This window comes from Loxodonta africana, chromosome 4, assembly GCF_030014295.1.
Source record: "Loxodonta africana isolate mLoxAfr1 chromosome 4, mLoxAfr1.hap2, whole genome shotgun sequence".
NCBI classification, from domain to species: domain Eukaryota; kingdom Metazoa; phylum Chordata; class Mammalia; order Proboscidea; family Elephantidae; genus Loxodonta; species Loxodonta africana.
Window position 1 is genome coordinate 64,090,139 of NC_087345.1, and position 288,358 is coordinate 64,378,496.

The 288,358-nt window shown below is 39.2% G+C and overlaps 1 protein-coding gene across 1 annotated transcript; it reads right to left on the reverse strand.

Moving 5' to 3' along the window:
- Positions 1–31,660: 31,660 nt before the first annotated feature.
- On the reverse strand, positions 31,661–186,054 carry LGR5 (leucine rich repeat containing G protein-coupled receptor 5). Its single transcript, XM_003405205.4, has 18 exons — positions 185,843–186,054; positions 114,299–114,370; positions 93,959–94,030; positions 84,693–84,764; positions 69,717–69,932; positions 67,866–67,937; positions 64,838–64,906; positions 62,446–62,517; positions 56,618–56,689; positions 56,394–56,462; positions 56,181–56,252; positions 52,215–52,280; positions 51,199–51,270; positions 41,780–41,851; positions 40,845–40,970; positions 39,173–39,318; positions 37,398–37,481; positions 31,661–34,628 (listed from the first exon to the last, which is right to left on the reverse strand). Exons 1-18 carry the CDS (start codon positions 186,052–186,054, stop codon positions 33,544–33,546), a joined length of 2,721 nt encoding a protein of 906 aa, XP_003405253.2. The 3' UTR covers positions 31,661–33,543.
- Between the last annotated feature and the right edge of the window lie 102,304 nt (positions 186,055–288,358).

Below are 288,358 nucleotides of genomic sequence, written 5' to 3' on the forward strand. Positions count from 1 at the left end.
TATTATTGTGGTAAAAAGTACACATAACCAAACATTTACTGATTCAACAATTTTTACATGTATTATTCGGTGACATGATTATAATCCCCATGTTGTACAACCATTATCACTATCCCTTTCTAAGATACTCCCCACCATTCAATGACTTTTTAATTTTTGAGAAGATAGGCCCTATTCTGTTTTGAGGACAGTGAACTGTTAGGTTTGTATTACCATTAAATTCCTTGTTCTCAAAACCATAGTTTTTAGAAGCTGCCTTCCAACTGTCGTTTGAATGGTTTGCTTAGTGACGTGTTGTCATATGAACATACCACGATGACCAGATATAGAGGATACCTTGTTTTTGTTTTGTTTTCCCTTCAGTTTATATTGGGTTGTCTGCACTTGGCAGAAAAAGTTGTCAGTGACACACATACTGCCACAAATCTGGTCTTAACAGCCACATGCAATCTAATGTTGAAGGCAGAGGAGCAGCCCTGTGAAATGGTAGGCAAACTTGTACATCTTTGTAAGAGTACTTTGCATTGGTATATGCAGGGTTCCACTCAGGCGACGTGTACAATTCCAGGGGTACAGCCATACAGACTATACACCATAACAATTCCAGGGGTCACCATTCACATATCTCTTATGCATAAAGGCAGGGGGCCTAGCATATGTTCAGTAGCTATTTCCTTTTTGATCAGTTGTCACATTGCTGTTTAAAATCATGAAGCTCTCTTATAAAAGTTACATGCCTTAAAGATTCCCTCTTAGGTCACCTTTTCTTCTGTATTTAAGAATTCACTTTAACCTCCACATAAAAATAGCAAACACTGCCTAAGAGCCAGTAAATGCTCCTGATATCCTTCCATATTCAGTTTTACTTGTTTTTAATGATGTGCTTTTCAACAGGTAATAGTTAAAATATTAAACAAAACTTAGGGTTAAAGTTGATACGGTTATTACCATGACAGGAATATATTTTACTGATTAAAGTTTTTCTTTGGGCAGAGAGAGTACTGTCATATGGTGGGAAAAGCCTAGTCATGGAGAAATGTGATTCCTCACACCACCACTCCCACCACTCTTGGGGGGTGGGGGGGGTGGGGAGTGGGGGATGGGGGTTAGAGAAACACAACAAAAGAGGCTTTTTAGGCTGTCAGGTTTTTATCTCTGGCAAAGGAAATGGAGTGGCAGGTTGCAATGTATTTTTATGTTTTTTTCTTCATTTAGAGAACATAGCCTAATATTTCTATTTGCCTTTTAACGGAAAGTGGACCTTGTAACATTGTTGTCACTGAATTATCTAAGGCGGTTTGCTTTCAATTAAAGGGCATATAAACCTACATCATAAAGCAAGCAAGAATCTCCAGGTGCAACATCTGAGAGCTAAAAGCACTAAGCAGACAAGCAAAACAGGTGATTAAGACAGACAACAAATATAGAGGGACTTTATTGAAGATTGTAGTTCAAATATTTAGTTTGTTCATGGTTGTTGAAAAAGCAGGAACATGTGGTTAGAATGTTCAAAGCAAAGCCAGTATTCTTGGTTAAAGCTGTCAGGTGTTCACAGATAAGTCATAATTTCCTTAAATCTCTTTTTACATCTATGTGTTAACATTAGTGTGCGGGAAAGACCCATTAAAAAAGAAAAGACAGAACACCTGTAGCCGTTGAGTCGATTCCGACTCATAGTGACCCTGTAGGGACAGAGCCATAAGATTTCCAAGGAGCAGCTGGTGGAGTCAAACTGCCAACCTTTTGGTTAGCAGCCAAGTTCTTAACCACTGTGCCACCAGGGCTCCGAGGGAAGGACAGGGAACTACAATTTTGGTGACCTTTCAGGTTTGGAAAGTATGCCTGTAAATGTATCATTGCCTCTCAATGCAAATTAATGGTAATTATTATACAAAGTAATTTAGAACAAGCACTGTTCCAGAAAAGACAGATTTCTAGTGTTCCTGATACCTCCTTTTTGGTCCTCACAGTTGGGTGTATATCTTTTATCTTTCCAAGCTGTGGTGCTTCTTACTGTAGTTGGTAGAGCTAAGCTGAGGAAGTTTTTTTGTTTCTTTAGGGTTCTATTCCATATGCCACCAAAAAGTCCCCTCCATTTTCTGCAGGTGTTCCTCAGTTGTGCATTTCACATTTAGGGATCAGGGGTCAGTGAACAGCCACCTCTTCATTCTCCACCTTTATTCACATCACCATTCTCAGTAATAGGTATGCAGTACTTTTTAAGCACTATTTGATAGAGATAACTGCCATAAATGTGAACAGACTTTTTTCCTCACATCTTTGAGAGAGATAATGGAAATGTGTATCTTTTACAGATGGTAAAATGAATACAGAATTTGTCTCAACTTAGTGACCTTCCCAAGAAGGATCCCACCACAGTTTCAGAAGAGGATCAGGCATTTTTTTCCTTCCAGAATGAATTTGAGCTCTTACAAGCACTGTCAGTACAGAAATGAATAAAGGGGTTCCAAAGGTACTTACAGTCTAACAGCAGCAGAATAGTATATGCAAAGGCAGTATCTGTAAAGGGGCTCCCAACTTGAGCTGGGGATCAGGAAAGTCCTCTGGATGGAAGTGAACTATTGGTTAAGTTAGAAAATAGGATGAGGAAAAAGTGGGAACAGTAATGTTATTTCTGGAGTCCCTGGGTGGTGCAAACAGTTAATGCACTTGGACTGGAGGTTCCTGTCCAGCCAGAGACACCTCAGAAGAAGGGCCTGGCCGTCTACTTGTGAAAAATCAGCCATTGAAAAACCCTATGGAGCATACTTCTCTCTGACACTCATGAGGTCACCACCATGAGTCAAAATTGACTCAACAGCAACTGGTTAATACTATTTCCAAAAATTATGTGCCACTTATACCTGAACATTGTAGAAGGATTAACACGAGTTTTAAAACCCGCATTTTAAGATTTTTCATAAAAAATAGCCTCATCTGTCTAGAAGAGAATCCTCTTGGGGCACCTTGTGCTTCAAAATCCATGTGCATGACCGGCCAAGAATAATCATATCAGGCTCCAGTGTTGAAATTAACCCAGTTTAAACAGCCTTGATGTGAAAGGTCTGATTGGAATCACAACTCCTAGGACTAGCTTAAGGAGTCCAGGGGGTGCAGCCGTTGAAGTGCTTGGCTGCTAACCACAAGGTTGGTAGTTTGAACCCACCAGCTGCTTCATGGGAGAAAGATGTGACAGTCTGCTTCCGTAAGATTTACAGCCTTGGAGACCCTGTGGAGCTGTCTTCTAGGGTCACTATGAATTGGAATTCACAGCAGTGGGGTTTACTACTAGCTTTACTTTTTTTATTTTAAATTTCTTGTTACTTTATGGTGACAAGAGCTATGGCTGCTAACCAAAAGGTCAGCAGTTTGAATCCACCAGCTGCTCCTTGGAAATTCTTTGGGGCAGTTCTACTCTGTCCTGTGGGATTGTTACGAGTTGGAATTGACTCAGTGGCAGCGGGTTAGGTTTTTTATTTTTTCAACATTTATTAGTGGTACTGTGTCATTCCCAGTAAAGGTTACAAATTATGTTCTATTACTCTTCATTTAAGAATCATGGTTATTTTTTCAATGTCTGCATAGAAGAACCACCCAAAGATATGAGATGGCCCAAAGAGTTCAGTGCTTTAAACTCATTTTTTTCAAACAGTATGTTTTAGCCCAAATACATAAATGTTTGTAATCTACACGTGTCTTAGTTCTCTAGTGCTGCTATAACAGCAATGTCTTTAACAAAGAAATTTATTTTCTCACAGTTAAGGAGGCCAGAAGTCCAAATTTAAGGTGCCAGCTCTGGGAGAAGGCATTTTCTCTGTTGGCTCTGGGGAAAGGTCCTTGCCATCAATCTTCCCCTGGTCTAGGAGCCTCTGGGTGCAGGTACCCGGGGCTTAAGGACACGCTCTGCCCCTGGCACTCTTTTCTTGGTGGTGTGAGGTCCCCATGTCTCTCTGCTCACTTCTCTTTTTTATATATCAAAAGAAATTGATTTAAGGCATAACCTAATCTTGTAGATTGAGTCCTGCCTCGTTAACATAACTGCCGCAAATCCCACCTCATTAACATAGAGGTAGGATTTATGAACACACAAAAAAAACCAAACCTGCTGCAATAGAGTCAGTTCCTGACTCATAGCGACCCTATAGATAAACAACACATAGGAAAATCACACAATACTGGGAGTAATGGCCTAGCCAAGTTGACATACGTTTTTGGGGAACGCAATTCACTCCAGAACAACATGGAAGTAGGTAAAGCCAGGAATAAAATAGTTCAGTTGGGGAGCAAAATGATTTGCACAAGGAAGCTTAGAAGGAATAATTGCTTCCTGGTTTCATGAGTAAAGCAGAAGTTCCAGAACATCTGAGGCCAATATAATTGGTCTTAAGTAATGTGATTTTGTGGTGAGCACTTGTGAGTCTGAATTTTTTTTCTCCCGCTTAAAACATTGCGTAGAAGACGGTGAAGAGAGAATGTTAAAAATATGTGAGCCAATTACATCACAAATACCATAGAATAACAAATATTTACTTTTATGCAAGACTAATAAAATTTGGAGGCCATCCAAAATGTAAACATATCTTCAAGGGCTACCTTCTGTGAATTAAGTAAAAATCTAAAAATGAAAACGGCTCTCTCAACCATTCTTAAAGAGTATGTACTGCATTTGCCCTTTATTTGGTAACTTTTTATCAACTCAAGCAAAATCAAAGGTGGATTTACAATATTGTGCTGTCATTCAGGAAAATTACATCTTGAAAATGCTTTTACCTAGTGAAGTAAGACTTATGAAAGAGAATGATAGCCAGCAGCCTAAGGGTATTGAACCAATTAGGAAAGTGATAGAGAGGACTGAGAGCTGTTTGCATTAATGGGTATAATCAGGGCATCTGCTGCCAAGGCCAAAACAAACACTCAGTTTGGCACATCATGTGGTCAAATTTATGACTGGATAGATTTGGCACTTTGTGCTGGTTGAAATGGAGCTGTGAAGAAATAGTTTCAGAAAATAGAGTGTGAACCAATGTGAATTATGAAAACACATCTAAAAGATCTGAATATTACATTAAGCTCCACCACTAGCTGTGTAATGATGACAGGCCATTTCATTTCTCCTTGACTACATCTTTGAAATATGGAAATATGTGCACTTACCTTAGGGGTGTTGCATTACAGAAAATATCTTTTAAAAGATATTTTATGATGGGTTTGGAATCGTTTTCCAAAATTTTGAGGGCAATGATATGTCAAAATGACAATTTCGTAATTCTCAGTTGATGGACATATGATCCTAGCAATCCTGAAGCATGAGTTACTGCTTCGTAAGAAATACAACAACCTATTATCTAAATTCAGTGCCTCATTCCTCATCCCCAAAATAACAGGGATTCAGTAGTTCTTGTTATCTGAAAACATAATTAAAAAAAAAAAAAACCTGTTGCTGTCGAGTCGATTCCAAATTGTAGCGACCCTATAGGACAGAATAGAACTGCTCCATAGTGTTTCCAAGGAGTGCCTGGTGGATTCGGATTGCCAACCTTTCAGTTAGCAGCTGTAGCACTTAACGGCTACGCCACCAGAGTTTCCAAAAAACATAATAGGTTAACTAAATCCAGCTAAACACTTGTGGACCTATGCCTGAAGAACATGACATCATCAATTAGCTCATTTAAAACCAAGGCAGAAAATAGAGTAAATTCTTGCAGCTACAGAAATAAGTGACTTGAGTAGTAACTTTATGTTGAAGCTGAGAAGTATGGAAGGTTGGGCTGTGAGATAGTTGCATGTTTACATATGTAGGGGGTGGGGCTGAGAAGACATAAGTTTCAGAGAAGAAAGTATAGGAACAGTGCTTAAATTCTCTTTGGGTTCACCTTGGATTCAAATCCTGGCTATATGATCTTGGGAAACCAACAACAACAACAAAAAAAAAAACCAGTTGCAGTTGATTGCTACTCATAGTGATGCTATAGGACAGAGTAAAACTGCCCCACAGAGTTTCCAAGGAGCTCCTGTGGATTTGAGCTCCTGACCTTTTGGTTAGCAGGTGTAGCTCTTAACCACTATGCCTCCAGGGTTTCCATGATCTTGAGAACGTCTACTTAAATCCTCTAAACCAACATTTGTTTTGTAAAATGGATTTAATACAAGTACTTATCTCACTTGGGATTGTGAGAGTAAAATAAGATCATGAAGGTGCCTGGAACATTGTAAATAATAGCATTAGCTAGCCACGGCAGATATGAGATTATAGAATTTGAGGACAGAAAGCTTGGAAATTTGGGTTAGGGTAGTGTTTTAGTATAACGATAAAAGGTTTGTGATGGTGGTGGGGTCTATAATTACTTGACTAAAAAACATTTTCCTGAGAGGAAGGAAGAACAAGTAGGGACAAATAAAGTGGCATAGTCAAGATTAAGTTTGGACTGATATTAATTTGGCAAAATAAAGCTATAATGAAGGTTTTGAAACAATGGTGTTGATGGATGGGGATGGCACTCAAAGAGATGAAGAGAGCATGGCTCTTTCAGCTGGAGATTCCTCAATGTGGGGAATGTGCTGAAGAGAGGATTATAATGACCTAAACCTTGACTACTGCACGTGGTTCTGGATCTGCAGCTTCAGGAACACCTGGTAGCTTGTTGGAGATGCAGAATCTTGGACCCCACCCCAGACCTGCTGAATCAGAATCTGTATTTTAATAAGATCCCTAGGTGATTTTATGCACATTGAAATTTGAGAAGCGTTGCTGTAGGATAGAGAGGACTGGAGAGACATGCATAGATTTTATTGTTTAAGATGTTCCCAATCACAGGCACTCCTATTTAAATGTCTGGAATACAGAAAGACTGCACTAACCACTTATCTACATGCTGATTGATTCATTGTTCTGCTTCTGGTTATGTTGTTGGGTGCTGTGGAGGATTTTGCCTCAAAGTGACCCCATGTGTCTTAGTTATCTAGTGCTGCTATAACAGAAATACCACAAGTGGGTGGCTTTCACAAACATAAATTTATTTCTCACAGTTTAGGAAGTTAGAAGTCTGGATTCAGGTTGCTGGCTCTGTGTCTGCTCTGGGGGGAAGACCTTTGTCTCTTTTCAGCTTCTCGTCCTAGGTTCCTTGGCGATCTTCATGTGGCATGGCGTCTATCTTCCTCCATCCCTGCTTGCTTAATCTGCTTTTATATCTCAAAAGAGATTGATTTAAGACAGACCTGACACTTATACTGCCTCACTGCTGGCGCACTGGTTAAGAGTTCGGCTGCAAACCAAATGGAAAGCAGTTCGAATCTACCAGCTACTCCTTGGAAACCCTATGGGGCAGTCCTACTCTGTCCTATAGAGTTGCAACGAGTCCGAGTCAATTGGTGGCAACACATGCACAGCAGCCCCCTGAACCACTGCACCCAAGAACCCTGGCCCCACGGACGCAGGTGTTCACACAATGTCCAAATCACATAATGTCCTATTTCACAGAACATATTGGGACATTAAGCAGCACATACCTATATAACCACAGGTATGGGAGTTAGGATTTACAACACATTTTTGAGGACACAGTTCAATCCATAACATTTCACCAACTGACTCCATGAAATTCATGTCCTTCCCACATGCAAAACACATTCACCCCATTACCTCAAAAACTTAAATCCACTTCAAGTTCAAAATCTCATCTGAATTATCTAAATCAAATATGGCTGATACTTGAGATGTATTCCATCCTGGGGTACAATTCCTCTTCATTTATGAACCTGTGAAATCTAGAACACAAGCTATCTGCTTCCAAAGTACAATGGTATAATAGGCACAAGATAGATATTTCCATTGCAAATGGGAGAAAGTGGAGGGAAAGAAGGAATAATGGGCACTAAGCTAGTCTAGAACCCAGCAGAACAAATTACATTAGCTTTCAAGGCTTGAAAATAATCCTCTGTTCTCTGGGACCACCTGGGAAATGGCCCCACTCTCCAGACTCTGGGTTTTGGTCATGCGTTGTATTCTGGATGGAGTTCCCTCAGCCCTACACTTCAGCCCCACCTCCCAGACCCATTGGGACAGCCACTCGGCTCATTTGGCTTACGGCAGCCCCATTCTCCTAGTCCACCTGAGTCACAATCCTATCCCCTCAGCCCCAATAGGCACCATTCTTCTGCCTCTTGAGCATGGCAGCCCCACCCTCTCAGCTTTAGGTGGTGGCACCATTCTCTTGGCCCACACTCCAGAATGTAGTTGAGGGAGGTCTGACACTTTGAAACCTAGAAGGCTGTGGATCCACCCTTTGAAGCCTAGGCAGCCTTGCTTCCTGTGCTCCTTCCAACAGTCCTGCTGATCTCCAAACTGCTCCAGGGATGGTCCTTTTCTTTTCTTGGAAGTCAACATATACTTGGAACCAAGTCACTACATTGGTCCACTTAGGGTCTGTAGAATTCTAGGAGGCAGGCAGCTTTCCTTTATTTTGTACTGTCTTTTTCACACGTCTGTCAGTTCGTCATACTGCGAGGGTGTATTAGGCTGGGTTCTCTATTCTCTAGAGAAGCAAAATCAGTGAAGCATGTGTGTGTGTATATATATATGGAGAGATTTATATCAAGGAAATGGCTCACACAGTTTTCAGAGGCTGGGTAATGTCCCAAGTCCATGGGGCAAAAAAGAGCTGCAGGGGCTGGCGAAACCAAGATCAGCAGGCCAGACAGCAGGGATGTAGTAGGCTGTGAAGATCTGATGAAGCTCAATATCGGCAGGCAAGCTGCTAGCTCAAGTCCCAAGAGCAGACGAACAGGAGCCAGCTGCAGGATCTAGAACAATCAAAAGACCCCGGAAAGGTGAGCAGGAAGGAAGTAGTTGGAGGAGAGTGGAGAGATGAAGGCTGAGGGGGCAGTGAGCTGCCACAGGACCTGCCCCGACCAGTACCACTCAGCAGATTATATCATGGGGTGATCGTGTATCAAATTTCAACAGGGAAGTGATTGCAACATTACACAACTGCCAAAACACTGAGAATCATGGCTCAGCCAAGCTGACACACAATCTTAACCATCACAGGGGGCTTGAGTGTTGCTGTGATGCTAGAAGCTATGCCACCAGTATTCGAATATCAGCAGGGTCACCCATGGCAGACAGATTTCAGCTAAGCTTCCAAACTAAGACAGACTAGGAAGAATGACCTGACAGTCTACTTTTGAAAAAATCTTAGCCAATGAAAACCTTATGAATAGCTGCAGAACATTGTCTGGTGTAGTGCCAGATGATGAGCCCCTAAAGTTGGAAGGCACTCAAAAGATGACTGGAGAAGAGCTGCATCCTCAAAATAGAACAGGCCTTAATGACACAGATGGAGTCAAGCTTTTGGGAACTTCATTTGCTGATGTGGCACAACGACTTAAAACGAGAAGACACAGCTGCAAGTATTCATGAATACTTGGAATGTGGCATGTACGAAGTATGAATCTAGGAAAATTGGAAGCTGTCAAAAATGAAATGGAACACTTAAACATCGATATCCTAGGCATTAGTGAGCTGAAATACACAAGTATTGTCCATTTTGAATCGGATAATCACATGGTCTACTATGCTGGCGATGACAAATTGAAGAGGAATGGCATTGCATTCATTGTCAAAAAGAACATTCCAAGATCTATCTTGAAGTGCAGTGCTATCAGTAATAGAATGATAGCCATACACCTACAAGGAAGACCAGTTAATACGAATATTATTCAAATTTACACAACAACCACTAAGGCCAAAGATGAAGAAATTGAAGATTTTTACCAACTTCTGCAGTCTGAAATTGATTGAACATGCAATCAAGATGCATTGATAATTATTGGTGATTGGAATGCAAAAGATGGAAACAAAGAAGGATCCATAGTTGGAAAATATGGCCTTGCTGATAGAAAGATATAGGAGAGAGCATGGTAGAATTTTGCAAGGACAATGACTTCTTCATTGCAAGTACCTTTTTTCAACAACATAACTGGCAGCTATACACTTGGACCTTGCCAAATGGCATATGCAGGAATCAAATCAACTACAACTGTAGAAAAAGGTGATGGAAAAGCTCGACATCATCACTCAGAACAAGGCCAGGGGCTGACTGTGGAACAGACTATCAATTGCTCATATACAAGTTCAAGTTGAAGCGGAAGAAAATTAGAACAACTCCATGAGAGCCAAAGTATGACCTTGAGTATATCCACCTGAATTTAGAGACCATCTCAAGAATAGATTTGACACATTGAACACTAATGGCTGAAGACCAGACAAGTTGTGGAAAGACATCATACATGAAGAAAACAAGAACTTGTTAAAAAGACAGGAAAGAAAGAAAAGACCAAAGTAGATGTCAGAAGAAACTATGAAACTTGCTCTTGAATGTCTAATAGCTAAAGTGAAGGGAAGAAATAATGAAGTAAAAGAGCTGAACAGAAGATTTCAAAGACTGGTTCGAGAGGAGAAAGTAAAGTATTATAATGAAATGTGCAAAGATCCGGAGTTAGAAAACCAAAAGGGAAGAAAACGCTTGGAATATCTCAAGCTGTAAGTGCTGAAGAAAAAATTCAAGCCTCGAGTTGCGATAGAGAAGGATTTATGGGCAAAATACTGAATGCCGCTGGAAGCATCAAAAAAACATAGAAGGCATACACAGAGTTGCCGTACTGAAAAGAATTGGTCAATGTTTCAAACATATCAGGGGGTAGCATATGATCAAGAACCAATGGTACTGAAGGAAGATGTCCAAGCTGCACTGAAGACATTGTCGAAAAATAAGGCTCCAGAAATTGGTGGAATACCAATTGAGATGTCTCAACAAATGGATGCAGCGCTGGAAGTTATCACTGGTCTATGCCAAGAAATTTGGAAGACAGCTACCTGGCCGACTGACTGGAAGAGATCCATATTTATGCCTATGCCCAAGTAAGTGATCCAACCAAATGCAGAAATTATGAAACAATATCATTAATATCACATGCAAGTAAAATTTTGCTGAAGACCATTCAAAAGGGGTTGTGGCAGTACATCAAGAACTGCCAGAAATTAAGAGGACATGGAATGAAGGATATCATTGCTGATGTCAGATGGATCCTGGCTGAAAGCAGAGAATACCAGAAAGGTATTTGCCTGTGTTTTATTGACTATGCAAAGGCATTTGACTGTGTGGATCTTAAGAAATTATGGATAACATTGTGAAGAATGGGAATTCCAGAACACTTAATTGTGGTAATGAGGAACCTGTAGTAGACCAAGAGGCAGTTGTTCAAATAGAACAAGGGGATACTGCATGATTTTAAATCAGGAAAATGTGCGTCATGGTTGTATCCTTTCACCATACTTGTTCCATTTGTATGCTGAGCAAATAATCCGAGAAGCTGGACTATATGAAGAAGAGGGCATCAGGATTGGGGGAAGACTCGTTAACAGCCTGTGTTATGCAGATGACACAACCTTGCTTGCTGAAAGTGAAGAGGACTTGAAGCACTTACTGACGCAGATCAAAGACCACAGCCTTCAGTATAGATTACACCTCGACATGAAGAAAACAAAAGTCTTCACAACTGGACCAATGAGCAACATCATGATAAACAGAGAAAAGATTGAAGTTGTCAAGGATTTCATTTTACTTGGATCCACAATCAATGCCCATGAAAGCAGCAGTCAAGAAATCAAAAGATGCATTGCATTGGGCTAATCTGCAGCACAAGGCCTCTTTACAGTGTTGAAAGGCAAAGATATCACTTCAAGGACTAAGTTGAGCCTGACCCAAGCCATGGTGTTTTCAATCGCCTCATATGCATGGGAAAGCTTGGCAATGAATAAGGAAGACAGAAGAAGAATCAATGCCTTTGAATTATGGTGTTGAAGGATGTTGAATATAACATGGACTGCCAAAAGAATGAACAAATCTGTCTTGGAAGAAGTCCAACCAGGATGCTTCTTAGAAGTGAGGATGGCGAGATTTCATTTTACATACTTTGGACATGTTATCAGGAGGGCCAGTCCCTGGAGAAGGATATCATGCATGGTAAAGTAGAGGGTCATCGAAAAAGAGGAAGACCCTCAATGAGATAGATTGACACAGTGGCTGCAACAATGGGCTCAAGAATAACAATGGTCATGAGGATGGCACAACATCGGGTAAGGTTTTGTTTTGTAGTGCATAGGGTCGCTGTATGTTTGAAGTGACTCAACAGCACTTAACAACAGCAACAGTTTAAGCTGATGGGATTTTTGCTTCAGCAGTTGAATGCATCCCTCAGTCACAGGCTTAATCTCTTTAACAAAAAAAGTGAATCATCAAATCCTTGTTGAGAGTTTTATCGTACATGTCCTTAGTTTGTACAACAGAATTTTCCAAATCTTAAGTTTTGATTTCCTATTGCACTGTTCATTTTTAAGTCCATCTCTTTTTTCCCATATTCTATTGTAAACATCAAGGAGAAACCAAGCTGCCACTTTAAGAACTTACTTAGAAATTTCCTCAGCCAAACACCCAAATTCATCACTTACAAGTTCTATCAAATATTTCGACATAATTTAGACAAGTTCTTTGCCACTGCATAAAAAGCATTGCCCTTACTCCATTGTCCAGTTACATGTTCATCTTTTCTTTTTAAAGCCTCAGCAGAAGCTCATTTAACATCCACATTTGGAGCAAAGTTCTATTGATGTGCCATATATATGATCTAAAATGATAGAGGCTTTCTCAATAATTCTCCTCACTTCTTTCTAATCCCTCATTAGAATTGTCTCTGATGTCTATAATTTTACAAATAGTCTCTTGAAGGCAATCTAGGACCTTATTGTGAAGCACATCCTCCAGATTCTATCCATTACCCAATTGCAAAACCTCTTCCACATTTAAGGTATCTAAATGTTAGAGCAGCGCCCCATTCCTTGGTGCCAAAGTTTCCCTTAGTTATCTAGTGCTGCTATAACAGAAATACAAGTGGATGGTTTTAACAAGCAGAAATTAATTTTCTCACAGTGAGGGAGGGTAGAAGTCCTGATACAGGGAATGCTTTCTCAGTCAGCTCCCAGGTGAAGGTCCTAGTCTCTTCTCAGCTTCTATTCCTAGGTTCCTTGGTAATCATGTGGTGTGTATTTTCCCCTCCATTTGTGCTTTGCTTGCCTAATCTGCTCTTTTACATGTCAAAAGAGATTGATTTAAGACCCACTCTACACTAATACTATCAATTAACATAACAAAGAAGCCTCACTCCCAAATGGGATTATAACCACAGGTGCGGGGGTTAGGAGGAGCCCTGGCTGTGCTGTGGTTAAGCTTTTGACTGCTAACTGAAAGGTCGGCAGTTAGAACCCACCAGCCGATCCTCAGGAGAAAGATGCAGCAGTCTGCTTCTGTAAAGATTATAGCCTTGGAAACTCTATAGGGCAGTACTATTCCGTCTTACAGAGTCACTATGAGTCAGAATTGACTTGACAGCAGTGGTTTTGGATTATAGGGGCTAGAATTTATAACATATTTTTTGGGGACACAGATCAATCCATAACACCATTTTGACAGAGTAAAGTATTATAATGGCGTGTGATAGAAAGCCAAAAGGGAAGAATACACTTGGCATTTCTCAAGCTGAAAGAACTGAAGAAAAATTTCAAGTCTTGAGTTGCAATACTGAAGGATTCTATGGGGAAAATAAGAAACTACTCAGGAAGCATCAAAAAAGATGGAAGAAATACACAGAGTCATTATATCAAGAAGAACTGGTCAAAATACGGTCATTTCAGGAGGTAGCATATGATCAGGGACTGATGGTAATGAAAGAATAAGTCCAAGCTTCACTGAAGGCATTGTTTAAAAACAAGGCTCCAGGAATTGACAGAATACCAATTGAGATGTTTCAACAAATGGAGGCAGCGCTAGAAGTGCTCACTCGTCTACCCAAGAATTTTGGAAGACAGATACATGGCCAACTGACTGGAAATGATCCATATTTATGCTATTCCCAAGACAGGTGATCCAACTGGATGAGGAAATTATCAAACAATGTCATTAGTATCACACTCAAGTAAAGTTTTCTTGAAGATCATTCAAAAATGGCTGCAGCACTACCTTGACAGGGAACTGCCAGAAATTCAAGCCAAACTCAGGAGAGTACGGGGGAACCAGGGATATCATTGCTGATATCAGATGGATCCTGGCTGAAAGCAGAGAATACCAGAAGGATGTTTACCTGTGTTTCATTGATGGTAAGACTGTGTCTCACATAATTGGACATGTTATCAGGAGGGATCAGTCCCTGGAGAAGGACATCGTGCTTGGTAAAATAGAGGGTGAGTGAAAAGGGGAAGACCCTCAATAAGATGGATTGACACAGTGACTGCAACAGTGGGCTCAAGCATAATAATAATTGTGAGTATGACTCAGGACCCGGCAGTGTTTTATTCTGTTGAACACAGGGTCATTATGAGTCAGAACCAACTGGATAGCACTTAACAACAACAACCACAATGTGACAGAGTAAAAATGCCCCATAGGGTTTTCTAGTTTATAATTTTTATGGGAGCAGAGAGCCAGGTCTTTTCTCCTGTAGGACTGCTGTGTGGGTTCAAACCATCAATCTTTCAGTTAGCAGTGGAGCACTTAATCTTTATGCCACCAGGGCTATTTCTGGTGATGTCGCCTTTTTAATCAGCCCTGTGTATGTGGAGTCTCTGTGTAACCCATCTACATACTCTACATTCCAGAAACTATCAAAATTGTAAAGGCCAATTGTGTCCAAGAGCTATTGCTTGTCCATCTCCACTGATTGTTTTGCTGGGATAAATCCCTTCAGTCATATGTGAAAAATATTTAAACTTCTCTCTGCTTTACAAAGATATTCAGAGTAAAAATATACCCAAGATTGTAGCAGGCACAATTGACTACACAATCTTTTTTAAATTATTGTAACAAAGCAGCATATTAGGAATTCTCATTTTTCCACTGGGAAACAAAGCTATGTTAATCAGAAACAATGACACTTGGTCTATTTTAGTGAATGACTCCTCCTTATCCCCAAAGGGCCAATTTTGTTCTTCTTTGGACAAAGCCTTGGGTAAAAATCACAAGTTTTTCTTTCTTTTTTTTTTTTTTTCTTGTGGACTTTTTCCTTATTGTTGCTTCCAATAAGCCTCTCAGTGGCTAGTAAGTTTTGTCCAAAATGTCCAGTGAGATCTTTTTCTTACTATGGAATGGAAATTTAAAATTTGAGAATTTAATCAGATAATGGTGGTGAAATGTGCTAGATGGTGTCTTCATGAAGTTTCACTGATATCCACATCCTGCCCCCATTCTCCTACCCCCTACCCTTGCACCTTTCCCCCTACTTCCCTATTCCACAAGCAGAATTAATGGTTACTTCATGCTATGGCACTTTGTATGCAGCTCAATGCAAATTTTACAAATATGTATTATGGTTTATGCATCCTTTTCTTCTGTCTCTCTTCACATTTTGAGCTTTGAAGGCAGGCAACAATGTGTCTTCAATTTAGTATAATTTAACATTAGTTGACTTTGTTCTCCCTGCCAGAGGCTGTACTAGGTACAAGGCATGCACAGCTGAATGAAACATAGTTCCTTTTCCACAGTGCTTGACACTGACAAAAATTAACATTGAGTCTTAACTATGTGTCAAGCACTGTTCTAAATACTTTATAGACATTGACTTGTTTAATCCTTTTAGCAACTGTATAATGTGGATATTTTATTATAATACATATTTATGCTTTATTTTACTCCTGATTTTTATAGTTAATTGGAAAGTGAACTTTGTTGACAAATGCAGTGCAAAGTGGTTGTTTTATTAACTTCGTTTTATACATGAGTAGTTTGAAGGATGGGGGGGCGGTGAAACTTGCCCAAGGTCACACAATTAGTAAGAATTAGAGCTCGGATTTGAACACAGCCCTTCTGGCTTCAAAACTTGAGTGCTCAATCACTACGTTACGTTGCCCCTCAAACTTACCGCTCAACGAATGTGTACTGAATAATTGAATTAATCTGAATTTGTGTTACATAAATTCTTTGCAGACAAATATAAACAAAGTATATAGATATTTACGGAGTTTATTTTTTTATATAAACATTCCTTGTAGTCATTGCTCTAGTCAACATTTTCACTCACTTTTTTTCTTTTTAAATAAGAAATAAAAATTCTCCTGTGTGCCTCCACTACTCCCCTTTCCTCTAGGCCCAGAATAGACACCTTCCCCCCCCCCCTTTTTTTTTTTCCTATTCTCACTTGCCTTGCAGTGATAGCTCAGTTTTCCACTTAAGACCTAACTCCTGTGTGCAGTATAGTGGTGTGCAGTGGTTCTCAAACTTGACCTTGTATTAGAATCACCTGGAGGGCTTGTTAAAACACAGATTGTTGGGCTCCACCCCCAGAATTTCTGATTCAGTAAGTGTAGGGGGAGGCAGGAGGCAAGAATGTGAATTTCTATCAAGTTCCTAGGGATCATACTTTGAAAATCACAGAAGAGTCTCTGGGACCAGCTTCACTACTTACTCAGTAGTAAGAATTTAGGCAAGTTCACTAACTTCTGTGCCACAACTTGCTCATCTGTAAGACAGGGATGAAATGAGGTAACGTGGGAAGAGCACCTAACATACCACCTGCATCGATCAAATCCTGAGTAAAGGTTAACTATTCATGGCTTGCTATGAGTTATAATCAACTCAACAGCATTTTTTTTTTTTTTTTTTTTAACTGTCGTGGGTAGTGATTAAGGGATATGGTGGCTAACCAAAAGGTTGGCAGGTCAAATCCACCAGCTGCTCCTTATGGGGCAGTTCTACTCTGTCCTCTAGGGTCGCTATGGGTTAGACTTGACTCGATAGCAAATAGATTTGTTTTTTTGGTTTTTTGTCATGGGTAAGGAGCCTTGGTTGTGCAGTGCTTAAAATGCTTGCTGAAAGGTCAGTGGTTCGCACCCACCAGCCTCTTTGTGGGAGAAAAGATGTAGCAGTAGGCTTCTGTAAAGATTATACCCTTGAAAACCCTACGGGACAGTTCTACTCTGTCCTCTAGGGTTGCTATAAGTTGGAATAAACTCAATGGCACAACAACAACAATTTTCATGGGTTAGCTTTACTGGGCAAGTACCTGCTTAAAATATAGTTAGTAACAAATGTAAATAGCTATTAGTAGTAACAAAATATTCCTCTTTCCTGTTACTTCCTTTTTGCGGGGAAATCTTCATTAATATCAGTGTACTGGCCTCTCAGCCCCCTCACTGACTTCTCTGAAGGCTGGAGGAGTAACAAATCTTTTTGGTAAGTTTGGGAGAGGAATCCGGCCTGCATGTAAGCCCCTTCCTCTCTTTTTCAACCAGGCTGTCCACAGGTACCATGAGTTCTGCTGCTCCAAGGAGTAACCATGAAGGGGCACACCTCCCTGAAGGGAGGCTCCCTGTTACTGAGGAGAATGAATATGTCTAACTCTGGAAAACCCATTTGCCTAGATATTTAAGCTACATTGTGCAATACTAAGTTTATTATTGGAAAATGAAATAGATTGATATTTATCTGCCTTATTACTTTTTCTTATTTCTTATATTTTTTTAGAACTCAGGCTGAGAAAAAGGATGCTATTTACTGGAACCTTCCAAACCCATTCTGAGGCTTGAAGCCTTTAGCTGTGTGGAATTTTAACCTTGCCAGATTACTGAAGCTTTTAGAGGGGGTGTCTAGAGATGAGTGCATGTTTTCATACAGACTGCATTGGTCTTAAGCAAGTCTGGGACATTCAAAAACTTAGAAAAGCCAGGGTCTTCTGGAATATATGGCATCATAGAACCTTCTAGGGGCAAATTTCCCTGCCACTTCTCCTTTGCAATTGTTCCAGGAAGATATCACAAGGAGCTTTTGTTGCTGTAGGGGAGCAGCTTTGCAAAGGTGGAAACAGGACCACCCTAAACACAGCTGATATTCTCCCCTGAGGGCATAGCTACATTTCTGGCTGATCACAGTGTTCAGGTTAAAGCTACTGGGTTAAATTAAAGAAACAAAATACTGGTGCAGGCTCCTCCCTCCCTGTGTTTCCTTCCCTGTGGAGGGAGCTCTGTTAGTATAACACTCCAGGCAGCATCCATCTGCTCAGCACCTTCTCCCTGAGGGAAGGTAAGGACTTAAAATTATCGTATTAAAATTTAGAAGAGGAACACAGACTTTTCTTCTGCCCACAAGAAAGTTACCTCTGGTTTTGTTCTTCCATGCTCTTATTTTACAGAAACACACCCCTACGTGGGGAGGTCTGTGGTGCTCGAATGTTCTCTGTGACTTTGGGGGCAAGTCTCCCTAATTCTCAGGTTAAATATTAGGAAGCCTACTTGCTTGCTCATAAAGACCCTGTTTTCCATTATAAGCTTTATCAGTAATAAAGATGATGTTTGATCTCCATCTGCCTTACACTTGGTTCCCACTTTCCCCCGCTTTTTTTCCCCAATAGATTCAGAACAAAGGCAGGGAAAAACGTTCTATTTTGGGGGCCATCTCAAACTCCAGACAATAGCTAAACATTTATTGAGCACTTATGATATACCAGAAACCCTGATGGCATAGTGGTTAAGAGCTACAGGTGCTAACCAAAAGGTCAACAGTTTGAATCCACCAGGCGCTCCTGTATGGGACAGTTCTACTTTGTCCTATGGGGTCTCTATGAGTCAGAATCGACTCAATGGCAACCAGTTTGGTTTTTTGGTTTATGATATACTAAATACTTTGTATATTAATAAATATTTAGGTTAAGCTGTGAGGTAGATACTATTCTTATCCACATTTTATAGATGAGGAAATTGCCATTTAGATGAATTAAATAACATGCCCTAAGTCACCCAGCTGGTAAATGATGTCACTAGCATTCAAGCCTAGGCCTCTCTGGCCCTAGAGCCCTAGCACTTATATCTACCACTCTTTTTGTCCAAATTTCCTATTTGGAAACAGAAAGGGAGATGATTTTGCTTTGTTTTTTCTAAATAGCTTAGAGTTTTAGGTAAAAAATTCCATCTGTGTGCACTGTATGGAGCCCTGGTGGTACAGTGGTTAAGAGCTAGGCTGCTAACCAAAAGGTTGGCAGTTTGAATCCACCAGCCACTCCTCTGAAAACCCTATGGGGCAGTTCTACTCTGTCCTACAGGGTCGCTGACAGTCAGAATCAGCTCAATGGCAACAGGCATGTACTGTATCCATTTTACATAAATGCTAATTTTGTTTTTCGTATTGCATAAATATAACTAATATAATGTACAAAATGTGTAACCATAGCAAATTGGTGAGAAAATACTGATTTGCAGAGGAGTTGGTGGTTCACTGCTTTATTTTCTTCCTGTGCCAGTGGAACCCGTACTTGGGTTGGGGGAGACAGGACAAAAAGACTATCCAGCATTTTAAAAAGACAATACAACTGTATTTAAAATTTTTGGAGAGTAGGGGTAGGCATTTTAGTTGGGGAGGGGGCCTGTTTGCTAGGGACACTAACAAAAAAAACCCCTCAAGCTAGCTCAAATTCAAGATAGTTTATTGAAAGAATACAACAAGCAACTTCCTAGACATCTAAGAATAGGACAAAAAGCAAAACCAGGCCACCCAAGAAATGGAACTTTCTAGAAAATCCATCTTTCATGGGGTTGCTTAGCCTCTTCTAGTTCTTTTTGCTTATTACACCATTTTTTTTTCCTCTGCAGAACAGCTTTTTCTGCTTCCCAAAACTTAAACATACACATAATTTTGGCTTCTCATGGTGCTAATGTTAGCCAAAATTCTGTTTGATCTTTGAGAGCAAGCACTCTTCCCAGCATAATCTCTCTTAGTGTCCTAATTCCAAATTCTTGTGAAAGAAAATCTGATTGGTCTGGCTTGGGTCAAGCCCATGATTGGGGCTGGGAAGCAATTACAAATATGGAGACATGGATTGGACAAGTATCTTCCAACCTATCTCCCTTAGTAAGGAAAATCAAATTTAGTCACATTTACAAAACAGGCTAATCAAGCATCTACTACTCTCAGACCTTTGTAAAATATCCTTGTCCATTGTCCCTTGCAGAAAAAAGTGACTCTGGCTTATTCCTTAAGCATAGATAATCAGGGTCTTAACCACATGACTTTGACCTCCCCTATCACCTAATTGAATTAGAAGGAGTAATGTGACCTATAGACAGCCTGTCCATAGTCCTTGAGATGGCCCAGTCATCAAAGCTCTGCCCCACAGGGACAATGATCAATCATATTGTTTCCCTTATAGTGTAGAAGTGGAAGATTCAGAGTGAGGCAAGGCAATTAGTAGTAGGTACAGTTCCTAACATTTCAAAATTTATCCTGAAGTACAATGCTGTCAGTGATAGAATAATATCCATAAACCTACAAGGAACACTGGTTAGTATGACTATTATTCAAACTTATACACCAACCCCTAAGGCCAAAAATGAAGAAACTGAAGATTTTTACCAACTTGTGCAGGCTGAAATCGATCAAACATGCAATCAAGATGCATTGATAGTTAATGGCAGTTGGAGTACAAACGTTGGAAACAAAGAAAAAGGATCAGTAGTTGGAAAATATGACCATGGTGATAGATGCCAGAGATCACATGATAGAATTTTGCAAGATCAACGACTTCTTCATTGCAAATACTTTTTTTCAACAATACACTTGGACCTTACTGGATGGAATACATAGGAAACAAATCAACTGTTTTTGTGGAAAGGGGCAATGAAAAACCTCAATATCATCAGTCAGAAAAAGCCTGAGGCCAACTGTTGAACAGACCATCAATTGCTCATATGCAATTTCAAGTTAAAGCTGAAGAAAACTAGAAAGAGTCCATGAGAGCCAAAGTACGACCTTGAGTATATCCCCTCTGAATTTAAAGACCATCTCAAGAATAGATTTGACATATTAACACTAATGACCGAAGAGCAGATGAGTTCTGGAATGACATCAGGACATCATACATGAAGAAAGCAAGAGGTCATTAAAAAGACAGGAAAGAAAGAAAAGACCAAAATGGATGTTAGGAGAGACTATGAAACTTGCTCTTGAACACTGAGTAGTTAAAGCAAATGGAAGAAATGATGAAGTAAAATAGTAGAATGGATTTCAAAGGGCAGCTCGAGAAGACAAGGAAAAGTTTTATATTGACATGTGTAAAGACATGGATTTAGAAAGCCAAAGGGGAAGAACACGCTTGGCATTTCTCAAGCTGAAAGAACTGTAGAAAAAAATTCAAGCCTCAAGTTGCGATATTGTGAAGGATTCTATGGGCTAAACACTGAACCACACAGGAAACAACAAAAGAAGAAGGAATACATGGAGCCACTGAAAAACAACAATAAAAAAATTGGCTGATGTTCAAACATTTCAGGAGGTAGCATATGATCAGGAACCTATGATACTGAAGGAAGAAGTCCAAGCTGCCCTGAAGGCAGTGGCAAAAAACAAGGCTTCAGGAACTGATAGAATGCCTATTGAAATGTAGCACTGGCAGTACTCATTTGTCTATGCCAAGAAATTTGGAACACAGCTACCTGGCTGACTGACTGGAGGATATCCATATTTATGCCTAGTCCCAAGAAAAATGATCCAACTGTATGCAGAAATTATCGAACAATGCCATTAATATCACACTGAAGTAAAATTTTGCTGAAGATCATTCAAAAGTGGCTGAAGCAGTACATTGACAGGGAACTGCCAGAAATTCAGGTCGGATTCAGAAGAGAACATGGAATGAGGGATATCATTGCTGATGTCAGATGGATCCTGGTTGAAAGCAGAGAATACCAGAAAGATATGCACCTGTGTTTTATTGACTATGCAAAGACATTTGACTGTGTGGATCATAACAAATTATTGATAACATTGTGAAGAATGGGAATTCCAGAACACTTAATTGTGGTAATGAGGAACCTGTACATAGACCAAGAGGCAGTTGTTTGAACAGAACAAGGATACTGTGTGGGTTAAAGTCGGGAAAGGTGTGTGTCATGGTTGTATCCTTTCACCATACTTATTCAATCTGTATGCTGAGTGTGTAAGTAATCCGAGGAGCTGGACTCTATGAAGAAGAACAGGGTATCAGGATTGGAGGAAGGCTCATTAAAAACCTGTGTTATGCAGATGACACAACCTTGCTTATTGAAAGTGAAGAGGACTTGAAGCATTTACTGATAAAGATCAAAGACCATAGCCTTCAGTATGGATTACACCTCAACATAAAGAAAACAAAAGTCCTCACAACTGGACCAATAAGCCACATCATGACAAATGGGGAAAAGATTGAAGTTGTCAAGGATTTTGTTTTACTTGGATCCACAATGAACAACCATGGAAGCAACAGTCAAGAAATCAAAAGATGCATTGCGTTTGGCAAATTGGCTGTAAAAGACCTCTTTTTTTTTTTTTTTTAAGTGGGTAAGAGGTATTTTTAAAATCTATTTATTGTGCTTTAAGTGAAAGTTTACAAACCAAGTCAGTCTCTCAAACAAAAATGTATATACCTTGCTATGTACCCCTAGCTGCTCTCTCATAATGAGACAGCTCACTCCTCCTGTCTCTACCCTGTATTCCCCGTGTTTTCAACTAGCTCCTGTCCACCTCTGCCTTCTTATCTCACCTCCAGACAGGAGCTGCCCACATAGTCTCTTGTGTCTACTTGAGCCAAGGAGCTCACTCCTCACCAGTATCATTTTCTGTCTTATAGTCCAGTTCAATCCCTGTCTGAAGAGTTGGCTTCAGGAATGGTTCCAGTCTAGGGCTAACAGAGGGTCTGGGGACCATGACCTCTGGCGTCCCTTTAGTCTCAGTCAGACTATTGTCTGGTCTTTTTATAAGAATTTGAGGTCTGTATCTCACTGTTCTACTCCATCAGAGATTCTTTGTTGCGTTCCTATCAGGGCTGGGCACCATCTAGTTCTTCTGGTCTCAGGCTGATGTAGTTTCTAGTTCATGTGGCCCTTTCTGTCTCTTGGGCTCATATTTACCTTGTGTCTTTGGTGCTGTTCATTCTTCTTTGCTCCAGGTGGGTTGAGACCAATTGATAATCTTAGATGGCCACTTGCTAATGTTTAAGACCCCAGATGCCACTCACCAAAGTGAGATGAAGAACATTTTCTTAATATATTTTGTTATGCCAATTGACCTAGATGTCCCCTGAAACCATAGTCCCCAGACCCCTGTTCCTGCTACTCTGGCCTTTGAAGTGTTTGATTGTATTCAGGAAACTTTTTTGCTTTTGGTTTAGTCCAGTTGTGCTGACTTCTCCTGTATTGTGTGTAGTCCTTCCCTTCACCTAAAATAGTTCTTGTCTACTATCTAATTCAAGCCTCAAGTTGCAATAGTGAAGGATTCTATGGGGAAAATATTAAATGATGCAGGAAGTATCAAAAGAAGATGGAAGGAATACACAGAGTCATTATACCAAAAAAAATTAGTTGAAGTTCGACCATTTCGAGATAGCATATGATCAGGAACCGATGGTACTGAAGGAAGAAGTCCAAGCTGCACTGAAGGCATTGGCGAAAAACAAGCCTTCAGGAATTGACGGAATATCAACTGAGATGTTTCAAAAAACAGATGCAGCACTGTAAGTGCTCACTCATCTATGCCAAGAAATTTGGAAGACAGCTACATGGCCAACTGACTGGAAGAGATCCATATTTATGCCTATTCCCAAGAAAGGTGATTCAACTGAATGCAGAAATTATTGAGCAATATCATTAATATGATATACAAGAAAAATTTTGCTGAAGATCATTCAAAAGCGGCTGTAGCGACATATCAACAGGGAACTTTTAGAAGTTCAGGCCAGATTCAGAAGAGGACGTGGAACCAAGAGTATCATTGCTGGTGTCAGATGGACCCTGGCTGAAAGCAGAGAATACCAGAAGGATGTTTACCTGTGTTTTATTGACTATACAAAGGTATTTGACTGTGTGGATCACAACAAACTATGGATAACATTGTGAAGAATGGGAATTCCAGAGCAGTTAATTGTGCTCACGAGGAACCTGTACATAGTCAAGAGGCAGTTGTTCAGACAGAACAAGGGGATGCTGAGTGGTTTAAAATCAGGAAAGGTGTGCGTCAGGGTTGTATTCTTTCACCATACATTTTCAATCTGTATGCTGAGCAACTAATCCGAGAAGCTGGAGTATATGAAGAAGAATGAGGCATCAGGATTCAAGGAAGACTCATTAACAACCTGCATTATGCAGATGACACAATTTTGCTTGCTGAAAATGAAGAGGACTTGAAGCACTTACTGATGAAGATCAAAGACCACAGCCTTCAGTATGGATTACACCTCAACATAAAGAAAACAAATATCCTCACAACTAGACCAGTAAGCAACATCATGATAAACGGAGAAAAGATTGAAGTTGTCAAGGATTTCGTTTTACTTGGATCCACAATCAACACCCACGGAAGCAGCAGTCAAGAAATCAAAAGATGCATTGCATTGGGTAAATCTGCTGCAAAGGACCTCTTTAAAGTATTGAAAAGCCAAGATGTTACCTTGAAGACTACGGTGCGCCTGGCCCAAGCCATGGTATTTTCAATTGTATCATATGCATGTGAAAGCTGGACAATGAATAAGGAAAACCGAAGAAGAACTGATGTCTTTGAATTGTGGTGTTGGTGAAGAATATTGAATGGACCATGGACTGACAAAAGAACGAACAAATTTGTATTGGAAGAAGTACAACCAGAATGCTCCTTAGATGCAAGGATGGCAACTTTGGACATGGTGTCAGGAGGGATCAGTCCCTGGAGAAGGACATCATGCTTGGTAAAGTACAGGGTCAGCAGAAAAGAGGAAGACCCTCAATGAGATGGATTGACACAGTGGCTGCAACAACAGGCTCAAGCATAACAATTGTAAGGATAGTGCAGGACTGGGCAGTGTTTCATTCTGCGGTACATAGGGTTGCTGTGAGTCAGAACTGACTCAATGGCACCTAACAACAACAGTATTATCGAATTAGTGAATACCCCTCTCTCCCCCTCCCCACCCTTGTAATCATCAAAGAATATTTTCTTCTCTGTTTAAACTTTTTCTTGAGTTCTTGTAATAGTGGTCTCATAAAATATTTGTCCTTGTGTAACTGATTAATTTTACTCAGCATAATGCGTTCCAGATTCCTCCATGTTATGAAGTGTTTCACGGATTCATCATTGTTCTCTATTGATGTGTAGTATTCCACTGTGTGAATATACCATAATTTATTTATCTATTCATCCATTGGTGGGCATCTTGGTTGCTTCCATCTTTTTGCTGTTATAAACAGTGCTGCAGTGAACATGGGTGTGCATATATCTGTTTGTGCAAAGGCTCTTATTTCTCTAGGATATATTCCAAGGAGTGGGATTGCTGGATCGTATGGTAGTTCTATTTCTAGCTTTGTAAGGAAGCACCAAAGTGATTTCCAAAGTGATTGTACCATTTTACATTCCCACCAGCCGTGTGTAAGTGTTCCAGTCTCTCTACAACCTCTCCAAAATTTATTATTTTGTGTTTTTTGGATTAATGCTAGCCTTGTTGGGGTGAGATGGTAGCTCATTGTAGTTTTGATTTGCATTTTTCTAATGGCTAATGATCGTGAGCATTTCAGCATATATCTGTTAGCCATCTGAATGTCTTCTTTGGTGAAGCACTTGTTCATACCCTTTGCCCATTTTTTAATTGGGTTATTTGTGTAAAAGGCCTCTTTAAAGTGTTAAAATGCAAACATGTCATAACTTTGAGGACTAAGGTGCACATGATCCAAGCCAGGATATTTTTAATCACCTCATACGCATTAGAAAGCTGGACAATGAATAAGGAAGACCAAAGAAGAATTGATGCCTTTGAATTATGGCGTTCTGGCATTGCCAGAACAAACCAGTCTGTCTTGGAAGAAGTCCAGCCAGAACAATTCTTAGAAGTGAGGATGGCAAGACCTTGTCTCACATACTTTGGACATGTTATCAGGAGAGAACAGTCCCTGGAGAAGGACATCATACTTGGTAAGTAGAGGGTCAGCCAAAAAGAGGAAGATCCTCAAAAAGATGGATTGATACAGTGGCTTAAATAATGGACTTAAGCATAACAATGATTATGAGGATGGAGCAAGACAGGCAGTGTTGCGTTCCTTAGTACATAGGGTCACTATGAGTTTGGAACTGTCTCGATGGCACCTAACAACAACAGGTCCTAAAGGAATACCTGGATGTGCCAATCTGTTATTTCTGTAAAAGGTGTGACTTGGAGGAAAGTTATAGAACAGAGAGCCAAATGGCAGCAACAGAGGTGTTTGAAGGAAAGCAAAGAAAAATCAGACCAGAAGCAAAACAGAAAGAAGAAAGCCAACATTTCAGAGAAGAAACTAGTCTGTAGAGGTTATAGCCTACATAAGCCAGGGCCTTATCTACCCTGACACCAGTAGAACTAGGTGGTGCCTGACTACCACTACCAACTGTTCTTCAGGGCCACAATAGATGGACCCTGATAGAATGTGAGAAAATGTGGAACAGAATTCAAATTCTTAAAAAGTGCAGACTTACTAGACCAGCTGAGATTAGAGGTCTCCCTGAGACTATTGCCCTGAGATATTCTTTAAACCTTGAACCTAAACTATCCTCTGAGGTCACCTTTTAGTGAAAAAAAACCAATTGGCACGCTCCGTTATTACTCATAACTACAGTTGTTGTTTGGTGCAACTGAGTCAGTTCCAATTTATAGTGACACTATGTACAACAGAACGAAACACTGCCCTGTCCTGCACCATCCTTACAATCATTGTCACACTTGAGCCCACCGTCCAACGTGAAGGGCTCATCTTCTGGCACTATATCAGACAATGTTCTGCTGCTATTCATAAGGTTTTCACAGGCTAATTATTTTCAGAATTAGACCGCCAGGTCCTCCTTCCTAGTATGGAAGCTCCGCTGAAACCTGTCCGCCATGGGTGACTCTGCTGGTATTTGAATACCGGTGGCATAGCTTCCAGCATCACAGCAACACACAAGCCCCCACTCTACAATAAACTGACAGATGCGTGGGGGACCCATGAGTACAGTGCTACATTAAAAAAACAGCTACATGAGTCCAAAAGGTCAACAATTACTCTAAAGCAAAGATAAGAAGATAAGGGAGCAGGGAAACTACAGTATTGGAACAAGCAGAACACAGTTAAAAAGAATGCTTATACATTGTGAAAAATGTAAGTAACACCACTGAACACTTTGTGTAGAAATTATCAAATGGGAACATAATTTGCAGGGTAAACGTTCACTGAAAACACAATAAAATATTATTAAAAAGAAAAACTGGGTCACCATAGTGGTGTGAGGTCCAGACTTAAGGGGCAACAAGAGCACTTCAACCCTGTGGTTGAGTTAAGTATTCCAGTTCTCCAACAGCACTCCAAGGTCCTGAGGTCCAGTTTTATTGCCTCTGGATTCCCATGAGATACTTGTTTTTCTTATTGTCACATGTGTTCTTCCAATAATTTTCCACTCTCCCTAATTACTTATGATCAAAAGAATCTAACTAACCGCAGTTATTGAATATCTCCTCAGTTTTCCAGTGTTTACAGGACAAAAAGACAGGCAGAAAGCGGACTAAGAGATAGACACACAAAGAGTTTAAACAGTGAAAGGAAAAATCTGATTGTGGTGTGTCATCTTTGCTAGTTTGTACTGTGACTCTCTGGCTTACTTGATCTTCACTATCCCCTTTCGCTACCTGGAGAGAGACAGCGGCAGAAAGAGCAGACTTCAGAGCTGCTGAAACTTTGTTGTTGTTAGGTGCCTTAGAGAGTTTATATTGTTTCATCAGTAGTTTGGGAAAGGAACAGAGACAGTCAAGATTTGGAGAAATTTAGGAACTTGCCTACTGTTTCACAGCAGATCTCTAAAAAGGTGTTTTTAAATCCCAAATCTTTGTCCTCCGCGGTGACTGAATGGACAGATTGAATACCTTCCCCTGCCCCGCCCCGAAGCAGAACTCTGTGCTCTAATCTTCAGGATGTGATTGAAAGTGTCACTGCCTTCCCCAGGAATCTCTTGAACCTCTGAAATTCCTTCCAGGAAGATGAACACAAGAATTTATCTGAAACTTTGGGAAGTGGGAATTTAGCAGTTATTTGATATAGCTTCTCAGTCACAATAATAGACTTTCTTTGGTATTCAAGACCCCTGATGAGTGAAGCTTATTTAGGTTGAGCCCAATTCTGTCTCCCAGAATTGTTCATCAATTGGTTCTAGTTCTCAGCTTACTCTGTGGCTGCCTTTCAAGTGCTATTAAGTAAAACCTGTATTTTAATCCTAGGTCCCCATCTTTGATTTTAGGGAGTCACTTAACCCTCTGATTCTCAGTTTCTTCATCTGCAAAATGGCAAATCCTGCCTTGCTTATTCCTTTGGGAAGGTGGAAAAGATAGTAACCATGTATACAATATTTACTATGTTCCAGGTACTGTGCTGAGAACTTTATACACACTGAAATAGTAATACTCCCAACTCTATGAGGCTGGTGGTATTATTCCCATTTTACTCAGGAGATAGTTGAGACTCAGAAAATTAAATGCCTTGCCCAAAGGTCATACAGCTAAGTATTAGAACTAGGATTTGAATCCAAGTCTGTCTGGCAGCAAACTCCAGGGCTTAACCATTTTACTCTTTAGTGTCCTATGGGCTGGTACTTAAGAAAGTATGTAGTAGATCTCAATTATTCACATATTCAAATGTTTCCCTTTAGCCACCTTTTCTCCAAGTAAAACCCAAACCAAACCCACTGCTGTCGAGTCGATTCCAACTCATAGCAACCCTATAGGACAGAGTAGAACTGTCCCGTAGAGTTTCCAAGGAGCACCTGGTGGATTTGAACTGCCAACCTCCTGGTTAACAGCTGTAGCACTTAACCACTGCGCCACCAGGGTTTCCTTTCCAAGTGAAACCAATAAAACCAACCAACCCACTGCCGTTGAGTCTATTCCGACTCATAGTGACCCTATATGTCCAAGTGAAGTGCTCTCAATTTCTTCAATCATTCTTTCATGGGGTATCATTTCTCTATCCCACACCTTTTGGGTCATTGTCCACATGGGTTAGCATGTTTTCAACCTCCCTCTTAAAATGTAGTAACTAGAAGAGAAAGCCAGATCCTAATAAGGCTAGAGTTGGAAAATCGTATTTCACAATGCTTTTCCAGCTCATCCCATGTATGTTCTACCAGTTTCCTCTAATCCAGACAAGCTAAAGCTTGTTCTCATTCTACCCAGTAGGCTTCACGAGTCATATTTGCTGGAACTTGTGTTTGAAATGAATAAGGCAGTGTAGAACTGGCGCTTAACTTCAGAAACTTTATATGATAGACACTGGAATGCGGGTGTGCTTACAGAGCCCCTCACCACCTCACCTGAAAGGAAAAAGCCAGCATAACCTAAGTGTATTTTAGGGACTCTGGGGCTTGAAAGAGAAGATTGTAGTGTTTAGTGGCTTGGAGGGCGGTGGTCTCTTTTATCTGCATAGTTGAATTGTAAAATAAAATTTCCAAATGCTGAAGAGCATGAATGGAGCTAGTATGGGCTCTGTGAACCCTATCTATTTATATAGAACTTATTCTCATGCTGGCTAATGGGCCTGTAGGCTAAATGTAATGACTAGCTTAACAAAAGAAGCAGGATATTGTTATTTTTTCAGGTGTTAGAGCTCTTCTGGTTCTAAATGAACAGTGTTGCTAATTTGATTTCCTTTTACTACCTTGTTTTTAAATTTTTGGCCAGACTAAATGAAAAGATGCTATGTCACATGAGAATGGTTTTCTCTTCCTCAGTAACAGTTGTGAGACAAAATTTTGTGCAATAACAGCCACCTGATATATTTTTTGGAACCTTGGAGGTGCAGTGGTTAAGACCAAAAGGTTAGCAGTTCGAATCTACCAGCTGCTCCTTGGAAACCCTATGGGGCAGTTCTACTCTGTCCTATAGGTTTGCTATGAATTGGAATTGACGTGACTGCAATGGTTTCTTTTTCTTTTTTAATATCTTCTTCAATTTAAATGTCATTCAAAATAGTTTGTTGTAGATGATGGATATGAACTGAGGGAATGGAAGAGTGAGAGACTAAAAATGATGAGTTTTGATGTAACTGGTTGAATTCTAGAGCAAGCGTGGTTCCAATGAGGTCTCAGTGGTGCCTTCCCAGAGAGATTTGCCTAAACTAAAATACCAGATCTAAAGTACAACTAAACGTACCAGTCATTCCTCATCACACTATTCAGCTTCATTTCCTCCATTCATGTTTCTATCAAATACTTCCCTTTTTATGTTTGCTTGTTGTCTATCTCCTCGCCACTGACATGCAAATTTCGTGCCTTGTTTCTTTATCCCCAGTGAATGGAACATTGTACATAGTAGTTGTTGTCAGGTGCCATTTAGTTGATTTCAACTCATATCAACCTCATGAGACAGAGTAAAAACTGTCCCATAGGGTTTTCTAGGCTGTAGTCTTTACAGGAACAGATCACCAGAGCTTTCTATCATAGAGCTGCTGGGTGGGTTTGAACCATCAATCTTCTGGTTACTAGCCAATCGTTTAACCATTGCACCACCAGATCTTCTTCTGCACATAGCAGGTACACAGTATTTGTTGAATGAATGAATATATATTTGAAAAGAGAGTTGATAACCAGTTTATGTTTTTTGGTTCATTTGTTTTGTTATTGTTCAGGCTCTCAACCTTCATTACACCTTTCCTGCTTCTCACTGGAGATTTATCTGTGGATGTAATTTCCATTCTGACTAGACTGTATTATATGGAGGACATTTGTCAGGCACTAGAGCAGTGTTTGGTATGAGGTGTATTATAACTAGCGTATTGCTAATAAAGTCACAAAGCTTATGGATTTGTTTTTAAAGAAACAAATTGGAGTGGACTTAATTGTTAATCGTTTTTTAAAACAAATATATCACCGACTTGTATTTTCTTGAATGGAAAAGAAAGGGGTGTGCAGCTAAGACTTGCTTCTAACTTTGGCTACCCAAAAGGGAGTATGTTGAGGAAAAAATGACTGAGATCCTTTATGGTAGTCATTTTTTTTCAATCTGCTGCCTGGGCTAAGAGAATTGAGATCATGTTACACAGCCTTTGTGTTGGTGGAAGACAAGCCAAGTATGGACTGAACAGCAGTCCTGATAACTTGTGTTAAGTTGGAGCATGCGGTTCACGTCTAACGGATGGGTGGAGAACTCAGTGCCATGTACCCTGGGGGTGCTCTGTAAACCCGAGTTGATCTTATCAATAATTCTGGGCCTTCTACCAGTACTTGAGCGTTTTGTTTTGCAACTTATACGGGGAGAGCAGGAACCACCGCTGAAGCTGGTTGGGTCTGGCTCAGTCACCAGGCTTGGGCTTGTAACACAGGCCCAGGGGTCTAGAAAAATCAACATATATCTTTGCGCCCTGGGAATCACATGTCTTCATGTTTTGGCTTTGGCATGGTCATGAAATGTGTTTGCTTTACAGGAGAAATTTATAGAAGACTCATGTTCACACTGAATAATTTTAAGATTGATTTGTTATTTATACATTTCTTTCTAATAGTAGGTGTTTTCTTACACTGCAAAAGAACTTTGGGACCAGTGTAGGTTCTGGTTACAATATCCAAACTGTGACTAGGGTCAATAAACTACAACAATGTTATAACAAAGTGGCTTACCCAGTCATAGTTAAAAACAACCCAGGGGTTGTTAGAGATGTTTTGAAAATATTTTGTTTTAGAGTCACACATTTTATTACAAATTTATTTTATTTCGTACCCAATAGAAAAGCAAGTTTGGAATCTATTTACAAGTACTATACATTTACATATATACAATTAATGAATTTAAAGAAAAAGAACAGAGAAATGCAATATATATGGAAGAATACGCCACTGTACATGGTTTCATATCATGGTCCTTAGTGTTACTGAATCTTTACTATAGTAATAAATACAGTTCTATATTTACAAATCTTATAAAACATCTCATAAATGTATTTTATCTCAATTCCAAGTTTAAAACATCTGGTCAAAATAAACATGCTTATATAAAAATAAATCTACCTAACAGCCTTTTGGTTTGGATGTATTGAAGCTAATGTAGGATAATAGAAGCTACGAAATAATTCTTCAACTTTTAATATTTAATAATTTTGCCTTTTAAAATACCTAACACATGTATTAAATATAGAATAAGCAGAGAAGTAATGTTCCTGACATCAAGTGGATTGATCCAGAGAGAACACAGCTAAATAAACAGGATAATATGTTACTGGGTCTCTGTTGAGTCCAAAGTGATGTCAGACATCATTGCCAGAGCTACTAGGGACACACGTATAAGAAGTCACGTCAGTAAGTTTCTGCATTTGATCATTAGCTTAAGATGCACATTAGTTTGAATCAACTGATGAAACCTCCTGCAAAAAATATGCACACACGCACACACACACACACACACACACAAATCCCAGGTTGCTTGCCATTTTTTTTCCTAGGCATGTCCATTGCAGGCAATGAACTTCTATTCTAAGCTTTGGGCACCAAGCAGCTAAAAATGAATTAGACAAGGCAAAACTCACCTATGCATGATTGCTTTCAAGGTAATTTAAGATTTTAAGTTTATTTTCCTTTCAAAATATTTGTGAGCAGGTTTATTCCACTGAGAGTGGAAACATCTAGTGCTGATACACAAAACTCAGTATCTCTAAAAATGATCTGAATGTGTGTGAGTTAATAATGCCTTACATTATTCATCCGGGGCTTCGGTGACCTGAAAGGATCCTGTCTGACGAAAGGCAAAACCAAAAAAACCAAACCCGTGTCGAGTCAATTCCAACTCATAGCGACCCTACAGAACAGAGGAGAAAGGCCCCATATGGATTCCAAGTCTGTAAATCCTTACAGAAGCAGAGAGCCACATCTTTTCCCCATGGAGCAGCTGGTAGGTTTGAATTGCCAATATTTTGATTACCAGCTGAGCGCTTAACCACTGTGCCACCAGTGCTCCCTGAGGAAAGGCAAAGGGGGACTAAAACAGCTCCACTTGGTTGTTAGAATGAAATACTCTAGGTCACAACATTTACTTACCAATACAGGTCGTTTAAAACCCTTATTTTCCTGGTCTTTTTTTTTTTTTCAATCATCTCTTAAGGAGTTCTGGGGTTTAAATAAACCCATTTTGTGAGGAAGTGCTTGTGTTTCTTTTTTCCAAATCACTAGATTGATAAGTTTAAAGAGCATTCATTTAAAATCACGGGCATCTTTTTTGAAAAACATTTCATTCTGCTTTTCTGATCTGGGCTTACCTAAGTAGTGTGAATGGTCTATCTCTTAACTGAGCTAGTTATATGAGCAGCATTTAGATTTATTTTTCACTCTCAAGTATCAATAGGTTTTCAGCTGTTTCACACTGAGAGATTTTATTATTACATTTAAACTCAGTTCTTCTTAGCTACTGCTCCTGATGTACTTAATCTCACATTTTTAGGGTTTTCAATTTTTGAAAACTTTTTCTCTCACATCCTAATTAGAGACATGGGACAAATGCCACTGATGAAAGATGACAGCTTTCAGACATTGGGTAAGCTGATGATGACATGGAATTGGAAGGCAGGTCGTAGGCTATGCTGGCACTGGTAAAGGTTACCAAGGCTTGGGTTGAATCGCAGGACTGCTTCTCAATATCATCAGAGTTAATAGACATGAGGCTTGAGTGTTTCGACCTTGTCCAAAAGTGGCTTTGCTTTCCCAGGCTCCCCAGATCCTCCTTAAAATGTGGATTGAAGAGGATGTACAGAAGGGGGTTGAGACATGCGGGAAGTGGGACAATCACCAGAAGGATAAACTTAATTACTTCGGGACTGATAAATGTGAGGTTTAGTAAAGAGGAGAAGGACAAGAAGGCCACAGGGCAGTAAAGGATACAGTTGGTGAAAAGCAATAGAGCAATGTGCTTCACCATTGAACAGTCCCAAATATTCTCCAGGTCTCCCTTTTCAAAACTGCAGTAGAGCTTGGTGTAGGCAATGGTCATCACAAGGAAGCAAAGGGAGTTGAGCAAGACCAGAGCAACCATGTAGCCTGTGGTGCTGGGCTCCCCAAAGGGCAGGGGCAGGCAGAGCGGGGAGGCGCTGTACTCACTGCCGCCCAGCAGGGGCACGGTGGCAATGGTCAGGGCCAGCATGAAGCAGAGCAAAATGATTGCTTTCAAACTGGAAAACGTTTTTGTTTCAAATTTTGCAGAACATTTCACGGAGAAGCCACGCTCCAGGGCTGCCAGAGTAAGCAGGAAAACAGATGACTCTGAAGCAAAAATGGACAGAAAACCGATGACTTGGCAACCGACCCCCTTCTCCCACCATGCACCATATTGTGCAAAGCTGCCAAAAGTGAATGCATCCACGCCAGCCAGCACAGCACTGGAGACCCCCATGAGCATGTTCACCACTGCTATCAAACCAACTAGCAGCTTTATGGAGGAAATATACAGAGGGGATCTGAACATTGTTGAAGTCACCAAGGCATTGCAAGTAAGTGCCAAAACTGCTATGGTCCACACTCCGATTCGGATCAGCCAGCTACCAAGCAGATGTTCACAGGGTTTGAAGGGACCTAAAAGTTCAAGGAAGAAAAAGCCTGTATCAAATTAGGGCTTATAACGTTTGCCAAATTACATTTTTGTTTTTCTTACTAGGACACCAGGAGATAAAGGCCATTAACAATCATAGTAACACATAATGCTCGTGAAGACACTTTTATTTTTCAAACTGCAGTTGTTGTCAGTTTGTATATTCTGCAGAACTGATGGGAACACACTGATGCAGAACACACCAGGGTGTCGTGTTTCCAGGTTATATGTGGAGAAATGGAAACGGGGCGGGGGGGAGTTTAAATTGCTTGACACTGTCCTACGGGTTTGCTATGAGTCAGAATCGACAGCAATGGGTTTGGTTTTTTGGTTGATAAGGTCCCTGAGATACAGTGTAGGGGCCAAGTAAAAAGCCAGGTCTTCTGAACTTTCCATTACACTTTTTAGAATGCTTCAAAAATGTTCCATAGGCAGAGACAGAGAACCCCAGGGAAATGCTCCATAACATTAGAAAAGAAAAGAAAAGTATGAGTAGTTTGGAAGTACATTTCGTGAAAATCTCATCTTAGTTGTAGATTGACATTTGATGTTTGGGAGCAAGGAACAAACTAGCTGTTGAAAATAAATATCAACACTTCCCAAGCAAAACAAAAAACCAAACCAGTTGCTGAACAGTCATCCAACTCATGGCAACCCTATGTGTTACAGAGTAGAACTGCTCTATAGGGTTTTCTTGGCTGTAATCCTGTAATCTTTATGAAAGCAGATTGCCAACCCTTTCTTTACAGTGCTTCTGGGGGGGTCTGAACCACCAATCTCTATATTAGTTGTTGTTAGGTGCCGTTGAGTTGGTTCCGACTCATACTGACCCTATGAACAACAGAACGAAACACTGCATGGTCCTGCACCATCCTAACAATTGTTATATTTGAGCCCATCATTGCAGCCACTGTGTCAATCCATCTCACTGAGGGTCTTCGTCTTTTTTGCTGACCCCCTACTTTACCAAGCATGACTTCCTTCTCCAGCAACTGGTCCCTGCTAATAACCTGTCCAAAGTATGTGAGATGAAGTCTTGTCATCCTCACTTCTAAGGAGCACTCTGACTGTACTTCTTCCAAGACAGACTTGTTTATGGTATATTCAATATTCTCTGCTAACACCATAATTCAAAGGCATCAATTCTTCTTTATTCATTGTCCAGCTTTCACATGCATATGATGCAATTGAAAATACCACGGTTTAGGTCAGGTGCACCTTAGTCCCCAGTTGACATCTTTGCTTTTAAAGAGATGTTTTGCAGGAGGTTTGCGCAATGCAATGCATCGTTTGATTTCCTGACTGCTGCTTCTATAGGCGTTGATTGTGGATCCAAGAAAAATGAAATCCTTGACAAACTCAATCTTTTCATTTATCATGATGTTGCTTATTGGTTGAGTTGTGGGGGTATTTGTTTTCTTTGTGTTGAGGTGTAATCCATACTGTAATCCACACTGAAGGCTGTGGTCTTTGATCTCCATCAGTAAGTGCTTCAAGTCCTCTTCACTTTCAGCAAGCAAGGTTCTGTCCCTGCTAAAAAAATTAACCGGGAATGGTTGATGGCCTGTGTGGCATAAACAATTTGCAACTCGACTATTAACAACATAGAAGAACGAAGTATCAGGATTGGAGGAAGACTCATTAACAACCTGAGTCTTCCTCCAATCCTGATGCTTCATTCTTCATTAACAACCTGAGTCTTCCTCCAATCCTGATGCTTTGTTCTTCATTAACAACCTGAGTCTTCCTCCAATCCTGATGCTTTGTTCTTCATTAACAACCTGAGTCTTCCTCCAATCCTGATGCTTTGTTCTTCATTAACAACTTGAGTCTTCCTCCAATCCTGATGCTTTGTTCTTCATTAACAACCTGAGTCTTCCTCCAATCCTGATGCTTCATTCTTCATTGACAACTTGAGTCTTCCTCCAATCCTGATACTTTGCTCTTCTACATTGTTAACAGTCGAGTTGCAAATTGTTTATGCCACACAGGCCATCAACCATTCCCAGCTAATTTTTTTTCAATTGGCTCATCCTGCTTCTGGGAGTGGACAAACAAATTCAGTATCTTTTTTTTTAAATGGTAGTAAATATGTATGTAACAAAACATTTGCTATTTCAATAATCTTAACATATATAGTTCAGTGACATTAATGGTGTTTACCATGTTAAACATCAATATCTTTTTTTATCTGTACAAACCATTATTTACTTTCACCAAACGAGTATTTATATAGAAAACTTAAATCAGTTCCAAAAAAATCAGTGATTATACAAAGCAAGACTATCACATATTATTTCAAGCTAAATTGCTAGTAACTTCATAAATATCCCATATACTTTTAACTAAACCAAACCAAACCTGTTGTGGTTGAGTCGATTCTGACTCATAGAAACCCTACAGGACAGAGTAGAACTGCCCCATAGGGTTTCTAAGGAGTGGCCAGTGGATTCAAACTGCTGACCATTTGGTTAGCAGCGGAGCTCTTAACCACTACGTACGTCACTAAGGCTGCATGCTTGATTCTTTGGTTTCCATTAACCTGAATCAAAAATCTGTCATAAAAATCGCATTTATGAATGGAGAACATCTCTAGGGAAAGAATGTTTCTATTTTACAGGTCCCGTGGGGAGGGATAGTGATGAGCCACAAAGGTAGTCCTGACTTTGCTTTAAAGTGTTGCTGCAATGTTATCGATGGCCCTGAAATCCATGGTGGGTACTGTTGCTTTGCAGTTTTCATGCCTTTCTTACCTGGGGAAGGTGAGCACTGTGCTGAATGAAGAGCTTTCAGGTCTTCCTCAAAGTCAAACAGAAAGTCTTCAAGGTCACGCTCATCTGCAAGAATGAGAAATCTTGGAATGATTTGTTTTGCCTCACTTTTTGGAGGGACTAAATACCAGGGAGGAGAGGCCCGGATTGCCCTTGAGACACGAACTATCACGCAGAAAAGTGAAGCCCAGACATCCTGCTTTTCCCTGGGCTCTGGCTTTCTTGAAAGTTTATTATGAGGTTGACTTTGGATGTTTTACTCAAACTATTATGTGACATTCTATTCCGGAAGGACTGGGGGTGAAGGAGAGTGACCCTAGGCTCTGGGTCATCACATTTAAGCCTTCTCATTCTGTTTTTGCTTCTTGGAGCTCACAATGGCCCCCAAATGAACTGACCTAAATTAAAGAGAGGCTGTGGGCGTCTCCATACAATAGAGGAAATGCTTTATTCAATTTTATGACACTTTCGATAGCCAAATGTTCTGGGTTGTGTTCTCTGAGCACAAAAAGGACAATCAGGTAAAGTATCAGTCTTTCCTGGGGAATTCTGCATAACAGAAGACAAATCAAGTAACTGGAGTCTTGCTTAACTACCCATGATACAGAAGTTCGATGATCTAACATACTTTCCCAAAGATTCTGATTTAATTGCTTTGGTGTGGGGCTTCAGCATCAGTATTTTATAAATACTTCCATGTGATTCTAATATGTGGCCTGAGATTGAGAATCACGGCTCTTAAATATAAGGTCCATGAAAGCCCCTGATGTTCACTGTGTATCTCCAAGGCCTAGAACAGTCTCTGGCACATAGTAGGCACTCTAACTGTTTGTTTTTTTGTTTTTCTTTGTAGTGAACAAATGCAGTAGAAGTGGTGGGTGAGATAGGAAGCGTAAAAACTAAAGCAAGAACAAGAATGAGACACATGCTGTAGCCTAAAACAAAAAACCAAGGGCCAAAATGGCAGCCCCTGAAACTGGTATGTGTGCAGGAAGAAATGTTAGGTGGTCTGTAGACAGACTGAATCATATTTGCTTGGGAATCGACAAATCGTTACAGACCAAAGGATGAAAAGCAAGTCTGTTTAGATCCTGTGCGAACTTGCAAGGTTGGGGGTGGGGGGGTGGGGTGGGGTGATCTGCCAGAGCGCCTCCTCATTACCACAGGTGTGGTTTGAGGTACATTGCCATCTGTTTAAGTAATGTCTTACTTCAAGGAAAGCCAAGTGCTTTACAGACATTATCTCATTTCACCTTCCGGACAGATGCCTCTGTGGGGGGTGAGAGGGGAGAATGCTTTTGAATTAGTTGGATAAGAAGTTGAATTCTTAAGCCCTTCTGCTGAAATAGGGAGACATCTAAAAGGCCTATATCTTCCACTATCCCAGGCCATAAGAATAAAAATGGGTTTTATCTTCTGCAGAAGGTTCAGAAACATGTTTAAAATGGTATCCATGGGGGATGAGGCTCTTTCAAAAGTTTATGGAAATATTTGTATCAGTATTAGTAATCACAGTTGAGGACAATACATGCCCAGGGGGGATCTAAATCTAAATATGCGTATTAAGAATTTAGAAAAGTTTTAGAATGAACCCTGAGGGAGTTTTCTCCCTCTCTGGGATTCTTTAAAAAATGGGGTTAATTCTCAGCTTGCTGGAGTGGTCACATAGGGACTTGTCTGGAGTTCAGATGATCTGTTTGTTGACTTTTCAAGACCCTTCAGTCACAAGTCCATTACCAAGACATAGGAGGTCTTACCTTGAACATGAAACAGTCCAGCATCTTTCTTATGAAGGTCGTCTACAGTGCTGTTGTCATCTTTATTCCATTGATTAGAAATTTTATAGACATTCTCACATACTCCAAATGCACAGCACTGGTAAGCATAAGGCATTTCTATAACCCTTTAAATGAACAAAAAACAAAACAGACACACTTAAAGAAATGGGTCATTAAATATAGTGTTCAACTTCTTTGACCCAGTTATTACACCTTTGAATTTTAGCCTAAATAAATGGTCAAAACATAAGCTATGTGCATAAAGATGCTCATTACTGTGCTGGTGATAACAATGGAGTGATTTAAAATGAATGCTATAAAATGTTGATGGGTATATTATTTTCTCTACTTTTGTGTTTGTTTGCAAATTTCCATATTAAAAAGGTAAAAAAAAAAGATTGCTAGGAAAACTGTAGTAACATAGAAAGTGCCTATGACATAATTTCAAGTATATACACTGTACACACCGTGATTCTAATAGTTAAAAATACATTGGAAACAATGTCTGGAAAGAAATAGTATAAAAAAGTTGTTTGAGGGGGGCATTTTAGGATTTTTTTTCTCTCTTCTGCTTTCCAAAATCTCTTTAAGGTTATATTACTTTCATGGTTTTGCCCATGGAAGCAGCAGTCAAGAAATCAAAGGACATATTATTGCATTGGGCAAATCTGCTGCAAAAGACCTCTTCAAAGTGTTAAAAAACAAAGCCGTCACTTTGAGGACTAAGGTGTGCTTGACTCAAACCATAGTATTTTTAATCACCTTAAATGCATGTGAAATCTGGACAATGAATAAGGAAGACCAAAGAAGAATTGACATCTTTGAATTATGGTATTAGTGAAGAATATTGAATACACAATGGACTGCCAGAAGAACAAACAAATCTGTCTTGAAAGAAATACAGCCACAATGCTTCTTATAAGCCAGGATGGTGAGATTTCATCTCACATATTTTAGACATGTTATCAGGAGGGACTAGTTCCTGAAGAAGGACATCACGCTTGGTAGAGGGTCAGTGAAAAAGTGGAAGATCCTCAATGAGATGGATTGACACAGTGGCTGCAATGATGAAGTCAAGCATAACAATAATTGTGAGGACGGTGCAGGACAGGGCAGTGTATCGTGCTGTTGTACATAGGGTTGCTATGAGTCAGAACTGACTAGACAGCACCTAACAACAATGTCTTTTTAAAAAAAAATTAAAGTCTTTCAAGGGACTTCTTTATCAAAAATAAGCATAACAGGTTTTAAAGAGCATTACTTCCTCAAACAATATGAATTTAGTACATTTTATTAGAACATACACACATGCTAAATGAATTAGAAATTGTAAACAGGAGTACAATAATGTTAGAATGTTATTTGATTACATGCTCTAGTTTATATCCTATGGATCAATGGTTTTCAAACTCTTTCCATGAGCTCTGTGATTCCGGGAGGCATCTTTGAGAAAGAAAGGAAACGTGGTCAGGAAGACACATTATCTTACTTCAGGGCTTGTCCTAACAATGCCCCAGGGGTGGGGGACTTCAGGGCATGAAATGCAATTCAAAAGAGTTCCATGACCTCATAAATTTAGAAAACCACTGTAACACGTCTATTATTTCACATGACCACAAATGTATCTTATTAGTTTTAATGACAAACTCACTTGAGTTCTGGAAGGTTTTCAGATGATATCAAGCTTTGTAAGGCATGATTTCCTGTTAATTTTAAGTGAGTTAAACCATGTAACCCAGTTACAGGAAAAGATGACAGGCGGTTGGACGATAGGTCCCTGCAAAACATCAAACAACAATTGGCTTTTAGTCTGTGTTAGCATAAAACATTTATGTTAAAAAAGCAACTTAAAGATGATTAAACTGCTCAATAAAAACTTCTAAGCAGGGGCCTTACTCTTAATGGTAAAAGTAGCCATTTGGTTTTAGCTCCTGATAAATTTTCTATTTACAATCAGAATTGCAGGGGGGAAATTCTTTAATTGCATCCAAATTGTAATTTCTATATCCAGCTTCATTTTCTAAAATCAAATGGAAGGTGCTGTATTTAATATGAAAAGTGGTGTTGCCTTTAGGCTGGGGATGGAGAAATAAGAGTCATGGGTTTGTTCCCTTCTTTCTCCCTTCTTTTTTTGAACTTATTTGTCTGATCAATCCCTTTTTTCTCTATTAGATGAGGGGGACAGGGAAGGAAGCAGCGAGAGATGGGAAGAAGAAAGCAAAAATCAAAAAGGAACAGGACGGTTTTCTAATCAGTCAGGATGGCAAAGAATAAAATGATAGCACTCCAGAACTGAATTGCCATCTTATTCTATCTATTCCACCTGTTTACTCAGCAAAAATGGAAAATTTCACCTGAATAACCAGAACCAGCTGTTAACCAGAACTTCAGTGATCTACTTAAGGGCCCATATGGCCTTGGAGGAGCAGGGAGGCTCCTCCCTGGTTCTGAGGGGGCATTACTGGGGACATGGAGGGTCTGGCAATCTGTGCATTGCAGGCTTTTTCAGCAAAACCAACATTTTTATTAACTAGATGGTCCCCAGTTATTAAAAATCATGCCATAAATAAGTAAGGAAGTACTCACAGTTTTATTAGAGATGGCAAAGTAGAAAATGCATTGGAGTGAATAATAGCAATTTTGTTCCAAGCTAAATTTCTATTTAAAAAAAAAAAAAAAGGCAAATGAGAGAGTTACATATAGAAAGAAGAACGTGTGAAGTTTTGTCACATGCATTCATTTTTCTACCAAAATGTAATTTCTATTCAGAATAGGAACAAATTAGCTCATCAAAATAAATCATCCTTCAGATAAAGGTATTGATGCCATAAAACAGCTAAAGAGAGAACTTTAAATCAACCTTGTTGAAAGCAATCAAAGGAAAAAAGGTCATCATTCAGGTGGATATTTTAGTTTTTACTTTTTTCTTGCAAAAAGTTGACTTTTAACCTGGTTATAAACTTTTATTACTACATTTCTAAGATGAATGGGGGTAGGGGAGTGGGAAGAGATGGGAATTTCTGAGGCTCTTCTGACAAGCATGTAAGTTTTAAATTATAAAATGTCCCTGGATGTCTAATAAAACTCAACAAGAATTTGTGCACATCACCCATAGATATCAGGCCTTGAGACGAACACAACATGCTTTCCAGAAAACTTTCCAATAAAGAAGACCAACATGTAAATTCTTAATGAATGAAAGAGGGACTAATGTGTTAGAGGAAACCGTGGTGGCATAGTGGTTAAGTGCTACGGCTGCTAACCAAAGAGTTGGCAGTTCAAATCCACCAGGTGCTCCTTGGAAACTCTATGGGGCAGTTCTCCTCTGTCCTTTAGGGTCGCTAGGAGTTGGAATTGACTTGACGGCAACGGGTTTGGTGTTTGGGTAATGTGTTAGAAACAAAATCATTTGATGACAAAGAAAAGCTACAGTTTATGAGGAAATAAAATTCACTTGCCCTTCTCCCCAAAAACACAATGAAATAGAGATATTTAGCAGGAAGAACTTCTGCAAGAACTTTTATAGATAATTTAGTAAGAATAAGAACTTCGATCTTTTAATAAAGGAACTATGAATTTACAATTCACATTTTTAAAATGCCTAGCAAATAAGTGGTACAGATGGTTAATGTGCTTGGCTGTTAACCAGAAGGTTGGAGGTACATGTCCACCCAGACTTTGGAAGAAAGGCCTGGCAATCTGCTTCCAAAAAAATCAGCCACTGAAAACCCTGTGGAGCACATTTCTACTCTGACACACATGGGGTCGCCATGAGTCAGAATCAACTGGAAAGCAACTGGCTTAATATACAGGTATTTGAATAAACTGAAAGTGATCACAGTCAAATTTTCTCAAGTGCAGATAAATTGTTTATTTATGATATCGGGACCCTGAGTTACCTCGGGTAAATGATATTCACAGAATAGTCACATTCTCATTTGAAAGAGTCCCTAAATGAAGGAAACTGGAAGCTTTTTCATTTTACCTCTTTCATTGATCCCAGGAGAACATTCCAGCTAACCAAAACAAAACAAAAACCCAAACCCATTGCCATAGAGTCGATTCTGACTCATAGTGACCCTACGGGACAGGGTAGAAGTGCCCCATAGAGTTTCCAAGGAGTGCCTGGTGGATTCAAACTGCTGACCTTCTGGTTAGCAACCACAGCTCTTAAGCACTGTGCCACTAGGTTTTCCAGCTAGTAAGGGGAGGAAAAGGCACAGAATGGGTAGGAAGGCTAGCAATGGTGATGGGGATTTGGGTAATAGAGCAAAGAAACTGTCTTCTTTTGAGCTACTCAAAAAATATGCATCCACTGAGATGAGCAAATAATACCATCAAAGACTCTTGGTGGCTGTAAGTAAAACATGGGTGCCCTGGTGAGCTTCACAGACAGGAATATCTGGAATATAGGCCAAGTCCTGTCATGGGGCTTTACAGCAATTTGACTGGGTTTTAAGTAAATATGTGAGAATTTGTATATTCAAAGGACTGTAATTCCTTTCTAATTTGTGAGCCCATGTGCTGGAATCCTCCCAGCAGCCTGCTCTGTCCCCAGGGTCTGACCCTGCTGGCTGCATCCCAGGGCTCTGGCTGCTCTCGATTGGATTCCCAGTGGAAGCCCTTAAAGAGAGAGGTTGGGGCACTCGTGGTCTCTCCCTCCCTATTTTTCAACCTTGGCTCTGGTGGTAGCTGCACACCTTCTCGACACTGCATCTGTGCCTCAGCTCTTCCTGGGTTCTCAAAATCCCATTTCCTCCCTGTGTCTCCTCGGCCTTAAACTTTGTGATGTTGCTGGTTTCTGCACACCCATTCCTTGCTTGCTCCCTGCCAACACCAGTGTGTCCCTTCATTTGAACTACCTGGGTGAATGACATTTCCTGCCAGGACCCTCACTGATAGACCCTAAGAAATGATAAACTTATTCTGATAATAGTGGTGCATACTTTTTATGTGCTGAGTACACTTATGAGTTTTTTATCTGTATTATCTCAAAGCTCTCGACACAACCCCAAACCCACTGCCATCGAGTCTATTCCAACTCAAAGTGACCTTACAGGACAGTGTAGAACTGCCCCATAGGGTTTCCAAGGCTATAAATCTTTAAGAAAGCAGACTGCCACATCTTTCTCTCTCAGAGAGGCTGGTAGGTTTGAATCAACGACCTTTTGGTTAGCAACTGAGTGCTTAACAACTGCACCACCAGGGCTCCTTAACACAACCCTAGGAGGTTGGTATTGTCATTAGCTCAATTTTACAGATGAGAAAGCCAAGACACAGTGTGTTAAGTGACTTGCCCAAAGTCATACAGTAATCTCAGAAGCTGGGATTCAATCCCCGGTGGACTAATTTCAGGGTCCCTGAACTTCTGCTCAGAAGATGTTTGGAATTCTTAAGTAAACAACATGAGACCCTGGGGATTAAAAAGATAAAAAAATTTCTTGTCATTTTTGGGCAGGGCATGGTCTACCTGTTGACAGTGCTGATTGTTAAGTTCTATAGCAGAGAATGTACAAAGCCCATCAAAATGGAGTGGGTTAAAAAACCGGGAATCTTGTTCTCATAGGATGGGCAGGGGGAAAAGGCAAGGGTAGGGAAGAATCTGACAAGCAATGCGAACAGAAGAAACAGTAGCCCACATGGTGGGGGACTGCGAATGAGTGGATGAGAGATGAGGCTGTGCCAGGAGGTTGGAATCAGACTTTGAAGGATGGTACTGGGAAGTTTGGTCTTGATCATGAAACAATAGCAGTATAACAGAAGTTTTTGAAGCAGGGAAGTACCACGATTAGATTTCTATTAAAGATAGATTGCTTTTATCTCTTTGGAGAATGGGAATTATAGGTAGAGAGTGATAGTAAGAGGATTGTCCATCAGCAGGATGATGGTGATCCCAGAGAGTGATTATATGAGCCTGTAGCTAGAACAGCCAGAGGTCTGGTGGTGAAGTGGTTAAGAGTTTGGCTGCTAACCAAACGGTCAGCAGCTCAAATCCACCAGCCATTCCTTGGAAACCCTACGGGGCAGTTCTACTCTGTCCTATAGGATTGCTATGAGTCGGAATCGACTCTACGGCAATGGACTTGGTTTGGTTGGTAAACGTCGGAGTTGGCAGATGCTATGGATTGAATTGTGTCCCCCCAAAATGTACGTTGAAATTCTAACCCCTAGTTGTTGTGAATGTGACCTTGTTTAGAAATAGGGTCTTAGAAGATGTTATCAGTTAACTTGAGGTCATACTGGAGTAAGGTGGATCCTAATCCAATATGAGTGGTGTCATTATAAAAGAGGTGAGACAAAGAGAGACACAGAGGGGGAAGTCGGCCACGTGAAGACAGAGGCACAGATGGAGATAGGCTACAGCTGCAAGCCAGGAAAGGCTCAGGACTACTAGAAACTGGGAGAGAAAAGAAAGGCTCTTCCTCTAAAGCCTTCAGAGAGCACATGCCCCTGCTAGCTCCCTGAATTCAAACTTCGAGCCTCCAGAACTGTGAAACAATAATTTTCTGTCATCTTAAGCCACCCAGTTTGTGCTACTTTATTATGGAAGAACTAGGAAACCAATCCAGCAGGGTTAGGTGAGTGACTGGATATAAGACCTGAAGAGGAGCAGGAATTCAGGGGCCTCAGACATTTAGTATTCAGCATCTGTGTCACATTCTTTTGATTGCTTTAGAGGTCAGCCTTTAAAATAGCACTGACTTTTGGAAACAGGTAGAACTCAAATCTGATGAATAAGGCAGGTCATTAAAGTAGGTAATGTATTTTTGATTTACGTTTATAAAAAAATGTAAAAGAACTACACAAGCAAATTTAAACCATAAGTAAGGAAAGAGCAAGACAACTAAATTCAGGACAAGATGGTTCTCAAGGTGAACTTTTGGGGCTGGTGATTCTTAAACCCAAATTTAAAGTCTTTCAAAGAATGGTATTATTTTACCAAGGGTATATTCTCTTAAGTATTAAGAAAATCTTTAGGATAGAGGTCAAAAAAAAAAAAGTTTTTAATAAACATACCACAGTATAAACATTGTATATCATAATTATACCCACTCTTCACTTAGCAACATCGTTAGGTTTCAAAGATCAGGTTGTTAGTTGAAATCGGCGTTATGTGAAAACAGAGGATGAACACATCAGATCACAAAATGGAGGATGACTACAATCATTACCTAACTGCCGAAAAGCATCATTATATAACTGCCAAATTACATCATTACATAACTGCCAAGCCACTGAGAATCATGGCCTAGCCAAGCTGACACATAACCTTAACCATCACTTCTTGAACACCTCAATGCTCGTTACTTCCAGACGTACATTGTTAATGTACAAAATAGACTGTAGATTTTTTACTATTGTTATAAATGTGAAATGTCAGATAATGAGACAGTCAATAAATAAGAAATAAATATAATCAAAACACATTAATATTCAGTTTCAGGATAAGAAAGTTTTCACCATTATATCAAAAAAATCTGTTAGCAAGTTTTTTTTTCCCCATTTATAGTTAATATATGGTACTTTCAATTATGAAATATAATCAAATATTTACAAATCTTAGTTTTTCTGAGCCACAGAAGCATTTTCCAGGACAGTTGTGTTCAAAACTTAGTGTACTTCTTAAAATGCAGATTCACAAGCCTAACTCCCAGAGGGTCTAATTCATGAAGCAGGTGAGGACAAGAAGTCTGCATTTTTTTTTTTGACTTTTTATAAAATTTTACTTTACTTTTTAAAAAATTTTACTAGCTTCTCATTAAACAGTTAGTACACATACTGTTTTATGACATTGGTTGCCAATCCCACAACATGTCAACATTCTCCCTTCTCAACCTTGGGTTCCCCATTATCAGCTTTCCTGTCCCCTCCTGCCCTCTAGTCCTTGCCCCTGGGTCGATGTGCCTCTTTAGTCTTGTTTCGTTTTATGGGCCTGTCTAATCTTTGGCCAAAGGGTGAACCTCAGGAACGACTTCATTACAGAGCTAAAAGGTATGTGGGGGCCATACTCTTGGGGTTTCTCCAGTCTGTCAGACCAGTCTGGTCTTTTTTTTTTTTGTGAGTTAGAATTTTGTTCCAATTTTTCTCCAGCTCTGTCTGGGACCCTCTACTGGGATCTCTATCAGAGCAGTCAGTGGTGGTAGCCGGGCACCATCTAGTTGTGCTGGACTCAGTCTGGTGGAAGGTGTAGTGCTTGTGCTCCATTAGTCATTTGGACTAATCTTTGGGAGTATGCATTTTTAATACTTGCCCTCAGGTGATTTTTTTGTTGTGGTAAAAATATACATAACAAAACAGTTGCCATTTTAACATTTTTTTACATATCTGATTCAGTGATACTACATTCACCATGTTGTGCAATCATCACCACTATGTGTTTCCAAATGTTCCCGTTATCCTTAACAGAAACTCAGTGCCCCCAACAATGATTTCCTCTTTTCCCTTCCCATTCCTCCCACACATTAAGTACTTCGAGAGATATGTTGAAAAACTCTGCTTAACAAGGAAAAAAAGCAGTCAGGAAGAATTGTGTGGTCATCCCATTCTTGTATGTAATATCATCCCTACTAATTCTAGGTGAAGACAGAACACATTCTGTAGGTGATTCAAGAGCTCGGCTTCTTTCCTCTCTAACAAAGTTTCATGTCGCTAAATGGTAGAAAGCATAACTGCAAATTTCTTGCTGTTGTTATTGTTAGGTGCCGTCAAGTCAGTTCTGACTTATAGCAACCCTATGTACAACAGAACAAAACAGTGCCCAGTCCTATGTCATCCTCACAACTGTTGATATGTTTGAGCCCATCATTGAGCCACTGTGTCAGTCCATTTTGTTGAGAGTCTTCGTCTTTTTCACTGACCTTCTACTTTACCAACCACGATGTCCTTCTCCACATGATAACATGTGCAAAGCATGTGAGACAAAGTCTCACCATCCTTGCTTCTAAGGAGCATTCTGGCTGTAGTTTTTCCAGGACAGATTTGTTCATTCTTCTGGCAGTCCATGGTATATTCAACATTCTTTGCCAATATCATAACTAAAAGGTGTCAATTCTTCTTTGGTCTTCCTTATTCATTGTCCAGCTTTCGGACACATATGAGGAGATTGGGTCAGGCACACCTTAGTCCTCAAAGTGAAATCTTTGCTTTTTAACACTTTAAAGAGGTCTTTTGCAGTAGATTTGCCCAGCAATACATTGATTTGTTGACAGTTTCCATGGGCATTGGCTGGATCAAGTAAAATAAAATCCTTGACAACTTCAATCTTTTCTCCATTTATCGTGAAGTTGCTTATTGGTCCAGTTGTGAGGATTTTTGTTTTTTTCATGTTGAGGTGTAATCCACGCTGAAGGCTGTAGTCTTTGATCTTCGTCAGCGCTTGAAGTCCTCTTTCAGCAACCAAGGTTGTGTCATCTGCATATTGCAGGTTGTTAATGAGTCTTTCTCCAATCTTGATGGCACGTTTTCCTTCATATAGTCCAACTTCTTAGATTATTTGCTAAGCATACAGATTGAATAAGTATGGTGAAGAGATACAACCCTGAAATGCACCTTTCCTGATGTTAAACCATGCAAGATCCCCTTGTTCTGTTCAAATGACTGCCTATTGGTCTATGTACAGGTTCCTCATGAACACAATGAAGTGTTCTGGAACTCCCAGTCTTCACAATATTATCCATAATTTGTATGATCCACATAGTCAAATACTTTTGCATAGCCAATAAGACACAAGTAAACATCTTTCTGGTATTCTCTGTTTTCAGCTGAGCTGCATCTGACACCAGCAATGACATCCCTTTTTCCAGGTCCTCTTCCGAATCCGGCTTGAATTTATGGCAGTTCCTTGTCAGTGTACTGCTGCAAATGCTTTTGAATTATCTTCAGCAAAATTTTACTTGTGTGTGATATTAATGATATTGTTCAATAATTTCTGCATTCTGTTGGATAACCTTTGTTCAGAATGGGCACAAAGATGGATCTCTTTCAGTAGTTTGGTCAGGTAGCTGTCTTCCAAATCTCTTGGGATAGTTAGTGCTCCATCTGTTTGTTGAAACATCTCAGTTGGTACTCTGTCAATTCTTGGAGCCTTGTTTTTTGCCAGTGCCTTCAGTGCAGGTTGGGCTTCTTCCTTCAGTACTATCAGTTCTTAATCATATGCTACTTCCTGAAATGGTTGAATGTTGACCAAATCTTTTTGGTACAGTGATTCTGTGTATTCCTTCCACGTTCTTTTGATGTTTCCTGTGTGGCTCAGTATTTTTCCTGTAGAACCCTTCAAAACTGCAACTCGAGACTTGAATTTTTTCTTCAATTCTTTCAGCTTGAGAAATGCTGAGTGTGTTCTTCATTTTTGGTTTTCTAAAACCAGGTCTTTGCACATTTCATTATAATACTTTGTCTTCTTGAGCTGCCCGTTGAAATCTTCTGTTCAGCTCTTTTATATCATCATTTTTTCCTTTTGCTTTAGCTACTCTACGTTCAAAAGCAAGTTTCAGAGTCTCTTCCGACATCCACTTTGGTCTTTTCTTTCTTTCCTATCTTTTTAATGACCTTTTATTTTCTTCACGTACGATGTCATCCCACAATTCATCTGGTCTTTGGTCATTAGTGTTCAATGCACCAAATCGGTTTTTGACATGATCTCCAAATTCAGGTGGGATACACTCAAAGTCATGCTTTGGCTCTTGTGGACTTGTTCTAATTTTCCGCAGCTTCAGAACTTGCATATAAGCAGTTGGTGGTTGGTTCCTCAGTCAGTCCCTGGCCTTTTTTCTGACTGATAGTATTGAGCTTCTCCATGATCACTTTCCACAGATGTAGTCAGTATGATTCCTGTGTATCCTATCTGGCAACATCTATGTATCTAGTGGCCACTATGTTGTTGGAAAAAGGTATTTCCAATGAATAGATCCTTGGTCTTGCAAAATTCTATCATGTGATCTCTAGCATTATTTCTATCACCAAAGCTGATCCTTCCTCTTTGTTTCCAACTTTGGAATTCTAATCACTAGTAATTATGAATGCATCTTGATTGCATGTTTGATCAATTTCAGACTGCAGAAGTTGGTATAAATCTTCAGTTTCTTCATCTTTGGCATTAGTGTTTAGTGCACAAATTTGAATAGTAGTCATATTAACTGGTCTTCCTTATAGTCCAATGGATATTATCCTATCACTGAAGCACTGTACTTCAGGATAGATCTTGAAAAGTTCTTTTGGACAATGAATGCGATGTCATTGCTTTTTAATTTGTCATTCCTGGCATAGTAGACAATATGAATTGTCTGATTCAAAATGGCCAGTACCAGTCCATGTCAGTTCATTAATTCCTAGGGTATCTATCTTCAAGAGTTCCATTTCATTTTTGACAACTTCCAATATTCCTAGATTCATACATTGTACATTCCACATTCTGGTTATTGATGGATTGTTTGTAGCTGTTTCTTCTTATTTTGAGTCATGCCACATTAGCAAATGAAGGTCCTGAAAGCTTGATTCCATCCATATCATTAAGGTCAACTCTACTTTGAGGAGGCACCTCTCCCCAGTCGCATTTTAAATGTCTTCCAACCTGAGGGGCTCAGCTTCCAGCACTATATCAGACAATGTTCCATTGCTTTTCATAAGGTTTTCATTGGCCAGTTTTTTTTAGAAATAGGTCACCAGGTCCTTCTTCCTAGTCTGTCTTACTAGGAAGGCTCCACTGAAACCTGTCTACCATAGGTGACCCCGCTGGTATTTGAAAAATACTAGTGGCTTAGGTCCAAGTATCACAGCAACGTGCAAGTCATCTCAGTACCACAAACTGACAGACAAATGGTGGCAATTTACTACTTTGGAATTATTTTCCTGGAAATTATCAAGAGCAAAATACTTGCCTTCTCATAGGAAATACGCGCATGAAGGCCAAACAATATGAGTATACAGTGAAAACGAAATATTAGGGGAAGGTCCAAAAGACATGAAAAGTGCTGAGTGCTGGGGAAGGTGCTTGAGGTGGTACTCACAGAGCTCTGAGGCTATGCAACTGCCAGAAAGTTTCAACTTTAATTTCATAGATTTCGTTATGTCGGAGGTCACTGAAATGAGAGGGTTCCAAAGATTCATTTCAAAGTTACTGGTTTCAAGAATTACAGTGTTCAGAGAACTTTTAAAGAGGGACTACCTGCCCTCAATCAAAGGAACAAATGAGGTGTGACTATCAACTGCTTTTAAAATTTTTGTTTTGTTTGAAAATGAACATTACAATTTATACAGTTAAATATCACCTCTCTTTCAAAGCAGTTAGTTCCCTTGGGAGGATATAAAACCATATCCAAACATGCCACAATCATTCAAAACACTTTGAGGACTCTTTTCTTGGCTCTGCCTTCTAAGCCTTTCTTGGACTTTTTGAGGGTCTTTAGGAGTGTCGATTTTTTTTTTTCCCTTAATGGCCCAAAGGCATTCAGAGAAAATCAAGCATGAAAGGATGGATGATTAATAATGTTTTGATCAAAACCCAAGAATGACTATAATGCGAGGAGGTTGATGTTTTGTGGGGGAGGCAATTTTAAGAGCGGAATTCCAAAAACGTTTTGTGCATAATAACATCTTAGAGACAAATATGGCACCTCCTTTAAAGATAACTATTATGAAACAAAAATACTAACAAACTTAATCCCCCCACCAATATTAAAAGATAAACCACTAATTAGATAAGTAAGTTGGGTTGTATATGTAATGGAAGAGGAACTCCAAAGCCCAAACATACATGGTTCATTATTACACCAATTAGGAGGGTGGGGATGGGGAACATAGGAAATGCTTTACTTCCATAACAGTGGAATGCATGATAAAGTGATACTATCTATGTTTCCTGACTTTACAGCCACGCTACATAGTCACACCTTGTGTGTGTAAGAAGGGAAAGCATCAAATGTCTCTCCAGTGAATCAGAAGGTAAGCAAACCAGTGACACCTGTAAAATGTGAGTTCTGGCTCTTGGTTTTGCTAGGCCACTTGGAGACTCTTACAGACTTACATTTTTTGAAGTTTTTGGCAGACTGAAAAACTGGGTAAATCTTCTAGCCGGTTGTAAGACAGATCTCTGAAAAACAGGAGATGCAAGAGGGAAAAATCTGTTACATATTAATCCTAAGGAAACACGTTTTGCTCCTATTCCCTTTGAGATGACAGATCTCCCAAAGGCAGGCTCTAAACGCTTCCCCAGCCCTGACAGGGAGCAGGTAGTCACAGGCATTATTGGATTAAGCAGTAGATTCACATGTTTACTGAAATGGAACTGTTATACTTCTTCAATTGGCTTACATAATTTACTCAATGAATTTATATTTTGTTAGTGATGATCTACAACATTCTAGCTATTATCTTACTGAAATGAGTACAAATTAAATAATGGTGCCTCCGTCTCGAAGAGCTGCTACATCTCTACAGCTAAGAGAAATCATCATTTCTAATCAACTAAAAAGAACCCAATGGCAACTCATAACATAGCACAAACTTTGAAATCAATCACTATAAGGGGGAAAAAAAATCTAAGAAAGGCTTCAGCCAAAGCTCAACAAATTACAGAATAACAAAAACATCTGGACATATTTATAGTATAACTACTCTAAAACAAGCCATGGTAATTTACAGAAAGTTTAAAAAAAAAAAAGCTGGTAGATAAAATAAGACATATATATATTAAAAAAATCTTGTCTCATGTTTTAAAAGTTATCGGCTAATCAGCTAACACATTTTCATGCCTGATTCTAATTCTTAAAACCAGGTCACCACAATGCAACTGAAAATCCATATTGTTTTCTAAGAGGCTTTTAGATGGCTTTATTCTTATAATTGATCACTTTATCCTATATTTATTGAATACATAGACTTTATATAGGAATAGAGTTAAGTCACTACATATAAATGGTTCAAATAAAGGTGTTTGCGAACATAAACTTACAGTTTATACTAGAGGGTTGAAAGACCAAAAACAAAACAAAACAAAATCACACACACACACGTGCATACACCTGATTAATGATACAGTATGTACTTTTCTAAAGTAGCAAAGATAATAAAATAGACATTATCAAAGTTGGTAATAATTTGGTTCACTCATATCAACCGATTGCTAGGGAAAAAATTATTCCTTGTGTACCTCTTAGTAGAGGACACAGAAAATCTTCTTCATAAAGACAGAGTGCTGTCTTCTACCTGAAGATTACCCTGACCCACTGCCTTTGAGTTGATTCATACTCATAGCGACCCTATAGGACAGGCTAGAACTGCCCCATAGGGTTTCCAAGACTGTGAATCTTTAAGAAGCTGACTGCCACATTTTTCTCCTGTGAAGCAGCTGATGGGTTCAAACTGCTGACCTTTCGGTTAGCAGCTGAGCACTTAACCACTGCACCACCAGAGCTCCTTGTCTTAGCTGACACTAATCAAGTGCTTCCTATCTACAGGCACCATGTTTATAGCTTTACCTGAATTATCTCATTTGATCCTTGTGGTCACATTATGAGGGAGATACCGTGATTATCCCTACAGAACAGTGACTGAGATTACCAGCTAGTAAGTGGTGAAAGCCATACACAGCCTGTGTTGTGGACCAAGTAATCCCATAGGTGTAAAGCAATATGGGGCAAAACCACTCATGTACAGTGACAATTTGCTCATGCTACAGGTACTCAGTGGGTGAATCAGCCAAAGGAAGGGGTTTCTCAGACCTGTACTTCCAGGAGAACATAAAGCAGACTGTAGCAGAAGTCAGGACCCTGGGTTCTAGTCCCAAGCTCAACTAATTCTTCTTAGTGGATACACTGGCCAAAGTATGGATATCTTTCTCAGTTCTCTACAAAAGTGAGGATATTAATACCTGCTTTGCTGATCTTATAGGGTTGTTGTGAAGGCCAAATGAAGTGCTTCGAAAATGGCAAGATACTGCCATTAATGTATTTCTCAAGTTCTAACTTGAGGAAAGAATAATGAGTTAAAGAAAACGAGACAGACGAATGATAAGCACTAACATTGATTGAGACAAGTCCCAGGCGCTGTTTGAAGTGTCTGACATGTAGTCACTCATCTAGTCCTCATGATGGTCCTCTGAGGGAAGTGCCACATCTTTATAGATGGAGAAACTGAGACCCAGAAGGGATAAATGACTTGTTCAAGATATTGTGCTGTTATACAGTAGAACCTGGATTTGAACCCAGAAGACAAGCTCTGGAGCCTTTGCCCTGAACTCTTTGGCTAGTCTGCCTCCACTTAGGCAATTCTAGACCTGGGTGGTTTACTGTTCATTTTGTGACTTGGTGGAGAAAAATGTGATTTAAATCCTTACGCCCTACTTATTAGTTACAGTACATGAAATCCTAGTCATGCTACTGAGTCAGTTTCCTCAACAAATAGGGGTACTAAAACCTATTCTAGGTGTGGTAGGCAGAATTCTAAGATGGCTCCAAAGATATGCATCACCTGGTGTACGCGCACCTCTCAGTTATTCAATGAAATTTCCTGTATTTGGACTCTGCTACTTTCTCACAGCATAACTTCGATAATGTATTTAACTTCCCTAATTCTCAGGTTTCTCATCTGTACTTCTACTTCCTAGGGTGAAGTGGGGTGAAGAAGAAGAGATTTGCTTTACATCCCCCCTCCTGTGAACATGAATGACTGACTCCAAGGCTAGCATGCAGTGATACCAGGGCTATCAGTGAGGTGACAGTTATTATAACCTTCATCTCACTGAGCTCCTGGACTCTTAAGTGATTTGGTCCGCTAGGGATGGGGAAGACAGAATGACTATGGTAAACATTTCCATTCTTCCATCCAAAATTTGTAGTATCGCTAGTAGTTTTGCTACTACTATATGGCACGTGACTGGGCAGTATTTCATTCTTGGTACATAGGGTTGCTATGAGTCGGAACCGACTCAATGGCACCTAACAACAACAACGACAATGCCTGTAGTGGAAGTATAGGCATTCAGCTACCACAGACCTCTACTGTGTGAGAGCAGAGCCATGGCAAAGCAGAGCCATGGCAAGATACTGTTTATTGTTGTTGTGAGCTGCCGTGGAGTCAGCCCCCAATCGTTGGCAACCCCAGGCACAACAGAATGAAACTTTGCCCAGTCCTGTGCCTTCCTCACATCAGTTGCAAATTGGACCACTGTGATCCACGGAGTTTTCATTGGTTGATTTTTGTAAGTAGATTGCCAGGCCTTTCTTCCTAATCCATCTTAGTCTGGAATCTGTTCAGCATCATAGCAACATGCAAGCCTGAACTGACATATGGATGGTAGCTGTGCATGATATGAATATGGCCAAGAATTGATTCTGGGTCTCCCATATGGAAGGTGAAAATTCTACCACTGAACCACCAATGCCCTCCATGGCAAGACACTAAGAGTCCTAAATGGAAGGTCAGTTCAAGGCTCTTCTAATCCCTGTAAACTATTTTTTACAAAACATGACAAGGGCAAGAAAAATGCCCAAGCCAATAGGAATAATATATGCAAGCTGTTTAACCATTAGAGGAAACATTAAAATACAGCACCCACAATTATGCTGGAAGAGTTTTTGGTCATCTTTATCAAGGTTTGTATGGGCTTGATAACTTAATTTTTTATTTTGGCATCCATGTTGGTTGTTGATCCATTATGTTATTTTGTTCTGCTATGCAAAGCTTTTAGAGGGGGAAATGAAATTATTTGGGCTTGTTCAAGTCCATTTTCTGAAAGGAAACATGTGCCAATTAAATCGGTAATAGAAAATTTTTTGGGTCTTGGAAACAAAGGGCGTACATACCATCATTACCATGATCATGTCAGAGAGCCACTTCCCTGGCCCAAAGGGGAAAAGGAGGCTGACCTCCTGAAGACCTGTAAAGAAAGAACTTTCTCCCCTTCTAAAGGATTATTGAAATAATGTCTGCCATTTCATCCCTAAATGGAAGGTGATTGTTTACACAACATTATTGCCTCACTGATACGCACAGCACTTGGAGATTAGGTAACTGATCACAGACAGTTTGGGGAAGAGATGAGATCTGTGCTCCAGTTAAAGTCCTGTTGAAACACAAAACAGACATGATTTTTTTATTCAAGTATCACACAGTGACATATTTTGATTCACTAATGTTAAGACTGGGCAGGTTTTAAGGGCAGTGTGTGTTCTGGGCAAAGTCAAGAGCCCACTCAAGTACTTACAGACTCTCCAGGCTGGCAGTTCCAGTTAGATCAGGAAATTCAGTTATTTGTGAGGCACCATTCAAAGTCCTAGAAGAAAGAGTACATGAGAATTATTGGAAGAAGATTCTAGAAAGGGGAAATTTTCACTGCCATTTTCAAAGCACTTCAACCTATAATATTCATTTGGTTTTCACAATAATCCTGCAGGAGGAAACCAATCTGTAAGAGAAATACAAACTTACAGTGTTCTTAGTTCAGGTAAATGTTGAAAAGCTGATCTTCCAACAAACTGGATGGGGTTGTCATAGAAATGTCTGAAAAATATCAAACCACCAATGTCTTAGTATAAAACTTGAATGGTAAATGAATATCTGTTCAAAATTTCAGCATATACATTAAATGTAAATATGTAATTTTTATTATACTACATTACATTTGACTGTGTGGATCATAAAAAAATTATGGACAATATTTTGAAGAATGGGAATTCCAGAACACTTCATTGTGTTCATGGGGAACCTGTATATAGACCAATAGGCAGTCATTTGAACAGAATAAGGGGATACTGTGAGGTTTAAAAACAGGAAAGGTGTGCATCAGGGTTGTTTCTTTCACCTTCCTTCACCTTACTTAATCAATCTGTATGCTGACCAAGAAGCTGAACTATATGAAGAAGAACAAGGCACCAAGCTTGGAGGAAGACTCATTAACAACCTTCGATATGCAGATGACACAACCTTGCTTGAAGAAAGTGAAGAGGGCTTGAAGCACTTACTGATGAAGATTAAAGACTACAGCCTTCAGTATGGATTACACCTCAACAAAAAGAAAACAGAAATCCTCACAACTGGACCAATAAGCAGCATCATGATAAACAGAGAAAAGATTGAAGTTGTCAGGGATTTCATTGTACTTGGATGCACAATCAACACCCAAGGAAGCAGCAGTCAAGAAATCAAAAGACACATTGCTTTGGGCTAATCTGTCACAAAAGACCTCTTTAAAGCGTTGAAAAGCAATGATGTCACCTTGAGGACTAAGGTGTGCCTGAACCAAACCATGGTGTTTTCAGTTGCCTCATATGCATGTGATAGCTGGACAATTAATACGGAAAATCAAAGAAGAATTGATGCATTTGAATTATGGCATTGGTGAAGAATATTGAATATATCACGGACTGCTAAAAGAACCAACAAATCTGTCTTGGAGGAAGTACAGCCAGAATGCTCCTTAGAAGCGAGAATGGCAAGACTTCATCTCATATACTTTGGACATGTTATCTATAGGGACCAGTCCCTGGAGAAGCACATCATGTTTGGTAAAGTAAAGGGTCAGAGAAAAAGAGGAAGACTCTCAGTGGGATGGATTGACACAGTGGCTGCAACAATGGGCTCAAACATAACAATGATTATGCCGATGGTGCAGGACTGGGCAGTGTTTCGTTCTGTTGTACACAGGATTGCTATGACAACACCTAATTATAACAACATATTACATAATGTTCCCAATTACTTGGTTTCAGGAAAACCTCAAAAAGTGTTTTGATTTGCATTATGAGACTTTTTTAAAAAAAGAAATCTATACTATATAACATTGAAAATGTCTGACAGCAAAGCAAATTATGAACGATAGTAAAGAAAAAAGCAAGTGAACTGACTGGAGTTATACTTAATAATATTCCTCTGCCTCCAACAACTGTGGACTACCCACTGAGTGGCAAAAAGGTATTTCAAAGTGCTAGCAATCATATAATTAAAGAATGGTGATATTCACTGGTCAGATTTTATCACAACATACCTAAGGAACTCTTCAAATATTTTGAGATGAAAATAGCTATTTGCGGATTTTTGTAACATTACAATTTTTCTTGCACTAATTACTGCTCTATAAGGTTGGACAGTATTAGAACTTAAAAATATTTTTGTTTTACAGATGTTTTCAATGTAATGGTATTTGAACTGCTTGTTTAACAGAGCCCCACACATAGTTCTTAAACGAAATGACCTAATATTTCAATTAAATTCAACAAATATTTATTGGTGTCTACTGTGTTTAAAGTATGAGGATCAGTATTGCAGGGACTTAAAGACTGACGCATGCAAGAAGGTGTCCTTGAGTATCTACTATGTGCCTGCCATTATTCTAGATGCTGGATGTGTGAAGGGGAATGATAAAACGGCCCTGCCCTAAAAAGACTTGGAATCGGTTGGGATAAAACTAATAAATATGGTAACGGCATATCACTTTCACTTATATGGTACAATTCAGCGACACAACAACTTTACAAGATCTGTAGGGTAGACACCATTTTCCTCTTTTATGGAGAAAGAAACCGAAGCTCAGGTACATTAACCTTGACAAGTTCATTACCTATCAGACCCTTGATTTTCTAATTTGTTAAACTGAGATGATAATATTTATTTGTAGAGTTTGTGTAAGAATTAAGAGAGTTAATGCATGTGTAGCATCTGGCACAGTGCCTAGGATATAGTTGTCACCCAGCAAACCTAAGTCCCCTTCTATCCTCCAATCCTCTGTTCTTTTCTTTTCCGTTGGGATTGAACAATTGGTAAGAGGAATATAGTCCTTATGATTAAAAAATGGAATTTTCCTCATAATGTTACACAATTCCTTATCTATACTGTATGCTTGCATGTATACGACTGTGTTCGTATGCATGTACATGTGTTTGTACGCTGGTCAGATATGAATACACATGTTTGTGTACATAAGGCAGAAGTACTACAGATACAAACGAGTAGCTATGGGCTCTCTGGGACAGAACTCTCTTCTGTTTTAGGGGGAGATCAATAGAAACTTCATGGAAATGGCATTTGAAATGGGTCCTGGGGGCAGTACTTCAACAAGTATAGTGAGGGGATGAAAGAGTAGGAGCAAAGGTGAAAAGGAAAGAACTTTGTTCTATGATTATAGCTTGGTTTACAGCATAGAGAAGAATCTCTGGGTGGTGCAAATGAATAAGCACTAGACTATTAGCTGAAAGGTTGGCAGTTCGAACCCACCCAGAGGTGCCTTGGAAGAGAGGCCTGGCGATCTGCTTCCAAAAATCCTATGAAGCAGTTCTACTCTGCACACATGTAGTCACATAGGGGTTTCCATGAGTTAGAATCCTCTCAAGGGCAACTAACAACAACAACACAGCATAGGGTAATTCAGGAGACCCTTGGGGAACTGGGAGGCAGGGTTGGATTGGACTATGTCTTGCAGGGCTGTGAATGTCAGGGTAAGAACTTTCCATTAAATGTAAACAGACAATCTTGAATCTCTGTTTCACAGCACGGGCGTGACAAGATGGATGCTGTGCCTCCAGGGAGATGCTTCTGCCATGACAGGGAGACCAACCTAATAATCTTGACTGGTACAGACCTACAAGTAATGGTGGCAGTGGGGATGAAAGTAGGATGGGAAGATGGATAGGATAGGAACTGAAGAGGTAGAAATGAGAACTGGAGAGTCAGAAGGGGCAGAGGTGGGGGCAGCAGTGAAAAGAGGTGGAAACAGATGGGGGAGCAGGGAGAGGAGAGTTTCAGTGGTCAACACCATCAAAAGTTGGATAAAACCAAAAACTCATTGCCCTCAAGTCCATTTTGACTCATAGTGACCCTATAGGACAGAGTACAACTGCCCCATAGGGTTTCCAAGGAACCACTGGTGGATTTGAACTGCTGACCTTTTAGTTAGCAGCCAGGCTCTTAATCACTGTGCCGGCAGGGCTCCAAATGCTGCATATAAAATATAAGCTCTAGTAAATATTCGGACTATTGGTCCTCCTCTGTAATAGCCCTGGTGGCGCAGGAGTTAAAGCAATCAACTGCTGACCGAAAGGTCGAGGTTCAAAACCACCAGCAGCTCTGAGGGAGAAAGATGTGGCAGTCTACTTCACTAGAGATTTACAGCCTTGGAAACCCTATAGTGTCTCTATGAGTCAACTGCAGTGGCTTTTGGAGTTGTCCTCTGAAGATATTAGCATATCAAAAGAGTGATTAAAAACCAGTCCTGTGGCTGCAAGAAGAAAGGAGCAAAGACAGTGCAATTACCAACCTCTTAATATGTAAATACTCTCTAATGAGGAGTCCTGTTTATTGATCAACAGACTTCAAAACACTCAGTTTGCCAGCATACTGCCTGAACATTTCAGAAATGATGAGTGGTACTGTTTTCAGTCATCAGGGCTAATTGAGACTCCAGCTCATTTGTGACAAATGCCATGTAGTTTCGGAAAGCCTCTTAATCAAGTTGGCACAGGACAAACATCTGCCAAGAAGTTCCCCTAGAGTCATGTTCAGCAATTGTTCTGACCCCTCTCCATATCTGAGACCCCTCACTCATGACCCCAGGCCAGTGCTATGCCCCAAAACTGCTTCTGACAAGTGTTTCTTGTCTAAGAGTCAGCTGAATGTTTATGTATATTTCATCATCCTATATCTACACATGGAGCCCCCTGGTTGTGCAGTGGTTAAGAGCTTGGCTACCAACCAAAAGGTCAGCAGTTCGAATCCACCAGACTCTCCTTGGAAACCCCATGGGGCAGTTCTACTGTTTTCTATAGGTTTGTGATGAGTAGGAATCGACTTGATGGCAAGGGGTTTTATATCTACATATGACCAATCTTCTGTCTGTACTAAATGTGAAACACAGACTTAATTATACTTTGTAGTTGTAGACTCTTTCATGTTCTTGTTGGCATTTAAATCCTCACATACACCTTTCTAAAACATATGCAACTTTTTAGAATTACATCCTACTTTTTTTTTTTTGTATAAGTGTAACTCCGCACTTGGGCTTGATAATTAATAGATATGGGGACTTAGCATAAAACAGAATTCCACCCCCTCTTCCCTATTTAAACTGCAGTCTACAGCTATACAGGACCCTTGTTTGTATATGATAATTTATATTTCTAGTATACTTGGGTTCAAGTTTGGACTGTGTAACCTTGACATTGATTCTCTAAAAATCAGTTTTCTCAATAGAAAATAAAAGCCACAGCCGCTGCCGTCGATTCCGACTCATAGCAACCCTATAGGACAGAGTAGAACTGCCCCATAGTTTCCAAGGAGCGCCTGGTGGATTTGAACTACTGACATTTTGGTTAGCAGCCGTAGCACTTAACCACTACGCCAGAGATATCAAAAGTATTTCACAGGATTACTGTGAAGTAAGACAAGGGATCTAAAGATATATAGCATAGTAGCCTGCAGATTGTTATTATTGTTGCCTGTTGCCTCATGGGGACCCCATGGATGCAGAGTAGAACTGCTCCATCCTTCCAGAAGCATATCACCAGGACTTTTTTCCTGGGCCCCTCTAGGTGGCTTCAAACCACCCACTTTTTGGCTAGTAGTCAAGTGCTTAATTGTTTATGCCACCCAGGGACTCCTGTCCTGCATATATATATGTATATAAAACCAAACCCATTACCATCAAGTTGATTCTAACTCATAGTGACCCTATTTGACAGAGTGGAACAGCTGTATAGGGCTTCCAAGGCTCTAATCCTTACAGAAGTAGACTGCCACATCTTTCTCCTGCAGAGAAGCTGGTGGGTTCAAACTACCAACCTTCTGGTTAGCAGTTGAGTACTTAATCACTGCACCACCAGGGCTCCTTGTCCTGCATATAAAACCAAACCTGTTACCTTCATATAAAACCAAACAAACAAACAAAAACAAACCCGCTGCTGTAGAGTTGATTCCAACTCATAGTGACCCTATAGGACAGGCTAGAACTGCCCCATAGGGTTTCCAAGGAGTGCCTGGTGGACTTGAATTGCCGACCTTTTGGTTAGCAGCTGTAGCTTTTAACCACTACATCACCAGAGTTTCCTGCCTTCGTATAGTCAATCCTAAAAAAAAAAAAAAACCAAAAACCAAAAAAACCTTTTATATTTTTTCCAGTGTTCAGCTAAAACCTAGCAAAACACCTCCATATACACTTCTCTGTATAGTTTCTTACACTGACCAACAGACAAAACTAGCGCAAATATTGAACATTCGTTATACATGTTAAATTTCAGGACGGAAAATCAAAAAGCACTATGGTCACTTACATTGTAATAAGAGAAGGGTTGCCTACAAATGCTTTCTCAGGTATTGACTTGATATTGTTGCTATGAAATCCTCTAAAAAGAGAGAAAAAAACAGTTCAGGTATCGACTTGATATTGTTGCTATGAAATCCTCTAAAAAGAGAGAAAAAAACATTTCAGGTATCGACTTGATATTGTTGCTAGAAATCCTCTAAAAAGAGAGAAAAAAACAATTTATAGAAAATAACATGTGGAATAAAATTATTTAATAGTTTTCTTCACTGTGGCAATAATCAACACCTTTTTTTTTTTTTTTTTTTAGTAGCCAGAGGACAAGGATGAATTCTTCTATCCATCTTGAAACTTATGGGCCCCTAATTACTCTCTAGGAGAAAAAGAAATTGCAAGCTGTCATCTTGAAAGAAGAATGAATAATCTGAAAATAATGATGGTACTTTATGGAAACTGACAACCTCACGTTCTAAAAAGAAAACCAATCTGTTAAAACAAAAATTATATGAAGCCAGTAATATAAATCGATTTGAAGTTTATTTAATACATGATTTGCACATTGGGCAACACTTCTGACTAGAGAGTAAAAGTGTTCCAAAGACGAGAGAACGTCCGAAGATTCTTATACGTCATCTTATCAATATTGCCATGGAAACAGGTTGGAACAGTGCTTTCAAATTGACAGTTTACCCTAAAACACATTTTTCAGTCTGACCCTGGGTTTTGTTTCTGGAAACCGACGGCACATAGATAATTTTTCAAAAAAAGCACAATGTCCAGGATCATCCACCTGTACCCTTGTACCCACTGAGTCAATTCCAACCCACAGCGGCCCTATAGAACAGAGAAAAACTGCCCCATAGGGTTTTTCAAGGAGCAGCTGGTGGATTCATACCACCAGCCTTTAGGATAGCAGCCATATCACTTAACCACTCCGCCACCAGGGCTCCCAAGGCCAATTAGTCTTCACTAATTAGCAAGACTATTGGCGTAGTGGTTAAGAGCTTGTCTGCTAACCAAAAGGACAGCAGTTCAAATCTACCAGCACTGCTCCTTGGAAATCCTATGAGGGCAGTTCTACTCTGTCCTGTAGAGTTGCTGTGAGTTGGAATTGACACGATGGCAACAGGTTTGGTTTTTTTGATTATTGTTTGACTTAATGGTGACTTTCATGAGACCAGTATTCTTAAGGCTCAAGGTTCAAAAGACCATCTTGGGGCAATGGCCTTGGTAGGTCACCCCACCTCCACGGAATCCAGAAATCTGGACTCCTTGGGAATTAAAAACTTTCACGTAGCCAATAAAGCACCACTGCATAACAGCCTAAGAGAACGGGAGCCATCTTTGGAGACAGGATTATGATCAGCTCTTCCTGACCTAGACTGAAGGTGGAAGAAGAGAAAATTGACTTAAACTGTGGTGAAGCAGAGATTTAAGTAATCTCCTTATGAGGATGAAATTTCCTGACCCTGAGGAATGGGCTTGGAAGGAAGAAGCCCTGGCTCAGTGGGTCTGTAACGATGAACTGATTCTCATCTGTCGGTGCCAACACTGTCTGAGAGGCAGAGGAGCAGAGTCAGTGATCTGAGTCCTCTGTGGGCTGCGGCCGTATGATGTGTGTGACAGGCTTTGGGCTGTCTGAACACATAAGATGGTGCTTTCCCAGCCAAGCCACGGCAGAACCTCCTGAAGGCAGAACTCCCTGAAGGCTTTTTCTTATAAACAAACTCTGCTGTCTGCCTCCTTTGGCTGTGTGTCTTATATCTCTCTGCCAGGAGAATAAGCCTCTATGTTTATTTTCCTTTCCAAGTGTTAGAAAATTCTTCACATAGGTTATTCATATTTTTAGGGACAAAAAGAAACCCTAAATTTTATCTTATGAAAGACAATACATGCAATCTAATGACTGAAAGCTAGCTTTATTAGGAAAACTGTTTTTTTTTTTATTGTTATATAAGACTTATGAAGCATTTAGAGAATACGAAATAATACATGTGAAATCATCCAGCATTGTACTAGGCACATAGAGTTTTATTCATCCATCTCTAGATTTATATGACCTAGGGAAGTTTGTGCTTAGAAATCTTCAGCAAATAATTTAATTCCATTACAGTTCTACTACAGTCCTAAAAAATACATAAATGTTGGGCAAGTATGGCTTAGGAAAAGAGATAAAATGCCCATACATTACAAAAAACCCATTATAAATCAAAAAAGATTATCAAATGCTTGCTGGTGATAGGTGTCAATTAAAACATATTTCAAGTGCAATTAGCCATTATTTATATGAATGTATTACATTTTCTAGCAAGTAATTTTATGTACAATAATCAATCACACATATTTTAGAATAAATTCACAAAGAATAATATTCCCTCATCAAATTTGTTCTTAATACTTACAATTCTTTAAGGTTGGCTAGTGTCTTGATTGCAGTGGGGAATTCATCAAGGTTATTGTAATTTAAATCTCTGAAAAGAAGTAAATAGCAGTTAAAAATTCATATAAACTGTATTTACAAGAAAAGTTAATACGCTCTTCCAATAGACCAACGTCACTGATGAAAATTCTCATTCCTTTTCTTTACAGAGAGAGGTTTTCCTGGCTTGCTGACCACCATCATCTCATAAGTATCTGCATTAAAATGGTCATTAGACAGATTATGAGAAGTTTCAGGGTCAAAGTTCAATGGCATATAAAGAAGGGAGGGGAGTGCAGTGGTGTTAACTTTCAAGTAGGCAGGACACCTGGCCAGGTGTTGATCCCTTGCCTATGTAGCCTTTCATCTGTACCTGACTTGCTAAATTGCAAGCTTGTATCTTCTCTCCTCCAGGCTCTTGAATGACATCCCGCTACTTGATCCCTCCTTCACCCTCTGACTTTTTCTTCTTGCTTTTCAGTGTCTAACCTGATGGGTGCTTTGTCCCTGACTCCTAGAGGGTGCCTGTATCTCTCCCACCCTGAGGTCCAGGATGAGAGCTTGCTTCTAGAGAGGCTTGAGTGATACAGGATACTCTCAGGAAGGACATTAGGTCTAGAATTTCCTCAGGGTCACAAATAATGATTCAGATTAGAAATATGATGTTTTCCATGGCCTGTGAGGCAAAACTCTGTATTATCCCTTAGGCAAAGAGGTAGAATGACCAGACAAATAATCTCAAATCATTCATTTCTCCATTATGATATGAACGGCTTTTCAATTCCATTACTCACAAGTGCTTTATGGACTTACTCCAAATCATATCTACATCTTTGTATGAAAGAGTAATTGCCTCCTGGTCTCTGGGAATGGCAGATCTCCCAGATGACACAGGAAAACCTTTTGGTCAGGCAATCAGATGTGGTCAGATCTTCCTCTGTGGAGAAGAGTTGCTATTTAATTTTAGGAGCGAGATAATTTGACTGAGTTAAACATGAATCAAGATTCCTACTTGTCTGGCACAAACCTTCCCTAAGCTATACTGCAGGCAGGAAACTGGTGTCTTTTGTGGACATAAATTTTCTTCCTGTTTGTAAATCTCTCCAGACGCTCTGTTTTGATTAAACGAGGATTGGGCCCTTATAAATTACCTGGATTTCTGGTGGGGGAAGGAAGAGGTTGGGAATAACCAATTTACTGATCCTTTCTAGCCCTGGGCAAGGTGGGGGAAGGGAGACAAGGAAACTCACACAAGTTTGCCCTAAAATGTTTTGCTCTATGGTATTGATACATAATCCTGGGTCCTCACCCAAACACGTGGGGGGTAAAAAAGAAAGAGAAAAAAAAGAAATAAAGACTGTTTATGGAAATATCCATCAAAACCCAACTTGTTTTTTGCTTTTGTACTGAAAAGGACTGGAAGGTGATTTCCACTGCTAAGATCCCCAGCCCAGCCCTGTGTAAATAAGGAAGAACATCCAATTTTTCCTAGCAGCTAATGAGAACTGCTTGCCTATGCCATTAAGTTGACATCAAGGTCATGACTGGACAAGTTTGTCTTTGGCACTCAGGAAACACTGAGTGACTTGAGTAACCCTGAACAGAGAGCTGTTAGTGCCCATCAGACACAAGACGGCCACCACCAATAGCCTCTAAAAAAAAAAAAAGGATCTGGTTATTTACGCAGTCAAACTCTGTATACAAATGATATTGGACTCTAAGGCAACAGAAGAGGTGGTCTTGGCTATCTCCTTCTGCAGGCCTGGTGAGAGGCAGCATTTAGATTGGGTGGCCCTCTGTGGTTTATTGGACTTGAGTATTGAAAACATGGGGGAATGGTGGGCCCAGCAGGAGCCACCAGTACGCTCCTCTCTCAGCACATTCAGGACCCTCACTCCTCCTGTCACCCCTCTCTCATTATCCCTTTCTCACTCAAAAGGGCAATGAAGAGCATCTCTTGCCTGAGAAAAGGCTAGGGGCCTGGGCTGGCCCACCAGAAAGAACCCTTCTTACTTTGCCTCTGGGAGAAGCTTAAGGCTATGGTCAGCTGACTAGACTGTACTTTTATTACAGGTGCCAACTCAGAACTGAATTTTTGAGCTATTCCTTGGAAGTAGTGTATAGAGGTTAGAGTCAGACTAGAGAAGAAAGCAAATTCCAGTTATGCAACTGACTAGATGTGTAATGTTGGTAAAATAACGTAACCTTACTAGAAGCTGGAATAAAACAGAATAGTAATAGCTGTCATACGGTGGTTGTAAGGATTAACTGAGACAACGTCTGCCAAGCACTCAAAGCAGTATATGATTATAAAAAACCCACTGTCGTCGAGTCGATTCCAACTCATAGCGACCCTATAGGACAGAGTAGAACTGCCCCACAGGGTTTCCGAGGAGCAACTGGTGGAGTTGAACTGCCGACCTTTTTGCTAGCAGCCATAGCTCTTAACCACTATACCACCAGAGTTTCCATATGAGTGTAGATATACTCAGTAAATTTTATAGATATACTCAGTAAATGGTAGCTCTTATTACTTTTTAGACTTTTGAATTGCTTTAACACAAACCTTCACTGTTTCCTAACGAAACTGCCTGTTTATCTGGATTAGAGGCTCAGGCATTTGCTTAGTCTGCATCCTCTCATTCAGCAGGGAGAACCCGACTCATGAATAGTGAGCCTGAGTGGCAACACAGAACTGATCCTTGACAGCAAATACACATTCCTAAGCAAACAGTGGCTGCTCAGGAGAGAACATCTCATTTAACTTACAACGATTCTAACTAAATTTATCACCCTCGTTGCTTAAAATAACATCTCTACTTTATTGTTTAGCTCTGTGGGGTGTGTGTGTGTGTGTGTGTCTGTGTGTGTGAGATGAAGTCACTGTAAATATCTGTTTAAAGCTCAGGCAATTAACCAAACCAAACAGCAAGTTTGGCTTTAAGACTATTTTGATTCTTTCAGAATATTCATGAAAACACTGAAAAAAGGGAAACAAAAGGTCAACTCACAAAGTCTCTAGGCTGTGGAGCCCATCAAAGCATTTCTTTCCCAGGGAGTGGATTCTATTGTTACGGAGATGCCTGCAGAGAACATTAAGGACCCAGTCAGGAAGGCACTACACAAGGCACAATGTTTCAATTGGTTAAATCCAAGAAACTTATTTTGAAGAATGCGCTAATTATATACAAGAAATGCTTTGTTCAACATTTTAAAAAATGCCTATATGCCCCATTCACGTTCACCACAGGTGATTCCATACCACAGAATTTAATTGGTAGACATAATTGTGCTTTTTGGATTTGAGATAGCAGGGAGTGTATAATGATATAAGCAACATGATTAATATAAGTAAATTCAGGCTCTTCAGCAGGGTTTTTCAGCATATGTTTCAGCATGGGTTGTGCAGCATGATGCTGGGATGTAGGATGCTAAGCAGAGATACTGACCATCTTTGACAAACAGAGGCTCGGGGAAGGTCCTATGTCTACGAAGTGAGATTTCTACTAAAGCTGAAGGCTTATGATATGGCTGTGTTCCCAGGGTAGAGCCACAGGTCAACAGGAAATGACAATTTCAGCCATGGGGAGTGGTGAACAGATTTTTCAGCTGCCCAAGGAGATTATATATCTTGACACAGTATAAATGTGTATGATTATCGTCTTTGCTCAATTGGTAAATCAGTTAGGTCAGGGCAGTGAGAATAGCTACGTGCATAACTGAAGACTGGAACAACTCCCCAAGGGATAATGGGCTCAAGGAGGACAGGGTGAAAAAACAGCTGGATCTCTGTGGATCCATTCCCTTAGTGGAGGAAGAAATTAAAGCACATATCCAGCTTCTGGTGGCTCGCAGCATCATTTTTGTACCTGAAATTCAGTATAGAAATGTTTTAATATCATCAAAAGTTTCTTATCCTTTTTTAACCTTTCAGACAGTATCGGGTTTCATGTGAGATCTATGTGGCCCTTTTTGGGGATTTTCTACATGCAAAATATCGTACAACGGGACTGAAAAAAAAAAAATTTAACCTAAAAAGGTAGTTAAGCTGCTGTCCAGCCCTCAAAGGAGTATGTATTTGCCTCAGTGCAGGAGACTGGCATGTGAGTACACTGATTGAAGGCAGCAGTAGGTCAGCTGGTGAGCATGGAGCAAAAGGAGAAAGGCTCAGTGCAGAAAAAGCCTTCCTCAAAGTTCCTAAGCAATCTGATCTTACAGCCTTCAAGTAGCTGCTATTTTCTATATCAGCAATGATAGGCTATCATATTATAGACGTGGGGCATGTGGCTAAAATCTTCAGGAAGACTGATTATTTTTTCAAACCTTTACTTGAGAATCACTTTGATTTACTAAAATAATGAAATCTAGAAAAAAATTTTTTTTTTTTTAGACATACCAGGAAAAAAGCAGTATAAATGCATAGCTCACTGTCAAGGGCTAATTTTTTCTTTCCTTGGCAGGTGTTCAAAAAGTACTTATTCATAAGAAGAGCCTATTTCAATTTTACCTGAATTATGAATTATCAGAAATAATGAATTTTTCTTAACTTCTGTAACTGTAATAATTGTACAGTATAGTAATGACTTCCATGATATACAATGGGCTCCATTAAGGCAGAAGTCATATTTTATTATCTTTGTATGGCCAGCAGTGCTTGGCACTTAGTAGGTGCTCAATAAATGTCATTTGATTCGCTTACACAATTAGATCATTTATGAGGCCTTCTTTTTGGGGAGGGGTTCAGGGGATTTTTCCGCCCTTAAAATGCCCCCATTCAAGGTTTGAAGGGTTAGCATTTTAAGGTTAAGGTTACAGTGAATTTAGAAACTCTTAAAAAAGAGAGAGAAATCAATAAAACTTACAGAACTACCAGGCTGGAGAGGTTTCCAAAGGCATAATCTGGTATGTGGTGTATTTTGTTCAGGGCCAAGGTCATGGCCTGCAAAGCTGATAAACTTCTGAAAGCCTGGATGGGGATTTCTGTCAAAGAATTGTCATCTAGCCACAGGTGCCTCAGGGAGTGCAGGCCACTGAAACAGCTGGGGGGCACGTAGCTGATGTGGTTGGCATCCAGACGCCTGTGGGAGAAAGAGAGCAAGGATAGGAAAGAGAGCAAAGGTGAGACAGAAGGTCGGCCCTGCAGGAAGACCCTCACTCAATGGCAGATTAACTAAGAGTGAAACAGGACTTGGGGCCCTCAGAGTCCCCAGGCATGTGGAGCATTTTCCTCTTCTGGCAGGCTCTCCTTCTCACTCATGGTTGAACCATTGCTTCTTGGGTCTCCCTGCCTCTACAATTCCACGGTGCTAATTCTCTCCCAAGGTGGTGCAGTGGCTAAGCACTTGACTGCTAACTGAAAGATTGACAGTTTGAATCCACAAGCTGATCCATGGGAGAAGAATGTGGCAATCTGCTTCTGTAAAGATTACAGCCTTGAAAACTCTATGGGAGAGCTCTATTCTATCCTATACAGTCCCTAGGAGTCGGAATTGACTTGAGGGCACACAACAACAACAACATGATTCTCTTCCAGGCTCGTGGGTAACTTGCTTTCATGCATGGAAGTGGCCTCCCCTGAGGTATAAAGTTTCAGTGTGATTAATGCTCTTGGTTGCTAACCAAAAGGCTGGGGCTTGAAGCCACCCAGAGGTGCCTTGGGAAAAAAAAAGCCTGGTGATCAGAAAAATCAGCTATTAAAAGCCCTGTGGAGCACTGGTCTAGCCTGATACACATGGGGTTTCCATGAGTCGAGTCAACTTGACTGCAACTGTTTTTTTTTTTTTTTGGTTTGGTTTTATTTTTGGGTAGAGAAGAGGAAGCCCCTCCCTTTTTCTTTACTCAGTACAGTGATGATTTGAATATCATTTGAAAAGCCTAAAAACTGCTGGCTTTCTCGCCCACCCCAACCATTTGCATCAGGCAGATGTAGACGTTTGTTTTTCTGACATTTTAAAAGAATAATAAAATGAAAGCTTCCCCAGCTTTTGCTTCCTTTCTTTCCATACAACATTATTTTAAAATGGGGGAACACATTTAAAAATAGGTTTGGTTAATGAGCTGTTGCAGCTTCAGGGCCAGCAGAGGGAGTGCAGTACATTTATTTTGCCCCCATCCAACATATACAGTCGCTGCAATTCGGACGCCTTACCTTCTGGTATTGAAATGACAAACCTCACCAAGTCTGACATTCTCTGTACGGTGCGCGGACAATAGAACCGCCATCACTCTTCTATGCTTCTGATGGCCCTCACTCACTTTTCCAGTCTGTTCTTAGGCTCATACATTGGTTTGCATTTTCAAAGTGAGGATTAAAAAAAAAGAGACGAGCCACATTTTAAGCAGTCCGCATATTAGGAGGGATTAGAAAATCGCAAGTGGATTTCGAAATATGTTTTCAGAAGCATTTAAGACTAAACAAATGCAGGAAGCATGCCTGGATCACAAAGTAGAACCAAAAACCCAAAATTTAAACAATTTAGAAATAGAGAAAATTCTCTGTGGTAGTAAGCTAATCTCTCTGAAAGGTAGCTTCCTCACTTTTGGTCACATATGTCACTCCACTCATTCTCTGGCTCCTAATTCTCCTGACTGAATGGGAAGGAGTGACGTCTTAAGGACCCTGGGCCAAGTTTTGATAATAACTGAGATAAGGTCCCTTGGAACAAATTGTAAGACTTCAGTGTCATAGCCCACTCACAATTAAACTTCCAGTGGAACAACTAACATTACATGCAGCAGAAACACAACTTCCAAATATCTCAAGGTTCTGTCAACAAATGGAGCTGGAAATGTTTAGAAAAAACTCAACACTGTCTCTGCCCTCTTTCTCTGGCAACAACGTGCTCGGCCCATGTTCAAGTAAGGTATAATTTCATCAGGGCAGGAGGAGGTGACTGTTTTTGTTTGACTAGAAGTAAAGCACATATGTAAACTCTCCTTAACTATTACACTGATTAAAGAAAGGAGACTTTATTTCAATAATACGAGCTTCCGCATTTTAGCTGACATATTGTCTGATTATTACCAGTCGCTCGTGCATTGAAGCTGTAAGTGGCTGCTAAAAGGCCTGACAATGACTAACCTAAAAATCCAGTGTAAATGTTTGGGGTACGTTTATAGAAAATGCCTCGATTTGTCAGCTTGTCTTCTTTGATATTTTAAGTTTCTGCTTTATCTTGAAAGCAACCCTGATATCCATTTCCAATATTAATAAGACCGTTTCTCTGGACAGACCTCTCTTACAAATCATGAAAAAAAAAGATGTACTCTGGCCTACCCACTGACATGTTATAGCAATTTGCTATTGGATACGAAATGAGGAAGGCAGGTCAGTTCTTCATAGTCCTAACACTCAAAATACTAATACTCACAGACCTAATACTCCACAGCACAGTCCTTCCTTCATCTATCCTGAGAGCAGCATTAAAAGGTCTCTCTGCCTTAGCGGTGTCTTCATATAAGGAACTCTCAATAAGTCAGAGTCCTTCCAAACACAGTGTTTTAGAGCCCATATCCACCTGGCCTGACTGGTCCAAACCTAACTTGTAGAGTGTTCGATTGTTCACCTTCATAGGCATTATCTGATTTAATCGTAACAGAAGATCCCAAGGCTACACTGGAGTACAGAATTAATTACCCAGTCGTTCATGCAGGTGGTTCTTAAAGAACAAGGTTAAGACTGTAGACAAAGCAGCTGGCAGGGCACAACTTGTGCCTGTTCAGTGAATAAACAAAGAGCTCATATTATGTCAGTGTGGTCTTTTCAGGCAGGTGGACACTCTATTCATATGCTTGGAAAATGAAATATTTAAGCAGTGAGGTATAAGAAAAATATCAGTATACGGTACAAGAAAACACATTTAAAATGTGGTTCTATGCTGTATTTTCAGGAGCAACAAAAATACCTACATCATGTAGCTCTGCTTTTTAAGTGTTTGTTATCATTTCTATTTCATTCAACTGTGTGGATCATAATAAATTATGGATAACGTTGCAAAGCATAGGAATTCCAGAACACTTAATTGTGCTCACGAGAAACCTGTACATCGATCAAGAGGCAGTTGTTTGACCAGAACAAGGGGTTACTGCATGGTTTAAAGTCAGGAAGGGTGTGTGTGAGCGTTGTATCCTTTCACCATACTTATTCAGTCTGTATGCTGAACAAATGATCTGAGAAGCTGGACTATATGAAGAAGAACGGAGCATCGGGATTGGAGGAAGACTCATTAACGTGGGATATGCAGATGAGACAATCTTGCTTGCTGAAAGTGAAGAGGACTTGAAGCACTTACTGATGAAGATCAAAGACCACAGCCTTCAGTACGGGTCACACCTCAATATAAAGAAAACAAAAATCCTCACAACTGGATCAATAAGCAACATCATGATAAATGGAGAAAAGACTGAAGTTGTTAAGGATTTCATTTTACTTGGCTCCACAATCAACACCTGTGGAAGCGGCAGTCGAGAAAATCAAATGATGCATTGCATTGGGTAAATCTGCTGCAAGGGATCTCTTTAAAGTGTTGAAAAGCAAACATGACACCTTGAGGACTGAAGTGCGCCTGACCCAAGCCATGCCGTTTTCTATAGTCTTGCATGTATGCGAAAGCGGGACAGTGAATAAGGAAGGCTGAAGAAGATCAATGCCTTTGAATTACAGTGTTGGGAAGAATATTGAATATACCATGGACTGCTTAAAGAACAAACAAATCTGTCTTGGAAGAATGCTCCTTAGCAAGGATGGCGAGACTTTGTCTCATATACTTCGGACATATTGTCAGGAGCGACCAGTCCTTGGAGAAGGACATCATGCTTGGTAAAGTAGAGGGTCAGCAAAAAAGAGAAAGACTCTCAATGAGATGGACTTTGGCTGCAACAATGGGCTCAAACATAGCAGCCATTGTGAGGATGTTGCAGGATCAGGCAGTGTTTTGTTCTGCTGTACATGAGGTCACTATGAACTGGAATCGACTTGACGGCACCTAACAACAATTTCATGCAAGTCATGGAAGGTGTATGTGTGTGTGTGTGTGTGTGTATGTGTACGCAGCTCTGTATCTGTGAATTAGTGAGGAGATTTGGGATGGAAGTCCCGGACCTCAGCTTTCCCATCTGTAGGATGGGGATAACACCTTTGTGTCTTATAGGGTTGCTTTAAGACTAAGGGAAATAATACAATTGGGCTTTGTAAACCATAAACTTTGATTTTAAATGATTATTATTTGAAGCTGATTAATGACTTTTGTTTTTGTCTTTTGGCCATTGAAACCTTGGGGGTGGGTGGGGAAAAAAAGAGGTAATCTCAATTTTGCCTTAGTCAATAATTGGTTAAAATGAATGCTAGATTGTTAGCGAATTTCAGTTTTGAGAAATGCAGGCTACTCTTTGATCCCTCACAACAGAAATAATCAAGTGGTACCTGCATTAGACTTCATAGGAGTCACTGTCACTATGCAGCATTCACTGTGGTTGTTACTCCCAAAGGGTAGATAGCTTTGTTCTTGACACCTGACTGAATAGAACCTCTTGATTTTGAAGGCAGAGAAAGGCTGTGATGTGTGGTAGATGGCACATTCTCAGAGAAAGTTCCTAGCACTGATCTTGGCCTTTAAACATCCATCAAAAATGTGACTGAGGCAGCACAAAACCTGCATGCAGTCAGGCACAGAAAAGTAAAACGTTAACAATGGGGGTGGCCCTGCCTTCTTTCAGACAAGTAAAATTTCTTAATTATGATCTAGAAATGGGATCTGAAAAGTCATCACTATATAAGAAATGGCACCCACTTTATGCTTCGTTTGGGTAATCTTTACTTATAATTTTTAGCAAAATGATAAATAAAATAAAGCTGTATTTTATCTAAATATACAAAACTTTATTTTATTTAAAAATTAATCATATATGATCAACAACCACCTGCATAATGGGCAGATGGTAAGTGGAAAGTAAACTGAATTAGAAGACAGGTTTTTTTTTTTTTTAATTTTATTTAATGTGCTTTAAGTGAAAATTTACAAATCAAATCACCTTGCTATGTACCCCTAGCTGCTCTCTCCCTAATGTGACAGCACACTCCTCCTCTCCACCCTGTATTCTCTGTGTCCATTCAACCAGCTCCTGTCCTCCTCTGCCTTCTTATCTCACCTTCAGACAGGAGCTGCCCACATAGTCTCATGTGTCTACTTGAGCCAAGGAGCTCACTCCTCACCAGTATCATTTTCTGTCTTATAGTCCAGTCCAATCTCTTCAGACAGGGATTGGACTGGACTACAAGACATGGGTTTTGTGTCAAGACCCTGCCACTCGTTAATTCTGAGATTTGACGGCATATCAATAAATTTCACTGAGGGTCAGTTTTTCACATCTTTGAAGCAGAATCACAACATGTCACAGAGTTACTATGGGAATTAAATGAGAAAATGTATATAAAAGTGTTTGGTAAATAGTAAAAAAAAAAAAAGCACTCTACAAATAACAGGCTTTATTGTTTGAGGAAATTCTTCACATTTAGGAAGTGATACCATCTTTTTTTTTCTTTTAAAAGTTTGTTTTATTCTTTGTGAAGTTTCTTAACCCTTTGTTATTTCAAATCTCTCTATGGAAGATTGCCATTGTCTTGGCATACAGGCTGGCAGAACTGCTGATTCTCTACTCATTGTGCATCTTAATACGTGTGTGTGGTAGCTAGACTGCAGGTTTTGACTAGTGTTAGAGCAGGGCTTTCATCGCAGAGACAGGAAGATGCGCATATCTTCTGTGTGAGGCCAATCTCAACGTCCAAAACGCTAACGCAGATAAGAAAAGATATGACATCATCTGTTGCGAGAAGAGAATTTTCATAAGCATGATTCTCTGCAGTGTTATTTAGATGCCTACAACTGATGAGAAATGCTTTTGTCATGACTCTGGGAAAATGTTGAAATTTCTTCTCTGAAGGGAGGACTTGAGGTTAAAGGACTCACAATTGCTAAAGGGATTCTGTCACTCAAGCTGTTTGTCTCTCATGAGCTTTAGGTTGCCTTTCCTCACCATCGGGATCTAGTCAGGACCATCCAGTTCATCTGACTGGCTTCAGTAACCTTGAATATCCAAGCTTTTGGAGACTAGATAATGTTTCTCCCAGAATGTTTCTGGGCTGCCTACTATGAAAAATGTCCTTCCCTCACCCAAGCGATCTTTGAGGTATGATAAAAATGTTTCTCTGGGGGTGGTGTACTGCCTCCTGACAGGACATTCAAATAATACATATGCCTTAGAAAGATCCCTCTGACAGCAGTGAGGAGGATGCACTATGGGAAGGTGAGTGACTGAGGTAGTTGCAGTGATCAGGGTTGGGAAAGAGTATGAAAATGGAGAGAAGGGGCCCAATATGAGAGATATTAAATAAGCGGATCTAAAAGAACGTGGTAACTCTCCAAATGTGGCCAGAAAGGGAGGCAAAGAAGCTATGGTGACTCAGTGTTCTGGCCTGGGCTACTGGGCGGATGGAGACCATGCAAGAACAGGGATGAATGTCACCCAATATTATGTACAATAAAAATAAAACAGAACTGCATGTTCACTGTGAATGTAGTTCTGTAATAACAGTGCTTTCCACATGCTGAAGAGCTAGAAGGTAAGGGATAAAAAATTAAACTTTTATGTTCAGGTATAAGCAAAAAAAAAAAAAAACCCAAAAACCGTCCCTTTTTACTCTTTAAAGATTTTCCCAAATATTTTCATGAATAAAGGGTTAATTGTGCAATTCTTTTTTTTGGTAAAGGAGCATTTTGCCCCACATTTCCCAAAGGAATTTTCCATTTCTAATGGCATTATTGTAGGGATAAGAGAATCTATGAGATCGCTCTTGCTATTGTTGTTCTAGAAAATAGCCCTTTATATATCTTGTATATGATACCTTGCCAATGTATCACACAAACTTAAATCTTTGTTTGAGAATGTCTTTGATGAGCCATTAACTACAAGGAAGAAAGTGTCAGTCAAAAGATAAGCCATTGATCTTGGCTAATTCTATATCTGAGATGACCGTAATAATGTCAATTATTAACATGAATGGCTGAAAGGGAAAAAAAGCCCAAAGTGTGAAGAATGTTGCAGCTGCAGGTATAATAGAGTTTATGGAGATTCTTTCAATAAACAGAATTGTGAAGCATGGTGTTTTATGACCGACATTGTGATTTTTATATTTGGATGAGTATTCTTCCTTCGTAAATTTTAAGGAAATGGTTAACTCTCTTATACATACATTAGTCCATCTTGTGAGACCATTTTTAACAATTCATGAATAGTGGGAAGACTACAGAGGCTTAGTTTGCTTATAAAATTTTAAGAAACTAAAGCATAATAATTATTTTGTTCTTGCTATGAAATAAAAATCTTATAGCTCCAAGCTTGTATATAATAAATCATTTCAACAAGGTACCTAAATTCTTTGTTAGGTAAAATTTTACTATTTTGAAATTTTATTACACTAGAATCTGTGGATTAGAATTGAATTTGTTACAAGATTATTATAATAATACTATCAGGATAGACTTTGATACGAAATTCTTATAGATTGAATTCATATTGATCTATATGAATTCTTCACCATAATATCAGTCGATTTTCACCATTTAAAAAATATTTATAGAGTGACCACAATGTGGGATTCCATATTTTAATGAAATTTACTGTATCCTAGGAAGACCTTAAGTATATAAAGTCATGTAAACACAGTGAATACTTGTATGGGAAATTTTTGCTTTTGTCTTTCGATTCTCCATCTTATGTATTTGTAAACTTAATGTGATCACCAGAAGAAAAAAAAATCATTGCTTTTTCTCTGAAAAAGTAATAAATAAATAAATAAATAAAAATTTCCACTTCTTCAGTTTGGGAAGATACAAAGTCTACGAGGTCACTGAAGTGCAGTAACTTAGAGACTAGTCAGTTGGCTTGACTAGCTGTCGCCCATAAAGTGTTTAAAGGAACCAAACCCTTAGAGGTGTCACTCTGGACTCTGTTGTGGAGTGCAAGACTTCAATAAGCAAGAGATTTTAAAGTCAACTTATTTATACTAAGTGGCTCAGTTCCTTAGAGGTCAACTACTGTGAATTTTGTAAGAGGGACATAATCTACACAGAAACATGAGGGTTAACTTCTTTAGTTTCATTTTTTTCCATAGAAAACACTTTTTTTTTTTTTCCAGTAGAGGCACCATTAGTCTCCCAGGTACCACTGAGGTTTGAAATCTGGTCATTTTTGAATCTTCTCTTGCCTTCCAGCCAATCATTCACCAACTTCTCCCCATTTTATCTACAACTCAGTGACTCTCCATTTCCATTGTCTGGTTAAAGGTCTTATCTCTTCACACCTGCATTAATGCAACGGCTTCTTAGCTGGTCCTTTTGCCTTTTATCTCTTATCTCTTCAATTAATCCTGTTGGCTGCTGCCAGATTAATCTCCCTAAAACTGTGCTTTATGTCATTCTGCTGTTACTGTCTACAGTTCTTCCACATTACCATTCCTTTCAAGCCCAGACTTGCCATTCTGATATTCAAGGCTCTCCATCTACCTTATCTAGCCAAACTTTTATTTCTCTGTCCCAGTTAAGTCCCTTTTCTGGCTCTTTCCCACAGTACTTCTTGGCCTTGTGTTCATTAGAATCCCCTAGCCCCTGACTATCCAATCTCATCATCCCTCTAAGACTCAGTACCACAGTTCTTCCCTGAGCCCTACTCCTAAAATGGGACATCCTCAGCTAAGACAATGGGAAGGTTAATTCTGGTAAAAAAAAAAAAAAAAAAAAAAAAAATTCTGGTAGATAGTTCAAATTAAAAAACCATGCAGGAACCACTGGGATCTAACACTCAGACCAGGAAAGGCAGATGTGGGCAAAATCCAGGGTACAGACCCATGAATTTGGGGCCAAAGAGATGAGTCAATGTAAGTTACAGTTAAACTACGGGAAAGCAGCTGGTCCTGAGCAGTTGTCTAGATCATCATTTAGAGTTTGAGGCTTCTGTTCAGTTCAACAAGGATTTCTTGAGTGCTTTCTACGTACTACGTACTGTACCTAGTGCTGGAGATACAGCAGTAAACCAGATAGGCATAGTCTTAACCCTTAGGGGGCACATTTTCAAAAGGATAGTCAGATAATCAAATGGATCAGTATAATGAAAAGTTGCGTGATGAGAAACACATGGTAGGGGAACCTAATTTAGATTTTAATTTCCTTTGAGATCCAGATCTGGATTTCAACCTATGTGACATTTCTACATAGTTGTTCCAAATGTTCCACAAACACAAATGCTAAGAACAAACTCATGATCTCACACCCTCCCTGTCCCCAAATGTAGTACTGTATCAGTACTATTCCCTTGCTCACTCTCTTTTTTGACTGTTGTCATTGTTGTTAGGTGCCATCGAATTGGTTCTGACTCATAGCTACCCTATGTACAATAGAATGAAGCACTACCCAGTCCTGTGCCATCCTTACAATTTTTGCTATGTTTGAGCTCATCATTGCAGCCACTGTGTCAGTTCATTACCTCGAGGGTCTTCCTATTTTTTGCTGATCCTCTACTTTACCAAGCATGATACCCTTTTTCTAGAGACTGGTCCTTCCTGGTAACATGCCCAAAGTACATGAGATGAAGTCTTGCCACCCTGGCTTCTAAGGAGCATTCTGGCTGTACTTCTTACCAACAAAACCCTACTATAGAGAGTCTGGGTGAAGTTATTAGCATTGCTAAGGGCTCAGGGTTGGGGTCTGCAGCCCTGAAGCCAATGTCACAGTAAGATGCATGGGCAGATCAGGCTCCAGGCAGGAATTATACATTCTTCTTGGACTTTAAAATATAGTTTTGTACTCTGAAGATGACCTTTAGCTAATTGGTGAATTAAAACACACACACACACACATACACACACACAACCCAGTTGCCACTGAGTGTATCTTGACTCACCATGACCCTATGTGTTGCAGAGTAGAACTGCACCCAATAGGGTTTTAAAGGCTGTGACCTCTTGGAAGCAGATTGCTAGGCCTGTCTTCCGAACCTCCTCTGGGTGGGTTTGCACAGTCAACCCTTTGATTAGTAGAGGGCTTAATGGTTTGCATCACCCAGGGGGCTCCTAAATTGGAGAATAGAGACAATAATAAAGATGTGTCTAATTCTCCTTTCATTTCCTATTTACTAACCATCTTTGTGATTGTGCATATCCCACAATTAACTTTGCCATGAGTTGGAATCAACTTGAGGGCAACTAACAACAACAAGTGCAGACTTGGAACAAAACCCAGCATGTATTAAATAATACCCTTGTTAACTGGACAAACACGAATATGTCATTTACTTTGATCATCTAGAACTTCACTAATGACAATGAGGTGCTGGAACTTAATTAGTAACTATCAACAAGTGAAGCAATAGTTTTTCATAGATCAATTTCTTAACCTTTATACAAAGGTGTGAGGGTATGGAAGAGGTTAAGTTTTGAGTTTCCACCAAATCACTGCAATCTGATCTTAGTCCTCTAATGACCATAATGCCAAAAGTTTCTTGGTGAAATACAATTCACTGTGAATTCTGATTACATTTCCTATTCCCTTCCAAAAAAGCAGAGAGGAAATTAAGTTATATTTGATTACATTACAAAACATCCAGTTGGTGTCTGGGCAGTCATTACCATGTCAGAAGCCAAATGTACATATTGTGCAGGATCAGACTCAGCTCCTGGGCTCTGGCATATGGACCTGTCTTCTTATTCTTTAGCCCAACAATTTGTAAGCATCAGGAGAGAGTTAAAAGAACACAAATGTACCTATGTGTTTTCATTACGAACAAAACAAAATATCTTTTGTTTATGTAGAATAAGTGGAAAATTACATCCCTTGAAATATAAGTACAATTTGTTTCTGCCTTATAGCAATGTTACTAATTTCAATATATCAACTTTCTTAAACTTTATTCAATGAAGCCAAGTCTAAATGGGTGGAGCAAAGTGTGCAAATTATCTACATCAGTAGTTCTCAACCATTTTTGGTTTGGAGACCACTTTGTTAGTGTAATAAAAACCAAAACACCAAACCCATTGCCATCGAGTCAATTCTGCCTCATGGTGACCCTATAGGACAGAGTAGAACAGCCCCCTAGGGTTTCCAAGGAGTGGCTGGTGGATTTGAATTGCCAGCCTTTTGGTTAGCAGCCTGAGCTCTTAATCACTGCACCACCAGGGCCCCTGTTAGTGTAATAGAGCACTAAAAAAATAATTTCTCAAATGTACATTCAATTCACTTGAGGGTTTTGTTAAAATGGAGATTCTGATTAAATCAGTCTGAATTGAGGCCCAAGATTCTGCATATCTCAAGTGGTACTGTTGCTGCTGGACCAGGGACCACACCTTGGTTAGTAGGGTAAGACAGCATGTGGCCTCTTAACTATATCTGCCCCAGGTTGTCAGCAGAATTTACTGGGAGGTATGAACTATTCTCAAACACAGTCTATGCCTGACTTTTATGTCATATTATAAGTACATTATTAATTAGAATGCAAAGTATGGATTTTATTGTCATCTCTGTCTGTCAGGTATGAAAAGAGTTCAGGATATCAGTTTGCAAATAATCTTAAAGAATGCTGCAGGGCACCAGTTTTTTCTAATTTTCACCATAAGAAACATTTAACTGTATCATTAAACCAGGCAGAAAACACTGATGCTTGGGTCCCATTCTCAGAGATTCTGATTTTAACTCGTTTGAGGAACAGCCTAGGCTTCAGGACTCTCTAGATGACTCTCATGTGGAGCCAAGGTTGAGAAGGCCTGCTTAGAAGGTATAAGGGTAGGCAAGTATAAGGATGAAGCACATCTAACCACTATAGAGTGTGTGGCATCTTAGATAGTGAATGTATAAAAAAAAATGTATAATACGTGGAAAATACTAAAGTGAGGAAAGATTTTGTGAATTCAAGAGAATGAAGAAAGAGGAAGCACATAGAAGAAGGGCTGAGTAAAGATCTAAGGGTTCACTCAAGTCCAAGAGGAGCTGGGTTACTTGATGAATGGAGGCCTCCTGGCTGCTGTCAGTATGGATAAGACAGTCTCACCCTCATTAGTACTCTTACTGACCTGGAAGTAGCACAAAGGCTAGAGCATGACATAGAGAATGAACGGACAATGAATAAGGCATGCACATTTGCTGTGACCATTTAACACAAAACCCTTTTTAGAATTGCTTAAAAGGAAGCAGGAGAAATGCCATTAAACATTTTAAATCCGTGACATCAATAAACTTTAAAGGGGTTCACTGCACCCTAAACCTCAAACTTGGCTTGGTTGTGTACTTCAGGGTGGAGGGCTTTTTCAATGGGTACAATACAGTGTCTACATGGTGGCTGGTTAAGTCTATGTTTATTATGCTTTTTGTCAAGTCTGAATTTATGTATCAAAACAGTAGAAGAAACATAAGTGAGAAAAAAATGGCACAGCAGCACACACTGCCAAGACTCAACACCGTACACGGACTGGGCAAAGGGGCCCCTGACAAACACTTCTTAACCCAGCCGATATAATTCAGTATGCGCCGGGTTGAATCTCTACCTAGATGCCTCAGTTTGGATGTGATAAGTGTCATCCTAGAAAGTTAACTCTTGGCCTTGTCACAGGGAACGCATATTTATAAGGTTTCAAAACGTAATTGTTTTTGTGAACCAGAAACCAAAGGCAAGAGACACCTGGTGAATAGTAAATATCTAGACCATAAGAAACTAAATCTGAACACCTTTATCAGAAAGACACCACCCAGTTTGAGGAAACAAAAGAGTCTTGGTTTTCTTTTTCACAAAGAGTTCACTGCTGTTTGTGATCTCCTTTCAGCTGATGGTGGCTTTTGGTTACAAAGGCTTATCATTCTATCTCCTGCCTGCCTCACAGCTGTTTAAAGTTCCTATTGGCCACTGCCATTATCTCAATTTCAATTCAGCCACTGCATCCTCGTGCCCTTACACAGACAACCCAACTTAAGGTTGTTTTGCTTCTCCGGATGCTTCTTCTTTCCTTCAGGAAAAGGCTTCTGCAACAAAGGAGGAGCAGTGCTGTCCTGTCGTTAAAAAGCTCCTGAAAATGTAACAGACCCATCCCATGCCACAAAGGGCCCTTGTGGCCTGTTTATCCATAGGCTGGTGAAAGCCTAGGAAGTCACTTTGTTTGCCTAGAGTAAAAAGCTTAAGATGATCTCAAGCACAGATTTTCTTTCATTAAAAAAAAAAAAAAGATCAAAGGGAGAAAGCATAATCTCCAAATCTCATGTTCCTCCTTCTCTCGTGTCACCTTAGTAAAAGGCTTCCAGCAAACTATATGTAATTATTAACCAACGGATTCTTTACAATGATTTCCAGCTAGAGTGTGTAATGTTCATTTTTTTAAATGCAATTATCTGCCTCTCATTCACTAAGACCAGAAACCAGTATTTTGTTTGACAGATGAGGCCCTCCAGTATAAGCGAAATTAGTGCATGTATTATGCACATGTATATCAGAAATCATGTGGCCTATTATAAATATTTACAATGCATTCTGATGAGATGAAGATTTCCTGACAGTAGCTGTGGCATAGTCTTGCTAAGTAAGCACTGTAAACATTTGCTTACAACTCAGCTCCCAAAACATCTAGCTGGTAAGAATGTTATTTTTGGGAGGGAGAACTAACTTTTTTTTTTTTTTTATTCAGAGGTTGTAAATCAGTGGGGGGGTGGGGGAGTGGAAAGTCCTAATGGAAAAGTTGTGGATTCAGAATAACAAAAAAACAAACAAAAAAACCACACATACAAACTTGTTGTTGAGTCAATTCTGATTCATAGTGACCCTATAGGATTGAGTAGAACTGCCCCATAAGGTTTCCAAGGGGTGGCTGGTGGATTTGAACTGCTGACCTTTTGGTTGGCGGCTGAGCTCTTAACCACTGTGCCACCAGGGCTCCAGGGATTCACGGCACAGAGCATCAATACCACTTCTGGGTATGTTTGTGTGTCTGCATGTGGTGTGTGTATCTGTTTGCATGTGGTGGCATGTTTCTGTGTAATATACATGTCTGCATGTGGTGCTGTGTGGGTGTGATGTGTGTGGTGTCATGTTTGTGTGTGTGTGTGGTGTATCTTATATGTGTGTCTATGTGTTTGTATGTGGTGGTGTGTTTGTGTGTGTGCTTGTGCATGGTATACGTATCTGATGTAGGTGTGTGTTGTCTGTGGTATTGTTTGTGAGCATGTTTGCATGTGCATGTCTGTGTGTGCTGATTGAGAAGCTCTTGGTTTGTAGACCTGGGCAATAAGGCTTCAAGGCATACAAGTAGATTTTAACTTGCTGATTTCAGAATCCCTGATGTATATACAGAGCTTGAAAAATTAAGTCTTTACTTGACTTAGCAAAATTGGATGACAAGGATGTTCAGATAATCCCCAAACAGAATAACTTGAGGCTGCTAAGATATCTAGATTGTGACATTCATTTTTCTAGGTAAAAGCCAAGCATTATTCTTGATATAAATTCAGGAATTGTGGGGGAATATAGGACCAGATTCTGGGAGTAGATATTTTATCTTGAGATACCAGCATATATGATAAAAGACTTTTGACTGTGCGTGTGGTAATTAAATATCTACTCTGAAACCCAAAACTCCAACACCGGTCCCTCTCACATACATTGTTTAATGAGAATGCGAAGAATTGTTGCTCTAATTGAAACACTCATTCAAAATTTATGTACAACTCCCAACTAAGGAAAACGGTCAATGGGACATTTAAGTGCTCCTTCCCAAACTGATACAAAATACATTTTGTAATTTCAACTATACTTACAGGGACTGAAGGCTTCGCAAATTCTGGAGTGCTTCTGTGGGTACTTGTCTTAGCTGATTATTCTGGAGCATACTGCATATTAAAACAAATAGACGAGGAAAAACATTAAAGAAAATGAACAATAATTAATAATGACTAATCATAACAGCACCAGGCACTGCTCTACGTGTTAGGGTTTTTTTTTTTTTTAATCATAACAGCACCAGGCACTGCTCTACGTGTTAGGGAAACAGCAGGGAACCAGACAAAGCCTAGGCACTTAGGGAGCTTAAGTGCCTTGGAAAGCAACCAAAAAAAAAAAAAAAAAAAAAAACAACCAAACCTGCTGCCGTCGAGTCGATTCTGACTCATAGCGAACCTATAGGGCAGAGTAGAACTGCCCCATAGAGTTTCCAAGGAGCGCCTGGCGGATTTGAACTGCTGACCTTTTGGTTAGCAGCCGTAGCACTTAACCACTACGCTACCAGGGTTTCCAGGAAAGCAGCAGATAATTAAAAAATAAACAAAATATATAACATAAGACAAATGATAAGTACGATGATGAATTAAAAAAAAAAAAGAGGTAATGGGATAGATGGTAACAAAGGGTGAGATTTTTATTTTAAAGGTGGTCAGGGAAGGCTTCTCTGAGGAGTTAATATTTGAATAGAGACAAATGGAGTTAGGGAGCAAGCTATGTGAATAGCTGAGAAGAGTTACTGAGAAAGAGGGAAAAGCAAGTGCAAAGGCCCTGAGGCCACAGCTTGCTTGACTTGTTAAAGGAGCAACAAAGGGTCCATTGTAGCTGAGATAGAATAAATGAGGTCAAGAGATTGGGTGAGAGAACCAGAAGCCATTTCATGGAGGGTCTTGTAGCCCATGCTAAAGACTTTAGGTTTTAAGTGTGGTGACAATTCCTGGTCGGAGGGTTTAAGCAGGGGAATGGTGTAATCTTATTTATATTTTTAAAGGATCACTCTGATGGCTGTACAGATTAGACAGAATGGAAACAAGGATAATAGTATGAGGCTTTTAAAGAGATTCTCCTTCCTTGTGCATGCCATATTTTGACATAAGTTAAATTCATTTTGCAAAGCATTTAGGTTTTTGTTCCAGGCTGAACAGTTTTTTTTCTAAAACATGAGGACTACAGAATGGAAACACCTGGCAACAATGAAATTAAAATATATCACTGCTAGTGGGGAAACAGCATGGAAAAAATTTCCCTTTAGATTCCTTATATTTTGCTACCTTAGTCATAAATGTTTATAGCACAGTAATTTTGCAGTATACCCCCTCTCCCGCCCCCAGTATTTCATGATTCATGTAAGCCTAGGGAAAAGACTATTTCAGGAAAGCAGACATTTTTAGGAAATATTTGTGTTTATTAGTTCACAAACTTATGTTTGGCTTTCAGAAACAATCCGCTTGATTCTCTCATTTCCACAATCAAGGTTTTTTTTTCATTAGGTGACTGGCTGGGATTCGACCCCAGGTTAGTCAAACTCCAAAGGTTGATGTAATTTCCACTGCACCACGCAGCATTCTCTTGGGGAATATTTGCTGGATGTACAAATTCACAAGCTGTATGGTGTACAATATGGCTAAGTGCATGGGTTTGCAAAACAGACTACCTCTTTCCTGCACTAGCTGTGTGACCTTAGGGAAATCACCTAATCTCTCCCATGCTTCAGTGGCCTGTAATAATACGAATCCCACAAGGCTTATTGTGATGAATCAACGAGTGAAAGTATATAGAACAATACTTGCTACATGGGAAAGAAAAAAAAAAAGCATTCGATAAAGGTTGGCCATTATTACATGAATTAATAACCCCCCTTTCAAAACCAGTGCTATCGTGGGATTTTGATTAATGAGTTGGAGAAAAAAGAAATAATCTATATTTATGGTTTTCAAATTTTAGGGTTTATCACAATCCATTGGAGGGCTTGTTAAAACACAGGTTTCTGGGCTCCACCCCCAAAGTTTCTGGTTCTGTAGGTCTGGGGAAGTGGCCAGGGAATTCACATTGATAACAAACTCCTAGGTGATGCCAGTGTTGCTGGGGAGGGCACCACCCTACCCAGGGTACTGAACTCGAGGGTGCATTGGGCTTGGAGATAAGGCCTCAGTTTTGAGTCTTAGTGAATTTGAACAAACCACTTAACCTCTCTGGCCCCCCTTTTTTAATTTGTATAATAGAGATAATATCATCTGATTGAAAAGATGTTTTTGAGGATTAAAATATAAAAATATTTGTGATACTTTCATGTATAAAAATATGAAGTTATACACAAATAAGAGCTATTATCATGAAATATATTTAGAGATAATAAAATTTATGTTTTTTCTTTCTATGGCTGTAATTTTGCTTTCTAATGAATACAGTTTTGTCATTTGTATTCAATAATTTTAAATAAGTAATCAATTTCATTATGGCAAACCTGGATCCCGCTGAAATTTCATAAATCAAGAGTCTCAAAACATTTTCTTATGAAAAAAAAAACCAAGTTTCAGGGAAATGGCACACTTTACTTCCCACTTCAGGGGTTGAGAGATTTGCAGCTTGAATTCTATATTCTGCATAACATACTGAGTATTACAAATTTACATTTCTATGCTACTTTACACGTTTCTGGAAACCCTGGTGGGGTAATGGTTAACTGCGACAGCTACAGCTGCTAACCAAAAGGTCAGCAGTTCCAATCCACCAGGCGCTCCTTGGAAACTCTATGGGACTGTTCTACTCTGTCCAATAGGGTCGCTATGAATCGGAATTGACTTGATGGCAACTGGTTTGGTTTACACATTTCCAAGCTGGCTCAACCCTTTACCTAATTGTAACTTCACAGAAATATTTTCTAAGTCACTCATTCATTGCGTGATACATTTAAATGATATTAAGATGCAGATAATAGACTTAACTGACGTCTAAACATTGTAGTTACTATGTTACTGGTACACAGTGTGTGTTGAATTGTTCTTTGACCCTTTGCTAACCAAACAATAAAACTCTTAAAATATGATCTTTCTAAAATATCTGGAAAATTTGAGGGGAGGATAAGCATCCCATCACTGAATAATTGCAAACTTTCTCAGTTGCTTTATATATCTGGTTTCATAAAAATGGAACTTCTTGAAAGAGCTTTAATAATAACTTTTAACGCTACCCTCAAACTACTTCCCAGTGAATTCATTTTTCAACCACTTCTACCAGTAAAACACCAAAAATAATTTAAAAAATCATTTAATTTTAGTCTTGATCTCTCCCTAGATAAAGAACATGTGTTTAATTACTTTCAAATGACAAAACAAGAGCAAGTTATCTCCATTATATCCTTATAAGTCTCCAGTGAGTCAATTAGAAAATTCTGTTCCTGTTTAAAATACTCCATTGACAGACAAAACAATTAAAGGGTTTACGGCACTATGGAGTACAGTTAAAACAGGACGCGTTCACAACATGCCTGTTGACTTTTTTCACAAATACTGAATGCATTGAATAAAAACAGAATGTCCCATGAACCGTGGCAATTTGCTTCTGTAAAGACTGCAGCCTTGGAAACCCTAAGGGGCTGTTCTACTCTGTCCTGTAGGGTCACTCTTGAGTCAGAATTGACTCTACGGCACACAACAATAACATCATAAACTGAATATGGGTGTAGGCACTTATAACTTCATTTTTATCATTCACAAAGGGGTAAGAAAGAAAATGAAGCACTTTCTCTAGAGACAAAGGATGACTATATTTTCTTAATTTCTCTCCCCAAGGACCTTTAAAATATCAATTATTTCATACAGCCTCTTCATGTTACTTTAACTATGTAATTTGGGGGGGGTTATCTTTTTCTTTAAAGGGGACAGACTGACATGTTGACGCACGATTCTTGGTTATTATCTCTCCCTAATTGTCCCGTGTTTTAATATCAAGTAACTATGAAGACTCTGTCCTATGTCTGCATAGCAGTGGGAGAATTCTGGCTACTTGTGACTTTCCTGTTTATTTAGTTCTACCCATCACCTCCATGTGGCTTTGATTTTGGTGGTGGGTGGCAGGAGGGTGAGCTCTTTTTTTGACTGAATGGCCTACACAGGAAAATAAACCCGTGTTGAGGACAGCCTGGCTCAGAATTTCATTGGATTGGGTCTTTCACAATACAAACCAACAATTCATTTTTTTTTTTTTTTTAATTAAGTCCAATCTTCACAGGGATAATCTTAATATTAGTGACATTGTGGACCTTGCAGTAACAGGATTTCGGATATAAAAGAGCCCTAGCCAAGGAAGGCTGTTATTTTCATTCTTCATCTTAATGGACCTGATCTCTATTATCTTTCTCTTCTTCTACCATATGCCTTCCTTACTCTCCTCCTACAGGTCAGGGCTCTGCTGAATATTACTTTTATGTTATCTTTCTTGTCATGCTACAATATAATTAGTTGTTTCTTTCTCCCAACCACTTTTGGACTTTATAAAAACATTTATGAGAATTTCCATGAGGGCGGGGACGGGGTGGAAACCCTGGTGGCACAGTGATTAAGAGTTACTGTTGCAAACCAAAAGGTCTGCAGTTAGAATCTGTCAGGTGCTCCTTGGAAACTCTATGGGGCAATTCTACTCTGTCAGATAGGGTCACTATGAGTCGGACTCGACGGCAACAGGTTTGGTTTTGGTGTTTTTTTAGGGACAGACCCCTCTTGCTGAGCATTTTATCTCTACTGCTGTGGTTCTTAATCATATTGAATTCAATGCTCCCTCTTAGTAACTAATATTTTTTAATGCCTTTTACACTAGGCTTAATGATGAAATTCATAAAAATATAACCTACCTACACATATCATTTCAAAGAAGAAAATCAATAAAATACAATGCTTTAACTATATCATAAAGGAGAAATTTAAAAAAGTAATATAGTTAAGTGAGTATCACTATATACAGAATGCTCAGGCTTGACTACTCAAGAGACATTTTTACGAATGAGTCAGATGCTTGCCTCTACTTACAATGAATAAGACTGGTTGTGAGAGAAATAGCATTATTAGAAGCCATTCCGTACAAGAATAGGGAAATGTACATGGGTACTAGAATAAAAACAAGAGTTGAGATATGTAATAATTGTATATTATAAGGGAAGAAGGAGATAACTTGTATTAAAATAAAGATAACACACCAAGACAATCACAGATGTTGTAGTGAAGAAAATGAAGAAGTGTGACTTTCTCACAAATGAGCATGTATATTTTCACAAATTATATTCCTTATATATTAGAATAGGGCCAAAATAATTCCCTATGTTCTGCCATTTGGGATATCAGAACATTCCTCCTATCTCAAAATTTTATCACATGCTGAGGAGTACACTCATACTCTATGACTTCAAAAGACCCTGGAGAACTATCCCTCCATAGGCAACAGGGAATTGAGGCTAGATTAGAAGAAGAAACGATCACGACACTGCCTCCATAAAAATTGGGTGGTAGACTTGGCTGGATCCCTGGTTGCCACAAACAGTTAAGCATGCAATTGCTAGCCAAAATGTTGACAGTTCAAACCCACTCAGAGGCTCCTCAGAAGACAGGCGTGGTGACCTGCTTCCTAAGGGTGACAGCCTTGAACACCCTATGGAACATTTGTACCCTGCACACATGGGGTAGCCATGAGTTGGTATCAACTCAGTGGCAATCACCACTACCACTACCACCAAAAGACTTTGCTGGATAGAGTAAGATTGAAAAAGCATCAGGCCACCCACAAATAGATAAATTATGTAATTGTTACAACATAGGTTTCCTATGATTACGCTCCAAAAATTTACAAAAGGCAATAAAACAGAATATTTATAAAGCAACCTTTATTAGTGAAATTCATTGAGATCCCTGTGCTTCATGTTTCTGTGCTATTTAATGATAGTTATTTTATTTTTAAATAGAAGTTTCAGATGTCCACAGTTATTTCTAATGTGTTTTGTGGTTTTTAAGGCAATTCTTTTTCTGCACTAACAAGTCATTAGAAATATGTAGTTAGAAATTCTACCATATTTGGAGTAGAAGAATGTACAAATTGAATTAATTATTTAATCATTTTGAGAGAATATATTTATTCCATTTAATTTTCCTGTCCCAATTATTGGGCTTATGCAGGATTTCTCATAAAACTTTTCACTGTTGATGCTGGTTGCACAGCATAAGTAGTATAACTGGTGTCACTGAATTGTGCATGTAAAAAATGTTGAATTGGAAAATGTTGTATTATATATATTTTTTACAACAATGAAAAATGGTTAAAACAGTAAAAGAAAAACCCTTTCAGTATTATATTGTACTGAAGTATTATTCGAGTCCTGGTGGTGCAGTGGTTAAGAGCTCAGCCGCTAACCAAAAGGTCAGCAGTTCAGATCCACTAGTTGCTCCTTGGAAACCCCATGGGGCAGTTCTACTCTGCCCTATAGGGTTGCTATGAGTCGGACTCAACATGACGGCAATGGGTTTGGATTTTTTTTTTTTTTACAGTGTTATTGATTATATTGGTATTACGTATTAAAGGATTACTGATTTATATTTGGTGGGGTGGGACAGTCAGGAGTCAAATGGGATGCAAGAGGTTCTTCTCTATGCAGGGCTTTGCAGCACATTGCAGGAAACTTTACTATATGCCAATCCTTGCAATAACCAAAGGGGGGGGAAAAGTTGATTCTCACTCAAATCGATCCTGTAGGATACAGTAAAACTGCCCACATAGGATTTCCAAGGAGCAGCTGGTGGATTTGAACTACCAACCTTTTGGTTAGCAGCTAATCTCTTAACCACTGGACCACCAGGGCTCCAACAACCAAAGATGCCCCACAAATTTCCACAACACTCAGTAGTGGGTAGAACCACCATGGTTGAGAACTATTGCCTCAACATCAAAATGCTTCCAAAATATCTAAAGATTGAGTCTGCTTGCTGAATGTTAATCTTTAAGTTGGTAAAGAAAAAGGTAGAGTGAACACAAATTCTGGCAGGGTCTTGCTCCTCTTGAACGCCCCTCACACTGACAGCGATCTAGCTCAAAAACTGCAAAATGTGAACATACCATTACCTTGCTTATGTCTCTCCCTTCCTTCTTAGCATGCCTAGAACATGATAACGTCCGCGTTACTTGACATGGCATATGAGGTCCCTGTGATTAGGACGCTTCCTACTTCTCTGGGCTGTTCTCCAGATACTCTCTACCTCTTCCTGACCGTTCTAGTGTCAACCTGCTTGCAGTTGCCTATCCATCACAGGTATTTCCTGCCTCTGTGTCTCTGTGCATAATGTCCCCGCAGTTTGCAGCATCCTTGGCCACCTTATCTGGCTGGCTAACTCCCAGTCGTCCTCCAAGATATAACTCCTGGATCATCTCTTTGAGAAAACATGTCTCCTAGGAAACTGGTTCTGAACCATCAGACTGGACTAAACGCACCCAACCTCTGTAGCTCCATAGGGCCCTACAAACAACTTTCCAGAAGAATCAGAGGCGATCTGTTCTTCTATCAATCTACCACTAGATTATAAGCTCTTCAAGGGCATGGACCATATTTATTGATATTTGTATTTCCAGCAAGAATTTGTTGAATGCCACTTTGAGTATCACACACGCCAGGCTTTTGCTGAAGCCCAGCCTATACAAGAAATCAGAAGACTCTTTGATTAGTTAGGACTGGAAAACAGAGAGGCTCTAAACACCACTTTTCATTTTTTTCTGGTGGAAAAAATATATTTAATAAGTTTGAGAGATAACCTGCGATTTTTATTTTAAATCACACTAACCCAATGCTCTCTGAAATATTCAAGCAAAATGTATCATGGGAAGCAGGAAAGCATGTGCAGAAGCATTCTAGGTTAAAACAAAACAAAACAAAAAACTCTGCCTATGAGTCGAAGCCCATTTCAGATATGAAAGTTCAAGTTTTTGTTTAGTAAACAATATATGTTCCATTAATAAACATGGAATTAGGTCTACAACATACAAGATGTTCTCTCTGTATCATCGGTCTGAATCATTCTACTGAGTGTCTACTCTGAGTCAGGCACTGTTCTAAGAGCTAGGGATAGACCAATGACCAAGACAGACAGTATCTCTAACTTCATGGAACATCACAGTAATATGATGCAATATTAGAAATACATAATGGTATAATTAGAGAATTTAAAAATGTTATGATAGAAAAATTCATACAAACAAGTAATTCAAGCATAAGAATTCAAGGATTTAAAAAACTATAATTCTATGTATTTGAAATTGCTAGTTTATATATAATTCATATATATTCATATTATATATTAATTATTTACATATAATTACAGTTGTTAGATGTACACTTAAATGCAGACACACACACATCACTGTAGCTCAGTACATTTTTTAAAGTGAATTAAAATAATTGGCTCCAGTATAATTATTTGACAAGTATCTAAGATACTTAATGGTATATAGATCAACCTAGGAAAACATTATCTTGTGTCTTATCTAAGCTCCATTTTTTTTAGAGTCAGTAATTTTTATCTTAAGGAAAGGAAATAAAATCAGGACATTTTCTATGAGACAAAATTTTCCTAGTATGACTTTCACCTTGTGTTATCTATTTTCTCTCTCTAAGTGCCTTTTTTCCCTACACTTAAATACTGAAAAAAAGTTAAGCAATGGATACTAGAAGGAAGTTTTCATTGAACTTTCTGATAAACAAATTGGTAAGCTGGACATTAAATAATATGAAAATCCATTTTTTACAATCCTTAATGAATTTAAAAGTATCTACTATGCACTTTTTTTTTTTTTTTTACTATGCACTAGGATTGTCCACATATATCCACAGGTGTTAATTGGAGCTGGCATTTTTTAGCTGATCCTTATTCAGCGCATCAAAAGGAAACACACTTCAGAAAGGGTTGGAAGCTATGATCTCATTATGTCAGCATCATAGTGATTTATTCACTTGGTGGTCAAAATGATTCAAGATACTCTCCCCAACTTCAAAACACAAAGGGAAAGAAAAAATACTCTTTTAAAAAGTCTAAGTTCATAAGTTGGTTATTTAGAGACAAACAATTTTAGATATTAAAATTACAGATAATTTTTTTTCACATGAACTCAAAGTATAATATAGTTCTATGGTACTAGTGCAGGTAGGCTTGAGTTTAGATGACCAAACCTATCCCACGGACCAAAACAGTTTATTAGAGGGACAGAGTCTTTACCAGTTAATTAGCATCCACTTGACACTAAAATCAGAAATATACCAAATAAATTCCGGTTTACTTACAGAACTTTAAGGCTGTAAAGACCAGCAAATGCTCCCTTGGGAATGTATGTCAAAGAGTTTCCGGCAAGGCGTCTGTGGGGTTAGAGGGAGAGGAGAGAGAGTGAACATAGCTCTCTTCATGTGGAATTCATTTAGTTGTTAAAAAGTGCAATACAATTATGTTCAAGCCGCAAATGCCAGAAGCAACTATAAAGTATTTTGTTTTGCTACAAATATTTTGAAAAAAATTCTATAAATATCTAATCAAAATGCTGGTGGAAGTGTCTAAGAAGAAATACAGTAAATTACCTTTTTACAATAAATCATTTAATAACTTATGCTGTACCTATATAACTATCCTCTTAAAAAACATTGTAATCAAAAGCTGGAAACATATAGAAATCTTCAAGAAATGTAATGCCAAAATGTGACCATCACATGATTTCTACAATTATTCTTTATAAGCTCAAACTTAGACAATCAAACCAAAGAATATTTCTGTTCCAATTATACCATAAAATACCTAACTTTCTTATTAAACTTGGCAAATAAGAATGCTATCACCATAACCTTTTTAAAAAACTGCCAGAAAAGGGTAGAGTAGCTTAATTAATTTAACATGTTTTCATTGAACAATGCCCTAAGAAATTAAAAACTGTATTTAAAAAGAGTTTAATATTGAAACCGTTAACATGGGTTATTTAATGAAAAGGTTTGACATCATTGGTGGGTAAAATTAAAAACGTTCACTTTATAATAGTTTTCTAAGGGCAATGGTCAAGGTGAGAATATATGCAAAAAGACCAACAAGGTGTGGTACTGTAACATCTGGTTTAGGACTTTTTTGGCAGCAACATCAAAGCTATAATCTTAGCTGTTAGACGGTCCCACAAAACAGGAATTCCAAGAACAACAGAGTGCCGGAGAAGAGCACAGGACTTTATAATTTAATGAGTTGATCATATCTTAGAATGGTGGGTAGGAATGGGGTCAAGAGATTTCAATATTTTCTTGAAGGAAGTGGGTGTTTGGGGATAAGGGTGGAGGTGGCCCATTTGGCAAGTGTTTATTCCTGGAAGGCCTAATGATTTCAAATTTATATTTTGATATCACCAAAACCCATTGCTGTTGAGTCAATTCTGACTCATAGTGACCCTATAGGACAGAGTAGAACTTTCCCAGGGGGTTTCCAAGGAACAGCTGGTGGATTCCAACTACTCACCTTTTGGTTAGCAGCTGTAGCTCTTAACCACTGCGCCACCAGAGACATAATTTAGTCAGGGTGTCAAACTGGTTCATTCTGGTTAGAACCCCTGTGGAAAATTTGCATTTCTAACAAGTTCCTAGGCTATGCTCATATTGCAGATTAGGGACTTCTGAGAATGACTACCCAGAATGACTAGTAGAGTCAAAAAAACGAAAACACATTGCCTTTGGCTCATAGTGACCCCATAGGACAGAGCAGAACTGCCCCATAGGGTTTCCAAGGAGCTGCTGGTGAATTTGAACTACCAAACTTTTGGTTGCAGCCAAGCTCTTACCCACTTTGCCACCAGGGCTCAAAGGACTCGTAGAGCAGTGGTTCTGAAAATTTATTATACATCAGAATCACCTGAAGATCTTGCTAAAATGTAGATGCTGATTCAGGATATCTGGGCATGGAAATGCAACTGGTACAAACTGGTTCGAAGCACTGATTCAGTCACAGAGGTACACTGACAGGACTGCAATGATGCATACATAATACAACTTAAAATCTGTGTTCCATTGCTAGTCCACATCACTGATAAGATACCCCTAATTAACCTTTTAAAATAAATATGGCAATTAACTCATGAATAGAACTTGTATGTATGTGTATAATTGTTGTTGTTGTTAGCTGCTGTCAAGTTTCCCTGACTCATGGTGACCCTATGCACAATGGACCAAAATGCTGTCCATAGGCTGATCTTTGGAAGGAGATCACCAGGCCTTTCTTCTTAGTCCATTTTAGTATGGTAGCTTTGCTGAAACTTGTTGAGCATCATCACAACAGGCAAGCCACCAGTGACAGACAGATGGTGGCTATGCATGAGGTGCACTGGCTGGGAATCAAACCTGGGTTTCCTGCATGGAAGGTGAGAATTCCACCACGGAGCCACCGCTGTCCCATGTATGTGTATTAAAAGCATTATTTGCCCAATCCAAATTAAATTAAAATATAATGTAATCCTGCCTTTTTTTTTTAAATCTTAAAATATTATAAGAAGAGACTTGAACCACTCCAAAAGGCTCTGCTTGTCTTGGGTCTACCACTAACTTGCCGCACGCTGTTAAAAAAATCACTTGACATTTCTGAGCTTCTTTTTCTCATTTATTACATGAAATGGTTAATATCAGATGGCTTCTCAGATCCCTTCCAGCTCCCAAACTCCATGCTTTTCCTCCCTTGTCTTGTGGTTATCTGTATTTGTGTCTGTTTTCCTTCCCTTAACAGATAGAATCTTTTTAAAGACTGGGATAAAGTCTTGTACTGTACTTCTGCTTTCCTCATGGAGCCTAAGGCAGTGTCTTCAAACTATAAATAAATTTAGTGGCTCTGAATAGAATTAAGGAAAAAAAAAAAAAAAAGAATAGAAAAATAGCAGAATGCATCGGCTGCAGAATTGCTTTTAGGAGACTTTTGTTTCCTAACATACTTGTGTAGGAAAAAATAATGCATTTCTTCCTGTACATGGTAAGGAAAGTTTGAAAACCACTAGCCTAGAGCATAGTTTAAAGCATAGTAGACGTTTAATAAAGGTTAATAACATGCATTCCAGCTTAATACTTAATACTTTAGAGATGTTTTATTTCTTTGTTTCCTGCAAAGTTCTCTTACTAGAAAACCCCCTTTAGACTGTCACACTGGCCCTTTATCTGGTCTCCCCACATTCAGTCTCTCCCTATTCTCACTCATTTTTTAGTCACTGCCAGTCTTCTAAAAGCCAGCTCTGATTATATTGCTTTCATGTTTCAAAACTTCCATCAGTTCTCATGCCAGGGTGAATGAACCAAGTCCTGAGTTTCTTCTCCCATAATTCCCTGATTTGCACTTTATGCTGTAACTAAACCAAACCATGAAGCTGCTTTTAGACATGTCCTCCGCCTTTTCTCTTCCGGCCCTTTGCTCCATCTAAAAATGTTCTTCTTCCATTCCTTTCTCGTTTCTTGTCCCTCAAAGTCATTTCCTTTTTGAGCCTTCCAAATCAATGGTCAATCTCTCTACTTAAGACCCCTTTGATAGCACTTAGTACTTTTGTGGATTTTATAGTTTACATTGTGTTACAGTGTGTACCTGTCCTATTACACATAGAAAAGGTGAGGCTTCTTGAACCTGAGGATTCTTTTTGTATCCGTATATAGGGTCTCTCACAGTGTTTGAAACATGGTAGGTTGCCTCAATAAAAAACAAAAAACTAGATCAGTTACTGTTGAGTTGATTCTGACTCATGGTGACCCCATGTGTGGCAGACTAGAACCGTGCTCCATAGGGTTTTCAATGGCTGAATTTCTGGAAGAATATCACGAGGCCTTTTTTCTAGGGTACCTCTGGGTGAAGTTGAACTGTCAACCTTTTGGTTGCCCCAATACTGCTCAATTAATCATTTTAGTAGAGGCTACTAACCCATCCCCAGTATCCATTCTGCCCTTCATCTTTGGTAAAGTTTACCAAAGCAGCCTTAGGGTGAAGTTGAACTGTCAACCTTTTGGTTGCCCCAATACTGCTCAATTAATCATTTTAGTAGAGGCTACTAACCCATCCCCAGTATCCATTCTGCCCTTCATCTTTGGTAAAGTTTACCAAAGCAGCCTTAGGTCATGTTATTCCAAGAACTGTTTTCCCTTGCATGGGAAAAAAATATGTATTTCATAATATGCCTCAAGAAATTGCTATTTTAAAAAACTATCCATTCCCCAATAAGTTAAGCATATAGAATTGGTCAAATCCAGGCCCAAACCTTCTTTTCTTAAACTGTATCCATGAGCTGGACATTTTGTTTCCATCACTGTTGTTGTTGTTAGGTGCCATCAAGTTGGTTCCAACTCATAGTGACGCTATGTACAACAGAACAAAACACTGCACAGTCCTGCACCATCCTCACAATCGTTATGTTTGAGCCCATTGTTGCAGCTACTGTGTCAGTCCATCTTGTTGAGGGTCTTCCTCTTTTTTGCTGGCCCTCCACTTTAGCAAGTATGATGTCCTTCTGCAGGGACTGATCCCTCCTGATAAGCTGTCCAAAGTACAGCTAAGGAGCATTCTGGTTGTACTTCTTCCAAGACAGATTTGTTCGTTCTTTTGGCAGTCCATGGTGTATTCAGTATTCTTCACCAACACCACAACTCAAAGGTGTCAATTCTTCTTCAGTTTTCCTTATCCATAGCTCAGCTTTCACATGCATATCAGGCAAATGAAAACACCAGAGCTTGGGTCAGGCTCACCTTAGTCTTCAAGGTGGCATCTTTGCTTTTCAACACTTTAAAGAGGTCTTTTGCAGCAGATTAGCCCACTGCAATGTGTCTTTTGATTTCTTGACTAGCTGCTTCCATGGGTATTGATTGTGGATCCAAGTAAAATGAAATCCTTGACAACTTCAATCTTTCCTCCATTTATCATGATGTTGCTTACTGGTCGTTGCAAGGATTTCTGTTTTCTTATGCTTAGGTGAAATCCATACTGAAGGTTGTAGTCTTTAATCTTCATCAGTAAGTGCTTCAAGTCCTCTTCACTTTCTTCAAGCAAGGTTGTATCATCTGCATATCTCAGGTTATTAATGAGTCCTTCTCCAATCTTGATGTCCTGTTCTTCCTCACATAGTCCAGCTTCTCAAATTATTTGCTCAGCATACAGATTGAATAGGTATGGTGAAAGGATACAACCCTGACACACACCTTTCCTGACTTAAACCACACATATCCCCTTGTTCTGTTCAAACGACTGCGTCTTGGTCTATGTACGGGTTCCTCATGGGCACAATTAAATGTTCTGGAATTCCCATTCTTCACAATGTTATCCATAATTTATTATGATTCACACAGTCGAATGCCTTTGCATAGTCAATGAAACACAGGTATTCTCTGCTTTCAGCCAGGATCCATCTGCTATCAGCAATGATATCCCTTGCTCTATGTCCTCTTCTGAATCCGGCTTGAATTTCTGGCAGTTCCCTATTGATATACTGCTGCAGCCGCTTTTGAATGATCTTCAGCAAAATTTTACTTGGGTGTGATATAAATGATATTGTTCGATAATTTTCACACTTGGTTGGATCACCTTTCTCGGGAATAGGCATAAATATGGATCTCTTCCAGGCAGTTGGCCATGTAGCTATCTTCTAAATTTCTTGGCACAGACAAGTGCGTACTTCCAGTGCTGCATCCATTTGTTGAAATATCTCAATTGGTATTCCATCAATTCTTGGAGCCTTGTTTTTTGCCAATGCCTTCAGTGCAGCTTCTACTTCTTCCTTTGGTACCATCGGTTCCTGATCATGTGCTACCTCCTGAAATGGTCGAATGCTGACCGATTATTTTTGGTATAGTGACTCTGTGTATTCCTTTCATCTTCTTTTAATGCTTCTTGCATCATTTAATCGTTAGATTAAAAAAAAAAGTCAGATTTCAAGAAGGGCTAAGCCACTGGACTTAATAAAGGAACTCTTCAGATCAACAGATCAGTCCTTTGTTGGGCATAAAGCCTTAATCAATCAGTATTTATTGATGAATCTTTTGATCTTGTTTCCAAAAAGTGCCAGCCATAGTGCTACAATTGCTTCAGATCTGGCATAACTATTCCAAGACGGCTGGCTAGTCCTTATACAACCAGATCAGAAACAGTTGTAGAGTATTCCCTCTTCATTATACACCAAATTTAAACTCAACAGAACTTCTTTCAGCGCTTTCAACATGCCATGGACAGTGCTTTTGGCTGTACAAATAGTAGCTACCATTTTTTAAAAAACAATTCATAAATGCTAGGCACAGTGTTAAGCACTATACATACATTGTGTTTTTAAGTCTTGTAGCAACCATATTTAAAAAATGACATTATTATCTCCTTTTATGGATGGAAAAATAGGCTTAAGAGAAGTTAAATTATTTGCTCATGCTTACATAGAAAAGCTTACACAAGAGAATTTGGATTCAAGCATAGCATTTTGGCTCTGAAACTTGGGTTTTTAACCATTAGCTTGGTTAAAAGTAGGCTGGTCTGGAGCTTAGGTTGGTTAGGAGCAACCAGCCTAAAACAGGAAAAACATAAGAATACAAAGACACTGAGTCACTTGAAGGATTGGTCATAAGAAAACTGTTGCTTCTTATTCAAACTCCTTCTATTGCCTTCTAGATCCAGCGCAATCTTACTACTCTCATCCTCTGAATGGTCCCTTCTCTTCTCCTTGCTAGCCCCTCTTTTAATTCTCTTCTCCCAAATATAGATGTTCCTGAAGTTTCTGTTCTTACACCTTTTCTTTTCTCTCCATCTAGTGGTACTCAGACTTTAGTGTGCAAAGCCCATCATCTTAGGAGCCATGAATAATTCAGATTCCCAGGTCTCAATACAGACCTAATGAATAAGAATTTCTTGGGGTAGATGTGGGAATCTGCATTTTTAATAATTAGCCTAGGTGAATTTGATGTAGGTGGAGAACCACATTGGGAAACACAGAACCTATACCCTCTCAAGACGCTCATCTACCCTAGCACCTTTAATCGTTATGTCTTTGTAAACACATCCTCAATTGTTATTCCCTACAACAGAATCATGCTCCAGGCTACTCACAGTCCAGCTGCTACTGACACTTCCATTTGGATGTCTTGCTGTCACCTTACACTTAATATATTAAGAACTAAGTATCCTCTTGCCTCCAAAACCAGTTGTCCCCATTGAATTTCTCATTTCTGTTAACTGTACCTCACCAGGCTCCTGGTACCTAATCTCATAACTTTACTCAGTCACCAATCACCTTCAGACCTTCCACTTACTGCCTGCATCCAATCAACTGATAAGTCTTTGACTGTCTCTGTGGTGATGTGTCCATATATTCCAGTGGGCCTCAACACACCTGAGAGCTTTTTAAAAAAATGATGTCTGGGTCCCAACTGAGATGAGACCCATAAAACCAGAATCTCTGGAGGGAAGCCCTGGTCATGAGTACTTTTAAAAAGTGCACCTGGTGATTCTAAGGTACATTCAAGGACTGAAAGTTCTGAAATGGTTCTCACAGTTTAATACACATAAAGTATCCCCTGGAGACCTTCATGGTCTCCATCCCCAGAGACAATGATTTATTACTTGTTGGGAGAATTAAGAGAGGTGGTTAGTTAATGGATTTTAACAGTTAACCAGATGAGACACTACAAACCTGAAGTAGGTGGTGATGAAATAAAGCAGAGAAATGGGAAAAATAATGTGGAATTATGAGCTTTAGGATTTGGAAACTGGCTAGATATAGGGGGTGAGGGAGAAAGAAGAACAGACACAGAAGGAATGACAGACATAGAGGTCATAAATTTGGATACCAAGAATACCGGTGACAAGCAGGACAGATAGATAAAAAAGCTTGGATGTGTGTGGGGGATGCATGGATGAATTTGGTTCTAAACATGCTGAGTTTTAAAGTATTGGTTGGGAATATGAGGAGGTGCCATGTAGGTAGCTGATGATTCTCAAAGTGTGGTCCCTGGGAACTTGTTAGGAATGTCAATTCTTTTTTTTTTTAATTTTCTTTTTGCACTTTAGATGAAAGTTTACACAACAAACTAGTTTCTCATTAAACAGTCAGTACACACATTGTTCTATGACATCGATTAACAACCCCATGACATGTCAACACTTTGCCTTGTCAACCTTGGGTTCCCTATTACCAGCTTTCCTGTTCCCTCCTGCCTCCTAGTCCCTGTCCCTGGGCTGGTGTACCCCTTTAGTCTCATTTTGTTTTATGGGCTTGTTCAATCTTTGGCTGAAGGGTGAAACTCAGGAGTGACTTCATTACTGAGCTGAAAGGGTATCGGGGGGCCATACTCTCAGGGGTTCTCCCGTCTCTGTCAGGCCAGCAAGTCTGGTCTTTCTTTTTGAGTTAGAATTTTGTTCTACATTTTTCTCTAGCTCTGTCCAGGACCCTCTAGTCCAACCCATGTAAAAGCAGTCAGTCATGGTAGCTGGACACCATCTAGTTGTACTGGACTCAGTCTGTTGGAGGCTGTGGTAGATGTGGTCCATTAGTCCTTTGGACTAATCTTTCCCTTATGTCTAGTTTTCCTCATTCTTCCTTGCTCCAGAAGGGGTGAGACCAGTGGAGTGTCCTAGATGCTGCTCACAGGCTTTTAAGACCCCAGATGCTACTCACCAAAGTAGAATGTAGAACATTTTATTTACAAACTATGTTATGCCAATTGAGCTAGATGTTCCCCAAGACCATGGTCTCCACAGCCTTCAGCCCAGCAATTTGGTCCCTCAGGGAGTTTGGGCATGTCTATGGAGCTGCCATGACCTTGCCTTGTACAAGTTGTGCAGACTTCCCCAGTATTGTGTACTGTCTTACCCTTCACCAAAGTCACCACTTATCTATTGTCTATTTAGTGTTTTTCCATCCCCACCCCTCCCCTCCCTCGTAACCATCAAAGATCGTTTCTTTTCATGTGTAAATCTTCTCATGAGTTTTTACAGTAATGGCCTCATATAATATTTGCCTATTTGTGATTGACTTATTTCACTCAGCATAATGTCCTCCAGATTCATCTGTGTTATGAGATACTTCACAGATTCATCATTGTTCTTTACTGTTGCCTAATACTCCATTGTGTGTATGTACCACAGCTTGATTATCCATTCAATCATCTGTTGATGGGCACCTAGGTTGTTTCCATCATCTTGCTGTTGTGAACAATGCTGCAATGAACACGGGTGTGCTTAAGTCTCTAAGATATATTCCTACGAGTGGGACTGCTGGATCATATGGTATTTCTATTTCTAGCTTTCTAAGGAAGTGCCATATCGTTTTCTAAAATGGTTGTAACATTTTGAATTCCCACCAGCAGTGCATAAGAGTTCTGATCTCCCTGCAGCCTCTCCAACATCTGTTATTTCCTGTTTTTTTGATTTGTGCTAGTAATGCCGGTGTGAGATGGTATCACATTGTGGTTTTGATTTGCATTTGTCTCATTTGGGTTTTTTTTTTAATGGCTAGTGATCTTGAGCATTTCCTCATGTGTCTGTTGGCCACTTGAATGTCTTCTTTGGTGAAGTGTCTGTTCATTCCGTTCGGCCATTTTTTAATTGGATTATTTGTCTTTTTGTTGTAGGGGTGTTGGATTTTCTTGTAGATTTTAGAGATTAGGCCTTTGTCTGATTTGTAATAGCCAAAATTTGTTTTCTCAGTCTGTAGGCTCCCTTTTTACTCTTCTGGCAAAATCTTTTGATGAGCATAAGTTTTTAACTTTTAGAAGATCCTAGTTATATAGTGTATCTTCTGGACTTTTGTGTTGCTGGTTGTGGTTTGTATCTTGTTAATGCTGTGTATTTGGGCCTCTAGCATTGATCATATTTTTTCTTCTACAAACTTCATAGTTTTTCACTTTATATTTAGGTCTTTGATCCATTTTGAGTTAGTTTTTGTATATGGTGTGAGGTATGGGTCCTATTTCATTTTTTTTGCAGATGGACTTCCAGTTTTGCCAGCACCATTTGTTAAAAAGACAGTCTTTTCCCCCATTTGATAGACTTTGATCCCTTGTCGAAGATCAGGTGAACATAGATGGATGGATTTACATCTGGGTTCTCAATTCTGTCCCATTGGTCAGTGTATCTGTTATCGTACCAGTACCAGGCTGTTTTTTTTTTTTTTTTTTTTAAATAATTTTTATTGTGCTTTAAGTGAAAGTTTACAAATCAAGTCAGTCTGTCACATATAAACTTATATACACCTTACTACATACTCCCATTTACTCTTCCCCTAATGAGTCAGTCTGCTCCCTCCTTCCAGTCTCTCCTTTCATGACCGTTTTGCCAGTTTCTAACCCTCTCTACCCTCCCATCTCTCCTCCAGACAGGAGATGCCAACACAGTCTCAAGTGTCCACCTGATACAAGTAGTTCACTCCTCATCAGCATCTCTCTCCAACCCATTGTCTAGTCCATTCCATGTCTGATGAGTTGTCTTCGGGAATGGTTCCTATCCTGGGCCAACAGAAGGTTTGGGGACCATGACCACCGGGATTCTTCTAGTCTCAGTCAGACCATTAAGTCTAGTCTTTTTATGAGAATTTGGGGTGTGCATCCCACTGTTCTCCTGCTCCCTCAGGGGTTCTCTGTTGTGCTCCCTATCAGGGCAGTCATGGTTGTGGTCGGGCACCATCTAGTTCTTCTGGTCTCAGGATGATGTAAGTCTCTAGTTCATGTGGCCCTTTCTGTCTCTTGGGCTCATAATTATCTTGTGACCTTGGTGTTCTTCATTTTCCTTTGATCCAGGTAGGTTGAAACCTATTGATGCATCTTAGATGGCTGCTTGTTAGCATTTAAGACCCCAGACGCCACACTTCAAAGTGGGATGCAGAATGTTTTCTTAATAGAATTTATTTTGCCAATTGACTTAGATGTCCCCTGAAGCCATAGTTCCCAAACCCCCACCCTTGCTCCACTGACCTTCGAAGCGTTCAGTTTATCCTGGAAACTTCTTTGCTTTTGGTCCAGTCCGGTTGAGCTGACCTTCCCTGTATTGAGTATTGTCCTTCCCTTCACCTAAAGTAGTTCTTATCTACTATCTAATCAGTAAATAACCCTCTCCCACCCTCCCTCCCCCCTCTCGTAACCACAAAAGAATGTGTTCTTCTCAATTTTAACTATTTCTCAAGATCTTATAATAGTGGTCTTATGCAATATTTGTCCTTTTGCCTCTGACTAATTTCACTCAGTATAATGCCTTCCAGGTTCCTCCATGTTATGAAATGTTTCACAGATTCATCACCGTTCTTTATTGATGCATAGTATTCCATTGTGTGAATATACCATAATTTATTTTTCCATTCATCTGTTGATGGACACCTTGGTTGTTTCCAGCTTTTTGCTATTGTAAACAGTGCTGCAATAAACATGGGTGTGCATATATCTGTTCGTGTAAAAGCTCTTATTTCTCTAGGATATATTCCAAGGAGTGAGATTTCTGGGTTGTATGGTAGTTCTATTTCTAACTTTTTAAGAAAATGCCAGATAGATTTCCAAAGTGGCTGTACCATTTTACATTCCCACCAGCAGTGTATAAGAGTTCCAATCTCTCCGTAGCCTCTCCAACATTTATTATTTTGTGTTTTTTGGATTAATGCCAGCCTTGTTGGAGTGAGATGGAATCTCATCGTAGTTTTAATTTGCATTTCTCTAATGGCTAATGATCGAGAGCATTTTCTCATGTATCTGTTAGCCGCTCGAATATCTTCTTTAGTGAAGTGCGTGTTCATATCCTTTGCCCAATTTTTAATTGGGTTGTTTGTCTTTTTTGTGGTTGAGTTTTAACAGAATCATATAGATTTTAGAGATCAGGCGCTGATCGGAGATATCATAGCTGTAAATTTTTTCCCAATCTGTAGGTGGTCTTTTTACTCTTTTGGTGAAGTCTTTAGATGAGCATAGGTGTTTGATTTTTAGGAGCTCCCAGTTATCTGGTTTCTCTTCGTCATTTTTAGTAATGTTTTGTATTCTGTTTATGCCTTGTATTAGGGCTCCTAACATTGTCCCTATTTTTTCTCCATGATCTTTATCGTTTTAGTCTTTATGTTTAGGTCTTTGATCCACTTGGAGTTAGTTTTTGTGCACGGTGTGAGGTATGGGTCCTGTTTCATTTTTTTTCAAATGGATATCCAGCTATGCCAGCACCATTTGTTAAAAAGACTATCTTTTCCCCAATTAACTGACACTGGGCCTTTGTCAAATATTAGCTGCTCATATGTGGATGGATTTATATCTACCAGGCTGTTTTGACTACTATAGCTATATAGTAGGTTCTGAGGTCAGGTAGTGTCAGTCTTCCTATTTTATTCTCCTTCAATAGTGCTTTACTTATCTGGGGCTTCTTCCCTTTCCATATAAAGTTAATGATATGTTTTTCCATCTCTGTGAAGAATGTTGTTCATATTTGGATCAGGGTTGCATTGTACTTATAAATCACTTTGGGTAGAACTGTCATTTTCACAATGTTGAGTCTACCTATCTGTGACCATGGTATGTTTTTCCATTTATGTAGATCTCTTTTGGTTTCTTGCAATAGTGTTTTGTAGTTTTCTTTGTATAGGTCCTTCACATCCCTGATTAGATTTATTCCTAAGTATTTTATTTTTTTAGGGGCTATTATAAATGGTATTGTTTTTGGGATTTACTTTTCATTGTTGTCTTTATTGGCACATAGGAATCCAACTGATTTTTGTATGCTTATCTTGTATCCTACTACTCTGCTGAATCTTTCTATTAGTTCCAGTAGTTTTCTTGTGGAGTCTTTTGGGTTTTCTATGTATAGTATCATATCACCCACAAATAGGGACAGTTTAACTTCTTCATTACCAATTTGGATGCCCTTTATTTCTTTTTCTTGCCTTATTGCTCTAGCTAGAACTTCCAGCACAATGTTGAATATGAGTGGTGATAAACAGCATCCTTGTCTTGTTCCTGTTCTCAATGGGAATGTAGAAATGCAAATTCTTGGCATTTCCTCCTCTTCCCCAATCAAGCCTGCTGAAGAAACTCTGGGAGTGGGGTCCAGCAAGGTGTGGTTTAAAAAGCACTCCAAGTGACTGATGCCACTGAAGTTTGAGACCCACTGACCTAGAGTAAAAAACCCACCCATTGCCACCAAGTCTATTCCGACTCATAGTGACTCTACAGAACGAAGGAGAAGTACCCCATAGGGTTTCCAAGGCTGAATGTTTATGGATGTAGATTGCCATATCTTTCTTCCTTGGAGCTGCTGGTGGGTTCCAACTGCCATCCTTCTGGTTAGCAGCTGAGCTCTTAACAACTGCACCACCAGGGCTCCTTGGACTCGAGTAACCAAAAAAAAACAAAAAACAAAGAAACCCCAAACCCACCACTGTGGAGTCGATTCCAACTCACAGTGACCCTGTAGGACAGAGTATAACTGCCCCATAGGGTTTGCAAGGCTATAAATCATTACAGAAGCAGACTGCCACATCTTTTTCCTACAGAGCAGCTGGTGGGTTACAAGCATCAACCTTTTGGTCAGCAGTTGTATGCTTTAACCACTATGCCACTAAGGCTCTCTGGACTAGAGTAGTGGTTTCAGACTTTAATGTGCATCAGAATCACCAGGAGCACTTGTTAAAGGACAGCTTCCCTCAGTTTCTGATTGAATAGACTGGGGTGGGACACATTAATGTGCATTTCTAACAAGTTCACAAGTGTTGCCAGTGCTGCTGGTTCAGGGACTATGCTTTGAAAATCATTGGCCCAGCAGTCAAAGGAAAAAGAGGTCTGAACTAGAAACCTAGATTTGGGGTCCAGGACCCATACTTCCATATAGAGGACCATCCTCTTTATAGGAGCAGAAGGAGCCCTGGTGGTGAAATCACTTGGCTGCTAACCGAAAGATTTTTCACTTCTAACCCACGGGCCTCTGCAGAGGAAAAGTACGTGGCAGTCTGCTTCCGGAAAGATTTACGGCCTCGAAAACCCTACGGGGCAGGTCTACTCTGTTCTGTAGAGTTGCTGTGAGTCGGAGTCAATTTGACAGAAAGATTTCTTTTTTTTTTTGGTTTTAAGAAGGAGCCCTGGTAACACAAGGGTTAAATGTTTGTTAACTGAAAGGTTGGATGTTTGAATCCACCCAGTGGCTGTGCAGGAGAAAGACCTGGTGATCTGCTCCTGTAAAGATTACAGTGACGAAAACCCTATGGGGCAGTTCTACTCTATGTCACGTGGGGTTGCTATGAGTTGGAATTGGCTTGACGACAACGAATAACAACAAGTTTGAGTTTCTTGCCCGGACAACTGCAGTAGGCTCCTACAGGTTTCCCTGCTTCTTGAACATCCCATCCTCCTTTCAAATCTATTTTGCACATGGGAATCAGGGAAGTGTTTTAAAATCCTATCACCTCACTAGCTGTATAACATAGTATGTGTTGGAATTCTAATCCTTATTCCCAAGGATGAAATCCTGTTAGGAGAGAGGGTTCTCTTTGTTATGTAAATGAGGCCATACCAACGTAGCGTGTATCCTAAATCTAATCACTTTTGAGTGCTATAAAGAGCAGCATAGACACAGAGATAAAAACCTGTTGCCTTCCAGACAGAGATAGGAGTGTGCACATTGGGGAAGACAGATGCCATGAAGGGATTGTCAAGAACTAACGAATGCCTGCGGGCTGCCGACAAGGAAGGAATTGACACAACACAGACCTTGATTTGGACTTTTAGCAGAACTGTGAGGAAATTAATTTCTGTTCTTTGATGTCACTCACTTGTGGTATTTCTGTTACAGCGGCACTAGGTAACTAAGACATTCCTTGTCACAGCCTTGTCATTCATTCTCCATCTAAGCCATGTTTGTGTTCTTCACTGCTCTTAGACAATTAGTGAAACCTGGGAAATGGCTATATTTTATAGGAATAGGACGTATGGGAGAAAGGAATGCTAAGGAAGAAAAAGAGGAGGAAGCAGAGAGGTAGGAAGAAAATCATCAGGAAAAACTCCAGGAAAAAAGAGTTTCAAGGATAGGACTGATAACCAAGTGCCAGGTGCATGGAGGCAGGAGGCCAGGCGCTGTGACGAGGCCAATGGCCATGAAGATCACACATGGGCACAAACATGTTCTCATTTTACTAACACAACCCAATAGCGGAGTTACAGTTTACCAAAGTTCTTTCATCATCATTTCATTTGATCCTCAGAGAAATCTCCAAAGACAAGCAGGATAGCTTTCAGCATTTTCAGCAACAGGGTGAGAAAGTAGAAGTAACAAGTGTAGACTGTGCTTTCAGGAAGTTTGGTGGTAACTCTCAGTACAAATTTCATCTGCAATAATAGATATCTAGTATTTATATAGAGAAGAGATTCTTCAAGGCCAACCATAATATGAGCAAACAGTTCCAGGGAACAATAGTAATTTAAAAACAGACCTCCCTAGAGCATCTCATGTTTCCTCCTAAACTGAGTATTTGGTTCCAATAGTGCTAGAATTTGGGAAGATTTTAAAATGCTACTCTGAAGGAAAGGCCTTTAATTTAGACTGTGCAAGATGATAATATTTCATTCCTCTCCCCTCCCTGCCCCTGGTTTCATCAAGCTACCAATCTAGGTTTAATATAACTTGTAGATGTCGGCAACAGGCACCATCTGCCATTAGCTCCTATCATCTAAACCACACTCTGATGGACCAAATGTAGGATCTTTTATTTGTCCACATAGCAAGCATTAACATCAAGTCCCTATTAGAACTTAATAAATATAACTGAAAGGACACTAGATACTATTGGAGAGAAATGTGATGATTTCTCAGGATGGTGAAACTTGGTGAAGAACTATCTGCAATGGTTGCCTACATCCATTAAAGCCCAGAGTTCAAAATAGCTTTTCCTTCACAAGACTCGTATCCCTGGGGTTCCTGAAAAATCTAGTTCATGAAATAAGAAAGAAGGGAATATCTTCTTGAAAGTGTTTTCATTTCACTAATACATCTCAGTGTGTGTATTATAGTCACCAAAGCTCTTTCATTATTTCATTTCATCCTCCGAAACAGCTCCAAAGATAGGCAGGGCAGCTTGCACCATTATCCCTTGAGGCCCAGCAAACTTAAATGGGTAATCATCTAGTTAAGTGGCAGAGCCAGGGTGGGAGTCCTAGGCTCTAGCTCTCGATACTGGGCTTTTCTCTCTACACAGCACAGCCTCACCACAGTCAGACCAGTTTTTTTTTGCAAAAAAGAAAGGCTCTCTTTCTCTTTGTGCTATCACATTGCCACCAGCAGGATGTTTGGTTATGCATGACCGGTGAACTTGTGGGAGTCATAAAAAAAATAACAAATAACGACTAAAAAATAAGCCCTGAATATGCCAAAATATGTGCCCCAGGTACTAAGTGCTTCAGAATGCCAGCAGGGAGAAAGGGAGACCATTATCTCTGATGGCGTTTCTTCTTCTTTATACTTGCTCCAGACAGTTACTTTATCCAGCGTTATAATACGTTTTTAAACATTAAATCAGTGAATATCTCTAGGATCTTATTGATACTTGCATGATTTTGAACTATGTGACCTTTTTTAAGCCCCAAGGATGCATGAGGGATGAACCATGGCTGTCCATACTGTTTATAACCCAGTTAAATGGCTTAAACTTGGAAAATGATAACTGGGGTGAATTAGAGCTAACAGGAGCGTGGCTTTATTAATAGCGATTTTTAAAAATTGAGTTTTGTTGTAGAATTTTATTGATATCATTATTGATAGTATCAGGGAGTAGCTTCCTATTTGACGTGTAAAGAAATAAAGTATAAAGAACAGTTAAAAAAACTGAATAAAAGACTTTAAGCTTTCAGAATAATACCCTAGTGTCACAAAAGACACACACACAATGACAGGTATCTAAACATTGATATTTCACTACGTAGACGTTCATTTGTTAGTTCAAGTAAAATACTATATAAAACATGGTGCTTACGCACCCCACCCATACCTCATTGCTGTCAAGTTGGTTCCGACTCACAGCGACCCCACAGGACAGAGAGTAAAACTGCCTCAGAGGGTTTCCAAGGAGTACCTGGTGGATTGAAATTGCCGACCTTTCGATTAGCAGCCAAACTCTTAACCACTATGCCACTAGGGTTTCCATGTATTTACATGTAAAAATATTAAATGAGGTTTTGTACCTATTGAACAACGCTAGATTTGTGAAATGCTACACCTGAAAGAAAATTCTGATGATACTTTTCTTCACATACTTTGTCAGTGAATTAATAACCTGAACACCTAGTCTATCTCCCCTGCTGGGTAGATAGCTCTTTCCTCATTTCTCTTTCATTCCCTGAACATACACAGATGTAATAGGAATCCTGGTGGCTCAACAATTAAGTGCTCAGCTGCTAACTGAAAGGTTGGTAGTTCAAACCCATCCAGTGTCTTCATGTGAAAAAGACTTGGCGATTCTTGTGAGGCAGTTCTACTGTCACATGTGGTCGATATGATCGAAATAGACTTGATGGTACCTAACAATGCAACACAACATGTACACACACACCTATCCTTATGACATTATAGTTTAAACAACATCTTAAACATTTCAAATCTGTGTAAACCTATGTACTAGTACTATCAGGGGCAAAAAGCACAGATGGACCAAGCATAATTCCTGATCTTTCTTCCACTTTCAGAGAATGGCTTTGAAAGTGGGTTTGAATCTTATTTCTGATCTGCATTTGAATTTTAACTATGGCAATTACCAATTCTATTATCCTGACCAAGTGCCTTATTTTCTCAGTATCTCAGTTTTCTTGTGAACTGGGATTAATAATAATATCTACCTTTATGGTGTTGTCAAGAGGATTCAGTGAGCTAATGTGTGTAAAGCACTTTGAAGAGTGACTGGCACAGAGTAAGATATTATTATTTTTGTTATTATAGTTATATATTATTATTTTGAGGATCTTATACTCTAGAAGAGAATATAGACTTAACCACAGGTAAGTCTAACAAAAAGCCATCAGTGACATACTAAAGGCACACTCAAAATGCTCTGCTAAAGGGGTATTTAAAAAAAAAAAAACCCTTAATTTAGCCTTGGGAACAAAGGAACAAACCAGAGTTGATTATTTTTCCAGATTGTATAAATACTATCCCTTTTTGCCATTAAATGAATAATGATGTCTTCAAAACATCAGTTAAATGCAACACAGAATTATATATGGGAAAGCGGTCTTGCTTTTAAATTCAGCAAGTTGGCCAGCTCAGCAAAGGGGATTCCAGAACAGAATGAGAAAACAAAATGAATAGTCTTTAAAGTTCCCTCTATTTCTAAAATTCTGTGATTCCACTGTCAAAATACCTTAATGCAATATCCAGAGAGATAAAAATAAGACATTTCAGAAATAGCATTTTTTAATGATAGGCTCCCCCCATCCACTGATTTTTTCAATTATCTTTTGAGAAACTGGCCTCGGAACATAATTAGCTTTTGCCTCGAACAAAGAGGAGCTATCTTCAATAAGTTGGGTTACTGAGGGAGGAATTCTATTAAACAACGTCCTTGGGGAAAATGAATTATTTATTGATTCAGTTTGTGGCCTAAAGTTGAGGTGTGTGTTGGAGGAGAGGAGGAGTCTTTTGCCAAGGGATATTATAAGAAATTAAAGAGAAAATGGTAGGAAATGTATACATTAGAAATATAGTGGTAAATAGGCTTAAGTATTATATATTAGGAGCCCTGGTGGCACAGTGGTTAAGAGCTACGGCTGCTAACCAAAAGGTTGAAGGTTCAAATCCACCAACTTCTCCTTGGGAACCCTATGGGGCAAGTTCTACTCTGTTCTGTAGGAACGACTACAACTCAATGGCAACGTGTTTGTTTTTTTAAATTGCATACTAATTGGTGGGGAGAGAGAATGAGAAGGCAGTAAATAAGAAAAAGACAAAAACAAATAAGCCAAAAAAACCCTCATTTTTAACATTTACTAAAAACAATCTTTAAAAAAAAAATTTTCTTTTTTTTTTAGCTAATGTCGATTCCATTACTCTTTTTCTAAAGCAGTTAGTGTATATCAGAAGCTCTTTTGACATGTTTTGCTTTCTCATTCATTCATCAGAAAGTTACTGATTATTCATTACATACTAGTTGTGACTAAGATAGAAGAAGATTAAATTCTAGCAATGAGGAATGCCAGAGAGAAAAGAGGAACCTGGATAACCCAGAGTGAAAGTTCATCCCTTAAATGATAAAAACTTACTGTACAGTCTTGGTATCTTAAGATTCCCTACCATACTTCTCAAAACCAATTTGGGCACATTCAATTGATTCCAGCAGTAAAACAATAAACTCAGTGTACCCAGTGCCATCGATAGTATGTCTTAAAATTATAACACCTTCAAAAATAAATATAGATAAAACTTTTGTTGTTAGATGCTTTTGAGTTGATTCTGACTCATGGTGCCCCCATGCGTGCAGAGTAGAACTGCTCATAGGGTTTTCAAGGCTGTGACCTTTCAGAAGCAGATCACCAGGCCTGTCTTCTGAGGCGCCTCCTGGTGGGTTTGAGCCACCAACCTTTTGGCTAGTAGTTGAGCCCGTAACTGTTTATGCCACCCAGTGACTCCAGATAGAACTCTAGAGTTTAAAATTCTAATATTCTCTAGAAATATGAGAATATTATCCTCTTGAAAAAAAGGATCAATGTAATGCAATTTGGTTATGATGGAACATTCTTTCCACCTCCCATGGTGGATCATGTGGTGCGTCAACAATTTAAATTACTCCCAAAATTGGACCCTGACTTTAGGGTTTATAAAAGAAGTATTTTTAAAAGAGGTCATTGCCTAAGCAATTCCTTTAATCACCAGTCAGAGGATTTATTCAACTGATGGTGCCAACCTCTCTTCATGAGGACCATAAGGGTGCAGCACTTCTTAGTCACCATCACTCCAAAGGCTAAGAGGATCAAATGCATTTTTACATGCAGATTTTTGGTTTATATAGTTCTTTTTCATCTTCTGGAAAGTGATTACTAGACTTAATCAAGTTTCCTCTGTATCATTAACTAATTTTAGCTTCCTCCTTTTTTATTTTTTGATTTTTTACAATGAGTTTGGGAGAGCCCTGTTTTGAGTTCTCTGTGGATTTCATGATTTTCTGTGCAAGCCTTGAGGGAGGCTAAATTTAAAAGTAGGGAAATAGTAATTAAAAGTGATTAGGACAAGAAGTTTTGGTGCTAGAAAATGTGGGCTCAATTTTCCTTGACACAAGCTGTACAAAGCAGCAGTTTTTGGTTTTGATTATAGCATTACTTGCTATTTTAATAAACACAAACCAGTATTCAAACTTTTAATATCCTGCTGCGTTAACTATTTCCAAAGAGCTATCCAGCTCTTTTAAACAGCCTTTGTTTTAAAATTTTAATTTGTTTGGCTCAGTCTCACCTAGAAAGTTGTAGCCTCATGGTAAACTCTTTTATAAGTTGATTTCCAGAATCATAAGCAATTTTTCTTCCCCCCCGCAACTAAGTGTGTCCTCATGTGCCAATACTGTCGGTGATGACAGCTCTCCTGTCTTATTTTATCTGGTTCCCACAGCAAGTATGAGAGACAAACACAAGAAGGTATCCCGCGTTGACTAGACACATCAAGACTGCAGTGATACTTACAGCTCCTCTAGGAAGCGGAGATTGTGCAGGGGGTTCGGGGGCAGCTGACTGATGTTGTTCATACTGAGGTCTCTGGAGGGATAAACAGACAGTGTGTGAGGAGTGGCATATGCCACCGTAAGGAAATCCAGCTGTTCAATTCACACATTTTCAAGCAGTACAGTTGAATGGACTCATTCCCTCACTTGACAAATGAATTGCTCTTTTGCATCTTAAATATATTCCTTTCCTCCCACTTCACCCCCCAACGTCATGGCTCTCTCTCAAATACAGACTGTAAGAAAAGCTTCTATGGAATCCAAAATGATTTAGACCCTTCATGCACACAGTTGTAATTCTTCATGTTTAAAATTATTTGAGTAGGACAGCAAGGGGAACAGACATAACTCAACTCTAGGCATAACTCAACTTGGTGTCTTGCATTAAATTTCGTGACCAAAAAAAAATGTCTTCACCATGTAACTCTGGAAGTCCTGTTTCTCTGGGACGTTAAGCACCTTGTAAAAACTAATGTTTTGATTCAAAAAAACTTAACAAAACAAAACAAGACAAAAAAAATCTATTCCCTCCTTCTAGCATGTTCCTTTTGCAGGTTCTCAGATTGCATTAAATAAGTGAAATGAACCATAAAACAAGGGTGTAATGTGATCCTGCTCTGTAGCACGCTTCCTGCTGGGCCTGCACAGTAGTTCCTGGCACAGGAAACAAGCCAGTTTGGACAGAACTCAATCAATTTTTGTTTTAAGTGAAACTTTGTGTAATTAGATTTGATTTCATTTTTACTTTTCTATGTCTTTACTGTCTTTCACATAATCCTAAACAGCAGCACCGGTATATGCCATTTGTATCTCCTAAGTCAAAAGACTGACGGATAGATTCTAATTAAGACCAACTCAGACTTTTGTACAGTCAGCTAAAGATTGACTTAAAAAGTGAGTTATGGCTGAAATCCAAAGATTCAGAACGAATACCATTGTAATCCCAGACCAGGTCTAAAACCAAACCACATTCATTCCTGTCAGTCGATTCTCACTCATGGTGACCCCGTGTGTTACAGAGTAGAACAGCTCCATAGGATTTTCTAGGCTGTAATCTTTACGGAAACAGATTGCCAGACTTTTCTTCTGTGGTGCCACCAAGTGGTTTCAAACTACCAACCTTTAGGTTAGCAGTCAAGTGCCAACCATTTGCAACACCCAAGGACCAGGTTTCCGTATTTAAAATTTATGTTGAGGTAAGATAATGAGCTTCTTTTAAATCTGAATTGTTCTTGTTATTGAAGCGATTTCAGTATGATAGCTTATGTCCTTTAACAAATATTTGCTTTTAATCAGTGATTCTAAGAGTTAAAAAAAACCCGGAAAAGGGATTATTTATTCTTAGTCTTTAAAATGACACAAACATGCGCAAGGAAGATATAATATTTTGTCACATGGTTTTGGGCCTGGTAAAAAAAAACAGATTTACTGTTAATTTTAATATCTATCAGTGAATAATGGAGGCCTAGTGAATAATACAGGGACATTTACATATTAAGGAGATTTATAAGCATTCCACATTATGTTAATATTCATCATCCTCTAAAAGCTACGGCTGCTAACCAAAAGATCAGTGGTTCAAATCCACCAGCCGTTTCTTGGAAACCATATGGGGCAGTTCTACTCTGTCCTATGGGGTCACTATGAGTTGGAATTGACTTGATGACAATGGGTTTTTGGGTTATTGACAAATAATAACAAAGTTGACTAAAATGCTATATTCTCAAGCTAAAACAAAACAATGCCAAATACACAGACTAAAAAAAAAATGTATTATCTATATCTTAAAAAAATCTGAATTTCCTGGCATTGTCTAGGAAAAAAAAAAAAAAGGCAGTTCTATCAAGTCTCTTCTGACTCATGATGACCTGAGGTGTTGCAGAGTAGAACTGTGCTCCATAGAGTTTTCATGGCTGTAACCTTTTGAAAGCAGATTGCCAGGTCTTTCCTAAAAGGTACCTCTGGGTGAATTTGAACTATCAGCCTTTCAGTTAGGAGCCAAATGCTTAACTCTTTGCATCATCCAAGGACTCCTCACAGTGATTATATAATCTCTGCAAAGACTTGGATTTCTCAGGGATATTCACTTATTTCTAATGTATACCCCACTTATTTCCTAGAAGGATTGAAGAGTTTCCTTTTGGAGCGTATTTATTAGTAACTTATATCAAACTAATTTAGCACCAAGACAGCTGATGTGGATAGCACTGACTTTCCTTTCTTCTATTTTTCTGTCTGATATGCAAGCCAGTTTGAGACAAATATTGATCTTCATGCACAGAACAGTGACATTTACATATCAAGGAGATTTATAAGCATTCCATATTATGTTACTATTCATTACCCTATTCCAAGCAACTGGGAGCAAAGCTTATATAAGCATTCATTTTCAGGGTTCCCACTGGAACTTTTTTTATGGTGGAGGAAGCCTAGAGCAGCAGATAAAGTGTAGCCATTGGTAGATTATAGGATCTCAAGTTTGAATCCTGGCTTCCCCACTCACTAGCTGCATGATCATGGGAAAATTAATCAATTAACTCCCTTGCATAAGCTTCCTCATTTTTAAACAAGGATGTCTTTATGTTAATAGTTTGAAACTCTATGATCAGCCATTTCCAATCAAAAGGGACTGGCTTTTCTTTTTCTTCTTAAAAGGGAGAGTATCTTCCTTTCCCAACAGGAATGAATAACCTCTTCCTGCTATTTGACATTTTATATTGTGCTTTTTCTTAGAAGATGGGCTTCTTTACATATTATAACTTTTACTGATTGTTTAGTAATACAGGCTATTTTCTTTTAATGAGCTTCTAGCAATACGTATAAGCCTATAGCAGAAAATAACAAGAATCTAAGATAAAATGAAGTAGAATTAAAATATAAATTCAAAGTGGGTTTTAACACTTTGTAATGTCTTCCAGGGGCCCTACTGGCTCAGTGGTAAAGAGCTTGGCTGCGAATCAAAGGGTTGGCAGTTCGAATCCACCAACCTCTCTTTGGAAATCCTATGGGGAAGTTCTACTCTGTCCTGCAGGGTCCATATGAGTCGGAATCAACTTGATGGCAATTTTTTTTTTTTTTAAATGTCTTCCAAGGTAAAAACTAAGATAACAATTAATTTGTCTGACTTTTCTTTTTCCTTTCTGTGTTCACCTTAAGGATTGATGTTCAAATGTAGCAGTGCTTCCCAAACTATGTGGCAGAAGACTAATTTAAAAAAAACGTATAACTTGCTGTGGACATATGTTTTTGTAAAATACAGTAAAAAGTAATTACTAGAAAAGTGAAATAAAAATACAAAGATATACAAAACACAAGCATCAATATTTTATTTTTTGATTTAACAGAGATGGCCAAATTACTATGAAAGTTTCTAAATCTTTACTCTCAAATTCTTATCTGTTGTGGATTGATAAAAAAACAAGCGTTGCCTGGGTTGGGTCCTCAGACCCCTCTGATTAGCAATGCTCTTCCTGTCTTCATGTTAAGAAGGGAGAGGCTTAAATTACTTTTAGCCTGCTCAACTTTGAGTTAAAAACAACAGAATGAGAGAATGTTCCACTGCTACACATGACTGGCGCTCACAGGGCAAGAATGCTCATTTACAGATGAGGAAAGTGAGGCTCAGACAGGAGAGATGGCCTCCACGTTAAGGTGCAGTATTTGGTGACATGGAATACACAGGAATCAAATCGACTACATCTGTGGAAAGAGATGATGGAAAAGCTCAGTATCATCAGTCAGAACAAGGCCAGGGGCCGACTGTAGAATAGACCATTAATTACTCATACGCACGTTCAAGTTGAAACTGAAGAAAATTAGAACAAGTCGACGAGAGCCAAAGTACAGCCTTGAGTATATCGAGCCTGAATTTAGAGACCACCTCAAGGATAGATTTGGTGCATTGAACATTAATGACCAAAGACCAGACGAGTTGTGTAATGACATCAAAGACATCATACATGAAGAAAGCAAGAGGTCATTAAAAAGACAGGAGAGAAAGAAAAGACCGAAATAGATGTCAGAAGAGACTCTGAAACTTGTTCTTGAACATCAAGTAGCTAAAGCAAAAGGAAAAAATGATGAAGTGAAAGAGCTGAACAGAAGATTTCAAAGGGTGGCTCGAGAAGACAAAGTAGAGTATTATGAAGACATGTGCAAAAAGCCGGAGATAGGAAACCAAAAGGGAAGAACATGCTCAGCATTTCTCAAGCTGAAAGAACTGAAGAAAAAATTCAAGCCTCGAGCTGCAATACTGAAGGTTCTATGGGGAAAATATTAAACGACACAGGAAGCATCAAAAGAAGATGGAAGGAATATACAGAGTCACTATACCAAAAAGAATTGGTTGACATTCAATCATGTCAGGAGGTAATATATGATCAGGGACTGATGGTACTGAAGGAAGAAGTCCAAGCTGCACTGAAAGCATTGGTGAAAAATAAGACTCCAGGAATTGATGGAATACCAATTGAGATGTTTCAACAAATGGGTGCAGTGCTGGAAGTGCTCACTTGTCTAGACCAAGAAATTTGGAAGACAGCTACCTGGCTAACCACCCAGAAGAGATCCATATTTATGCCTATTCCCAAGAAGGGTGATCCCACTGAATGTGGAACTTATTGAACAATATCATTAATATCACATGCAAGCAAAATTTTGCTGAAGATCATTCAAAAAATTTCCAAAGACTTAATTGTGCTCATGAGGAATCCTTACATGGATCAAGAGGCAGTCATTCAAATAGAACAAGGGGTTACTGCATGGTTTAAAGTCAGGAAAGGCGTGTGTCGGGGTTGTATCTTTTCACCCTACTTATTCAATCTGTATGCTGAGCACATAATCCCAGAAGCTGGACTATATGAAGAAGAATAGGGTTATCAGGATTGAAGAAAGACTCATTAATAACCTGCATTATGCAGATAACACAACCTCGCTTGCTGAAAGTGAAGAGGACTTGAAGATCAAAGTCCTCTTGATATTACTGATGAAGATCAAAGACCATAGCCTTTGGTGTGGATTACACCTCAACATAAAGAAAACAAAAATCCTCACAACTGAACCAGTAAGCAACATCATGATAAATGGAGAAAAGATTTAGGTTGTCAAGGATTTCATTCTACTTGGATCCACAATCAACAACCATGGAAGCAGAAGTCAAGAAATGAAAAGATGCATTGCATTGGGCAAATCTGCTGCAAAAGACCTCTTTAAAGCATTGAAAGGCAAAGATGTCACCCTGAAGACTAAGGTGAGCCTGACCCAAGCCATGGTGTTTCTAGTCACCTCATATGTATGTGAAAGCTGGACAATGAATAAGGAAGACCGAAGAAGAATTAATGTCTTTAAATTGTGGTGTTGGCAAAGAATATTGAATATACTACAGACTGCCAAAAGAACAAACAAATCTGTCTTGGAAGAAATATGACCAGAATGCTACTTAGAAGCACGGATGGTGAGACCATGTCTCACATACTTTGGACATGTTATCAGGAGGGACCAGTCCCTGGAGAAGGATATCATGCTTGGTAAAGTAAAGGATCAGCAAAGAAGAGGAAGACTCTCAACAAGATGGATTGACACAGTGGCTGTAACAATGGGCTCAAGTATAGCAACAATTGTGAGCATGGGGCAGGACCACGCACTGTTTCATTCTGTTGTGCATAGGGTCACTATTAGTCCGAACTGATCTGATGGCACCTAACAACAACAACATTTGGTGAGAAAGCACCAGGGCTAGAACCTGTCTCTCCCTGCCCTAGGTTTTTTGCTTTTCCTTTTTTGAACCTTATTACTGTTTACAACCTATTCATATTCTGGTCCTTAAATTATTTTTTAAACTTTTCCTTTCATTTTTGTATTAGCATTTGGTTCTTTTGACCATTGGAATACATATAACCTTAGCAGCAAATGAGTAGCCTTAAAATAATTTTTAAGCCAGCGCATTCTTTACTTTTTAAACTATTATTTTTTAATTTTCACATCCTCCCCTGTCCCATTTTGCCCATGATTCAGTTTCCTAAAATCAGTGAAACCACATTATGGATTTCTTTAATTTTTCATTTTTTTCAAAGATGTTGGAATTAATTTTGAAGAACTGGTTACTAAGCAAAAATTTTTCATAAGCAATGGAGAATTCAGGTGTGACCAAACAGACTAATATGTTATACGATTATGCCCTCTGATCCAGTTCTTGTCTATGCTGTGTTAATGACCATGTCCAGAAACCTATAACAGGTGTCGCAAATTTCTATGGGAGCCATCAGCTACACATCGGAATCACTCTAGGATCTTTAAAAAAATATAGATGCCTGGGACCCATCTCCTGCGTTTCTGAGTCAACTGGTTCAGTCTGGGCATTGGGATTTTTAATAGTTTCTTAATGTTCAGCCAAGATGAGAACCACTGCACAGGAGTAACTCTTTCTAAATTTCTAGGCCAGTTCTCTGAGCTCTACAACTCACTCAAAACCAAGGAGCCTTAAGAGTCAAAGAGACCCTGAGCGGTGAAAATGGTTAACGTGCTCAGCTTCTAACTGAAAGGCTGGAGGTTCGAGTCTACCCAGAGGCATCTCAGAAGAAAGGCCTGGCGACTTACTTCCAAAAATTCAGCCATTGAAAACCCCATAGAGCACAGTTCTGCTCTTACACACATGGGGTCTCCACGAGCTGGAATTGACTTGATGGCAACTGGACTGGTAAGATAATTCAAGGTATTGTTTCCTATGAGTAAAAGATTCCATTCAAGTAGAAAATATCTTTCCCTTGAAAATATTTTTGTTGCTCGAAGCTCCATTTTTCCTTCATTAGGTAATTATCAACGAGCATTAATTTTGGGCAGGTCTTACTCAAGGAATGCAGTGGATAATAAATCTGAATCATCCTCAACTTTTCCCTTTCCTGCAGTCCCTACAGCCACAAGCCATCCACTGTTACTTCTACAACAGAGCTTGTTTCTGGATCTGGCCTCTCTTCCTTCTTCTTGGCTGCCACCTTGGGCCAGGGGTTTATCATGCTGATAACTGCTTTGCTCTTCATGCTTACTGTGTCTCCTCCTGCTAGGTCATCTTCTAGGCCATAGCCAGAGAGGTTGCCCTCAAAAGTCCATCTGATCATGTCACTCCTCTCAGAGCCACTGATAGCCAATAAGACACGGACCTCCTCAGGCTTATAATTTAGAAAAGGGCTCCCTCTCTGGTAGAGGGGCTGAGTTACAGAAAGGCTCCCTTGCTCGCACTGATGCAGGGTGAATGACGTGGCAAGCAGAGTTTGGCCTGGAGTTCAAAACCTGCACAGCCAGAGCCATGTGGGGCAACCCTGACTTCCCTGTCAGAACTTCTGCTTGCTGCAGGCTTCTCAGAGGAAATGATGCCCAAACTCCTTACCCTTTTAGAGGAGATGATGCCCAAACTACTTGGGCTCTTCACAGCCTGGTCTAACGTGTGCTTCTAGCTTGACCTGATGCCACTTACCTCTATGCATTGTGTGCTTCAGTTACACTGAAATTCTTGCTGTTTCCTTTAGCTATCTTTACAGGTTGATTCTCTTTTTCTGAAATGCACTGTTGTTGTTCTTAGGTGTCACTGAGTCGGCTCCAACTCATAGTGACCACATGTATCGTAGAAAGGATATTGCCCTGTCCTGCGCCATTCCCATGGTCTTTGGTGTGTTTGGGTCCATTGTTGTAGCTATTATATCAATTCAATTCATTGAAGGTTTCCCTCATTTTTGCTGAACCTCTACTTTACTGACCATGACGTTCTTTTCCAGCAGTTGGTCTTTCCTGATGACATGTCCAAAGTAAACGAGACAAAGTCCAGCCATTTTCGCTTCCAAGGAACATTCCTGTTGTATTTCTTCTAAGACTGATTTGTTAATTCCTCTGGCAGTCCATAGTATATTCAATACTCTTTCTCAACATCACAGCTGAATTAAATAAATTCTTCTGTCTTCTTTTTTCATTGTCCAGCTTTCACATGCATATGAGGCGATTGAAAGACCATGGCTTGGGTCAGGTGCACTTTAGTCATCAAAGATCTAGATCAATTAACCCCTGTGTTTCTGACACAACCTCCTAGCTTTTTAACTTGGTTGTTCTCTATTTCAACCTCCAGTCCTGTGGTGCTTCCATTTTCTCCCTAAGGACGAATCTTGTCTTAGCCCAGCAACGCTGCTTAGATTACATGTTGATCACCTGGATCACTCTTTCAATAACACCCTTAACCCCCTAGACCTCTGCCTTTCATTTCACTCTCCTGGCAAAACCCCAGCTCCAGAAAAAACACCATAATTCATCTTCTTTGTTACTATGCCAGGGCACTGAGTGCTACTAGAAAAGGAAAACTCACAAATGTGCAGATTAGTGACCATAAATTTCTGGCCTTTGTGGGTTCTCAACGTTGCTGCGTAGTTCTTTTATTTGTTATTGTTCAGCTTCCCCTCCTATTCCCACAGAACTGTTTCAACCTTTACTACTTGCCTTAAACCTCCTAATCAACAACCACTTCCATCATGCTCACAGGACACCTTCTCTCTTACTTATGAAATAACTGGGATTCTTAGGGCCACCAAATGTGCAACAGGCCAAATTCTTGTTCTCCTTTGTTTCTTGCTTACTATACTCGTATTTTTCTCCTAGATCCAACTTGCTCATGGGTCCCATCCCCTCTAGTACCCTTTAGTACATTACTCCATGAATAATTTCTTTTAGTTCCCATATTTTTGGCCCCTTCCTCTTTCCTTTCATTGTATAAATTCGGTCAAATCTTTCTACCATTAAAACAAAAGGGAAAACTTTTTTGATCCTGTGTCCTCCTTTGGCTGCTTCCCAATCTTTCTCATTCCCTTTGTGGTTGTTTCTAGCCTCCATTCACAGTCTCCATTTTCTCACTTCCCATTTACTCTCCAACCCACAACACACAGGCTTCCATACCTATGAAGCCAATGAAACTGCTTTTCGTAAAGAAAGAACGACCTCCATATTGTTAAATCTGAGCACTTATTGGGCCTCTGTACTGCACTGTATTCACTGCTTCTGGAAATTCTATACATATTCTGATGGTTTCCAAATCATCATTCTCTCAGGATTCTTTCCATATTTCCCCAACTTTTGTACTTTATGAACCCCTTTGTTGCATTTTCTTCTTCTGTCCACCCCTTAAATGCTAGCGTTTTCTGGAGTTCTTCCCTTTGCCCTGTGCTCTTCAATCTCTATCCTTTCTTCTCTGAGGAAATTATCTATTCTCATGGTTTTAAGTACCCCTTATATGTTCATGACTCCCTAAGTCCACATTCCCAGTCCTAACCTCTCCCTTAAATTTCAGAATCATATATTCAAATTTCTTCTGGATATGTCCACTTTCTAGCTAATGTCACCATCATCTTCCTGTCAACAAAGCCCAAAACTTGCATACCATCCAAGTCCTCTTCCTTTTTTTTCATCTTTCCTATTGTCCTGATTCCTCTGTCTTTACTAACCATGCCCTGTTGAAGGCCCTCATCATCTTTCACCCACTCACTTGAAATCAGCTTCTAACTTCATGGCACTAGCTACCAGTCCTATCCCATTAGATTCACCCTCAAAATGGCAGGTAGAGAAATTTAGCCAAAAATGCAGAAGTAGCCAAACCACCAAAAAATGAAAACCAAACCAATGCTGTTAGGTTGATTTTGATTCATAGTGACCCTATAAGACAGAGCAGAACTGCACCATAGGGTTTCCAAGGATGTAATCTTTATATAATTAGATTGCCACATTTTCATTCCATCGAGTGGCTGAGTTTTAACTGCTGACCTTCAGGTCTGCAGCCGAGTGCTTAACCACTGTGCTACCAGGACTCCTTAGTCAAACCACCACCTTCATTAAAATCCTTAAATGACTCTCCATCACCTTCCAAATGAAACCCACATTTCTTAGCACTATATACAAGCTCCTAAGTGTAGTACACAAAGTGTTCACAACCCAGGCATAGTTATTCTAATTTATCCTTAAGACTTTGGTCAGGTGTCATCTCCAGGAAGCCTTCTCTGAACCCTCAGGTTAGTGTAAGTCATTTGCTATCTGTTCTCTTGTACCACCCCATATAGTTAATGACATTACATTGAATGATATGTTTACATGCAATTGCCTATGACAGGCTGTAAAGTCCTCAAGATCAGGGGGCCTTTTTTTTTTTTATCATAGTACTTCAGTTCCTAGCCAAGTCTTGACATATGGGAGATATTCAGTGAATATCGTATTGAACCCTCTTTTTCTGCAGCCTTTCTGTGACTGAACACATGACCTTACCTGATCCATTTAACAAAATCTCATCAAATGGACACACTGCTCCCAAGAGTGTGAGGTGTATGACCCTCCTGGAATAAAATAATTTGGAGAGAAAAGTCCTTTTGTGTTGTTACCACTTTCCACAACGTTTTTTTTTTTTTTTTTTGCTCACCATTACGGCTGCAGTTTCCCTCTTTAGTTGGCCCTACTTGCTTTCTGTCCGAGGGATTCCTCAAAGGTTCTTGTCCATTGAGAGTTCCCTTCTACACCCACCTCCAAGTACCGCTATGCTTATTCTTCTTTCTCTTCATTCTCTTCTCCACCCCCTTCTTTCCTTCTTTGTTTCCTTTTCTCTTCCTCTTCCTTTTTCTAAAATATCTTTCAAATATTTTCTTTGGATTTATTGTGGTAGGGACAACAGCAGTAGGTACTTAGTCCACATCTTAAAACCCAGACATACTGTCTCTATTTGAGACTTGGTACTATGAATCAATGAGCAAGGAGTCCTGTCCTCGTGGCACAATGGTTAAGCATTCGGCTGCTAACTGAAAGAATGGTGGTTCAAAACCACCAGCCACTCCACAGGAGAAAGATGTGGCAGTCTGCTTCCAAAAACATTTACAGCCTTGGAAACACTATGGGGCAATTCTACTCTGTCCTATGGGTTGCTATGAGTTGAAATTTGACTTGACGGCAATGGGTTTATTAACCAAGTTACTAAACGACACCACCAACAAAAAAAGTTCTTTCTTTAATCTTTGCCACAGCTATTTGCCAGCTTTGCCAGACAAGTATTTTCTTCTTTAGCAGCATAGTGCAATTCCTATTTCTTCTAACAATGATCACTTTACATTTGTCTTGGGAATTTCAGTAGCATTTAGCTCTCTGAGAAAATTTTTGCAAGATACGGATTATCCAATAGGCAAGGTAAACACGGTGCTTATTTTGCTTACCAGATCATCTGTAGTGAACAATTTCACGTGGGTTTCTGTTCACTACAGATTAGTAAGTAAGCATAAGTAAGCCCAGGCTTACCGTGGTTACTGAGTCATCTACCCCTGTAAGGATTGTAAATTTGAAGAGGCTTTGATTCTGTAGGAAGGTGCCGTTGGGTTGGGAGAGACAAGTGCCAGCCAGACCTAGAAGCAGAATCTTTAATGTGGTAAAAAAAAAAAAAAAAAGTGAAATCATTCACTGCAGATGATCTGATAAGCAAGGCAAGCACCATGCTTACGTTGCCCATTGAATAATTCTCCTCTGCCCATGGTTAACGATAGATCAGGCTGAAACCATTCCAGCACTGTTTAATTGATCACTTTTCAAATATACTTCTAGAGATAAGCCCTTCTGTGAACTTCAAAAGGAAAGCTGCAGGCTTGAGCAGCTTTTTATGATAGTACGAATGATATTATTTGCAGGTACTTTTCTTGTGTTATTGCTTTTAACTCCAGAGCAATTTATTGTTTTAAAATACCCTTTGTTGAAGTACAACATATATAGAAAAAATGCATAAATCCTAAGTGTCCAGAGTGATGAATTTTCACAATGTGAACACAACCTCATAACCAGCACAAATAAAAAAACTGAACACTGTCATCAACTCAGAAGCCACCTGTGTTCCCTTTCACTCACTACCCTCCCCCTCCCTGAAAGTAGTTTCCTGACTACTAACATTTTATATTAGTTTGGCTTGTTTTTGATCTTTATTTAAGTGTAATCATACAGTGCATGATTTTTTGTGTTTGGCTTCTTTCATTCCTGATGTTTATGAGATTTATCTATGTCGTTGCATATAGCAACAATTTATTCTTTCTCGGCACAATATAGTATTTAATTTGTTAATATATTGTACTTTATTCATCCATTCAACTATTGATGGATGTTTGAGTTGTTTTCAGTTTGTGGCTATTATGAATAGTGTTGCCTCAAACATCTGTTTTATTAAGCGTATATACCCGAAAACCCGTTGCTGTCAAGTCGATTTTGACTCGTAGTGACCCTTTAGGACAGAGTAGAGCTGCCCCATAGGGTTTCTGAAGCACAACTAGTGGATTCGAACTGCTGACCTTTTGGTTAGCAGCTGAGCTCTTAAACACTACACCATCAGGGCTCCTTAAGAATATATATGTGTGCATTTCTATTGGATATGTATCCAGGAATGGAATTGCTAGGTCTTGCTCTAAACATATGCTCAGCTTTAATCCAAATAAAGAAACAAACCTGTTGCTGTCGAGTAGATTCTGACTCCGCTTTAATAGATATTGCCAAACAGTTTTCTAAAGTGGTTGTACCAATACATACTCTCACCAGTAATGTTTGCAAATGCCAGTTGTTTCCTATCCTCACCAAAATTGGTATTATACCATTTTTAATTTTCATAATTTTGGTGGGTATAAAATGGTATCTCATCGTGGTTTTAATTTGCATTTCCATCAGGCTGATGGAGTTGAATGTCTTTTTATATGACTTTTGGCCATCAGTATATCCTTCTTTGTGAAGTGCCAGCAGAATATATTATCTTATTTGATGATCTTCAAATTAAAAAGTAAAAGCTACTTGTAACAAGTGAAACTATACATCAATATGTAAAGAAAAAGTTAATGATCTCTTCATCCCTCTTCTAATCTTACTCCTGAGATTTCAAAGGTATTCTTTCACGTAGTTAATAGCATAAAATTTAGAGTGTGTGGTCTGAAGGCATTTTGCCTTAGTTTGACCCCTGGTTTTACTATTTCTTAGCTGAATAACCTTGAGAAAGTTATTTAACATCTCTGTGCCTCATTTTCCTCATCTGTAAAGTGGAGATAATAATAGTATTTATAGAATTGCTGCGAGAAGTAAATTGAGCTAGTATATGTAAAGTACCTAAAACAGTACCTGGCACATTATAAACACTACATAATTGGTGTCATTATTACTATAGTATAGACTTTCTTAATGTTTTTGTAAATTATAATACTTGCTGGTATAGATGTATCAAGAGTAGAGAAATATAAGCTTATTGATGTTTACAGTCATCTTGAAAAATCTTTTAAAAATTACAAGATTATTTTTAATAAAAGTTCAAAGACAGCTGGCTTCTGTTCTACTGGTCCCATATTAATAATATCAATTTTTAATGCACACTTTGAAAAGACAGGGCCTTAAGTATAAAACCTCAGCTGAAAACTTGTACATTATCATTCTAATCTCAATAGATAGAAATAGTAATGTGACCAGACATTCATCTGCCTTATTTATATTATGTCAATAATAAGAGAAGAGATAGATGTATTTATTTGTGTGGAGATCACTTATTTAGAAACCCCACAAACCGAGACACACCCTAAATTAGAGGAATAAGCAAGCAAAGTACAAACTAAACCAAACCAAACCAACAAACTAAACAATAGCAAACCAAATCCTTTTTGAACAGCCAGAATCAGAAGCCCATAAGGTCCAGGCACAAATGTTCATGCACTTTCCTCAGAAGGGAAGTATTCTTTATTTGAGCAGGTCTAACAAACTGGGCTTTTTTTTTTTTTTTTTTAAATCCACAGTAGCAAATTACCAGTGAGCAGCAGACTCAACAAGGCTGGTAATGGGGTGGGAAAGCACATATAAGAACTAAAATAATGATAATGATTATAAAGCATACAGGGCTTGGATCATTTAGCCTAATAGTTATAGAAATAGCAAAATCTCTCAGAGGCAACCATTGCCCCCGCCCCATGATAGTGTAGTGATTTATAACCTCTAAAGAATAGGTATCTAGGAAAGTCTAAGGTTTTATCTCTTTACCTTTCTCTCTTTTTTCTGTACACTCTTCTTGGACAATCTTATCTACCCACATGAAGTCAACATTGTGAATAATCTCAAGCCTTGAACTTTTACCTGAGCTACAGATCTTTATTTCCAACATCTTCCCATACCTCTCCATGTGGTTAACCAATCACTTACCGAAAATTCAACACATTTCAAATTAAGCTCATAATTTTCTCTCTATTCTCTAAGCCAGCTTTTCCCTTTGTGTTTCCTCATCTTAATTAATGGCATCACCATTCTCTCAGTCAACCAAGCTAGAATCCTCAGGTTTATTTTTACATCCTATCATTTACCTTTACCCTCATCTAAATGGTCTTCAGCCTTATTATTTACTTCTGTGAAATGTTTCTGGGATAATAACTAACATCTACTTGTGCCAAGCACTTTACACACATTTCTCTAATTAATCTTTGGACAGCAACCCATTTTATAGATGAAGAAATAGAGGAACTTAGAGTTCAAATGGTTTGCCTGGGGTGACACAAGCAGTAAGTGGCAAAGCCAGGGTTTGAATCCTGCCCATCTGACTCCAAAGTTTATGAGATCAGGCCCTTTACTGCTACAATGATCACTGGAATTCATTTTTTACTGTCATACTTAAATTCAGGACCTAATTTTTGCTTGATCTTTTTAGCTCTTAGGAAGTACCATGCATTTAAGGAGGTGCTTCTGGAAAACTCTCCTCTCCATTTTTCTGAACCTGTTTACACTTCTGTGGCATCTCTGGCTGCAGCTACCTATTAGCCAGCTGTTTTGGCGCAATGCCTTATTCAGATCACCTGTCTGGGCAATCTTCTACTCTGCTTTTACTTTCCATTTGGACCTTGCCTTTCATGCCTCCTTGGCTTCATGGTTCATCCTCTCTCTCTGTTCTAGATTTTGGAACTCCAGTCAGAATCCTGGGCTTCCCTCTTATCCGGAAGAAGAGTTCGAGCAATTGCTGTGGCCTCTTAATATAGGTAGTTCCTGACTTATGATGTAGTGGAGCTACAATGACCCGCACTTAACGACCACCTTTTTTTTTTGTACATTTTACCATTAGGAACACGCACTACATACAATGTTGCAGTGCATAATAATTTGCTGATATTATCATCCTCAGATGTTCACTTTCAGATGTCCAAAGACAAATAAAGTTTGGATTTATACAGACATTGATAATAAAAGGATAATAATAATGAAAACTAATAAAAAAAATAAAAAAAGAGGTATTCGACTTAAGTCAGAACCGACTTATGATGGAGTTGTCGGAATGGAGCCTTGTCATAAGTTATGGACTACCTGTAGCTTCCTATACCTTCATTCTCCCCCTCCTTCCTGTTCCTTCTGGAATTACCTTAATTTTTTAATTTTTCCTGAAGGATAAAGGAACTAATATACATTCCACTTCTTTTTATTCTTATAATAATAATAACTACATTTGTATGTCTAGAATTTTAGTTTGTCGAGCACTTTCATAACTACAAGTTCTTCTAAATCTATATTAGAGATGCAGTAATGCCAGAATCTAATTTACATTATATTCCCAAAAAGATGCTTTGAAGCCTAGTCAAAAAAAAAAAAAAATTGTGTCAGTGTGCAATATTTGAACATGGATATCTACAGAGCTCTAAGATTATGTTGTAATAAAAATATACAATACTAACGTTCACTTGAATAATATATTCTGTTTTTCCTTATGCTTAAAAAAAAACCCCCAAAACTGGCTTTGTAACTAGGGCAGTGTTTCTCAACCTTAGCACCATTGACATTTAGGGCTGGATAATTTTTTGTTGCGGAAAGGCTCGCCTGTGCATTGTAGGGGCTTAGCAGCATCCTTGATCTCTACCCACTAGAGGCCAGTAGCACCCTCCCCATTGGGACAACTAAGAATTTATCCAGACATTGCCAAATTGATGTCCCCTAGGGTCAAAATCTCCCCTGGTTGACAGCCACTAAACTAGCACACATGAATTACACGCAGGAAAATATTCATTTTGTGATGACAGATAAAGTAAGTTTCCAATATATGTATTTTTTAATTCAAAAGACAGAATTTAGAAGAAGCTTCCCTCTCCACTTCTCTTTCACACCACAGATCCCTTTTAATAGATAATTTCATTATTGGACAATGAAAATAAAAAGAAGACTAAAAGGCTATAAAGATACAGTGCCTGTATAACCCAGGGAGTAATTCTGAGGCTGTGTCATTGAGTATCTGAGCTGAATTATTCCAAACACTAATTACACAGGAAAGGCCCTCAAAGCAACATTTCAAGGAAAATCTTCCAAAACTCTCATTAAAGGAAGTAGATCTATTTTATTTCACTCAGGCAGAAACGCCCGTTGTTTCCCCTACCCTGTGGTATAAGAAAGAAACTGAAGTATCTTGCAGTTAACACGGCTGTGACTCTAGGATGGGTCCACACCAACAGGGATAACATCTTGTTCTCCCACCCACATTTCATCTAACACCCTGAAGCATGTGCAAAACACCTGAGTTTTATTATTAAAAAAAAAAAAAAAATCTGATCCTACGGCATTGGGTAAATTGGGTACCCCATCCATGGGTTCAAAAAGCATTTGCTGGTTGCCTGATATCTGTAGAGCGAAGCCTAAATGTTACCTAGCTACGATATGAACAAAAAGAGGAAAGGAAAAAGTGTTACAGATTCGGAAAAGAGACCTAGGTCTAAAATACTGGTTCTGCTACCTAGTCGCTGTGAGACCTTTGTCAAGTTCCTGCTTTCGTGGCCTAACTTCCTCCTTTTGTAATTGTAATACCCATTGTATGCTGCTGTGGTATGGAAATAAGACAATGTATGTGGAAGCCTTTAGTACAGCATCTGGTACTAGAAAGGGGCCAACTGGCTGTTGGCTGAAGTCTCAGTAGTCTAGTCCTAATCCACTGTATTAAGTTTATCTCACTCTATGTCTTTCTAAGGGGGCAGCGATATGCAGCTGACACAACCTTGCTTGCTGAAAGTGAAGAGGACCTGAAGCACTGATGGATGAAAATCAAAGACTACAGCCTTCACTATGGATTACACCTCAACAACAAGAAAACAAAAATCTTCACAACTAGACCAATAAGCAACATCATAATAAATGGTGAAAAAAATTGAAGTTGTCAAGAATTTCATTTCACTTGGATCCACAATCAATGCCCATGGAAGCAGCAGTCAAGAAATCAAATTATGCACTACATTGGCAAATCTGCTGCAAAAGATTTCTTTAGGGTTAAAAAGCAAAGGCGTCATCTTGAGGACTAAGGTGCACCTGACCCAGCCATGGTGTTTTCAATCGCTTCATATGCATGCAAAAGCTAGACACAAATAGAGAAGACCGAAGAAGAACTGACGCCTTTGAATTACGGTGTTGGTGAAGAATATTGAGTATACCGTAGACTGCCAAAAGAATGAACAAATCTGTCTTGGGAGAAATACAGCCAGAGTGCTCCTTAGAAGCGAGGATGGTGAGACTTCATCTCATATACTTTGTACATGTTATCAGGAGGGACCAGTCCCTGGAGACGGACATCATGCTTGGTAAAGTAGAGAGTCATCAAAAAAAGAGAAAGGCTCACAATGAGAGACTGACACAGTGGCTGCAACAATGGACTTAAACATAACAATGATTATGAGGATGGTGCAGGACTGGGCAGTGTTTTGTTCTGTTGTACATAGGATAGCTATGACTTGGAATGAACTCGACGGCACCTAACAACAACAGTGGTGGTTCAGTGGTAGAATTCTCCCCTTCCCTACGGGAGACCTTCCATGCAATTCCCAGCCAATGCACCTCAAGCACGTTCACCACCTGTCCGTCAGTGGAGATATGTGTGTTACTATGGTGCTGAACAGGTTTCAGCAGAGCTTCCAGACTAAGATGAACTAGGAAGAAAGGCCTGGTGATCTATTTCGGAAATTCAGTTAAGGAAAATCCTGTGGATCACCATAGTTCAATCCCTTTGTGCATGGGGTCACCACTATTTGGGGGGCCAACTCGACAGCAGCCAACAACAACGAAGCCTATATTCAAATCAAACCAGACTACTACTCTTTATTCTTCCAGTGTGTTCTGAGGTTTTGCCCTTTAGATTGACAGAAGAAATACATTTCCAGTAAACGTTGTCTTCAAGGGACGGGATCTGGAGGAACTTTGTCCTGTGGTTTCCTGCCTCCTTTACTTTTGCTGGAGTTGTGGAGACAGAAACAGCATGTCAAGTGCCTGGCACAGGGCCTGGTTCAGAGGGAGCCCTCATCCTCTCCTCCTAGTCACATTTACCTGTCTAAATCCTGCTCATTCCTCATCCCTAAATGCTCTTCACTTCCTGCTTCTGCTCCTGCCCCCTCCATAGATTGTCCACATGGCAGCCAAACTTAGCTTTTAAAATGGAATTAAATAATTCCCTGGCACTGCCTAAACTCCTTCAATAGATTCCTGTTTGCTCTTAGATTCATCCAACTGCCTTAGCAGGAATGACCTGGCTCCTGCCTAACTCTCCATCATCATCCTGAGTAACCACCACCTTGCAGTTCCTCCTGCAGACCAAGTCCTTTCCTTCCTCAGGGCTTTGCTATGCATTTTTCTATGTCCACAGCACTGGTCTGCACTCCAGCCTCCCTCCCAATAGCTGGCTCCTCTTCACTCTTAAATATTGCTCTTTCTTGGCCTTCCAACCTAGTGTAGGTCCTTTCCAACCTTTCCTTGCTGCTCTTCTTCCTGTTCTCTCCCCATTCTTTTCACTTAGAATAGTTTTGTGGTCACATCTTTATTTATTTGACTGTGTTCCTTTCTGGAATGCATGAGGGCAGGGTGTGCTAAATCACAAGCTCTTAGCACAGAGCCTGGCACATGGTTAACCAGACCAGTTGCCATCCAGTTGATTCCAACTCATGGTGACCCCATGCGTGTCAGAGTAGAACTGCGCTCCACAGAGTTTTCAATGGGTGATTTTTTGGAAGTAGACTGCCAGGCCTTTCTTTCAAGCACCTCTGGGTGGACTTGAAATGCCTACATTTTGGTTAGCAGCTGAGCACGTTGACCATTTGTACACACCCAGGAACTTCTGTTGGCACTGAATAAATACCCTTATTGGGTGACTGACTGGCTAAATGAATGCTGCATTCTCTGGCACTATTCCCTTCCTTTCTTATTACTAGGAGGATTGTTTTTTCATAAGTATATTTTTGTGGGCCTAGGAGGATAGTAGTGAGCAAGTTAATGAATACCACGTCTACCCTGTGTTTCTTTTAAACAGTTGGCTGAAATGCACTTTAAAAAAAAAAAAACTACTATAAATGCTAATGTAGTTACCAAAAATAAAGTAAAATAAATAACGAACAACTGATAGAAAAAAATTAAAGGAACCCAATAAAACTGACTAATTTTTTGAGTTAGTTTCTAGTTGAATATCAACATGTAGAAATATTACGGAATTTCACAATCAGATAGACAGGGCACAGATTCTGTTCCCTGTTTTGCTACTGAATAGTATATGAACCTTCAGAGGCATGTAAGCTGCTCCCTAAATAGAAATTTTCCTCCCATAAAATGGAAAAGTCTTTACTGTTCTTACCTCAGCAATATGAGGAATGTGAATATGATATTTATAAAGCATATTCTGAGATCCTTTGAAGTACCACGATATACTCAATGAGCTCTTGTTATTTTTTGTAATACTTTCAAGCATTTTAAGTTCAAAACACAGTAGTAAAAACAGAAATATAATTCTTTAAAAGAAGAAAATGCTACAAGACAGGCCCTGAATTAAATTCAACTACCCAAGAGTTTGATTTAAATGTCCCTTTTCTTAAATTTTTTTTTTCTTAAAATTAAAGAAATGCCGTGAACACTGGCTAGAAAGATGAGAGACAAAAAAATTTTTCCGTGTCACAGTGTACTTTTCAGTTATACTATGGGAATAATTTTCTAGCTTCCTGTTTGCCTTCAGTTCAATCTGGGACTGACTGACCAGTTTGGAAGAGATACTTCGGTTTAATTAAGGTAAACTGTTTTTCCACTCAGTTTGACTAAGATTCCAGTAGAGGGAGCAGAGTTGACAATTAGAGAAGGAAGATTTTAAAAACTCAGACCCTCAACAGTAAAAAGACCAAATGCTGAATTAATTTAAGAAGTATGGAATGCTTTATTTTAGCCACCAATAACATGGAATATTTATTCACCTTCCCAAGTACTGTTGTCATAAATGCAGTTGCTGGCTGTTCCTTAAAATCTGTGATGCAGGATTCATTTACGTGCTCAGGAGTGCCTCAAGAACCAATAAGTCACTGATGCAGTTTTAAAAATTTACAACCAAAGGAGTAATCATTTGTTGTCATTGGCTAATAAGTTACAAAGTTCAAGAAAATATAAAATGACATGAAGAGTCTTTTAGAGATTGAAAATATCAATGTAAGCTATGTCAAGTGGATATTTATTAACTGAGAAAAGATGGAAGAGAAAAAAAAAAAAGGGAGAACCTCAAAAAGGAAAAATGCATGCTTGTATTCTTACAGTGTTAAAGGAACTGAGTCATGTGTGGGAACTCAACAAGTGCATATTGATGATTAATCTAAAAGGGCAACAGAGGCAAAAAGTTGTGTCAACCACGAGAAAGTCAGGTTACAAACCTTACTACAAATTAAACAGTAAGAAGTGGAGAGCTGACATGGAAAAAAAGCTAACCATTAATTACCACATTGCCAGCACCAGCTCCCCTGGACTTGGAGCCCACACAGCTTTTGTGGCTGTACGCGGCAGCCCTACTTACTAGGTCCCTGGCAGTTAGGTGTCTTGAAAGGAGGCCATTATGAAAAAGAAAAATCTCCAGGGCAGTTAGTGGGATAAATGATCTGTGACGAGGTAAGGATTTCATGCACCAATACAATGGTGTCTATTCTTCCTCTATCTTAAATCTGTTTTATTCAACTTTTATGTTACTTCTTAAATAAAAATTTTACTTTGAATCACAGTGGTTATATATGTACCTATATACATAGATGTACATATATACATAAACACACCTCTTCTATATTATTTTATTAATAAATAAATTTATATATTATTCTATATATTCTACTTTCATTCTATTATATTATTCTTACATATGTAACGAACTACAAGCTTTATAATGAAAAAAAAGCAAAATAAAAACTATGCCACAAAGCCCCTGCCCCCCCATTCGACTCCTGATTCCAACTTCTCAGAGGTAACCATTTATACCTCTTATCTTTTTCTTCCAGTATTTACCTCCATATTTTAAAATATCATTCTTATACTGCTGTTGTTTACATTTTAGATCATATATTACTGCCTTCCTACCATATAGAAAACAAGGGTTTAACTTTTTTATATGTCCCTTCTCACTGCCCCTGCCTCCCACCCTCCAGCCCCAGTGTGGTTATCACTCACTTAGATGTGTAATCAAATCAGTGTTCGTTATTCTATGTGTTATTCAAAACTAAGCTGTGTTGTGTGCTCATTCCTATTTTTGTACAACTTTTTACTTACCCTAGAATGATCATCTATTTTTTTTAATATGCTTGGTTTTTATGCATCTATCACAAATTTGCTCCCAAGTCTTGGAAAAAGCTCTCAATCTCCATTCAATATATTACACATCAGATAATCTGTCAGTCTCGTTCTTTCAGGGCAACAGCCCACCTGCTCCATTCTGTACTTATTCTTGCCCTCCAGGCCCAATGCAAAGATAAGGGCCTGAGACTTTCCTTCACCATTGTGCTAGGAATTTTCTCATTCTCTATCCTGTATTGTTGTTGTTAGGTACCATGGAGTTGATTTCCTAGAGGCTCCATGTGACAGAGTAAAACTGCCCCACAGAGTTTTCTACTGTGGTGGTGTAGTGGTTAAGTGCTACAGCTGCTAACCAAAGGGTCGGCAGTTTGACTCCGCCAGGCGCTCCTTGGAAACTATGGGGCAGTTCTACTCTGTCCTCTAGGTTCGCTGTGAGTCGGAATTGACTCGATGGCACTGGGTTTTTTGGTTTTTAATCTTTACAGGAGCAGACGGCTAGATCTTTCTTTTGCAGAGCCGCTGAATGGGTTCAAATTGCCAACCTTTCAGTTAGCAGTCCAATGCTTAACCTTTGCACTACCAGGGCTCCTTGCAGTTGTCGTTGTTAGGTGCCATCGAGTCGGTTTCGACTCTATGTACAAGAAAACGAAACACTGCCGGGTCCTGCACCATCCTCACAATTGTTGCTATGTTTGAGCCCATTGTTGCAGCCACTATGTCAATCCATCTTGTCGAGGTTCTCCTCTTTTTCACCGACCCTCTACTTTACCAAGCATGATGTCCTTCTCCAGGGACTAGTCCCTCCTGATAACATGCCCAAAGTACGTGAGACAAAGTTCATCACCATCCTCACTTCTAAGGAGCACTCGGGCTGTACTTGCTCCAAGACAGATTTGTTCAATATTCTTCACCAACCCATTCATTCAAATGCATCATTTCTTCTTCAGCCTTCCTTATTCATTGTCCAGCTTTTGCATGCATATCAGATGATTGAAAATACTATGGCTCGGGTCAGGCACACCTTAGTCCTCAAGGGGACATCTTTGTTTTTTAGCACTTTAAAGAGGTCTTTTGCAGCAGATCTGCCCCACGTAATAAATTGTTTGATTTCTTGACTGCTGCTTCTATGGGCATTGATTGTGGATCCAAGTAAAACGAAATCCTTGGCAACTTCAAAGTTGTCTCCGTTTATCATGATGTTGCTTATTGGTTCAGCTGTGAAGATTTTTGTTTTCTTGATGTTGAGGTATAATCCATACTAAAGTTTTTCATCTTCATCAGTAAGTGCTTCAAGTCCTCTTCATTTGCAGCAAACAAGGTTCCTTGGATACCGTATTTTCTTGACTCTGTGTCTTCCTCTTTCTTAGGTTACTATCTTATTCGTAGCAGCCTCTCAACAAAGGGATACCAAGAGAAAATATTGTAAAGTCTACTTTTACAATTGATAGCTTTTCTAGGTATATAATTTCTAGCTTCCTGGTTTGTTATAGTGATGACTGGAGAAATTCTGATTCCTGACTCACTGTATGTTACTTGTTTTTACCATAGGGGCAGTGTTTGAAATTTTACAATCAACGCAGGTCTTTATTCATTCATTGTGCTGGCATTTAATGGGCCCTTTCAAAGTCGGAGTACACGTCCTTTAGGTTTGGGAAATCTTCCCATGTTATTTATTTGATAATTCCCTTTTCTTTGTTTTCTCTGTTCTCTTTACCAGAACCCAAACTGGTAAGACATTAGACCTCCTGGACATATTCTCTAATTTTTAAATTATTTCTCTCCCATTTTCCTTTTTGTCTTTTTATTCTACTTTCTGTGAGATGTCTTCCAGCTTTTTATTCAATTTTCAAATATCACTTAAAAAATTTTTTTTTTTAATTGTGCTTTAGGTGAAAGCTTACAGAGCAAATTAGTTTCCCTTTCAATAGTTTGTACATAAAGCATTCCATGACACTGGTTGCGTTCCCTACAATTTGTCATCATTCTCCTCATTTCTTCCATGGGTACCCATTTCCATTTGTCCAGATTTTTTACCACTTCTTGCCTTTTCATCCTTGTTTTTGGACAAATGTTGCCCTTTTGATTTCACATAATTGATTGTTCTAAGGACCATGTTCCTCTCTGGTGCTATTGTTTATATTATGGGCCTGTCTATTGTTTGGCTGAAAGGTGATCTCTGGGAATGGCTTCAGTTCCAGGTCAGAAGGGTGTCTCAGGGCCATAGTCTTGGGGGTTACTCCAGACTCTGTCAGACCAATAAATCTAGTCTTTTTTTGTGAATTTGATTTTTTTTTTTCTACCTTTTTCTCCCACTTTGTCTGGGACCCTCTGTTGTGATCCTAGTCAGGGCAGTTGATAGTGGTAACGGGGCACCATCTATTTCTTCTGGTCTTGGGGTTGTGTAGGCTGTGGTTCAAGTGGTCCATTAGTTCTTTGAACAAATTGCTCCCTTGAGTCTTTGGTTTTCTTTGCTCTCCTTTGCTCCAGATGGGAAAAGATTAATAGTTGTATCTTGGATGGCTGCTCACAAGATTTAATAAGACTCCAGATGCAACTCACTTAAGTAGGATACAGAACATTGTCTTTATGAACTATGTTGTGCCAATTGATGTAGATGTCCCTAGTCTATTTTTGAATATCTTTGATCATATTTAAAATTCCTAAAAGTTCTGTTTGGTCTCTGAATCATTTTTCATTTGTTTTTAATATCTCCTTTTTGTTTTCATTGATGAAAATACATTATATCCCTATATTTTGTTGTTGCTGTTGTTAGGTGCCGTTGAGTCAGCTCCAACTCATAGCAACCCTATGCACAACAGAACAAAACACTGCCTGGTCCTGTGCAATCCTCACAATCATTGTTATGCTTGAGCTCATTGTTGCAGCTACTGTGTCAATCCACCTCGTTGAGGGTCTTCCTCTTTTCCACTGACCCTGTACTTTGCCAAGCATGATGTCCCTCTCCAGGGACTGATCCCTCCTGACACCATGTCCAAAGTACGTAAGATACAGTCTCACCATCCTTGCTTCCAAGGAGCATTCTGGTTGTACTACTTCCAAGACAGATTTGTTCATTCTTTTGGCAGTCCATGGTATATTCAATATTCTTTGCCAACACCACAATTCAAAGGTGTCAATTCTTTGGTCTTCCTTATTCATTGTCCAGCTTTCACATGTGTATGATGTGACTGAAAATACCATGGCTTGGGTCACGCGCACCTTAGTCTTCAAGGTGACATATTTTAGAGGATATTAATATTTTAGAGCACATTAATAATAGTTACTTTTTGGCAGATGGTTTCTTTCTATTCCTTGCATTGTCTCTGCTTCCTTTGAGTTCTTTTTTTTTTTTTTTTCTGTGTCATTGGTCCTGTCTTCAATGCTAAGAATTTTCCCAAATGTATATAGTTTTTGACCTTCTGGTTTATATTCCAAATTGATATCCCAAATTGCTAGTTGGAAGCTCTGTGTGCATAAGTGTTAACTGATGGGATTCACCCTAGGTGAACGTGTGGGAAAAATGAATGTTTAATCACGGATTTTCCCAAATGTCACTATCCATAGTCTCTTCCTAGAGAGGAATTCTCCTATCTCTTATAGGCCTGGCTACTAGCCTTTTGGGAACCCCATAGCGGAAATGGAGTGGGGTCTCAGTGTTCAGTAGTAGGCTTTCATTAATTTCCTTGTTTTCAGTACAATGTTTCACCACTGAATTCTACTGTGCCTAGTATCCAGAGTCCAGAGTCTCTTGGATCACTCTTTTCAGACTGTAAATCTCCAGTCTTCTGCCAAGGGTTATTGTTTGTGGTGGGAATGGGAGGGGGTGAGGAGATAACTGCCTGGATGTAAGAGCTAAGAGGGGTGTTTTTACTACTTATTGTTAAGACTTTCCACACATCTTCCTATTTTTTAATAATACTCTGACCTCCAAAATACCTTTTTCTACAGTTTTATGGCAGGATTGGCCTGCTTCTTGACTTATTCCATGTCATTTTCTCTGCTAAGCTGTATCATTTCAAAAATCTGTTAAATCTATTCTAACTCCTGTTCTCTTTGTCTTTGTAGGTTTATGCCTTTAAATTACTTTTCTGTCACCTGAGATAAATGTGTTTAATCTGCTATATTTTTCTCAGATATTAAGTTGAAGCCACATACAAATTATTCAAATATCTAACTTCTTTTAGGTATAATGTTTATTTTTCCAATTTATACAAGCCTGATTAAAAAATAGCCACAATATCTTATTTCCATCGCTTTGTCCCTGTTCACGCTTAAGGGCTTTATTCTCCAACAAATTTCCTTCCTAAATCATTCTGGAAGTCCTAGCCTTGGCTGAGATGATTCATATGCATGCCAAGGACTAGTTCTTTTGACCATAGTCTGGTGTCTGTTGTTTACCCTTTTTCCTGCTCTGGCTTGCTGTGGTGATGAGTCAAGATATTATCAACCACGCAACAGCCAACTGTGCTCCAAATGCTAATCACAGGCATTCTCCACCTGGCACCACAAAATATCCAGGGCTTTATTGGTACCACCATCACCAATGCTACCACCACTGCTAATGTCACTACTCTTGACCCGAACTTCTGCAGTTCAGCACTGTTCCTTTCAGATATCCTTTCAGGTTCCTTAGTCTTCCACGTAAACAAACTTTTCCTCAGTTATGCAAGAATCTCAGAGTAGAGACAGCTTGGGCACAAATTAAGTAATTTACCCAGAGTGACTCCACTTATAAGTCTGTATAAGTCCAAAAAATATGTCTTTAATTACTGTATGTCCAGAAAACTGTCAACACATTTTCCATTAGGTAGGGAGGGCTTTTGGAAGGAGATGGGGTTACAGTAGCTTTTTTTTTTTTTTTTAATGTCAAAAAATGAATGGTAAATGCAGTGTGATGGAGTGCTTTTGTGTGGGCTTTCTCACCATAGCCCTGTAACTCCCACTCAAGTGATTGGGTGGGGCTGTGCAAATAAGGTAATTGTGGCCCACCAAAGGGATTGGTCAGTTTTGCCATCCTACCAGCCTTAAAAGAGAGTCAATTACAGAGCAGAGGAAGAATCCCCTCTCCACCAAGGAAGAAAAGCCAAGAGCAGAGCGTATCCTTTAGACTTAGGACCCCTCGCTGAGAAACTCCTGGAACCAGAAGACCAAGAGACAGAGCTGTAACACTGAAGATGGTGAGAAGCGGTGGCAGAGAAATGGCGAGAGGAGAGACCAGCAGGTGGTGGCATAGTGGGCTTCCCGGCCCACAGAGCGAGAAAGGTGAGTGCCTCTGGGCAGGAGGCTTGCTGGTGGAGTAGGATGCCTCTGGGCACCTGGTGGGGCTAGGTTTGCTGACTCATGGAGCTAGAGCTGAGGGCCTTTGGGCTGAGGCTTACTGGCAGAGTGGGGTGCCTTGGGGGCACTTATCCGCAGAACTAGAAGAGCTTTGTAACACTTGCCCAGGAGGGCAGAGGCCAAGGGGCCAAAAGAGATTTGTAACACTCACCTGAACAGGGCAGAGGCCAAGGAAACAAAGAGAGGTGTGCCTGTGGGCACAGCCGAGAAGAGACTGTCCTGATGGAAGAACTGTGTATGCTGAGCATTCCTGAAACTGAATTGTAACCTGTTACTTCCCTAATAAACCCCATAATCGTGAGTATTGTCTGTGAGGTCTGGAAGGCCACTGCAATGAATTATCAAACTCAGCAGACAAGTAGACAATGCCGTGGGAGGGCCAGCTGATGTCAGAATTGGTAAAGATGGCAGAAAGAGGAGGCATGTCTGACCTCCGTCTCATAGCGATCAGCCTTGGGCTGTTGTTCCTGATTTTTCTTCCCCCCCCCTTTTTTTTTTTTTTTGTGACGTTAGAGGATGTCAGGTGCCATCCCCATGCCATTTTTACAGTAAAGTAAGGTGAGTGTCCAGAGTGAGTGGTTAGAGCTCTAATTACCGAGTTTCAGTAACTTTTCTGCTCACCTACTCATCTGGCCGGTTGGACAGTGTCTTATTTTTCCCTCGATAACACGTGAATCATGTCTGACCTTCTGCTCAGAGGGCAGCCTTCCTAAGTAAACCAAAAAAACCAAACCCATTGCCGTTGAGTTGATCCCGACTCATAGCGACCCTATAGGACAGGGTAGAACTGCCCCATAAAGTTTCCAAGGAGTGCCTGGTGGATTCAAACTGCCAAATTTTTGGTTAGGAGGCGTAGCTCTTAAGCACTACGCCACTGGGGTTTCCTTCCTAAGTAAAGGAACCCTATATTTCAGTCATGGTTATACTAGTGATTTTTCTACCCTATTAAAATCTCCAAGCTAACTCTCATGGTCTATTTTGGGGAGTAGAGTGGTCAAAATGAAGGAGCCCTGGTGGCACAGTGGTTAAGAACTATGGCTGTTAACCAAAAAAGTCAGCAGTTGGAATCCACCAGCTGCTCTTTGGAAACCCTATGGGGCAGTTCTACTCTGTCTTATAACGTTGCTATGAGTCAGAATTGACTGGATGGCAAAGGACAAGGAGTTAAGCTAAGTCTCATGGTCTGTCTATTTTGGGGAGTGAAATGGCCAAAATGGGGGAAATAAGATTACAGTAAGTTAAAAGTGAGATTTAAAAACAAACAAAAAAAGGCTTCTAGTCCTATCAGATCTAATTCAAAACCAATCTCCAAATAAAATCCCTTCCAAATCTTAGCTGGTTGAGAATTAAGCTCTTCTTCCATCAAACTCTCAAAGAACCTTCTTTTTATTTATATTAAGCAGTTAATCATGACCTTTCTAATATTACAGTTCCAAGGGCATCGACACTTAAGCTAAGCCTTTAAGAGATGTGTTGGCTAAGATAAAGGGAAGGACATAAAAAGAAAGAGCATTTCTGGTCAGAGAACAGCATGCACAAAAGCATCGAGGCATAAGAAAGCATATTTGAAAGGCAGTCCTTGTGTTCCAACATGACCCATTCTGAGATGCGAAAAGCATCAAGGGCCAGAATCAGATCAAGCCAGCCTTGTAGGCCACGTTAAGGAGCTCCGGCTATGCTAGGGGTTCTGGGAGCCACTGCAAGGATTTTAAGCCGGGGGATGACATCATCTTTGCATTTAGTAAATCTCTCTGGTGGTAGTTCTTTTTCTTTTCTTTTTTAATAGAGCCTTAAAAACAAAGGAAACCCTGGTGGCATAGTGGTTAAGTGCTACGGCTGCTAACCAAAGGGTTGGCAGTTTGAGTCCACCAGGCGCTCCTTGGAAACTCTGTGGGGCAGCTCTACTCTGTCCTGTAGGGTCGCTAGGAGTCAGAATCGACTCGACGGCACTGGGTTTGGTTTTTGGTTTTTTAAAAACAAAAAAGCAGGAATGTTTCAGTTTTGGAGTCTGTGTAGCATATTTTAGTATTTTCCCTCTTTCTTGATAGTGAGCATCGACCTTTTTATAATTTCTGCACATATTTTATATTAATTTTGAATTAGCATGAATTAGACTCACGAACAAGCTTAAATTAGAACAGTTCTTCACACATTATTATCATTTTTTTGTGGTTGAGCAATCTTCCCAGATGCATATGTATATTTAGGAGCCTTACAAGCCTGCTAGCCTCAGACTGGTTGTAAGAATCTTCTTGAACCCTACTTACAATTCCGATTACTCATAGATCAAAACATGAATGTGCACAGATTAAAGCAGAAGCTCTCAGGCTTTATTTCCCAATATCATCTGTCTTTGCTTTGAAAAGCACACCAACGGAATCTTCTGCATCTGTACCCCAAAGGCAATTTAATCTTCCTTGGCCAACACTGAAGCTTTAAAGTAACTCTATGCTATGATGTATTTTTCCTCCTTTTCCAAGTTCAAGCATTATATAATTCACTTTTAATCAGCCTCATTCTTGTAGATGGTCAGTTGCCTCATTATTTATAGTTTTAACCTCATCTAAAAGAAAACTTACAAGCTTTAAGTAAATTGATTTTTCCACATATTGTCATGTGAAACAGAACATACGCAAGGAATTAATCCAGAGTGAATTAACATATGCTGTTTGGGAATATTTTTACTAGGGCTACATTTTAAAAGATTTTGGAAGTAAACCACCATTTATAAACATTAAATGCCAAAATGAACAATCTCTCCCCATTGACTGAGTTTATTTTAGAATGAGACTTTCCATAGATGTGGGTTTCCCATCTAAATTGAAACTTAAATTTAAAGTATCAAAACACTTTCAATGTTAAGGGTTTCATAAGGAAATATCTCAAAAATGTATCAGATATTATACTGCCTTCTTAAAAAAAGTTTATGTAAATTTTCTTGGTCATTCATGGTCACCATCATACAAACATCAGTACCTTCCCTGAAATGCAGCTTGAAACTACTGAGTGAGATCCGTAGGCTTCCTCGTGGACCAAATGATGGTAGACGACTTTGTATTATTTTTTTGAGTCTCATTTGGGAATTCCTTCTCCTCCGCTATTGATGATCAATGAAAAGTGAAAGACTTTTTGGTGTTTAGCTTTTATATAAATGCAATTTATACTCAACGTGTATTTAGAAGGCAAATAATCAAGCTTATCAGGATTATATGTAAAAGAAACAAAATATAATGTGAAAGAGAGTCAAGGGCTCCTTTTTTGAAGAGGCTTTAGTATATGGGATTTGTACAGTCATATTTGGATCTGTTTTAAGTTATTTAAGTTGCTAGAAGACTGATCTCTGGGAAACTGAGGTATTACTTATCTGTCCGGTATGATGGTAAACTGACTTTGCCTTTTTAGTGGCTGCAGATGAAAAAACAATGTATCAGTTCTGGATCTGAAGATATAGATAACTGTTTCATTCATAATAAGATAAACACCATTAATCTGAATAAGCATATTCTGAAAATTAAAGGATGGCTTAAGTTGTTGTCGTTAGGTGCCATCAAATCCATTCCAACTCATAGCGACCCTATGTACAACAGAACGAAACACTGCTCCTGCTCCATCCTCACAATTGTTGCTATGTTTGAGCCCATTGTTGAAGCCACTGTGTAAATCCATCTCATTGAGGTTCTTCCTCTTTTTCACTGACCCTCTACTTTACCAAGCATGATATTATTCTCCAGGGACTTGTGCCTTCTCATTGACATGTCCAAAGTAGGTGAGATGAAGTCTTGCCATCCTTGCTTCTAAGGAGCTTTCTGGCAGTACTTCTTCCAAGACAGATTTGTTCTTTTTTCTGGCAGTCCATGGTATAGTCAATGTTCTTTGCCAAAACGGTAATTCAAATACATCTTCTTTAGTCTTCCTTATTCATTGTCCAGCTTATGCATGCATATGAGATGATTGCAAATACCATGGCTTGGGTCAGGAGCACCTTAGTCCTCAAGGTGACATCTTTGTCTTTTAGCACTTTAAAGAGGTCTTTTGCAGCAGATTTGCCCAATGCAATACATCATTTAATTTCCTGACAGCTGCTTCCATGGGCATTGATTGTGGATCCAAGTAAAATGAAATCCTTGACAACTTCAGTATTTTCTTTATCATGATGTTGCTTATTGGTCCAGTTGCGAGTGTTTTTGTTTTCTTTATGTTGAGGTGTATCCATACTGAAGGCTGTAGTCTTTTATCTTCATCAGTAAGTGCTTCAAGTCCTCTTCACTTTGGGGAAGCAAGGTTGTGTCATCTTCATAATGTAGGTTTTATTGAGTCTTCCTCCAATCCTGATTCCTCATTCTTCTTCATATAGTCCAGCTTTTTGGATATTTGTTCAGTTTGCAGATTGAATAAGTATGGTGAAAGGATACAAGCCTGACATATACCTTTCCTAAGTTTAAACCACGCAGTATCCCTGTCCTGTTCAAACGACTGCCTCTTGTTCTGTGTACAGGTTCCACAGGGGCACAATTAAGTGGTCTGGAATTCCCATTCTTCTCAATGTTATCCACAATTTGCTATGATCCACACAGTTGAATGCCCTTGCATCATCAATAAAACACAGAGATACATCTTTCTGGTATTCTCTGCTTTCAGCCAAGATTCATCTGACATCAACAATGATATCCCTTGTTCCACGTCCTCTTCTGAAACCGGCTTGAATTTTTGGCAGTTCTCTGTCAAACTACTGCTACAACTGTTTTTGAATTACTGTCAGCAAAATTTTACTTGGATGTGACATTAATGATATTGTTTGATAATTTATGCATTCTGTTGCATTACCTTTCTTTGGGATGGGCATTCTTCAAGAGATCCAATATGGATCTCTTCCAATTGGTTGGTCAGGTAGCTGTCTTCCAAATTTTTTGGACATGTTGTTGTTGTTGTTAGGTGCCGTCGAGTCGGTTCCGACTCATAGCGACCCTATGCACAACAGAACGAAACACTGCCCGGTCCTGCACCATCCTTACAATTGTTGTTGTGCTTCAGCTCATTGTTGCAGCCACTGTGTCAGTCCACCTCGTTCAGGGTCTTTCTCTTTCCTGCTGACCCTGTACTCTGCCAAGCATGATGTCTTTCTCCAGGGACTGATCCCTCCTGACAACAGGTCCAAAGTATGTAAGACGCAGTCTTGCCATCCTTGCCTATAATGAGCATTCTGGCCGCACTTCTTCTAAGACAGACTTGTTCGTTCTTTTGGCAGTCCATGGTATATTCAATATTCTTTGCCAACACCACAATTCAAAGGTGTCAATTCTTCGGTCTTCCTTATTCATTGTCCAGCTTTCACATGCATATGATGTGATTGAAAATACCATGGCTTGGGTCAGGCACACCTTAGTCTTCAGGGTGACATCTTTGCTCTTCAACACTTTGAAGAGGTCCTTTGCAGCAGATTTGCCCAATGCAATGCGTCTTTTCATTTCTTGACTGCTGCTTCCATGGCTGTTGATTGTGGATCCAGGTAAAATGAAATCCTTGACAACTTCAATCTTTTCTCCGTTTATCATGATGTTGCTCATTGGTCCAGTTGTGAGGATTTTTGTTTTCTTTACGTTGAGGTGCAATCCATACTGAAGGCTGTGGTCTTTGATCTTCATTAGTAAGTGCTTCAAGTCCTCTTCACTTTCAGCAAGCAAGGTTGTGTCATCTGCATAACACAGGTTGTTAACAAGTCTTCCTCCAATCCTGATACCCCGTTTTTCTTCATATAGTCCAACTTCTCGTATTATTTGTTCAGCATACAGATTAAATAGGTATGGTGAAAGAATACAACCCTGACACACAGCTTTCCTGACTTTAAACCAATCAGTATCCCCTTGTGCTGTCTGAACAACTGACTCTTGATCTATGTAAAGGTTCCTCATGAGCACAATTAAGTGTTCTAGAATTCCCATTCTTTGCAGTGTTATCCATAGTTTGTTATGATCCACACAGTTGAATGCCTTTGCATAATCAATAAAACACAGGTAAACATCCTTCTGGTATTCTCTGCTTTCAGCCAGGATCCATCTGACATCAGCAGTGATATCCCTGGTTCCACGTCCTCTTCTGAAACCGGCCTGAATTTCTGGCAGTTCCCTGTTGATATACTGCTGCAGCCATTTTTGAATGATCTTCAGCAAAATTTTGCTTCCGTGTGATATTAATGATATTGTTCTATAATTTCCACATCCGGTTGGATCACCTTTCTTGGGAATAGGCATAAATATGGATATCTTCCAGTCAGTTGGCCAGGAAGCTGTCTTCCATATTTCTTGGCATAGATGAGTGAGCACCTCCAGCACTGCATCTGTTTGTTGAAACATCTCAATTGATATTCCATCAATTCCTGGAGCCTTGTTTTTCACCAGTGCCTTCAGAGCACCTTGGGCTTCTTCCTTCAGTACCATCAGTTCCTGATCATATGCCACCTCTTCAAATGGTTGAATATCGACTAATTCTTTTTGGTACAATGACTCTGTGTATTCCTTCCATCTTCTTTTGATACTTCCTGTGTCATTTAATATTCTCCTAGGCATTAGTGAGCTGAAATGGACTGGTATTGGCCATTTTGAATCGGACAATCATATAGTCTACTATGCTGGGAATGACAACTCAAAGAGGAATGCTGTTGCATTCATCGTCAAAAAGAGCGTTTCAAGGTCTATCCTGAAGTACAACGCTGTCAGTGATAGGATAATATCCACACACCTACAAGGAAGACCAGTTAATACGACTATTATTCAAATTTACACACCAACCACTAGGGCCAAAGATGAAGAAATAGAAGATTTTTATCAGCTGCTGCAGTCTGAAATTGATCGAACATGCAATCAAGATGCATTGATAATTACTGGCGATTGGAATATGAAAGTTGGAAACAAAGAAGAAGGATCAGTCATTGGAAAATATAGCCTTGGTGATAGAAACAATGCCGGAGATAGAATGATAGAATTTTGCAAGACCAGCATATCCTTCATTGCAAATACCTTCTTTCACCAACATAAACAGCAACTGTACAGATGGACTTTGCCAGATGGAACACACAGAAATCAAATTGACTACATCTGTGGAAAGAGACAATGCAAAAGCTCAATAGCATCAGTCAGAACAAGGCCAGGGGCCGACTGTGGAACAGACCATCAATTGCTCATATGCGAGTTCAAGCTGAAACTGAAGAAAATCAGAGCAAGTCCACGAGAGCCAAAATATGACCTTGAGTATATCCCATCTGAATTTAGAGACCATCTGAAGAACAGATTTGAAGCATTGAACATTAGTGACCAAAGACCAGATGAGTTGTGGAATGACATCAAGGACATCATCCATGAAGAAAGCAAGAGGTCATTGAAAAGACAGGAAAGAAAGAAAAGACCAAGATGGATGTCAGAGGAGACTCTGAAACTTGCTCTTGAGAATTGAGGAGCTAAAGCAAAAGGAAGAACTGATGAAGTAAAAGAATTGAACAGAAGATTTCAAAGGGCCTCTCGAGAAGACAAAGTAAAGTATTATAATGACATGTGCAAAGAGCTGGAGATGGAAAACCAAAAGGGAAGACCACGCTCACCATTTCTCAAGCTGAAAGAACTGAAGAAATAATTCAAGCCTCGAGTTGCAATAGTGAAGGATTCCATGGGGAAAATATTAAATATAGTTTTGGACATAGATGAGTGAATACTTTTGGTGTTCCATTTGTTCGTTGAAACATCTCAATTGCTATTTCTCCAGTTCCTGGAGGCTTGTTTTTGGCCAATGCCTTCAATACAGCTTGGACGTCTTCCTTCATCACCACTGGCTCTCGATCATATACTACCTATTGAAATGGGCAAATGTCAACCAATTCTTTTGGTACAGTGACTCTGTGATTTTCTTCCATCTTCTTTTGATGCTTCCTGTGTCGTTCAATATTTTGTCCTCAGTTCTTTCAGCCTGAGAAGTGCTGAGTGTGTTCTTCCCTTTTGGTTTTCTACGTCTTTGTACATTTCATTGTAATACTTTACTTTGTCTTTTTGAAATCTTGTGTTCAGCTCCTTTGCTTCGTTTCTTCCATTCACCTTCAAGAGCAAGTTTCAGAGTCTCTTCTAACATCTGTTTTAATCTTTTCTTCCTTTCCTATCTTTAGGTATGATGTCCTTGATGTCATCCCACAACTCGTCTGGTCTTTGATCTTTAATGTTCTATGCAACAAATCTCTTCTTGAGATGGTCTCTAAATTCAAGTGGGTCATACTCAAGGTTGTATATTGACTCTTGTGGACTTGTTTTAATTTTTTTAGCTTCAACTTGAACTTGCATGTAAGCAATTGATGGTCTGTTATTGAATCCACCCCTGGCCATGTTCTGATGATGTTGAGCTTCTGTGTCGTCTCTTTCCACAGATGTAGTCGATTTGATTCCTGTGTATTCCATCTGGCGAGGTCCACGTGTAGAATTGCTGTTTATGTTGTTGAAAAAAGGTATTTGTGACGTAGAAGTCATTGATCTTGCAAAATTCTGTCATGCAATCTCCAGCGTCATTCCTATCACCAAGGCCATATTTTCTAACTATTGATCTTTGTTTCCAGCCTTTGCATTCCAATCATCAGTAATTATCAATGCATCTTGATTGCATGTTTGATCAATTTCAGACTGCAGAAGTTGGTAAAAATCTTCAATTTCTTCACCTTTGGCATTAATGGTGGATGTGCAAATTTGAATAATAGTCATATTAATTGGCCTTCCTTGTGGGTGTATGGATATCATCCTATTACTGACAGTGTTGTACTTCAGGATGGATCTTGAAATACTCTTTTTGACAAGGAATATGGCATCATTTCTCTTCAACTTACAACTCCCAGTATAGTAGACCATATGATTGTCTAACTTGAAATAGCCAACACCATTCCATTTGAGCTCACTAATGCCTAGGATATCTATCTTTATGCATTCAGTTTCATTTTGACCACTTCTAGTTTTCCTAGATTCATATTTCGTACATTCTATGTTCTGATTATTAATGGATATTTGCAGCTGTTTCTTCTCATTTTGAGTCATGCCACATCAGCAAATGGAGGTCCCAAAAGCTATATCCCATTTATGTCATTAAGGTAGACTCTACTTTCCAATAATATTTCCAGTGTATTCCAACCTGAGGGGCTTATCCTCTAGCACTGTATCAGACAATGTTCCACTGCTATTTGTAAGGTTTTTACTGGCCAATTTTTTCAGAACTAGATTGCTTGGTCCTTCTTCCTAGTCTGTCTTAGTCTGTGAGCTCTGCTGAAATCTGTCCACCATGGGTGGTATTTGAAATACTGGTGATGGAGCTTCCAGCATCAAAGCAACATGCAAGCCACCACAGTACAACAAACAGACAGGTGATGGTAACTTAAGTTATTCATCTCAAATTTATACTTCTTTTTTAACTAGGAAAAAAAATTTTTAATTTAAATAAACAAACAGAACAGTAGATATTAATAAAAGCCCTATCCATTTTTCAGTCTGTTTCTGGAAACTCAGCTTTTCTTCTAAATTCATTTAAGGTCAATTTCTTAACCATTCAACAAATTAATAATTAACATTAAAAAATGCATAAATGTTAACTTATAAATGCATTATGTAATTTTCCCACAAATCATAATTCAGTAATTAACTAATTCATTCATTTACTCAACCAATGGTTATCAAGAACCTTCTATGTGCCAGACTCATGAAACACCCTGGGAATACAAAATCCAATAAGACATGGAAATTATCAAAATCTTTTCTACTAGATTGCACTCTCATTGAAGGCAGGAATTTAGTGAGAATTAAATACTAAAATATTGTTAATGCTCATACATGAATTATTTCTAATATAGTATATATGGGATGAAGTTTCAATGTACAAATTTGTTGAATAATCTTGAGTAAATTTAACCTGAAGCCATAAGGTTTGCTCCCAGATGTTCCAAGTAATTTCTGTGATCCACTTAGGATTAGTTTTGCATTATCCTTTTTGATCACAGGATGTGCTTCATACAATCAACTCTTGCTGTGGTATGCATATGCCATGTGTAACACATTTTGCTACTGACTACAGTGATTGAAGTCAGATGTAAAAGCTCTCGTTTAGCCAGTATTCTTAATATTGGTATACTGCTAGTGTTGAGAGACAGGGATCATGCCCTTGTGATACAGGCTCCTCAAGCCTATCCTTTCTCAGGTTATGTTTGTTTAACAACTCTCTCGAGATACAGGCTCTATTTTCCATTTCAAAAGAATATTCCTTATTGTAAAATCTCAGACAGGAGAGGAGGGCCTGTTGTGGCATGTTGATGGGAGAGAGGTGTTTAAAAAAGGGAAGCATTGTGGTGCCCATAATATCTGTTTAGACAGTTCTCTCTGGAGGTGATTGACCTAATTGTTAGGTATGTATATATAGGCATACTTGCACATGGGGAGACATAGTGTATTGGAAAGGACACTGACCTTGGGGTCAAATGGCTTCCATTCTGACAGTAAAAAAAAAGGCATGTGAATTTGAGAGAGTTACCCTCTCTGTGCATCAGTTTCTTTGTCTGTAAAATGGGGGTAATAATATTTATCTTATAGGGTTGTTCTGAGAATTATATGGCACCATAATGTATGTATATTCATGTATTTTGCTATATATTGTAGAAAGTATATACAGGATGACTTAATCAAGAATATTATGTATGCTACAAACATATCACTATTTTTTAAAGAACTAAGACACAGTTAATACTATAAATATATTAAAATATGTCATCGCTTTTCTTCATGATCCAGAAGATACTACATAATCTTTTAACATTAATGATATAAATGTAATCATACGCAAGGTTCATCCATGTTGTATCATATATCAGTGCTTCATTTCTTTTTATTGCCAAATAATATATGTATGGATATACTATATTGTATTTATCTATTCATTGGCTGATGGACATTTGGGTGGTTTCCGCTTTTTGAGAGTGCCCTCACTCTTAACTATTAAGGTAGGTTGCATTACTTATAAATCATTTACTGTACTATTAGTAAAAATTTGATTATTAAATATCTCTGTTTGCCTTCTAGGTAAAAAGAATTTGTTAATTTATTAAACATTTAGTGAACAATACCATATACCAGATAGGTGTGTAAGTGGCAGAAATAAAATTCCTGTCCTCATGGAGCTTATAGAATAGGAGAAGAGATGAACAGTTAAACAGCTATGGAAGTGATCCATGCTCTAGTAAAGATGTAACTAAGATGCTGTAGGATCTCCACGGCCAAACCAAAAAAACCAAATGCATTTCCCTATGGAAGGGATCCTAATTCAGCCACAGAGAGGATGGGCATGGTGAGTGAAGTAAGGGGGCAAAAAGGCTTCCTCAAGGAGGTGGCCTCATGTTGACTCTTAAAGGATGAATAGGAATTATCTTGTGGAGAAGACCAAGGAAGACAATCTAGGCAGCAGGGACAACACATGCTCTGTGAGGGAGCCCAGTATGTGCTGGGAACTACACAAGCTTTGGTACAAGGAGTACGTGAGAGAGTAAAGGCAGACTGGAAATGGGTGGGGTGGAACATACTAAAAGGTTGTTGGTTCAAATCTCCTCAGAGGCACCTCGAAAGAAAGGCTTGGCAATCTGTTTGTGAAAAATCAGCCACTGAAACCCTTATGGAGCACAGGAGTTTTCATCCAGTCACCAGGAGTTGGACTCAACTTCAATGCAACTGGTTGGTCAGTTGGTAAGATTATAGAAGGATTTACAGGCCATGTAAGGCATTTGGACTTTATCTCGTAACTTGGTGTTTCCCAAATTTTACTCAATTGTCTATTTTATCATATGAGGGCCATAGCCGAACTATTTAATATAGATATATAATGTATATTAATTAACTCAAGTTCCCAAGCCTAGGTAAATTTATTAAAAATGGAAAATTGCTATTACTACCGATAAGTAGAAAACTACTATCACCTGTTATAAATAAAAGGAAACAAAGTATCTACAGTGAAAACTAAACAATGTTATTAAATTCTAGTCAGATTCCATTACCTGCCAAGTAAAACTGAGTCTGTTCTCTCTTGATAAGAAAGGAGTTAGTGAGTATAAGAGATGTCGAAAATAAACTAGCTCTGAGACTTCCTCACTGAGGAAGACAGAAGGGTTGAAAGACAATTGAAAAGGGACTAGCTTTCCCACTATGTGATGAGATGTTTTAATTCCACGACTGAGTACCACCTAATATCATTTTGGATACTGCTGGTGTTATGGGGACACTAGGGAGTCACCAAAATATTTTAATAGAACCATGTCTGCTATTAGGATCATTATTTACAGAAAGATTACTCTGTGTGTGCCCTGCAGAATGAATTGAAGGGCAGTGGGCCCTCCTTTTCTCCAGGTAGGAAAGAGGAACAGTAGAGGGCCAGGTTTGCTGGTATGCATACTTTGTGATGCCACTGTCATTATGAGTGAGCCTTTATCAGTTTCTAGCTTTTGGAGGACAGAGCAAGAACGTGACTACTAGGCTTTCTAGCTGTTGTGGAGAGGGATTTGAGGCATAGAAATCCTTCCTTCCTTCATGGCACTGGGCCTTTAATTGTTACCAAGGCAGCTAAGTAGAGGCATTTCTTCCTCTGCTGGGCTGAGCTGCTCCAGTTTGGGGGAGGTGTGGCTGAATGAAGTAAGGCGAGAAACCGTTCTAAGCCTTCACGAGTTTATCCTTTCAGCTTCCACTTCACTGGATTTTCTCAGTTTCTCTACTTTGACCTCATCCCCGTCTCCTGCCTCTCTTGGCTTCTTTGTGTCAGTGTCGTTTTCTGTCAGATCACTGTCAGCAGCCCAGGGAAATTGGCAAACAAGGCCAGAGAGTGCTGCTCCTAAACCGCTGTGGTTCCCGCTGCTGCCCCGGGCAGCCACAGGGCCGCTGGAGGCTGACAGGTCATGCCCAGCACAAGGGACCCATCTAACACCCCTCAGAGGATGAGTCAAGAAGATGAGAGGAGTCATCCTGTTTTATGACATCACCTCAAGATTTCACTAAAGTGAGTGCAGGAAGATGATGACAAAGTATGAAGTAGGGGCAATTCCAATTCACATTATGACTGAGTAATATTCTAAAATTCCATTCAGATTTTCTCCCTATGAAAAATATTTTAAATATGTCTTTGGAAATGTGTTACTCTTTAGGCGGAATAAATTTTACCTGGGCTGAAAACCAATTGAAAAATGCACAGAAGAATGAATGTAGAAGGAAAATGGTGCCTTATATTCATTAAAATCTGATTTATAAGATATTTGGGATTACAGCATTCTAGAAGTCTAAAATAATCTTTCTATTTCCCTAAAAACAAATAAACCCCAAACAGTTTCTAAAGCATTAACTCCTTATTTTAAACAATGCTACACTAAGGTTTCAATTTGGGGGGACTATTTACAGCTCCTATATTAGAGAAAGGTACTCTCTACGTGACTAATTCTCAATGATGAAAGTATATTGGTACCTTCTGAGGAAGGCTTACCATCCTCTTTTCCTGAGCCACACACATTGAGAATTTAGCAAAGATGTGAGAAAAAAAAAAAAAAAAGGCAGGAAAGAGACAATGCAACATGTCCACATACCTAAAACCAGAGGCTACCACAGACATCCCTCCAAAGTCATCTTCTATAGTGGGAGGATTTCCTTTAAATCCTTTTCAAAAGCATATGGCTGGCTTTGAAAGCTTAAACGGCACTTGTCAACCATCAGTAAACCTTTAAAATTGTTTCTGCAAATAGGCCAACTCAGGGTTTTCAGCTTTTCCCACTAATCTTTAGGTAGGACCACTGAAGACTTTTTCAGAGCCTAGATAATGCCTTGATTAAAAGGCTCATTCAAGAGGGAAGGCTTTAGCATTCACCTTGGGTACGTAGTCATTTCTCCAGGGTATTCATGGGCTGTTATTTCAACTCTGCAACTGTGCCCCAAACAAGACATTTTTGCCACAAAGCTTTTAGCAGAGACATTCTTTAGTGAATTACTGAAACCTTGCCCTTCTATTTGTCACAGCTTTTTTTTTTTATCAAGTGTAATCAGTTCATATAAGAGCCTTAGACTGACAACTTTACAAGTGTTACTATTTAAACAGACAAGATTTTATTTTATTTTTTCAAGTTTACCAGTCATATTGCACAAATGACACGTGCCTGCTTGCCTTGGGTACTATGATGCAGATCAGTTTATCATTTACGGCCCAGCTTCTGGCAATCAAAAAAAAAAAAAGAAACAAATTTAAGTAGATAAAGGGTAACATATCAAAAATATCATCTGGTTGCCATTTTTAACTTTTACAATGTTTAGTGAAAATTAGTCTACATATCACACATTAATATTGATTCATAATGTTCCTTGGTCTGTACAATATTTTTAAAAGCATTTATCTCAATTTTATAGATATGTTGTGAGAATTAGTAATAGAAGTGTAGATAAGGCTCTGGGAAATCTTTGGATGTAATAGTGCTATACACGTTTAGACAATAAAAACCTTTTTTGAATGTTTATGGGGTTAAAGTACACCCATTTAGGGATTTCACTGGAGGTTCATTTCTAGTACTTATAGTATTACCTTGGAAATGACATAAACAGAACAACTGATTTCTAGGCATAATATTGGGAATTATGGTAACTAAAATGCCCATGTAATTTTCACGCAACCTGACAAATTGGCATGGATTGTTCTGGTCTTTCAGTTCCACTGAAAATGTCAGCTTTGATTTCTACCATCATTCCAAGATGTTTTTTAATGTTATCGCTAAAGTCACATACAGACAACAGTCTCCTTAGCAAATACCACTTTGAACTCACAAAACAAAAACAAAACCTTCTATTACCCCAAGAAAGATCATGATACTCAGAGACACAGTTGAAATGACAACCAGTCTTTCCTGATGTAGGCACTAAAATTGACAACATACAGGTCTTTGAGATATTTTGTATGAAAGCTTCTTAGTTGACCCCATGTATTGTTAGTTTCCTAACATTGCAAAATAAAGAGAAATATACTCTTAAAAAAAATTGACAATGTATAAAAAGTCAGTGTCCAATATCTTTAGTACTGAGCTGTCTACCATTTAATAAGCCCTCAGTCTTCAGGCCAAATTCACCCCAAAGGTACTCCTATACCAGTGAAATCTTGAAAAATTCTCTCCCGAACATATAACTGCCTTCACATCTTTTAAGTAACTTTTTACTAATTAAAACTTCGGCCTTCTGAGAGCAAGTGAGGATGGTCATCACAGCTGGTATTAAGGCAAAGTTCACATTTGGAAATTCTTCCTGGAGTCTTGGTGAAAGCACAGGCTTTGGGATATGACAGGCCTCTTTTCAAGTCTCCTCTCTCCACTATGTATTAGGTTTGTGACCTTGGAAAATTCCTTAACAACTCTGATTTTTTTTTTTTTTTTTATGAAACAGAAGCAATAAGCTTTACTGGTTCAATGGCAAGAGTAAATAAGACAAGATACGGAAAGTCTGGCATATCATAAATGGTGGATATTTTTGTTAAAAACCAACCAACCAAACAAACAAAAGCCTGGTCCACATTGTTTTCCTTTTTGTCTTTCTCATCCTCTGAGCACTCAGACCCACTTCAAATCATTACCTTGGTAACTGTCATTATCACTCAAGATTCACTACAACTTTAAAATCTGTTGCATTCTCCTTATTTCCAGGGAGGTCGTGTTGCCAATTTCAGTAAATAAATAGCTCCCCAAAGAGCCGTAGTTACATTTCCATCTCCTCTGTTTCCTTAAATTTGGAAAATCGGAAAATGACAACCAGACCTCAGATACCAAAGAATGCCTTTTAGTTTTCAAAATCCTTACGCTTTGCCAGATCTTTCTTAGAGTCTGCTCTTGAAAGGCCAGGGAAGACAGAGGAAATTATTAATCACATATAGAATCCATTTTTGGGCAAGGAACTCAACTGCAAAATAGTGTGATCGTGAAGAATCATAGATGCAGACAATTGTGTAATACTTTTCTTTTTCTCCAAAATAAATGGAAGATTTTATATTTCATCTGTTACATTTACTTTCCATTTCTCCATCATCTCCCCATTCAATTTAAAGGTGTCAAAGCAAAATGAACTTTACTGGCATACCTTCAATTCCACACCATCCAGTATTTCACCAAGCAAGAAGTCTGAATTATTTTAAGTGTACTAAGAGCACCTGAATTTTTTTTGAACTCTATTTAGTATATATAAAAAAAAAAAAACTTTGCTAAAATGAAATGAAAGAATTTCAAGCCCTTTCAAGGTTGATGATACAGAAGCAATGTAATTTCATAACCCTCCTTACTCCTTCAATTCTCCTCCTGATTCATAAAGGATTATACTAGTATATTTTATCCTTATGAAAAAAAATACAAATAAACTGTTCTATTCAATGGATGGATAATCTTCATAGCAGTCTGTCTAGATGCTGTAATTCATGACTTTCTATTTCTATATAAAGGTACAGAAATCACTCAAGTCTGCTAGTTGGTGGCAGCCTGCCAGTCTTCCCAGGTGCAGTGCTGGATAAAAAATTATCTCATTCTATTGAGTTCTAACAGTGTGCTAGACATTGTGCAATGGAAAGGCGCACACAACAGGTGCAACTGCTGCCTTTAAGAGTTCAGAGTTGAAGACCAACAAAACATCTTTGCTGCTGTTGTTTCAATGAATTATTTTTACTTAGGTTTTTCTGAGTGGTTAGGAAGTGGCCATTTGAAACTTCTGTGCTATGGATTAGCAGGGATAGTTTGTTTTTTCATTTCCAGTTAATCAGTTTATGTTACTGAAAAGAGAGTTCTGAGGTAAGTTTCTAATAAAGGAATCGAGACGCATACTTTTGCCAGGTGTTAAATGGCAGGAGGCTTACCGATAGACCATGAGAATATAAATGTAGGAAGAGAGAAAGTTTATGCAACTGACTGGGAGATGGAGTTGAGCTAGTATGGCAGTATACTAATGCTGTACTGTAAGTTCCTGAGGAATCCTAGGAGAAACAGTTCTGTTTAAAAGGAAGGAGGAGGAAAAACAAGGAGCATAAAAATTTTTTGGTGTAGTAGAAATACACAAACATATACATACAATAAAGACAGCAAAGCAACTGGCTAGAAAGTTAAGGCATTCTATGAGACGGAAGAGAAAAAAAATGAAGAGGTTTAAAGTATTAAATAGTGTTCAGGATCTTTCTGAGGGTTGGCCATTTCCAGAATAGCACTGCCTCATTACAGTAAGTCAATTATTTTCCTGTGCAACACAGCAGCCTTACCTGTCCCCTCCCTCTTCCAGGCTAAATCCTTTTTGGCCAGTTGTAAGGGGTGTTATGGTATGCCTGGTGTCATGGATTGAATTGTGTCCCCCCAAAATATCTGTCAACTTGGCTAGGTCATGATTCCCAGTATTGTATGATTGTCTACCATTTTGTCATCTGATGTGATTTCCCTGTGAGTTGTAAATCCTATCATTATGATGTAATAAAATGGATTAGTGGCAGCTATATTGATGAGATCTATAAGATTAGATACAGATATAAAAGAGAGAAGCAAGCAGAGAGACATGGGGACCTCATACCTCCAAGAAAGCTGTGCTGGGGGCAGAGCATGTCCTTTGGACCTGAGGTTCCTGTGCTGAGATGTTCCCAGACCAAGAAAAGACTGATGACAAGGGCCCTCCTTCAGAGCTGACAGAGAGAGAAAGCCTTCCCCTGGAATCAGCATCCTGAGTTCAGACTTGTAGCCTACTGGACTGTGAAAGAATAAACTTCTCTTTGTTAAAGCCATCCACTTGTGGCATTTCTGTTATAGCCGCACTGGATGACTAAGACACCTGGTATGCCATTCAGTTGCCCTCTTCAATACTGAATATCATATTCGTGAGGTGTTGGAAGGATTGACAGCTGAGAGCTCCAGTTGGGTTTCTCGCTAGCAATTGGAGAGAGCCTCCTTGTCCAAGATAACATTCTTTGGTGTATGAGGGGACAACCTTCATCCTATAACCAGATAATGCAGGGGTTATGAAGGCCCTGTCTCCTTGCCCCAATTAGGGACACTTTAGAAGGACCACCCCAATGGTAGAGATCCCTGTGGCATTGGCTGAGGACTTTGTTGCGACTGCATCTCAGCTCAACTTCTCCCTCTGCCCAGTCCCTCCTCCTTCACTGCCTCCTCTCCTTCTAGGTTTGATTTCCAGTAAACTTTCTGTACTCAAATCTCCATCTCTGAGTCGGCTTCCCAGGAAATCTTTTCTCTTCTAGTCTATGCCCCTGTTCTCTGAACATAAAAATCTCATGTCAACCTTTAATGTTCAAAAACATTTCAAATTAAATATTACTACTAAGATAAATCAATACATTTATGATACTGAACGCAGTTATTCAAACAACATTCATATCTTCCCAACCTCTAGCTTTAAAATCATTTTAATATGGATTTGAGACTATTTTTCCTTTGCCTTCTCTAGGGCTGTAGCTGTAGCTTATGTAATAAAATTCTGGTTTCCTTAACTCGGTTCATCTTATGTCCTTTTCAATCCATCTTCTTGGTCAGTCCGGGACCTATCTCTCCTCTATGTTAAACTCTCTGGGCAGTCATCATCTTCCTGAAATATTAAGTGTACTGCATGGTACATACTTCTGAATATGTCAGATAACCCTAGCTAGATTGGAAGCTTTGGTGGGTGTCAAGGTTGTCTTAGTCATTTTAGTCACTTAGTCATCACACATAGCTCAAGGATTTATTCTGTGCCTACCACTGCTCCTGGTTCTGCAATAAATATGCACGGGTAAGTAGATTTCCCTTCCCTCCTTTCTTCTTTTCTTTCACTCAGCAAATATTTACTTGGCACTTACTATGTGGTAGGCACTGGGCCCAAGGGATTCAATAGTACACAAGACAGGTACAGTTCCTCTCTTTCTGGAGTCTTACATGGAGACATTTGTTATGAAAACAGATATGAAACTGATCATTATGCAAATAATTAATTACAATTGTTAAGTTTCTTGAAGGAAAGTAAGTGGTATTTTGATACAAAAAAATTAAAGAATTTATTTTAGACTAGCATTTAAGTCCACCATATAATAATATATTTCAGCAAAGCCTTGTACATCTCTTTGGCCAAAAATTGACACATCAAAGGGCCATCAACTGACTACCAAGATGGTGTTTTGTTTTTGCCTATGGTCATAAAGGCCTCCAAACTCTTTTGGTTTAAAAGCCAAACAGGATCAAGAATTTTCAAATTGTCACTTGACACACACACACACACACACACACACACACACACACACACATATTGAATGGACATTACATATATATAATGGCAAAATAAGGTGGCACAGTGGTTAAGTGCTTCGCATCTAACTAAAATGTTGGCAGTTTGAACCCACCAGCTGCTCCGAGGGAGAGAGATGGCAGTCTGCTTTCTTAAAGATTATAGCCTTGAAACCCTATGAGGCAGTTCTATTCTGTCTTAAGGGGTCGCTATGAGTCGGAATCAACTTGATGGCAATGGGTATGGTTAAATGGCCAAATGAAAGTCTACTAGTACCATAATAATTCAAACACATTTTTAAAAACCCACAATTATAGTTGAAATCTTTTAAGTGAAATTTTGCTCATTTGCTGATTTTATACTAACTTGTAAATGCATTAATCTAGTCAATGACACAATTAAAATTATTTAGAATTCAAGCTCCTTGTAGCCTGTTCGCCTCCATGTACAACCTGAGCTACACTGGCTTAAGTTTGCCCTGAAGAGTGGCTGACATATGACAGAAGTAAAGTTATATGAGACATTTTAGTGAAATGTCTTAAAATGTTGGGTAAAGATGCTAGATTTGAGGCCCTGGCCAGTGTTAAGGCACAGAGGACCTTTCAGTAAGTGGTAGCATAGTCAAAGCTGGCAAAAGGAAGACAAAATGGCTAAAGTGCAAAAGTCAAACCAGTGGGGCATTAGAGGCAGGAAAAAGAGTGAGGAGTAAATCACAAATGAGACTTGTCTAAAGCAAATGCACCATCAAAGAGGAATTGTCATCCACAGGGTAGGACCATTACTCCTGGCCAGGGATGAGGAGATGGCATTTGAGAAGAGCCTGAAGGAAGAATTTTCACACATGGAGATGGGAAAAGAGCCAGTCTAGCCAGACAGAATGGTAAGAGCGGAGGCACAGAAGGAGGAAAGCAAGGAGAATGTTAGGGAAACAGGGTCCAGTTCAATTTGTCTGAAGAATAGGAAACTCGAACAGAAAGTGTGGAAAATAAGGCCGGGAAGGTAAAGATTATAGAATTTTAGAGCTAAAAGAAACTTCAGCTTTAGCCTAGTACATAATCTAATTTTTCAATCTGCTAATGAAGACACTAGAGCTTAGAGAGACTGAGAGATATTAAATGACAGCCAGCTGGAGGCCATGCTGACACCGGAGCACCATCTCCAGATTCTCAGCCCTGCACGACCGTGTTCCTGTTGGAACACAGCTGTGTATGGCTTCAGCTGCCTGTGGTGGCCTTGCACGCATGGCTATGGATTTGGAGATCTTCAGTCCCTGGGTGTTGCAGCAGATTTTTTGAGGAGGGAAGTGACATGATTGTCATTGAGTTTAGGAAGATGAAATTGGCAGTGGTGCACGCATGAGATGAAAAGGAGGTGAGGAAAGCTATTAGGAGGCTGACCTTGTGCGTGTGTGTCAGACAACGTGTTAGCAGACACAGATGATAGGTTTTATTAACTCCATTTTACAGATAAGGAAACTAAGCTCTAGACTGTGGCCAAAGCCAGGCCTGGTAGATTCCAAAGCTTGTGCTTTTTGAGACTAGAACCTTGGAACACTCACCTACTTTAGGGTGGGAGACAGGAATAGTCAACAGAGTGTAATGTTGTGGAGCAGTCCAGGGAGATAGATGGCTGAGAAAAGACCATTTGGGTTTGGCAAAAAGAAATCATTGGTGGTTTTTAAGAGAGAGTGATTTTAGTTGAATGGTGGGGGCGGCTGGCTGATTTCAATAGGGATAAAAGAGTGAGTGGGTGGTAATGAAATGGTGGCAGTGAATATAGCCTACTCTTTCAAGAATTTTGGCAGCAAGAGGAAGGAGAAGGAAGGAAAAACGGTTGGAGGAAATCAGAGAAGAGGGTAGGCATTTTGTTTTTTAACATGAGGAATCCCTCATTCCACCCACAGAAAATATTTACATAAATACCGATCTTTTGGATTTCAGACTTCTAGAGGAGAATTAATTAATATGGTCTTTTTATCCTCCATAGCACCTTGTATAGCACACTTTCAATAAAAATTTGCTGAATGAATTAGCCATGAGCCCCAGGAGGTAAAAGGAAATGAAATGACAAATCCAAGGTAGCCTTGGAAAAGAGGTAGGATGTGTCCCTTCTGAGGCAGAAGGCAGGGGGGAGCTCAGAGGTGACCAGAACAGCTCAACTGTGGATTTCAGCTGCAGTGCTTATGGCCAGAAAAGATGCAAGAGCTGAGGTTATGGCCCCCAAATGGGAGATGGCCTGGCAGTGAGAATGAATAAGGAGCAATTCCTGGGGAACACCTGTCATAATCCTGCTCAGCAGAGGAGATGATGAGCCAAAGGCCCTCAGAAGTGAGTGGAATTGAGATTCAAGATACAGCAGAGTTCAGAATGCCATTCAAAGTCCACTCATTCATTCACTTATTATTTGTGGAGAAGGAAGAAAATTAACCCTATTAAAATGGGAAATGGAAGTGAAGTCTAAGACAGGAAGCAATGGAAGCTACTATGTAAGGGAAGAGGAAGACTTGGAACTGGGTGATTCCTGAGAAAAGGAACTGGTTATGGAGGAAGTCCCCCCACCCCCATCTGATTCCACCTCTACTTTCCCTCCAGCTCATGGATATGAAATACCTGTCTGTTGAGCATGGCTGGTGGCATTAATTCACAATATGAGTATTCTTTGCTGTATATAAAGTTCAGTATACAGGACAATGTTAGCACTAACACAGGCACTAGATGAACCCTCCCATTTAGCAGATGCTTAAAAATTTTTTTTTTTTTTGGTCTTTGGACACATTATCAGGGAGAACCCATCACTGGAGAAGGACATCATGCTTGGTAAAGTAGAGGATCAGCAAAAAGGAGGGAGATGCTCAGCGAGATGGATTGACGCAGCGGCTATTACAATGGGTTCAAACATACCAACAATTGTGAGGATGGTTCAGACCTGGCAACGTTCTGTTCTGTTGTATATAAGGTCACTATGAGCTGGAGCCAACTCGATGGCAAAGAACAACAATAGCAAAGCAGACCAAAAAGGGTAAATGATTTTCCCTCAGTCATATAATTAACAAATGGCAGGGCAGAATTAAAACTGTGGTCCTCAGAGGATGGGTCTACTGTAGAGCGCCTTGTCATTTGAAGGAACTCCTGAATAAGAACTCGAGACTTTATTCGGCAGGCAGCTGTTGTAACTAGAACTGTGCTTAGCAAATTTAGCCAGTTTCTCCACACCAAACTCTCAGCCTTTTCCCATGTGTTCTTGTGGCTACTCGGAAACTTTTGTATTTTTTCTTTTCAGAGCTCTCATTTCCAGTCACTGTTGCCTCATGTTCAGCAAATATGAAAATTGTCTTCCACATACTCTCACACTCCTGTGTATCTGCCAGTATGATTCTAGCCTTCTGGAGGACACACTCCATCCATGTGGTGAAATCCTATCCATCCCGTAAGAGCCAGGGCAAACACAACCCTCTCTGTGAAGTATTTTCAACTCCAAGGGAAGTGAATGATTTCCTTCTCTACGTTCCTACAGGACTTTATACTTACCTCTAATAATAATAGTAGCTAAGCTTACTCTGGATTTACTAACTTCCAGGTACTGTTGTAAGTGCTTAACAAATAAATGCCCTCATAACAACCCTATGAGGTACATACTATTTTACAGAAGAAGGAACTGAAGCTGCAGAGGGGTTAAATAGTTTTTCCAAGCTAATAAGTGGCAGTGCCAGGATTTCAACACAGAATGTTTTATCCCAGAGAGAAGCTCTTCATAACCATACTCTACTGCTTTTGTTTACTTGTCTGTGATTCTCAACTAAATTGTGAATTCTGCAGAGCAGAGGACGTTCCTTAATTCATCTTTGTTTCTTGGACTTACCTGGAACCTGCCGGATAGTAGGTGCCAGGTAAGTTGGGATAAAAAAACCAGTGCCATCGAGTTGATTCCGACTCATAGCGACCCTATAGGATAGAGTAGAACTGCCCCATACAGTTTCCAAGGAGCACCTCACGGATTCAAACTGCCGACCCTTATGGTTAGCAGCCGTAGCACTTAACCACTACGCCACCAGGGTTTCCAAGCTGGGATAGTAGCTGCTAAGTAAATGTTGGCCAAATGAACGAATGAATAAAGGTGCACTCTTCTGTCTGATCAGCTTTCCCTTGTGAGCAAGAATTGGGGAATTTTCCATGAATGAGACAACAGAGAGAAAACCTTGTCTTCTACTTCTGGTGGAGAGTAGGACTCAGCGTGTGCCTGACCTTCAATTCTTAGGGTGTCCATCTAATTCAGGGAAACTGTACACAATTATCACCTCCTCTTTTCATGTTATTATTAGAAGTGCAGATAAATAAGTTTATAATTATGTTTCAGAAAGGCTGAAAATAAACAAGGTATACCCAATAAAACCGTAAGCTAGTAAAGCAGAAGGTATGTTTATGAAGTCAGAACATAACTGCAGAGCCTCTACACCCTACAGATCTTTGTTAGGTCAGATCTCAGAGAAGGGTCCTGCCCCTGAGGTGTAACTGTTACAAGACCTCCCCTGGTATAGGTTACTTATTGGTCCTTGGTAACACCTCAGTATGTTTTAGTTGCAGAATGCATAGGGCAAAGGAGAATCCAGCCAGTGTTCAGACTGAAAAGGAAAAGTCTGTCTAGAACACTTTTTCCATTTCCTTTTACTGGCCAACTCCAACTTTTCCTTCAGGTTTCAGATTAAATGTCACTTCTTAAGGGAAGTCTTCCCTGACCACCAAGACCTGTAGATCCTCATTTAGTGAATTCCCATTCTTCATCAGAACCCTTTCACAATCTTAATGATTTAAATTCAAATAAATATTTGCTTAATGTTTGTCTCCTCTATGAAGGAGAGTTGTGTCCATCTTGTGCGCCGCCATATCCTCAGGAACCAGCACAAAGTTGACAGTCAATAAAAATGAATTGTGTGAATGAATGAATGGATGAATGAATATGCAGGAATGTGAAGACGACCCTATTAAAGATATACTCCACAGCCATGGATTGAATTCTTATTCCTAATAGTTGCCACCTTTTCTACAATATATGAAAGCTTTTTTTTTTTTTATGAAAGCTAGCAAAAAAGTGAAAACAGATTTATTTGCATTTTTTAAATGCTGTTATGACTAGGAACTTTTAAAACAAAGAATTAAAATGTTTGTTGACTGCTACTTTCCAAAAAGAGAAGAAAAACATGAGATAAAGTAAATCAAATCATTTAAAATAACTTAAAAAACAAGGTAGAATAAAAACCCAAACAAACAAGCAAAAAATCCCAACTCACTGCTGTCAAGTCGATTCTGACTCATAGCAACCCTGACTCACAGTGACCCTACAGGACAGAGCAGAACTACCCCATGGAGTTTCCAAGGAGTGCCTGATGGATTTCAATAGCGGTCTCAAAATCATTTTTTTTTTCTAGTTTCCTTTGGAATTATTCCGCAATAATAGTTTCGATATAACCTTGAAACTTGGTGAGCTCCAACTTCACAGAAAGACCCTTTTAAAAGATGAACTTATTTTGTAAGTCACATCGAGTCTGACATGAAATGCACACTTTGGTATCTAAGTACCCTACCAAAAGAGATTAGTAGCCAAAAAAGCAATTAGCTGTACAGTAGGGTTACAGATACTGGATCTAGTAGAAAAGTTTGGAAAAGGAAGTTAAGCAAAGGTTATATCAACAAGAAAAAAAAAAGGAACACTAAATAAGGGTTTTCTTTTAAGAAACAAAATCCCACATTTCAAAATTTTTCCTTCTCATCTAATAACTGAATGTGTTTGTTTGGGTGTTTAGAAAAAGCAAGAGAGGAGGAAGCAGCATTACTGAAGTTGGTAACTGGTACAAAAAAAGTGAACCAGGTTGCCTGAAATCTGAGCTAATCAGATTTCTGATTACCTTTTCAGTTTGATCTCAGATCTGACTCCAGTATATCCAAGATTGTAGAGTACCAAGCTGTCTGGGTCTGTGTGCCTTACAGGAGCAGTAGCTGACTTAGAGTTCAAATAAACACATCCAAATATCTCAATAACTTAAACGGAAAAGGCTGAACTTCAGGAAAACCAACAATGTTTTAGGACTAGGCAATAATCGTACCTTTTCATATGGGGGTAAAAGTGTCCCCACAAAAGAATAAGGCTGTAGGACATGGACATCAATGATATATAAATCATCCTCTGATAATTTTAGTTAATTTATAAACTACGTAATTTTAGCTTAGTTACATAGTAGTATAGATCCCTCTATTTACAAGGGTTGAGCAGCCCATGAAGCTATCTTTAGCCAGAGTTCCTCTTCTGTGTCAGTATCCTATTTTGAACTAACAATGCTCTCAGATGGGCCGAAAAGATGTGTTTAGCTCCCACCATTGCAATTTCTGATCTCCTTTACTTTTGCTCTTTTGAAATAACATGAAAGCTTTGGCTTGCTAATTACTTTCATCCAGCCCATAGAAAAATTAGTTTATCTTCCTGATCAAAGCAAATTAGGCAGATGATGGCTGATTAGAATGCGACAGTAGAATCTCCATACTTTCTCTTCCATCCCCTTTCTCTCAGAAATAGGGCCTGTGTCAAATATGTAGGTATTTCCCACGGCCAGGCCAGACTCTGTTTCCAACAGGGACTGCAGCCTGGACAATAGTTCTTACAGAGACACGAAAGTTCTTTAGTTCAGTCATTGTGTTCGAAAAGAACCAGTAACCCCTTAGCTAGCATTTGATGAAACATCTAGATTTACATATTTCCTTAATTGCATTTTTGAATGTGCACAAGATTTATCTGACCAGAGTTAAATGCCTCCTTTATTCCCCTACCCAAGGCAAAATTCAACTCCATGCTCTTAAAAAAAAAAAGCGAGGTGGAGGCGTATGGGATCTTATTCATGTCAGATCTGAACAAATTTTAGGATTTCAATAAAGTGGGATGAAGGAGTTATATAACCAAAGACAGGAAAGATAGACCTCTAACTTCCAAAGTGGAAATGTCAATTTTTAAAGTTTAGGCTTGCTCAAGCTCTCTCAAAAAGGCTATTTTGATTTTAATAATGAATGCTATGCCACACTGCTGAATTCCCCAAATCAGTTGCTAAAAGGCTCCAAGGTGATCTTAGGGTCCTAAAGAATTTCTCGCTAAAACTTCTCTGTGACTATAAAAACTTGAAAGTTAAGTTTTATTTTCTCCATTTATTTACTATAAATTAACAGTAAATCTTGCATTTAGCTCCATTTAAACCTCACTTTGCAGCTGCCCATTTGAAGAATAAAATGGTTGCCTTCTTTCACTTCAGTGGGCACGATACAAAACATCCATTGAGTTTTCCCTTCATTGCAGCTGCCAAGGCCCAGCCGACTTTTAACAAACCAACCAAGCGGAATCACAATGCAGTTGCAACATTTTATGGTATTTCTGTTGGTTCTCTTTTGAGACTGAAGGTGTTAATTAGGAATCAAAGAACACAACCCTGCCAGCTTTCTTTCACAAACCATACCCTGGTCACTGCAGTTTTCACAAGAAAAATAAATCTAATAAAGGGATAAAAATGTTGTTTGTCACACCAGTAAAGTATACTTAAGGCCCTTTGATCAAAAGCTTTTTATGTATTCTTGTCAGATGGGCTGGAAATATTGTATTTTTTCCTTTCCTCCCCCTTATTTCTGTACACATCTCTGAATTCTGAATTTAAGACTGTCTGAAAGAGTACAAACATAGTCATGTGTGGGAGTCTTATAGGTGATAACTGATCTCATACAGCAGGATAATTTTGCTTCTTAGAAAAGTGTTCATATTAAACATTCCATCATGTTACAGCCTCATCTACAACAGGGCCTTATATTAGCATAGTTACGATATTTAACCACAGCTTCTCAGGCTTGGATTTTACATGTGAATCTGTCAATACTCTATTTTGTGCAATAATTTATTACATAAATCAGTGCTTTAGAGGATTTTTTTTTTACATACACAGAATTGACTATTTTCATGAGCTAATATAAATGTAAAAACCATCCATATGGTTATATACCACATACACACATTTATATTAATTTATCAATAAAATACCTTGTCATTTTTGTACAGTTTTTCTTTTTTTGCATCTTGAGTATCATGCATTCAAAGGTAACAGCGTGAAGTCATTGCCTTTAATCTTCAGTCAAAGTTAAAAGCTTAAAGTAAGTTTATGAAGTTAGCACTCCTGGGAATTAGTCAAACCTGCGAGCTTTCTCAGCACGAGGTTTTGCTGCTAGATGCACAAATCATGCCAAAATCCATTAATCCTGCTCAAGAGAGGCAGAAAGAAGGTCTGCTTGTTGATTTAATGTTAATGAAATGAATGGGCTCCTGAGGCTACCTATAAACCCTGTAAACTGTAAAACAAATAAAGTCATTTTAACTTATGCTCACTGAAGGACAGTAAACGAAGCTCTCAGATTCACCCACACAAAAGAGGGGTGAGAGTAGGTGGGTAGAAACCTCCCATTTTCTACTATCCTACTAAAAAATTTTTTTTTACTACACCTGCCCTGTAACGATACCCATGAATGTCAAGCTGATAAATGCACAGAACCGTCAAACTGGGAGAGCTCCCAGACCGTGTGTTCACCTCTCTCATTTTACAGATGCGAAAATTGAGGCAGGGAGGATACGCATCTTGCTAGAGATTCTCTGGCTGATTAATTGGATAGCTAGCTCTTTTTTGTCTTCAAACTTGGCTGCACACTGAAATTGCCTGGGGGAGTTAAAAATTCTGATGCCTAGCTCCTTCTCCCAGAGATTCTGATTTCCTTGGTTTGGTGTGTGATCTGGGCTGCAGCATATTTAACATTCATTCTAGATTAGAAGTCTAGGAGCTAATGCGCAGACAAGATTGAGAATCACCGATCTAGACTTCTAATCTGGAGCACCTTGTGGCTAGCTGCCAGCGAGTGGGCCCCCGACTCATGGCGACCTCATGCACAACCAACTAAATGCTGCCTGGTCCTGCACCATCCCATGATCAGTTGCATATGGGGCCTAAGTAATCCATAGGGCTTTCATTGGCTGGTTTTCTGATTTTTGCCTGGCCTTTCTTCCTTGTCTGTCTTAGGCTGGATGCTCTGCTGAAGGCTACCTGCTCAGCTTCGTAGCAGCACACAAGCCTCCACTGATGGACAAATGGGGGCTGTACATGGGGTGCACTGCCTGGAAATCGAACCTGGGTTTCCTACATGGAAGGTGAAAACTGGGTCACCACTGCCCCAATATACAGCGTAACTCCCCTGAATTTTTTCTTTTTGCTGCACCATAGTGTTCAATTATTTTCCAGCTCATAGAAGTGTGCCAATTGCTTTATCATCCTATATAGTAAATACATTTATTTTGAAGTTGTTTCCAAAATGAGCGTCTTTTTCCATTTTTTTCACAGGTGAATGAAGAGATATGCCTGTGGATGTGTGTGTGGATTTGAGTGTGGGGGTATAGTGATGTCCCTTGAAGCACTGAGCTGTACACATTGGGACAGCCAGCATCACAGCACAGGCAGTGGCAAGGTCTGTGCCATGCTTGGTAGCTTGTCCTCTGGCCTCACTCTTCTCTCTGTCCCACGGTTCACCTCACTTTTGAGTCCCTTTCTGCACTTTGTAATTCTTTTCTAATTTGCCGCAGTCTCCTCTGGGCTGTCACTTCTCTGTTACCTCCTTTCTACCTAGAGAATTTCCCTCTCTCTCAGAAAGACCCTTCTGACTCCTTCTTTGAAACTGTTTAACTTTTGCTGCCTTCTGTTCCCTCTTGTTATTATTCAAACTGCTTAACAAAGCTAGGCTGAAGAGTCCACTTGTCCAGCTAATATGTACCACTGATTAACACATAATAGATGGCTGCTAGAAAATTCTTTTAGTTTTGTAGGGTTGTAAAATAAATCAGCTTCCTAGTTTACTAATTAAGTTGGCACTTGAGAATTCTAGAACCATGTTTTCATACGTAGTAGGATGTAAAAGTATTCCTTAACAGGGGAAAACTTCCTTGTTCTTTTTCAGAGCTGCTTCCTTGATTTCACTGGTTATAGGCAAAGCAGCTCACCTCTTCTGCCGAGGGGTGTAGAGATGATGACACAGGACTCCGTCAGCAGGATTAAAAGACTGTCTGGTCCTAGAGCTGCCCCTCCACTTCTCCCTTCTACTGGGATCACTTGTCTTAATTCCAGAGGCCTCCTGCTTAAATATAAGCCAAAGTGGTACTTTGACCCACTATGTAACTTTGAATCCCCTCCCGCCAGTAGATTTGAGTGGGTTGGTATGTATTACTCCTCGGGGCATAACTGGAGTCTCATTGTCATCACTGATTGCAAATACATTCTGCAATTACAATGAATCAACCGCTTCTTTATCAAAGGCAATTACGGAAATTCCTCATAAAATTCAAATATCTTGGCTATATTTTCAGAAAGACCTAATCTTATTCCTTAAATCAGCTTTTGTTCTTCTAGTAGAATGTTTTTTCCATTGTTGTTAGGTTGTTAGGTGCTGTCGAGTAGGTTCCTGCTCCTAGCAATCCTGTGTACAACAGAACAAAACACTGCCTGGTCCTGCACCATCCTCACAATCATTGCTATGTGTGAGTACATCTTTGCAGCAATTGTGTCACTCCATCTCATTAAGTGTCCTCTTCTTTTTTGCTGACCCTCTATTTTACCAAGGATGATGTCCTTCTCCAGGGACTGGTCCTTCCTGATAACATGCCCAAAGTACCTGAGATGAAGTCTTGCCATCCTCGCTTCTGAGGAGGCTTCTGGCTGTACTTCTTCCAAGACAGATTTGTTCGTTTTTCTGGCAGTCCACGGTATAGTCAATGTTCTTCACCAACACCATAATTCAAAGGCATCAATTCTTCTTTGGTCTTCCTTATTTATTGTCCAGCTTTTGCATGCATATAAGGTGATTGAAAATACCATGGCTTGGGTCAGGCACACCTTAGCCCTTGAAGTGACATCTTTGCTGTTTAACAGTTTTTAAAGAGGTCTTTTACAGCAGATTTGCCCGGTGAAATACACTGTTTAATTTCTTGACTGCTGCTTCCACGGGCATTGATTGTGGACCCAAGTAAAATGAAATCCTTGATAACTTCAATATTTTTCCCCATTTGTCATGAATTATCCCACCGTTAGTATACATATATATAATGAAACACATTTTTCTTGCGTTGAAAACTTGGTTTTTCCTAAAGGCATCTTTGGATCTGAGGGAAGACTGGATTTTCTGCCTCCTCTCCATCCTCCCAGATATCACCCATTGGTTTTCCAAAGCAACTGCTAAGATGGAAGCTTCTGAGAGGCCAAGAAGTTATCAAGTTGAATTTCTTCTGCCTAATCAGGAAAAACTGGGGGGTAGTGTGGGATGAAAACTGAGAGGACAAAAACAATTCAAGCCCAAGCTCACAAGCTGTAGGCCATTCATTAAATCATGTCTGAGGGGTAGACTCCTAACATTAGGCCACCACCCGACTCAGCCATCAGCCACTCTGGAGATTTACACAGTGTCTACACGATGCTACACACCCATGTGAAAATGTGAAATTCACTCAAAACACTGAATCTTTTGTCTATCTGAGACCAAGTATAAGAAATGGAAATTTGACTATTTTTATTTACAACAGATGCTGGGTGACATCCTACTCATTTGAAGCTACCCCTTCTTGCTTCCCTATTCCTCTTTACTTCTCTGCCATTATTTACTGGTTTTTAACATTAAGAACTTGTTTAATGAAAATTATGTTTATATTTGTAAAGGTTCAGGGCAATTAATTTAGCTAATTTGGGAAAAATAACAAGAGGCAGCATGGTGAATTTGAAAGAGCATGAATTTAGTGTGATAACAACTGTAACATCATCAACAAAAATAACAGCATTTGACATTTGCTGCCATGCAAAGTGTTTTACGTGCATTATCTTATCAGTCTTCACAATTACCCAGTGAGGAAGATGTTATTATTGCCATTTTACAGATGAGAAAACTGAGGTACAGAGTAACTTGCCAAGGTCACTCAGGATGGGGCTTTTGTGATTGTCGCCAAGATATGTTCTCATTTCTAAAGTGGGGATAGTGATAACTACTTTATTGGTTTTTCAGGAAGGCCAAATGAGAAACTGGAGGTACAAGTGTTAACAGTACTTTTTGAATTTTTTTCCTCTTTGTCTTTGGGAGCTCAAAAACAATGTAGCCTCCCAGGCTTGGAGGAAGAACTGTCACCTACCTGATCAGATTATACCAGAGATCATAACAGCTAGTCGAACTCTAGCTAGTTGCACTTTTAGTGTCCAGAAAAATGGCACCTTATATCTTAGGTGTAGACAAAGCACAAGTTTTTTTTTTTTTTTTAATTTTGGCTTGATTTTGTAAATAGATTTTATTTTTTAGAGCAGTTTAAGTTTACAGAAAAATTGTGCAGAAAGAACAGAAGAGTCCGTATACTTTCTGGCCCCCACACACTGTTTCTCTTGTTATTAGCATCCAGCATTCCTGTGGTACGTTCGTTACAGCTGATGAACCGATACTGATACATCATTATTAACTAAAGTCTATAGTTTACATTAGAGTTTAAAGTGCAAGGCTTACATAGAGTTTAGGGGAACAGAGAGTGCATCTTCAAAAGGAAAAATGGTGCTGACTCTCCCTCAAGTATGCCCTTTTGAAGATGCTCCACTACAGGCAGGCATGGGCACAGAGATTCTGTGTTCTGATCTAAATCACAGGGAGACTCCTTCCTTTTTGGGTCCCAGAAGACTATAATTGACCAGGTGTACAGTACAGTAATTATGAAGATGGTGCAGGACTGGGTAACATTTTATTCTGCCATATGTAGGTCATAATGAGTCAGAGTTGACTCCATGACAACTAATAGGAACTGTATAGTAATGGAAATAGACAAGTAAATCAAGTATGGCTGTGACTTGTGGTCAGTGCTGTCACAAAGTGGGCTCACCATGATGTGTGAGGATCAGAGAAAGTTTTCTGAAGTAGATAAGTCAGAGAAAGCTTCCCAGAGGAGGTGATGTTTGACTTCAGTATGGAAGGGCTCGTAGGAATATGGCGAGATAAAAAAGAAAGGCATTTCAAGTGGAGACTAACACATGTGAGCACCTGGAGGCATGAAATAGTGAAACTGTTAGATGTAGTTTGATATGCTGGACAGAAGAGATCATGGGCATAAGGAAGAGGGAGAAGGCACAGGGGTTGCAGGTGGGAGATGAAGCAAGAGAAGCTGGCTCTGTGGGCAAAATCAAGGAGTTAAATTTTACAATGAAAGCTACAAGAAATCATTCAAAGATTGAATAAAAGAGAGACATGATCAGAAGTGGACTAACTAACAGGGTGGTAGACTGTGTGTGTGTGTGTGTGTGTGTGGTGAGGGTGGGGGGAGGGAGTAGCTGTACAGAACGAAGACAGGAGACTGCCACAGCTATCCAGGCAAAAAGTGCGGAGAACCTTAACAAAGGCAATTTTAGCGGTAGAAGAGAGGGGAAACAGATCCAAGAGATATTAAGGAGACCTAAATTTGGTCAGGAGTGGGAACGACTCAATGGCAACTAATGAGGAAAACAAAGTTTGATCAAATTAAGGTTATACATAAAACCTGAAATTACAGTAAACCTATGTTTAACTACTGTGACCAGAAAATCGAGATATTCATAATTTATTCCCCAAACTAAATCTGATTGTTATTTTGCTCTGCAGATTTTCCTTAGGTGCTATAGAGACAGTTTATCTGTATCTACAATTTATTAAAAAAAAAAAAAAAGATGATACAGTTACCATCCAGGCACATACCTAGTATAAAGCAACAGGATATTTGACAATATCTAGAAAAGTAACTAGGGATTTTCTAATTCATCTGACGACCTGGCATCGGGTAACAAGGTGACAAAAAGGAGCACTAGACTAGGGCGTCAGGAGATTTGGGTTCCAAATCCATCTTTTCCAGCTCTGTGATTTTGGGAATGTCATTTATTTCTTATAAGCATGAATTCCTTTATTTGTGAAATGAACATGTTGAATTAGGTGACTTCCAAGGTCCTTTCCATTGCAAATTCAGTGGGTAGACATAGCCTTCAACCCATTAAACACCACTGCAACACATCTAAGTGATTTTAATTCAGTTTATTTGGGTAACTAGGGCAATGCTGTAGCAATCATGATTAAATTTCAGTCTTACGCTGTGTAATGTGACCCTAGGTATATAGGTTAGTCATTCTGGTAATTTGTGGATAAAAGGTTATCCTTTTAGTTCTTTACAGTAGAACTTACTCTAAATGTTGTTAGCTATTAACTCAAACTCTTAATTGGTTCATATTATAATTAACATAAATTTACCCAAATCAGCCTCTCCTGTCCAATAGACAATTAACTATAATCTGAGAAGTTTCTCCAGCTAAGGCAAAGGGGGCTTCATATTACTATGTAATAGTCATTGGGAACTGGGCTACATTCACCTAACACTTCCCATGATTATCTGACCTTGGGGAAGTAGGCATTTTGTTGCAAGGTCAGCAGCTGTAAGGTGGAAGGTAGATACTTGCTGTCAGTTAATTTTGTTACTAAAGCCTTTGAGATCTTCAAATGAGATATGTTTTCACTCTGGGAGAATCTGGTTTAACTAGGATTTCCTTCTGCTACCCAAGCTTGAAGACACCATGGAAAAAAAAAGTCTTGAATTTCCTCCTATTCTCTGTTGCACTGTGTCCCAGAGAACAACAGCTGTTGGGGAAAGGGGACTGAGGGTGAGTTAAGCCTCCACCACAGAGATAGTGCTGTAGCTTCCCCAAGTTTAAATCAAAGGGCCCTTAGAGTTGACACATTAATCCCCAAGACTCTTCCTTCTGAACTTCCCCTCATTTTGTAGTTTGGGGGAAAGCCCCGGGGGGAACATGTCTGGGAATAAGGAAGACACCTCTTTCTAGACCCCTCTGACATTATTTAGAAGTGAGGGATGGAGAAGGGTAAAGAGAGACACAGTAGAAATGTACCACCTAGGAAAAACCAATTGCCATTGAGTGGATTCCAACTCATGGTGACCCCACGTGTGTCAGAGTAGAACTGTGTTCCATAGAGTTTTCAACGGCTGATTTTTTCAGAAGTAGATTGCAGGCCTTTCTACCAAGGTATCTCTGGGTGGACTAGAACCACCAACCTTTTGATTCACAGTGGAGCACAACGACTACTTGCATGACCTGGGGACTCCAACCACAGGGTGCCTATTGAAGGCTTCAATTTCTCAAACGCTCTCAGTTCTGCCTGCAGTGCTCCTTGGGTAGCAGGTTTCGTCAATTAGCCTTTCCATCCCTTTTGCCATTCCTTTCTTAGGGTTTACTCTATTGGGCAAGGAGCTCTGGTGGCACAGATGGTTAAGTGCTTGACTGCTAACAGAAAGGTTGGTGGTCTGAACCCACCCAGTGGTGCTGTGGGAGAGAGACCTGGTGATCTACATCTATAAACATTATAGCTAAGAAATCCCTATTGGGCAGTTCTACTCAGTTGAAAGGGGTCACTATGAGTGGAAATCAACTTGATGGCACCCAACAACAGCAACTCTATTGAGCAGTTGATACCATAATAGCAGAGGATGAGTCTATTGCCAAAGGCAGGCATGTTTGCTAAGAATCGCTTCAGGACAGAACAAACCAAGAGACAATAAAGAGGAAGCTTTCTTGCCCCAGGCTTTACTAGATGACTCCAAATTCATTCCGTAGAGTCATTTGACATTGTGAAATAGACATTTATTGTAAAAGTCTCAACATATATACTAAATAAATGATCAAGGAATGTTAACTCTTTCCACAGAAATTTTTTTTCGGTTTTCATAACCAAATAATCCTCACCATATGTCTAAGTAAAAACGGAAATGTTATTCTTTTGCTGATATATTTAAATACCCATTGATTATGTAACAGAGTTCCTTCAAGTAAGTACCTCACAAGAAAATTTATAACCTAAGAACTTCAAGTGCCTTGTGGTGTTTTGCACGCTGAACCAATAAACTCATTAAAACAACATTGGGTAAACCCAAACACAACACAATGAAAGTTATAATACAACCCACATCAACCAACCAACTTTAAAATAATATCTTTGTTATGTACTAAGGTTAAAAATTCAGCAAATTCTTTATATTTTTTCCACTTGAGGTCATGTGTGGTTTTCTACTTTCCTGAGAAGTTTTGTGGCTTTTTTCATCAAAGAAAGGTTATTTTTGCAAATGGACATCTTTCGTAGAGGTCCCTGCTCTACTCAATCGAAAAAAAAGAAGCACAAAAATATTTACCAGTTATTTTTAAGTGAAACAAACAAAAGACTTAGGTTCTGTTCTTAGTGTAGACTTTGCAAAGGAAGGCACGCATGTAAGGTTAGCTACTATAGTTAGTGTGTGTGTGTGTCTGAGGGAGAGAAGGGGTGGAAGGGGGAAATAAAGGAACTTGGCTGCAAAATTGAGTAACAGTTGAAACACTTGGCTTTCAGTTGTGAAAGATGAGCAACACTGGGGAAAAGCCTGGGCTAACAAGGGCCACTTGAAGAAAGCTTAATCTCGGCTGGCAGGCTGATGAGGAAGGTCAGCTCAGTGCACGCGTTCTCAGCTGGAGCTGGGCTCCCTCTGCCAGGACGATTGTCTTCTGCATTTCAGTTTCTAAACCAAACTGAAGGTGCCTTCACACAGCCAGGTCCTCACTCTCTCCCCTTGAAAGGGTTGACTCTCCACTGCCACGCCCTGACAATGTATGCATCATTTCCACTGAGTAAGCGGTACACAGGGAATTGTTTCTTTGCGTGTTTGTGTGTGTTAGTATGTTCATGAGATTGCTTTCCTTCTCTTTGGCCACCACAACCCTTGCTAGAAGAGAAAGCAAAACTTCTTCTGAAGGCAAGAAGGATAAAATGAGTACGAAAGAAATATGCAGATACAAAAAAATGGGATACTTGGAAGTTAGGGATTGCTCAGTAGCTTTAAATGATTAGTGTTACTTTAATGAAAAACTAAAATGTGAGAGCGTTGCTTTAAGGGATTTTACTGTATTTCAAGGTATCTTAAAGTTTCTAAACGTCAGGCCTCACTTGATGAGGGGCTTTTTTTTTTTTTTTTTTACTGATTATAACTTATAATTTACTGGTCACCTATTGGTTTTTCGTGTTGACTTGGTAATACAATAAAATGATTAACGTGTAACAGCTTGACAGCAGCAAATGAATGAGAGAACTGAAAGAATTAAATAATTCAGAAAAGGTTCTTATCTGTCTGGAGGAGGAGATTTTTCTCTGACTTATCCAGATAGGCCACAATTTCTAATTTACACAGAAGTCTGCATCACTGGCCTAATTGTTAAACGATGCATGCTTTCTATATACGTTGAAGAATGTAATAAAACTTGGAGATAGTTCTCCACTCTCAATCAAATGAATGACATTATGACAACCTTTTGTGACACCAGCTCATCTCATTGCATCGGTTTTAAAGATGAATAAAACATGAGTAAAATTGGCCTGTTAAGAAAGTTTATGTCTCTTTAAACTGAGAAATCATTCAAAAGAATGTGGCTACTTCACAGGCAGATCCGGTCATAGGAAAAAAAAAAAGCTTGATTTTTGTCTGGTAAGGTACTAACCTGTTGATTACTTTTTATAATATTCTGGCAGCTACCACAATTTATCTTTGCTTGAAACAGGAAAAATAGTTTCTGTAGTTGTAAGAGAATGGATATATTAAGTGGTATCTACTAACTAAGGACTTGAAGCACTTACTGATGAAGATCAAATACTATAGCCTGTAGAATGGATTACATCTCAATATAAAGAAAACAAAAATCCTCACAACTGGACAAATAAGCAACATCATGATAAATGGAGAAAATACTGAAGTTGTCAAGAATTTCATTTTGAATCCACAATCAACATCAACGGAAGCAGCAGTTTCAAGAAATCAAATGATGTATTGCATTGGGCAAATCTGCTGCAAAAGACCTCTTTAAAGTGTTCAAAAGGAATGATGTTACTTTGAGGACTAAAGTGTACCTGATCCAGACCATGGTCTTTTCAAACCATCTCATATGCATGCAAAAGCTGCATGCAATTCCTTATTCATTAATAAGGAAGATCAAAGAAGAATTCACGCTTTTAAATTGTGGTGTTAGTTAAGACTATTGAATACACCATGGTGAAGATGGTGAGACTTCGTCTCATGTACTTTGGACATGTTATCAGGAGGGAGCAGTCCCTGGAGAAGAACATCATGCTTGGTAAAGTAGAGGGGCAGTGAAAAAGAGGAAGACCCTCAGGGAGATGAATTGACACAGTGGCTACAACGATGGGCTCAAGCATAATAAGGATTGTGAGGATGGCACAGGACTGGGGAGTGTTTCGTTCTATTGTACACAGGGTTGCTATGAGTCGGAACTGACTCCATGTCACCTAACAACAACAACATCTACTAGCCCCTCTTCCCATAAAAAAACCTCTAAACTTAAAATATTGCCCTTAAACTGTATAACATAATGCTTAATTTATTGGAAATTAAAAACTTTATTTCACTCTAGAATTCCCTAAAGAATTATTTCTGGTATTGAAGCTTCATAAATTATGTTCCTGAAAAGAAATTAGAAGGCTAGTTTTCTTGTCTTGCTGGTTAACTGGCCCAGAAGCTAACTTCAAAGAGGTGCAAAAATATTTTTAGCAATGGAAATATCTTTGGAATAAGCTTACAGGTCCCCAAGTTAGGAATGATAGTAGCATCTGTGTGAGAATGTTGTTGTGGGTTATACGACTGAGTAAAGTACTTAACATCATGCCTGGCACACAGCAAGCATAATAGAAATGTCAGCTGTTATTATTATTAATATTGTTATTAAAATAATAAAGTAAGTTGGATATGTAAATTATGGTGCATTTGTTAAAACAAACAACTCATTACATCATTTAAGCTGAATACAATTCAATTGTATTTCAAGTGTGTCTGGGCCTTCACTATGGGAAACCAGTAACCTTGATTCGTTCTGTTACTTACAGACTAGTAGTTCTCTTTCTTTCTCTGACTCTTTTTAGCCACTGGAATTTCCGTGCTGGGTCAGGCAATTCTGTTTAATTCATCATTACAAATACTCACAGAACATCCTGCAAGCGTCAGGCACTGGTGTGGGCACTTGGGATAGGGAACTAGAACATTTCCTACCCTGGAAGAGCGCACTGCCTAGTGAGGAGGGTAAACCTTGAAGCAAAGAGATCCCATCCTTACAATCTGGAGTACTATTCCATCTCACTTCAAGGAAGATGGTTTCATGATCATGGGTGGGTTCTTTTGCAAGCTCTCAAGGTAAATTTCAGCTTCTCCAACTCCAGACTTAAATATTGAGAATAGGAGTAATATATGAAGATACCAGAAAGGTCTCTTGCTTATGAAGCATCTTTTAAACAGTTCCCTCACTAATGCTAACATCCTGTGAGCAGTCTTTTAATATTACCACTAGATAATGTCATTTCATCTCCTGAAATAAAATGACTAATGTTTTCCTACCTATCAGTTTCAAGTAAGGCATTCACATTGGGATCAATCAATGTAAGAAAAATTAACTGGAAGAGGTGGGAGGAAATGTCATAGATTTCAACCATGGGCCTGCTTCCCACTATGCAAGCTATAGAGAACAAAATTAATTCTGAATTATGAGAATTTTCAAGAAAAATTCCACCGTACAGCCTATGAAATGTCTCCTCTTCTCAGAGATAATGAGGTCTACAGATGAAATTGAGCGTGTAGTTAACTGACTTCTTTAATGGTTGAATAAAATGTGGATTGAAGAGTGACAGATGTGGGAATAAAAGAGTTGTAGTGGGTTGGAACCCATGGACAGATTTAATAAATAAAATTCTACTAACATCTCCAAGGATAGGAATGTTGTTGTTGTTAGGTGCCGTTGAGCCAGTTCCGACTCATAGCGGCCCTACGTACAACAGAACAAAACACTGCCCAGTCCTGTGTCATCTTCACAATCGTTCTTATGCTTGAGCCCATTGTTGCAGCCACTGTGTCAATCCATCTTGTTGAGGGTCTTCCTTTTTTTCGCTGCCCCTCTACTTTACCAAGCATGATGTCCTTCTTCAGGGACTGGTCTCTCCTGATAACATGTCCAAAATATGTGAGACATAGTCTCACTATCCTTGCTTCTAAGGAGCATTCTGGTTGTACTTCTTCCAACACAGATTTGTTCGTTCTTTTGGCAGATAGGAATAGGGCTAGATAATCAGCTAGCTTTGTTGAGTATGTAATATATCAATTGCGACTTAAATGTCAGTCTGACTCATTTCTCTACTTCAGAATGAGCCTCTCTGAATGAAAACACTACAACAGGAATGAGGAGGTTGAATCTCATAGAGAGCAATTTGCCTTCTTATGAAGAGTTCAATTTACCAGAAATACCTACCTGAAGGATGTTTACAAGGTAATGTGTCATTTAGCATTACTCTAAATTTATATAAATACCTGAACAAAACCAATTTACTTCACAAAACTGCTCAATGCAGAGCTTACTATTATTGCTTTTCATTTCTACTGATCACATATGATCTGAATTAATTGGAAACATCTTTAAGTTTACAGCTAAAATAACTTAAGTGTATTATCTGATGGAAGAAATGTTAAAAAAAAGTTTTACTAAGGTAAATATAAATTAGGTATTAGTTATAAAACTATAAATATCCTATAATTTCTTTAATTTTATGATCACTTTATTGAATTAATTGCTTACTCAGATATTATTTCTTGACAGGTATATGCTGGGGAAATTAAAAATCAAATATTTCAAATAAATAATTTAGCTATGAGAAGTCATCGACCTCCTCTGTGTTTCTGAACTTTAAATACATCAACATATGCGTGGTTTCAGTATCAATCCATCATTATATTTAACTACAAAGGTTATTTCCTGATTCCAATCTTCTAACTCACTTGTGATTGCTCCCTTTGTCGCTTCATGAGAACTCCTTTACTTTGAAGAAAACACACGAGGAAAGAAAAAACTGGCTGAAGAAGACCATGTTTATCGGATGTAAAAATCCATTCTCGTCACAAAGCTACTCTAGCACACGTTAAACATATTCAGTAAAATATATTTGTACGAAGCATCTATTTTCATATTTCTTCTAAATTTATGCCCCCAAACTGTTTGAATCAGAACTTGTTCCTTTTTGATTTTAAAAAATTTATTTAAACAAATCATTCAGGCTGATGTAGTCAATTAGTTTCAGTAATTGTCCCCATAACAGAAACACTACTAAAAAAACCTGAGAATCCTGGAGAAAAATGAAGTATTTCATTAAAATCCAGAAAAGTCATTGGCATCATTATATTTTAAACAAAATTTAAAAGTTGTTTGTTGAGAAAATTGTATAAATTTTGCAATTAATCTAAATTTTAAGACCACTATAATACTTAAGGCTTTTGCAACCATTCTGAAAGTAGAAACATTTTCTTTTACCTAAAATACTTTTCTTCACTTGGTGGGAAGCAGAAATACATCAAATCATATCCAGAAAAGATTCTAAAAAATGTTCTTTAATCTTGAATCTGCATCTTAAATGCTTAAAACATATCAGCTAATTGAGGTTTTTGATTGGTTCTTATTAGCATCAGTTTTACTAATTATGAGTAACATGAATTTTTTTTTACAAAGTTATAGATGGAAAAGTAATCAAACTACATTAAAAAAAAAAAAGAAACTAAAAACTTTTCTCCCAGTTCCCTTGGTTCATACAATGTAAGTTTGCTTGAGAAGAAGATGTCTGGTGTCTCTAAGCTGTAATAGCAGGGAAAAGCTCAGTTTTCTTTAACAATAGTTGTTCTAGATCAACAAAGAAAAATGTATTTACTATTTAGCATGTTCCTTAGGGTTTAGTTTTCTACCTGGATGACACACCAATAACATGAAAGATACTTTAAGCCCTATTACCATGTCCATGTTTCACAAAGGAAAATAGCTTACCTGTAATAAGGTTAGCTGCTGGAACTACATTATTTCTGAAAGATCACTACTGATAGATTGAAATGTATCAAATGTTGTAACCAATTATTGTCTGCTTTTATATCTCAAACTTGGCTTGCTCCTGATTTTCTACTGAGTGAACTTTATTAGCCCCTGTTAGTAAAACCTGAGTCTATAACCAGTAGAAGATGGAAAACAGAGAGAGATTTCTCCAGTGTTTCCACCACCCATGGTCAATGGTCCAATTATAGATCTAGCGGGGAATGTAGTTCAGTAAGTAAAGAGAGTTAATCTTAATGTTTGGACTGGCTTGAGATTTACTGGGAAAGAAAGATTATAAAACTGCACATAAATGACTCTTGCCTTCTATGAAGTGATTTAGGAAACTTTCTTTCCCTACAAGTCTCGCTAGCCGGCTATCAAATAATAGGGAATCTGTTTGCCAAATATGTACAGCTGGAACTTGCCATTGCCAACCTGTTTGTAGAAAATGAATTTGTTTTGTCTTTTTTTTGGCGGGGGAGGAAGATTAGGAGATAACACTGTGACTTAAATAAGTGGTGATAACCTACCACAAACAATAAAAGATTTGTATACTTGAACTTTCACATCAAAGGTTGCCACTGGGTACCAGTGGAGTGTAAATTAGTTCTATTTTAAAGCAAAAGGAAGTTATTTATTAAAATAAAAAGAGCTGTAAAGCACAGGCTCACTTTTTGAGTATGAGTAAACCCAATTTCTCTTTTGATTGTACAAGTGAAGGCAGAAAGAGGCAGATAATACTAGGTGTAACCAAAAGAGGGCATCATTGACCCTTGAAGTCTGTTGGTGTGACTGTAAAGAAAAAAAAGACAAACAACAACAACAACAAAAAAAAACCCCCAAAACACACCATCTGAACCAACAAAGGAAGGGCGTCCCATTTCCCCTGGCATTTTACACTCTGTGAGGAGACCAAATTCTGAAAGCACACATCAGGAAGAGCATCCAGTTAGTTATTTTCCTCAGAACTGGCTTCTACATTCAAGCACTCATATTTCCTGAAACATCAACCATTAACCTTTAGAAGCAAGTTCTTCAGTATTCACTGGGTCACTTTTCACAGACACTCTGAGTTTAACATTTTATAGGGCACTGGGAAATTTCCCCTTAGATCAGAGTACAGGCTGTCATCAAATAGCATAAAAGATACATGACAATTAACTTCTTAATGGTATCTTACCTCTGAGGGGTTATCTATCACGATAGATACAAGAAACAGTGATCTGTGGTGGCTAAGATGTCCTGAGCACATGGAGGGCACAGTTAAATGCATTTGAGGTATGTGGGAAATGGTTTAAAGCAGCATTTTATGCCAGCTTTTAGTAACAGAAGCCTGAACAAATGCTTTCTCTTTGAAGTAACAGGAGAAAAAAGCGTCCTGACACTACTCATCCATGTACTTGCTGTATTCTTAAACATGTTCCGTAACTGAAGTGGATGATTTAAATAGTAGGTAAGTGTTTAGGGGATTACACCTCTCCCTTGGACGTAGTCAGATTTCTTCAGGGTGATGAGGAAGAATAGTTGTACGCTCTTAAGTAAAATTGCCACACCGGTCTCAGAAATTCACTGCCTAGAATACATGATCCTTGAAACAGTGATTGTAGCAGTTCAGTGGGAAAGGTTGGGGGTTAGTGTTTCACTTTGTTGCAAAGACAGCTGTTCAGGAGGAGGAAATGTGAATTCTGTGAGAATTCTGTGAGAATCACTTGGGATAGCAGATTTCCATCACTGTAAAAATATCACTACCACATGTAATGTGTGCCACTGTAGGGAAACTTGGAGAAAACTGATAATTCTATAACCCTTTCAAGGTAAAGAAAAACAGTCAAAACAATATTTACTAAAACGCAACAGGATGGTCGCTCTCTTTAAAGGCAATCTGGAGCAGGTAAAAAAAATTTTTTTTCCCTTCCCCTCTAGAAAAACTGTCACTACCTAGTGCAAAACGTTGCGCAAGCCCCTCCATGTTTCTTCCCTCCAGAAAACAACCCAGCAGAGGAAAGAACGAACAAGTTCATAAACATCCCAACTCGTTCCTGCCAAGGTACATCAGAGGAGCCGAAATTGGGATTGCATTGGCTTGGGGTGGGCTCACCGCAGTGCCTCGAATTAAAACTTAAACGTGTCACCTTGTGGTCGCGAGCGCCAGTTTCCCATGGTGTCACCAACCCCGATCTCTCGTCTCGAAGGAAAGGAGCCCCAGATTCTCCAAGGGAGGTAGTCATTTTGGGCCCTGAGAATCCACTTCCTCCTGGGCCGCCTCATCTGCCCAACCACCTGTTACCCTCCGGGCCTGGGTTTTCCAGAAACCAAATTATGAAACGAGCCGCTGCCTCATCTCTGCGGTTAGGGGTTTTGGAAGTTGCAGTGGGGATAGGGGGAAAAGGGGTGGAGGGCGGAGGTCACCGAAGGATGACAGAGAGCCTCAGGTCGCCCCTTGGAGTCGGCGCCGCTGTTTACCCTCCCCGCCGCCTTCAACCCACTTCCCTTTTCCTCCCCGGGAGGAGGAGATGGTTAAAGATTACACCGCGGCCGCGGGCACTTCAAAGGGCGGCTCGGGCAGCCAAAGGTAAAGATAACGTTCTGGCAGGTCTAATCAGGGGTTTGTGGTTGCCACATTTTAATCACCTCGTTAAAAGAAAGAAAGGAAGGAAGGAAGAAAGGAAGGAAGAAAGGAAGGAAGAAAGGACGAAAAAGAAAAAGGTTACATCACTCAGCAGTGGAAGGGATGCAGAGTTAATTTAAGCCCCTTTTGAGCTGGGCAAGTTGGAGCTCTCCTTTGGGGAAACTCTGACAGCACGTCTCCTCCTGGACCCCGGCTGGATGCCCAGGGGAGGTTGAGGCGAGGACGGGGCGGGCGCCCAGACCTTCAGTTCCAGGTTCCAAGGGCACGAATGCCCACTCTCCAGTGCGCTGCAGTGCAGGGTCTGCACCCAAATATCTACAACGAGGAGGAATTTACCGTGTAACGTGCCTAGCGCTGGGCGGGGAAGTTGCCTCGCACCAGAGCTTTGTGTGTGTGTGTGCGGGGGCGGGGGGTGCTCTTGAAGCCGTTTCTCTGCTGTACCCAGAAAGTGCAGGCGCGCTCCCCCAGAGACACGTGCATTTCCATGGGGCCCACGCAGGTCTGGCCAAAATGCCCTTTGCAAACTCGCCCGCCCCCTCCAGAGCAGGAGGGCGCCGTGGAGCCCCTGCCTTATCTTGGGCCAGCTTTCCCTTCCTTTCTCAGCCTCCCTACGGGAGTGGGTGGGAGCGCACTTACAGGTAGGAGGTGAAGACGCTGAGGTTGGAGGGCAGCTCGGAGAGCCCCAGGTCTGAGCAGTCCACCCTGAGCAGCATCCTGCCGTCGGGCTCGCACTGACAGTGCGCCGGGCACCCACGCGGCGGCCCGCCTGGCCTCAGCGAGCCGCCCCCAGCCGCCAGCTGCAGCGGGATGGCCAAGGACAGGAGCACGCAGACCCAGGAGGTGTCCATGGTGCCCGGACAGGGGCGCGCGAGCCGGACGCGGGCGGAGGGCAGAGCGCGGGCTGTTGCAGACAGTGGCGCTCCAAAAGCGGCTCCGCAGGCTTTTGCAGGTCAGCTGGCGCCTGCAGCGCGGGACGCTGCGTTCGTGCCCCCCGGCGGGGGCGCGGAGGAGAAGTGCCGCGAGTCCCTGCCTAGATCTACGCCGCCTCGCGGGCCTCTGGACCGGCTCTGGCTGCAGCCGCGGAAATAGCGGTGCGCTTTGCTGCAGCAGGCGGCTTGCGCTGTCTGGAGCAGCATCTCCGCTAGCACGCTTGTTTTTTAAAGCGCTCCAGCCCGAATTGCGCGCCCAGTGACGTCAGCGCAGCCCGGCTTCCCAGGCACCCCCAGCTCGGCCCCACTTTCCCTCCTCTTGCCCCCTCCCTCGTTTCCCAGAGTCCGGGCCAGGCAGGCGGCAGGCGGCGCGAGGTACTGGCGAGTCCGAGGGCTGCGCCTTGGTCGGCCGGTTCCAGCGCTCAGGGCCGCTCGCGAAGCAGGGGGATCTCATCCGCTGTGTCCTGGTGACTCAGACTCGATAGCCTGGAGGGACCTGCTTCAGAGGGACACAGACTTGCAGGAACCGAAGGATGCTTCCTCCGAGCCCGCTTCAACTAATGGATGGGATACATCGAGTGCTAAAATTTTTTTACAAAAAAAATTTTTATTTTTATTTTACTAAAATCTAGTTCAGAAAAATAGTTCCTTTATCAGGGTAAGGAGGTAGGATAGGCGTCCGTCAGCAAACGATGAGTGGCCCTTTTGATCCTTACCTCATGCCGCACTGTCTGGCTCGCTTTTGCCCTGAAATCAAAGTGCTGGGCTAATCGCTAAATAAATACGGCTCTTGAGAGAGCTCTCCTATGCTGCCTGCTTAACTCATCCGGGGTGGGGAAGTCGAGAGGACTAATTCTTTTTTTAAAAAGTGTTTTAGGATCCCATAGAAATCACCTTTACTAATGAGATGCTGCATAGACAGCTGTTTACGTTTGTTGGGGGGGGGGTCCTTTGGCCTAAGTGTCCCTCCCCGGTGGCATAGTGGTTAAGTGCTATGGTTAAGTGCTGTGGCTGACCAAGAGGTCAGCGGTTCGAACCCCCAGGCGCTCCTTGGAAACTCTATGGGGCAGTTCTACTCTGTCCTATAGGGACACTATGAGTTGAAATCGACTCCATGGCAACGGGTATGTTTTTTTTTTTGGCTTTGATCCCTCCAGAGTTCTCAGAAATAAGTGCAGACCCTCCCAGCTGTAAGGCACTACCTCTGAGGACCGCTGAGGAACGCCAGAGGAAAAGGCATGTCGTTAGGTGCTGTGGACACAGTTCTGACTCATAGCAGACCCTATGTGCAACGGGAGGAGACATTGCTGGATACTTCGCCATCCTCGCAGTCGTTATGTTCGAGCCCATTGCTGCAGCCACTGTGTCAATTCATCTCCTACAGGGTCTTTCCAAGCATGATGTTCTTCTCCAGGGACTAGTCCCTCCTGATAATATATCCAAAGTACTTGAGGTGAAGTCTCACCATCCTCCCTTCTAACAAGCATTCTGGCTGTACTTCTTCCAAGACAGATTTGTTTGTTCTTTTGGCAGTCCGTGGTATATTCAGTATTCTTCCCCAATACCGGAATTCAAAGACATCAATTCTTCTTTGGTCTTCCTTATTCATTGTCCAGCTTTTGCATGTATAGGAAGTGACTGAAAATATGGTTTGGGCCTTGGCTAAAAGTGACATGTTTGCTTTATTTACACTTTAAGGAGGTCTTTTTTTGTAGCAGATTTGCCCAGTGCAATACTTCCTTTGATTTCTTGACTGCTGCATCCATGAGCTTTGATTGTGGATCCAAGTGAAATGAAATCCTTGACAACGTCAGTATTTTCTCTGTTTATCATGATGGAGCTCATTGGTCCAGTTGTGAGGAGTTTTGTTTTCTTTATGTTGAGGTGTAATCCATACTGAAGGCTGTGGTCTTTGATCTTAAATAGTAAGTGCTTCAAGTCCACTTCACTTTCACAATAAGGTTGTGTCATCTGTAGAACGTAGGTTGTTAATGAGTCTTCCTCCAATCCTGATGCTCCATTCTTCTTCATATAGTACAGCTTCTCAGATTATTTGCTCAACAGAACAAAACGTGCAACAGAACAAAAAGTTGCCAGGTTCTGTGCTACCATTGTTGTGGCCACTGTGTATTTTGAGTGCCTTCCAAACTGGTGGGCTCGTCTTCCAGCATTATATCAAACGGTTTTTTGTTGTGATTCATAAAGTTTTCACTGGCTAATTTTCAGAAGTAGACTGCCAGGCCTTTCTTCCTTGTTTGTTTTAGTCTAGAAGTGCCATTTAAGCCTATCTACCATGGATGACCCTGCTGGCATTTGAAATACAGTTAGCATAGCTTCTGGCACCATAGCGACATGCAAGCCACCAGAGTATGACAAATGCGCAGTTTATTGAGAAAGAAATTAAATATTTTTGTAAAGAAAAGTAGAGTCTTTTTTAGATAGCAGTGGAACCAGTTGGAACAAAGGAAGAATTTTTTTTTTTAATGGGAAAATTAGGAAAAAAAAAATTTTCTGCTTTCTGTCAACATCCGGGAGTGCATAATGGTGAGATGTCAGAGAAAAACAGCAACATCCTTACATGTGATAGTAAGGTTAACAGGCTAGTATAAGGTTCATTTACTATTTTGTCTGGGCGAGATGTTTTTATTTATGCTTGTGCAAAGTTTCTCAGTGTTAATGAGCTGCTGTGTTTGGGAGAATCTCATGCCAGGATGGAAACCATACTCTACTTCTTAAACTCTTAGATTGTAAGTTCCTAAAACCGATTCTGGTAAAGTGCAGTCTAGTACGTGCCTATTTTCTGGGCTTGCTAAGCGGAAGTTTTCCTAATTCTTTAATGTTTGATAAAAGTCCACAGCTAAAAACATTCATGTACACCACAAGAATTACTAATAAGCTTAGTTGAAGCATGCCAGGATAATTTTAGTTAACAGGTAAGTCAATATTTCTTTTACAAGTATAGTGAAATAGTGTTTACACAACTGGTGGGCTATTATGGACTTATTTAACTTGTTTGAAAGAGTATAGAACCCATTATTTGCCCTGCTCATTTTACATTCATGATATAATCAGGCTTGTGCTGAATTTCTTAACTTCCTTTCACCAACAAAGTCTAATTAATTGAGAAGGGAGGAGGAGGGCTTAAGAATAAAGACCTATTTTCTTTCAGAATTATTTGTTTTGTGAGAAAGCATTAGTTCAGCTAATTCATTACTTTGAAATAGCCTATTATGTAAAATCAATCAGATCTGTCTTTGATTTTAACCAACATAAAGATAACCTTTGAATATATCCACATGTTCACAACGTGCCAAAAGAAAAGACAGTGGTATATGATACTATTCGTTCCTTAGCTCATTTGGACCCCTTTTGTCTAATTTCAGAGGAGCCTTGCTGGCAAGGTGGTTAAGTGATAGGCTACTAACCAAAAGGTAGGTGATTTGAACCCGCTCGCCACTCTGCGGAAGAAAGATGTGGCAGCCTGCTTCTGTAAAGATTTACAGCCTTGGAAACCCTATAGGGCAGTTACTCTGTCCTAGAGGGTCATGATGAGTCATAATCATGGATGGTGATGGATTTGGTTTTTTGTTTGTTTGTTTTTTGTCTAATTTCATGTATGGTACCAGCACAGATCTACTGGTCTGCAGCCTTTTTGCTGAGAACATGTGTCACATAAAACTCACGTGTAAACCAGTGGTAGGTTTTCTTTTAAAACTAACAATAAATTAATGAGAAAAAAAAAAAACCCTTGAAATTAAGTTATCATCCTGCTTATTCACACCCTTTATTTAATTCTGTCACATAACTACCTTAGTATCCAGACAAACTCCTCCATACGCCTAATGTGACTGACCTTTCTCAGTTCTCTTTAGAATTGCACTTTTAGGATTTTTGACCATTTACCACGTCCACGTGCTCACACCTGAAGAGCTCAGGCAGAATTTGGGCCAAGCTCAACTACAATGAGGTACTAACAGGTTCCCCTTTACAGAGCTGAACCTTACAAGGCCTGTCTCTAGAATATAGACAGATCCACCACCCCTCATCTGCAATCACAAAATCCTAAGGACTCTGAAAAGGGAAACACATTTTGAAGCACATTTAATGGCAAAAATAAAAACTGAACTGATGTGAGACTGTTTATAGTCTGTTTCTTCTTTCCATTTTGTATTACATTTTGCTGTGGAAATACTGATGTGTTTAATCGTAGGCTGCTTCCCAGTAGCTTTTTTATTTAATGTATGGGGTATCATTCTAAATATATTCTATTTTGAAAATCCTCCAAAATTCTGCATTCTGCAACATCTGGGACCCTGAGGCTTTCAGTTAAGTGATTATGGACCTGTAAACATCAGCAAACCCAGGAATATCTGTCTTATAAACAACTCTCAAAAGTGTGCTACTTTCTTAGGACTGTCATAACCAATTACCACATACTGGTGGCTTAAAACAAAATAAACTTATTATCTCACAGTTCTGGAAGCTAGAAGTATAAAATCAGGGTGTTGGCAGGGGCCATGCTGCCTCTGAAGTCTGTAGGGGAGAATCCTTCCTTGCCCCTTACAGATTCTGGTGGCCTTAGGTGTTTCTTGGCTTGTGGCCACATGTCTCTGTCCACCTCCGTCTTCACATGACCTTCTTCCCTGTGTCTTTCTGTGTTCTCTTCTCTTCTTACTGGGACATCCGTCATTGGAATATGTATCCACCCTAAATCCAGGATGATTTCATCACTAGATCCTTAAGTAATTACATCTTCAGAATCCTATTTCCAAATAAGATCACATTCTGAAGTTTTGGTGGGCATGAAGTTTGGGGGGACACTTTTCAGCCCACCACAAGAAGAGAAGGAAGAAAGACAGAAAAAAGGGATGTTAGAACTTGTTTGAGGAGGAAAGGGTGGGAAATATAACAAGAGCAAAACCTAGAGACAGAAGAAATGAAGTGGAAGCTCAGGTGAGGCAAGGGGCAGAACCTGCTGTACTCTTACTCTGGGCACACATTGGTGAAATGGCTACTAGAAACTGTTTCTCCATTTTATATGTTAGCGGTTAACTCTCTCAAACACCAGAGAATAAACAATTGGTAAGCATATTCTAGAAAAGAAAAAAACAGAGGTGTTAAGCAGAAATAGTTAAAAAGTAAGGAGAAGGAAACGTAGAACTCACCTAGAAGAATGCATTTATGAATTTAATGCCATGGGCATGATTTATGAAGTAAAATGAACAAATATAGAGCATGCTATTTCCAGAAATGCTTTATTTTGATAAGTCTGGTGTATTTTCAGTAAGTATGCATAGTAGCATTTCACTGCAATTACAATCCCATAAAGCAGGGCAAAATATATTGCACAAACATTGTGGCTCAAGTCAATGAGTCATAGTAAAACATCGTCCAGATTACTGCAATTAAAATTTACAGAAACTTTTTGTTGGGTGTTATTAGGTTTGGGGATTAATGAAATGAGCCTTTTGTTTTCATTTTTCTCTAACAAGGAATACGATTATGATTTTAAGTTTCATTGATTTTTTTCATCTTTTGCCTAGGTTTTAGACTGACAATTGACAGAAAGGAATATCATTGGGGTTTCAAAAAATATATAAATACATTTTCTAAGAATTGATCCCATTTATTTCCTTACTGACCTTCGCTCTCCTTTGTTTGCCTCCTCTCTGTTTTTTCCCATTTCTCCCGAACTTTCCATCAGGATTGCTGGGAATGGGTGGGATGGCATGAGGGTCATTGATTCAGTCACCTGGAGGAAGGACAGCATGACAGAGCAGCACAGACATAGACCTTGGATTTCCACAAGCCAGGATTCCAATCTCTGCTCTGTCACTTTCAAAGCTGTGGGACTTGGAGAAACTGCATCACTGAGGCCTGGTTTCTTCATCTGCAAGATGAGGGTAATTGTACCCAGTTTGCTGAACTATTAGCAGAATGAGAACTAATGTGTTACAGGGCTTGGCATACAGTAGGCGCTTCTTTATGCCATTAGGAAATTCTCATTCTTTTTCTAAAAGGTTTCCTTCTTAAGAAAATCTATTCTAACTCTATCCATAGAGATAGAAGGACTGTAAGAGGCCAATAGATCTTTCACTTTCTTTCTTGCTGAACATGTGGGTATTTTGAACATTTACCATGGTTTTGCATGAAAGTAGAGTTGTGCTACAGAATTTTGGGGTCACCTTAGTAAAGAACATTTGCTAGGGAAACAGTCTTACTGAATTACATTTAATAGGCCTCAATTTCCAGTTTTAGTAAAGCCTCAACTCCCAGTTTTAACCAGAACATTTTTTATTCCAAAGACATCTATGGCACATCCAATAGATGCCAAGCTCTGCAGACATAGGGATAAATACGTACGTTACCTGCTTTCAAGTAATTTGCTGTTCAGTTGAGAAGACAGACACGGAAAGAAGATAATTAAAATGCAGTGTAATAATAGGGATGAAAACATAGGCTGTTGAGGTTAAAAAAAACATGGAGCAACTAACTGCTTCAGTGAACGGCTTCATTGAAAATGTAATATTTGCAGTGAGTTCTTGAAAGATGAGCAGGAGTTTGTAAAGTGAAGAGTGGAAGGATGTTCTTGAGAGTTGGATAGAGACGAAATGTCACATAATTTTTAGAGAACAATTACATGACTCTAATTTAGAGTGGGAAACCCTGGTGGCGTAGTGGTTAAGTGCTGCAGCCACTAACCAAGAGGTCGGCAGTTCGAATCTGCCAGGCGCTCCTTGGAAGCTCTATCGGGTGTTTCTACTCTGTCCTATAGGGTCGCAATGAGTCGGAATCAACTCCACGGCAGTGATTTTTTTGTTTGATTGTTAATTTAGAGTGAGGAGTCCCTGAGTTAAAGATGCTTAACATGCTCAGCTGCTAGCCAAAAGTTTGGAGGTTTGAGTCCACCCCAGGTGTGACTTGGAAGAAAGCCCTGGAGATCCACTTCCAAAAAATCAGCCATTGAAAACCCGATAGAGCACACTTCTGTTCTGACACACATAAGGTCCCATTGAATCCAAATCAAGTCAAAGGCAATTGGTTTTAGTTTAGGGTAAACATGTGTCAGGCTTGGGAGGCTGGCATAAGGTGAAGCTGGAAGGACACACTATGGCAGAGAGATTGTAAAAAGAGTGTTGTATGCCAGGTTATGGAAACCCTGGTAGCATAGTAGTTAAGTGCTACGGCTGCTTATCAAAAGGTCAGCAGATCCAGGCTCTCCTTGGAAACCCTATGGGGCAGTTCTACTCTGTCCTACAGGCTCACTATGAGTCGGAATCGACTCAATGGCAATGGGTTTGGTTTGGTTTGATTTATGCCATGTTATAAAGCTTGGACTTGATCCTGGGTGCAACAGGAAGCTAGGGCATCTTTAAGAAGGGATATGACATAATCACATTTTATCTTTGGGAAAGAAGACTCTGGTGTCAGCATAGGAACTGCCAAAGAAGTCAGAGCTGAGCAGTGGGAGCAGGAATCAAGGGGCTGCAAGCACCAATATGAATGAGGGATGAGGAACGCTGGAATCAACAGGTAGCAGCAACACAGGGAGGAGGCAGGTGTTAGATTCCTGAGATATTTGGGTGTCTGTGGTAGCTACAGGGCACAGAGAAGCTGTAATATTACTGTAGCCTGTAGCCTGGGAGATTGGGTGGATGAAGACTATTGGCTGCACAGTGGTGATCAATCATTTTTTGATTGTGACAGGCACTATGGTATAGCTTTCCCCTATTTATTCCTCTCAACAAGATGGGTAAATATAAATTATTTATTTATTTACAAACAAAGAAACTAAAGCTCAGAGGAATTAAATAACTTTCCAAAGTGATTCTGCTGATAGTGGTTGGGTTGACATTGTATCTGTGCTCTACTTGACTTCAAAGCCATGCTTTTAACCCCTGGAATGGGAGCAGACATTGAAAAGAAGATAATACACTTAGCTTTGGACATGTTATGTTCGCAGTTGAGAATAGTTTAGAAAATCATGAAGGAGGCTGACTCTAACACGTGCCTTGCAGCTTCAAATCTTCCTTGATGTGGATTCTCTGACTTGAGCCTGGCATAAATCCTTCATCACAGATGATGCAATGGTCCCCATGTTAGTGTTGCTTGCTTCCAGTGGTAGACCATACGCAGGGCTCTAAAAGCCTGAGACTCAGGAGCTGTGTTAATATTCTAACCAGTTATGATGCAAATATTTTTGGAAAGTGGATTTCTGAGGTTCTTTATTCTACTTGAACCTTTTTAAGTCACAGTATAGATGAACTTTTATGCCATTTTGAGAGCAGAAATATCTCCCCCTTCCCCTTTTTCTGATAGTGCTGTTTTGTATTTCCTTGTATAAATTGCTTTTTTCTTAATCTGTTTTCTATCATCAGGCCCTGATGTAGCTCCTGAGGGCATTCTATAAGTGTTTCTTTAATGATTGAGTTATAAGAAGATAACAAGCTCTTTGTAGAAAAACTGGAAAATAAACAGTATAGCACAAAATAAAAATCATATGCAATCCCACCACATGAAGGTAATTGCTGTTAACATTTTATCTATTTTCTTTCAGTCTTTCTGTGTGTATGTGTGTGTGTGTGTGTGTGTGCACATAAACAAAAGACAGTTGCCATTGAGTTGACTCTGACTCATGGTGATCCCAAGTGAGTCAGAGCAGAACTGTTTACCATAGGGTTTTCAATGGCTGTTTTTTTTAATGAGTAAATTGTCAGACCTTTCTTCTGAGGCATCTCTGGGTGGAGTTGAACTGCCGACCTTTCGGTTAGCAACTGAGCACTTAACCATTTGTGCCAGCCAGGAACTCCAGGATGCATACAGTTTTATCTATTCATGATAATTTCCCATTTGTAATAGAGAAAATATTTTTCTCATCCATAAACATCTTTGTAAACACAAGTTTTTATACCTTTTTGATAGTTGCATTTTCCCATCCTACATATGAGGACATTGAGGCTCAAAGTACTCGAAAGACTTCCCCAAGTATGTAGCAAATTTGGTTCTGTCCTACACACTATGAGGCCTTTTGATTGGCCAAGAAAGGAAGATTCGAAGTTTAGATCAACAACCACACTAGAGTGTAACATATGGGAGCATTAGGAGAAATGCAGGGGTTAAAAGAGTTTGGAGGCAGGAGGGAGCACTTCCTGCTGGTGATATCAGGGAGGGCTTTATGAAGCAGGTTGCATCTGAGATGGGTCCTAAAGGATAGGCAGCAATTTGGCGTTGGAGAAAAACATTTAGGAGCAGGGACAGTATGAGCAAATGGATGATGGCAGGAAAGATTTCATTGGGAAATTGTTAATTCAGTTTGGTCAACTCTTGGGCTTTTAAAATGAGTAATAACACTATAAAATTGAAGACTTGTAGAAGATTTAATTGACGTTGCTTGTAGATGAATGAGTAGAAGAGAAAACTGATCAGAAGTATGCCTTAGAGCGGCTACTGTGGCAGCAGGGCTTGAAGCTGACAGGAGAGGGAGGGTGACAGAGACCATTAACTCAACACATCCTTATTAAGCACTATTATGTGCTGGGAACACCAGTTAGAAGAATACAACAGATAAAGTTTCCAACTTGGCTGGCTGGAAGAAGGTTGGTGCTATTAAAAAATGAACAGATTTGGGAAAGAAGAGTTCAGATTTGGGTGTGTTGAGTTTGAGTGGCCCAGGACACAGCTGAGTATTCAGGCTGGTGATTCTAAGACAGGCCAAAGATAAATGTTCTTACATTTGAGAATTCTGGTTGATAAGGTGGTCATGGTTGATACTGATATTGAAAGGTAATGGATGTAGGTGTGGGAATTGGTGGAACTGTGGAAGAGGGGCGTGTAGGTAAACATCTAGCATTTATTGAATGCTATGTGCCATGTATTGTTGAAAGGCATTTACGGATATATCTCATTTAATCTTCACAACAACCACATTAGGTTGGTACTATTAATATCTGTCTTGGTTATCTAGTGCTGCTATAACAGAAATACCACAAGTGGATGGCTTTAACAAAGAGAAATTTATTCTCTCGTGGTCTAGTAGGCTACAAATCCAAATTCGGAGTGTCAGTTCCAGGGGAATGCTTTCTCTGATGGCTCTGGAGGAAGGTCTGTCATCAACCTTCCCTTGGCCTAGGAGCTTCTCTGTTCAGGAACCTCAGGTCCAAGGTACATGCTTTGCTCCTGGCATTGCTTTCTTGGTGGTATGAGGTCCCCATATCTTTCTGCATGCTTCTTTTATATCTCAGAAGAGATTGGCTTAAGATACCATCTAATCTTGTAGATCTCAACAACACATACAGAAATCATATCAGATAACAAAATGGTAGAGAATCATACAGTACTGGGAATCAGAGCCTAGCCAAGTTGACAGATATTTTTGGGGGACAAAATTCAATCCATGACAACATCCTTACTTTATAGCTATCCATGTTTTATAAATGAGGAAACTGAAGCTCAGGATCACACTGCTAGAAACTATTAGACGTGAAATTTGATCTCAAGCAAGCTGACCTTAAATCTATGTTGTTAACCTCTACTCTATACTGCTTCCCAGACAGAAGAAAGAGAAGACAAACCTGAGAAATAGCAACACTTAGGGTAGAGATCAAGATGAGGAGTTAGAAGTGGTTGGAGATCCAGAAGAGGACACTGAAAAGAACCCCAGAAGGGCTGTGGCCAGAAGGAAGTCAGATGCTATAGGCATTTTGCTTTTGTTGAAATACACATTATTATTGGTACAAAGCAGATGTCAGTGAAACATTGAGGCTGCATTTGCAAGCACAAATGGGTTTGAAGCAAGATTTTGGTCAGTTACCTAGCCAACAAGAATATTCAGAAGAAATATAGTTATTAAGCAACTAGAAACTTGTTGGTTGGTAATAGCCTGTGTCTGCATTTTAAATATTCTTGATTGATAGCTTTCTGCTTAGTTTTCTAACACCAAGACTAATAATCAATGAAAAATTAGTATTAGCATCAAAACTTAATAATTCCAAACAACTGGAGGAGTAATTCATTTAATGGAGAAAAAAGTCTGACTCACGTGCTTTTTGTTGGAAATAAATGCATTTAAAAATTCGGAGTATGAACAAAAAAGAAAACTATAACTGAAATTGGACTTAACAAAATGGCATCAAATCAAGCATATGCTTTAAGGAATAGTTACAAATGACTTACAATTATTTTTTTATTTTTTATTGTGCTTTAAATGAAAGTTTACAAACCAAGTCAGTCTCTCATACAAAAACTTATATACACTTTGCTACATACTCCCAGTTGCTCTCCCCCTAATGAGACAGCCTGCTCCCTCCCTCCACTCTCTCTTTTCGTGTCCATTTTGTCAGCTTCTAACCCCCTCTACCCTCTCATCTCCCCTCCAGGCAGGAGATGCCAACATAGTCTGAAGCGTCCACCTGATCCAAGAGGCTCACTCCTCACCAGCATCCCTCTCCAACCCATTGTCCAGTCTAATCCCTGTCTAAAAAGTTGGCTTCTGGAATGGTTCCTGTCCTGGGCCAACAGAAGGTCTGGGGGCCATGACCACTGGGATCCTTCTAGTCTCAGTCAGACCATTAAGTCTGGTCTTTTTACAAGAATTTGGGGTCTACATCCCACTGCTCTCCTGCTCCCTCAGGGGTTCTCTGTTGTGTTCCCTGTCAGGGCAGTCACCAGTTATAGCCAGGCACCATCTAGTTCTTCTGGTCTCAGGCAGATGTGGTCTCTGATTTATGTGGTCCTTTCTGTCTCCTGGGCTGGTAATTACCTCGTGTCCTTGTTGTTCTTTATTCTCCTTGGATCCAGGTGGGTTGAGACTAACTGATGCATCTTAGATGGCCACTTGCTAGTGTTTAAGACCCCGGATGCCACTCTCCAAAGTGGGATGCAGAATGTTTTCTGAATAGATTTTATTATGCCAATTGACTTAGATGTCCCCTGAAACCATGGTCTCGAAACCCCCACCCCTGCTACACTGGCCTTCGAAGCATTCAGTTTACTCAGGAAACTTCTTTGCTTTTGGTTTAGTCCAGTTGTGCTGACCTCGCCTGCATTGTGAGTTGTCTTTCCCTTCATCTAAAGTAGTTCTTATCTACTATCTAATTAGTGAATACCCCTTTCCTACCCCCCTCCCTCCTGCCTCTTGTAACCATCAAAGAATATTTTCTTCTCTGTTTAAACTATTTCTTGAGTTCTTATAATATTTGTCCTTTTGCAACTGACTAATTTCACTCAGCATAATGCCTTCCAGATTCCTCCATGTTATGAAATGTTTCACAGATTCTTCATTGTTCTTTATCGATGTGTAGTGTTCCATTGTGTGAATATACCATAATTTATTTTTCCATTCATCCTTTGTTGGGCAACTTTGTTGCTTCCATCTTTTTGCTATTGTAAACAGTGCTGCAATAAACATGGGTGTGCATATATCTGTTCGTGTAAAGGCTCTTATTTCTCTAGGATATATTCCAAGGAGTGGGATTGCTGGATCGTATGGTAGTTCTTTTTTTTTTTATGGTAGTTCTATTTCTAGCTTTTTAGGAAGTGCCAAATTGATTTTCAAAGTTGTACCATTTTACATGCCCACCAGCAGTGTATAAGTGTTCCACTTTCTCCCCAGCCTCTCCAACATTTATTATTTTGTGTTTTTTGGATTAATGCCAGCCTAGTTGGAGTGAGATGAAATCTCATTGTGGTTTTAATTTGCATTTGTCTAATGGCTAATGATCATGAGCATTTCCTCATGTATCTGTTAGCTACCTGAATGTGTTCTTTAGTGAAGTGTCTGTTCATATATTTTGCCCATTTTTTAATTGGGTTATTTGTCTTTTTTTAGTTCAGTTTTTGCAGTATCATGTTGATTTTAGAGATCAGACACTGATCAGAAATGTCACAGCTAAAACCTTTTTTTCAGTCTGTAGGTAATCTTTTTACTCTTTTGGTGAAGTCTTTGGATGAGCATAGGGGTTTGATTTTTAGGAGCTCCCAGTTATCTAGTTTTTCTTCTGCATTGTTAGCAATGTTTAGTATAATGTTTATGCCATGTGTTAGGGTTCCTAATGTTGTTGACTTACAATTATTATTTCAATGGTTTAATTAACAATTTGCTAATTCCAAAACCCCTTCTCTTAAAACTATACCCTTAATCCAATTCGATAAGAATTTATTGACCACTACTACAGATTTCCGCCACTTGTCTGTCAGTACTGTTGCACTCTTGTACTTGTTGCTATGATGTTGGAAGTAATACCACTGGTATTTCCAATATCAGCAGGGTCACCCATGGTGGACAGATTTCAGCAGAGCTTCTAGACTAAGGCAGACTAGGAAAAAAGCCTGGTGATTTACTTCCAAAAATCAGTCAATGAAAACTTAAGGATAACAACAGAACATTGTTTGACATAGTGCTGGAAGATAAGCCACTACTCAAACACACCAATGATTATGAAGATTGCACAGGCTTGGGCAACATTTGGTTGTGTTTCACGTAAAGTCACCATGAGTCGCAGTTGGCTTGATGGCAACTTAACAGTGACTACAGATTTAAACTGTTCTACAAAAGAGACATTTATTTCTTCATTGAATAAATGTTTGAGGACCACTCTAGGCTAGGTACTGTGCTTGGCATTGAGGATACAATGGAAAGTACAAAAGAAATGGCCCCTGATTTCATGGAACTTATGGTCTAGCGGGAAAGCCAGGCACTGATTAAAAACAAACAAGTAGATAAATATATATGTTTAGACTGTGTTAAGTGCTTTGAATGAACTTTTTCAAAAACAGGATCATGGATGAGAGAATAAAATAAAATGGCATGCAAAAATGAGCTACATTTCTTAGAATGGTCTTTATACCATTTGTTTAGCAATCCCTCTTTTCATAGATAAAGTAAACATTGTTCCAAACACTAATAAAATTATTAACCATTCTTAGTTAGTGGGGTACAGTTTTGCTTTTTTTCCTCAGGCTTTTCTTTCCCTCTTTCTCTTTTTATGTTTCCTTTACTTGTGAGACTGTATAACTGTGGTGAGGAGCTCATTGGTTGCAGGCGCTTTCTAGCGAGTGGCAAGCTGATAGAGAAAATGGGACAAGGAATTATACTAACAACAAATGGTGGTGGGGATATTTTTGCAGCAAGAAAAGAGTTTTGGCAGTGCCTTAGTTATCTAAGGCACCTATAACAGAAATATCACAAGTGGATGACTTTAACAAAGAGAATTTTATACTCTTACAGACTAGGAGGCTAGGAGTCAGAATTCAGGGCTCCAGATCTAGGGGAAGGCTTTCTCTCTCTGTTGGCTCTGGGGAAAGGTCCTTGTCACCAATCTTCCACTGGATATAGGATTTTCTCAGTGCAGGGACCCTGGATCCAATGGACCCGCTCTGCTCCCAGCTCTTCTTTCTTGGCAATAGGAGGTCCTTTTCCTCCCTGCTTGATTCTCTCTTTTGTATCTCAAAAGATATTGACTCAAGGTGCAATCTAATCCTGTAGATTGAATCCTGCCTTATTAACAGGATTAAAAAGTTGCCCTTGAGTAGATTCTAACTCGTAGTGACCCTCATTAACATAATTGCCTCTAATCCTGCCTCATTAATATCATAGAGGTAAGATATACAACACATAGGAAAATCACATCAGATTACAAAATGGTGTACAACCACACAATACTGGGAATCATGGTCTAGCCAAGTTGACACACATTTTTTTTTTTTTTTTGACACACATTTTTGAGGGGCACAATTAAATCCATAGGAGGCAGATAGAATTTCAACAGTTTGATTTTAGGGATGGTTTGGGTGATGTAAAAAGGTGTGGCCTGTTGTCCCCAGCCTAGGGATAGATGGCTATATCAAGAAGTGGAACTTCCTTAGTTACGTATTAAATAGAAATTTTTTAACAGAAAAATTAATGTTTTCTACAGAGTGTTAAAAAACCTCTTGAGTGACTATTCCACTGCCAAGCCACTGTGAACATTCAATTGTGAATCAACATTCACCAACTTCTAATGTTGGTTTATAGTGTTGGTATGTCTACATGCAAAATGTCAGAAGAGCCTGTGTTTTTCCATGAAATTAAAAATGTTTGACAACATGCTTTTTATTTTATTTCCAAATACTTTTCAGCTTTCACACTGACAGCCTGTGTTCATAGCCCAGGGCAGAACATGTAGCTAGAACCTGGCAAGAAGGTCTTTTTCCGAAGGGACAGGGGCATCAGTCACAAAGAAAGAAAAAGTAGGTATCACAGTTTTTCGCTGTTGTTGGGAAATGGAGAAATATCTAAAAGAAGAGTGCATTTTGAAAAGAAAAAATGTATAACTTAGTTTATTCTGAGGTGTAACTGGAAAATCTATAAATACTTTTTCTAAAATTAGTTTGTCTTTCCTTAGAAACCACTGAGATAGGCAAAGTTTTTTCCACTAACAGCCATTAAGATGTTAAAATTTTTGTTTATTGTCCATCATTTGAGTAAGACAGAAAATAATTACAAAACAGTGTTTGGTGGAAGAGTATAAAAAACAGTAGTTCCTTAGATAGTAAATTAAAAATACTAAAGGAAGATCCATATGTTCAGTCTAATAATAATATTTAATTAATATCTCTGGTTAGTAGAAGTTCTTATGCCAATTGGCTGACCAGAGCTCTAGGATGGCCTTTTAGAAGAATTAGAATTTCTTGAAGTATTAGAGAATAGTAAAACAAACAAACAAACAAACAAACAAAAAAGTGTGGCTAATAAAAACGATTGCAGGGGAATTTCACATGTCCTGTATTTTTTCACTTATTAGCCATTTCACCTAGGCCCTGGATTCTAGGATGAAAAAATAGATTGTTTTTCGTTCTATTGAAAACCTTTATGATGGAAGGGGAGCTGTTCCCATGATTTCTAATTTAAATTTTAATATATGTATTAATAGTAATTCCGAAGAAGTAACATTTTGTAAAATACATAGAATGCTATCACCCCCAAACAAAAGCAAAAGTGGAAATCCTTGGGAGAAAAAGAGAAGCGTATTACTAAGGGTTAAATTCTAATTTGACTCATAAACTAAACTTAGTGAAGCACTATAAAAGGAATGTGTTTTCCTAGTGTTTTAATATGGAGTCCCTGGGTAGTGCAAATGGTTAGGTTTCTCTTATGCTAACCTAAAGATTGGAGGTTGGAGTCCACCCAGAGGTGTCTCAGAAGAAAGGCTTAGAGCTCTACTTCTGAGAGAAAAACAAAAAACAAAAAACAAAAAACCAGCCACTGAAAGTCCTATGGAGCACAGTTCTACTGTGACACACATGGGGTCTTTATAAATCAGTCAACTTGATGGCAACTTAGCATATGATACACACAGAGAGCATTGTATGCTGAGGAACTGACTATTAAATGTGATATAGTGAATTTTTTTTTTAATAAAAAAGTTAAAAAAATTTAAAATCTATCTACTTAAGTGCCAGAAGTCTTAATGCTTTAATTATAGTTAGGAGATTAATTAACATCTATCCTTGGTCTTTTTTTTTTTGTCCAGGAAATCTATTTTTTTTAAGTCATTTTCACTTATTCAAGCAATAGCTATTGAGTGCCTGCTATGGCAAGACAGTATTCTAGGTTCTGGAGATGCAGCAAACAAACAAAACAAAACAGGCAAAAAACCCCTGCTCTTTACATTTCAGAAAGAATTTACATTCTAGGGCAGCACATAATTGACAAATTGTTGTTGTTGGGTGCCGTTGAGTTGATTTCCACTCGTGGAGACCCCATGTGACAAAGTAGACATGCCCCATATGGTTTTCTTGGCTGTGATCTTTATGGATAGGTAGTTAAAATATGTAGAACGTCAGGTGGCTATGTGCTAAAAATAAAGCAGGGATGGGGATATAGGAAACGTGAGGGCAGGAAGAATGAATTGGAATTTTAAGTGGACTGGCCAGAAAAGGGTTCATTGAGAAGGTGACAGTTAAGTAAAGACCTGAAGGAAGTGGGAAAGTGAGACACACAGGTATCTGTGGGAAGGAAATTTCTGGCAGGAGAAACAGCAAGTGCAATCACCCTTGAGCAGGCAGGAGCAGGCCTGAGGAACAGCAAGGCAGGCCTCCAGGGCTGGAGTACACTGAGGAGGGAAGGCGGAGAGAAGAAGGTATCCTACGGCTATTGTAAGGACTTTAAATTTTACTCTGAGTGAGGTGGGGAGCCATCAGAGGGTTCTGAGAAGAGGAATGGCTTGGTCCAATTTACATGAAAAGGATGACTGGGCGTTGAGTGGGATAGGTGAATTATGGAGAGGGGTAAAGGCAAAAGGAGAAGGCTATTGTAATCAGGTGAGGGATGGTGGCTGAGGCCAAGTTGGTAGCAGTGGAAGTGACCACAAGTGTCTGGAAGAGGTGTTGGATTCTGGATCTGGCTATTGCTGTTGGTGGGATATGGGATGTGTGAGAGGGAGGGAGGAGTCAAGGAAGACTTCAAGGTTTTTATCTTGAGCAACTGGAGGGATGGATTTGTCACTAACCACGATGGAGGAGACTGTAAGAAGAAAAGGTTTGGGGATAGAAAAGATGTCTGAAATTGGACATGCTCCTTTTGAGGGCATATGTGTCTAAATGAATACACTGAATATGCAGTTGAGTATATGTGCCTGGTGTTCAGAGGAGAACTTCAGGCTGGAAATTTAAATTTGATAAATATCAGAATACAGATTGTATTAAAAGCCACAGGAGTTTTTGAGGTAACTAAGGGAGTAAGTGTGGATAGGAAAAAGAAGAGGTCCCAGGATGGAGCCCTAAACACTCTGAAGTTTATTCCATGAAAGTTCAAGTCTAGAAGGTTGGGGCACTGAATTGTTGTTGCATGCTCTAGAATCTGTTCTGGCTCATAGCAGCCCCATGTGACAGAGTAGAACTGCCCCATAAGGTTTTCTTGGCTTTACAGAAGCCGATCACCAGATCTTTCTCCCGCAGAGCCGCTAGATGGGTTCAAATCTCCAGCCTTTCAGTTAGCAGCTGAGCACTCAACCATAGCACCACCAGGGTTCCTTAACTTTAGCATTACCAGTGAAGATTAGGAAGGGCTGGCCAGTGAGGGAGGAGAAAAATAAGGAGAAAATGGTGTTTTGAAAGACATGGGGAGAAAATATTTTAAGTGGGAAGGGGTGATCAACAGTAAAATGTACTCCTAATAAATTAAATGAGGAAGGAGAACTGTCTATCGGGCTTAGCATTGCATAGGTTGTTAATAACCTTAACAAGAGCAATTTTGATAGAGTGATGGGGACAAAGGTTAATTGGAATGGATCCATTTAATCAATTTGAAAATACCTGAGGTAAATAAAACATCCAAAAATATCCTTCAAGCAACAGACCTAAAACATGCTTTCAGATATTGAGATAGCAACAGCAACAACCCAAAACAAATCCAAACTCACTGCCATCAAGTCGATTCAGACTCAGCGACAATGATGGACAAAGTAGAACTGCCCCCTTGGGTTTCCAAGGCTGCAAATTTTTATGGAAGCAAATCGTCACGTTTTTCTCCTGCAGAGTGGTTAGTGGGTTTGAACTGCCGACCTTTCTATTAGCAGCCCAGTGCTTAGCCACTGTGCCATCAGGGCTCCTATAACAACAAATGACCTTTATTTAGCACCTACACTGTGCTAAGGTGCTTTATATGCACGATTTTATTTGATTCTTCACAATAAAAGTATGAATTAGGTACTATTATTCCCCTTTTATCAATAAGGAAGCTGAAGCTTGTAGAGTTTAAGGGATTTTTCTAAAACCACGTGGCAGGTAAGTGGTGAGCTGAGGTGTTAAAAGTATTTTCTGGGCAATTATTTTGTTTCCAAGGCATATCAATTGCTCTTGGGAATTAATAGTCTCATTCTTTAGAAACTAAGGTGATATTTTGTCATTCCATTTTTTTCATGCATCTTAATTTCCCCTCTATCTAACACTTGTGCAATATGAAAAAGTTATAACTAGTTCCTTGAATACCTGTTTGCATTGTTATTATTTTTTTAAAAAGCAGAGAATTATTCAAAGTGTTTTAATTCATTGAATTCAGATTAGCACATTCAGTCACCTTAAAATGTTATTAAAGATGGAACAACAGAGGAAGAAGGAGAGTTAGGAATTGGAGGAGGAAATGGACAAGTGTCATGAATAACTGCCTACTTTGTCATGAGACCAGAAGAACTGGATGGTGCCCAGCTACCATTACTGAACATTTCGATCAAAGATTCTGTAGAAGAATCGTGGTCAAAGGAGGTGGGGGGTGGGGGAAGATGCAGAACAGAATTTCAAATTCTCACGGACTCCGGGCTTTCTGGAGCCATGAAGACTGAATGAATTCCTGAAATATTGGCCTGAGGTAATCTTTAAACCAAAAATATCCCCTGAGGTCTTCTTAAAACCAAACAATAGTTTAGCTTAATGAGTAAAAAATGTCTGCCTTGAGTATTATGCTCTTTTAAGAGGTATCTATACAGGATCAAAGTGACCACAGTAACTTGAAAGATTAGATAGGAACCTTAGGGGGCAGTGCATTTGTGTTAATGGGGGAGGAACAAGTCAAAAAAGGAGGGTGAGAATGGTTGTACAACTTGAAGAATATAATCAATGTCACTAAATGGTACATGTAGAAACTGTTGAACTGGTGTATATTTTGCTGTGTATATTCTCAACAACAACAAAATAAATACAATTTAATAGAAATGTTATCAGACAAAGTGTAATTTTCTAGAATGGGGAACAGCAAGGTAGGCCTCCGGGGCTGGAGTACACTGTTTTTCTTAGTTTATTTTGAAGAACTTGATTACATTTGTGGAAATACATTCTAAAAAACATGATATTAAATAACCATTGAACATTTCACATGCTTATATCATCTTCTCGGCCTCTCTGTGTGGTGGACATTATCACCATCAACATTTTACACGTGGGCAACTGGAGGTTTGGGAAGTTGAGCAAATTGCTCAAAGTCATACAGCTTGTAAGTGATGGAGTATGGATTGACCCCACAACCTCTGAAATTGCATTCCATGCTGTTTCCACTACAATATGCATGTAAATTTAGTTAATTCCAAAGCTCGACTTGAAATATTATCTTTACTCGTCTGTGTAGAATTGATTACCCTCATCTGATGCACCATTATAACTCTAACAGCTGGTACAGCAGGGTCCCACAATTTTAAAAAGCATGTATACATTTTTTAATTAGACATGTTTTCTCTGGGAAGAATATAAGTGAGTTGACTTTTTTCTCTTTATTATAATTGGCTCCACATACCCCGGGGAGGGAAAAGCAGCGTTGCTCTTTGCTTAGTTACCCTTTTCATTAATAGCTGAACATTTTTGAGGGTGTAGCTAGGACTGGTGCTGGTAGAGAGCTGAGGTGAACTCAGATCGTGCTGTGGATTCTGGAGCCTTCCAGGAAGTGGACCAGGGAGTGCGTTTTTGTTTTTCTAGAATGAATCCTACAACCTCTCATTACCCCTATACCTCACATGCTCTTTACAACAAAATTGTTTGTTTCCTTAAATTAGTGTGCTCTTTCCACTTCTGCTTTTGAGTCACTGTAATCAAATTTCCACTCAAGGCCAGAATGGTCTTTTAAAAGTACAACTGTGATCATTCACCTCTATGCTTAAGTCCTTCAACGGCTCATTACTTTTAAAATAAAATAGGAATCTTTTAACATGGCCTCCAGGGCCTTTGTGACCTGGCCCCTGCCCCACTTCAACCTCAGCCAACTCCATTTTCCCAATGCTCAGCCCTTAGGCCTTCTTGCAGGTCCAACACATTTTTTTACTAAAGGCTCGCATAATGACTTTTCCTCTGCCTAGAACATTCTCTTCTCCATTCTCAATGTAAGTGCTACTTCCTCAGAGACCTTCCCTGACCACTGAATCTAAATTAACCCCTTATTCTCTTCCTAACATTTCTCTAATTCCGGTTCCAGTTCTAGCTGTGGTTGAGTTGATTCTGATTCATGGCGATGCCATTGAGTCATAGTAGAACTGTGCTCCACAGAGTTTTCAAAGGCTGATTTTTCTTAAGTAGACTGCCAGACCTTTCTCTAATTACCTTGTGTTTTACCTTCAAAGTACTTATTACAATTTGGGATTATATTTTATTTGTATATTTGTTTAATATCACCTTTTCCTCACCAGAATATAGGCTGTATGAGGGCAGTTTTTATACCTATTTTTCCACCACTGCTTGGCATGTCATAGAAGTTCAATACATTTTTTTGAATAAATGAATGCCCTTTCACAAGCCTTTCTCTCAGCCTGGAATACAATAATAGTCAACATTTACAGAGCACTTAAGATATGCTAAGCACTGTGATGACATCATATATTGGTTGACCTTAAAGCTGGAGCAAAGATGCTCATTTCATATATGTAGTACGTAAAGATATTTTATGGACAGGATGCTAACTCTTTGTTCTTCTGCTGGGTTTCGTTAACCTCACATGATAGGGAAAGAGCAAAGGATTGGATCGAATGTCATATCATATCTAGATATTCTTATATTATGGCAGTCTCTAGGTGGTACAAATAGTTTACAGGGTTGGCTGGCCAAAATGTTGGAAATTCAAGTCCATTCAGAGCCACCTCAGAAGAAAGGCCTGATGATCTACTAAAAATCAGCCATTGAAAACCCTATGGAGCACAGTTCTACTCTGAAACACATGGCGTTGCCATGAGTTGGAACTGACTCTTTGGCAACTGTTTTTTTTTTTTTAATTTTTTATTCTCATAGAGAACATTATGCAATCTATAAGTTGCGATGTGTTAGTGAATCAACGTGGGTTTGTTTTAAAGAACTGAATTTCTATATCAACTTTTCAATCCTTTGGGTAGGATAAATAAGGAGAAAATTCATCTATCCTTTATTTTCTCTAATTTTGAAAATACTTTTTTTCTGTCTTCACAGGATGCATATTTGGGAGCAGAGATTGATTAAAGCCATCATTTTGGCTCCCCCTGCTGGTGGAGCTAACATAACATTGCAAAGAATGGGAATTCCAGAACCCCTCATTGTGCTCATGAGGAACATGTACTTAGACCAAAGTCCGTCGTTCTGACAGAACAAGGCGATACTGCGGGTCTTAAAATCAGGAAAGGTGTGTGTCAGGGGTGTATCACTTTGCCACACTTATTCATCCTGTATACTGAGGAAACAATCCGAGAAGCTGGACTATATGAAGAAGACTTGACATCAGGATTGGAGGAAGATTTATTAATAAACTGTGATATGCAGATGACACAACCTTGCTTGCTGAAAACGAAGAGGAGTTTAAGCACTTACCGATGAAGGTCAAAGACTGTAACTGTCGATATGGATTACACCCCAACATAAAGAAAACAAAAATTCTCACAACTAGACCAATAAGCCACATCATGATAAACAGAGAAAAGATCGAAGTTGTCAAGGATTTCATTTTACTTGGATTCGTAATCAATGCTCTTGGAAGCAGCAGTCAAGAAATCATACAACGTATTTCTTTGGGAAATCTGCTGCAAATGACATCTTTAAAGTGTTAAGGAGAAAAGATGTCGCTTTGAGGACTCAGGTGCACCCGACCCAAGTCATGCTATTTTCAACTGCCTCATATGCATGTGAAAGCTGGACAATGAATAAGGAAGACTGAAGAAAAATTCATGCCTTTGAATTATGGTGTTGGTGAAGAATATGGAATATACCATGGACTACCAGAAGAACCAACAAGTCTGTCTTGGAAGAAGTACAGTCATAACGCTCGTTAGAAGCAAGGGTGGTGAGACTTGGTCTCACATACTTTGGACAAGTTATCAGGAGGGACCAGCCCCTGGAGAAGGACATTCATGCTTGGAAAAGTAGAGGGTCATTGAAAGAGAGGAAGACCTTCAATGAGATGGATTGACACAGTGGCTGTAACAATGGGCTCAAATGTAACAACGATTTTGAAGATGACACAGGACCAGGAAACGTTTTGTTCTGTTGTATATAATGTTGCCATGAGTTAGAACCAATTCTACCGCACCTAACAACAATTGGTGGGGAGCGATCTTTTAGCCAAAGACAGGTGAAGAGGGTGTAAATACCCCTAAGAGAGCGATGAAACCTGTTTACCTTGCTGCTACACTTGCTGTGTTAAAGGTAGGAATCACATGTGCTCTTTAAAAAAAAAAAAAAAATTAACAGTGTTATTGACATGTAATTTACATGCCATAAAGTTGACCTGTTTAAAGTATACATACAATTCAATGTTTTTTAGTGTATTTACAGAGTTGCGCAACTGTTAATATAATCCAATTTTAGAATGTTTTCATCACCCCAGAAAGTTTCTATCCATTAGTTGTCACTTCCCATTTCCCACCCTGCTCACCCTCTCCCAGCCTCTGGTGACCACTTATATCCTTTCTGTGTCTATAAATTTATCTACTCTGGATATTTCATGTAAATGGGTCTCCTGTTTCACTTAGCAAAGTGATTTTTAAGTTCGTTCATGTTATAGCAGATGTCAGTTCTTTATTCCTTTTTATTGCTGAATAATATTCCATTTTATGGATATACCACACTTTGCTCATCTATTTTTCAGCTGATGGGCATTTGGATTGTTTCCACCTTTCAGATATCATGAGTAATGCTGCTATGAACATTAGTGTACAAGTTTTTCTGTGGGTACATGTTTTCATTTCTTTTGAGTAGATACCTAGGAGTGGAGTTTCTGGGTCATATCTATGTTTAACATTTTGAGGAACTGCCAACCTCTTTTCCAAAGTGAATGGTACATTTTATATTTTTATGCATGTACTGTTTTAGATATAAAAAATAATACTTAAGTGAAAGAGAGCTGAAATTTAATAAATGTTCTTTACCCCTTATTTTTCTATTTTATTTATATGTTTTTACATTACCTTGTTTGCCTTTTTATTGTCGCTTTATCTCTCTCTTCTTCTCCATGACCACTGTGAACTCTTCTTACTTTTCTCCCTTGTAAAAGATGGGTGGTGAGATGATGTTCAAGCTCCCACTCAGTTCAGGAATATTGGTTCAGAATGAAAAGCCACAGTGGTATTGTCTTAATAATTAGCCTCCCCAATGGCATTGCTGGAAGACTCTATACGGAGAAGAATATTACAGTAGGTTAGAGTGTTGGTTCTGGAGTAGTCAGACTATCTGGTTTTACATCCTTGGTCTACCACTTTCCCACTGCATAATCTTGGGCAAAGGCTTAATTTTCTAAGTCTTGTGTGCTAAAAGGAAACAGTAAGGGGAATAATATAGTGAGATTGTTATGGAGACCGTGCTAAGTGCCTTGTGCATACATAGGGAGCTCTCAGTAAATGCTTGCTGTTATTATGAGTCCACAGCATTCCTTCTCAGCTCTCTCAGCCTGGCACTGGAACAACAGATAGTTGGCTAAGTGTAGAGATAGCTCCTGGAAGAGGGTGGGTGCTTCATTAACATAGGGGCTCCTTTAGAAAGCAGGAAGAGAAAAAGAATAGATCACCAAAATGGCTACTATCACATGTAAATGTGCAGAATATTATATCTATTTTCTGTCTTCAGAAGCAAAGTGTCTCAGTCCTGGCAAAAATTTTGTGGCATTAGAAGGGATGAAAAATAGGGTGAAATAAAGATTTTGAAATTCTTTTAACTTCCCAAACATTATTTTGGCTAATTAATTTTATTTGAAATGTTATGAAATAAATGGACCCTCTCTATATAAGATGCTCATGTGTGTATGCATTCAAAGATCCCATAAACTTTGAGGGTAGTCACGTACTGATGCAAGGAAGACGTAAAAGTCCATCAATCTTGTGTTAAAAAGAACTGCATTAGACATGAGGAAGTACTTATTTATGCAGCCTTCTTCAGGCATTTTGAAATTCTTCATTTTTAGTTTATTTTGGAATTTTACTCCCATTCATCTCGGAAAACTTGGAAAAATGTGTGGTTTTTCAAAGTGTGGCAATAAATTGTACTTGTATCATTAAAATGAACAACTCATTAGCCTTTTTGTCAGTTTTCTCTCACCCTTAAAAAAATATTGTTGTTGTTAGGTGCCATTGAGTTGATTCCAACTCGTATTGACCCGATGTACAACAGAACGAAACACTGCCTGGTCCTGTGCCATCCTCACAATCATTGTTATGCTTGAATCCATCATTGCAGCCACTGTGCCAATCCGTGTTATTGAGGATCTGCCTTTTTTTCACTGACCCTCTACTTTACCAAGCATGATGTCCTTCCCCAGGGACTGGTCCTTCCTGACAACATGTCCAAAATATATAAGATGAAGTCTCCCCCTCCTTGCTTCTAAGGAGCATTCTGGCTGTTTTTTTGTTCTCCTGGCAGTCCATGGTATGTTCGTTTTTCTTCACCAACACCATAATTTGAGGCATCAGTTCTTCCTCTTCCTTATTCATTGTCCAGTTTTTGCATGTGTATGAGGCGATTGAAAATACCATGGCTTGGGTCGGGTGCACCTTAGTCCTCAAAGTGACATTTTTGCTTTTTACCACGTTAAAGAGGTTTTTTTTATAGCAGATTTGCCCAATGCAATACATCCTTTGATTACTTTTTTTTTTCAGTTTCCTCATCTTTATTTTATTTTTTTATTGTACTTTAAGTGAAAGTTTATAGTTCAAGTTATACACACATTGTTACGTGAGCCTAGTTGCTCTCCCTATAATGTGACAACACATTCCTCCTTTCTACCCCGGATTTCCTGTGTCCATTCAACCAGCTCCTGTCCCTTTTTGCCTTCTCATCTCGCCTCTGGATAGGAGCTGCCCATTTAGTCTTATGTATATATTTGAGCTAGGAAGTACTCTCTTCACGAATATCATTTTATGTCTTATAGTCCAGCCTAATCTTTGTCTCAAGAGTTGGCTTTTGGACTGATTTCAGTTCTAGGCTAACAGAGAGTCTGGGGGCCATGTCTTCTAGGGTCCCTCCAATCTCAGTCAGACCATTAAGTCCAGTCTTTTTACTAGAATTTGAGTTCTGCATCCCACTTTTCTCCTGCTCCACTGGGGACTCTCTATTGTGTTCCCTGTCAGGGTGGTCATTGGTCTTTTGACTTCTTGACTGCTGCTTCCATGGGCATTGATTGTGGATCCAAGTAAAAGGAAATCTTTGACAACTTCAATATTTTCTCCTTTTATTATGATGTTGCTTAGTGGTCCAGTTGTGAGGATTTTTGTTTTCTTTGTGTTGAGGTGTGATCCATACTGAAGGTGGCAGTCTTTGTTCCCCAACAGTAAGTGCTTCAAGTCCTCTTCACTTTCAGAAAGCAAGGTTGTATCATCTGCATATCACAGGTTATTAATGAGTCCTCCACCAATCCTGATGCCACGTTCTTCTTTACATAGTCCAGCTTCTCCAATAATTTGCTCAGCATACAGATTGAATAAATATGGTGAAAGGATACACCCTGACACTTTCCTGATTTTAAACTACACAGAATTTCCTTGTTCTGTTCAAATGACTGTCTCTTGGACTATGTGCAGGTTCCTTCTGAGCAGAATTAAGTGTTCTGGAATTCCCAGTCTTTGCAATATTATTCATAATTTGTTATGACTCACAGAGTTGAATGCCTTAGCATAGTTGACAAAACACAGGTAAACATCTTTCTGGTTTTCCCTGCTTTCAGCCAGGATCCAGATGTGATATATCTCATTCTGTGTCCTCTTCTGCATTCGGCTTGAATTTCTGGCTGTTCCCTGTCAATGTGCTGCTGCAGCCACTTTTGAATGATCTTCAGCAAAATTTTACCTGTGTGTGATATTAATGATATTGTTAGATAATTTCCACATTCTGCTGGATCACCTTCTTTGAAATGAGCACAAATATGGATCTCTTCCTGTAGGTTGGCCAGGTAGCTCTCTTCCAAATTTCTTGGCATTGATGAGTGCGTACTTCTGGCACTGCATACATTTGTTGAAACATCTCAGCTGGTATTCTGTCAATTCCTGGAGCCTTGTTTTTTGCCAATGTCTTCGGTACAGCTTGGACCTCTTCCTTCAGTACCATCGGTTTTTGATCATAAGCTACCTCCTGAAATGATTGAACACCAACCAATTCTTTTTGGTGTAGTGACTCTGTGTATTCCTTCCATCTTCTTTTGATGCTTCCTGCATCGTTTAATATTTTCACCATAGAATCCTTCACTATTGCAGCTCAAAGCTTGAATATTTTTCTTCAGTTCTTTCAGCTTGAGAAATGCCGAGTGTGTTCTTCCCTTTTGGTTTTCTAACTCCAGGTCTTGGCACATTCATTATAATACTAACTTTTTCTTCTCAAGTTGCCCTTTGAAATCTTCTGTTCAGTTCTTTTACTCCGTCATTTCTTCCATTCCCTTTACGTACTGTATGTTCATGAGCAAGTGTTAGAGTCTCTTCTGACACCCATTTTGGCCTTTTCTTTCTTCCTTGTCTTTAATGACCTTTTGCTTTCTTCATGTGTTGTGTCCTTTATGTCATTCCACAACTCATCTGGTCTTTGGCCATTAGTGTTCAATGCATCAAATTTATTCTTGAGATAGTCTCTAAATTCAGGTGGGATATACTCAAGGTTGTATTTTGCTTCTCATGGACTTGCTCTAATTTTCTTCAGCTTCGGCTTGAACTTGCATATGAGCAATTGATAGACTGTTCCATGGTCAGCCCCTGGCCTTGTTCTAACTGATTATATTGAGCTTCTCCATCATCTCTTTCCACAGATGTAGTCAATTTGGTTCCTATGTATTCCATGTGGTGAAGTCCATGTATATAGCTGTTTATGCTGTTGAAAAGAGATATTTGCAATGAAGAAGTCGTTGATCTCGCCAAGTTGTATCACGTGATCTCCGGCATCGTTTCTATCACCAAGGCCATATTTTTCAACTACTGATCCTTCTTCTTTGTTTCCAACTTTCCCATTCCAATGCTTCCTGATTGCATGTTCAATCAGTTTCAGACCACAGAAGTTGGTAAAAATCTTCAATTTCTTCATCTTCAGCACTTGTGGTTGGTGCATAAATTTGAATATTAGTATTAACTGATCTTCCTTGTAGGCGTATGGATATTATCCTATCACTGACAGAGTTGTGTTTCAGGAGAGATCTTGACATGTTCTTTTTGACAATGAATGTGATGCCATTGCTCTTCAATGTCATTCCCAGTATGGTAGATCATATGATTGTCTGATTCAGATTGTCAAATACCAGTCCATTTCAGCTCACTAATGCCTAGGATATTGATCTTTATGTGTTCCATTTCATTTTTAACAACTCCCAATTTTCCCTGATTCATACTTTGTACATTCAGTGTTCCAATTATTAATGAATATCTTCATCTGTTTCTTCTTATTTTGAGTTGTGGGACATCAGCAAACAAAGTTCCTGAAAGCTTAACTCCATCGACGTCATTAAGGTTGGCTCTACTTTGAGGAAGCAGCTTTTCCCCAGTCTCATTCTGCCAGAATTTTCTTCCTAGTCTCTCTTAGTCTGAACACTCTGCTGAAATCTGTCCACCAAATGTGATATTTGAAATACTGGTGGCTGATATTTGAAATACTGGTGGCATAGCTTCCAGCATCCCAGTAACACACAAGCCACTACAGTACAATAAACTGACAGACAAGTGGTGGAAAAAATTTTACACTTATGAAATTTAGTAAGAAAGTATGACTTTTAAGTTTTAGGCACAATAGACAAAAAGTAACACTGATAGAACAATGCCATGGCTTCCATGTAAAGATTATTGAGAGCCATGAGGACACTGGGTTAGTGTTTATGAAAGCCTTGATCATTTTGTACAACGAAGTTTGGGAGAGTAGAATACAGAATGTGATGGCCTTTTCTCCATGCTGGAATGGATGGGATAGGTGGCACTAGAGTAAACTCTCTAGTTCTTTCTATAGCTTCCAGGAGACTTGAGATTTGTGAAGAATTCAAAATTTCTTCATGATCTTGGAGACAGCCTAGTGCTTTGAGGTCTGTTCCAGGTTGGCCAAGGAGTCCCTACTTCATCTCTGGAACTTCTGATGTAGGATTGAGACCAGGTATGAATGAAGACAACATTTTCATCCTTCTATAGATGTTCATAGATGAGGAAAATACCTCAAGATTTACCCTCGGTTCCGTCCTCCTCCTAGATTACCATTCCATCTCCCTCTTAGTTCTTCTCTGTTCTTTCCAGTTCCCTAAATTCCCAGTCATGAGTTTATAGAGTCCTTGGGAGCTCTTGTTGAATTCATTGTCTTGTGTCATATTCCAGAGATGTGGCCAAGTTTTAGCTCTTTGCTATATCACACCTAAATTTAAAATGGAACTCTGAATTCTAAATCATTAAGCTGAATCCTCAACGTGGAGCTGATTGTAAAAGTTGTGTGACCATTTATAAATTGGAACTTTTTGTGGCTAAATATGTTAAATTTACTCTTGGGAAATTGAATGTTATAAACTGCAACTCCAATCTGCTACTGTGACTAAGATGATAACCAAAGATTTTATTTTATTTTTTTTCATGAGAGCTCTTTGGACCTGTAATGTAAGAGGCATTTCAAAGTTTGGATCAGCCTTGAAAAGAAATTGCCAAGTATGTTAAATTATGCACTTAGTTTTCAGTGTGGAGGAATGAATTCCAGATTCAATGAACTAACCCAATTCTTCAGTGCTCTAAAGTGTATTTGCAATTAAGGCTTTGTACTTGTTGTGCACTGGCTGATTCTTTCTCCTGGAAAGCTTTGTTTCTTTGTGAAACCTAAAATCCTGCCATTGATCTTCACTCACAAACCCCTGTTCATTTCAACAGGACTCCCAGGGGTGGAACAACGGCAAAACCAAGAGACTCAATTTACTGAGCTTGGGTTACAGGAAACATATTTAATAGCTGACAATTCCTGTTTTCATTGTTTTCCATCTAAATTCCTACAAAATCAGATTGTCTTTAAATAGACGCTACTGCCATTGGGACAAGGTTTAGTTTCACCTCTCTAAAGAAATGAAGATTTTTGTAAACTCACTCTACCCTGGCCTCACATACAATAGGCCTAAGTCAAGCCAAAAGGATCAAGAAAGATAGATGCTAAAACAGTGGTAGAATAACAGCACAAAAGATGTGAAACACATACTTTTTTAGACCGTTTAATGTAGCCCTTGATTACCAAGGAATAATGGCTGGTGAATGGAGGTGAAAAGGCATTTCGGTTGAGAGCAGTCCTGTTTTGTCTGTTTTGGAAGCATAATACAGGTTGGCCTTAAAGGTTTCTGAGGAAAGAAAGAAGAGGAAGTAGTTTGTAAAAGCTATCACCTAGGATTGACATTGTTTGGAAAGGTCCTGAGTTTGGCAGGATTCCTGGAGATTTGCCTTGAAAGAGAACTCTGACCAAACAGTAATAATGATAATGATAATAATAATGGTGGCTAATGTTTATTGAGCATGTAGTGTCACAGATCCTATGCGAAGCATTATATATATTGTGTTGTTGTTGTTAGTTGGTTCTGACTCACAGCAACCCCCTGTAACACTACCTGGTTCTGCACCATGCTCACAATCATCGTTATGCTTTAGCCCATTGTTGCAGCCACTGTGTAAGCCTATCTCACGGAGGGTTTTCCTCTTTTTCGCTGACCCTCTAGTTTACCAAGCATGATGTAATAATTAAATATACATGTTATAGATATATAATTATATAGTATATTTACTATATTATATTGTATATAATTTCATTTAATATATAACTTCATAATGTTCATAATGTGTGAATTAACCCCTTCTTTCTCTTTCCTCCCCTGGATGGCTGCATAGTGTGATAGTTAAGGGCTGGAGCAGAGTTTGAGTTCTTCTTCTATCCTAATTAACTATGGGAGTCCTTGAGCGACAAAAATGGTTAAGCACTTGTCTACCAAGTAAAAGGCTGACAGTTCAAGTCACCTTGGAAGTTCAGTGGCACCTTGGAAGAAAGCTCTGGCTATTTACCTTCCAAAGATCGCAGTCATTGAAAACCCTATGCTGGCATACATGGGAATCACCATGAGTTGGGATCAACTTGCTAGCAGCTGATTTGGTTTGGCTTTTAATCAACTAAGAGACTTCAGTAAGTTACTCCTTGAGCTTTGGTTTCTCAATCTGTGAAATGGCATAACAAGACCTACCTTATTGGGTTTTCTGAGGATTAAAAAGTACGGGGCAGTAGCAGAACAGACAAACCACCCCACAATTTGAATACAGTGAAATCAATTGGGTGTAGGTTTAGGGTGCTCTGGAATCAGATGGAAGGAGAACTTTTTGTTCTTCTAGGAATTTGGGGGTGCAGGGCTTCCTGGAAGAGCTGCCCTCTAAGTGGAGGCCTGAGGTATGGGTAGGAGTAAGTACAGAGAAAGTGCTAGTGGTGGGGAAGGGTGTGCTAAGTTGAAGGAATAGCTTGTTCTTGGGAAATTGCATGTTGCTGCGTGCTGTGGAGGGAGAAGGGACAAGTTAAGAAAGGAGGCTAGAGAGGTAAGCAAGTCTCAGTTCATAACAGGCTTTGGATGCTATTCGAGGAAGTTCGAACTTTCTCTTGAGGTTGGAGAGGAGTCATTGAAGAGCTTTAAGTAGGAGAGTGACATAATTAGATTCGCTTTTTGTGATGTTCAAGATTTTTGAGATTAAAGATATTGTCCGTGAACAGAGACCCTTTCTTGACCCTGTGTTTGAACAAAACCTTGACCTCTTAGGTTGAGGGACTGTCATTAAGTGCACTAACAGGTATTTGACTCCTGCTGCTCAGATTTCTGTTATAGCCTCTTATTGATCTGAATTGTTTCCTCATCTGAACTAGTGGGTTGGGTTAGGGGATGGAAAGGGAGCATCTTTGTCCACAGGCATTGCTGGGCACAAGAATACTTTTTTCTTGAGTTGCCTTATTTGTTTGTGGATTGTATACTTAATATGTTAAATGCAACTAAAATTCAATCTCAGGTTCGCTTATAACAGCTTTCTTTCCAATTGCTCGCATTTAAAGAGAGTTGACGTGTATTTAGGGAAAGACAACTATTTTCTAATGTTAGCCTGAGTAAAACATTAGTAAAGTACAGTTGTGGACACTCTACCTCTCTTTTTGTCCCCAAGCTGGCTGCTTGTTACCTGAGCTAACACACAATGAAATTCAATTGCTTAATTTTTTTTTTTGAGGGGTTATCTATACTTCTGACCACTTTAAGTAGAGAATTGACTCTATTTTATGATCACAATCTCATATTCCCAAAAGAATCCAAGAAAATTATCTTTTTTATAAAATTAGATAATGTGTTTCTAGGACATATCAAGTGATTGGCAATGACTATTTTATAACATGTTATCAAAATATGAATATGTACATAGCTACAAGATTAAAGTTAAACCAAAAAAAAAAAAAACCAAACCCAGTGCCGTCGAGTCGATTCCGACTCATAGCAACCCTATAGATTAAAGATTAAAGTTAGATATGATAAAAACGAAAAGTCAGGCTGGACAAAAATATTCCTGCTTTAGATTTTGGGTGAAGTAGGCATTTAATATGTTGAACTTCAGGCAGATGCTTATGTAGAACTTGATATGTTCTAGACTTTGGGTAAAATTAGAAGCAGCATGCCCACAAATAATAATCTATACATAGTATCAAAAGGGTAAATAATTATAATTTAATTTAAAGAGAAGTTAAATGTCAGAGTACTACGCTAAACTTTTACTGGAAAAAAAATTAGAATTTCTTAAGAAAAAAATATGTATAATGGACATCAAATATATTTGCTTTGAGTTGTTCGTAAGTGACTTCGCACTCTTGGAGCATTTTATGTTTTACTAACACTGTTAAATCCCATCTGGTGTTTGTGAAATCTTTTACTATCCCCTGCTGGGACAGTCAGACATTCGTTTGCATGACTGCGTGTTCCCAAAATATTTTTAAAAAGTATCTAGTGGGTTTATACCAACTGTAGCAGGATGATAGAGTACCACTTTTCCATTATATTGCCTTTGGGAATGGAGACAAATGTCATCAGGTCAAAAAAGATCCATCGGTTTTACACTGTGTGATATTTGGGAAGAATGTTAACGATTAGTGGTTTTCAAAAGTTGTTTGGAATTCAACATCCTGCATAGCTATAACTTGAAAGATATTTATAGGTTCTGAGTCAGCGATATGCAATTTGTTCTCTGTGGAATTTACACTAGAATGTGTGGAATATGGCCTTGAACATTAGCCTTTCCAATAAATTCCCGAATGTATTATTATCGCCAATAAACAGGTTATTTTGATGCCTTCAGTGATTTTTATCATATCATAACAGACCTAGATCTCTGAAAATCAATGAGATCTTTGTTTAGAGAGAAAGTGATTTAATTCCATAAGCATTTATTAAATAACATCTACATACTACATACTCTGATAGGCACTGGAAGAAATGGAAAAGTATCAGATATGATCCCTACCTTATAATATAGATGGGGAGTTAGATAAAAAACTGGTTAAGTGAAGTTCCAAAAATGAGATGTAAAAAAGATGCTATAATAACACTGGTAAATGAGTGATTAAACTTGACTGGGGATGGAACAAACACCATGGTAGAAGTAGTATTTACAGACCTTGAAAAAAAAAATTAAGTATAATTTTAATTTAAAAGAGCTGAAGATACATGTCAGTATATATAAAATGAATAGTTATATAATTTAAAAGTAATGTTTATTGTGCTTCAGATGAAAGTTTACAGAGCAAATCAGTTTCTCATTAAACAATACACATATTGTTTTAAGACGTTGGGTACCAACACCACAACGTGTCAAGACTCTGTCTTTCTCAACCTTGGGTTCTCTATTGCCAGCTTTCCTGTCCCTTCCTGCCTTTTCATCCTTGCCTCTGAGCTGGTTGCCCATTAAGTCTAGTTTTGTTTTATGGGCCTGTCTAATCTTTGGCTGAAGGGTAAACCTCAGGGGTGAATTCAGTACTGAGTTAAAAGGGTGCCCGGGGCCATACTCTCAGGATTTCTCCAGTTTCTGTCTGACCAGTAAGTCCAGTCTCTTTTTGTGAGTTAGAATTTTGTTCTACATTTTCTTCAGCTCTGTCTGGGACCCTGTATTGTGATCTCTGTCAGCAGTCAGTGGTGGTAGCTGGGCACCATCTAGTTGTGCTGGATTGAGTTCGGTGGAGGCTGTGGTAGTTGTGGTCCTTTAGTCCTTTGGACTAATCTTTCCCTTGTGTCTTTGGTTTTCTTCATTCTCCCTTGCTCCAGACAGGGTGGGACCAGAGGAGTATCTTAGATGGCTGCTCACAAGCTGTTAAGACCCCAGAAGCTACTCACCAAAGTAGGATGTAAGACGTTTTCTTTATAAACTATGTCATGCCAATTGAGCTAAGTGTCTCCGGAGACCAAGGTTCCCAACCCTCAGCCCAGTATTTCAGTCCCTCAGGGAGTCTGGATGTGTTTATGAACTTTCCATGACCTTGCCTTGGTCAAGTTGTGCTGGCTTCCCCAGTATTGTGTACTGTCCTACCCTTCACCAAAGTTACTGTTTATCTATTGTTTATTTAGTGTTTTTCCCTCCCCACCCCTCTCCTCCCTAGTAACCATCAAAGATTGTTTCTTTCTGTGTGTAAACTTTTCATGAGTTTTTGTAATAGTGGTCTCATGCAGTGTTTCACCTTTAGTAATTGACTTATTTCACTCAGTGTAATGCCCTCCAGATTCATTCAGGTTGTGAGATGTTTCCCAGATTCATCATTGTTCTTTACTGTTGTGTAGTTTTTCATTGCAGGTACCATAGTTTGTTTATCCATTTGTCTGTTAATGGGGACTTAAGTTGTTTCCATCTTTTTGCTATTGTGAATAATTCCGCAATGAACACGAGTGTGCATATGCATATTCATGTGACAGCTCTAAAGTTTATTATATTTCATATAGAAGTCAGAATTCAGTAGGAAAGATTTGTGGATAGATTGCTGAATTTTAATCTTGGCTCTGAAACTAACAGCGTAAGCTTAGATAATTTTCAGCTAACATTTTTTGAGTATTTATAACGTCTGGGAGTCCCTGGGTGGTGTAAATGGTTAGCATACTTAGCGGCTAACTGAAACGTTGGAGGTTTTAATCCACCCAGAGCCTCCTCAGAATAAAGGTCTAGTGATCGACTTCTGAAAGATCAGCCACTGAAAACCCTATAGGGCACAGTTCTACTCTCACACACATGGAGTCAGAATCGACTCGACAGCAACTGGTGGTAGTGGTGCTATAATGTCCCAGGCACTGTTTTAGGTGCTGGAGTTACAATGATAAATGCAAGAGGCAGCGTCTCTAATAACATGGAGCTTTCATTCTAGTGGAAGGAGATGCAAAGAAGTAAATAAAAAAATGAAAAAAGAAAACATTGGGTAGTAATTAGTACTGTGATAAAACAAAACTAGGTAGTGTGATAGCGGGTGATGGGGGTGGGGATTCTTTAGACTTTGGTCAGGAAAGATCCATCTTCGGAGGTGACACTTGACTGAGACCAGAATGACAAAGGATATTCTATGTGAACATCTGCAGGAAGACAATTCCAGAGCAATGATCCTAAAGTAGAAACAAGCTTAGAGGTATTCCAGGAACAGAAATAAGGTCCTTACGTTTGGAAAGAGGAGAGAGGCGAGCATGAAGTTAGAATTCTTGGCAGGTCATCCAGGGTCTTGTATGCAGGGCAGGATACTTTTGATTACAAATATGTTGGGAAACCACTGAAGTGTTTAAGAAAGTGAGTAATATGATCTAGTTTATCTTTTAAAAAGATCACTCTGGCTGCTGGGTTGGAGAACAGAGTAGGCAAGTACGGAAATAGGAAGACTTAGGAGGCTTTTGCTGCAGTCCAGGAAATAAATGATAGTTACTTGGCCTGGCGGGGAGCAGCAGAGGTAAAGACGTGTCAGAGTTGAGGGCAACATATAGGTCTTTGGCTTGAGCAACTGGGGGGATGGGCAATGGTGACATTTATCGAGGTGGGGAAGACTGGGAGATATAGGAAGCTTAGAGGGCAGCCCTCTGGATTTCTCCAACCCTGTCTTCCCAGTTGTAAAATGGAGGTAATAATACCTATCTTATCGGATTGTTACTGTTAAAATAATTAAATCAAATGAAGTAACCTATGTAAAGTATATGGCACAGTAAGGGTTAATAATTTTTAGATACATTTGCTCTTTTTTTTTTTTTTTTTTGCTCCATCAAATAACAGTTTTAAATAAACTGCTTCAAAAAGGTGGAGTGGAAATAAATTGCACATTTTCATGACTCCAGTCTTCAACTGGAGTTAAAAAAAATTCTTTTTTTTGTATGTTTTATATAGAATTGATTGTGTGTGTGTGTGTGTGTGCGCACCTTGTGTAGGACATGCTTTCATCCAGGAAATGATTTGCTGGGGTAATGAGTCCTCAAAGGAAATCTAAGTGGAGCCATGAGTGTGGCATGTGATATTCTGCACTCTGGAGCCCTATGGTACAGAATGTGAGTTGTTCTCTCTGTACTGAAACCAAATCTGTTGCTGTCAAGTCAATTCCAATTCATAGCAATCCTATAAGACAGTAGAACTGTCCCACAGGGTTTCTAAGGAGCAGCTAGTAGATTTGAACTGCTGACTTTTTGGTTAGCAGCTGAGCTCTTAACTACTGCACCATTCATTCCCATCAGAAGGCATGCTTGTGATGGTTGAAATGGATCATATCTTGATGCCCACAGGCCTTAATGCAACCTTAGAATACAGTGGGACACTCATGTCACTCTATTAGATGGCTCTGAGGCTTGGACCTGTGACAGAATAATTTCTTCAGTATCTGCTGTGTGCCATATTTAACAGCAGATGGCATGACAAGCTGATCAGCCCTGATCCTGGGGGGTTACCCATGCTCTTACATCAAAGCCACCCTTATTGAAATCATTTGCTTTTACTTAGGAAATCCAAGCCAGCCCTGTAAGGTAATCTCAAGTGTGTTGGCTGCAAGCTGTGAGGGATGAAATAATTTTATAAAGGCTTGCTAAAGAATTTCTGGAAATGCATCATGGTTGGGGGTGGTTGAGAGGCAGTTTCTACCATCAGACCAATTTAACATTCAACAATTGAGCTATAATATGTTACAGTCCTTGAAGTGAAAGTGGTAGAGCCATAAATGGTGACGAGATATCTAAGAACAGTTCATTGGTACGTGGGTCATATTTTTCAAACTGGAAAACACTGAGCATATGGTATAAAACCTGGAGAGATTAATTCATTTAGTGTTTAGTATTTATTATCTTTTTTTGAATACTATTCAATTAATAAATTTTTTTTCAATGAACAAAACAAAGTTTCTGCCATCCTAGAGCTTATGTCTAGTACAGTAGACGAAAAGGTAATAAATAAAATGTAAAATAACATAAAGTAATGACAAATGCTTTGAAAAAATAAAGATAAAAAAGAGTGACAGGGTTACTATTTTAGATAAAATAGGGATGATTTCTCTGACAGGTGACATTTTAGCAGAGATCTGAGTGAAGTGAAGGGGCCATTCATGTGAATACTTGGGGGAAAGAGCAGCTGTTCAGTAGGAAACTGTACAGGCGAAAGCCCTGGCTGGGAGCCTGCTTGGCATTTCCAAGTAGTAGCAAGGAGGCCAGTGTAGAGTGGAATGAACAAGGAGCTAGAGCTGGACAGGAAGCCAAGGCCCACATTATAAAGGGCGTGTAAACCAAGGTAAGATGTTTGGATGCTATTTTTAAAGTTATAAAAAGCTGTTGGAGAGTTTGAACGTGGAAATGACACAGTCTAGCGTGTTTTGGGCTGTAGGGGACAAGAGTGGAAGCAGAGTGACTAGTATGACTTGTAGTAGTGAGGGTTTATGAAGGATTAGATCAGAGTAGTAGCTGTGGAGCTGGTGAGAAGTGATTGGTTTGGGAATGTATTTTGAGGGTGAATCCAAAAAGACTTGTTAATGTTGGGATATTGAAAGAAAGAGAAGGGGACTCCAGGGTTTGGGTCTGAGTCACAGAGTAAATGGTGGTGCGGTTTACCAAGACAGAGCTCACAGGAGGGAAATCGAAAGTTCAGTGTTATTCACGTTACTTTTGAGAAGTGTTTCAAATATCCAAGTATTGACATCGAGCAGGTAGTTGGATACATAATACTGAAATTTGGGAAGAAGTCTGGGCTGGAGACATGCATTTGGGAGTCAAAGTTAATGTAGATGTTATTTGATAAGAATGCCTAGAGAGGGAGTATAGATAAAGACAGGCAGCCTGAGGACTAAATTCTGAGGTATTCCAGTGTTTAGAGATCAGTAAGGGGACAAGGAATCAGAAGAAGAGGTCAGTAAGGTAGGAGGAAAGGCAGGAAATTGAGGTTTCATGAAAGCCCAGTGAAAGAAACTGTACAAAGAAGAGGGCAGTCAGCTATGTAGAACATATGTAAAAAGTCTTGAAGACTTGCAGCTAAACACAGGATTTGACAATATGGAAGTCATTTGTGACATTCACAACAGCAAATGTAAAGATCATCTTTTTAATTTTCCATTCCTTCAGACTCAAGAAGAAGAGATGGGGGGCGGTAAATTTGAGGAAAAGCAAAATAGTATCCACGTTCTAACTATATCAGGGTAAGTGAGTTTAGTCACAGGGCTGGATTGAGGGGAGGGAAGTGGTAGAGGCAGTGTCTTTGGATGGTTGGGAAATAAGTACTTTAAAACGTCCCGTTTGCCTATATTTTCCTCACTTAAGCTCTGATCAATGGTGTTTCAATCATGTATTGAATTTTCTTTCACTGTGATTATTCCAATATGATTTCAGTATAATCTTTACATCTGCCTTATTAATCCATTACCTTACCTCCAAAATATGTTATTGTCACACCTGGAAAATGTGCTAAGGAAGCAGTTGGTATCTCTGCTCCCTCTGATTCGGAGTGTGATTTGTGGTGACATTTACTGATTGAAAAGAGAAGTGAATTGCATTAAGTGATTTTAAAAAAAAAAAAAGAAAAAAACTTGACTAGGAGTCAGGCATTTTAAGTTTAGATACTCCCAGTGCTTCCAGTCAGGTGACCTGGGACAAGACAGTTAACTTCTTTGGGCCTTGGCTTTCTCTTCTGCATAACTAGTGACTTGGATGGTCTATAAGGTAAAATAGTAGTTGTCGTTGTTAGGTGCTGTCAATTTCGTTCCGACTCATAGTGACTCTATGTACAACAGAATGAAACACTGGCCGGCTCTGCGCCATCCTCACCATCATTCTTATGCTTGAGTCCACTGTTGCAGCCACTGTGTCAATCCATCTCTTTGAGCGTCTTCCTCCTTTTTGCCGACCCTCTACGTTACCAAGAATGATGTCTGTCTCCAGGGACTGATCCCTCCTGATAACATGTCCAAAGTATGTGAGATGTAATCTTGCCATCCTTGCTTGTAAGGAGCATTCTAGTTGTACTTCTTCCAAGACAGATTTATCAGTCCATAATATACTCAATATTCTTTGCCAATACTGCAATTCGAAGGTGTCAGTTCCTCTTCAGTCTTCCTTATTCATTGTCCAGCTTTCGCATACATATAAGGCAATCGAAGACACCATGGCTTGGGTCAGGTGCACTTTAGTCTTCAAGGTGACATCTTTGCTTTCCAACACTTTAAAGAGGTCTTATGCAGCACATTTGCCCAATGCAATATGTCTTTTGATTTCTTGACTGCTGCTTCGATGGGTGTTGATTGGAGATCCAAGTAAAATGAAATCCTTGACATCTTCAATCTTTTCTCTGTTTATCATCATGTTGCTTATTGGTCCAGTTATGAGTTTCTTTCTTTTTTTATGTTGAGGTGTAATCCATACTGAAGGCTGTCGTCTTTGATCTTCATCAGTAAGTGCTTTAAGTCCTCTTCACTGTAAGTGAACAACATTCTGTCATCTGCATATTGCAGCAGAATGTCAATGAGTCTTCCTCCAGTCCTGATGCCCTGTTCTTCATATAGTTCAGCTTCTCAGACTTGCTCAGCATATAGCTTGAATAAGTATGGTAAAAGGATACACCCTGACACATATCTGTCCTGACATTAAACTGCACAGTATCCCTTTGTTTTGTTCGAACAACTGCCTCTTGAACATGTGCAAGTTCCTCACGAGCACAATGAAGTGTTCTGGAATTTCCATCCTTCGCAATGTTATCCATAATTTGTTATGATTCACACAGTTGAATGCCTTTGTATAGTCAATGAACACAGGTAAACATCTTTCTGGTATTCTCTGCGTTCAGCCAGTATCCATCTGACACCAGCAATGATATCCCTGGTTCCATGTCCTCTTCTGAATCCAGCTTGAATTTCTGACACTTCCCTATTGATATACTGCTGCAACCTCTTTTGAATAACCTTCAGCAAAATTTTACTTGTGTGTGATATTAATGATACTGTTTGATAATTTCCACATTTGGTTGGATCATTTTTCTTGGGAATAGGTATAAATATAGATCTCTTCCAGTGGGTTGGACAGGTAACTGTCTGCCAAATTTTCTGGCATAGACAAGTGAGCACTTCTAGTGCTGCATCCATTTGTTGAAACGTCTCAATTGGTATTCCATCAATTCCTGGAGCCTTGCTTTTTGCCAATGCCTTCAGTGCAGCTTGGACTTTTTCCTTCAGTACCATCAGTTCTTGATCATATGCTACCTCCTGAAATGGTTGAACGTCGACCAATTCTTTTTGGTATAGTGACTCACTGTATTCCTTCCATCTTCTTTTGATGCTTCCTGTGTCGTTTAATATTTTCCCTGTAGGATCCTTCAATATTGCCATTAGAAGCTTGAAGTTTTTCTTCAGTTCTTTCAGCTTCAGAAATGCGGAACGTGTTCTTTCCTTTTGGTTTTCTCTCACCAGGTCGTTGCACATATCATTATAATACTTTGCCTTCTCCAGCCACCTTTGAAATCTTCTGTTCAGCCCTTTTACTTCATCATTTCTTCCTTTCCCTTTAGCTACTCGATGTTCAACGGGAAGTTTCAGAGTCTCTTCTGACATCCATTTTGTTCTTTTCTTTCTTTCCTGCCTTTTTAATGACTTTTTGCTTTCTTCATGTATGATGTCCTTGATGTCATTCCACAACTTCTGTGGTTTTCGGTCATTAGTATTCAACACGTCAAAACTATTCTTGAGATGGTGTCTAAATTCAGGTGGAATGTACTCAAGATCATACTTTGGCTCTAGTGGACTTGTTCTAATTTTCCTCATTTTTCATTAATACTTGCTTATGAGCAATTGATGGTCTGTTCTGCAGACAGTCCCTCCCTTTGTTCTGACTGATGATGTTGAGCAGTTCCAACATCTGTTTCCACAGATATATTTGATTCGATTCCTGTGTATTCCATCTGGTGAAGTCCATGTGTATAGTCACCTTTAATGTTGTCGAGAAAAGGTATTTGCAATGGAGAAGTCGTTGATTTTGCAAAAATTCTATCATGTACCCTCTCGTGGCATTTCTGTCACCAAGGCCATATTTCCCAACTACCGATTCTTCTTGTTTCCAACTTTCTCATTCCAAACTCCAGTAATTATCAATGCTTTCTGATTGCATCTTTGATCAGTTTCAGATTGCAACAGTTGGTGAAATTCTTCAGTTTCTTCATCTTTGGCCTTAGTGGTTGGTGCATAAATTTGAATAAAGGTCGTATTAACTGGTCTTCCTTTCAAGAATATGGATATTATTCTATCACTAACAGTTTTGTACATCAGGATAGATCTTAAATGTTCTTTTTGATGATGAATGCAATGTCATTCCTCTTCAAGTTGTCGTTCCTGACTTAGCAAACCATATGATTATGAGATTCAAAATGGCCAATACCCGTCCATTTCAGCTCACTAATGCCTCGGATATCAGTGTTTATGGGTTCCATTTCATTTTTGACAACTTCAAAATTTTCCTACATTAGTACTTTGTACAGTCCAGGTTCCGATTATTAATGGATGTTTGCAGCTCTTTCTTCTCATTTTGAGTCATGCCACGTCAGCAAATGAAGGTCCTGAAAGCTTGACTCCATCCAAGTCATTAAGGCTGACTCCACCTTGAGAAGGCAGCTCTACCCCAGTTGTCTTTAGTGCCTTCCAACCTGAGGGGCTCATCTTTCAGCACTATATCAAACAATGTTCTGCTGCTAGTCATAATGTTTTCACTGGCTAAATCTTTTCAGAAATAGGCTGCCACATCCTTCTTCCTAGTCTTTTTTAGTCTGGAAGCTAAGCTGAAATCTGTCTGCCGTGGGTGATCCTGTTGGTATTTGCATACTGGTGGCATAGCTTCCAGCTTCACAGCAACATGCAAGCCCTCACAGTATGACAAACTGATAGTCATGTAGGGGAGAATGGTCTTTAGAGCATTAAAATCCCACCACTTTTCTGTCAGTTTGTCATACTATGATGGCTTCAGTGTTGCTGTGATGCTAGAAGCTAAGCCACTGGTATCTCAAATACCATCAGGGTTACCATGGTGGACAGGTTTCAGCTGAGCTTCCAGACTAAGAGAGACTAGGAAGAAGTATCTGGCTATTTATATTTAAAAAATTGGCCAGTGAAAACCTTATGAACAGCAATGAAACATTGTCTGATGTAGTGCTAGAAGATAAGGCCCTCAGGATGGAAGGCACTCAAAATACAACTGGGGAAGAGCTACCTCCTCAAAATGGAGTCAACCTTAATAACGTGGATCGAGTCAAGGTTTCAGGACCTTCCTTTGACAATGTGGCATGACTCAAAATGAGAAGAAATGGCTGCAAACATCCATTAATAATCAGAACGTGGAATGTTTGAAGTATGAATCCAGGAAAATTAGACAGTGTCAAAAATGAAATGGAATACCTAAAGATAGATTTCCCAGGCATTAGTGAGCTGAAATCAACTGGTACTGGCCATTCTGAATTGGAGAATCATGTGGTTTACTACGTGGGGAATGATAAATTAAAAAGGAGTGATGTCACATTAATTGCCAAAAAGAATGTTTCAATATCCATTCTGAAGTACAATGCTATCAGCAATAGGATAATATCCATACACTTACAAGGTAGACCAGTGAATACAACTATTATTCAAATTTATGCACTAAACTCTAATGTGAAAGATGATGAAATTGAAGATTTTTACCAACATCTTTAGGCTGAAATTGATCAAACATGCAATCAAGACACCTTGATAATTACTGGTGACTGGAATGCGAAAGTTGGAAAAAAAGAAGTTGGTAGTTGGAAAATATGGCCTTGGTGATAGAAACGAAGCTGGAGACTGCATGATAGAATTTTGCAAGGTCAATGACCTAGTCATTGGGAATACCTTTTTCCAACAAAGTAAATGGTGACTAAACGTTTAGACAGTGTGCCACATGTAACACACAAGAATCCAATCAACTAAGTCTGTGGAAAGAGGTGATGGAGAAGCTCAAATTATCAGTCAGAACAAGACCAGGGGCTGACTTTTGAACAGACATCAATTACTAGTATGCAAGTTCAAATCGAAGCTGAGGAAAATTAAAACAAGTCCATGAGAGCCAAAGGACAGCATTGAGTATGTCCCATCTGAATTTAGAGACCATCTCAAGAACATATTTGACACATTGAATATTAGTGACCAGAGACCAGACGAGTCGTAGGATGACATTAAGAACATCATACATGAAGAAAGCAAAAGGTCATTAAAAAGACGATATAGAAAGAAAAGACCAAAATGGATGTCAGAAGAGACTCCGAAACTTGCTCTTGAAAGTAGAGTAGCCAAAGCGAATGGAAGAAATCAAGTAAAAGAACTGAAGATTTCAAAGGGTGACTTTAGAAGACAAAGTAAAGTATTATAATGAAATGAGCAAAGACCTGGATTAGAAAACCAAAAGGGAAGAACATGCCTGGCATTCCTCAAGCTGAAAGAGCTGAAGAAAAAAATCAAGTCTTGAGTTGCAGCATTGAAGAATTCTATGGGCAAAATATTGAATAATGCAGGAAGTATCCAAAGAAGATTGAAGGAAAACACAGTCACTGTATCAAAAAGAATTGGTCAGTGTTCAACCATTTTAGGAGACAGCATATGATCAAGAACTGATGGTACTGAAGGAAGAAGACCAAGCTATAGTGAAGGCACTGGCAAAAAACAAGGCTCCAGGAATTGACAGAATACCAATTTCAACAAATGAATGCAATGCTGGAAACACTTACTGGTCTATGCCAAGAAATTTGGAAGACAGCTGCTTGGCCAACTGACTGGAAGATATCCATATTTATGCCCACTCCAAAGAAAGGTGATCCAGCAGAATGTGGAAATTATTGAACAATATCATTGATATCCCATGAAAATAAAATTTTGCTAAAGATAGTTCAGAAACAATTGTATGTATCAGTACCCTGACAGAGAATTGTCAGAAATTCCAGCCAGATTCAGAATGAAGTGTATCATTGCTGATGTCAGATGGATCTTGGCTGAAAGCAGAGAATACCAGAAAGATGTTTGCTCATCTTTTATTGACTATGCAAAGGCATTTGACTGTGTGAAACATAACAAATTATGGATACCATTGGGAAGAATGGGAATTCCAGAACACTTCATTGTGCTCATGAGGAACCTATACGTAGACCAAGAGACAGGTTGTTCAAACAGAACAAAGGGATCCTGTCTGGTTTAAAGTCAGCAAAGGTGTGCATCGAGGCTGTATCCTTTCACCATACTTACGTCGAGCAGCTAAAGCAAAAGGAAGAATTGATGAAGTAAAAGAACTGAACAGAAGATTTCAAAGGGCGGCTCAAGAAGACAAAGTAAAGTATTATAATGACATGTGCAAAGAGCTGGAGATGGAAAACCAAAAGGGAAGAACATGCTTGGTGTTTCTCAAGCTGAAAGAACTGAAAAAAAATTCAAGCCTTGAGTTGCAATAGTGAAGGATTCTATGGGGAAAATATTAAACGATGCAGGAAGCATCAAAAGAAGATGGAAGGAATACACAGAGCCATTATACCAAAAAGAATTAGTCGACTTTCAACCATTTCAAGTGGTAGCATATGATCAGGAACCGATGGCACTGAAAGAAGTCCAAGCTGCTCTGAAGGCATTGGTGAAAAACAAGGCTCCAGGAATTGATGGAATATCAACTGAGGTGTTTCAACAAACAGATGCAGCACTGGAGGTGCTCATTTGTCTATGCCAAGAAATATGGAAGACAGCCTACTGGCCAACTGACTGGAAGAGATCCATACTTATGCCTATTCCCAAGAAAGGTGATCCAACTGAGTGTGGAAACTATAGAACAATATCATTAATATCACACACAAGCAAAATTTTGCTGAAGATCATTCAAAAACAGCTGCAACAGTATATCGACAGGGAACTGCCAGAAGTTCAGGCTGGTTTCAGAAGAGGACGTGGAACCAGGGATATCGTTGCTGATGTCAGGTGGATCCTGGCTGAAAGCGGAGAATACCAGAAAGATGTTTACCTGTGTTTTATTGACTATGCAAAGGCATTCGACTGTGTGGATTGTAAAAAATTATGGATAACATTGCGAAGAATGGGAATTCCAGAACACTTAATTGTGCTTTTGAGGAAACTTTACATAGATCAAGAGGCAGTTGCTGGGACAGAACAAGGGGATACTGATTGGTTTAAAGTCAGGAAAGGTGTGTGTCAGGGTTATATTCTTGCACCATACCTATTCAATCTGTATGCTGAGCAAATAATCTGAGAAGCTGGACTATATGAGGAAGAACCGGGCATCAGGATTGGAGGAAGACTCATTAACAACCTGCGTTATGCAGATGACACAACCTTGCTTGCTGAAAGTGAAAAGGACTTGAAGCACTTACGAATGAAGATCAAAGAACATAGCCTTCAGTATGAATTGCACCTCAACATAAAACAAAAATCCTCACAACTGGACCAACGAGCAACATCATGATAAACGGAGAAAAGATTGAAGTTGTCAAGGATTTCATTTTACTTGGATCTACAATCAACAGCCATGGAAGCAGCAGTCAAAAAATCAAAAGAAGTATTGCACTGGGTAAATGTGCTGCAAAGGACCTCTTTGAAGTGTTGAAGAGCAAAGATGTCACCTTGAAGACTAAAGTGCGCCTGACCCAAGCCACAGTATTTTCAATTGTATCATATGCATGTGAAAGCTGGACAATGTATAAGGATGACTGAAGAAGAATTGACGCCTTTGAGTTGTAGTGTTGGTGAGTATTGAATATACCATGGACTGCCAAAAAAACTAACAAATCTGTATTAGGAGAAGTACGACCAGAATGCTCCTTAGAAGCAAGGATGGCGAGACTGTGTCTTACATTATGCTTGGAAAAGTACAGCGTCAGTGGAAAAGAGGAAGACCGTCAATGAGGTAGATTGACGCAGTGGCTGCAACAATGAGCTCAAGCATAAAAACAATTGTGAGGATGGCTCAGGACCGGGCAGTGTTTCGTTCTGTTGTGCATAGGGTTGCTATGAGTCGGAACCAACTCGATGGCGCCTAACAACAACAACAAGAACGACAATACTAAAATACAGCTTCCAAGGTCACAAGGCCAGTAAATGGCAGAGCAAGACTTTACTCTTAGTCTGTCTGACTACAGACTATGTTCTTATTCTCTGGACTCTCATGCCTTCTTTTTGCCACTAAATCAGGATGCTTTCAACTACATTGCTTTGTTTACTGTATCAAGATTAAGTGGAAAACCATGTGGCTGTAGTTGTTGTTAGGGGAGGAGCCGTCAAGTTGGCTTTGGCTCATAGCGACCCTACGTACAAGAGGACCAAACACTGCCTGGTCCTGCACTATCCTCACAATTTTTATCATGTTTTAGCCCATTGTTGCAGCATTGTGTCAATCCATCTCATTGACGGACTTCCTCTTTTTTGCAGTCAGAAAAACACAAGTAAACATCTTTCTAGTATTCTCTGCTTTCAGCCAAGATCTGTCGTCTGACATCAGCAATGATATCCCTTGTTCCACGCCCTCTTTTGAATCGGGCTTGAATTTCTGACAATTCCCCATTGATGGACTGATACAATCATTTCTGAATTATCTCCAGCAAAATTTTGCTTTCATGCGATATCAGTGGTATTATTTGATAATTTCCACACTCTGTTGGATGAGCTTTCTTTGGAAGGGGCACAAATATGGATATCTTCCAGTCAGTTGGCCAGGTAGCTGTCTTCCGAATTTTTTGGCATAGACGAGTGAGTGCTTCCAGCATTGCATTCGTTTGTTAAAACATCTCAATCGGTATTCTGTCAATTCCTGGAGCCTTGTTTTTTGCCAATGCCTTATTTTTTTCAGTATAGCTTGGTCTACTTCCTTCAGTACCATCGGTTCTTGACTATGTGCTACCTCCTGAAATGGCTGAACACCGACCAACTCTTTTTGGCACAGTGACTTTTTGTATTCTCCCCTTTTCTTTTGACGCTTCCTGCATTGTTCTATATTTTGCCCATAGAATCCTTCAATATTGCAACTCAAAGCTTTGATTTTTTTCTCGTTTCTTTTAGCTAGAGACATATCATGTGTGCTCTTTTTTGCTTTTTTAACTCCAGGTCCGTGCAATTTCATTATGATATTATATTTATTTTAATTTATATTATTATAAAACCATGTGGAGAACTTGTAAAAAAATAATCCCCGAATTGGCTACTAAGTATCAGGCCGTGGGTAAGAGCGCCGATACTTCATCTTAGGAAATGAGAAAGGCTTCTTCTCTTTTTAACATGTAGTGATAGTTTCTGGCCACTAGAGGACACTATGCAAGCCACATTCTTTAAGGCTTCACACCTGCCTTCACTAGGCTTGTCTTTAGGCGGTAAATACCATGTCCTGTGGGCTCAGAAAAAACGTCCTCCTGCTACTGGGAAAACCTCGTGTCATAAACTTCTAATGGTTGTGTTGGGGTTCTACCTTTGTCTCAGGGTGGCTCTCATGTTGGTGTTGGCTTCCAAATCTCAATATAGGCCTTCTCAGCCCCGTAAGCATTTTCCGTTTTCATGGAAGATATCTGTCTTCCAAATGTTATACTTTCTAGTTTTGCTAAAATTATCCAACTCCTCATTGGCCCATCAGTCTCAGGTAACTGCCTATGTTCTAAATTTAGTTAATTGCATTATTATCATCATTCATTCCTCTGAATCTACTCTTTTTTTTTATGTGTAATTTCTTTTTTTTATTACTGTACTTTAGATGGTTTACAGAACAAACTAGCTTCTTACTAAACAATTAGTACATGTATTGTTTTGTGACATTGGTTACCAACCCCACAACATGTCAACGCTTTTCTCCAACTTGGCTTCCCTATTATCAGCTTTCCTGTGCTCTCCTGCCTTCTTTTTCCTGCGTTCTAGTCCTTGCCCTTGGGCTGGTGTGCTGCTTTAGTTTTGTTTTATTTTACGGGCCTGTCTAGTCCTTGACTGAAGGGTGAACCTCAGGAGTAACTTATTACTGAGCTGAAAATGTGTCCAGGGGCCATACCCTTGGGGTTTCTCCAGTTTCTGTCAGGCCAGTAAGTCTGCTCTTCTTTTGTGAGTTAGAACTTTGTTCTACATTTTTCTCCAGCTCTGTCTGGGACCCTCTATTGTGATCCTGTCAGAGCCGTCAGTGGTGGTAGCCGGGCAACATCTAGTTGTGCTGGACTCAGTCTGGTGGAGGCTGTGGTAGCTGTGGTCCCTTAGTCCTTTGGACTAATCTTTCCCATGTGTCTTTGGTTTTCTTCACCCTCTAAATCTACCCTTGAGCTATCATAATCATTTAACCGTTCAAAAAAATTCTAGGATTGGCTAGTGTTAATTCTTTATTCTTTTTTCTATAAGCCTAGTTTTATCCATGTTGATATTACTTGGTACAACTTCTAAAAGCAGGTCTTGTTTTCTTACAAAGTCTCCAACACATGTGGGTGCTTAAAAATGCCATTTAATGATGATGTTGATTAATGTTCGTATTTAAAACTAAATGAGACAAATTTTGAATAAGAAACACAAACAATTCCCACACAACAAATTTAATCCCATCTATTTATTTTTTTTATTTTTTTATAGCTGGGTTGGGTGGGGATAGGTTTACAAGGAAACCCTGGTGGCGTAGTGGTTAAGTGCTTCAGCTGCTAACCAAAAGGTCGGCAGTTTGAATCAACCAGGCACTCCTTGGAGACTCTATGGGGCAGTTCTACTCTATTCTATAGGGTCGCTATGAGTTGGAATAGACTTGGCGGCAGTGGGTTTGGTTTTGCTTTTGGTTATAGGTTTACAAAAGGAGCCCTTGTAATACAGTGATTAAAGCACTTCCCTGTTAACCAAAAGGTTGGAGGTTCGAACCCACCAGCTGTTCCTCAGAAGAGACAGATGTGGTAGTCTGCTTCTGTAAAGATTTACAGCCTTGGAAACCCTATGGGGAAGTTCTATTCTGTCCTACAGGGTTGCTAAGAGTCAGAGTTGACTCAGTGGCAGTGGAATGAGTTTTGGTACAGGTTTACAAGCATACTTGCCTTAGTCAGAGAAACTTGCCATAATAATGAAGCAGAGTGACAGTAGGAGGCTTCACTGGGTGGAGATGGAAGGTGAGGGAGCAATCCCTCTACTCAGCCTTTGCTACTGGTATATTGCCTGCTGTCTTAGTTATCTACTGCTGGTATAATAGGAATACCACAAGTGGATGGCTTTAACAAAGAGAAATTTATTTCCTCACAGTAAAGTAGGGTAAAAGCCCAAATTCTATCTGACTGATTAAAGCTTGAAAAATATTGGTTTAATAACAGCACAGGCTTTGGATTTGAAGCTGTTTCTACCATTTAATCTGTGATTTGGGTGGGCATAAAATCCTCTCTAAGATTCAGTCTCTTCAACTCTAAAATGAGAAAATAATAGTATCTATCTCATTTGGGATCTCATTTGGCTATTGTGAGAATTAAATAATTTTAATATTAAGTTCTTAGCCCGTTATAAGCATTCAATACATGTTAGTTTACTCTACTTCAACTACTACTCTTACTATTATCACCATTACTTCTACCTGTATTTTTGGCCAGATCACATAAGATATTGAATAGCAAATGATAGGAATCTAAGTTCATCACCATAGCTTTTTTTTAAATGAGCATTTTAAGGTCCTCTGCTTCCCTTTGGAGCCCTGGAGGCTCAGTGGTTAAGGGCTTGGCTGCTAACCAAAAGGTCAGCAGTACAAATCCACCAGCAGCTCCTTGGAAACCCCATAGGGGCGGTTCTACTCTATCCTATAGGGTTGCTATGCATAGAATCTACTCGATGACAATGGGTCAACTTCCCTTTAGATAACTTAGTAGCTAGAATGTGTTGAATCATGATTTACAAGGCACTAATGGGATCTCTAGAAAAAAAAAAAAAAATGGGATCTCTGGGGATAATAGGGTTTGGGTGGGTGCTGGCGTAATAGAAGTTTAAGATGGAAAACATAAAATCAGAACAACTCTCGGGCTGACCTTGAGGTACTGAGACCAACTAGGAATTCAGAATCAATGACTTTTAATATTTTTTATTCCATTTATTCTAGGTAGATTTTATTTCTTATGTGTTAGATTTTCTAAAGTATATTCCTCTAAGTTTTTGTTCTACTTTATAGTATCCTTCAAAGATTTTCTATATATTTTAGGTATATTTGATGTATAGTGAAGTATGCTGTACCTTTTAGAGTCAAATAATTATAAAACTGGGTGCATGAAGCAGAAAATGTGGTGATTTTCTGCTCTGTTTACAGAGGTGTACTGCTGAAATCTACCCGCACAAAAGAAATACATTTATTATTCCATATTATAAACTGAATTTTTATTGTGCAATACTTATACAGCAGAAGTCATTGTAAAGTGAGTTAATTTAAATGCCATTAAGTACATGTATAGTGCCTGCTTGATGTTTAGTACTGAACTGGGGGGAAGAGACATTTTCATAATCTATATAAGACCTATATAAGACCAGGTTTCTTCCCCCAAGGAACTTAATGAAACGAAGAAGCCCCTATGGAAGTTCTGTGTCATGGTTGCTAAAGATAATATATTAAGTTCATTCATGTCATGATCACTTGCTGACTGTCTGCTATGTGCCAGTCAGTGTTTTGGCTCAAAGGAGCTTTAATTCTCATGGGATAAGAGAGACAGTAAAAAAATTAGTAAAATGTAGTATGTTGGGAGGTGATAATCACTATGCAAGACAAGGGAGAAAAATAAAACTGGAGAGTAAAGAATGCTAGGTGCTGATAGTGCATGTCTAGTTCTAAATAAGATGATGAGGCAAAGCCTTACTCGTTAGTTGCTTTTGAGTTGGCTTCAACTCATGGCTCCCTTATATGTAACAAAATGTTGCTCAGTTCTGTATCTTCATGATCTTTGATTTGTTTGAGCCCATTGTTGAGGCTATTGAGTCAATCCATCTTATTGAGTGTTTCCCTCATTATCACTGACCCTTTACCAAACATGTTGTCTTTTTCTCGCGATTCTCTAGATGACATGTCCAAAGTAGATGAAGTCTTGCCATACTCTCTTTTCAGGAGCATTCCGGTTCTATTTTGTCTAAGACTGATTTGGCTGTTCTTTTGGCAGTCCAGTTCAGTATTATTTGCCTATTTAGAAGATGACATTTGAGCAAAGATCTAAAAGGAGGTGAGAAAGAAAGACGTGGGAATATCCAGGAGAAGCTATTTTAGACAGAAGAACTATGAGGGTCAGAGTCCTGGAGGTGAAAAGTACCTAATGTACATGACTGAGCGCAGTGGTAAGGGGAAGAGTAGAATATAAGAGGAGTCCTAAGGGTACTGGGGATAGGGTGAGAAACAGATTGTTTAGGGTCTTGAAAGTGGGTATAAGGTTCTTTGGATTTATATTCTGTGTGAGAAGGAAGGCAGCCACTGGTGGGTTTTAAGAGAGAAATGATGTCATCTGATTTATGTTTTAATAGGACCACTCTGGATGCCAGATTAAAAATAAGCTCTCAGTGGGTTTATTAGTTTCCTTTTGCTACTGTAACAAGTTGATACAAATTTACTGGCTTAAAACAACACACATTTTCTATTGTGTTCTAGTTCTGGAGGTCAAAAGCCTCACTGGGCTGAAATCAAGGTGTCAGCAGGGCTGTACTCCTTCCGTAGGCCCTAGGGGAGAATCCCTTTCTTTGTCTCTTTCAGCTTCCAGAGGCTGCCTGCATTTCTTGGCTCCTTACCTTCATCTTCAAATTTCTCTCCTTCTCTGAGGAGCTGGGTTTAGAAAGAGAAGAATCTAAGAAGACTCCAAGGTTTTTAGTCTGAAAAATTGGAAGTTGCCATCAACTGAGATGAGAGAGACTCTGGGGAGAAGAGGTTGGGGGCTGGTTTAGAATCAGGACATTTAAAGCTGGAGGTGTATATTACATGTCCAGATGGAGATATTGAGTAGGCATTTGGATATATGAGTTTGGAGTTTAGGAGAGTAGTCAAAGTTAATGATACAAATCTGGGGCTCATTAGCATTTTGATGATATTTAAGCAATCAAAGCATATAGAGAAATAAAGAAGTCTGAAAATGGAGCCCTTCAATTAACACCTCACTTCCAGGGACACCCCAATTAAGGGTTAAGAGGTCAGGAGGTTGAGGAAGAAAGAACAATGGAGAGTATGAAGGAGTAATTGGTGAATAAGGGGAAAAACTAGTAGAATATGCTATCCTGGAAGTCATCTTGAAGCTGTAATGTCACATTATTACAATGCTAAATATTTTTTGCATTTACTTTAACACAGAAACCATTTTTATGATTCTTAAAAAATTTGTGAACAGCTGTATTAACAATATTTTATAGGAATATGGTAGTGAACGGTGGCTTTTATAAAAGTGGTCAATGAATTTTATCACTAATAATTTTGAAATGACAAAGGGTCTATTAATCAATATTCTTTTATGATGACTGCTTACTTTGGACTTCAATTTGATGCTCTGGGCTTTGTGATTCCCTGAAACTGATCTCTCTCATAAGAAAATTGGCTATGGTAAGCTTCACAGGAAACAGATTATAGAACTAGAGACCCAAGAAAAATATTCCAAATCCATACAACATTTAATAGAGGTTTTTACAAAGTCTTGTAATTCCACATGTTTTTATAGGCCATGTGTTTAGGTATCCCTTGACTTTTAGAAAGAGTAGGAAGTTTCTCTTTAAATGTCACCCTAAAAACTAGGTTTCAGTTGGAATAAACTCAAAAGGTGAATTTAGATAAACCAAGGCTAAGCTAATTTCCCCCCAAATATCCATAACAGTTGGCCAAGTGACACCCTAGTTGTTCTGAATTTCTTCCAACTGGAGTAATTATCAATTCTTTTCTTATCCTGAATTTGTTTGCTGGGTTTGGTTTTCTAATGAGAAAAAAATGCCTACTAGAACTAGGCTGCTACCTTGAAATTTCTTTTTGATGTGACTGTAAGCAGCCTGCAACCATAGAACCTTATTTTACTTATGTTATGTTTATGGAACTTCTGATCCTAATGATGAGAATACCACATGTGCTAGCATGATAGCATAAAACTCGAAATATCATGCAAGTGGAAAATAATACACCGTGTCATACTCTCCATTTTAAATATTTTTCAGATTTCCTGGAGCTGTTTAATACAATTGTGCTGTGAGAGCCCTATGCCTTTGCAGAGGAAATTATACGGAGAATAGCCCTCAGCAGATTGACTGATGACTTGTTAATGATGGCAGTGAAACCTGTTCTAATGGAAGATTTGTCAGCAGCATTTTATATGGCTGACCATGTGGTGCGTGGTCTTGGCTACAGCTCCTGGTCGCGTTGGTTGGCAAATGCTTGCTATTTTAAACTGGTTTTTGGAGGTAGGTGAAAAAGGCCATTAAATTCCTTGGAAGAGCCCTTCCTTCCATTTTAGAACATGATTGGAAACCATCTTTTATTTACTGGCCAAATATAAATATCAGAGCAGTCACCTGATTCACATCAAATTTGTATGTGATTGACCATTACGGATGTTCTTTTTTCCTTAGTTTTCTGTGTGTGTATGTGTTTCTTGAAAGTAGCTCTAGAGGTGCTTTCATTTATGCAAATGTTGAATATCGAATAAGGAATTAAAAAGAGTACGTTTTTCCATTCTGAAGGTGCAGGAGCTCTAAATGCACCAAAAAGACACCCGCTGTGAATGCTGTTTAAATTAATTAGTGTTACACTTTAGGTCTTGTACTTTAATAAGGTTAACATAACTTTAACCAGAGAATCAATGAATTTGTACTTGGAGAGAACTTGAACTGACCTGGCCTAGAAATCTCATCATTATTAATCCATTTTTTGCTAGTTTATTAATAATTTTTTTGATTCACTTATTTTATAGTTGGTCTATCATTTATAGCAGAGTGTGTTACAAAATATAAAAAGGGTTTTATATATGACATGTGTATTTCTATTAATGCTCAGACTTTACATTATTGAACTTTTAAAACAGTTTTGGCTGATTTATTTCAATCAATAGGAAGCAGTACTAACATTCTCTTTCCTCTTCTGAATTTTTCTTAGAGTTTTTCCTTAAGGGAAGCTTATACATGGAAACTATGGTCCATTGTTTTCTTCTTTTTTTAGTCTACTATGTAAATTTGAACTTGATGTCAAAAAGACCTGAGTTCAAACCTTTGATTTGACATTTGCAATAAACAAAGGTAATATCGAAAATATTTAATAATGTGGAGCTTGTGGTCACTAACCAGCCTATCCTCAAGTTTTTCTTCTGACTAGGTGTTAGCAATTTAGTTGTTGGGACATAGAGCAGTCCAGGGGTTCCAAGGGAGAGGCAGGGGACTAGGGGAGTAGTGATACTTAGGGCCCTTAGGCAGGAAATGTTTGCCAATTTGTATGGAAGTATTTCAGTATTTTAATAGCTTGTAAGAATGTATGATTGCGTGTTGACTGAATATTAGCCTTATAATTTAATTTTGCTTCATTGGTGAAACGGGAATACATGCTCATTTAGGCCCTACCTGACTCACACAGTTTTTGTGGCTCAGGTAAAATGTTTGTAAAATAACAACGATAGCTTTATTACTCACTTTCCACATGTCAGGCATTATGGTAAGTACTCACAGTCACTAGAACATATAATTCTCACAAAACCTCATGTTGTTGTTGTGTGTCATTGAGTCGATTCCAACTCATTGAGATCCTATAAGACAGAGTAGAACTATCTCATAGGATTTTCTAGTCTGTAATCTTTACAAGAGTGGATTGCCAGGTCTTTCTTCCGCAGAGCCACTGGTGGGTTCGAACTGCCAACTTTCAGTTAGCTGCTGTGCACTTAGCCAGTGTGCTACCAGGGCTCCCAAACCTCATGAGGTGAATATTATTATTAATCCTATTACAACAACTCTATGAAGCTAACACGTATATAATCCACATTTTACAGAAGTAAGATTAACCTGCCCAACATCACATAGTTCGTTTTTACGTAGAGCTAGGATTAAAACAGAAACCCTGGTGGCGTAGTGGTAAAGTGCTACAGCTGCCAACCGAACGTTTGGCTGTTCAAATCTACCAGGCGCTCCTTGGAAACTCTATGGGGCAGTTCTACTCTGCTCTATAGTGTCGCTATGAGTCAGAATTGACGGGATGGGAAGGGGTTTGGTATTTTTTCGGTTTTAGAATTAAAACATTGGTCTGCCTTGAAAATATGAATATAAAAAATTAATATATAATAGTAAAAAACAGTGGTGTTAGTTACAGTAATACCTCTTCTCATATGCAGGGATATACAATTTGTGTCTACAATTTAATTCATAAATTATTCGAATCCTTTTTCAGATGACTACTAATGCCACTACACTCTATTCCCCTAGTCAAAATTTGGCAAAGGGAAATGAGGAAACCTGGGAGGTAAAAGCCAAATTAAAACTATTTTAAGTTGGGAAAATGTGTTGAGACTTTTAGCTTAGTTTTGAGCTTAGTGCTATATTGGCAAGAAATTCTGTCTCTCAAAGTAAGGTTTTTCATTTTTTTATTAATAAACACACCTTCAGACATTGTATTGCCTAAGTGCATATCCAGCAAAAATGTTCAAACATCATTCTTCTTAATGGAGAAACCTTAGAAACCTTCCTTTTAAGGTCAGTAACAAACAAGGATGCCTGCTCTGACCCCTTCTGTTCAATAAGGGACTGGATGTCCTGGCCAGACGAAATATGAGATGTAAAAAAAATAAGGGATAAGACTATAAGGAAAGACACAAAACTATCAGTATGTGCAGATAATTTAATTATTTACATAAAAAACGAGAGAGAATTAACACACAAGCTATTAAAGCTAAAGAGTTCAGTATAGTTGCTGAAGACAAATGAGTAAGTAAAAACCAATAGAATTTTTTTTCACCAATAGCCAGTTAGAAAACTAATAGACCATAGTATGCTATTTACAATAGCAAGCAACAAAAAACCAACTATTAAGTATGTAGGAACTGACCTAAAAATGCAAAAGATATTGTGGAGAACATTTTAAAACTTTATTAAAGGCATAAAAGTAGACCTGAGTAGGTAGAAATACCTTGTTTGTGGAGGGAAGGTTTAACATTGTAAAGGTGTAAATTCTTCTCAAATTAAAACATAAATTCAAGGTAATTAAAATGAAAAATCCAACAGAATGTTCTATATGTGTGAATTGAGCAAAAACAAATCCAGAAATAGCAAAGACAATTTTTAAAAAGAAGAACAAAGTGGGGAAAACATCTTACCACATATGTTACAAAGTTATAGTAATGCAGTGTGATAATAGTACTAAAAATACCAAGTAGGCTTTGATAGACTCTGAAATAGAATATAAAACAATTCCGTACATATATGGGAACTTAGTGACTTGTTGGTAGATCACTGAGGAAACGGTAGACGTTATTTAATAAGCAGTACGGGGTTACCCTACAGCCTAGAAAACCCTATGTGGCAATTCTACTCTGTAACGTGGTTTCGCTACGAGTTAAAAATTGACTCGATGGCACCCAACAATATCGTGAAAATTGGCAGAATATTTGGAGAAAATGTAGACCCCACCCCAAACTCATATCACATAGAGAACTAATCCTCAATACGAATAAATATCTAAAAGTAAAATGTAAAACTATAAAGCTGTTACAAAAAATGTTGGAGAATGTCTTTATGACAATAGTGTGGGAAAGGATTTCTTAAACCAGGTGACAATTAGTGCATACCATAAAGAAAAAAATCAATGGAATTGACACAAAAATGAAAGATTTCTGTTTTGTGTAGGACACGATGCACAGAATCAGAGAAGATATTTGGGCTGTGAACAATTAACAAAAGATAAAAATATAAGGAAATTCTACAAACCAACTATAAAAAACCAGGTCACCCAGTAGAAAAATGGACAAAGAATATAAAATAACAATTCACAGAAGGGGAAAATGTCAAATAATTAAAAGCATTTGAAAAGAAGCTCAACTCAGATGAATGCAAATTAAAATGACTCATGAGAATAGCAACAATCAAAAAACTGGATAATACCAAGTGCTGTCAAGGCTGTGGGTAATCACAAGCCCTTCATCACTGCTGGAAGAGTATAAGCTGGTACAGTCATCCTGGATACCAGTTTGGAAGTATTTAGGGAAACTGTATTGCACAAATCTGTCGATTCAGCAATTCTACTGCTGGGTATATCCCCCAGAGGAAATCTTGTACAGGGGTACAAGGTGACATGAATGAGGATAATCCTTTCAATATTGTTTGCGATAAAATTTTTTAAACTTATTGAGTCTTGCCCTATTTTCCTCTTATAGCATCTAATTGGACTGGTGTTCTGTGACACACACATTGGGAAATAGCAATTTAAGTGAATAGTTTTTAAATTTAAGGACATGTTCTCCGTATCCCTTATATATTTTACAAGTACAGTAAAACCTGGGAAAGCTAGAACCTGTGTAAGGTAGAAACCAATCAGAGAAGGAAAACTCAAACATTTTCCACTAGTGGAGAGTGAAAGTGGTAAGACTGCACCCTGTCAAAGCCAGAAAACTTGTGCGATCTGGAAAAACAAGGCAGTCCTGTTGAGTTCTGGGTCTCACAGTTTTCATTATACATTGATTCAATTTTCCACAGTAGCCAATTGTAATATTTAATGCCTTTACGGTAATAATGAAGTCCCTGGGTGGTACAAACTGTGCTTGACTACTAACCTAAGGGTTGGTGGTTTGAACCCACTCGGCAACACCATGAAAGAAAGGCTGGGCAACGACATGGTGGCCCCATGTGTTACAGGATAGAACGGCACCACAGGATTTTCTTGGCTATAATGTTTACAAAAGCAGGTTGCCCAGCCTTTGTAAACATTATAGCCAAGAAAATCCTGTGGTGCCGTTCTATCCTGTAACACATGGGGCCACCATGAATAGGAATCAACATGATGGCAACGGGTTTATGACAATAATAATTTTGATCTAAAACAATTTTACCCACTTTGGATTATTCTTTCTTACATAAAGTATATTTTTAATTCTTGCTTAGAATATAGATAAAGCATTTTGTAATGCTTTTTCCAATTTCTTTCAGTAAGTCTGTTTTAAAGGGGAATTTTGATCTAATGCTTTAATCAAAACCTACTCCGCTTTAAAACCACTACGTCTTTTAGTTAGTTCAATGATTTTTCTCTTTTTGAAAATTTCCACACTGAAAATGCAAGGATTGATGTTACATTGTACCGAGTTCATAAGTTCTTAGTGTGAAGGACCATTTGGAGCAGAGCCCGGACCAGACACTGTTCTAACTGGCACGATCAACAGGTGTTTAGTACTCACAGAATAAATAGCACACGGATGAGTACAACAGCAAACATCATCATTAGCCAAGGTTCTCCAAATTAGGCTCTGATCCCAGGGTGGAAGGTTATGATCGCATCCAAGCATACCCCACTTCACACCATGGGTGAGGAACCCCAATGTCTCTCCCTGGGTTAATATACTAGTAAGCTGCAATGGTTAGGTACCAAACACCATGCACAGAAAGAGAATAGGGGAGGGAGGCAATAAAAAGGGAAAGCTCCCCTGCGGGCAAGGACACTACTCATCGCCCCAGGCTCAGAGTGGTGGCCATCTCCTGACTGGCTATTCTAGATTTACTGGCATCAAGTGAACAATCCTTCCTCCTTTATCCCACTAAGATAGACAATAAATGTTTTGGGTCTCTCAGAGGGCAATCATCTCCCCCTAAGGTACTTACTTTGTGTCCATTAGTAGTTATTATGTCCATTAGTAGCTATGGAGATGATGGGAGGCAATTATAGTACAACACACCTGTGCAGCCACCAGACGTTTGTCCAACATTTTGTAGAATATGTGAGTTGCCATTCAAATCTTTCAGATCCAAACAACAGAAGAATAAAACATCATTTTCATATAAATTCGTTGTTAGTCAGAGGGCTAATTGGCTGGGGGGAGTAGTTGAGTGCCTGATGGGCCCCTTCTCACCTTCAGGTCTCAGCTTAAATGTCACCAATTCAGAAGCCTTCTTTGACCCTTAAATCTAAAATGAGCTACCCCCAATTTTTCTCTCTTTCAGGGGTTGGCAAAGTATGACCCATGGGCCAAATCCAGCCGACTGCCTGTTTTTGTAGATAAAGTTTCATTGGGACACGGTCATAACCATTTGCTTATGTATTGCTAATAGCTGCTTGTGTGCTACGACAGCAGAGTTGAATATTTGAGACAGAGGTCATGTGGCCTGCAAAGCCTAAAATATTTATTACCTGGCTCTTTACACGCACACAAAAAATTGCTGATCTCTGCTCTGTCTCATCATCCTATTTATTTCTATATGGTATGTATCATAGTTTGTAATTGGCTTATATATCTCCTTGGTTATTTATTATGAATCTTCCCTCCGAAGGACATAAGCTCCATGAGGACAGACACTTTGTCCTGTTTACCCCTGAGTCCCCAGAACCTAGCACAGTGTCTGAAATGTAGTAGACACTTAATAAATAGTTCTAAAAAATGAGCAAATCAGATTTAAAAATGTATTATTCTGTTCATTTCATAGGAAATTTGGGAGCAGGATGGAGGGGTTAAATGTATTTTGACTCAGTTAACACTGTGTTGGAAGTAGCTACCAAGAATTTTCACCATATGGACCAAAGAAGATTTAGTAAGGAGTAGTAGTTGGGGGCAAAATTCAGATTGCAGTAGGCTTAGAAATGAATGCAGCAAGGAGATGGAGACTTGGTGGCTGTTACGGATTGAATTGTGTCCCCCTCAAAATGTGTGTCAACTTGGCTAGGCCATGATTCCCAATATTGTGAGGTTGTTCACCATTTTGTGATCTGATGTGATTATCCCATGTGTTGTAAATCCTAACCTCTATGGATGCTAATAAGGCAGGATTAGGGTGTATCTTGAGTCAATCTCTTTTGAGATATAAAGAGAGGAGCAAGCAAAGAGGAGAGGGACCTCATGCCGCCAAGAAAGAAGTGCTGGGAATGGGGCATGTCCTTTGGACCCAGGGTCCCTGCACTGAGAAGCTCCTAGACCAGGAGAAGGTTGATGACAAGGGCCTTCTACCAGAACCGACAGAAAGAAAGCATTCTCTTGGAGCTGGCGCCCTGGATTCTGACTTCTACCCTCCTAGGCTGTGAGAGAATAAATTTCTGTTTCTTAAGGCCATCCACTTGTGGTATTTCTGTTATGGCAGCACTAGGTAACTAAGACAGTTGTGAAGAGAAGGAGAGAAGCTAGACAGTAGCTAGAGAAAGACACAGGATTTAGAAAGATGCTTGAATGGCCAAGGGAAGATCCTATAGAGGGGGTGAATTAGACGATATAGGAGAGAAAAAATATGAACATAATGGGGACAGGACAGCGCTGTGGTAGAGGCTGTTACTCACCCCACAATATCCATTTTTCCTCTCCCTTCCCGCCCTCCGATATTACCTGGGATTGTGTTGTTGTTAGTTACTGTCGAGTCAGTTTAAACTCATGGCACCTCTTGTGTTTCAGAGTAGAACTGCTCCATAGGATTTGCTTGGCTGTAATCTTAACAGAATCAGGTATCCAGGTCTTTCTTCCTTGGTACCACTGGGTGGGTTTGAACCACCAACCTTTGGGTTAGCAGTTGAGCACAAACCATTGGCACCACCTAGGGACCTGCTAGGCTCATAATTGACCACAATAAAGAATACGTTTCTGAGTTTCCTTTGTCCCCAGGAGGGCTTTGTGATCAGTTTCTGGTCAATGGGAGGAAAACTGATGCATTGTGTGCTGACTGGAGTTCATACACATTGGCTGGGGCTTCAGCAGTTACCATGGACAATGAGGTGGAAACCATATTTTGCGGGTAGTGGAGAACCACAACAAAAGGGGCTATAGCTCATACAACTGTGGAGCCAACATATTCTTTGATTTGCTTACATAGGGTTTTAATTTTTGTAAAAGAGAAATAAATTTCTGTCCTTTGTAAGCCACCGTCAATTTTTTTTTTAACTTGCAGTCAATCTTAATTGTAACTGAAACACGGATAGATCTAGGGCATGGTATGCAGATGGGGCTTGAATCAGGTGGAGGATAACCTAATTCACTGCAGCAGGAGAAAGGACTTAATAATGGTTGTAGATGAAGATGCACTTGTAAGAGAATGGTGGGAAATTTAGAGAGTTACTGTCTTAGGGCATTGGTTTTCTCTGCAAAATAAAAGTAGAATTAGTTGTTGAGGCTAACAGGAGAAGTTTTAGCAGAGCAGGCTTGAGGTGATAGTGAATATTTAACAAAAGGTTACTGTCGGGCATGGGGGAGAGCTGACAAGAAATGCCACAATGGAGTGGCATTGAGGTTAGATCCTGTATAATTATAATGGTTGAGTGAATTTCTCCTATTTGTGTGGCATAGAAAAAGGTTCACAGTGGAGGAATTCATGATTAGATTTTGCTCTTTGGGAGCAAATAAGGGACAAGTTGATAAAATTGTACATGGCAGCAGCACTTTAGCCACGTCCTATTTAGGCCTTTCCTGTATGATAGATGGACTATATGAACATGCCGGAGTGAAACAATATGGACTTCACACCAACTGTAGAAGGAGCCAGTGTGGAAGGTTTGGCCATTGAAGGAAGCTCCTGAACACAATGTGTGGGGAGGTGTATGAGTATGATTTCTGAACGTGATGAGAAGTGAAGAAATGCCCTGACATTTCAAAGGTTATACCATAATTAACATCTTTTGAACAAAAGGCAATAAATCTAATTGGGCAGCAAACTCACCGCTGCCCCATTCTTAATTCTACCCAGAGGTGTAGGACTGTTACGCAATAGCGTAACATGGGGAGAGGTTGCAATAAGGCCAACTTCAAAAATATTTTCATCTTAAAGAAGCCTTTACTCGACTAATATTTTGTTTTTATCACTGTGGTGATAAAATATATCATTAGGAAATAAAAGAAAGTATCTGAACAATTAGTGATACAATAAAATTTGTGCTTCTGGTTTAGTACTTGACAGTTTTCAAAGTACACTGAGAATATTTGGTATGTCATTTAATCTACAAACGGCACTGAAGGTAAATTTTATTACCTTTATTTAACTTACAGATGAGAATACTGAGGCTCCGAGATATCAATGCTTTTTGCAGAACGTGTAACTAGCAAACATTAGAACTGAGCTTTCACTCCAAAGCCCAGCGGGTGCATTTTGTCATGTTCATCCTCGGTATGATGATTACTCACAGTAAGTAATGAGCCCCACTGTGAAGTAGGCCCTGTTTTCATTTTCCATGAAGGTTCTCCAAGAGTCTGAGTCTTTTTCAAATTATTATTTAAAACTTCAGTTTGTGGTTTGTAGTTCAAGGCAACATAACCACCTAAAATGGAACCTATCTTCTCTCGAGTTTGCTCTATTTTCTAAAGCCTATAAATTTAAACTCTGAAAAATTGTGCTGTGAGGTATTGTTGAATGAATAAAATAGATCACGTTCATGTTGGCCTCTAGAGGTCACAAATGCAACAGAATCTTCTTTTTCTTCTCCTCAAGAGCTTTTTAGACAGCCCACAAACCACGATGGCTTTGATGGATGTGTGTGGTCACTGTAATTCCTGTGATTCTAATGATTACATTACACGGATAAGCTTGCTTACAAATATGTCCAGAACCTTGTGTTTTAACTAGCATTTGCTAAGTATTCACAGTCTGGTTGAACAGGAAAAGGCAATAGAATGATGTTTTTGGAATCTCTGCACACCATTTTATTAAAGGTAGAAAGTGATATTGAGATTATTTACTATTTTTTAGATTCTGGGTAAATCAATGTGCCAATGATAAATAAAAACCCCTTATTTTATAGATACAGGCAATAAAATTTGATCTTTGAAAAATACCTTGTTTATGTATTTGTGTATAAAAGTAAATGGAAAAAAATATTATTACTTTTTTATCTATCTATGTAAAATATTTAAAGCTTATAATTTAAATTGGTTGAAATATTATGGAAATATTTAAAAAAGCAATAAATTTATTGGTCAGTAATGCTCTGAGTTTTTTAATATTTGAATTTTATGGTGTTTTCCTAATAAAAATCTCTACCATTTATTGGGCCTTTATAATCCACCAGGCATAGGGTTACTCTCTCTTTAAACATATTATCCCATTTATTTTTACAACAACCCTATGCAGACCTTTTATTAAGTTTAAAAATTGATGTTTTTATTTGCTTGTTTTTTCTTAATAATGTTTCTGACTCCCCAAATATATTTTAATCTGGAGACAATAAGCATAGCTATTTCTAATTTTAAATGACTGTTTTAATACTACAGGATATTTTGATAGAATAAGAATACCTACCAATCAAGCATGGGAGTATATGTTTACTTTGAGAGACAAAAAAAAAAAAAGAAATCCAAGTCAACATCGGCAGTTCGTAAAACGTGGCTTTATTGCTATATCTTTATCCTTATTTTGCTGAGTTTATGCTCCATAGACACTACTCCAGGAGTCCTTTGGTGGTGCAAGTGATTGAGCACTTGACTACTAACTGAAAGGTTGTCTGGTGCTTCAAACCCACTCAGAGGTACCTCACAAGAAAGGCCTGGTAATCTGCTTCCAAAAGGTCGCAGCCTTAAAAACTCTACAGGAAACAGATACATGCACACCCATGTTTATTGAAGCTCTGTTTACAATAGCAAAAACCTGGAAGCAACCAAGGTGTCCATCAAGGGATGAATGGGTAAATAAATTGTGGTACATTCACACAATGGAATACTACGCATCGATAAAGAACAGTGACGAATCTGTGAAACATTTCATAACATGGAGGAACCTGGAAGGCATTATGCTGAGCGAAATGAGTCAGAGGCAAAAGGACAAATATTGTATAAGACCACTATTATAAGATCTTGAGAAATAGTAAAAACTGAGAAGAACACATATTTTTGTGGTTACGAAGGGGGGAGGGAGGGAGGGAGGGAGAGGGTTTTTTATTGATTAATCAGTTGATAAGAACTGCTTTGAGTGAAGGGAAAGACAACACTCAATACATGGAAGGTCAGCTCAATTGGACTGGACCAAAAGCAAAGAAGTTTCCGGGATAAAATGAATGCTTCAAAGATCAGCAGAGCAGGGGCGGGGGTCTGGGGAACATGGTTTGAGGGGACTTCTAAGTCAATTGGCAAAATAATTCTATTATGAAAACATTCTGCATCCCACTTTGAAATGTGGCGTCTGGGGTCTTAAATGCTAACAAGCGGCCATCTAAGATGCATCAATTGGTCTCAACCCACCTGCAGCAAAGGAAAATGAAGAACACCAAGGTCACACGACAACTAAGAGCCCAAGAGACAGAAAGGGCCACATGAACCAGAGACCTACATCATCCTGAGACCAGAAGAACTAGTTGGTGCCCGGCCACAATCGATGACTGCCCTGACAGGGAGCACAACAGAGAACTCCTGAGGGAACAGGAGATCAGTGGGATGCAGACCCCAAATTCTCATAAAAAGGCCATACTTAATGGTCTGACTGAGACTAGAGGAATTCCGGCGGCCATGCTCCCCAGACCTTCTGTTGGCACAGGACAGGAACCATTCCCGAAGACAACTCATCAGACGTGAAAGGGACTGGTCAGCGGGTGGGAGAGAGATGCTGATGAAGAGTGAGCTAATTATATCAGGTGGACACTTGAGAGTGTGTTGGCAACTCTTGTCTGGAGGGGAGATGGGAGGATAGAGAGAGAGGGAAGCTGGCAAAATTGTCACGAAAGGAGAGACTGAAAGGGCTGACTCAATAGGGGGAGAGCAAGTGGGAGTAGGGAGTAAGATGTATGTAAACTTATACGTGACAGACTGATTGGATTTGTAAACGTTCACTTGAAGCTTAATAAAAGTTAATAATAAAAAAAAAAAACTCTATAGGGCAGTACTACTCTAATACATATGAAGTCACCATGAGTTGGAATCGGCCTGTCGGCAACTCATTAGGGATTTTTTCAGAGATTACTCCATAAAGGATTCCTCAATATATCACATGTTGTGAATTAAATAACACATGGTAAATATTTAGTGGTAATACCAACCAGTTAACAATGTTGACAATCAATCCTTATGTTGACCTTTTTAAAGGAGGCAAGTGAAGCCTATGTGAGATATACAGATGCCATTGGGAGAACTGTCCACTCCCTTCTAGGTTTGCTTCTTCACAGTCTGGAAAGAACATGAGCTTTGGAGTTAAACAGAGCTAGATTTAAATTCTTACTCCATTATCTTGGGCAAGTTATTTATCCTCTTTGAGCCAAATTTCTCTCTGGGAAAAGGGGATAATTATGTATTCTTGGCATGAGGTTGTCAGCATTGTGATTGCTTGGCCTTCAACTGTCCTTCTCTTTACCTTTTCCTGACAGGCAGTCATTAACTCTTTAGTACTACAGGAAAGAAGGAAGGAAACAGCTGTGAGGTGGACACTTCCATACACTCCATTGTCTTTTCCACTTCCTCCCCAGCAGACGAGTTTTGTTAACCCTCAGCAGGCACTAGTTTTTGATTAGATGATTGGAAAAGAAAGGGAATAACAGTGACTCCTGGTGGCCATCTGGATCGGTTGGTGTACGTTTTCTAGGGCTGCCATAACAAAATACCACAAGTTGGGTGGTTTACAAGAACAGAAATTTATTGTCTCATCGTTTTAGAGTCTAGGAGTCCAAACTTAGGGTGTTGACATGGCTGTGCTCTGTCTGCTGTAGGGGGAGAATTCTTCCTTGTTTCTTCTAGCTTCTGGCAGCCCCAGGTGTTTTGTGCATTCCTTAGCTTGTAGATGCATCTTCATGCCATCTTCCCAGTTTGTCTCTCTGTCTGTTCTCCTCTTTATAACCACAACTCTCAGATTGGAATAGGACCCACCTTACTCTGGTATGAGCTTGTGTTAACTGGTAACATCTTCAAAGACCCTGTTTTCAAACAAGGTCACGTTCATAGGTACAGGTATACCTTGTTTTATTGCGCTTTGCAGATATTGTGGCTTTTTTTTTTTTTTAACAAAATGAAGATTTGCACCAACCCTGTGTTGAGTAAGTCTATCTGCCATTTTTCCAATAGGATGTGCTCACTTCGTGTCTTTGTGTCACATCTGGGTAATTCTCGCAATATTTAAAGCGTTTTTCATTACTATTGTATCTGTTATAGTTATCTGTGGTCAGTGATCTTTGATGTTATTATTGTAAGTCAATGCCTGGCTTCTAATCTTCAAAGCACAGGCAGACTCTCTTGTTAGCGACTAATGCAGCTGGTGACTCTAAGTTGTAGCCAGTGTTCATTTACCATTCCAAAAATCTTAGGGGCCTTAGAAATTATACTAAATCTACTCTGCCTCTGATCTATAAATGGAAAAACAAAACCTGGATGACAGCACATCTGTTTACAACATGGTTTACTGAATATTTTAAGCCCTCTGTGGAGATCTATTGCTCAGAAAAAAAGATTCCTTTCGGAATATTACTCTTCCTTGACAATGTACGTGGTCACCCAAGAGCTCCGATGGAGATGTACAAGGGGATTAATGTTTTCATGCCTGCTAACACACCATCCATTTTGCAGCCCATGGATCAAAGAGTAATTCTGACTTTCAAGTCTTATTATTTAAGAAATATATTTCATAAGGCTATAGCTGCCATAGGTAGTGATTCCTCTGATGGATCTGGGCAAAGTAAATTGAAAACCTTATGAAAAGGATTCACCATTCTAGATACCATTAAGAACACTCATAATTCATGGAAGGAGGTTAAAATATCAACATTAACAGGAGTTTAGAAGAAGTTAATTCCAACCGTCATGGATGACTTTGAGAGTTCAAGACTTCAGTGGAGGAAGTAACAGCAGATGCAGTGGAAATAGCAGAGAACTAGAAGTGGAATCTGAAGATGTGACTGAATTGCTGCAATCTCATCATAAACTTCAACAGATGAGGAGTTTCTTCTTATGGATGAGCAAGGCAAGTGGTTTCTTGAGATGGAAACTACTCTTGGTATAGGTGCTGTGAACATTGTTGAAATGACAACAAAAAATTTAGAAGATTACATAAACTTAGTTGATAAAGCAGTGACAGGGTTTGAGAGGTTGAATCCAATTTTGAACTATGTTCTACTGTGGGTAAAATGCTGTTGAACAGCATCAGGTGTTACAAAGAAATCTTTTTGTGAAAGGAAGAGTCAATCAATGTGGCAAACTTCATTGTTGTCTTATTTTAGTAAATTGCCACAGCCACCCTAACCTTCAGCAACCACCACCCTGATCAGTCAGCGGCCGTCACCATTAAGACAAGACCCTCCGCCAGCAAAACGATTATAAATCCATGAAGCCTCAGGTGATGGTTAGCATTTTATAGCAACAAAATACGCTTTAGTTAGGGTAGGTGCTTTTTTTTTTTTTTGACATTAGTGCAATAATGCTATTGCATACTTAACAGTCTACAGTATAGTGTAAACATAAGTTTTATATGTACCTGGAAACCAAAAAATTTGTGTGATTTGCTTTCTTGTGGTACTCACTTAATTGTGGTGGTCTGGAGCCAAATTTGCAATATCTCTGACGTATGCATGTACAAAAAAACTAAAAAAGTCCAAACCCATGCCCTTGAGTCAATTCCAACTCACAGCAATCTTATAGGACAGAGTAGAACTGACCCGTGGGGTTTCCAAGGCTTTAATCTTTACAGAAGCAGACGGCCTTATCCTTTTCCCGAGGAGTTGCTGGTAGGTTTGAACTGTCAACATTTCAGTTAACAGCCAGGTGTTTAACCACTGGACCACCAGGGCTCCTTTCACAGGTACTGTTGTTGTTGTTGTTAGGTTCAGTCAAGTAGATTCTGACTCACAGTGACTGTCTTAGGCTAGGCTCTCTAGGCAAGCAAAACCAGTAAAGTTCATAAACGTATATATATAAAAAAAAAAAAAAAGAGAGAGAGATAAATATCAAGGAAATGGCTTATGCGGTGGTAGAGGCTGTAATTTCTCATGTCTGTGGGTCAGGATAGAGGCTTCTCCTGTTTCACGTAGCCACAGGGGCTGGAGAACCCAAGATTGGCAGGTTGTGGAGCAAGGATCTTGCTCACAAGCTGTGAAGATAGATGAATTCCAAGATCAGCAGGCAGGACCACAGGTAAGCTGCTAGCTCAAGTCCCAGGAACCAGAGGTCAGGCGAACAGGAGCCAGCTGCAGGATGCAGAATGAGCAAAAGCACTGGAGTCCTGCCAGAATGTCTGCCCACCCTGGACGCAGGTCACATGCCCAAGGAAACTCCCCTTCAACCAATTTGCTACTCACGGCAGATCCCATCATGGGGGTGATTACATACATATAAAATCTCAACAGGGAAGTGACCACAACATCACACACCCAAAACCCAGTGCCGTCGATTTGATTCCGACTCATGGCGACCCTATTGGACAGAGTAGAACTGCCTCGTAGAGTTTCCAAGGAGCGCCTGGCAGACTTGAACTGCCGACACACAACTGCCAAAATACTGAGAATCATGGCCTAGCCAAGTTGACAGACAATCTTAACCATTACAGTGACCCAGTGTACAACAAAATGAAACACTGCCTGGTCCTGTGCCATCCTCACAATCGTTCTTATGCTTGAGCTCATTGTTGCAGCCACTGTGTCAATCCATCTCATTAAGGGACTTCCCCTTTTTTGCTGATCCTCTACTTTAACGAGCATGATGTCCTTCTCCAGGGACTGATCCCTCCTGCTAACATGTCCAAAGTATATGAGACGTAGTCTTGTCATCCTTGCTTTTATACTTCTTCCAAGATATATTTGTTCTTTTTGGCAGTCCATGGTATAGTCAATATTCTTAGCCAACATCACAATTCAAAGGTGTCATTTCTTCTTTGGCCTTCCTTATTCATAGTCCAGCTTTCACATACATGAGGCGATTGAAAAACGTCATGGCTTGGGTCAGGCACACTCTAGTCTTCAAGGTGACATCTTTGCTTTTCAACACCTCAAAGAGTTCTTTTGCAGCAGATTTGCCCAACGCAATACGTCCTTTGATTTCTTAACACCTGCTTTCATGGGCATTGATTGTGAATCCAAGCAAAATAAAATCCTTGACAACTTCAATATTTTCTCCATTTATCATTTTGTTGCTTATTGGTCCAGTTGTGAGGATTTTTGTTTTCTTTATGTTGACATGTAATCCATAGTGAAGGCTGTAGTCTCTGATCTTCATCAGTAAGTGTTTCAAGTCTTCTTCACTTTCAGCAAGCACGGTTGTGTCATCTGCATATTGCAGGTTATTAATGAGTCTTCCTCCAGTTCTGATGCTGCGTTCTTTTCCATATAGTCCAGCTTCTCAGGTTATTTGCTCAGTATATAGATTGAATAAGTATGGTGAAAGGATACAACTCAGACACACACCTTACCTCGTTTTCAACCACACAATATTCTCTTCTTGGTCTATGTGCAGGTTCCTCATGAGAACAATTAAGTGTTTGGGAATTTCCATTCCCAAACAACGTTATCCATAATTTGTTATGATCCACGTGGAAGAATGCATTTGCATAGTCAAGAAAACATAAACATCTTTCTGGTATTGTCTGCTTTCAGCCAGTATCTATCTGACATCAGCAATGATATCCCTCATTCCACGTCCTCTTCTGAATTTTGCTTGAATTTCTGAAAGTTCCCTGTCAATGTACTGCTACAACCATTTTTGAATTATTTTCAATAAAATTTTACTCGCATGTGATATTAATGATATTGTTCTATAAATTCCATGTTCTGTTGGATCACCTTTCTTTGGAATGGGCACAAATTAGACCTCTTCCAGTTGGTTGGCCAGGTAGCTGTCTCCCAAATTTCTTGGCATTGATGAGTGAGCACCTCCAGCGCTGCATTTGTTTGTTGAAACATCTCAGTTGGTATTCTGTCAGGTTCTGGAGCCTTGTTTTTTTGCCAATGCAGTCAGTGCAGCTTGGAGTTCTTCCTTTGGTACCATTGATTCTTGATCATATGCTACCTCCTGAAATGGTTGAATGTTGACCAATTATTTTTGGTACAGTGACTCTGTGTATTCCTTTCAACTTCTTTTGATGCTTCCTGAGTCATTTAGTATTTTGCCCACAGAATCCTTCAGTATTGCAACTTGAGGTTTGAATTTTTCCTTCAATTCTTCCAGCTTAACAAATACTGATTGTGTTCTTCCCTTTTGATTTTCTAACTCCAGGTTTTTGCACATTTCATTATAATAATTTGCTTTGTCTTCTCTAGCTAGAAATCTTCTGGTCAGGTCCTTTACTTCATTTCTTCCATTCCCTTTAGTTACCCTATGTTCAAAAGCAAGTTTCAGAGTCTCTTCTGACACCCATTTTTGGTCTTGTCCTTCCTTTCTGTCTTTTAATGATCTCTTGTTTTCTTTATGTATGATGTCCTTGATGTTATTCCACAACTTGTCTGGTCTTTGGTCATTAGTGTTCAATGCATCAAATCGATTCTTGAGATGGTCTCTAAATTCAGGTGGGATATACTCGAAGTTGTAGTTTGGCTCTCGTGGACTTGTTTTAATTTTCTTCAGCTCAATTTGAATTTGCAAATGAGCAATTGTTGGTGTGTTCTGTAGTTGGCCCCTGGTTTGGTTCTAACTGATGATATTAAGCTACTCCAATGCCTCTTTCCATAGACATAGCCAATTTGATTCCTGTGTATTTCATCTGGTGAGTTTCACTTGTACTGTTGGTGTTTATGTTACTGTAAATATATATTTTCAATGAAGAAGTCTTGCAAAATTCTATCATGTAATCTCTGGCATCATTTCTATCACCAAGGCCATATTTGCCAACTACCAATCCTTCTTTGTTTCCAGCTTTTGCAATCCAACTGCCAGTAATTATCAATGTATCTCCATTGCATGTTTGATCAATTTCAGACTGCAGAAGTGGGCAAAAATCTTCAATTTCTTCATCTTTGGCCCAAGTGGTTAGTGCATAAATTTGAGTAATTGTCACGTTAACTGGTCTTCCTTATACGTGTATGGACGTTATGCTATCACTGACAGTGTCGTACTTCAGGATAGATCTTGAAATTTCTTTTTTGACGGTGAATGCGGCACCATTCCTCTTCAATTCTTCATTACTGGCATAGTATACCATATTATTGTCCCATTCAAAACGGCCAATACGAGTCTATTTCAGCTCACTAATGCCTATGATATGCATTCCATCAGTTTGTCATTGTGTGGTTGCTTATGTGTTGCTGTGATAGTGGATGCTATGCCGCCAGTATTTCAAATACCTGCCCATTCACCCATGGTGGGCTGGTTTCAGTGGAGCTTCAAGACTAAGACAGATTAGGAAGAAGGACCTAGCAGCCTACTTCTGAAAAAACTGGCTAGTGAAATCCTTATGCATAGCAATAGAACCTTGTCTCATAAGTGCCGAAAGATGAGTCCCTCAGGTTGGAAGGCAATGAGAATATGACTGAAGAAGGGCTGTCTCCTCAAAGTAGAGTCAGCCTTAATGGCATGGATGGAATAATCTTTTAGGATCTTCATTTGCTGGTGTGGCATGACTCAAAATGAGAAGAGCTGCAAACATCCTTTTGTAATCCGAACCTGAATATTAAACTTAAAACCGAAAAAACCAAACCCACTGTTGTTGAGTTGATTCCGACTCGTAGCGACCCTACAGGACAGAGTAGAACTGCCCCCGTAGGGTTTCCAAGGAGCACCTGGTGGATTCGAACTGCCAGCCTCTCCGGTAACAGCCGTAGCACTTAACCACTACACCACGAGGGTTTCCAAAATATTAAACTTAGTTGTTTTAAATTCCAGTCTGATAATTTCAAGATCTCTTCCGTATTTGAGTCTGGTAGTGATGCTTGCTTTCTATTTTCAGATTGCATTTTTTGCCTTTTAGCGTGCCTTGTAAGTTTTTGCTGAAAGCTGGACATGATGCAATATGTAAAAGGAGCTGTGGTAGATTTTCCTTTAGTGTGAGATTTTAGGATTTCTTGACTAGGAGTTAGGCTGCGTATACTGTTTGCTTTATCTGTGGTGCCAAAGGTTAAAATTTCCTCTAGTGTCCTGTTTTTGTCTCCCCATGTATCTTGGGTTTCCCTACATACTCCTTAAATAGGATCTGAGACTTTTTTTTAGCTGCAATCTCCTTTCATTTTATATCAGCTCTATTGATGTGTTGGTAAGGTGTGGGGTGAAGGAAAGCATTATGTATTCCAGTGATTTGATCTCAGTCTTTTTGTGAACCTGTGTCCTTGGGCTGTGACTTTCACAGTGCTTCCCCTCACCCTTTGCCTTAGATTAGATGGGAAGGCTATCTGAGGCTGGAAGTAGGTATTTTACTTCTCCCATGATGGTTAGGTTTTGGTAAAACTCAAGTCCATTAGGCTTTGGTAAAACAGTTTCCCTTTAGACCAGTCCATGTTAAGGAGAAAGGACAGTTCTGGGTGTATTTCAAAATGGTTACTTTTTCCCTCCCACTACTGTAAGCACCAGGAGATTTTTCTCTGATCTTTCAGTGAGAACCTGGTAGGGTTCCTGGTGGTAAAACTCAAAACTGTGGGGGTGTCAAGACCGATTCCCCCAAAGTTTTTAACTTTCAAGCTAGTTCACACTAAGCCTCTAGCTATTTGTTAGTTATTTTTTAAGTTTTCCTACCGGCACTGGCTCCAGTGGAAGGCTCGTGCTCCTGGACTTCTGCTCCTGTGCGTCTGCCCATGGTAAGCTGTCATTCTCTGTTTCTGCCTGTTGGTCACTTCAGTTTTCAGGGTAGCAATTTTCCCTGTGTCTCTAATTCTCTGATGGATCTAAAAGTTGAATAGCTTTTTTCTTGTTATGAGAATGGGATGATGACTTCCAAGCTCTTTATATTTCAGGCCATCTATTTTTTTTTTTTTTAAATAAAAGTTTTTGTTCATCTTCCCAGTGCCTGGCAGGTATAGGCACTCAGCAAATATTTGTTGCTGCGTTTCTTCATTTTAACCATTAGTATTTATCTATCTGAATTTCACAAGTATGATGGAATTTCACATTGTTGCACTGAATTCCGTACTTAGACTCTATAAATATTTTCACATACTGATGTGTGTAATCAAGACAGGAGATATTTAAACTGACACATGGTTTTTCTTTACATCAGAACTAGAAACAGCCACTTTATTTTGTGGCTTTAGGAAAAGTACACATCTGTGTGTGAACATCAGCCTCTGTTTTCAAAGACTGGAACAGCTACAAAACGAAAGAGAGTCTGTGGTTGTTAAGACAGTTGCTGGGCTTACGGCAGAAGTAAATAGGATTTTGTGGCTGGCACCTAATTTTTCGTGAAGATCAAAAGGATAAAAAAAAATCTATCCATTGGTAGGAAAACAAATCTGGGGCCTTTCTGATCATCATTAAAACTTTGACCAGATGCAGCAGTCTTGCTGGGAAACAGACCTCTGGTGCAGGGGTTCCCAAACCTGAAATGCCATCAGAGCCACCTGGAGAACACCCCAAATAAAACCAACAGATTCTTAAGCCTGACCCTGTTGTGGGGTCCAGACATCTCTATTCTTTACAATATGACCAGGTGTCTCTAATTGCTAGGCAAATCCAGGCTGTAATATAGGATAAGATAGGTATAACCTATTTTTTAAGACTGTGCTAAAGTTTCTATTTCTAAAACCTCTAGCTAAAAAATTTGGAAGAAAAGACATCATAGTAAAAATTTTGAAAAGAATGTTTTAGAAAAAGGAATAGAGATCGTGTATATTTTTCTATGTGAATATTGAAATTTTATGTGTAAGAAACCATATATGCTTCTGTTTATGTCAAATTTTGGTTACAAGTCTTTAAACTGACATTTCTTTATTTAACTAGGAGAAAACAATTTGGCTTTGGTGGCTATAATTCTGATTTCCTTCATTTTATCATCTAGGCATATTGCTTATGAGATAGGAAGTTGTGAAAACGCTTTTTAAAAAGTATTGTGCTTATCTTTTCATAAGGCTTATTTGCAATGTCACATTGTTTATTTTGTACTGAAAGTTAAAAACTCTATAGCCAGTAAACTATCAGCTGTGACAGTTTCCTGCTAAAGGGAAGAATTCTTGAAAGGAAAAGCAAGATATGAATCCTTTCTGGGAAAATTTGGTCTGAAAACAAGTTCTAAAAACTCAATAATTTCTCTAGGGAGAGAGGCTCAAGTTTTGTCAAAACATTGGCTGCCTTCATTTAAAAAAAAATCAGCTGCCAATGTTTCAACTAAAACCATTGTGAGCTGTCAAGAATCAACCAGATGGCCGCCTACCTGCCTTGATGAAACTGAAAATTAAAACAACATGTGAATAAGAACACACGAAAAAGAAACAGTGTTTCAATATGCCTGTTTCTGTTTGGAGCACTTTATAAAGGTGCACATATATGCTGGGTTGCAGCCTATGTTTAATGCATCTTTTAAGGCATTTTGAACCAAGAATAAATTCCCCAAAGATAATCCAGTGCATAAGAATAAAAGATAGAGGTTGACTTTTGATATGAAGTAAAGCTGAATTTCAAGTATTCAGCAAGTGCTTCTCTACTGACCAGTTACTATGTACTAGACTGACAGGGGTGAAACACTACACACTTGCCATTCATGGCTGATCTAGAACAGTTCTCAATTTTCTGCAAATTTACTTTCATTCATTTAGTTAACAGATTTGAATATTCACTTGTCTGCCAGGTGCTAGGGATACAAGACCAGGCATTTTCTTGCCCTCATTAAGCTTTAATCTAGGTCAGTGGTCAATAAAGTATGGCCCACTGATCAAGTTTGGCCTGTCGTCTGTTTTTAAAAAAATGTTTCATTGAGACACAGCCATGCTCATTTGTATACATATTGTCAATGGCTGTTTTCAAGGTACAACAGCAGAGTTGAATAATTCTGACAGAGACTGTATGACTTTCAAAACCTAAAATACTACCTGGTCTAGGTTAAGAAGTTTGCCAACCCCTGGTCTAGATTCTTTCTGAAGCAGTTAATCTAGGGTGGAGACAGTTAAGAAGAGAGACAAAACAAGACCCTGCATTGAAAAAAAATCACAATGTCATAATACACTAGGTGGTAAAAAAATGATTTTAATTGCATGGGAAATATCTTTTCTTGATTAGCTTAAGTAGTTATAAAACCATGTTAATGAGTTCAAGGCTGTGTACTTGATACTTGTGTGGGACAGGTAGTTTCTAATGATTACAATCTAGTGTATAATCACAGACTTAACCAGCAACACCAGTGTACCTTGCTACAAATTCATGTGTTAGTCATAAGAGACAGGTTGATTGAAAATGCGTGACTTATTCAATGCAAAATTTTCAATATGGCAAAACCAATAACTTAAAGCATATCCCTTTTTGACAGTGGGCTCATAGTGTCTTTTATAGCACAAATTGGGAAAGAAATGTTCAGGAAGAGTAATCGCCAACAGAAAAAAACCTGCACCCAAAGTGTCGACAACTCTAAGATAGTTTTTCTGCTCAATAGGAGTGGTGGTTGATGTCACAGCCAGATCATTCTTCCTTTAGAAGATGTTTTAATTGAGAAAACTTAAGATTCTCTTCTTGGTAGACAGGATTCAGGGACAGATGCATAGTGTCATCTCTGTATCTCTAGACTGCTATAGTTTAAGAATTTCTAAACTTGCTTCTGATTTTGGGCTGTGAAGTAGTGGGTCACTAGGGAAGATACAAGACTGTGTGAATTACTTATCTATATAGGATAATTAATCTGTTATCACCTTCATGTTGCCACAAACGTGCATGTGTGGCAGGCAACTAGCTTCCCATTATAATTCTCAACTAGTGAAGATTCTCACAGCTCCTGAAAATTGATATTAAAGATATTTCTGTACTCTGTATGTCACAAACAGAGGTTAAACTTACTGTATATACAAAGTACCCAATAATTGACTATAAAATGTCTTGCAAAAATGACCTCAATGGCAGTGCTTTTGCTAGGGAGAGAAAGTGAGAAAATGTGTAACTCCTAATTTCATAGAATCATGAAAGGATGCAAGATCTCATTCTTTTCAATCAAATTAGGTTCATAATTTGTTTTACGATATCAAAGTTGGTGAAACATACAAATTGTCTGATTTTCAGTAAATAGGGATGACCAATTCAAGCAAATGACTTTGCTTGATCCAGGAAAAAATCAAGTCAATACTCAGTAAAAGATCTAGAGAGAGAAATAACATCCCAGTAGAGTAAATTTACTTAAAATGATGAAGCTTAGTGGATTAGATAAACTATCTGGTTTCAGGACTTGGCCTTCAGTCTGGGCATTGTGAGCTCATTGCCCTGTCACTCTAAGCTAGGTTTGTGCCAGTGCTTTGCCTTAAGAGTTTTCTTTTTTTTTTTCCTTCTTAACACAACCAAACATCCTAATTGACTAAATGTATAACTTTATTTTCTTCTGCTATTTAAAAAAGAAACTGGGATTTTTTGAAAATATTTCTATAATCAAATCAATGCTACATAATAGATATTTGTGAAGTGCAAATGTAGCCTGAGGTAAACAAACACAAAAAGGGTCCCGCCTCTTATCTTCTTATGAGCTTATTCTTATTGGTTGTTCTTTCTAGTTATTATGTTCTTCAACACTGTCCACTTTGGTTGAATAGACAGGTTAAAAAGAAAAAACGTTGCCATGGGGTAGATTTGACTCATGGTGACCCTATGTGTGTCAGAGTAAAACTGTGCTCCATATGGTGTTTAGTGGTTGATTTTTCAGAAGTAGATTGCCAGGTCTTTCTTCCAAGGTGCCTCTGGGTAGACTTGGATCCTCCAACCTTTCAATTAAAGTCAAGTGCATGAACCATTGGCACCACACAGGGACTCCAAACAACTAAAGTGGCTCTGATTTTCCATCCCTCCTAGGATCAGGGAAAGGGCGCTTTCTGTGACACTGTTCTTCTTTCTTTATAAAACAGGAATTATTATATACCTAGCTAGCTTTCTTAAGAGAATTAAATAACAAAATGCATGTAACACACAGCAGAGTGTCTAGCATATAAAACAAAAAACCAAAAACCAAACCTGTTGCCATCAATTCCGACTCACAGTAATACTACAGGACAGAATATAACTGCCCCACAGAGTTTCCAAGAAGCAGCTGGTGAATTTGAACTGCTGACCTTTCAGTTAGCAACTGAACTCCTAACCACTGTGCCACCAGGGTATAATAAGTGTTAAATAAACAATTATTATTGTAATTCAAAGTTCAAAATAAGATGTGGCAACAATTTCCCTACACAAACAGTGATTGTGAACAGAGAGGATGTGCCTCCTGCCAGAAATCAGAGTTTATGTGTTTGAATCTTAATATGGAAATCTAAATGTTTAATTCAGTGCACTCTGGCCTATTTGTCTGAGGGAGGATAACTTCTATTCTTCTGAAGCCTCAGATCCCCTGGGAATGGTGGGATGATTTGTTCTGAGTCTAGTGGCCAAACAGAGAGGAAGTGGAGAGCCCTTATCTTTCTGGGAAAGAAGAACATGGCTTAGATGTTCTAACTGCTCTGATAGTTTTTACATTATGTCTACTATGTTGAGGCTTGATGATAAGGACCTGGAGAAGCTAGGGATTGCTATTGAGTGTATTTGTGTATTGTGAATCAGGATGAGGGTACTGTAAAGGCAGCTTGATATAGATTGGGGAGCAGGGCTTCTAACCGGTTTATTCCGTTTGATCCCCTGCTGAGAATTTGCATTTCCACTCCAGCTAGACTGAATCAGAATCTACATTTTAACGAGATCTTTTTTTCAGGTGATTCTTATGTATGATAGATTTTTGAGAACAACTGCTCTACTAGTGGTTTTCAGAATTAGTCCCTAACCAGCAGTATTAGCAGCATTTGGGAACTTGTTAGAAATGCAAATATTCACTTACTATAATTTGATTTGATGACAATGAAGTGGTTGGATAAGTGATACCACCTGGGAGCTTCTTTAGACCAGAATGAGAATATATGGGTGAGGATGTATGGAATGTCCTTTGAGCTATGTGCTGTGTGTAGGTTATCTCATGTGATCCTCACAACAACCATAACCCCAAAAAAACCCTTTGCCGAGGAGTTGGTTCCAACTCATAGCAACCCTATACGAGATGGCTATTATCAAGTTTCCCTGGGTGGTTTAAACAGTTAAGCACTTGGCTGCTAACCAAAAGTTTTTCGGTTTGAATTCACTCCAGGACACCTCAGTAGAAAGGCCTGGCAATTTTTTTCTAAAAGACCTCAGCCATTCACAACCCTGTGTGGAATGCAGTTCTACTCTGAAACACATAGGGTTGCCATGAGTCAGGATTGACTGGACAGTAACTTTTTTTTTTTTTTTTTTAATTATCACCCCAGTTCACAGATGATTAAACTGAGGCTAAGAGAGCTTAATTTTTAAGAGAGCTTAAGCAATTCTTCTAAGACCACGTAGGAAGTAAATGGCTGGGCTGTGTTAAAAGTCAGTTCTTAGACTCTAAAGCGCATGTCCTTTTATTTTAATTATGAGAGACTGCCTTTCTTTAACATAGGATGTTCAGACAAAATGAAGAGGAAAGAAAACTCAGGTCTTAAATACTTGGAACTATGGGGTTGAATAACAGCTTCAAAGAAAAGCCCACAAACCCAGGGTACAAGAAACTGAAAGTGGAGACTGAGTGAGCGATCAGCCAGAGCCACTGTGCCTTTCACGCATCTTCCTACCTCAACTGACACAGTGCTTGCTTCAAGTGAACGTGGTTGAGAGATAGCATATGCAGTGGGAAAAACCAAGACTCGGTGTGAATAAACTTGGATGGGAATCTCAGCTTTGCAATTGCTTGCTCTGTGACATTAACCAAATCATTCAACTTCTCAATCTGTCAAATAGAGATAATCTTCCTTGTAGCTGAATAGAAAAGCCATGCAAAAGAACTTAGTATAATTACAATATTAATTATCTGCAATCTTGAAAAACCTCTTCTTCTTGACAAATGCTCCCCATACACAGCCCCACCCTGGGTATTGTCTTTTGTTTTGTCAAAGGGAAACCGACACTAAGATGGAGATTTGCATGCATGAGATTTATTGGAGAATATCTCAGCAACAACACCTATAAAGGAAGGAGGGAAGCTGGACTGGGCAGTGGGAGAAGATGACCTATCATGTATTGGCAACATCCACCTCAATTTATCCCACAAGGCACCCTGAAGCTGGAATGGCACCTCAGAGATATACTGAATTGTAACAGATGCTGAGGCTTCGTTCACCTCCTCCTGCAGTCATTGAATGCAGCAGCCTAGGGCAGGGGGCTCGGCTTTGGGAGAGGTAGTTCCTTTGGGCCACGAGCTAGTCCCCTAGCCAGTGCTGTGAGCTGCCAGCAGGCAACACCCTTGGTGGCTGCAGGAATGAAGTGGGGCTCTGGGTGGCATACCACAGCATCCAGCCATCCTTTTTGTCCCAGCTATGTCTGATATTCCACTTCCGTCCTCCAATACCCCTTTTGTTCATTGCCTCCTTCTTCTACCTCAGTCCTTCAATTTAAGGGGCAGGGGATTCACGTTTGTCTATTGTGTGCCTGGCTGAGGAGCATTAACCAAAGGTATTAGCTATTTCAAATATATACTCTCATTTAACCCTCAAAACAAGCCTCAGAAGAGAAAACTGAAGAGCCTGGGACAGGTTCCCAATGCAGAGCGTTTGTTACAAAAAGTCTATGACATCTATTCCGTTCTACATTCATTTTCCAACATTGCTATTACTAGCCCTCCTTCAATAGATATCATTAATGCATGACTTAGCTTTTTGGAAATTTAAAAATACCTACACTATTTTTTATACACTGTGTTTAGTTTGTAGGGGGTCCCTGGGTGTTGTAACAGTTAATGTGTTCAGCTGCTACCTAAAAGTTGGAAGGTCAAGTCCACCCAGAAATGCCTCGGAAAAAAGGCCTGGTGATCTACTTCTGAAATATCAGTGATTGAAACCCCAAGGAGCACAGTTCTGACACACATGGGGTCACCATGAGTCAGGATTGGCTTGAGAGTAACTGGTTTGGTTTTTTTGTTGTTGTTATACAACTTAAAACCTAGTAATCATCATGGATCTATACACATTAAAGTGAAGACAAAATAATTTCATCAGGTTCATAGAGAGCTCACTAACTTAATTTTGAAACTCTTCATCAAAGATACTTAAATTGTAATGAAAACATATCTTTAGAAGAGGAGCAGTTTCTTAGGACACCACTTAATAAGTCACTGAGTTCTGTCCTCTCTTAATTCTTAGTGATGACTTGGGTAGCACCTTTTGAAACCAATAGCAACAAAAGCAGCTCATCTGACTACAGTAAGTTGGGATTTTTTTTTTTTTTTCCAGTGAGGGTAGTAAAGTGATGTCAACTTATTAACAGATAAGGAGCTAATTTTCTCTCTTTGATTTTTGTCCCTGTAAATTTTCATAATATCTTAGCCCCAAACAGATCATAGTTGTTTATTTAAAAAAAAAAAAAAGTGCCAAAGGGGAAAGAAATCTTTCTTGGTCAACTTCTTTCCTTTCATTTTACAGACCTGTTGACAGTTCAATGAATTTTAAACCAATTCCCAGTTCTTTCCTTATTTCCACTTAAATCTGTATCTTGAAAAACTTCTGCGTGTCAGCACCCCAAAATTATCTCTAAAATATATTGCTATGAACCCTTTCATACAAGTGGTTTTTTTTTGTCTATGGTAAAAGGCGGAAACCCTGGTGGCACAGTGGTTAAGTGCTACGGCTGCTAACCAAAAGACTGGCAGTTTGAATCCACCAGGTGCTTGTTGGAAACTCTATGGGGCAGTTCTGCTCTGTCATTATGGGTCAGAATTGACTCGATTTCAACGGGTTTGGTTTGGATGGTAAAAGGTAATGTAATTTTTTAATATTCTTTGGTCACTAAATTTCCAAGTCCTGGAAAAAGCTACTGTTTTTCTATGCTCATCTATCAAATCAACAAATTCTGCTTATTGTGTAAAAGTCTCTACAGAATTTTGAAAAGATCTTGTTGCTTCTTTGCCTTCATGGAAGGAACTATTTTCTATTTTGCAGATTTCCTTTCAAAGAGTGAATTTAAGAAACAAAATTCACCATCAAAAGTCGAGGTGATAGTGTCTGACAGAGATAACGCAGCAAAGTTCTAGGCAAAGCCCACGTTAGTCCAATTGGCAAAGAGAAGACTGGCCCATCAGTTTCTGACAAAATACTTAATTTGCCTTTTGGGATAGTTCACCTTTGCTCCTCACACTTAGGACTAGACTCCTGGCTAGTCTTTCTCAAGGATTCTTCCCCTGTAGAGTTTCCTTCTTCTTCTCTATTCTTTTATTTTGTTTAAAGCCAATAGCATTTTTTTCAGTACCTTACTGGTTAAGCATTTTCCATCAGTGTCTCAAAAAAGAGAAAGTGTTTTTGAGTTTTGACCACCCTGATTAGTAGAAATATTAAAGAACAAAAGGATTTAATGTTTGTATGCTTTAAAGATCAAGTAATTAAAAAAACACCCTTTGTTCTTAGTTTTATGTGTAGGAAAATGCTGAGGTTAATTCACTGACCATGTGGGATAATTTGACTCTCAATCAGTAAATTTAAAAGATCTTTCATAACATAAAAAAGATCTAACCCTGCCAAGGACAAATGACTGGCACTGAAACTCCTTTGTTAGCTTAAGTCATTGATATGTAAAACAAAAGAAAATTCTTTGGCAAAAAATGAAGGAATGTCCAGATGGTTTCTATCTATTTTCTCATTGATTGTATAATTAAAATCCCCTTTAATCATCAGAAAAATTGAGATAGACTGTTTTTAATAGAACAGTACTGTGTTTTAAAGAAATACTTCTATGGTAGGTTCACTAGTGCTGAAGAACTGGCAGCAACTATTTTGTATATTTGCCCTGTGAAGAAAAGGTATCTAGGTAGTTCACTTAGGGGATGTAACTATTTATAGCATTATATTGGTTGTACCAGATAAGATCAAGCACGAACCCATTAAAATGAACATAAGTTAGCAATGATCACCTGATTTTCAGGTGGTGTTTCCTTCCACCTTAAGCAGGATTCACACCACTGATGAATTAAGAGGTGGATTGATCATTTGTGAGATTAGTATCATTTGTGAGATTAGTTACTAAGGAAAGCACCAATAAAATTGTAAACTACTATCTATGCCATCAGAAATGATGGGAATAGAATTTACCCAGTGAATCTTGACCTAATCTTGCTATTTATGTTCTGATATGCCTGTTGATTATGTGTTTCTTCTACATTCCATCTACCGATCTTGAGATTGTATCTTATTACTATATATAGACTATTCACATACACATGTGGTTTTAGTTGGTGGAGAACATTATCTTTTTAGGTTGAATGATTACTTAGAAACTTGTGGTGACCTTTGTGACATTTTCTATATCTATGTCTCATTGGTTTACAAACATTGTCAGTAATGGTTTTAAAGTAGAAAACAAATTAATGAACAAGAGGGGCAGAGCTAACAAGTCACCCTAGAGAGCTGCACCATGCTGCCCCTCTGCAGCAAAGACCTGAAAAACTAAGTGAAACAGGCACAAACATCAATCCTAAGCATCAAATAAAGGGATAAAGAACTAGATCAAACACCAAATGGAAGAAAAAACTGATGGAGAACAGAGACCAAGGAGTGGAAGTCCCCTACCACCTAACACCATGGCACAGTGTTGGCATCTTGGAAAACAGCCAGCAACAACCCTGGACAGGGAGTATGGGAAGACAATTTCATGGAGCTCCCAACAGGAGACAGAGCACCCCGTAACCAGAGAAACATGCTTTCCCACCCCTTACCATTCTGGGGAGTAGCAGCAAGAAATCCCCCATCCTGGCAGCTCCCACCACCAGGGTCCATAATGTGAGCCCCCTGGCCTGCCCTGCCCCTTCTTGCTGCATGGTTTTTTTTTTTCTTTTCTTTTCTTTCCCATTCCTTTCTTTCTTTCTCCCCCCTGCCCAATATCCCTGTACACCACCTCCCCCTTTCCCAAAGGCTCCAGCCACACTGTTGTGGCCAGAGAGCCACTAGCTCACCACTGCCCCAGGTCTGGCCTGCCTCTACCTGCTGGGTCCTGCCATGTTGCCATTTTTGTTTGCTTATTTTCTTTTTTTCCCTTTCTCCCTCCCACCTAGCCCCATGCACCACCTCTCCCCCATTTCCGCCAAACTCCCACCATGGCTATAGAATCATTGCCACCCCGGGTCCACCTACTTCTACCTGCTGGTTTTTGTCACACTGCCATTTTTTTTTTCTTTCTTTTCTTAATCCCTCCCACCTAGCCCTGTACATCACCTCCCCTCACTTCCCACTGACCCTCAGGTCCTCCCTGCCTCCACTTGCAAGCTCTTGCCATGCTGCAATTGTTTTTTCTTTTTTCTTTTTCTTCCAGGTTTTTCTCCTTGCCACCTAGCCCCATACACCATCTCCCCCCCCCCCCACTGGCTCCCACCGTGCAGCCGTGGCCAAAAGGTCATTGACACAACAGCCTGCTGCCGCCCTGGGTCCACCCTGCTCTCACCCACGGAACCCTGCTCCACCACTATTTTTAAAATTTCTTTTCTTTTTTTCCTTTCTTTTCTACCTTTTCTTTCTCCCTCCCACCTAGCCCCATATGTCACATCCCCTCCATTCCCACCAGCCCTGGGGTCCACCTCACCCCTACTCACTAGCCCCCACCATGCTGCCATTTCTTCCCTTTTTTTTTTCTTCTGTTTTTCTTTCTTACTTTTACTTCCCCCGAACCCAGTCCCATATGGAACCTCTCCCCTCTTCCTGCCAGCCACTACTGTGCCACTGCAGATAGAGTGCCACCAGCACACTGGTCCTTCTCTACCCCTGGTCTACCCCACACCCACCTGCTTGTCCCCACCATGTAGCCATTTATTTTTTAATTTTTCATTATTTTTAAATTAATTAATTAAATTTCTTTCTTTTTATTTTTTACTTTCTTTCTCCCTCCCACCTAGCTCCGTACACCACCTTCTTCTTCCTGCTGGTTCCCAAGTCAGCCCTGCCTCTGCTCACTGGCTACTGCTATGCTGCCTCTTTTCTTTTTCTTTTTTCCCTTTTAACTCTCTTTTCTTTTATTTCTCCCTCCCACCTAGTCCCATACGTCACGTTCTCCTCATTTCTTCTGGCCTCTGCCACATTTGGCAGCCAGAGCATCCCCAGTGCTTGGGCCTCCCACCATCAGGTCTGCATCACTCCTCCCTTCCACCGCTTGATCAGCTGCTGAATGGTGGGAAGAGAGCCTGTACTACTGCCCATCCAACACTCCTGACCTGACAGGGAGCTGTGAATGTTCCTACACTGCTGGACCAATATCAGGAGGCAGACAGCAATTGCCCACATCACCCTCAGCCTCCTTGCTAAACTGGTGAACAACAAAGTGGGCTCACCCTTTCTGCTGCTGCCCTGCTCACCTGGACAAGGTGATGAGAGCTATTGTGCCCACAGAAGAACAAGCAGCAAAGCATGCCCAGCCTGCCTGCCCTGACATATAAAAACAAAACAAAAAAAGTGGGATTAAAAAAAAAAAATCCAATCGATAAGGAAAACAATACCTTAATGTCTCAGAGATAGCAGACGATATCAAAATATGTATATAAAAAAAGCAGGACAAGATGACTCCAGCAAATTACCAAAACAAAGAATCAGATAACCCTCTGGTAGAGGAAAAGGCAGTGAAACTACCAGATGGAGTTCAAAAGGCTAATATTTACGAGGAAACCCTGGTGGCATAGTGGTTAAGTGCTATGGCTGCTAACCAAAGGGTCAGCAGTTCGAATCTGCCAGGTGCTCCTTGGAAACTCTATGGGGCAGTTCTACTCTGTCCTATAGGGTTGCTATGAGTCAGAATCGACTTGACGGCACGGAGTTTTTCAGGTTTTAATATTTAGGACTGTCCAAGAGATTAAGAAAGAGATCAAGGAAAACAGACAAAACCAAGGGAAAAATGGACAAAGTCATGGAAAACACAGACAAAACCAATGAAAACATAGCCAAAATCAAGAAAACACAGACAAAGCAATAGAAGAATTTAGGACAATAATACAAGAACAAAATGTCAAAATAAATAAACAATTCGAAATCATACAAAAACAGCAATTAGAAATTCAAAAGATAAGTGACGAAATTTAGAAATGGACAATAAAAGGTTTTAGAAACGAATTTGAAACATTGGAAGAAAGGACCAGCAAGATAGAGGACAAATCCATGGATGCCACTTTATTTGAGGAAAAATTAGAGAAAAGAAAGAAGAAAAATGAAGAAACCTAAGAATTATGTGTAAGAAAATAAAAACAAAAAATTTGCTAATGATCAGACTTCTGGAACAGAGGGAGAAAATAGAAAACGCAGAGAAAATTCTTGAAGATTTACTGGAAAAAAATTTCCCAAATATCATGAAAGATGAAAATCTGACTGTCCAAGAAGCTCAACAACCCCATATAGGATAGACCCCAAAGGAAAGTCACCAAGATATATCATAATCACACTTGCCAAAACCAAAGACGAAGAAAGAATCCTGAGAGCAGCTCAAGAAAAACACAAAGTCACATACAAGGGGAAACAATAAGACTAAGCTCTGATTACTTGGCAGAAAATATGCAGGCAAGAAGGCAATGGGAATGACATATGTAAAACCTTGAAACAAACAAACAGAAAACCTGCCAGTCAAGAATAATATAGGCTGCAAAACTCTCTCCCAATTATGATGGCAAAACTAGGACATTTCCAGATAACAGAAATTAAGGGAATTTGTAAAAACCAAACCAAACTTCCAAGAAATATGAAAGAGAGTCTGTCACAAAATGAATTGTGTCTCCCAGAAATATGTGTCAACATGGCTAGGCCATGATTCCCAGTATTGTGTGATTGTCCACCATTTTGTGATCTGATGTAATTATCCTATGTATTATAGATTCTAACCTCTATAATGTTAATGAGGTAGTATTAGAGGCAGTTACGTTAATGAGGCAGGGCTCAATCTACGGGATTAGGTTGTATATTGAGTCAATTTCTTTTGAGATATAGAACAGAGAAGCAAGCAGAGAGGGGAGGGACCTCCTACCAATGAGAAAGAAGAGCATGAGTGGAGCATGTCCTTTGGACCCGTTGCCCATGCATTGAGAAACTCCTAGACCAAGAGGAAGATTGATGACATGGATCTTCCCCAGAACGAACAGAGAACTGGAGCCAGCACCCTCAATTCAGACATCTGGCCTCCTAGACTGTGAGAGAATAAACTTCCGTTTGTTAAAGCCATTCACTTGTGTTATTTCTGTTATAGCAGCACCAGATAACTAAGACAGAGTCCTTTGGTTAGAGGACCAACAATGTCAGACAACAACCTAGGTCTAGGACACAGGACAGCATCATCCAGATACCAACCTAGGTAAAGAACTGTCTATAGTAAAACAAAGTTAAAAGACTTAAAATGGGGAAACAGAGGTGTACATCTGTAGATGACGATCACGTCAAATCAATAAAAGGGGGAATAAATGGTGTAGGTATAGAACTTTTAAATGAAAAGGAAGCCCAGGTGATATCGAATAATAAAAGCCTGGTTCAAACTTAGGAAGATAAGAGTAAATCTAAACGTAACCACTAAGAAAGTTAACAAACCTACTCATCAAAATAAAAAAGAAGAAAAACATAGACTCAGTAAACACAAAATCTATAATAATGAAAGAAAAGAAAGGATAATCCACAAACAAAAGGAATTCAGCACAGGAAAGTAAGAGGAACAAAGAAAATATTAGTACCACAAAAACAAAACAAAAAAACACACAACACTAGGACAGTAATAAACTCATACTTATTGATAATCATGCTGAATGGCATAAGTACACCCATAAAGAGACAGAGATTGGCAGAATGGATTAAAAAAAAAAAAGACATAACTATATTAAAAATCAAAGGATGTAAAAAAAAAATCAAGCAAACAGTAACCAAAATAGGGCAGAAATGGCAATATTAATCTCAAATAAAATAGACTTTAAGGCAGAATTACCATAAAGACAAGGAAGGACATTATATGATGATTAAAGAGACAATCCACCAAGATGACATACCCTAATAAATATCTATGCACCCAATGACCAAACCGAACAAACAAAACCTGTGCCATTAAGTTGCTTTCGACTCATAGTGAACCTAAAGGACAGAGTAGAACCGCCCCATAGAGTTGTCTGGTGGATTCGAACTGCCAATCTTTTGGTTATAGCATTCATAGCTCTTAACCACTATGCCACCAGGGTTTCCGCACCCAACGACAGGGCTTAAAAATACACAAAACAAACTCTAAAAGCACTGAAAACAGAAATAGACAGTTGTACAGTAACAGTAGGAGACTTTAACACACCACTGTTTGTAAAGGGCAGAACATATAGAAAGAAACTCGGCAAAGATACAGAAGGTCTAAATGCCACAATTAACCAACTTAACCTCATAGACATATATAGAACACTCCACCCAAGAACAGCAAAGTATACATTCTTTTAAAATGCACATAGACTATTCCCCAGAAGAGATGACACTTTAGGCCAAAACATTGAAAGAATACAAAGCATTCTCTCTGATCACAATGCCAAAAAAGTAGAAATCAATAACAGGAAGAACAATATATCAAACACGGAAACTGAATAGCGCGCTGCTTAAAAACAACTGGGTGATAGAAGAAATCAAAGAGGGAATAAAAAAATTCCTAGACTCATACGAGAATGAAAACACATCATGCCAAATCCTTGGGGACACAGCAAAAGCAGTGCTTACTACCTCTCCAAACTAAGACAAATTGAGATAGAAAATCTGAACAGACCCATAACATGAGAAGAAATTGAAGTGGTAATAAAAAAAACTCCCAATAACAATAAAAATTCCTGGCCCAGACCACATCACTGGAGAATTCTACCAAACATTCAGAGAAAAATTCATACCAGCACTACTCAAACTATTTCAGAGCATAGAAAAGGATGCAAAAATTCTCAACAAAATTCTAGCCTGTAGAATTCAGCTTATCAAAAAAAAAAAAAAAAAAAAAACACACACCACTACCAAATAGGATTCATACCAGGTATGCAAGGATATATATTAGTGCCCAAATGTCACTCAAGAAATGTTGGAGAGGTTGCAGGAAGATTAGAATTCTGGGAGCATAAAATGGTACAACCACTATGGAAAACAATATGGTGCCACCTTAAAAAGTTAGAAATGCAAATACCATAAGATCCAGCAATCCCACTACTAGGAATATATTCCAGAGAAATAAAAGCTGTCATACCCATATTCATTGCAACATTGTTTACAATATCAAAAGGATGGAAACAACCCCAGTCCCCATCAACAGATGAATAGATAAATAAATTATGGTCCATACACACAGTGGAATATTATGCAATGCTAAAGAACAATCATGAATCTGTGAACCACCTCACAACATGGATGAATCTGGAGGGCATTATGCTGAGTGAAATAACTGAATCATAAAAGGACAAATATTATATGAGAACATTATTATAAAAACCTGAGAGAAGGTTTACATGCAAAAGAAAACAATCTTTGATCTTTACAAGGAAAGGGAGAGGTGCAGGGTGGAAATCACTAACTAGATGGTAGACAAATGATAATTTTGCCAAAGGGATAGGCAATACACAGAGTAGGAGAAGTCAGCACAACTTGACCAAGGCAAAGTCATAGAAGCTTCCTAGACGCACCCAGACATCTTAAGGGACCGAGTTACTGGGGCTGAGGGATGTGGACCATGGTCTTGGAGGATATCCAGGTCAGTTGGCATAATATAGTTCATAAAGAGAATGTTCTACATTCTACCTTGGTGAGTAGTATCTGGCGTCTTAAAAGCTTGAGAGAGGCCATCTAAGATACATCTATTGGTCCCATCCCATCTGGAGCAAAGGAGAATGAAGAAAATCAAAGACACAAGGAAAATATTACTCCAAAGGATTAACGGGCTACAACTGCCACAGCCTCCACCAGCCTGAACCTAGAAGAACTAGATGGTGCTTGGCTACCACCACAGAGATCGCGATAGAGGGTCTCAGACAGAGCAGGAGAAAAATGTAGAACAAAATCAAATACATGCACACACCCACCCAGCCACCCACCCACACACACAAGAGCAGAATTACTGGTCTGACAGAGACTGGAGGGAACCCTGAGACTATGGACCCTGAACACTCTACTAACTCAAGACTGAAGCCATTTCCAAAGTCCAAAGATTAGATAGGCCTATAAAACAAACAACACACGTGAGGAACATGCTTCTTAGTTCAATCAAGTATAGGAGACCACATAGGCAACACTCTCCCAAAAGCAAAGACAAGAAGGCAGGAAAACCGGACGGATGGACATGGGGACCCCAAGATGGAAAAGGGAAGAGGGAGAGTGTTGACACAACGTGGGGATTGTAGCCAATGTCACAAAACAATTCGTGTGTAAATTTTTGATTGAGAAACTAATTTGCTTTGTAAAATTCCACCTAAAACACAATAAAATAAAAAAAGAAGAAAAATCCAAAATCACTAATTTAAGCTGACAACTTGAACAAATAGAAAAGAAAGAGTAAAAGAAACAAAAAGCAACCATAAAAAAAGAAATAACAAAAATCAGGGCAGAAATAAATGAATTAGAAAATAGAAAAACAATAGAAAGAATTAACAAAATCCGAAGTTGATTCTTTGAAAGGATCAACAATCTAGACAAACCACTGACTAGAGTGACAAAAGAAAAAATTCAGAGAATCAAATAAGCAAAATTGAGAAACGAAATTGATGACACTGAACCGATCCATCAGAGATAAAGAAGATAGTAATTGATTGCTATGAAAAATTATACTCCAACAAATTTGAAAATGAAAAAATGGACAAATTGCTAGGAACACACTACCTACCCAATTTAACACAAAGAGAGGTAGAAAATTTAAACAGACCCTTCACAAAAGAAGAGCCCATGAGAGCTAAAGTACGACCTTTAGTATGTTGTTGTTGTTAGGTGCCATTGAGTCGGTTCCGACTCATAACGACCCTATGTACCACAGAACAAAACACTGCCTGATCCTGCGCCATCTTTACAATCTTTGTTGTGCTTGAGCCCAGTGTTGCAGCCACTGTGTCAATCCATCTCTTTGAGAGTCTTCCTCTTTTCTGTTGACCCTGTGCTTTACCGAGCATGATGCCCTTCTCCAGGGACTGATCCCTCCTGACAACATGTCCAAAGTATGTAAGAGGCAGTCTCCCCCTCCTTGCTTTTAGGGAGCATTCTGGTTGTACTTCTTCTGCGACAACATTAAGTATATCCACCTGAATTTAGAGACCATCTCAAGAATAGATTTGATGCATTGAACACAAATGACTGAACACCAGACGAGTTGTGGAATGACATCAAGGACATCATACATGAGGAAAGCAAGAGGTCTTTAAAAAGACAGGAAAGAAAGACAAGACCAAAACAGATGTCAGAAGAGACGCTGAAACTTGCTCTTGAACATAGAGTAGCTAAAGTGAAAGGAGGAAATGATGAAGTAAAAGAGCTGAACAGAAGATTTCAAAGGGTGCCTTGAGAAGACAAAGTATTAAAACGGTATGTGCAAAGACCTGGAGATAGAAAACCAAAAGTGAAGAACATAACATTTTTCAAGCTGAAAGAACTGAAGAAAATATTCAAGCCCCGAGTTGCAATATTGAAAGATTCTAAGGGGAAAATATTAAATGACACAGAAAGCATCCAAAGAAGATAGAAGGAATACACAGAGTCACCAAAAAGAGTTAGCTGACGTTCAGCCATTTCAGAAGGCAGTGTATGATCAGGAACAGACGGTACTGAAGGAAGAGGTCCAAGCTGCACTGAAGGCATTGGTGAAAAACAAGGCTCCAAGAATTGGTGGAATACCTATTGAGATATTTCCACAAATTGAGGCAGTACTGGAAATGTTTACTCATCTATGCCAAGAGATTTGGAAGACAGCTACCTGGCCATCGACCGGAAGAGATCCATATTTATGTCTATCCCAAAGAAAGGTGATCCAATGAATTGTGGAAATTATTGAACAATATCGTTAATATTACATGCAAGTAAGATTTTGCTGAAGATCATTCAAAAGCAGTTGCAACAGTACATCGACAGGAAACTGTCAGTAATTCAAGCCAGATTCAGAAGAGGACGTGGAGCGAGGGATATCATTGCTGATGTCAGATGGATCCTGGCTGAAAGCAGAGACTACTAGAAAGATGTTTACCTGTGTTTTATTGACTATGCAAAGGCATTAGACTGTGTGGATCATAACAAATTATGGATAACATTGTGAAGAATGGGAATTCCAGAACACTTAATTGTGCTCAAGAGGAACCTGTACATAGATCAAGAAGCAGTCACTTGAACAGGACAAGGGGATTCTGCGTGGTTTAAATTAAAGAACAGTGTGCGTCAGGGTTGTATCCTTTCACCATACTTATTCAATCTGTATGCTGAACAAATAACCCAAGAAGCTGGGCTACATGAAAAAGAATGTGGCATCAGCATTGTAGGAAGACTTGTTAACAATCTGCTTTATGCAGATGACACAACCTTGCTTGCTGAAAGTGAAGAGGACTTAAAGCTCTTACTGACAAAGATCAAAGACTACAACCCTCAGTGTGGATTACATGTCAACATAAAGAAAACAAAACCCCACACAACTGGACGAATAAGCAACATCATGATAAACAGAGAAAATATTGAAGTTGGGAAGGATTTTATTCTGCTTGGATCCACAATCAACATACATGGAAAAAGCAGTCAAGAAATCAAAAAGACACATTGCACTAGGCACATCTGCTGCAAAGGACCTTTTTAAACTGTTAAAAAAAAAAAAGTCACCTTGAAGACTAAGGTGCGAAGACCCAAACCATGGTATTTTCAATTGCCGCATATGTGTGCGAAATCTGGATGATGAATAAGGGAGACCAAAGAAGCCATCGTCTGGTCTTTGGTAATTAGTGTTCAATGCATCATATCTATTCTTGCGATGGTCTCTAAATTCAGATGGGCTATACTCAAGGTCTTATTTTGGCTTTTTTGGACTTTCTTGGATTTTCTTCAACTTGACCTGGTATATGAACAATTAATTGATGGCCTGTTATGCAGTTGGTCCCTGGTCTTGTTCTGTCGGATGATATCAAGCTTCTCCATTATCTCTTTCCACAGATGTAGTTAATTTGATTTTAAGTATTTCATCAAGCAAGGTCCATGTGTATAGTTGCTGTCTATGTCGTTGAAAAAGATATTTTCAATGAAGTAGTCATTGGTGTTGCAAAATTTTAGCAAGTGATCTCTGGTGTCATTTCTATCACCAAGGCCATATTTTCCAACTACTGACCCTTCTTTGTTTCTAGCTTTCACATTCCAATCCCCAGTAATCGTCAATGCATCTTGATTGCATATTTCATCAATTTCAGACTGCAGAAGTACATAATAATCTTCAATTTCTTCATCTTTGGCATTAGTGGTTGGTGGGTAAGTTTGAATAATTCCTTGTAGGAGTGTGGATATTATCACTGACAACATCGCACTTCAGGATAGGTCTTGAAATGTTCTTTTTGACAGTGAATGTAACGCCATTCCTTTGTCATTCCCAGCACAGTAGATCATATGGTTGTCTGATTCAAAACGGCCAATGCCCATTATTCTACTTGGATCCACACATTAATTAATCCACATTAATCACTAATGTCTAGGATATCTATCTTTATGCGTTCCATTTCATTTTTAACTACTTCCAATTCTCCTAGATTCATTTTTGGTACATTCCATGTTCCAATTATTAATGGATGTTTGCAGCTGTTTCTTCTCATTTTGAGTCTCGCCACATCAGCAAATAAGGGTTCCTAGAGCTTTAATCTATCCACATCATTAAGATTGACTCTACTTTGAGGAGTCAGCTCTTCCCCAGTCATATTTTGAGTGACTTCCAACCTGCGGGGCTCATCTTTCGGCACTATATCAGAAGGTGTTCCACTCCTGTTCATAAATTTTTCACTAGCCAATTTTTTTCAGAAGTAGACCATCAGGTCCTTCTTCCTAGTCTGCCTTAGTCTGGAAGCTCTGCTGAAACTTGTCCACCATGGGTGACCCTGCTGGTATTTGAAACACCGGTGGCATAGCTTCCAGCATCACAGCAACGCACAAGCCACCACAGTATGACAAACTGACAGACAAGTTGTGGTGCATACCAGGTAGCCACATGGAAACCCATTCAGCAAGTATTTGAAAGAAAGATGAAAAGAATTCCAGATGTACCAGAAAAAGTCAGTTTAAAACCACATAATGAATAATCCCGTAGACTAATTATTTGGGAAAAACAGAATTCAAGTTTGGAAGTCCTTTTTCTCTCTGTGAATTTTGCCATGCCTGTTTGCCTTAGAATGAGCAGCAACACATTAATAATCAAAAACAGATTAGTGTTTGAGTGAATTGAGTAAATTCACATCAACCCCTGATTTCCCTTTGGTTCTGTATAAGAAAGAGTTCATTAGTTTTATTGGCATAAGCTCCTTACTTTGAAACGTACTTGGATAAAATGAGTCCTGAGGCACTCAGTATTCTCCTCATTAATATGCTACATATATTGGATGTATTGTCAAGTTTATTTGGATCCTCTTTAACAGCTAGTGGTGAAATTACCTTAGATTGCTTTCTTTTGAACATCTATTTGTGTCACTGCTAGATCAGATGTTTTTATTTCCAAAGGACAAGGCCTCATATGTGGGGAATTACTAGGCAGCAATATATGGTCCTGCAGCAAGGGAAGGGATAAAGCCCTTAGATTTTGGTAAGGTACGGAATGGTCAAGGGACTGACTTAGTCCCTTTTCCAAGAAACAATTCCAGAAACAAAATGTTTTCTCCTGGCTTAAATGAAAAGCAGATACAACAAAGGCTTTAAACTGAGAAATAATAGATTCACTGGCATCAGGTACTGAAGGAATTGCACATTATTTAGACTTCTCAAAAAATTGGCTATGTTTGTTAGCTGGGGGGTCCAAAAATTCTCTGGAAATTATTATCTGTGTTAACCATGAAACTACTGAACAGTTTATTATTGTCAAATTCACTTAAAATGGATAACCTTGACCTCTAAGCTATTCCCTTTAGGGAATTAGTTGTGGTAAGAATATATTTTTGAAGTCCATTGTTAATCACTTCAATAAATCAATATGATACGGGAAAATCTGATATTCCTATGGAAATTCCCACACTTTTATTACTCTTTCCATTATTAAAGCTAGTGATTCCTATACTAAAGAATCTGGGTCTTACATTTTCTCAGTTTAAAGTCTAGTTTATGAATATGGATGGAAAGAATGTTACTGTGGAAATTTGTTTTCCTTACTCTGCCTTATCTATCTTCTTGTTCTGCAGCTTTACCTTAAACTCCTGTCAACCTAAATTAGTTCTGTTATCCAATCACAGATTTAGCCTACGTATTTCCCAGGAGAGGGATGCAGGCCCAGATATTCCATTAGCCTAGCTTTCTGATGGAGTCTTATACAAATTATTATCCAGATCACGTAGGGATTCTATCAGGTGTTAGCTGTAGATGAACAACCATTCTAACTTGCCCGGGACCAAGGAATTTCCTGGGACATAGGACTTTCAGTGCTAAAACTGGGACAGTTTCATGCAAACCAAGATGGTTGGTCATCCTAGTACATTGGTAAGAGACATTAAAAATTAGATGAAAATCATTTAGCCCAACTTATGAAATATATATCCTTAAGCAGTTCTTTATTTTTTAGGGGTTGTCATTAGGATTGAACTCATTGCTAAAAATATTACTTATTTAACTACTGATGATTGCAAACAAAGAGATAATTGATTGTATACTTCTGGCTTAAAAAAATATAATTTATCTATTTAGCCTAGAGAGTAGATTCTACTATGTTCAAAATATAAAATTTGTTGGTCCTGCTCTATATTTTTTCTTAGTTTTAATTCAGTGAGACATTAGGCCAAGAACTTCATAAATGGTTTATTTCTAGTTGCCTACTTTCTAAGTTGAGATGTTTACTTTTAGAGTTCATTAAGCATGTATCTACTTCCCTGAGAATTTTAGCAGAGTATTTATAATGTTCTCCATGTAACTGTTTTTGCTGAGAATCAAACAGTCAGGTTTTACATGTCCGAAAAATAAATCTCTTGTCAACACTCCTTACTCCTTTTTATTTTTCCAGAGCTCTGGGTTGTAAAACAAGCCTGATGTGTGTCTGCTTTCTCTTATAGATGACTCCGCTTCCTCTTGTAATGTATTGCAATTCAAAGCTCCAAAGGGCTTGGAATATTCCAAATATTTGGTATTCCAAGATGCTTTAGTGAGATATAGCATGTAGAACAAATAGTACCTACCATTTTCCTTAAACTTTGGTTGGAGGGCTTTCCTTCTTTCAGAGTTAGAAAGAATCAGGGTGAGTAAAAAGAGTCATAATGTTGACTGTAACAAAGTCACAAAACAAATTAATTCATCCTGGTTATAGCTGATAGTTGCACCGTATGGACACACCTAACTGGACACACCTAACTTTCTGCTACTAGTGGAATATGGGATGGCAAATATGTTGAATGTCTATCTCATTCCTGAAGGAAGTGAGAGAAAATAGAAAGCCTGTCTTGTGCCCTTCTCTAGGCACTTATGGAAATAGATGTTCTAATGCTATATGTCAAGAGATGTCAACAGATGGCCATATTAAATAGTAGAATTTGTTGTATCTGTTTTTTTCTTTTCTTGTGCAGTGTTTGGGCTGTTTTGCCATACTACACATTATTAAGCTCTAAAATGCCCTCTGTGGTCTTCTACTCCTCTTCACGCTTTATCTGTGAGATGACCCTTACATAAAAGAGACATAAGAGTTGAACTACATGTCATATCTAGTGTTGATGAAATCTTGTTTCTAAGAGCCATTACCATGTTCTTTGTATGAAATATACATATACACACATAAAAAAATACATATGTATAAATATATATAAAATGATCTTTTTCAATGGTAGAAGATACATTTAATTATATCATTATATCACAAATAGCTTTTCATGACAGTAATTTTTATCTACAGATCTGGCTACAGGCCTTCTATTTCTTGAGTCCAAGAAATGATTGATAGATAGATAGATAATGATAGATAAATAGGTAGGTATAGATAGATGATAGATAGATAGATGATAGATAGATAGATGATAGATAGATAGATAGATAGATAGATAGATAGATAGATAGATAGATAGATAGATAGATAGATAGGTATCTCCTGTAAGAGAGTAAAGCTGGGTACTAACTGTAGCAGTATCGCATGCTTCCTTTCCCTAATTTATTTGTTTTTAACTTTTAACTTTAGCGTGGGAATGGGAAGACAAGACAATGTGGATTTTAATCCTTAATGGCCATCTTCAAGATTTCACTTCCAGGACATTAAAAAAAAAAAAAAAAATTGTTAATAATCTTTCCTAAGTCCTAAGCAATGTATACCAAGTTATCTTTAAGAAATTCAAACCATCTATCGTCTTTAGTCAGAGATGGAACATCTTCTGTATTTCTCTCTCTGTGTAGTAAAGTGCTCCTTAACAACTTGTGCTAAATTATTCATTCCCACCTGTTAGCAGTTTCTTGAATGGAAGTGCTGAGGAAGTCTGAAGTGGTCAATGGTTAGCTGTTTCCCAGACAGTCATGAATATGCAGTGTATGTAGCCAAGCACATGACCAAGTCCAATGTACCAGAAAAAGCCAGATGTCAAGGCTGTGGAAAAGTAGGCTGAGGATCTAAAAAAGCAGTGAATAAACCTTATCTCTCTTTCTGATGGCATCTTTTTTCAGTTTTCACCAGATTTTAATATTGAAGCAGATTAATCCTTCAGTTCTTATGATACCCGAAGAGAAGGTTCTAAGTTTTCCCCTGTTTTATGCAGGTAAATGAATTAGTTATGAGAGACCTCTAAATGAATCCCTGTATGGGGTAAAGAATTTAACTTTACCCCCCAAATTTAGTCTTTGTCCTGGGCTTCTGAGATATAACCTCTAAAACCTTGGAAATTTCCCAGTGGTTGAATTGTTGCTGATGAACACTCCAGACCAAATCTAACCTAACAGGTTAATCTAATGAGATGACTCTTGGGGTGGAGGTGTGGTGGGGGGGCAGTGGGGAGCTGGCTGGGCCAGAAAGATGCCTCCTCCTGATAGTAGCCAACCTCAGGGGAGAGGGGCTGGTTGTTGAGTTACATAAAAGCTCTAGGCACTGAAGCTCCATGGGCTTCCTGTGTGGTGACAGACATTGATACGTGTGGGACAGCAGCACATTTCTTTTTCAGACATGGAACCTTTGCGTTGGGAATCCTCTCAGACCTTGTCCTATGCATCTCTCCATTTGTATCCTTTTTACTATAACAAAACTGTAATTGTAAATATGACACTTTTCTGAGTTCTGTGAGTCATTATAGCAAATTATCAAGCTCAAGAGAGTAGTAAATAAAAAAAAACCAAACTCCTTGCTGTCAAGTCGATTCCAACTCATAGCGACCCCATAGGACAGAGTAGAACTGCCCCATAGAGTTTCCAAGGAGTGCTTGGTGGATTCAAACAGCTGACCTTTTGTTAGCAGCGGTAGCACTTAACCACTATACCACCAGGGCTTCCAAGAGAGTAATGGGAGCCAGCAAGTCGGAAGTGAAAGAGCATGCCCTCCCCCCCAGCTTATGGCTGGTATCCTGAGAGGGTAGAGGGAATCCCCAGATTTGTAGCCAACAGATCAGAAGTGAGGGTGTTGTGGGGAGCCCCAAACTTGTGACTAGAGCCTTCGGTCTTTATCTTGGGAAGACTTGGCAGTCTGAGGGACTGTGCCCTTTAACTTGTGAGATCTGACTTAGTCTTTGGTGGTTAGGACCAAAGGAAGAAGTACTGTATTTGCAAATAGGAACAAGACGCATCTGGATTGGAATTGAGTTCCTTCATTCAGGTGGCTTGAGAGTGGAATAGATGGCAATTGATTTTTTTTTTTTTGGTATCAGAGAAGTGGGCTTTTATTTCCTCTCACCCTGTTTTTCTGAATTTCTATTGGGGAAAAATCTGAGGAATCTGCATCTGACATCCTTGTGAAAGGAGAGCTAGTGAAGAGCAAAGCTGGAGGAAGTGGTACCCATGGCACACTTAGTGATTAAATATATTTTGATGTCTTCAAGTTTTCTCAATTTATCATTGAAGCTATGAAAGAACTCTCACTGTTCTTTGAATGTGCCGAGATCCCATGCTAAGGCTCGGGGACTTTATGCTTGTTCTCTCTGCCAGGAATGCTTCTTTGAATATTGGACTGGCTCTTTCTCTTTGCCATTCCAGTCTCTCCTCAAATGTCTCCTCCTCAGACAGGCCTTGTCTTGCAGTCCATACTACCTGCTTTAGTGTTTTTGTTAGTCTAAGGTTGAGTTGAAAGTTGCACATATATATTTATTCATTTATTATTTGTCTCTGCCACTAAAATGTAAGCTTCATATGGGCAGAGAATTTGTCTAGCTTATTTTTTATGATTGTACTGCTAGCCTTGAGCACAGCAAGTACTTGATAAATTCTTGTTGACGAATGAATGATTGAATTTAGAGAACAGCCAAAAATGTTACATAACCCTTGTACTATTAAAAGAAAAAAAAACAAAACAAAAACCCAAACCTGTTGTCATCGAGTCAATTCCAACTCATAGCAACCCTATAGGACAGAGTAGAACTGCCCCATAGAGTTTCCAAGGAGCAGCTGGTGGATTTGAACTGCTGACCTTTTGGTTAGCAGCCAAATGCTTAACTACTGTGCCACCAGGGCCCCACTTGTACTATAAGGAGGAGTTATTATTTCTCAAGTTGAAGCATGAAGAGTCTACTTCTGACTATTATATATTCCAAGATCAGGTGAGAAATTGCAAATTGCTTATAATAGATACCTGATGGTGAATTGCATGTGAACAAAGACGATTGGGGGAAAATGAATCTCTTCCTATACTCCTAAGGTCTAAATCAGAAGCGGATTCTGGATTTAATAGTCCCTGTTTTTTTTTTTTTCTTATGTGCAGATAATCAACAACATCATTATGGCCACATGAACACGCATTTATTGAACAGTGAAACTCTACCTCTCTTCTGAGGATATCTACAGGCAATAAGTGAGAAGCAGGTGGTGCCTGCAAATGAAAATGAGCACAAGAAACTGCATAACGATTATGGGTCCATCATGGCTCTGAGCCTCCTCTCAACCTCATGTTAATCTCCCAAGAGCATATGACACTGATCATTCACTACTTCCTGAAACAACTTTTTCTTTTTGCCTTGTATTAAACTGCTACTTCCCTGTTTCCTTTACCAGCTCCTCTTCCTTGGTCCTCTTAAAAATTGGCGTTTGTTACAATTCTACCTTTTGTTCTCTTGTCACTCAAATTCTTCCCAGAACATCTTCATGATGACGATGGCTCCATAATATATACCTCTAATCCTGACCTTGCTCCCAACTCCCAGACCTCAATTTACAACCAAACCCATTACCATTGAGTCGACAACAGTTACTAGATATCTTTGCATGAATTTTCCCTCTTGTAACTAAAAAAGAATATGTCTCAAACAAATCTTTTATGTCATTTCTCCTCCTGCTTTCCTCATTTTACTTTCTAGCTACTTAAGGTACTAGCTTCTGATCTCCCACATGTGATTGTCTTTTTGTATCCTCCTCCTTACCTCTTTCTTAGTCATTGCTAAGTTCAGATTTTCCTCATTTCCCACCTGTCTGATGTCATCAATCTGTTCCCCTCCTGCAAAATTCTCGTTTTTTGTTCCAGAAGAAATTTCTTTTTCTTTTTGAAGGCCTTGAAGGTCTCCTGAAACCTGGCCCTGATACATCCTTCAAACTTCATTTGCCTCTGTAGCCTCTAGGTCTGATGAGACCCCATTAGACCACTTGCTGTCCTTGGATGCTCCCCGTACCCCTGTCCCCTGTGCTTTTAATCATGCTCTTCCCTCAGTCTATGCACCTTTTCTTGATTCTTCACATTAAGAAATCTCATTCACCCTTTGAGATCCAGGTTAAATGTCTATTATGAAGCTCCTTCTGCACTCGGAGAGTCATGCCTCTTTCTGCATTGAATTCTACCTGCGTTAAGATGGATTTCTCCCTCACCAGGCTGAAAATCCCTTCAGATCAGCTGCTTTACCTCTCCCTCTTAGCCTCCTTAGCACAATGTAAGACACATAGTGGGTTTTCAATAAAAGCTGCTTATATCACCATCGTTGTCATCATTACTATTCCAAGTCTCTAAGTAGTCATATTCAGTCCTAAGGCATCTTCATATAAAATATTAGCTGAAGAGTAAGCTTTCCACATAACTCCTTTATGTCCTTGGAAATAGAGTAGATAGGTCTCATGATACAAAGTCTTTGGTTGTATAATTTTTCGTTACGCCTACTGCCACTCTTGCCTTTGTCTATGCTCTTTTAAAAAGCAAGACAAATAAGTGTAGACATTAGTCATGGCACAAGAAATGTTTGTTATGACATGAAAACTAAATAATTACAACCTGATGTGGAATACAAAGATAACGCACTGAAGTCACCAACGTTGTCCTCTTTACTTTCCTTTTGAGCTACCGTTTAAAGCTAAATTAATTTAGATTGCTGTAATATAACCTTGGCTACAGTTTCTGTAATCTTAAGGCCAAAAGTAAAATTGCAGTTTAATTGACTTCCCTGACTGACAATAAATAGTATAATAGATTTTACTTAGGAAATTTTGAAAATCTCAAAAGAATCAAGACTTTATTATTATTATTATTTTAACAGACCTTAAAGATCGTATTTAAACCTAGGAAAGGAGAAAAGAAAGTGATGTCTCTCTCTCTCTCTATGGAGATGTAGCCTCTAGAACATTTCACTGTGCAGGGCTGACAAAGTGGGAGTAAAAATACAAATAATACCTTGGTATTATATATATATAGAGAGAGAGAGAGAGAGAGAGAGAGAGAGAGAATCATGACAGACAGAAGAGTATATCTGGCTCTGAGTGAATATAATTTTTGGATAAGAAAATGGATTGAGTAGATTTTTCTGAGGCACTTTGAACTTCGTGAAAGAAAACTGGCATTACACATACAAGATTATTATCTGCATATGTGTTTTTGTGACATCCACTGATATGTCACAGAAGAGTTTAGGAGGGGATATTAGATAGACATTCTCGAACATGAAGGGTATCAGGTTAACACTCAAAGGACCATTGCATGTTGGAGTTTCTAAGGAATTCACGGCGTCGTCTAGCCAAGTCCTCTCTTTTACGAAAAATACACCTAAGGTATAAAAAAGACCACTTGTTTAGTTTCATTTAAAGTGTTTCCATGGGTAAAACCTGTTGGTTGCTCTCAATGTGTAATAATCTTTGCTGAGAAAGTTGTTTTCATGTCCTGAAAATTCTAGCTCTTTTAGTCATCATTTGTGTGTAGTTGCTATTTTTATGTCTCACTTATCTAAATACCACTATTTCCTCTTTGTGTATGCATTTCAAAATCACTATTATAAAAATAATGCATGCACATAGACATAGTTACAAATGGAAAAGTAAAAATTTTTTCCTCATCCTCATCTTATCCCTCAGTGCAAATTTTTGGTCTCAGCATAGCTTTGGACTCCTAAAAGTTATTGAAGACCCCAAAGGGCTTTTATTAATCTATTAATGTTTATCATATTAGGTATTTGAGTTGAAAAAATTATGAAATTTTTA

Excerpts from the sequence above, each read along its gene's own strand:
- LGR5 (XM_003405205.4), bottom strand. The coding sequence starts at position 186,054 with ATGGACACCTCCTGGGTCTGCGTGCTCCTGTCCTTGGCCATCCCGCTG. Across the intron at positions 67,938-69,716 it reads CTCTCCAGCCTGGTAGTTCT|GCATCTCCGTAACAATAGAA; the intron begins GTAAGTTTTATT and ends TGTTCTCTGCAG. Across the intron at positions 37,482-39,172 it reads TGGACTGTTTCATGTTCAAG|ATGAGCGTGACCTTGAAGAC; the intron begins GTAAGACCTCCT and ends TCATTCTTGCAG.